Source organism: Trichosurus vulpecula, chromosome 3 (assembly GCF_011100635.1).
Source record: "Trichosurus vulpecula isolate mTriVul1 chromosome 3, mTriVul1.pri, whole genome shotgun sequence".
NCBI classification, from domain to species: domain Eukaryota; kingdom Metazoa; phylum Chordata; class Mammalia; order Diprotodontia; family Phalangeridae; genus Trichosurus; species Trichosurus vulpecula.
In genome coordinates, this window is record NC_050575.1 from 314810514 (window position 1) to 315098871 (window position 288358).

A 288358-nucleotide genomic window follows, 5' to 3' on the forward strand; every position below is an offset into this window, starting at 1 on the left:
AAGCCTGAGTGACATTGGAGTCTGCCAACATTTATTTTATTATTTTTTTAGTGGATAATATTTATACTATATTCCCAATTACATGTAAAAACAATGAACATTTCATTTTTAAAATTAAATTTTTAAAATTTATATTAAAAAAATTTAAATTTAAAATCTCTCCCTTTCCCCTGCTCTTCCCCCTCCCTGAGACAATAAGTAATTTGGTAAAGATTATTCATATGCAATCATGCAAAATGTGTTTCTATATCAGTCATATTCTCATTGACATTTATACAGATAATGAATGATGGAGCTGGAAATATAGACTTGGTTTGACCTAACCTTTACAAATGGTCACACACTGGTTTAATTTCATGGAATCATAGAATTTTAGACCTGGAAATACCTTAAAGGCCAAGTTTACCCACACCCTCATTCCACAGATCAATCAATTAATCAATAAACATTTATTAACCTCCTACTATGTGTCAGGCACTGTGCTAAATGGTAGGTATACAAAAAGAGGCAAAATACAGATACAAAGGCAAAATATAAACCAAGGCCCCGGATGGAGAAGTGACCTGCCCAAGGCAGTCTAGCTACCAAATGCATTGTGTAAGACCTAGCATCCAAAGCATAGGAGGGAATAATGAGCCTGTGGTTCTCTGCCATGTTAAGGCTACAACTTGAATACTGTTCTTAATTTTGAGTACCACACTGACAAGCTAAAATACGTCCAAAGGCAGGTGACTAGGATGGTGAGAAACCTCACAACAAGGATCCACGAAGATCAATTAAAACAACTGAACATGTTTATTTGGCCCAGAGAAGAGAGGATTTGGTGGGGACAGGATAGGTGTCTCCAAGTTTTTGAAGAATTGTCATGTAGATCAGGGATTAGATTGGTTTTAATTGACTCTGGGGGGCTTCTGGGATCAATGGGTAGAAGTTACATTGAGGGCAAATGTAACTTTCACATAAAAAGTCTTCCTAACAGTGTTATCCCAAAGTAGCATGGGTCACCTAGGCATTCATTTCACTTCACTGGACTCTTTGAGCATATTCCCTTGTTGGGGACATTTTAGAAGTGATTCTGCTTGGGTTGGATGGCCTTGGAGGTCCCTTCCAATCTGGAAGTTCTGTGACTCTGATTCTTAGTTGCAGATTTTGATGTGGAATCCATGTCCCCTCCTTCCCAGTGCTCATAGAAGTACAGATTTTCAGAGTTGGAAGAGACCTCTTCCTTAGTCATTTTTCAGTCTATATCTAGCTCTTTGTGACCCCATTTGGGGTTTTCTTGTCCCCCATGCTTGGAATGCTCTCTTTTCTCATCTCCACCTCTTAGTTTCCCCAGATTTCTTTACATCTCAAATAAAGACACTTTTTGCAAAAAGCCTTTCCCAGTCCTCCTTAATCTTAGTGCCTTCCCTCTGAGACTTTTCCCAATGGCAAATGGTTTACTATTTCCTTCTTGTTCAGTAAGGCAAGATTCATGACCTCGAGGATGACCATGAACATGCCTGAATGGTTCAGAATAGCAAAGTATGAAAAACTCTCTAGGTAGAAGGCAGAGGAAGTATAACATTTATTTAGACAGCAGAGTATTCAATCCCAGGACCAGTAATTCCAATTTGATATAGTAGCAATTATATTCCAAAACCAGTAAGCCCACCTCAATGTAGCAACAAGGAAATTATAACACAGTATTATAGCGAGGAACCAAGTCACCCTATAACCTTCCCCTTGCTAGGGCTTTCCTGTAAACAATCACTCATGACTCCTAACTGTCTGCTCAGCACTCTCTTCTGCAGCTCTGTCCACGCTGCCTCTCTCAATGTCTGCTCGTCAGCACCCTCTTGATGTCTGCTGCCTCAATGTCTTCATGATGTCTGCTTCTCAATTCTGCTTCCCTTCATTCTGTTTCCTTCTTTAGTTCTGATTCTCTCACTCTCTGGCTCCCTTTATATACAGTCCTAGCTGGGCATCTGATTGGCTAGAACTCAGGTCTCTGATTGGCTGAAGTCATGATTGACTAGAACTCAGTGCACATACCATTGGCTCTTGTCTTAGCAACTCCGGCCCCCCCCTCCCAGCCCAGGGCTTCATACCCCAAATTAACTTAGTACCTGGCAAGTAGAGGCTTTAGGCCTACTTACAGACAAAGATATAATCAAGCTTTCCCACCTAGCCCCACCTGAGCCCTATTGAACAGCTGGGGAAGATCTTTGATCTCATTAATACTACACTTCTCCAACTTATTTTACAGATGAGGAAACTGAGGCAAACAGGGTTAACTTGCTCAGAGTCACACAGCTAGTAAGTGTCTGAGGCTGGGTTTGAACTTAGGTCTTCCTGACTCCAGGCCGGGCGCTGTATGCACTGCACCATGTAGCTGCCCTGGAAGGGACCTCAGTAGCCATTTATTCCAATCTCTACACACAATGGATCCCCACTACAACACACCCAACAAGAAGTTGTTCAGGTCTCCCTAGAGGAGGGGGCATCCCACAGCCTCTCTAGACTGTCTATTACACTTTCAGACAGCTTGAATTGTTCATTGCTCTTTCTCCTACTCCATGAAAGGAAGAGAATAAAATAATGATGCTAAAACCATAGTAAAAATGCAATGAGAAAGAATGATTTTGTTCTTTGAGGGTTTAAATTAAAAAACACAAACATTTTCAAGAAAGAATACAATCAAGACCTCTACAAATGATCACATGCAGGTAAAATACAATTTAGACCTGGTAATTCCTTAAAGATCAGTAAACAGCAAAATCAAGAGGTTGTATGGCTCCCAAAAGTTTAGGAAAGTCTACTATGTGAAAAACAGAGCTTCTGATGTCTACTGCAGAACTTTCTGAGGATTCTGACGCTGATTTCATCAATAATCACTTATCTGTATTAGGGAATATCTCTTGAGAAATATTCCTTACCAACCAGCTCAGGACTTCTCTTCATCTCTCCTTCCAATACAGTCCTCTCCCAACGTCTCATCCCTCAGTCAATTAGTCAACTAGCATTTATTAATTGTCTGCTATGTGCCAGGCAATGTGCTAAGCACTGGGGATACGAAAAAAAGCCAAAAACAATCCCTTCCCTCTAGGAGCTGATATTCTGATGGGGGAGACAACATGCAAACAGCTAAGTACAACCAAGTTATATGTAAGATAAATTGGGGAAAGTCTCAGAGGGAAGGCACTAAGATCATGGAAGACTGAGAAAGGCTTTTTGCAAAAAAGTGTGTCTTTATTTGACATGTAAAGGAATCTGGGAAACTAGGAGGTGGAGATGATGAAAGAGAGCTTTCCATGGGCTGGTGGCCATCTGTATATCATTGGACAACCAGCCTGGCTAAGTGATGAGAGGAGGATTACTAAATAGGTCCCTTTCACATCTCAAATTTTGGGATTCTGGACTCTGTGAAAGCTTCATTCTTTATCAGGTTGACTTCCAGATCCTGCACTCAAAGGCAGAAATTTAAGATGGCAGCTGCTATAGCTAAGTTAAAAACAAACAAACATCTGGCAGCCACCTTTGAACTTGATATTAACAACAATAATAATAATAACTAGCATTTATTTACCATCTACTATGTGCCAGGTGCTGTACTAAGTGATATTTACAAATATTATCCCATTTGATCCTTACAGCAACACTGAGGGGTTGATGCTCTTACCATTCCCATTTTACAGATGAAGCATATGAGGCAAGGAAGGTTAAGTGACTTGCCCAGGGACACACAACTAATAATTGTTGAAACCTTCCACGTACTTGAAATACAGAATTACTTCAAATGTTTGGTACAGAAGCACAGCATAAGACTGTAGCATTGCTACCCAACGTGCATAACTTTAGACATCCTTGAAGATAACCAGACCATTTAGGTGTTATTCTGAAAGCTATTTATTCTCATGGGGAAATTCTCTATGGGTAAATCATCTATTTTTAGCCAAAGTATTCTGCTGCATTCTTCTGTCTGGATTTATATGCCGATAAATCCTTCTTCCCTCTTTCTCTAGCTCTGCTTTGGGAAAGGATTGTTAATATATATTATACTTTATTTGCATACACACATGCACTAGAATTATCCCTAGTAGGCTTTAAGTAGAGACCCTGTCTCTAATTTAACAAATAAACTGCAGCATTATCACAGACAATTGTTGCTTACAATAACCATAGATCTTTAAAAATTTAATAACATTTTAAATAAACTCCAAGCTATTTAGAAAAAAAAACTTTCAAAATATAGAGAATTAGTGCAAGAAATCAAAACCATGTTGATATAGGATAAGATACATAGCACTCCTGGGCAGTTCTTTTTCCCTTTTGCCTCAGTTTCTCATCTGTAAAATGGAGACACACTGGAGAAGGAAATGGCAAACCACACCAGTATTTTTGCCAAGAAAGCCACATAGACAAATCTACAGGGTCACGAAGAATCAGACACGACTGAACAACTGAACAAAACAACATCATTCGTGTTACTGTATCTGCTACTTGAGTTGTCCTAAAGATGCTTTTAGGGAGCCTACAGAGGCTGAGCATACATCCCAATGCTTTTTTCAGTTACAAAAATTGGTTATTTTATCCCCTTTGCCCTTCATAACCTGGCCCCTTCCTACCTTGTGCCTTACTCCCCTTCATGTACTGTACAATCCGGTGACACTGACCTCCATGCTCTTCCTTTCCTGAGACGCTCCATCTCTCTGCTCTGTGGCACTTTCATTGACTATCCCCCATGCCTGGAATGCTCTCTCTCCTTATCTCTGCCTTTCAGCTTCCTTCAAGCCCCAGGTAAAATCCCACCTTCTGCAAGAAGCCTTTCCAGTCTTCCTTCATTCCAGTGCCTTCTCTCTATTTATCCTGTACATTGCTTATTTGTCCAGAGTTTTTTGCATGTACTTTCTCCAGTTTTGACTGTGAGCTCCCTGAGAACAGGACCCTATTTGGCCTTTCTTTGTATCTCCAGTGTTTAGCACAGTGCTCAGCATATAGTAGGTGCTTAATAAAGGCTTATCGACTTCACTTGACTATGCAGTACTTTGTAGAATATTAAATATAAAAGAGTAACAGTAGGATAACTTCTTCCAGGAAGGTTCCTATTTGAACTCTAGAGGCAACTGGATGGCTCAGTGAATAGAGCATTAGATCCAGAGTCAAGAAGACCTGAGTTCAAATCTGGCCTCAAACACTTACTAGCTGTGTGACCCTGGGCAAGTAACCTCTGCCAGCCTCAGTTTCCTCATCTGTAAAATGAAGATAATAATAGTACCTACCTCCCAAGGCAGTTGCAAGACTCAAATGAGATCATATTTGTAAAGCACTTAGCATAGTGCCTGCTGCAGAGTACGAATGACATAAATGTTAGGTATTATTTTTAATTATTCTGGGAAAATAGTCTCTCAAAAAGAATGACTGCTTTTTATATGGTGTTCTAAGATTTTCAAAGTGTTTTATATATTATCTCATTCATTCTCCAAACCCTGTGAGATAGGTAAAAGTTTTATTTTTTATTAACATTTTATATTTTTAATTATTTATTTTAATAAAAGTTTTATTTTCCACATTTAACAGCTGGGAAAATGGAAGGTTTTAGAGTTTAATTGAGTTGTGTGATCTCCCAGTCATGTGAGTACTAAATGACAGAAATGGGATTCAAACCCACATCTCTCCTGACTCAAGGTGCAGCATGATTTCTACTAGACCACATGGGGTGTTGCCAACTTGCCATTTTCATTCATTGAAGGATGGGTACCCCCCCATTCATCTACAAGCCATTATTTGAATCACTGGTATTTCAAAAGTCTGTGTCCCACATGGTAGCCTTTAGAAATACAAGTGGCAAGATCAACCAAACCATCTTCTATAATAATTCATGGAAGACCCAGGGGTAGGGAACCTTTGGCCTCTAGGCCCCATGTGGCCCACTAGGTCCTCAAGTGTGGCCCGGCTGTACTTGAGGACCTAGAGGGCCACAGAGGGTCTTGAGGTTGTAAGTTCCCCACCCACAATAGTCTTTTATGACTTGAGGCTTGAGTCTTCTTAAGAATCTGAGAATGATCTGGAGGGTAGGAAGATGTATAATCTCAGTGAAGGATCAATTTCATATCCTGCACTTGAATTAAAATAGTCGACTGTGCAAGCATAGGACATAGGACTACAAACGACTAGATTACAGTTCCTGTGAAATGACCCGGAGATATTAATGGCATCCAACCTCAGTATAAGTCAACTGTGACATGACAGTAAAAAAAAAGCTAATAGAATATTAATGTGGATTAGGAGAGTCATGGAGTGAGGGAGGAGCCAGTCAGGGGCAGCTGCTAAATGTTTAACAGCTAGCTCTCCAAAAAGGCACAGCACACTTTTAAGTTTAATCTGCTACTAGGCGGCCTGGTGGATAGAGTGCCGGGCCTGGAGTCAAGCAGGTCCATCTTCATGAGTTCAAATCTGGCTGTATGACCCTGGGCAAGTCACTGAATAATCCTGTTCGCCTCAGTTTCTCATCTGTAAAATGAGCTGGGGAAGGAAATGGCAAACAGCGTCTTTGCCATGAAAATCCCTAATGGTGTCATGAAGAATGGGACACGACTGAACAGCAACTGAATTTAACATTTTCTCCATCATTCGATTAAGTCTAGACCATCAGAACAACAATCAAGTTCTGATTGATAGCCTTTACCCATTTCTGAGGTTTCATGCTCACATAGAAAACCTGACAATCAGCTCTCCTGAACCACTTTGAGCTGGTCCCAGCATACCTCTGAGTGATGGTTTCTGTTCTGGTCAGCCCATGTGTGGCTGTGTTCAGCTGTAAATGCCACATTTGAGAGAGGCAATTGATAACCTAGATATAATGACCAGAATAATAAAATGTTTCAAAACCACATGAGGAATAGCTTAAAAATAGCTGGAGAAAAAGCTTGGAAGAGGGGTGTGAGAATAAGGTGAAGAGAGATTACAATGATCTGAGATCACAAAAAGGATCCCTAAATTGGACTAATTTGGTTTTTCTCTGGTGTATAGCTCTGAGACATCCATTATCTCGGTATTACCTATAGGGAAGAAGTGAATTACCCTTTGAGGACATGATTTTTTTGTCAATAAAGAAACAACATGGCCTGGTGTATAGAGGGCTGGGTTGGGGACAATGGGAAAGTCACAACCTTTCAGTGTGTCCAGGCATCTCTCTAAGACCACCGAAATTGCTGATTTTGTATCAGTGGAGGGACTTTTCATTCAGGGAATTTCCTACTACCAGTGAAATGATAGATTCAGATGCTCCCTTTCTCTTTTCCCTTGCCCCAAGAAAAATGATGCCCAAGACAATGCTATCATAACAAGGGAGAAATCAATGCTGCCTGGAATAATCAAAGAAGAAAGACTAGAGATCTGCCTTGACAGATCGACAGGATTTGGATAGGAAAAGCAGAATGAAAACCTTTCAGCGCAGTCCTCAGAACAAAGACCAGATTTCAACACAGATTTGCCTTCAGTGGGACAAACAACTTGTCAGTGACCATTCTGACATCACCCTGTGGGGTGAGATGTTCAAGGTGGATTTCTTTGGGTGTGAGAGGGAACTTTGAGAAGAAACGAATATGAATACGGTAAAAGAGGGGGAATGGAAACTGGGCCTATAAAAAATGACTTATTTAACTAGGGCTGGGTGAGATAGTTACCAAATAAATATTCCCCCTTTGATTATGCCACTCTTTCAGCCATTTCCAGATCCTCTAATCAGGATGCGGAGCAGCTGCAGTTATACATCTTCTCTTCCCTCATGGACCCCCCAGCTATAGCACCATTTTCCTGGCACCTACAGTGAGAAGTGTTGCCAGCTGGGCAGATGACAGACTGACCTCATGAAAATTCAGCCTTCCCTCCAAGCAGGGCTGCTGGAAGGCCCCCAAGGCTGTGCCCTAGAGAAGTCCAACATGGTTTTGCTTAATAATATTTGGGATGAGTGCAAAGATCCCTGCTGGAAACTGGAAACTTGGAATGGTTATAGTTCTTTCTATTACCAATTTTAATATCCATGCCCACATAAGGAGGTAGAGTTATCAACTTTCTGAAGAAGAATCAGGACCTATTTGCCTTCCCATTATAGAGTCTGATGGATTGAGTCAATGACTCTTTCCACAAGCAGAGATTGGCATAAGCATCTGTAAGTCTTGGGAAGTCATGAATGTCCGAGAAGGGAGAGGGATTCTCCTTCATTTAAAGAGCTACACAATGAGGTAATGGAAAATGGTTCACAGGAAGACGTAAACTAGGCTGGAAGGAACATTCGCCTCATCAGGACTGCCTCCTTGGAGGATATAGAAGATATTATTTATATCTTTAAAATCAGACTGGGTCGAAGGCCGGGGAACACCTGGGGGGAGTAGCCCAAGCTTGGCTGGGGGATCTGGCAGATGACGTAAACCTTAGGTCCTTGGTGTATCTAATTTCATTAATTGCCTTGCTTTCCATTTTTCTTCTAGGCCTGGGGAATTGGGACAAACTAGTCAGCATTTGGCAGTCTCTGTCAGAAGGAAGCCATGAAGACATCCTTATATGCTGGCACTGGAGGAATCTGTCTTCTTCTTTGGACCCGTTTAATGAGCTTTGTGCAAAACCTGAGGGGTCAAGATGATGTTGTGGAAATGGCAATGGATTTGGAATGATAGCATCTCGTTCAAATACTGGCTCTGCTGCTTACTACCTTGGACAGATCACTTTGCCCCTCTAATCTCAGTTTCTTAATGTGCAAAATGAGAGGGTTGATCTACATGGTCTCTGAGTCTCCTTCGGGCTTTAAATCTACCATCCTACAAATGATTGGCTTCTAGTTTACTGTCCCTGGCTTCCATCTTGATCCCATCTCCGCAACAACTTTTGTATGTGTTCCCTTCTGCCCACCAACAGATGCACCACCCTATAATAACAGCAAGCATTTATAAAGTATTTTAAGGTTTGCAAAATTCTTTGCACATTTTATCTCATTTGAGCCTCACAACAGCGTTTGGAGGAAAGTGCTATTATTAGCCTCACGACAACGTTGGGAGATAGTTGGTATTTTATAAATGAGAAAACTGTGGCAGATGGTGGTTAAGTGACTTGCCTAGGATCACACCACCAGTAAGTGTATGAGGCCCTCTTCAATTATCTGTTGTCTGGAATATTGCAATGGCCTCCTAGTTGGCCACCTTGCCTCCCCACTCTAATTCATCCACACAGCTGCCAAAGTGATTTTCCTACAGCATCATTCTGATCGTGTTACTAGCCTACTCAATAAATTCTAGTGCCTCCTTTTTGCCTTTAGGAGAGATATATAATAAACTTCTGTATTTGGTATTCAAAACTCTTCAATACCTGGTCTCTGCCTTCTGACACATTCCCTTCCTGACCATGCTTTCTGACAAGACCCTTCTTGTCCACTTGCTGTCGCTCACACAAGATGTGTCATCTCTCATCTCTGTGCCTTCATATGAACTGTTCCCCATGATCGACATGCTCTTCCATCTCACCTCTACCTCTTAGAATTCCTGGCTTCCTTCAATACTCATCTCAAATATTTCCTTCTGTAGGCAATCTTTTCTGGTTCTTCCACTGGGTCTTACCTTCTGAGTAAACTTATATCTACTCTGTATGAATCTTGTCTATTCCAATTTATGTATATGCTATCTCTCTCATTAAAATGTACCTTCTTTTAGAGCAGGGACTATTTTCATTTTTTGGTGGGGTGGGGTAGTCCTAGCACTTCGCACAATGCCAGGCACGTAGTAAACACTTTATAAATACTTGCTGATCGCTTGATTCCTACACATTGTCCTGTCTTCATTGTTTTCTCTACTTCCTAGGCTTAAGGTCCAGCTGCAAGATGGTGGGCAAATTATTTCATCTTTTTGTGTCTCAGTTTCCTCATCTACAAAATGAATAGCTTGGACTAAAGTACCTCTAAGGTCACTTTGAGCTCTAAAATCCTACAACTGTTTTGTTTTACTTTGTTCTAGCTTATATATTGATATCTCATTCTGAATGTGCCTTCAGCTTTGGTGTCCTGACTCCCTTCTGCCCATTCCTAGTAGTCCTAGGGTTTTGCTGGCTGGCCCTTCCTGACCATAAGGGCATATTTAATGCATTCTGGATAGCATACCTCTATCCTTACATCCCTCATCCCTTGTCTTCTCTCCCTTGGTATCCAAATACAGTCTGATGCGTCCTCTGGTGTCCCAGAGAAATGCTGAAACTTCCAAGATATGTTCAGAGCAGAAAATCCAAAAGTCTCACTCTCCAACCACCGTCCTTCCAGCTTCCCAATTCACCACTTACCTGACTGTGTCATCAATCTAGTCCTCAGGGCACAAATACCTGCTAAACCTTGTTCTCTCTACTAGGAATCAAGCTTTCCCAGATTTTCCTCAAGTCTATTTTCAGACTACAAGTATCATGGCCCTGTAAGAATAATGCCAGGTGGGACAATGCTCATAATGAGTTAAGACTAATAAAGAATGCTAAGAACAATGAAAAAAACCTCTTTTTTAAAAGTGATATTGGGAATAATAAAATCAAAGACAGCCTAAGATTTCTGGTCAGAGCAAACAGGACAAAGACAATAGGTGATAGAAAGAAAGCAGAACTTCTTAGCTCAAATTTTGCTCCTTTTTTTCCTAAGGAAAATGATCTTCAGATTAGAAAAGATAAAATATAAATGGTTAGTAAGGAGTAGAGATCCAAGATAATTGAGGAGATAGTAAGAACACATCACACTCAATGAATTTATTTCAGTTTTTTTTTGGAGGGGGGAAGGCAGGGCAATTGGGGCTAAATGACTTCCCCAAGGTCACACAGCTAGTAAGTGTGTCAAATGTCTGAGGTCAGATTTGAACTCAGGTCCTCCTGACTCCAGGGCTGGTGCTCTACTCACTATGCCACATAGCTGCCCTGTACTCAATGAATTCAAATCACCAGACTTGGAAGATCTCCATTGCAGGGGGAAAATTGCCAGATATAATTGCTTAACCATTATTAATGATCTTCGAAAAATCATGCAGAATGGGAAAAGTGCCATGGGACTGGAGACAGGAAAATGCAGTGTTGATTTTTGAAAAAGGGTAATAGGGTGGAGTCCTCAGAATATAAGCCAACAGACTTGATTTTGATTTCTGGCAAATTTCTAGAAGGTATTATTAAAAGAATGGCTTGTGACTACTTTGAAAAGGAAGCAATGATTACTAATACACAGAACAAGTCCTGTTAGACCAACTATATTTCCTTTTTTCACTCCCCACAGGGTTACAATACTGGTAGACCAGGAAAATTCTTAAGACATGGTGTACTTTGCTTTCATCAAAGCATTGAAAAGACACTATCCTTGTGGAGAGATATTGATGATTTCACTATATTTTTGGGTAGAATTGAAATGTCATTAATAGGTCAATGTTAACTTAGAGGAAAACTTCTAGTAGGGTTCCCCTAGTGTCTGCCTTTGATTTATATAGTATTGTTTCAATTGTGGCTTACTCTCTGTGACCCCATTTTAGGGTTTTCCTGGCAAAGACACTGGAGTGTCTCCGGCTTGTTTTACAGATGAGGAACAGATGGGGGGCAAACAGGTTTAAATGACTTACAACCAGTGTCTGAGGCCAGATTTGAATTCATGAAGATGAGTCTTCTTGGTTCCAAGTTTAGCCCTCTATCTACTGTACCACCTAGCTACCTTCTATATAGTATAGTACTTTAAAAAAGTTTTTATTGATGTTTTCTGTTTCTTACATCACCAAATTATCCCACACATCCCTTCCCTTCCTCCTCCCTGAGACCCATCCCATATGACAAATTGTAGTATTTTTAGAGAGAGAAAAAAGTCATCACAACTGATTGATGTTTTGAAGAAGTCCAAAAATGTATAACATGTAACACCTGTAGACCTCCCACCTCCAAAAAGGGGTAGGATAGGGGTATCTCTCCATATCTCTTCATTTAAATCCTGCTTGATCTTTATAATTTCCTTATGTTTATTTTTGATTTTGGGGGTGTGTCTGCTTACTTCGCTATACATCAATTTATATAGCTCTTATTCTCCTCTGTATTCATCACACAGATCATTTTTTATAGTACAGTAATACTCCATTACATTCATGTACTACAACTTCTTCAGCTGTTCTCTAATTGATGGCTATCATGAAAAGTGCTTCCATAAATATGTTGGAGTATAGGGGGGACTTTTTTTTTTAAATCACTGGCTTTCCTGAGGTATAAGCCTAGTAATGGAGTCTCTGATTCAAAAGGTATAGATATTTTAGTCACTTTATTTTCATGATTCCAAATTGCTTTCAAAGATGATTGCCTTACTTCACATCTCCACCAACAATATATTAGCAGGCATATCCTCCCACAACCCCTCCAATGCTGACTGTTGCCATTTTTTTGGTAATTTTTTTTGCCAAATTACAGGGTGCGAAGTGAAACCTTAGGGTTGTTTTGATTTGCATTTCTTTTATTATTAATTATTTGGAGCATTTTTTTTCATATGGTTCTGATTACTTTGCAGTTCTTCTTTTAAGAAGTTTGTTCCTATTCTTTGACCATTTACCTATCGGGGAATGGCTATTAGTCATTCATATATATATATATGTATACGTATGAAATATATCTTGGATGTTGCTGTTGAACCATTCAGTTATGGTTGCCTCTTCATGATCCTATGGACCATACAATCCATGGGGTTTTCTTGGCAAAGTTACTAGAACAGTTTGCCATTTAATTTTCCAGTGGATTGAGGCAGAGGAAACCTAACCCTTATCAGAGAAATTCGATACAGATTTTTTTTTTACCATTTGACCACTTCCCTACTTAATTTAAATGCAATAATGTTTTCTTTGCAGAAGGTTTTTATTTTATTTGCCTCTATCTCTTGTTTGGTTAAGAGTATGTCTCTTAACCATAGCTGTTAAAGTATGTGATCTGTTTCTCTTACAATTTTTAATAGTATAATCTTTTATAATAAAGTTATGTATCCATTAGGCTATATTGTGGAGTGTTGTATAAGGTATTGGTCTAAGCCTAATTTCTGTCAGACTGCTTTCTAGTTTTCCCAGAATTGTTTTTAATCAAATGGGGTGTTTCCCCTCAAGTAATTTACATTTTCCACTTTTTCAAACACTGGGTTATTGAATTCTATCGTTTCTGAATCTCCCTTGTCTAGTTTATTCCACTGATCTATCTCTCTATTCCTTAACCAATACCAGATGGTTTTGATGACTGCTACCTTATAATATAGTTTGAGGCCTAGAAGTGTTATTTCTCCTTTGTGCTTACTTCTTTTGATCATTTCCCTTCCTTTTTATTCTAGATATTTTGTTTTTCCAAATGAATTTCATTATTATTTTATCAATCTCTATAAAGTATCCTTTTGGCATAGCATTAAAAGTATAAAATAACTTTGGTAGAATTGTCATTGAATATTTCTTTAGCTATTTAGGTCAATCTTTAATTCTTTGAGGAGTGCTTTGAAATTGAATCTATACAAGTCTTTTTTGTGCTTTTGGTTGCTCTCCAGATATCTTATTCATGTTGTAGTTATTTACAATGGGATTTCCCTCTCTATTGTTGCTTCTTCTATTTAGTTATTATTAGATAGAAATGCTATTGATTTTTGAGGGCCTATTTGGAATTTACAACTTTGTATTGTATTTGTATTTATAACTTTGTTGAAGTTATTATTTGTCTCAATGAGTGTCTTTTCTGATTCCTGGGGAAGTTCCAAGTAAACCATCACATCATTAGCACACAGGGATGGTTTTATTCCCTCTTTACCTATCTTTATTCCTTTAATTCCTTTCCTTGTCTTATTACTATTGTTAAGATTTCCAGAACTATATGAAATAATAGTGGGGAGAGTGATTTCTTGTTCCACTCATATTTATTAGAAAAGGTTCTAGTATACCCCCATTGCACATGATGCTTGCTTTTGGTTTTATGTGTATGCTTTCTATGTTATTAAAAGCCTTTGAAGGGATTTTAGCATAAAATAATGTTCTACTTTGTCAAAGGCTTTTTCTGCATCTATTGAGATCATCACATAATTTTGCATGTTTTGGTTTTTAATGTGATTAATTATATTGATAATTTTCCTAATATTGAACTATCCTTGCATCTCTAGTATAAACTCCATTTGATCATAATGAATGATTTTTTTGGATAAATCATTGTAGTCTCTTTGATAAACTTCTGTTTAAAATTTTTGAATCAAAGTACATTAATGATATTGGCCTATGGTTTTCTTTCTGTGTTTTATCTTTGCCTGATTTAGGTATTAGGACTTATTTGTCTCATAAAAGGATCCTGGTACAGTTTTTTCTCAATTTTTGGGAATAATTTGTAGAGTATGGGTACTGTTTGATAGAATTTTATTTGTTAATCTATCAGGTCCAGGATTTTTTTCTTTAGCAGTTCCTTTACAGTTGGATCTATTTCCTTTTATGACATCAAATTATTCAAGATCTCTATCTGGTCTTCTGATAGTTTGGGTATTTTGTATTTTTGAAGATATTGTATTTTTTTTTGTTTCCAGTTTTGTTAGTATAAAACCGTGCATAATATGTTCTGATTCTTTTTATTTCTCTTGGTTTTGCTGTGATTTCAGCTTTCTCATTTGCTCTTTTATTGATTTGATTTTCTGCTATCTTCTTTTTTATCAGATTAGCTAAGAGTTTATCAATTTTATTAGTATTTTCTAGGAATCAGCTTTTAGTTTTACTTATCATTTCTATGGTTTTTTTTTGCTTCCAACGCATCTATTTTTTCCTCTGATTTTTAAAATTTCTTCTATACTTTTTAAAAAAGGTGTTTTGGTTGATTTTCTTTTTTTTTTTTTTTGCCTTTTCATTTTTTATTTATTTATTTATTTTTTTAAATGCAATTTATTTATTTAACATATTTGGTTTTCAGCATTGATTTTCACAACAGTTTGGATTACAAATTTTCTCCCCATTTCTGCCCTCCCCCCCCACTCCAAGATGGCGTATATTCTGGTTGCCCTGTTCCCCAGTCAGCCCTCCCCTCTATCACCCCCCTCCCCTCTCATCCCCTTTTCCCTTCCTTTCTTGTAGGGCAAGATAAATTTCTACGCCCCATTGCCTGTGTATCTTATTTTTTAGTTGCATACAAAAAGTTTTTTTGTTTTTGAACATCTGATTTTAAAACTTTGAGTTCCAAATTCCCTTCCCTCTTCCCTTCCCACCCACCCTCCCTACGAAGTTGAGCAATTCAACCTAGGCCACACATGTATTATTATGTATAACCCTTCCACAATATTCATGTTGTGGAAGGCTAACTACATTTTGCTCCTTCCCAACCCATCCCGCTTTATTGAATTTTCTTCCTTGACCCTGTCCCCTTTCCAAAGTGTTTGTTTTGATTACCTCCACCCCCATCTGCCCTCCACTCCATCATCCCCCTGCCTTTTATTTTTTTTTTTTATCTTCCTCCCTCTTCTTTCCTGTGGGGTAAGATACCCAACTGAGTATGTATGGTATTCCCCCTCAGGCCAAATCTGATGAGAGCAAGGTTCACTCATTCCCCCCTCACCTGCCCACTCCCCTCCTCTCCTAGAACTGCTTCCTCTTGCCACCTTTATGGGAGATAATCCACCCCATTCTATCTCTCCCTATCTCCCTCTCTCAGTAAGTTACTCTCTCATCCCTTAATTTCATTTTATTTCTTTTAGCTATCTTCCCTTCATCCTCAACTCACCCTGTGTCTGCTCTCTCTCTTTTACATATATATATATATACACATACATACACATACATACATATACACATAGATACCTGCATACATACACATTCACTTATATATATACATAAACATATATATATGCATATATATATATGCATATTCCCTTCAACTACCCTAATACTGAGGTCTCATGAATCATACTCATCATCTTTCCATGTAGGAATGTAAACAAAACAGTTCAACTTTAGTAAGTCCCTTGCAATTTCCGTTTCTTGATTACCTTTTCATGCTTCTCTTGATTCTTGTGTTTGAAAGTCAAATTTTCTATTCAGTTCTGGTCTTTTCACTGAGAAAGCTTGAAAGTCCTCCATTTTATTGAAAGTCCATATTTTGCCTTGGAACATGATACTTAGTTTTGCTGGGTAGGTGATTCTAGGTTTTAATCCTAGCTCCATTGACCTCCGGAATATCGCATTCCAAGCCCTTCGATCTCTTAATGTAGAAGCTGCCAGATCTTGGGTTATTCTGATTGGGTTTCCACAATATTCAAATTGTTTCTTTCTGGCTGCTTGCAGTATTTTCTCCTTGATCTGGGAGCTCTGGAATTTGGCAACAATATTCCTAGGAGATTTCTTTTTGGGATCTATTTGCGGAGGCGATCGATGGATTCTTTCAATTTCTATTTTGCCCTGTGGCTCTAGAATATCAGGGCAGTTCTCCTTGATAATTTCCTGAAAGATGGTATCTAGGCTCTTTTTTTGATCATGGCTTTCAGGTAGTCCAATAATTTTTAAATTATCTCTCCTGGATCTATTTTCCAGGTCAGTGGTTTTTCCAAGGAGATATTTCACATTGTCTTCCATTTTTTCATTCCTCTGGTTCTGTTTTATAATATCCTGATTTCTCATAAAGTCACTAGCTTCCACTTGCTCCAATCTAATTTTTAAAGTAGTATTTTCTTCAGTGGTCTTTTGGACCTCCTTTTCCATTTGGCTAATTCTGCCTTTCAAGGCATTCTTCTCCTCATTGGCTTTTTGGAGCTCTTTTGCCATTTGAGTTAGTCTATTTTGTAAGGTGTTGTTTTCTTCAGTGTATTTTTCAGTATTTTTTTGGGTCTCCTTTAGCAAGTCATTGACTTGTTTTTCATGGTTTTCTCGCATCCTTCTTATTTCTCTTCCCAATTTTTCCTCTACTTCTCTAACTTGCTTTTCCAAATCCTTTTTGAGTTCTTCTATGGTCTGGGGCCAGTTCATGTTTTTCTTGGAGGCTTTGGTTGTAGGCTCTATGACTTTGCTGTCTTCTTTAGGCTGTATGTTTTGGTCTTCTTTGTCACCAAAGAAAGAATCCAAAGTCTGAGACTGAATCTGGGCGCGTTTTCGCGTCCTGGCCATATTCCCAACCAACTAACTTGACCCTTGAGTTTTTCAGTGGGGTATGACTGCTTGTAGATTACAGAGTTCTATGTTCTACGTTTGGGGGGGAGGTGCCAGCTCTGTCAGAGCCGCACTCCTCCTTCCCCAAGGACCCCCAGTCCAGACTGGGCTCAGATCTTCGGCAGGCTGTGCACCCCTGCTGTGATCCGCCACTTAATTCCCCCCACCAGGTGGGCCTGGAGCTGGAAGTAACAACAGCTGTAGCTGCCCCACCTCCCCTGCCCCCGGGGCTGGAAGCCGAACCGCGAACTCCTTTCACTCCCGCAGCTTTTCCCACTAACCTTCTCCGCAGTCTTTGGTGTTTGTGGGTCGAGGGGTCTGGTAACTGCTCACGTATTCAGGGCGCTAGGGCCCCCTCCGCCCGGCTTCTGGACTGGATCGTCCACGCCGCTCAGGCTGGGCTCTGCTCCACTCCGTTCCCAGCTCCCAGCTCCCAGCTCCGTGTGGAATAGAGCTCACCCAGAGACCATCCGGGCTGTCCTGGGCTGGAGCCCTGCTTCCCTCTGCTGTTCTGTGGGTTCTGCCGTTCTAGAATTGGTTCAGAGCCATTTTTATAGGTTTTTGGAGGGACTCGGGTACGGAGCTCACTCTAGTCCGTGCTTACCAGCCGCCATCTTGGCTCCGCCCCTTTGGTTGATTTTCTAATTTAAAAAAATGCATGTTCAGTCCGTTAATCTATTTAAAAAATTTCTCTAATATATGATTATAAGAATATGATTTCTCCCCCTGAGTACTGCTTTAGCTGCATTCCAGAAATTTTGGTATTTTTATATCATTATCTATGTGCCAATTTTTTGGCTATATAAGCATTCTGCTTTCAAAAAATTAAACTTAATCTTAAGGAATTTAATTTAGAGGTTGAAGAAGATTAGTAAAATATATTAAAAATTGTATGTTAACTTAGAGAAAATATTTTGAGGTATTAAAAGTTTTCCCATTTTAAGTAATTATGAAATAAATAAAGGCTTAAGACATTTCATTGAAATCACAGGGCCATTCTTTATTGGAAAATTATTGTATATTACCTAGGAGAGGAATATCAAACCAAAGGGAGAGTTGCATTGGAATATAATTTGTTTATTGACTGCCAAATACTTTCGCATCCAAATTCATAAAAGAAATATTATCTGATCTTTAAGAAGACATACAGTAACACAATAGTGACAGGAGGCTTCAATATCTCTCTATCAGTTCTGGAAAAATCTAAGAGAAAGATAAACAAAATGCAAAGTATGGAACTGAACAATTTTCTGGAGGAACTAGAGTTAAAAGACATATTGTTTTCTAAATGAGACAGCAAAAGAATATAGATATTTCTCTGCACCATGTGGAACTTTTACAAAACTTGATCATGTATTGCACAAAGATATTGCAAACAAATGTTGACAGGTATGAATAGTCAATATTTCCTTTATAGACCATAATGCAATAAGAATAGAAATTAGCTCAGGGACCACAAACAAAAGATGCATACCCAAATGGAAGCTTAATAATGAAATCTTAAATAATGAGTGGGTCAAAGAAAAAATCATAGAAACAATTGATAACTATGTAAAAGAAAATGATAATGATATAAAAATACCAAATTTTCTGGAATGCAGCTAAAGCAGTACTCAGGGGGAGAAATCATATTCTTATAATCATACATTAGCGAAATTTTTTAAATAGATTAATGGACTGAACATGCATTTTTTTAAATTAGAAAATCAACCAAAACACCTTTTTTAAAAAGTATAGAAGAAATTTTAAAAATCAGAGGAAAAAATAGATGAGTTGGAAACAAAAAAAAAACAAAAAGATAACAAAGATAAAAAAATTATTTTCTCTCATCCTTTGCAGAGAACAAATACATTTCTATATTCCTTAGATTTAAACAATGGCATTTTTTCCTGTGGCTCAAGTGGTGGGAGGCAGGATTTAGGACTAAAATATGGCCTATGCATCATAGGCACTCTGCACATATCCAGACCCCCTGCCCTCACTCCCATTGCATATAATTGATAAAAATACTAGAGACTTCAGGTCACATGAGCAACAAGATGGTGCATTAGACATTTTCTCTGATCTTCATGGCCTCTCAAACTTCTCCTAAACAAATTATGCATTAAGGTTTTATGTAAGTCAAGTTTACACGACTTACTACTTTTAGTAGAGAGAGAAAAAGAGAATACATCAAGCACAGTCAAAACCTCTGTCATTTCTTATCATCAAGAAGAACCCACCACTTTATATTCCATTGCAAGATTTTGTTTCAGTAAATTTATCCTTTTGGAACATTCTCTTTCATGCTAGTTATACTTTCTATTTCCAATTCTTCATGGCTTCCACTCCTACAACAGTGGTACCATTTTAGACTTGTACATTGGGTAGCAATAGCAAAAACTCTCCAGTTCTCAAGTAGATATGTGATCTTTAATTCTCTGATGCAGTGATGTTCCAGGTCTCCTTATCATAGAGTAACAGCAGCGAAATGTTTATATTGCAGAGTTGAGTGTTTACTGTTATGGAAATCTTGGGGTCAATAAAAGTGCTTTGCAATTTTCTAAAATAATCTGGCTCATTTTTTTCTATTTCAATTCTGGACACACTTCATTGTTCATCTGTATTGCTTGTCCTAGATATACATATTGTTGGACAAGTTCTATAGATTATCCATTCAGATGCATCTTGAAATCAGGGCATCAGATAACCTTTATCCACTTGGTCTTTCCTGTATAAATGGACTTGCCAAAGTTCTTTGAATGATTTAAAGATCTCTTCTAGGAGGCTCTGTAATCTTTTGTAGCTCCATTCAATCAATACAGTGTCATCCACAAAAAAAGAGAATCCGGAAGACTCCATCAGCTACTGGGAATCCCTCTTTGACCTGGAATCTATGCTGAAATATATCCTCTACCATGGTCTTGAATACTTTTGAGGACCATACATTTTCCTGTCATTGAACAGGGTTATTTCTACTGTTACATTTTCCAAGGAATCTTGCATGATCTTTATATATAGATGGGAGATGCCTTGTTGTAAAAGAGCCTGTAAGGCAATGGGTTTTTCTCCCCTTCCTATGGAGTTGAATACTTTTTCACAATCAACAAACAATAAGCATCATGGAACTGAATATTCTTTACATCTTTCCATCAACTATGAGATAGAAAACATATGGTCCATCTTAATAATAATAGTAACATAATAATTATATGTATATAACTAATGACACATTACATAATAACATGATATGATATTATATAATTAATAATTCTAAAAATAAAATAATTTAATAACAAAGTAATTGTGAAAAACCTGATTTTCTGTTACTGTAGTGCCTTCAATGAGGATGCTCTCAATTCATGCATACATGACTTGAAAATAAAAATTTTGTATAGATGAGGTAGTAGTCATATAGATCTGTAATTGTTGGTGTTTACCCAATCACCTTTTAAAAAATTAATAAGATCTAAGGATTTTTTTTCATGCTTTGATATCTTCTCCTCCTTTAGATATGTTGTAACTTGGTTCCACAATGGCCTCACAATTGTTGTGCCTCCAGTATGGACTTGTTTTACATATTTTTGATCCATTCTGTCTGTTTCTTCTCATATTTGTCCTCAGTGCCACTTCTATTTCCTCTGTGTGCACTTGAGAGACTATAAAGCTTCCAATATGGTAGTTCCACTGTCCTTGGTAGAGGGATAATTTGTTGCAATAATTTTTGCAAATCTTGTCTATTTTTCCTTTGTCTTTGATCCTCTATTTTTATCCTTGAATGCCCTTGGGATGACTTTGCTTAGTTGGATATTTTCTCAAACTTTCTTCGTGATTTTACCCTCCATTGCTTCTCCCTACTTCATTGGACGCTGCTGCTCATAATTGTCTATAATCTTTCCTCATAAGATGTTCCAGAAAAGTTTATATTCTAACATGGTATTGCCTTTGGCAGTTATCTATTTTTGACAAGTAAGTGAAATATTTGCTGACTGAAGAAATTTCTGGTCTCTTGGTCTCCTTGTTGTAGCAATTAACTTACTTTGGTTTAACCTTTGGATGAGATTGTTACAATCAGCAATGTCATTTCTGTTGTCCATTTTCCAACATTTAATTTCAATAGCTTATTTAAATAATCCAAGGCTTAATATTAATTTTATGCCATATTTTTTCTCATTTTGATGTTTCTTCTTGTTTATTTTAAATTCTAATCTTAGCTCTGATAAGTCAGTGGCCTGACTATGTGCATAGACAGCTGACACGAGGATAATTTCTATATTCATAATAAATCTTTCCTGTCTGTTAAATGTAGTCAATGCCATTTTTTTGGTGGCATTGTTTGGTCCTCACTGTATTCAGTGACTATGACTTTTTTTATTTTTGGTGAAGAAAATATTCCTAATATAGAGGCATGGGACTTTTACATAATCTCTCATTTCTTTTTTTCCTTCTTCCCTTCATACTTTCACATATACTTCTCCCCATCTTCATTTTTTTCCTCATGTTTGCATTGAAGGGCTATCAAGACCAATTGGACTTGAAGGAGCTTATTGAGTTCTTCATAGAATTTCTCTACCATTTTATCCTCAGCAACCAATGTCGGTGCATGAACTGAAATTATAAACCACAACATTTAATAAGTTCCTTTTACATGAAGATCACTGTGCTAGGCCTGGGTCTAGAGATTATATTTGGATAACGCACCATTCCTGCCCTCATGAAGCTTATAGCCCAGTAGGACTGTAAAACATATATGCAGATAATGCACAATACATGAAAAGCACAGTAGTGAGGTATAAAACAAAGCATAATTGATTCTCATTATTCACAGATTCCATATTTATGAGTTCACTCACTTGCTAAAATTTATTTGTAACTTCAAAATCAATACCTGAAGTACTTTGTTGGTCACTCAGAGACGTGGTGAAAAATTTGAATCCTTCAAGGCCCACGTTCCCAGCTGAGGTTCAATGAGGTGACCCTGACTTCTAGTTCAACTCTCATACTGTAAACAAGTGTACTCATTGCGGTCTATTTAGTGCCACATTTTCCACATTTTTGCTTTTTGTGGTTGATTTTGCTATATAAAATGGCCTCCAAGTGTGTTGCTGAAGTACTGTCTAGTTTTCCAAAGCACAAGAAGGCCAGGATGTGCCTTAGAGAGAAAATACATGTTAGATAAGCTACATTCAGCCTTGAGTTATAGCCCTGTTGGCTGTGAGTTCAATATTAATAAATCATCAATATGGTACATCCAGAAAGAGGAAGAGGAAGTTCACTGATCTGTACATAAGGCCACTCTGGAGAGTGCTAAAATAAATGTAGTGACTTGCAGAAACCTAATTCTCTCTTTCCCCTTGGAGCAATGGATCAATATTTGCTGACTTCATGTTCATGATGTCTTTATAGAACATAGCTACCATGAATGATGAGAATTGACTGTTCTATCTATCTAGGTTTGAGGAGGAAGGTTGCTATCTCTCCGGGGAATCAGGAAAGGTCTTATGGCAGCAGGGAGTAGCATTTGGATTGTGTTTTAAAGAACAGATAGAAATCAGAGAGAGGGCATTCCAAGGTTAGACAACAGCCCAAGAAAAAGAATGGAAGTGTGAGTACTGGGTGTGTACAAGGGGCAGAGAGTCATCCATCTTGATAGGAAAGTAAATTGGGTAAAGAGTAATAATATGACACAAGACTGAAAGAATATGGGTGGCATCAAATTATGGAAGGTAATGCATGTCGGGCAAAGAAATATTAACTTATACAAGGCAATTGGGACCCACTGAAGATTTTTGAGCATTATAGTGATGTCTGTAAGGATACCTACAGGCCATTACACAGGAAGTCAAGGTCATGTACAAAAGCCAGCATGGGATATAAAAGGAGTGGCTGCAAATAGAAAGCCAGGTGTAATTCTCTCCAAGGAATCATTTCTCTGATAACCCCATCATGACAGTTAGAAGACCATTGGGTCAATATCCAGGCAAGTAAACTCCATGACTTTCTGGCTTCACTTCCCCTACATCTCTGCCATTCCCCTTTACTATGTGTCTATCTCACTTTTCACCAATTACTGCTCTCGTTGGCACAGCTGGTGATTTTTGTTCCCAAATCCAAGTTGGCCGTCTTCTTTAAGATACAAAGGGGAACCTGTCTGGTATAGACTTCCTCTTAAGAGAGGAAGATGCACAGAAGCATTGCTGTTGGGTACTAACATGTCTTCTTCCGAGTGACCAGATGTTATAAATGTCTGACTAGCTCTTGATTTCCTGAGTGTTTAACTTCCAATTTGAATTCTCCTGTGTTGCGTTCCTTCTGTGTTGACAGCTCTGCTCACTTTACTCCAAACCAGCTTTTATCGAAGTATCTGTTCCCAGCTGCTCCTCTGGATTTGGTATCTTGCTTCTCTTCTTCCCTTTTCAAATAGTTTTCCCTTGCTACCCAAGTAGTCTGTACTGACTCAGTTCTGTTCCAGTCCCAGACCCCTGGCAGCTGGCTCTTAACCCATTGGATAGCATCATGAGCAAAGATGGGAAGAAGAAAAATGTTACCACCACTAGTACGGTTTGGGGGTCAGGTTAGGAGCTGTGAAGGATGTAAACTATTCCTTTATAACAATAATAGTTAACACTTATATAGCATCTATTATGTGTCAGGCACTGCTCTAAGTGCTTTACAAATGGGATCTCATTTTGTCCTCACAATACCCTTGGGAGGTAGGCACTATTACTATTCCCGTTTGAGTCAGACAGGGGTTAAGTGATTTACCCAGGGTCACATAAGCTAGTAAGTGTCTGAGGCCAGATTTGAACTCATGTCTTCCTGATTCCAGACCCAGTCTTTTATCCACTGCACTATCTGCCTTTATGTCCCCAATACATCATTAAAATAGCATACTAAATGTTACATTGCCCAATGCCTTCTACAGGGATAGAAAACTGGAGGGAGATGACATGAGTCAGCATTGCTTTTGGAGTCAGAGGTCCTCAGTTCACATCCAGGCTCTGCTACTTAGTACATGTGTGACTTTGGGCAAGTCACTTAACATCCTGGGCCCTGGCTTCCTCATCTATAATATGAAGGGTTTGGGCCAGAGGGCCGCTGAGGTAATTTTCGGATCTGTGATTCTATTGTAGCCTTTGTTGTCCTCTCTACCAAAGATATTTACAGCTGGGAATAAAAGTTCTTCTGTCTGGAATGGAATTCTTTGGCTTGTCATGACTCACAGGCTCTAAAGGGACTGAATCTTAAGGAGCCAGTATTGTTGGTGGGGAGGAACTCCAGAAGCAAGAAGTGGGCAAGTGAACAGAGTTAGGATGAGATTGTAGAAGAGGAGGTAGTGGGGTCATGTTCTGACTCCCGTTACCGCTACTACTGCCATGGTAGCCCCATATTGCTGACATAGATGTCTGAGAAGAAGGAATTTGAGTGCATTTGAATGGTTCCATTGGAGTTAAACGAGAGAGTTCAAGGAGGAAAGGATTGTTATTGCTAGTCCTTCATTTCTGAAGAGGACTAATGACATCATGGGAGATGTCTTGACTTGCCCAGATTGGATTTAAATAAATAAGTCAGAGTGGCGGAAAGTCATTAGCCTCACTCTCTCTTCCAGAGTCATCAAAGTCCAGTGACAGCGCAAGAGTCAAGAGGACTGGCAATGGCTCAGGATGCTGGAGAGGCAGAGGAAAGATGAGCAGCCCATCATGACTGGTGTTGATCACTACTAGATTCCACTGGGATTGTTGCATTCCCATAGACAAGACAGCTGATGTTGGAATGTTTCATCAGTTTAAATCTTCCCCCAACTAAAAATTCATGCAGATAAGGAAATATCCCTTATCCTTTCCTTTTGCTTTCTGTCTGAAAGAGTTGCTGTCTAACCCAAAGTTTTTCTGTTTTTTAAACTTGTTCATAATTCCTGATTTAATGATTGCTTTAACACTGGCTTATTTTAGATAAACTATGACCATAATTTCTTTTGATTTGTGTGTTACATTAATTCTGAATAAGGAGTTGCCAAAGAGTCCTGGTGAAAGTGAGTTATGGGTAAATCTGGATGCCTACTTGGGGCTCAGGAGCAATATAAGGAGAATTTTTTTGATTTGTTCATTTTAACAAATCATTTGATTTGTTCCAGAGTGTGTAAAGAAGGGCTCTTGCCCTTAATTGAAAGTGAGATAATTGTCATTGCTACCTAGGAAGAGGCTGGGCTGGTGGGTCACATTGCCATTCTCCATAGTTCCCTCCTTTTCCCTTGCAGATACTTCTCTTTAAAGGGTTGGAATGACCTGAAAGTAGATTATACACAGTGAGAGGAGGAAAGGAGTATCTGGACTAGGCATATTCCAAGGCAGGGAGTCAGAGGATGGAATAACTACATCTCCTTCTGATTTTTACCTGTCATCAAACCAGCCTCCAAGATCCTACAAAAAGCTGTGATCCTACAAATAAGTGTTGTTACTGTTCAGTTTTAGTCATGCCTGACTCTGGGTTTTCTTGGCAAAGACACTGTAGTGGTTTGCCATTTCCTCTTATAGCTCATTTTACAGACAAGGAACTGAAGCAAACAGGGCTATGTGATTTGCCCAGGGTCACACAACTGGTAAGTTTCTGAGGCTGGATTTAAACTCAGGTCCTCTTGACTCCAGGGCTGGCAGTTTATCCACTGTGCCACCTATAATGCAGACAAGAAGCAATAGACTAGATTTAATTTCATAGCTTCATCATGTCTTGCTTCCTAGTTAAGGTTATTATAATAGTGTAGGTGGCTGTAATGAGGACTTGTTCTAGAGCGGTTATAGTAGGAACAGAAAGGAAAGGATGGAGTAAAGAATATTGCAGAGGTAGAATCAGTTTTTTTCATTGTTGTTGTTCAGTCATGTCCGACTTTCCATGACCCAATTTGGGATTTTCTTGGCAGAGATACTAGAGTGGTTTGCCATTTCCTTCTCCAGCTTATTTTTACAGATGAGGAAACTGAGGCAAACAAGATGAAGTGACTTGCCCAGGGTCTCACAGCTAGTAAGGGTCCAAGACTGGATTTGAACTCATGAAGATGAGATTTCCAGATTCTAATCCTCAGTGCTCCATTCACTGAAGCACCCAGCTGCCCAGGTAGAACCAACTGGAGTGGGTAACTGATTGGAAATGAAAGGTGAGGGAGATAGAAGAGTTAAAGATGATCCCTAAGTTTTAAATATGAGAGACTAGAAGGTGTTAGAGCAGAAGAAATCATAAACCTGCCCTGACAGTCAATCAATAAATTAACAGGCATGATTAAGCACTTGCTAGGTGCTAGTTACTTGTCTAGGCATTGGGTATACAAAGAAAAAGAAATAAAATCTATCTTTAAGAAGCTTACATTCTATTGGGAAAAAACAACACAAACATATATCAGTAAATACAAAATATGTACAAATGTATTAGTGTGTGATTTGCTACTTTGTGAGTTTTAACAACTCAAACTCTAAAAAAACGGTTACTTGCTAATGAGCCAAGAGACCACAATGCTCTGCCACTGCAGTCATTTCTCTGTCCTCAAACAGGTCCTCTCAGTTCTCTAACTAGTTGTCTTAGTGATCTGTCTCTCTCACATTTTATCTGAAAACTGTTTTCTTATGCTTGAATTTATCAGTTTTTAATAAACAAAAGTTATTTTTAGCCCCTTTTCAGAGACAAGCTATTTACACACAAAAGGGAAAATATCTTACATCCTTCAGAAGTTGATTTAATTCTTTTTCTTTACACAACAGTTCATTTTCTGCCCCTTTAAACAATTCATCTGCTCACATGTAGAAGGGCAGTACTTTACATAAAGTAAATAAAAACAATTTCATGGAAGTGATATGGTCAATCTGCCCTTTAAGAACATCATTTTGGGTAGCTAAGTGGTGCAGTGAGTAGACCACCAGGCCTGGAGTCAGGAGGACCTGAGTTCAAATCTGACCTCAGATTCTTGATATACTTATTAGCTGTGTGACCTTGGGCAAGTCACTTAACCCCAATTGCCCTGCCTTCCCCTCTCAAAAAAATTTAAAAAAAGAATATCATTTTGGTAGTTATGTGAAGAATGGATTGGAGAGAGGAGAGATTTGAAATAGTGATATCAAATAGAATCTATTGCTATAGTCCAGGGAGGAGGTGATGAGGTTGAGAGCTATGGTGGTGGTCATGTGAATGGTACAAAGTGGGGCAGATATGAGCACTGTCTTGGAGAGAGATTTAACAAGACTTGGCAACTGATTGGATATAATGGGGTTAGAGAGAATGAGGATTTGAGGATGACCCAAAGGTTTTAAATCTGGGTGGCTAAAAGGCAGGTGGTTCCCCTTAAAGAAATAGAGATATTTCACAAGGCATGGGTATGGAAGGAAAAATGAATTTCTGTTTTGTATCCACAGGATATCCACTTGGAGGCGTCCATTAGGTAGCTGGTGTTGTGGAATTGGAACACACACACACACACAGAGCAATGAATAGAAGGTAAGGAGATCCAATGTCAAATACTATGTGTGCTAGTCCTGTGATATCTATAAATCTGTTGCTAGGAAGACTGTTTTACTTTCCCTATCCACCAGCATCTACACAGAGCTCAGTGACGAGGTCCAATTTTCCTAACTATGCTGACCTTTAGCTTCCACCTGGGAGCCTGTGAATATTTGTCACATGGCCATCTATCATAACCAATTATAGCACAGTACCCCTCAGTCCTTGTTTTGGTTAGTTGTGTCCAATTCTTTATGACCCAGTTGAGGTTTTCTTGGCAAAGATACTGCAGTAGTTTACCATTTCTTTTCAAACCTATTTTATAGATAAGGAAACTGATGCAAACAGGGTTAAGTGACTTACCCAGGGTCACATAGCTAGTGAGTGTCTGCGGCCAGATTTGAACTTAGGAGTCTTCCTGACTCCAGGCTTGGCACTTTATCCACTGCGCCACCTAGATTCCCCTCAGTCCTACAATAGGAGATCTCTTCTCTATAAGAATTTCAATGAGTAGCCAGGCTAATAAAAGCCTCCACCTCTTACCACTGGGCCCATGAGGTGCGCACTCCCTACCTAAAGCAAGAATTATGTATGCTACTGAATACAGCTTTCAAAGGTAGCCAGGACAGTGATGCCACCTACTCAACTTAAGTTTCCACTTTGGATCCCAAGCATAGCCTCTTGCATATACAAGGTCCTACAAAGAACTCTTCTACAGAGTACATAGAGAACACTGGGAGACGTTATTTTCTTCCCCTCATGGGGAATTGGATTTGCACTGCTTAGCTCCAAAATGCCTATTTGAATAGAATTCAGATGTTTCCGATCAACTCAATACCTCTCTGTGTCTCCCACACCTACAAGTCTCTGTGCTGGCCTATTTGATGGGTGAGAAAGTTAAGGCAGTTGGAGCCTTTCCTTTGAATTATGGAAAAAAAGTACCACATGATCCATGGGATTGGATGTTTGTTAGTCAAACAGAAATGTGTCCTTTTTTCCCCTTGCAGAAAAGTATTCGAGAGAACACACATGAGTGAATGCCAGCATTCCATGCATTGGGAAGCAGCTCTACCTTGCCAATGCCTTTTGATGATTTTTCCTCTTCCTTTCCAATAGGAAAACCAAGGGAGATGACTCTTTTGGGCTCTAGTTTAGCTAGACTGGAGTCAGAAAGAGCATTGGAGGAATTTGCAGAATCTCCAAGTCAGGGGTCATGTACTTGAGCAGTAATCCCCTCTGTACAGCAACCCCAGCAAGTGGCCATCCAGGGTTTAAATGAACTCATCTACTGATGGGAAATCCATTACCCCAAAGACCTTCCATTCTCCTTTTGGAGAGTTCATACCGTTAGGATGCTTTCCATTATATTATACAAGTCTGCCTTTATAATTTCAACCCATTGCTCCTAATTTTGCCCTGAAAAACCAAGCAAAACATGCTTAATTTGTCTTCAATTTAATTTTGTCTTCTTCAAGTTAAAAACTCCAAATCTTCAACTGGCTCTAAATAACAATGACTTTGTGTCTCCTCACTATCCTGCTTACGTGCCTCTGGCTGTATCCCAGCTAGTAATGTTTTCCCTAAGACTAGGTATCCAAACTTTACCACAATGCCCAGATAGACTATGTTTAGGGGATCACGAGGCTTGGGTTCTAGTCTCCTCCACTACACCCTCACCAATTAACTGGGTGACCTTGGATAAATTACTAAATTTCTCAATGCTTTTGGCAGTTCTCTAAGACAATAAATTGCTCCCCTGAATTGGTAGAGGGGTTTTCCTCCCTGAGAGTTTCCTATACCAAGGAAATCATAGGTCTAATCCAAATATCTCTGTTTCAGTTTTTTCCTCTAGCTCTATCATGTCTATCTAAATCTGTATTTGTACCTACATTATATATATATTTGTGTGTGTATCTATGTATATATATGTGTGTGTGTATGTATATATGTATATGTGTATACTTGCATATATGTATGGCAGCTAGGTGGCACCATAGTGCACAGAGTGCCAGGCCTGGAGTTAGGAAGACTCATCTTCCTAAGTTCAAATCCAGCCTCAGACACTTATTAGTTGTGTGACCCTGGTCAAGTCACTTCACCTTGTTTGCCTCAGTTTCCTCATCTGTAAATGAATTGGAGAAGAAGTGGCAAAACACTCCAGTATCTTTGCCAAGAAAACCTTATTTTACACATAAGAAAATGAAAGCCCAGAGAGGCTGTGATTACATAAGTAATAAGGTGGCTGAGCTAGGATTTGAACACAGGTCCTCTGACTACAAATCCAGAAACTCTGTCTACTGGTTCACTAGAGTTACCAGACATAGAGAACTGTGAGTTTGGAGACATTCTGTAACATGTTCCTGGAAACATAGTTTTTGTTGTTGTTCAGTTGTTTTAATCATGTCCAACTCTTTGTGACCCTATTTGGGGTTTCCTGGGCAAAGATACTGGAGGGGTTTGCCATTTCCTTCTCCAGCTCATTTTACAGATGAGGAAACTGAGGCAAACAAGGTGAAATGACTTTCCCAGGGGCACATAGCTAGTAAATGTCTGAGACTAGATTTGAACTCCAGGCCCAGCACTCAATTCATTGTGCCACCTAGCTACCCACAAAGTTAGGAGGCATCAAAGCTAGAATCCAAAGCTAGGCTTCCTAGTTCCAAGTGTGGGCTCATTTCACTGCACGGTCACTGTTAAATTTTCCAATTAACTTAGGGTTTACCGCCTTTAAATTTCAAGACTTTTTAATGTTAACCTAGATAGAAGGTTAGAATAGAATACAGATATTTTGAGAATAGAATGGAAATAGATATTTTGAGGATAGAAATAGGTAGACAGAAATCTTCCTAAAATGTAATCACAATTCCCTGCTTCTTACAGAGAATATTGAATGCGAAAAACTTGTTGGTCACTCTGGGCAATCACTGGGAACGTATCAGTGTAGCTGAAAAAAACACTGGATTTGGAGTTAGAAAATGTTGATTTCAACCATGCCTCTGCTACTTATTCTTTATATGACATGTGTAAAAAAGCACTTAAATGCTTGGGACCATAGTTTCCACATTTGAAAATGAGGGGATTGGATGAGCAACCATAAAGGACCAAAGTCTTAGCTCTAAAATTCTGTGGTCTTAATATACTTTAAAAGAGAGATACCCTGAGGGGTTGTTTAGGCTTGTAACCATATATGCCCATAAATTAAATGGTCCCAGCTTGTGGTTTATTTTTAATTCTTGTGACTGTTTCTTACACTTTTTCCCCCCATCTTGTCCTTTTCTGACATGTCACTTCTCACAGTTGTGAAAAGGTATTTTTTATTCTAGCAGTCTTTTTAATTTATTGCTTTCTATCTACCATAGACTCGAAAACTTGGTAACCTCATTTATTAAAATTATATGTAAATAAGAGTGAATAGGCTGTGAATGAGGTTCTGAGGGGATTTTCTATTTTAAGAATAAAGTTGATTAATTTCAGTGCATGGACTTCATGACATGTTTTGTCTGCTTAGAGATCATTTTTGCTATCTTTGTGGATCTTGGCCATTTCCTGGTTAGATGAGGTCACTGTGCAGTTGATTTCCAGAAGCATTATTATGTTTGCCTGTGTGTATATACACAGGCTCGTGCACACACACACACATACACACACACACACACAGATAAATGTCTGAACAAGGCTAAAGAAGAGGAAGTAGACTGAAATAAAAACAGGTGAGATTATGGCTGGATATAAGCAATTCAATCCAAGTCAATTCAGTAAACAATTATTAAATAACTATTCTGTACCAGGCATTTTTCTATGTACTGGAGGAAAAAGAAAATCACATTTTTTTCATTTAATAGTGTTTTTTTCCAATTACATGCAAAGATAGCTTTCAACATTCACCTTTACAAGATTTTAAGTTCCAATTTTTTTTCTCCTTCCTTTCCCTTCCCTTTCCCTGAGACAGCATGCAATCTTCTATAGGCTATAAGTGTACTATTATTATTAGTTTATTATTATAATATTAAACATATTTCCACAGTAGTTATGTTGTGAAAGAAGAATCAGAACAAAAGGGGAAAACCATAAGAAAGAAAAAACAAAACAAAAAGAGAAAATAGTATGCTTCGATTTCATTCAGTTTCCATAGTTCTTTTTCTGGATGTGGATAGCATTTTCTATCATGAGTTCCTTGGAATTGTCTTAGATCCTTGCATTGCTGAAAAGAGGTAAGTCTATCAAAGTTGGTCTTTGCACAATGTTGCTGTTACTACGTACAATGTTCTGGTTCTGCTCACTTCACTCAGCATCAGTTCATGTAAGTCTTTCCAGGTTTTTCTGAAATCCACCTGCTCATCATTTCTTATAGCACAACAGTATTCCATTATATTTATATACCACAACTTGTTCAGCCATTCCCCAATTATGGGCAGCCCCTCAATTTCCAATTCTTTGGCAAGTCACTTTTAAGAAGGCAACATCTCTCTATCCCCCTCCCAATAGAATCCTGTCTCTGCTAATTATGACTAGTGTGACCTGGGGCAATTCACCTTTTATCTCTGGATCACAATTTCTTCCTTTGTAAAATGAGTTGGAGTAGATCAGGAGTTCTAAATCTAGGATTCATGAGATGCCCCTCTCTACCACCTGCAGTCCAAGTGATAAACATCAGGGGGTCTGGGAGCTTGGATGGGAAAAATATGACATCTTTATTTTCACCTCTAACTGAAATTAGTATTTCCTTCAACTATGAACAGAGGCCACAGACATTTTTCTGATGAGTCTGTAGGCTTCACCAGACTGCCAAAGGGATCTTTGACATAAAAAAGGTTAAACATTCTTGGATTAGTTATTTCCCAAGGTCATCTTCCAGCTCCAACACCCAGTCCCTTTATTCCTTCTCTCTATGATTTTGTAGGTGTGGGTGGTCCCTCCATTGATATGGATCTCAGCTGCTCCATGCCTTAGCAAATGGTTTTAGGAGTTGCTATAGGCAAAAGCTAGTGGATATCCATCAGCTGGCGGATTGTTCTCTGATGAGGAGTCTCTTGCTAGACTGGTTCCCAGATGACTAGAGTCCATGTCTGAGCCTGCGATTGAATCCCTTCTGCCCTTTCAGGATCTGCTGCTGGTTGTGCTCTGCTGGCATAGACTGTAAAGACCCAGGGTCATTCCCATACATCAGAGAAGGACTTCGGTGGAGGATTATATTATTCGGAACTGACAGCTGTTTATATTAATCATCCATTTCTTCATTCATAGTGTAGTAGGAAAAAAGTGCTGGTTTTGACATTATAAAAGACCTAGGTTTGAATCTCAGTCCTGATTCCCACTAATGAGGTGACTCTAAGTAAATCATTTCATCTTTCCGAGTCTCAATTTTCTCATCTGTAAAATGGAAATAAGGGGAAGCTAGGACACACAGTGCATAGGACATGGGGCCTGAAGTCAGGAAGGCTCATCTTCCTGAGTTCAAATCTGACCTCAGACACTTACTAGCAGTGTGACTTGGGGCAAGTCACTTAACCCTATTAGCCTCAGTTTCCTCATCTGTCAAATGAGAAAGAAATGGCAAACCCTGCCAGTACTTTTGCCAAGAAAACCCCAAATGGGGGCATGAAGAGTCAGATACGACTGAAATGACTGAACAGCAACCAAAATGGAAATGATAGTTTTCATACTAATTGCTTCACAGATTGATTGTGAGGGAAGTACTTTGTAACCTAGAGATACATGCATTATTAATCATTGCTATAGCGTGTTACAATCAACAATAAACTACAACTACAATGTATTGTAATGAATCCAATTAATCTTATTTTGTCTGAGGAAGATTTGGATTTTTTGTTGTTATTTTGTTGGCAATCTTCACACAGAACCCCTCTCTTTATATTCGCCTCTAGGGTTGCTCCTGAAGCTTCGGATATGAAAGAGGTCCTTAGGACTAGTTGAATGAGGTCTCTGGTTTAGAATTTCATCTGGCCTGAAGGGAAAGGGCTAGAAGAAATGACTGCTCAAATTCCTTTCCTGCTTTAAGAGTCTACACATTCTCTGGGCACCAGTGGGTGCGGCTCATCTGACTGCACAAGGAGTCCCAGCCTGTTTCCATAGAGCAGGAGAATGTGAGAATAAGGTGTCGAAAGAACAAAGGAACAGACTCTGCAAAGGGGCACAGCAGAAAGAGTGCTGGCTATGGAGTCAAGGGAAATTTGGGTTCAAATCTCAGACCTGATGCTTATCCAATGTGTTAACCTATGCAAAAGTGCCTTGCAAGCCTTAAATTGCTGTGTAAATACTAGATATAATTATTATTGTTATCATCATCATTATTATTTGTGACCTTGACCATTTAACCTTTCTGTACATCTCCAAATTGGGGATAATAGTGTTTGCATGCTTAACTTTGCAATATGCTTAAGAAGAAAGCCCCTTATAGGCTTTGAAGCACTATAAAAATGGGAGCCATTATTGCTATGATCAAACTTTGGGACGTTCAGGGCTCTATTAACCAGGATTTGGACCTTGAGCTAGGTCTCTGAGTGGGTGGTGAGGTTCCCTGATATTCAGCCCTATTTGAGAGATAGACTTATGAACTTGTCCTCCAGGAGGGCGAATCAAGTGACTCAAAAACCTTTCTGAAACCTTGCCCAAATCACTGCTCAAAATTTTTGAGACATTACTCAGGAAAATAGTTTGATAATATTCATTTCTGTGTCTAGCTCAATTATCCCCCCACCATCTCCCTGCCATGATCTGCTTCCATGTCACCTGTGATCTCAGCTCACACTTAGGATCATAGAACTTCAGAGTTCACAGAGTCATAAATCTTGCCCTGGGAGGGACCTCAGGGACCATCTAGTTCAATGACCTCAGTTTATGGTTGAGGAAATGGAAGTTTAGGGAGGTTTGGTGATTTGCTCAAGGCTACACGGACAGTATCTGAGACAGGATTTGAACCCAAATCCTCTGAGTCTAGAACCAGTACTATTCTTTCCTTCCTTAAATATGGGACCTCAAGATGACAATCTTACGGCTCTGTTTATGGCCATTTTTGTGGTTCTGGAAAATCCTATTCCACCTTTCCTTATCTTCTTTCAATTTAAGATCTCAAGAAAATCCAAGATATATCTCACTGCCCTTCCAAATCCCAAGGATAATCAGTACGGTGAGAATGCTCAGGGATGACTAAGACAGCCATAGGGCCAGTTAGGAAACTTCAGCTCTACAAGTCTCCCTGGGAGATGGGAGTTGTATCAGGAATTCCTTTTATAGGGAATGGAACATAGGGACTCAGCTTCTCTACCACCCCAAAACATAGAATCTCAGTTCCTTACTATCTTGTTCCAACCAAGTTGGAAGAAATCTGCCATCAGTAGCCCAACTGAAGCAAAAATTCCATCTATGAAAACCCTGATGATATCCTAATTTCTGCTTAAAGAACTTTAGGGATATGGAACTCACTATTTCTTAAACCAACCCAGTCCATTTTTGGACAACTTGTACCAACAGGGAATTTATCCTCAGTTTGAGATAAAATCTTCCTTCCTATAACTTCTATCTATTGTTCTTTGTTCTGTCCTCTGGCATTCTGAAGAACGAATTTTACAGTGGTTTGCTAGTAAATGTTTAATGACCAGCTCTCAAAAAAAGATATGCTGGACAAAGTTTTAAGTTTAATTTGCATTATTAATATTTTTCAATCATTTTCTTAAATCTAGACAATCAACAAAATAACCAGACAAGCCCTGAGGTATAGATGTTCACATTGAAAATTTAACAATCAGCTCTTAGGAGCCAGTTGAAGCTGTCTCTGATATACTCCTGAGCCAGCTCAATCCTTTGCCTCAGGAAGAGTCCACAGATTCGAGATTTTGTGCATGGATTAGCCTATGAAGATGTTGCTTGCTGATGAGGCAAGGCACTGGCCTCCCTTCAGGTAGTATGATTCCCCAAGGGATACATAGAAGACATTGGGGGTAAACACATAAGTGTCTAGGTCTCTCCAAAGAAGCTCAACTACATACCAAGGGCAAGGTGGGGTCTTGAGTGCTTCATGTAAAGATTTACATCTAAAACTTAACTACGGGTGTGGCTGTGACACAGCTGTTGTTTGCCCTCATCTGCGGCAGGAGGAGGGCTCTGTAGGGGAAAATAACCATAGGGTGCCTTATCCATGAATGGCAGCTATAGAAGGACACTGTGTTCCCCCTGCCAGGAGCTGGCATGAGGCACCGAGGAGAACCCTGGTTACAAGGACTTCCCAGGCACGTCCCAGGCAGGGTGGGGTGGGAGGCCTGTGTACAGATGAGGTGGTTTGGCTGAGTGGCTATGGGAATGAAAGCCAGGGGTTAATCATGGCTCTTCTCAGCCTATTTTTTTCCCCTTTCTTTTCCAACTCCACCCTAGCTTGACATTGCTGGGCCTGCCGGGGACAACTACATCACAGATGACATTGCTTGTTTGGAGGAAGACTTATAAACCTTGCCCTGTGGTCACCTTCTGTGCTGGGGCTCCCTGTGGCACAAAGGGATTGGGCCATCTTTGGGGATATTTACTGATCGCCTTATAGGCCTGAAGCCCCCACCCACTGTGACAACCATAATAGCGATGATAATAATAATACTATAATATTAATATAATAATGAATGTACTGAAGGACAGGCTGGAGGCCTGCTTGTTGGGATGCACGCTCCCCTCTACCTAGACAAATTTATGAAGGGCTGGGGATGGTCGGTGGGTCATGGCAAAGGCTATGAGAAAACTGTTTTTCATGAGTTGCTGTGGCCAAAACCAATAATAATAATGGTGCTAATGATAGGGACAACAGCAGCAACAACAAGCACACTCCAATACTCAAGTGCACCTGTGATCACACTGATATGGGAGTTCCCTCCAGCTCTCCGATGTCTGTCCATTCTGTGCAACTGTTGTGCATGGCCTCCTCAGAGCTCCTTACGGAGGGTCTCTCCAATGTGTTGGAGCTCCTTCTCGTTTTCTCCTGACGTTTGGAGAGTACCAGCGGAGCACTCTGGCTCTTGCTCTGTCACCCCTCATTCTTGTCATGCCACCACTTTTTTTCTCTTCTTATCTCACTCTTTTTTTTTTGGAAGGGGGAAGGCAGGGCACCTGGGGTTAAGTGACACAGCTAGTAAGTGTGTCAAGTGTCTGAGGCTGGATTTGAACTCAGGCCCTCCTGACTCTAGGGCTGGTGCTCTGCTCATTGTGCCACCTAGTTATCTCATACTTCTTTGATGACAACTTAAGGGCGGCTCAGAGGTGTAGTGGATAGAGTGTTGGTTATTAAATCGACAAGATCTGACCCTAGGCAACTCACTTAAGTTCTCTCTGCCTCAGTTTACTATTTCCTGTAAAACAGGGACAGTAGTAGCATCTGCTTCCTAGGGTTGTAGCAAGGATAAAATGAGATAGTATTTGTAAAGAGCCTTAAGCACCATATAAATGCTAACTATTACTATTAACTTTTTCTTCACTGGGTTTTCTCATTGGTATTATAATGGAGGGCCACCTTCTTTAAAATGTACACAAATTTCTCTATCTGCTACAATCTAACGCCTGGAGACTAGGTGAGCCTGCTTCCAGATCTGTGTATTGGAGGGGACCTTCCCTTACTGGACTGAACCAGTTTGAACTAGATTCAACTGAACCAGTTCGTACTGGATTGAATAGAATTAAAATGGTTTGAACTGGATTTAACTGGTTTGAACAAGATTAAATTGGTGTGAATTGTATCTGACTGGTTTGAATCAGTTCGAACTAGATTAAACTGTTTTTTTTGGGTGGGGCAGAGGGGAAGGGATCTCCATAACCTTTTATTCAGTAGATACATTATCTGTTCTGGGTGAATAAAATTACCTTTCAATTGAGAAGAAGCAAGGTAATGTCTTTGCACAAATGTACATTTTTCAGTAAAGTATCTGGATGGCCATGTTGTCTGACGGGTCTATGGGGAGGTTGGGTGGATGAGACTTTGACACCTCGGTTTTGCTTAAGTATAGTCACTGAAGTGCCTTTGGTTTTGTGTTTCAGGAATCCTGCATCACAAATCCTGTGCAACTTCTGCTGCCCATCTTACCACCTCAGCTAGACACCAATCCCTCCTCTCCCCAAGGAAAGTGAACACAGTCTCCACCAGTTACTGCAAATCCTTACTTAGCCATGGGGCCTGGCCCAAGAAATGGAGCAGTCCAGCTGCAATGCCTTAGGCAAGGTCCCTCCCCTTTCCCCCGCCCTGAAATTATCCTGAAATTGTCCTGAAATTGTTCCTCTCCCCTGAACATCACTGAAATGAAAGGATGCTCCTCACAACCCTCATTACTGCTGCATCACTCTACACCTCTTCCCTTCCCTCCCCTCCCCCCATCCAAGCACCAGCCACAGCAGGATTTTACTTTCCCCTCACCCTGTCACTAATGAAAGAGTTCATGGGGGAACAAAAGGAAAATCTCAGATAGAAGCACCTGTGCAAGTTGTAAATAAATTAATCCTACCAAACCCTCAATGCACATTCATAAAGGAGGGTGGGCAGGTGGAGGAACTGGAAGCCACATACTCCTCCATGTCTCTGGAAACCAGTTCGAGCCCATTACAATTAGCACCCAATGACAGCAAGGTGGACAACCTTATCTTCTCAAGCCTCTTAACTCCCTTCTCTCTCCATTGTGCCTTACCTACATATTTTGAACTGGTTTGACCTGGATTAAACTGGTTCAAACCAGATTCAAATGAATTGAACCAGTTTGAATCAAATTAAAATGATTAGAACAAATTTAAGCTTGTTTGAGCTGAATTGAATGGGTTTGAAACTTTTCACTCAAAAGCCACCAAGGAAGAGCTTCTGTTTTTTAGATTTTTAAAAAATGTGTAATTAAGTACAACTCAGCAGCAAATTAAAAAAAGCTTATCATAAGGTTGATTTGTAATTCTTAGTTCCAATTCAATTCAACCCATCAAAATATTAAGTGTTTAGTATGTCTTCTATGACTCACTCTCATTCAGTCTTCACAACAGCTTCAAAAGGTAGTCTCTCTTGGGAGATGAAATTGTTGGAAATAGTAGTCATCCCTCATTCTACATGATGAAAGCATCCTGAAAAAGAGGAAGTCAGCTACAAAGTATAGCTTACTGGAGGTGTAAAGCAAAGGGTAGGGGTCAGGGGGAAATGCCTAGGACTAAAAGAGTCTGAAGGTCACAGTGCTGAGGACATACCATGGGGGGAAGGGAAAGGGACAAGTATTTATTAAGTGAATACATTTGCCAGGTACTGCGCTAAGCCCTTTACAAATATTAACTCATCTGATAATATTTAATTGAAGAGCATTAGATTGGATGTTGAAAGATAACTCCACTAACAGTGAGAACTCAGGTAAGTCACTTCCTGTTTCTGGATTTCAGTGTCCTCATCTATAAGAGGTAAATTTTAGATTGGCTGATCTCTAAGGCCCTTCCCATATCTAAATCTCATGATCCACAGTATTGTCATGTGGAATGCTGGATTTGGAGTCTGTAGACCTGTGTTTTAATCTTAGCTCTGATAACAGATTACTGGCTATGTGACTTTGGGCAAATAAATTCCCCTCTCTGGGCTTCAAGTGACCTCATTTGTAAAATAAGGTTAGACTAAATCATTTGTAAAGTCCTTTCCATCTCTAAGTTTTTGGATTTTGTTTTGTCAATTATCATTTCATGTGGTGCCTAGTACAGAGCTAGAAACATAGAAGGCACTTGTTAGGTACTTATTGATTGACTGATTGGGCCTTAGTCAAAGAAACCAGCTTATTAATGTGGCCCCAAAAAAGCCACATCTTAGAAGCCAGAAGCTTCCTAACCTTTGGCTAGTTTGTAAGCTCAAGTCAAAGCATCTATTTAAGCCTAGAGGGAGGAGTCAGTAGTTTACACATTATAGGACTGTGATGGGCTAACACATCCCATGCTAGTAATTCTTGTTGTGTGAGTGAGGTTTTCCCTTTCTGGGTATATGAAAAACCAACAGGCTCAGACAGTAGGCAGCCTGTGTGGGGTACAGAGGCTCACTGTGAGCCTTCCCCTCTGAATAACCAACCCACATGAGTGGCTTTCTGTCCTTTCTATAGGGAGGGGGATGGCAAAGGAGAAAGGAGGCCCTAGGGAGGTCTTTGCTCTCAAGAGAACCAGAGTAGCTAGACTAACAATGCCAATGGCCGGATATTCCAGGAGCCTCAGGCAGGTGGCTACAGTTAATGGCATTTAGGGCCAAAAGGGACCTTGGAGATGATTAACTCCAACACCTTCATTTTATAGGTGGGTAAACTGAGGCCCAGAGGGGAAGTGACTTGCCATGGTCTCAGAAAGAATAAGTAGCAAAGATTAAAAAAATTGTAGTTCCTTTGACTCCTAATCCAGTTTTTTTTTGCCATGACATTATGCTGTCTTGTTTATATTTTATGATGCAATTCAGGAAGGAGAGGGATGTCTCGCTTATCCAAGGGCACCTTATGGAGCTTAGAGTCTGATGGAGGCTGTGGCTGGAATGGGACCATTAGAGTTTCTTCCAGCTAAAGGCAGTCCTAACTTTGACCTATATCCTATAGTACTGAAAGAACTGGCATATGTGTTATGATCAGTTTTGCTATTTCAGAGATCTTGGAAGAAATGCAGAGAATTGGAACACTCTTGTGGGGTTAGAGAAGGACAAATATCCCTGTTTTTGTTTTTTTTTAAGTGTGTAAGGATCAAGGAACAAGTTCCAGAGCCATAGCCATGTGGCTCTGGGCCCAAGAAGAGAGCAGAGACTCAGCTCTAACCTTTGGCCTTGTCCATAAGCTTGCAGAGGAATAAGCCAGGGCAGGAGGTCAAAATCAAAGAGGAGCTAGCACTCTGAACCTGGAGAACCTCCCAGTGGGCTGACTATGACTGAATCTAGCAGCAGTCTGTGGATATTCAACCATACACAAGCCAACAGACCCAAACCAGGTCAGGAATTTTCAGACCAGAAAGACAGTGAACAGACCTCTCCCCAGATCTCATTACTTGGGAAGCATCAAAAAGCTACAGGCCCCCAAACTGATATGTGAAAGCAGCAGAAGGACAGAAAGCTCAGGCCAGACATCTCTTGCCGGGTGAGCAGAGTCTAACATTAATATGAAGTCCAAAGTGAAGAAGTAGGCTGGAAATATGGGCAAACAAAAAAAGAACCTGACCATATAAAGCTACTATGGTGACAAGGAAGCTCAAGTTACAAATACAGAAGACAATGAATTGAAAACATTTACAAGCAAAGTCTCAAGAAAAATACAAATTGGGCCAATAAGAATATCAAAGACTTAAAGAGACTTCTTAAAAAGAGCAAAAAAGGATTTTAAAAATCAAATGAATGGTAGAGAAAAAATTAGGAAAAGAAATGAGAGCTATGCAAGAAAATAATGAAAAGAGAATTAACAGCTTGGTAAAAGCGGTACTGAAATACTGAAGAAAACAGCTCCTTAAAAACCAGAATTGGACAAATGGTAAAAGAGGTACCAAATCTCACTGAAGAAAATAACTCCTTAAAAAGCAAAACTGGACAAGCGGAATCCATGAGACTTCATAACACAAGAAAACAAAGTCAAAAGACTAAAAAAAATAGAAAAAAAATCCACTCATTGACTCCTGAAAGAAATCCCTAAATGAAAAATCCCAGGAGTATTCCCCAGGTCAAGGGGAAAATACTATAAGCAACCAGAAAGAAATTATTTGAATACCATGAAGTCACAGTCAGGCTCATGTAAGATTTTTTCTCTAATTTTTAAACATTTTTATTTAAAGTTTTGAGTTCCAAGTTGTATTGCTCCTTCCTTCCCTCTTCTCCCCCTTCTTTGAGATGATAAGCAATCAGATAAAGGTTTAACATGTGCAATTATGTAAAACATTTCCATATTAGTTATTTTGTACAAGAAGACTCAAATAAAAGAAAAAAATGAAAGAAACTGAAAAATAGCATGCCTCAGTCTGTATTCAATCAATATCAGTTCTTTCTCTGCAGGTGGGTAGTATGCTTCATCATTAGTCCTTTGGGATTGTCTTAGATCATTGTATTGCTGAGAATATGTAAGTCATTCACAATCCTTCATTGAATAATATTGCTGTTAGTGTGTAGAATGTTCTCCTGGTTCTGTTCACATAACTAGGCATCAGTTCATGTAAGTCCAGGTTTTTCTGGATTCATCCTGCTTATCATGTCTTACAGCACAATAATATTCTATTACAATCATATACTACAGCTTGTTTAGCTATTCCCCAATGGATGGGCATCCCTTTGATTTCCGATTCTAAGCCACCACAAAAAGAGCTGCTATAAACATTTTTATACAAATAGGTCATTTTCCCTTTTTGCAGATGTCTTTGAGATATAGACCTAACAGTGGTATTGCTGGATCAAAGGGTGATCATACAAGATTTTGCAGCTACCACTATAAAGGAGCAGAGGAATTGGAATATGATATTCCAGAGGAGCTAGGATTACAACCAAGAATAATCTACCCAGCAAAACTGAGTATTTCCCCCATGGGGGAAAAAGAATATTTAATGAATTAGAGGATTTTCAAGCATTCCTGATGAAAAGAGCAGAATAGAACAGAAAATCTGACATTCAAACATGATACACAAAAAGCTAAACATGAAAGATAAATCACAAGGGAATAAACAATATTAAACTGTTTACATTCCTATAGGGGAAGGAAAGATATGTAACTCCCTCAGAATTTTATCAGAACTGCTGGGGGGCTGTTAGAGGGAGTTTAGTTAGAGGGCATGAGTGTAATTTTATTATGTTGGGATGAACCTGAAGAATGGAAAAGGGGAAAAAGAGATGCACCGGAAAATGGGAAGGGATAGGAAGAATGGGGAACATTATCTCAAATAAACAGGACACAGAAGGAAGAGTTTATAGATTGGAAGGGAGGAAATGGGCAACACTTGAACTTCACTTTGATTTGAATTGGTTCAAGGAGGGAAGACTATGTACACACACAGCTGGGTACAAAAATTCATCTTATCCAATAGGAAAGTAGGAGAGAAGGGGGTTAAGAGAAAGAGGGTAATAAGAGGGAGAGCAGATTAAGGAAGGCAGTGATCAGAAGCAAGACAGACCCTTGAGGAGGGGACAGGGTAAAAGAAAGAAGGATAAGAATAAGAGAATAGGATGGAGGGAAATACACAGATAGTAATCATAACTGTAAATGTAAATGAGATGAACTCATCCTTCAAATGGAAGAGGACAGTAGAATGGATTAGAAATCAGAATTCAATTCATTTTGTTCACAAGAAACACACTTGAGACAGAAAGATAAACACAGGAGTAGAGGGACCAGATAGAATCTATTATGTTTCAGTTGAAGTAAAAAATAGCAAGGGTAGCAATCATGATCTCAGAAAAAGCAAAAGCAAAAAAACACCTAATTAAAAGAGATTTATTGAGGAAACTAAATTTTGCTGAAAGGTATTATAGACAATGATTAATATCAATACTGAACATATGTACAATGAACGGCATACAACGCAAATTCTTGGAGGGAAAATTAAATGAGTTACATAAGAAAATAGATAGTAAAACCTAATAGTGGGGGGACCTTAAAAAAAGAATTAAATATGCAGCAAGACTGGCCTCATTTGCTTTGTCAACAGGATCATTTAACCTGGAGACAAGGAGAATGCTGCTGGTTTTAACTTACTAGTGTCTGACAAAGTCTTTTCTTGTGGACAAATGGAGATATATAAGCCAGACCAGTAGTTCTTAAAATATGGTTTGGGGATGCCTGGGACGCCTTTTAGAAGCAGCTAGGTGGCATAATGTATAGGATGCTGGGCACAGAATCAGGAACATGAGTTCAAATTCAGCTTCAGACACTAGCAGTGTGACCCTGGGCAAGTCACAACTTCTGTCTGCCTCAGTTTCTTAAAATATAAAATGGAGAATGATAATAATAGCACCTACTTCCAGGGTTGTTGTGAGGATCAAATGAGATAATATTTATAAAGCACTTAGTACTTGGCACGTGTGCTTGGCACATGGCACTTGGCAAGATACTTAATAAATATCTGTTGCCTTCCTTCCTTCACTCATTCCTTCCTTCGCAAGACCAAAAGTCTTAACAACTGCTGCAGCAGACAAGTAAGGTTAAGTGGATTCTGAACTGATTGAATGACCAGCCCCAAAGAGTAGACATTAATGGTTCAAATGTCAATTGAGAATGAGGTCTCCAGTGGACTTCTTTGCAACCTCTGCTATGTGGTTTAACATTTTTATAAATGGATAAAGGCATAAATAGCATGCTCATCAAATTTTCCAATGACATAAAGCTGAAAGGGATAGCTAACCTAATAGATACCTGAATCAAGAGTGAAGAAGTTCTTAAGACAGGCGAGAATCCAATAAAATGTAACTGAATAGGGATAAAAGCAAAGTATCACACTTACTATTATTACATTTTTATTATTATTCACTTGAAAGAGAGCTGGGAGTTTTAGTAGATCACAAGGTTAATATGAGTCAAATGAGTGATATAGAAACCAGGAAAGCTAATGGGATCTTTGTTGTTGTTCAATCATTTAGTCCTGTCCGACCCTTATGTTATCCTGGGTGGGATTTTCTTGGCAAAGATCCTGGAGTGGCTTGCCATTTCCTTCTCTGGTGGATTAAGGCAAACAGAAGTTAAGTGACTTGCCCAGAGCACAAAGCTAGTGAGTATCTGAGGTCAGATTTGAACTCAGGTCTTCCTGACCCTAGGACCAGCACTCTATCCACTGAGCCATGTAGCTGCCTCCAGTGGGATCTTAAGGTTCCTTAAGAGAAGCATATTGTTCAAGACTGAGGAGGTTTACTCTACCTTGCTCAGTTCTGGGCGCCATGTTTTAGGAAGGACATCAATAAGCTAGAGAAGGTTTAAAAGAGGGTGACAAAGATGATAAAGGGCTTAGAGCTAATGCCATATGAGACTTGGTGAAAGAAAATAAGGATATTTTACCTAGAGAAGTAAAATTTGGTGGTGGGGGTGAGAGCGTGGGTGAGGGTTTGCTGTGAACTATTTTCAGTTATTTGTAAGACTGTCCTGAGGCAAGGGCATTAGGCTTTCTTTGCTTGACCTTAGAGAGCAGAATTAGGAGCAATGGGTAGAAGTTTCAAAGAAGCTATTTTAGTTTTGATGGAAGGAATACCTTACTAAGATAGAACTCTCCAAAATTAGAATGAGCTGCCTCCAGGGTGATGAACTTCAGAGGTGTCAAACTCAAAGGTAAAGGCAAAATCCCAGAGTGCAGGCTCAACCAGAGCAAAATGTAATTGGGAAATAACTAAATAACTAAAATAACTAAATAACAAATAACTAAACTAAAACTATAATGCAATATAGATAATGTTAATTTGTGGTTTTCTAAGTTAATATGTACCCAAGGGATCCATTTCTATTTGACTTTGACACCACTTTAGACCCCAACTCTAGTAAAAGCAGAATGGACACCAGTTGGGAGTGTTGTGAAGGGGATTCTTGTTAAAGTGTACATTGGACTGGATGGTCTTTGAGATCTCTTCCAATCCTGAGATTCTATGATTCTCTGCTAGCTGCAAAGTTCTTCTTTGGAAGCATTTCAATAAACAATCACAAAAACAGTTATTAAATGCCAATTAAGTTACAGGCACCATTCTAAGCACTGAGGATACAAAGACAAAAATAATTCCAGATTTCCTCACTTTGTCATAAAAACTCTATCTCCAAGCTTCTTTATGACCCGGCTCCAGGGATATGCTGGTAAATGTTTAACAATCCTGAAATGCTGGAAAAAAGAAATAAGTACATATGGCACATTTAAATTTAATCTGTATCATTTTCATTTTCTTGATAACTTTCTTAAGTCTAATCAACAAATCAATACAAGTCATGATCTGTAGCATTTGCTAAGCTGGTTTGAGCTGCCTCCAGTGTAACACTGCCTCCTTCCTTTCCTCTCCCACCTCCTTCAAATGAAGTCTTTCTCCTTTTTCTCCAGGTCAAAAAACATTAGAGCTACAAAGGACCTCTGAGATCATCTGGTCAAAATCCTTCATTTTATAGATGAGAAAACTGAGGCAAAGAAAGGGGAAATGAATTTCTTTAGGTTACACAGTTAGTTCCTGGAGCTTTGCAGCATTATAGGAGACAAAAAAGAACTTTTTCTTTTAACCCTCTTTCAATGGTTTTCCAAACACTCTGGTTCTGAAACCTCATTAGACGCATGGGCCATCTTGAAAGCTCTTCTTCTGCCTTATGTGTGGACGTTTAGGTCTGCTTTGAGAAATTCTGGAGTCCCAGGAAACTATGTTAATGGATCCTTCATGCATATGTACACTTATAGTTGGTTTAGTGATCTCCCAGATCCTAAGTCCAAGATCTGATACCTATCCATCTAACAAAGGGAGTATTTCCTTCACTGACATAGACTATATTTTTTCTGTACTAACTCATTCTGTGTGATTCTGTGTGTTTAAGACTCACACAGATAATGAGAATGCTAACAAAATTTTTTTTTCTGAATTCTAGGGGAAAAAAGACCATGTGATTTTATTAATGTGTCAGACTCCTGGTATGGAAAATCTCTCCACCAGTGCAGATCAACAGCTCACTTGTAAATTATAGCCTTAGAGAATTACCTGGGGAGGTTGAGAGATTAAATATCTTGCTCATAAGTATGTATCAAAGTCAGCACTTGAACTCAGGTCTTCTTGACTCAAAGGCCATCTTTCTACCGTGCCATGATACTTCTCATAATACAGTGTTAAAGGTGAAGTACCAGGGTGGACAGACAGGTCATTAACAAATGGGGGAATCAGGGAAGACTTTATGAAAGAGGTTACATTTGAGTTGGACTTTTTAGGTGGTAAGAATTCAATAGGGATGGCATTAGCAAAGAAACAGAGGTTGGGTTTGCAGCAAGATGAATCACCAAGTTTGACCAGAGATCAGTGCATGGAAATGAGTGGTTTGAGTTTAGAGAGTTAAGGTGGCAGCAGAGTGTGAAGGGGTACTCTTTGATCACTGGCCAAAAATGCTCTCTCTTTCCCTCTTCGAAGGCCTCATGAACGGCCTAGTTTCCGTAGTACGATCCCTACTGGCTTGTTTACAGCTTTCTGCTCAACAACTTGCATTCTAAAGCTTCTCTTACATAAACTATTCCTTTTGCAAAAACAGATGACAGAGAGCCTGCTTTGGCCTCAGGCCTGAGTTTCATAACATTATTATTAATATTATTGTTATTAATTTTATTGAAGCAGAAAGAAGCAGCACATTATCTTCCTACTCTGTATTTTCTCATGGACCAAGACAGCAACAAACATTTTAGGCAGGTAGAAAGGCTGTCTTTGTTGTCTGAGGAATTGTAGCTGAAGCTATAAGGAGAATAGGGCTTTGGTCACAGACCAAAGATCCAGACACAGCCCAAGGTCAGGGCTGGAGCAGTCGGGCTGATGGGCTTGTGCATAGGCAGCAATAACTAATTTGCCCTTCTTTATTAGCTAATCTAAGTCTTCCAATATTTGGTACAGAAAACAGGGCCTGCTTTTTAGGTCCCAAGATTCCACTCCATTCAACTGAATCCAATCCAACAAGCATAGTTTAAGTCGAAAAGGCTTTGGCTACTATTCTCCAATGGACTCTATGGTTCTCATCCAAGGCCTAACCTAACTAGCCAAGTTCAGGGAGGATCATTACCAGAAGGCTGGCTACCAGGTGATGAATTTTTCAGTCACAGAAATTCACAAAGGCTCATCCATGAAGGCACGGATGGATTCTAATGTTCATTTCTGGAGTCCTCACATCAATGAGATCATAGATCTTTTTTCTTTTTTCCATAGGTTGCCATGGCTGGAGTTTTCATCACTAAGCGGCCAGCCTACTGCCGATGAAGCATCAGCGTGTGAATGTTGGACAGACGTTGCAAATGGACAATTATTTGGACCTAGTATGAGATAGGAAGAGAAAACAATGGACTGCTTTTGGGAAAACCTAATATAATTTCTGGACAGTTAGCAAAGTAGGTTATATTTTCAGAAGCTGAATTCAACTTTTGGTTCTGTTGTTCAATGATGAAACTATGAGAAACATTGGTGTGCTAATCTCCTGAGGGCTAAGTCAGCTGAACTGGAAATCCAAACTCCTTTAGTGTAGACACTGTTCCATTTTTATCATTGCGGACCCAGCGCCTAGCATAGTGCCTTACACATAGTCGGTGCTTAATAAATTCTCGTTAGTTAGAGAAGAGCAACCCCTCTTTCTGAGAAAGCTTGAGCATGGGGGAAAGACATCATGAGTCCTGTTTTCAAGTCCTGGAAAGGTAATTGTGAAGAACAATTACAGAGAAAAGAATAAGGACAACATACATAAGAAAGACATAATAATATAGCCCTTGAAAACTTGCAAAATGTTTTACAGACGTTGTTTCATTTGATTCTCACAACAATCTGGTGAAGTAGGGACAACAGAGATTTTTACCATTCCACTTTATAGACGGAGAAAGAGAGGCTCCAAGAAGTTAAGTAATTTGCCCATGGTTGCATAGCTAGTGAGTGTCAGAGCTGAACCCAGGACTCAAGCCCAGCATCCAAGCACACTAAGGCTTTTTGTACTTGATCCCAGAAGACAGAACTAGGAGCGATGGATGGAAGTAGCAGAGAAACAGATTTCAACTCTTTATCACATGAAAACTTGTTAATAACCAGAGTTATCCCAAAGTAGAACGGCCTGCTTAGAAGGGGCTTGAGGAGTCACCTAGTCCAGGGTTTCTTAAACTTTTTCCACTCGCAACCCCTTTTCACATTTTGGCAGCGTTCGTTGGCTTTGTGTGGTGCGACTGTATGTGCAGCGCAAAGTGCACATGCTGTGTGTTCAGAACCAAGGCAAAAGTGAAGTTGCATGACGCAAAATGGCATGCCCTGCCAGAAACAACTCAGATTCATTATGCATTTGATTTCTAATTAATTTTTGGTCACTGCATGTTCAGAAATCTTACTGTTGCCAAATTTTTTGTGACCCCATATCGAGTCACAACTTATAGTTGAAGAACTGATAAATTCTAGTGCAATGCAGACCCTCTAAATCACAGATTTTTATCCCGAAGTCCACAAACCCCTCAAGTGGGCCATAAACAGATTTAAGGCTTCTGTGAAGTGGAATGGACAAAAAAACCCAACTACATCTTTATTTCCATTACCCTTTAACTGAAATTTAGCATTTCCTTTCAATTACTTAAAAGCATGATTCTACCAGAGGGATCTGTGACACAGTTAAGAAGTCCATATTTCTTGAGATTTTCTGAAAGAAAGCATAAAAGACTTTCTAAAATATATTGCTAAAATGTACGTAAACTATACGTACATACAGCATTCACACCTGCCTATTTGGTGATTATGTTCACAAAGCAAGTGAAGCTGGTCTGGGATGACTTGTTCTTGCTAAAGCTATACTAGGTTTTGTGATCACTTTCTTTTCCAAGTATTTCATAACCATCTCCTTATTAATAAACACTAAAAATTCACCAAGAATCAAAGTTAATCCGATTCTATCGTTTACAGATTGAATTTTCACTCCCCTCCACTTTTACAAAATGTTTGTCCTTCTTCAGGCCTGTAATGTCTCTCTAATTCTCCATAGTCCTTTGGAGATCTCTGACAATGGCTCAGAAATTACATCTTCCCTTTATTTCAGGACCCAAGGATGTAGTACATCTGAGCTGGTTGTCAGAACTCAGCTGGGCTCTTTTACCATCTCTTTATTTACCTGGCATATGAATTCTCTATTAACTACTTTTGTTTTGTCCTTTCTAGTTCAAAGACCATTCTTAGTGGCAGAGAAATCAAGCAAAATAAGGATTCAGCAGATCTATTTTCACTCTGTGAAAATCAACCCTGAGCAGTGCTCCTACTGTCCCTTCTTTACTCCCCCTCTTTCCCTTAGTATAGCAAAAAGAAAAACAAAAAAGTACTCCCTTTGTTATTCTTATCTTTCCTAGCCAATCTCAGTTTAATATCACTATATTTATTCTCCATTGCCTATCCTGGCTTCTTTCTTCTGTTCATGCCTTTAAAAACCTAAGCTGGTTGGTACAACCAGGGGGCTACTATATCAACCTATTCATACAACTCTCTTTTTTTTTTTTTGACTCATGGGAATTGATTGCCTTTGTGTCTTAGGAATTTCATACTTGAGAGCTTCCCATTCTTCCCAGACTGATTTTCCCTATAGAACTTCATTCCATGGGAGAAGATCTATGTATTCTCTGAATCCTTGGAAATCTGTTCTTCTAGGGTCTAGGGCATACATTGATCTGCTCCTAGCTTTCCTCTCTGACGCAATAAAAAAAACTTAAGATGGAATGGTCATTTTCCTTTAAGGTTCTTGGTTCTTCTTATTTCTACTCCTAACTATTGATAAGAATCATATCCAGAATAGAGTTTCCCCCTGGTTGGTTCCTCCATCTTTTGGAGGGTGAAATTGTCATGGAGGCAAGAAATTATTAGCTGTTCTTCTTTTGGAGACAGACAGACACAGAGCGAAGAGACAGAGGGAAAAAAACAGAGGCAGAGAAATAGACAGAAGAGAGAGAGAAAGAGACAGAGAGACAGAGGAGAGAGACAGAGACAGAGAGAAACAGGAAACAGAGAGGGGAGAGAAAGAGGGGGAGAGAGAGAGAGAGAGAGAGAGAGAGAGAGAGAGAGAGAGAGAGAGAGAGAGAGGGAGGGAGGGAGGGAAGACACAGAGAGACAGAGACAGAGAGAAAGAGACAGAGACAGAGACAAACAGAGAGGGGAGAGGGGGAGAGAGGGGGAGAGAGAGAGAGAGTGCCACATGACTAATATGGAAATATGTTTTACATGATCACACATACATAACCTATATCAAATTGCTTACTGTTTTAAGGAGGGGGTGGTGAGGGAAGGAGGGGGATAATTTGGAACTCTAAATTTAAAAAAAATGAATGTCAAAAATTGTCTTTACATGTAATTGGACAAAAATAAAATACTATTAAAGAAGGAGTGTGTGTGTGTGTGTGTGTGTGAGAGAGAGAGAGAGAGAGAGAGAGAGAGAGAGAGAGAGAGAGAAAGTGAGAGAGAGAGAGAGAGAGAGAGAGAGAGAGAGAGAGAGAGAGAAAGTGAGAGAGAGAGAAAGAGAGATACACTCTAGAAGACAGATGGATCATTAAAGTCTCCATTGCCACAAGATCAATTTTCTGCCAGGCTTGTGAAATTTTCCCAAGCTCCTCATCTATTTCATTCTGTCCAGGAGGAATACACCAGGGACAAGATCACTGCTGTTTGTGCCTTCATTGGTCTTTACTCAAATATTCTAAATCATTCTTCTTCCTTCTGGCTTCTGAATCTCCTCACATGAATGTAGCTTCTTCATATATAATGTCACCACATCCCTTCCCCCTTTACTTATTTCTTTGGAATAAAGTAGGGCCTTTAAGGGGTCTACTCCAGTCATGGATCTCCTCCCATAAACTGCTCCTCAGTGGTGCCTATGAAGTCCATTTTATTCTCTTGTTTGAGGACCCTTAATTCTAGCTTATTACCTATACTTTTTACATTGCTGTATAGACACCCGAGGCCACCGGTTTTATTATCATCTCCTTCCTTGGACTTTGTGTTCTATAAACTTTTGAGTATCACAATTATTATGCTTTGAAAACTGAGATTCTAAGAGAAATATTATCATCTGGGGAAGGGGAAGTTAGGATAAGGGGTTTGGTTCTTTCAGAATCAGGGATATCATGAAGTTTATCCAGAATGTTCACTTAGGGTCTGGTGGAGTGGAGACAATCAAAGCTGAGAGGCTTGACTGAGTTGTTCCTTAATCCCTCAGGAGGCCTCAACTGTTAAGAACAGGAAGGATGTGTTTTTTTCGTTTTTTACTTCTTTTTTTGTGGGGGAGGGGTACTGGTATTTGGTAATTGGTTGGGGATTTGGGGAAATCTTGGGGCTAGATAAGGTTTGATGATGGATTGGGGGGTTGGGGAGTGCAGGGACTTGAGAGGGTTTCCCTTTTCAAGGTATCATTGCTGGGAAGGCCTTTATGCAATTGACATTAGCCAAGCCAACTTCTGCAAAGAAATTTTTTAAAAAAACAAACAAAACTAATTTTGTTTGTGTTGCATCACCTTTAACTGCTTCATTGCTGGGATGCTGATAATTAGAGGCAGCAGACTACAACGAAAAGAACAAAGGATTATGAAGACCTGGGTTTTAGCTCTGATACTTGCTAGGTGTAGCTGTGGAATCAGAAGACCTTACAATCTTAGGACCTGGGTTCAAATCTGGCCTCAGATATTTACTAGCAGTATGACCCTGGGGCAGTTGTTTAACTTTGCTTGCCTTAGTTTCCTCATCTGTAAAATGAGCTGGAGAAGGAAATTTCAAACCACTACAGTATCTTTGCCAAGAAAACCCCAAATGGGGTCATTCATGAAGAGTCAGACACGACTGCAACAACTGAACAACAATATGTGCCAATCATTGTGCTAAGAGCTCTGCTTGATCTTCACAACAACTCTGGGAAGTAGATGCTATGATAATCCTCATTTAAATAATAATGATTATTTAATAAAACATTAATTAATAATAATAACTAGCCACCATGATTGTGTCAGGCACTGTGCTGAGTACTTGACACATACTAGCTTAATTGATCCTCAGATGACCCTAGAAAGTAGGTGCTATTTAACAGTTGAGAAAACAGAGGCAAACAGAGGTCAAACTACTTGCCCAAAGTCACACATCTAGTAAATGTTTGAGGCAGGATTTGAATTTAGATATTCCTGACTCTAGGCCTAGCGTTCTATCCACTGTGCCTCCTAGCTACCAAAATGAGAGAATGAATGTAAAGTGCTATATATGTGTATATATAAACATGTATATACACATATACACACATATGTATGTATACATATGTATATATACATATATGTATATAAATGTAAAATGCTACATAAATATCAATATTAAAAAGGAAGTGCTTTAAAAACTGTAAAGTATTATGTAAATATGAGCTATTATCACTATGCCATTAATATTCTCTGTATAAATGTTTTTAAGTGGTAGGAGTTGGAGAGGAAAAGGGTATGAGAGACCCCCACAGAAAGGGGCAAGATTATATTTTAGCTTTAAGGCAACCTGGGTTTAACCTGGCCTCCTAAGTCTGGCTGGGATGTTATTACCCACTGTATATAGCTATACATCTTGCTATCTCAGATAAGAAGCCTCCACAATGGGATCCTCTGTTGAATTAGGAAAGCTGTAGCTGGGGAAAGAAAAAAAACTCAATACACAGAGGGGGCTGTCTTGGCCAAAGACACACAGAAGACAATGCCAAGACAGAGGCAGTTTCTTAATTCACAGATATGCATTAGTTCATTCATTCAGTTAAATACACATTCCGTACCACCTGTGTCAGAGACATTGGTAGTGGAGGGGAGAGGAAGAAATGAAAAAACAAGTAAGATGGGCCCACTGCTCTCAAGGAACCCACAATTTAGTAGAATTTAGCTGGAAATTAGTCTGAATAAGTCTGTTTGGAAAGAGAATTGATTCTAACTAAATAAGTCACTTCATCTCTTTATCTCTCCCAACAACCTAGGTTTCTTTATCTGTAAAATGATGAGGTTCAGCTTGATGAAGAATTGCAGGACTGCAGTGACCTTTGAGGTTTAAAAATCTCATGATCCTAATATGTATATATATATATATATATATACACACACATATATATATATGTCTTTGACACATATGTATATTGACTGACACCATCAATTAGCATTTAGTCAACTCTATGTGTCTGGCATGAAATATTTCTTTCTCTTTCTCTCTCCCCTTCTCCTACACTTTCCATCTTCCTTGTCTTTTCTTTTCTCCCTCCCCTTCTCCAAACCTTCCCCTTCACTCCCTCTCTCTTTTCTCTACCCCTCTCCCCTCTCTCAAATTCTCTTTTTCATATATATATACATGCATACATACATAAATACACATATACACATACATACACAAATAAATCTCTCAACTTCTCTTTTTCATATATATGTATATATACACACATACATACATACATACATACACACACACACACACACACACACACACACATATATATATATATATATATATATATATATATATATATATATATATATATATATATATATATATATATATATATAAATATACACATATATAACTGGGAACAGAGGTGGGCCAGTTATGTAACAAAAATCTGAGCTAACAGGTGAACAATTTTAATAGTATGTTTGCACTGCTGAGATATAAGAAGAACATTGGGTCAATATTTTAAGAGGATTTTTCTAAATCCTAAGGGAATATTGGACAGTGGAAAAGAATCCTGAACTTTTTGAGTCAGAGGACCTGGGTTCAAATCTTGACAGCACTACTTCCTATGTGTGTGACCACAAGCAAATCACTTAACGTCTATGGTCTTCATTTTTCTCATCTGTAAAATTAGGAGTTGGACCACATAGCCTACCTTGTAGCCCTAAATCCAAGGTTATGAAACTACCCAGTGATTTATAGGAGAAAAATGAACAAGAATTGCAAAGGGTGAGAAGGTTGCAGTTTGTGTGAGTGGATAGAATGCCCATAATGACGAAATCATAGCTCTGGTCAAGTTCTAAATTGTAATAATAAGCATCCATTTTAATCCTTTGGGGTTTTGTTGTTGTTGAGTTGTTTTCAGTCATGTCTGATTTTTCATCACCCCATTTGGGTTTTTTTTTTGGCAATGATACAGTAGTGGTTTGTCATCTCCTCCTCCAGCTCATTTTACAGATGAGGAAACTGAGGCAAACAGGATTAAGTGACTTGCTCAGTAAGTGTATGAGGCCAGATCCGAATTCAGAACATGAGTCTTCTTGACTCCAGGCCCAGTGCTCTATCCACTGCACCACCTAGCTTCCCCTACACCCATTGATTTACTGGGGCTTGAAATGAGCCTCTTTTTACCACTTCCCTTGCACCTCATCCCCACTGCAAAACATTAGTTAGGAAGGAAATTTTGTGAGTGATCTCAATTTCCAGCTTGCCTCAACTATCTCATTATACCTAAGATGGAAATTCCACTGGAAATTCCTTTAGAAAAGAAACATGAATGCAAATATTAGGCCCCAGATGGGAAGCTCTTGAGGTGTGTCTAGTGTTAGGATTCGTTTCTCTTTCCAAAGAGTCAGTTCTGGAAAGGTGCTCCTGCAGAGGACATTTATACCTGTGTCTGAAGGCAGGAAGAAAAGAGCTAGATATTAGCTAAAAAAAGTTGGCAGCTCCTTTGGAGACTCTTGGTTGGATTCCATACTTATACAATCCCTCTTCCTGATCCCCTTAATTCTAGTGCCTTGATTGTCTCCAATTTATCCTGTATGCTCCTTGTTTATAAATAGTTGTTTGTATGTTGTCTCCCTCATTAGACTGTGGAGCTCCCTGAGGGCAGGAACTGTTTTTGCCTTCTTTTCCCTTTTTTTTGTATCCCCAGAATTTAGCATAATACTGGCACACCACAAGTATTTCTAAAATATAGTAGCCCCTCCAGTAAGTATATGCAAAAATCAATGTTTGGCATAAATAGGAATGGGCTGGTATCCCACTCAAATCCAGCTTGTTGGCCCCTTATTGCTCTGGACTCCATGATGTCATTCAGCACCTCACGGCAGAAAGGCAGGTATATGGTGATTAATAAATACTTCTTGACTGAGTAACTTTGGGCAAGTCATTTAACCTAACAGAATGTAAGCTCCTTGAGGGCAGGGGCTGTTCTGTTTTTGTCTTTGAAGCCCTAGCTGCTAGTACAATGCTTGGCATACAGTAGGGGCTTAGTAAGTGCTTGTTGATTGACATTTCAGAAAAGATCATTTAAGTTAGATAAAAGAACTTATATCCTAAGAATTGGAGCTATGTAAAGTAGAATGGCTGCCTTGGTAGGTAGTGGGTTTCTGGTTACTAGAGGTCTTGTAACAAAGCCTGGATGGTCACTTATTGGAGATGTCATAGAAGAAGTTCTTGGTCAAATATGGGTTGGGCTAGTTGGCCTTTGAGGTGCCTTCCAACTGCCATTCTGATACTCTGAGGCCTGGAGAGGTGAAATAACTTGCTTCAGAACATACGTAATAAGTAGCAGAACTGGAACTTGTGCTCTGATCCTCTGGGTCTAATCTTGGGCTGTTTCTACTACCTCTACTACCATCATCATCCTCATCACCACCATCATCATCCTCACCATCCTCCTCACCATCAAAACCACCCCCCCATCACCACCACCATCATCATCACTATCACCATTGCCACCACCATCATCATCTTCCTCACCATCCTCATCACCATCAATATCACCATCATCACCATCATTATCACCACCACTACCACCACCATCATCATCATCACCATCATCCTCACCATCCTCATCCTCATCAACATCACCATCATTATCACCACCACCACCACCACCATCATCCTCATCACCATCATCACCATCATTATCACCACCACCACCACCATCATATCACCACCATCACCACCACTACCACTACCATCATCCTCATCACCATCATTATCATCATCACCACCAGCACCATCATCATCACTATCACCATCGCCACCATCATCATCATCATCTCCCTCACCATCCTCATCACCATCAACCTCACCATCATCACCATCATTATCACCACCACTACCACCACCATCATCACCATCACCATCATCCTCACCATCCTTATCCTCATCAACATCACCATCATTATCACCACCACCATCACCACCATCATCCTCATCACCACCATCACCATAATTATCACCATCACCATCATCATCACCATCATCACCATCACTAACATTTATATAGTACTTACTTTGCGCCAAGCACTGTGCTAAGTCCTTTACAATTATTACCTCATTTGATTTTCCCAACAACCCTGAGAAGTAGATGCTGTTAATTATTTCCATTTTATAGATGAGGAAACGGAGACAAACAGGAGTTAAGCGACTTGGCCAAGGTCTTAAAACTAGTAAGTGTCTGAGGCTAGATTTGAACTCAAGTCTTCCTGACTGTAGCTAGGTGGCACAGTGGATGAAGGGTGGGGCCTGGAGTCTGGAAGACCTGAGTTCAAATCCAGCCTCAGACATTTACTAGCTGTGTGATCCTGGGCAAGTGACCTAACCCTTTTTACCTCAGTTTCCTCATCTTCCAAATAAGAAGGAAAATGGCCAATCACTCCAGTATCTTTGCCAAGAAAACCACCCCAAATGGGGACACAAAAAGTGGGATACGACTGAACAACAACAACTTTCTACTACAGGGTCAGTTCTCTATCCACTGCGTCACCTTTTCATGTTGGGTTATAATCTGAATGAACATTAAAATGGATTGTGGGAGTGGGGTCAAGTGAAGGTGATAATGGGATATATCAATAGGGAGTACAGTGTTTAAAGAAACAAAGCCAGGATAAAAGGAGGCAAGGTCATGCATTGGACTGGTGCATTGAACCTGGAATCAGGAAGATCTGAATTTGAATTCCACCTTAGGCACTTCTCCTGGGCGACTTTGGGCATGTTGCTTACCTTCCCTGCATTTTTGGGAAAGGCCTAACAAAACAGGATGGCATTGCCTGAGACAAACTGAAACCTGGGAAAGATCTCAACTTAAAAAGGCCAAGGTCTCCCACTACATCCGGGGCCATCTCCAGTCGTCCTGATCTATGTCTGGCCACTGGACCCAGATGGCTCTGGAGGAGAAAGTGAGGCTGGTGGCTTTGCACAGCACCCCCTCATTTAAATCCAATTCACTTACAAGTCATGACATCACTTCCCTGATGTCATGGTCCTCTTTAAGAAGGAAGGATAAACAACAACAAAATGGAAGCGTACGTAATCCAATGTAGACAAGAATAGAACCTCCCTCAAAGAGTTGTAAGGATCAAATGATCCCTTGTGCAGTGCTAGCTATTATTGCTATCATTATTATTATCCTTATAATGATGATGATGATGATTTCCTCCCTCTATCTGACATCATTCCAATTCCGTTTAGCAGCATAAACAGTATAGAGGGTTGGCAAGAGAGAAGCAGGAAAAAGTACAAAGAAAAATGGCCAAAATGATGAAAAGAGTAGGAAATATGCACAATGAAGAAAGGCTGGAAGGCTTGAGAGGATTTCATGCAGAGAAGAGAAGCCTGAAGAGAGGACAGAAGGTCTTCAAGTCCTTGAAAGATTTACTGGGAGAACCAGCTTTTCTCCTTCTCCCTTGAACACCCCAGAGGAAACTAGTTTGGTGTGTAATAGGAAGAAGTCAGTTTAGACAGGAGGAAGAGCTCCTGATTATAGGGGTCAGGCATCAGAACAAGATGTTCTGCACTTCCTTTCCTGAGGCATTCACCTCATTGCTTGATGGGTTTAGACACAATCCCTCCCACCCCTCAGTCTGACATAAGACCAGCCTAATGGAATCCATACAAAGGGGGCTTCAGAAAAAAATCACCTACATCATTTTCAGAGGGTGACATTTTCTGGTGCAGTGGCTGGAGCACTGGACTTGGAGCCAGGAGTTCTGGATTTGAGTCCTAGCTTTGACTGCTATGGAACTCTGGGTAAAATTACTTTACTTCTTTTATATTCAGTTCTTCTTCTGAAAAATAGAGCCAGTACTGATACTATTTACCACAGAGGGTCATTGGGAGGTAGTGTGGGGTGGTGTAGTGTTTTCTAAACCTTAACTCAGTTGTATAATGCACAATGTCTGGAACAGATAACAGATGACAAAATATCTTTACCTCCTGATAAAAAATGGTGGACTCCTGTTGAAGAATGAGACATACATTTGTTGGACATAGCAGACCCAGGATTTTTTTTTACTTGACTTTGCTTATGTGTTACACAAAATTTTTCTTTTTTTTCCAAGGATAGCTGAGGGAGAGAAAATAGATTTTTGTTAATTGAAAAACAATTAAAAAAAGAAAGGGCAGTTGTGATTATTATAAGAATCTAAAAAAATGGATAAGATTAGTCCTTTGCAGAAGGCAACCTTGGTTAGCAGGTTACCAGTGAGACTGTATTGCTTCCTATGTCAAAAGGGAGCCTGGAAAGGTTTCCTAAAAGGAAGAGCATCCTTTTAAAACACAATGAATGGAAGACTCACTATAATCTTAGAAACTATTCTATATCTGTCATGAGGAAGTGTTGGAAGGGCAGGTGCTTTTGATGCCTGAAAAGAGATAAAAAGAAGAGTTCGAAAACTGTGAGCAGATTCCTCAGCACTATTCAGGAAGACATTTCTCCAATTTGTGACAACTGGCTCTGTGTTCTCAGAGAGAAATAGTGCTAGAGTGTAGAACAGCAATGCTTGGGGCATCCTTTGCCTCATAGAAATATCTTTAAAGAACAAGAATGCTGGATTAGGCATCTGAGGGTTTGGTTTGGATCCCAGCTTGCCACTTCCTGTGTGATGCTCTCTTGGCTTCAGTGTAGAATGAGACAGTTGGATTAGTTGACATCTAAGGTCTCCTCATGTCTAAATTTACGATCTTATGTTCCAAGTCCGTGGTGTCAAAATCAAATAGAAATGAGCTCCTGCAGGTTGCATAGTGACTTAGAAAACCACAGATTAACATCATCTTTGTTGTACTGTATTTCTACTTATTTTGTTAAGCATTTCCCAATTATATTTTAATCAGGTTCTTCCTAACTCTGGAGTTTTGCAGTAGGCTGGGAGTTTAACACCTCTGATCCCAGACACTCAGTCTACATTCATGCTTATCAAGTTGCTTTCTAATTTTGTAGCTGGCATTCCAATAAACTGACCCACTAACTGAGTATCTTGCACAGGGGTCTTATTTTGGTTTTCATGCCAGACATAGCTCTCATTATCACTTAATACATTGACTTTCTGGTTATCTCCAGCACTTAAGCACAGTACTTGGTGCATAGTAGGTTCTCAATTAAAAAAAAGAAAAAATTAGTGGATGTGATTTGACTTGCCGAGGGTCACATAGGTAGTAAATGTCAAAGCTAGAATTTGAATTCAGGTCACCAACTCCAAATTTATCCCTTGAACACTAGAGCTTTTTCAACCGTACCACACTGTCTCTCCAGTTAGAGGGAAAATTTTAAATTATTTATAATAGGTTTTTGCATTCCCTAAGACTATATATGTCAGCAGAGCACAAGCTCTTACAGGTTTTACCAAGCTGGGAAGGCTGTGAGCATGAGAACCAGCTATACATACAGCCTGGCTAAGTACAGAGAAGGTTTCTCCCTTTGGAGGCTGACACCAGTTCAATCATTCAATCAATCTACAAACCTTTTTTTAAATTTATTTTTTATTTTTAGTTTGCAACACTCATTTCCACAAGTTTTTGAGCTCCAAATTTTCTTCCCCTCTCTCCTCCTCCCTCCTCACCCAAGACAGCATGCAATCCGATATAGGTTTTACATATACCTTCACATTAAATTTATTTTCACGATAACCAAGTTGTAAAGAAGAATTATAAGCAATGGAATGAACCGTGAAAAAGAAGAAACACAGCCAAAAAAGAAAAAAAAGGACCAAAAGAGAGAGCAAATAGTTTCAAGCATTTTTAAAGCACCTATTATATCCCAAGTGCTGGGAATACAAGTACAACCAATGAAACAATTCCTACTCACAATGAGCTTACATTCTTTTTTTTTAAATTGAATTTTAGTTTTTTTCAGGGAACAAATATTGATTTTCTCTCCCTCCCACCTATCCTTTTTGAAAACAAAACAAAACCAGACTCTTGTGAAAATATGCATAGTCAAGCAAATCAAATTCCCCTGTGTCCATATCCCCCAAATATATATCTCAACTCGTGTCCTGCATCTACCACTACTCAGTTAGAAGCTGGGTAGCATGCTTCATCACTGGTCATTTGGAATCATGGTTGGTCTTTAGAGTGATGAGAGTTTCGAAGGTTTGCAAAGTTGTTTGTTTTCACACTGTGGTAGTTATTAGATAAATTGTTCTGGTTCTGTTCCCTCTGCTCTGCAGCTCATACAAATCAGGATTCACTAAAGCTGTCTCTCAACATTTTTATGGTTTAATAGCATTCCATTATAACACAACAACATTCATATACCATAATTTGTTCAGCTATTTCCTAATCATTGGGGACCCCCTAATTCTTTGCTACTATAAGAAAGAGTTGCTATGAATATTTTTTGTAAATTTGGGTCTTTTTCCCCTTTCTTGGATCTCTAAATAAGTTTACATGCTAATAAGGGAGACAATAAATACAATTAAATACATATGCATCATAAATGTAAAGTTACTAAACACATATATAAGTACATACTCATACAATAGTTAAATAGAAGGTAGTTTGAGAGGGAAAGTCCTAGAAATATTTGTATTGGGGGAGAGTGGAATCAGGAAAGGTTTTTATTTTGGCCTTAGCAATTCAAGAAGACCAACTGCTAAGGCAAAGAAGAATTGTGATCAAATCGCAGGCCCTTTTAAAAGTGATTAAATCACAGGTTCTTTGAATATTGACGAACGTAATACATTAGATCAATTTCACTTAATTGAAAGTTCTTGAAGTTGCTGCTCAATCCTTGGAAGGTCCCTATTCCCCTTCCATGAAAATTCCCCATCAAAAATTTGATGCTTTATTGATGTAATTGACAGAGCTCAGCAAGGAGACTTCTGAATGGAAGCTGATTCTGACAGATGGAATTAACAGGATCTAGCAGGCAAGAGTCCCCTCTGAAACAGGAAACAGGGCTTGGCCTCCTCCTGTTTTTTCTTTGGGTCTCTCCACAGTAGCTGACAAAGTACCTTGCACCGGATGTGTGCCCCATAAATGTTGCTGACCTGCAATAGACAATACTGTGTAAGAACATAATGATGATTCTGTAGGTAAGAGATATCTGGATGATAGCATCTAAGACTGCATTCCTAGCTAATACATAGTGTCTGAGCCACTTAGACCTACTCATGGTACTGTATGTGGGCACCGTTTCAGCGTCTTTCATCCAATCTGAAATGCCATTGCAACATTAGAACCCAGCATCCTGTCATGTGCTTAGAATGGTGATGTCCAAAGATTGTTGATTTGTTTTCACTCACCAGGGTTTCCAGGAGCCCTGTGGAAAAGGGTGGACTTGAGCCAGAAGTCAGTGCCCTTCCTGGTGGGGAAGAATTCTGACAGTGCAAATGACCTGAAGACCAGAGACAGAGGACATGATACAAGATGAATGTAACCAGATGTCCTAGTTTGGCTGGGATATGCTGGGCTTATTTTCTTCTAGGCTGATAGTTTATCCAGTTTCAGTCCTGGCTCTCGCTAGAAACTAATTAATTCTGTAACAGGATGTTTTCCCAAAAATCTGGAGGTTGGAAATGGGTAAAGGGGGGAATAAATTATAATTTTCAACCTCCAGGTTGGATTTTCATATCATTCTATAACAAGTTCTAGTAATGTTTATTCATAGGGGGAACAAAATCAAATGAAGGTTGGTATGGGTTTTGTTTAGTTGTTTTTCAGTCATGTCTGATTCATTGTGACCCCTTTTGGGGTTTTCTTGGCAAAGATACTGGAGTGGTTTGCCATTCCCTTCTCCAGCTCATCTTATAGATGAGGAAACTGAGGCAAACACGGTTAAGTGACCTGCCTGGAGTCACACAGCTAGTAAATGTCTGAGGCCAGATTGAGATCAGATCTTCCTGACTCCAGGCCTTGAATCTATTCACTGTACCCCCTAGCTCCTCTCATTTGAAGGCTACAGTGAAGTGAAAAGCAATTTATTTGGGAGTGGGCTTTAGGTGTTAAACACAAAATGTTTTCCTTACCCATTTTTTTAAATCAAGAACAAGAAACACAAACCTCTATGCAATAGATACGACAAATCATAAAAAATATACTGTGATTCTGTTATGTCCGGTAAAAGGAGAAAGGAATGGAGAACAGTCAGACAGAAGTTTCTGAGTTAGTATGTTAGTCATAGAGAGACTTCTTTTGTCATAATCTGTTAGGTCTGGCTCATGAATATCTGTATTAACAATAATGATAGTAGCTTATTTTTCTACAGCACTTTAGGTTTTTTAATCACTCTTTTCAAAACCCTTTGAAGCAGATAAGTAAAATTGTCATTACCCCAATTTTATTTACCAACGAGGAAAGCAAAGCTAAAAACTGTTAACTCAACCAAGGTCACAGAATTAAATTAAACTGTCAGAGTCAGACTTTGGAACCAAGCTCCCCAACTTGAAGTCCAGGATTCATTTCTATACCACACTAACTAGCTGAGTGTTATCTGAAAGTTATCTTTGAACCCAGCATTATATAACTGTGCTGAGCTTTTGTCCATTGAATAGCTCCCATTTAAGGGCAGAGATGTCTAATTCTAGCATGGTGGGAAAATATATAGTGGGAATTCTTTAGGAATAAATAAATGTCTAACCGCTGTTTGTTTTTCAGTTGCTTTTGTTAAGCTTAAAAAAAAGTTCTGTCCTGAATGGACCAGTCTCAGCATTCCAACAGGAGTGACATTGTTCTCTGAACTGTTGTAATGCTACCAGGCAGGGTGGCTTAGGAGGAGACCTGGGTTCTTGTCTTGGGTATGCCACTAACTAGTTATGTGGCCTTGAACAAGTGATTTATCCTCAGCTTCTTCATCTTTGAAATGAAGTGCTTAGACTTGATGATCTCTAAGATCCCTTCCAGGACAAAATGATTATGATTCTATGATAAAAATGGTAGCTGATCATCCTGAGTCCCATTTCTTGGATTGAACTAATTAAGTTTGAATCTGAGGTACAGAGGTTTTTTTCCTGTGTCTCTGGCATTTTATCAAGTAGGAAACTAGATGGGTTATCTATTGACTGATGTAAAGGTATTTGCAAAGAATATATTTTTCTGTCACTTTTGTAGAAATTAAAATAAAAACTAAAACTTCTAGTTCTGTCTTATAATAGAATAGAATTCAAGTCAACAACACATATTAAACACCCACAGTGCGCTAAGTGCTAGGGGAATGGAGCTTAGCTCCTCCCTTCATAGAGCATATAATCTAGTAAGTGGGATAGGGTACAGATATAAATAACTACATTCATTAATTCATTTAACAAGAATTTATTAAGCACCTATTACATCCCAGGCACTGGATATAGACATAAATGAAAGTTTCCTCCTATCCACAAGAAGCTTACATTCTATTGCATTCTGAACACAGATGAGTAAATACAAAATATAAACAAATATAAAGCAATTTCCCAGGTAGGAATGGCATTAACAATTGGGAAGAATTGGAATAGATCTCATGTACGAAGTGACCCTTGAGCTGGACCTTGAAGGAAGCTTCGGATTCTATGGAGGTAGAGGTGAGATATGGGGCAGCTAGGTGGTACAGTGGATAGAGTGCAGCCTTGGAGTCAGGAGGACCTAAATTTAAATATGGCCTCAGATACTTACTAGGTGTGTGACCCTGGGCAAGTCACTTACCCTTCTTTGCCTTGGTTTCCTCATCTGTAAAATGAGCCAGAGAAGGAAATGGCGAACCACTCTTGTATCTTTGCCAAGAAAACCCCAAATGGGGTCATGAAGAGCCAGAAACAACTGAACAGCAGAAAACATGCATTGCAGCCTGTGTTTGAAGGCAAGGGGATGAGAGATGAAATATTGGGTATGGGGACAGCAAGAAGGCCAGCTTGGCTGGACCAAAGAGTGGGTGAAGAGGGGCAATGTGTTCTTGATGATCCTGGAAAGGTAAGTTGGAAACAGATGGTGAAAGGCTTTAAAGGCCATATAGAAGAATTAGCATTTGATCCTAGGAGCAATAGGAAAGTTTTTGAGCAGGAGTGTGACAGGTGCATGATCAAGGAATATAATTTTGGCAGCTGTGGGAGGAGAGACCGAAGTCAGGACCAATTAGGAGGCTGTTGTAATAGTCCAGGAGAAGAGGTGATGAGGGCCTGAAGTAGGGGGGAGGCTGTGTGAGTGGAGAGAAGGAGACAGATGTGGGAGATGTGAAGGGGGTGGAGTCAACAAGACTTGACAACTGATTGGATGGTAGGGGTGAGGGAGAGGAAAGAATGAAGGATGACTGAAGTTACCAACCTGGCTGAGTAGAAAGCTGGAAGAGCTTTGACCAGAAAGAAGGGAGTTGGAGAGAGTGTTGGGAGGGGTAAATATAACGGATTTTGTTTAGATATGTTGAGTTTAAAAAATACCTATAAGGGAGGGAATCAATTGGGAAATGGCTGAACACATGATGGCATACAGATGTGGGGGATCACTATTGTGTTGTAAGATATAATGAAGAAAGTGGTTTCAGAGAAACCTGAGAAGACTCATATGAACTGGTGCAAAGTGAAGTGAGCCAAACCAGAAGAACAATTTATATAATAACCACAGTATCATAAAGACAAACAACTTTGAAAGATTTAGGAACTCTTATCAACACAGTGACCAACCACAGTCCCAAAGGACTCATGCTAAAACCTGCAACCAGATGGAGAGATGATGGACTCAGAGTATAGACTGACGCTTACTTGTTTTGGGTTTGTTCATTTAGACATGGTCTTTGCAGGAATTTATTTTGATTGACTATACATGTTGGTAATGGGCTTAGTTTTTCTTGCATTCTCAGTGGGAAGGGGAGGGGGAGAGCAGCTGATGTGAGGGCAAGAATTTGTACCTGAAAATAAAATAAAATGGAATTTTAAAAAAGATGCCTATTAGAGCATCTCCTTGGAAACATGCGGTAGACAGTGAGCGATGCAAGACCAGGGAACCATAGGGAGAATAGCTCTGATGCTATGAGAAGCTCATCACTGTGAATATCCACAGATATAATGAAGTGTAATGAGATGATAGCTGAATCTCAAAAAAGGCAACACAGTACATTGGAAAGTGTTAGATTGGAGTCGGAGGACCGAGGTTCAATCTTGCTTCTGATACTAGCTTGCCCAAGGTCACACAGCTAAAATGAAGTTGGAATAGATGGTCTCTAAGTTCCCTTAACTCTAAATGTATGACCTTATAATAAGCTGTAGAGTATTCGAGGGAGGATGACTATGATGGTTAGGAGTTTGAGACCATGTCTTAGGAGAATCCCTGGGGTTGTTTAGCCTGGTGAAGGGAAGACTTGGGAAAGAAAGGTAGTGAGAGTTATTTTAAAGGGTGGTCATATAAATAGTAATTTATATGTGTATGTATTATTTTTTTACCGATAGCATGTGGACTTCTTGAGGGCAGAGACAGTTTCATTTTTGCTTTTATTTTCCCAGTGCCTAGCACATCAATGTTTGCTGATTGATTAATTTGTAACGCTATGTCATCATTGCCACTGGGGATGAGAGACGCTTGTCCAGAATCCGCCAGCCACTGACATTGTGGGACTGGCACTTCTGGAAATTTTTGCAGAGATTTCTGGGAGAAAGATGGCAGAATGGAATAAGCCAACTCAAGGGGGATAGTTTGGATTCTATCCTCCATTTTGGCACTATAGGGACTTTGCAGAGCTAAGTCCTTAGCCTCTCCTCTCCTCTGTTCTAGCTTACTAAGACTATGAAGGAGGTTGTCACTACTACTAGCTGTCACACAGCTAGTAAGAGTAGTGTATCAGAAGCAGGATTGAACCTAGATCCTCTGACTCCAAATCTAAACTTTCCAAGGTACTGTGCTGCCTTTTTTGAGATTCAATTGTCATCTCAATACAGTTCATTACCATATCTATATATCTATGGATGTTCAGAGACATGAGCACAGAGCAGCTGATGTCTTCTGCCAAGAGAGACTGCCATGAGCTGACAGTGATGATTGGTGAGAACTCGCCCTCATTCCCCAGTGCTTCTGGCACAAGGACAGGAGCAGCACCATGAGCTGAGTCACCCCATTGCAGCTTTAACCCAATTCCTCCCTGTGAGAGGAAGGAGTCTAATGCAGCCAGTTCTCTAGGGTTATAAGAAGCTCATCCTTGTATCACCACCTCCCCTTTATTCCCTATTCCTTCTTAATACCTCATCTCCTTAGTGTAAGGATTTTTAGCTCCTCTAAAGGGAAGGGAACAAGCATTCATATTAACTCATTTGATCCAAAGGTACTATTATTGTCCTCATTTTACATTAAATTACATTTCCCTCATTGAGGGAAACTGAGGCAAACAAAAGTCTGAGACCAGATTTGAACTCAGGTCTATCTGACTCCAGACCCATTGCTCTATTCACCGCACCACCAACTGCCTCGTTCCTCCAATCCTTTTTCTTCCTCTAATCCTTGTTGCATAGTTAATGTCAGTGATGATAGAGACTGAGAAAAAGAGGCAGTCTGGGAAAAGCAGAAGACCCATCCAGCCTCTAGTGTGAGGCACCCAGGAGGTGGCAGAGTAGTGATTGTCCTTCAGAAATCCCAAACCTTTCAGTATCATTCTTTGATAGTATTCATTAGCCAGTTAAAAATGGATTCATAAGAGAATCTAAGAAGAGAGAATCACTGACCTAAAAGGAATCAAAAGCCCAGATATAGTAGAAGAAATTTGGTGAGCTAGCCTGAGACTGAGGAAAATGTATATTTCTGTGGGTGTATTTCCCATGGTTCCTGTGTTCAATCTTTTACCAGAATATTCCTATTTCTCCTATATGCTTACTTGGCCCCCACCAATTTACACACAGTGAAAGATTAACAGGGTGAGGGACTCCCATCAACCCACATCCCTTCCCTTCCCTTCCCTTCCCTTCCTTCCCTTCCCTTTCCTTCCCTTCCCTTCCCTTCCCTTCCCTTCCCTTCCCTTCCCTTCCCTTCCCTTCCCTTCCCTTCCCTTCCCTTCCCTTCCCTTCCCTTCCCTTCCCTTCCCTTCCCTTCCCTTCCCTTCCCTCCTTTCTCTTTCTTTCTACTTTTCTCCTACCTTTCTTCCTATCTTTTTTCTTTATTTCTAATTTACCTCTCTTTCTAGCCATCAATATATGTTAGATTGATTAGCAAAGCTAGTAATACACTTGGGATTCTATAGCAGTGACATAAGCAATTGTCTGAGTTCCCCTTTTCTGGACTTTTTCTGAACTTAGGGGATCAATATTGTAAGCATTCTCTTGAGGGCCTCTTAGCTGGGCCTCTCAGAAACAAAGTGTACTTCCCCAGGGTTCCAGCTACACCCATTAGTCAGCTTCCTCCTCAGTCAGAGAAATCCCACTATAAAAAATTAGTTTTCCCAGCCTATTTCTAGAGCGGAGGGTCATCTATCATTTTTCTTTCTCCAAACCCTGTGCCATTGGTCATGGTTTTTGTGTGCTATCCCCTCTTCCCTCTCACCTCTTACTGTCCCCCTTCCATCCTAGCTCTGCCCTTCCCCAAGATCTGAAATATGATCACTTTATCCACTGTTTTAGGGCATTGCCAGGTCAAATTCCAGCCCGGAGAAACATAGCAGGGTCTCCTGATTCAGCTATTGAAAGGGTTTAGGGGAGGGAAACAATGTTCTTAGTGGGAAAGGCTGCATTATATAATGAAAAAGAGCATTGGTTCTGGATTCAGAGTACCTGGATTTGGGTCCTGGTTCTGAAGTGACCTGAGCAAGCCACATTGCCTCAGCTAAGTCCTTCATAGGTCATTGTACAATATTGTAGTTACTATGTGCAGTGTTCTCCTGGTTCTGCTCACTTCACTTGGCGGCAGTTCATGTAAGTCTTCATAGGTTTTTTCTGAAAGCATCCTACCCATCATTTCTTATAGCATAATAGTATTGCATCACAATCATATACCACAACTTGTTCAACCATTCCCCAATTATGAGTATCACCTCAATTTCTAATTCTTTACCACCTAAAAAAAGCTGCTATAAATATTTTTGTACTTATAGGTCCTTTTCCTTTTTCTTTGATCTCTTTGGAGTACAGACCTCATAGCAACATTGCTGGGTGAAAGGGTATACATGGTTTTATGGCCCTTTGGGCATAGTTCCAAATAGTTGTCCAGAATGATTAGGCTAGTTTATAACTCTACCAACAGTGTATTATGTACCTATTTTCTCCTCATCCCCTCTAGCATTTGCTATTTCTGATAGATGGGAGGTGGTACCCCAGAGTTGTTATACTTGGCATTTCTCTACTCAATAGTGACTTACAGCATTTTTTTCACATGAATAAAGATAGCTTTGAATTCTTCTGAAAGCTGCTTGTTCATATCTATTGTCCATTTATCAATTGGGGAATGGCTCTTATTTTTATAAATTTGAGAAATAAGGCCTTTATCAGAGAAACTTATAAAAAGAATTTTATATTACTTCATTGTCTATGGTAGCCTTTAGCAAAATGTAGTTTCCCTGATTATCTCTTTTAATTAGGTCTATTTTTGCTTTTGCTGTCTAAGTTTATTACCCCTGTCTTTTTTGCTTTGGCTGAATTATAATAGATTCTGATTTAGCCCTTTATTTGAACTCTATATATGTCCTTCTGTTTCAAGACTGTCTCCTGTAAACATGTTGTTGGATTCTGGTTTTTAATCCACTCTGTTATCCATTTCTGCTTTGTGGGTGAGCTCATCCCATTCACATTCACAGTTTTGATGACTAACTGTATTTCCCTCTATCCTATTTTATGTTTTTATGTTTATCCTTCTCTCTCTCTGTCTTTTTATCCTGTCCTTCCTCAAAAGTCTGTTTTGCTTCCGACCATTTCCTCCCTTAATCCACCCTCTATTTTATCATTTCCTTCCTCATGTCTCTTATCCCCTTCCCCTCCTATTTCTCTATTGAGTCAGATTTCTACACCCAACAGAGCATGTATATGAACTAATTCTGACGAGAGTGAGGTTGAAGCATTGCCCTCTGTTTCTCCTCTACTATAAAAGCTCTCCCTTGCATGCTTCTTTTATGTAAGAAAAATGTCCCCATTCTATTTTCCGCTTTCCCCTTCTCGCAGTGCATCCTTCATTCTCATTCTTTTATTTACTTTTTGATCATCTCAATATAATTGACTCATACTCATGTCCTCTGCCTATGTAGATCCCTAATAATATAAAGTTCTTAGCAGTTACAAGTATCATCTTCTCATATAGGAATGTAAACAGGTTAAATATATTAGGTCTTTTATGATTTCTCTTTGATGTTTACTTTTTATGCTTCTCTGGAGTCTTGTGTTTGCATGTAAAATTTTCTATTCAGCTCTGGTCTTTTCATCAGCAATGTGTGAAAGTCGTCTATTTCATTAAATATCCATTATTTCCCCCGAAGGATTATACTCAGTTTTGTTGGATAGGTTATTCTTGGTTGTAACTATAGCTCCTTTGCCTTCCAGAATATCATATTCCAAATCTTCTGCTCCTATAACATATAAGCTGCTAAATCTTGTGTAATCCTGACTGTAATTACACAATATCTGAATTGTTTCTTTCTGGCTGCTTGCAATATTTTCTCCTTGACTTTTATGTTCATATTCCTGGGCATTTTCATTTTGGGATCTCTTTCAGGAGGCTATTGGTAGATTTTTTCAATTTCTATTTTACCCTCTGGATCGAAGGACAGTTTTACTTGATAATTTCTTGAAATATGATGTCTAAGTTCTTTCTTTGATCATGGCTTTCAGGTAGTCCAATAATTCTTAAGTTATCTCTTTTCAAACTATTTTCCAGGTCAGTTATGTTTCCAATGAGATTTTTATATTTTCTTCTATTTTTTCATTCTTTTGACTTTGCTTTTATTGTTTCTTGATGTCTCATGGAATCATTAGCTTTCAGTTGCCCAATTCTAATTTTTAAGGAAATGTTTTCTTCAGTGAGCTTTCAAGTATCTCATTTTCCATTTGATCACCTCTGCTTTTTGAGATGTTATTTTCTTTGGTAATTTTTTGTGTCCCCTTCACCAAGCTGTTAATTTTCCTTTCATAATTTTCTTGCATCACTCTCATTTCTTTCCCCAATTTTTCCTCTACTACTCTTATCCCTTTCTTTAACTCTTCCAGGAATTCTTGTTGAGATTGGGTGTAATTAGCATTTTTCTTTGAGGCTTTGGTTGTAGATGTTTGCACATTGTTGACTTCTTCTGAGTTTGTGTCTTGGTCTTTCCTGCCACTACAGCAGCTTTTTACAATCCAGCTCTTTTTTTGTTCTTTGATCATTTTCCCAGCCTATTTCGTGACTTTGAACTTTATGTTAAAGTTGGGCTCTGCTCACTTGGGGTTGGGGAGGCACTGTGTTAAGCTTTAGACTTTTTCATGCTACTATTTTCAGAGCTAGTTCCAGGAGGTATGCACATTTTCAGTGCTTTCTAAGATGGGTGGTGCATGTAGAGGCATGGTCACTGCTATCTTGGTCTACACTTTTTGTTTTATCCATGAAGAGCCCCTACTCTCCTGCAGCCACAAGCACTAGTGCTCCTCTTGACCTTGGAACTGTGACCAGAGTTCCTGCTCCTTTGTGACTGAACAAAAGCATACCTTCTCCACCCTGGAACTGTGACCCAGAACTGCATATGGGCCATAGAGCTGCCAGTCAGTACAAGCTGTACCCAGTGTCAGAAAAAGACCCCAGTAATATTTTTCTGACTGGTTGTCCAACCCCTTTATTGTTTCTGGGCTGAGAGCTCCTGAAGCTGCTGCTGCTGTTACTGCCTCCAAAGCCCATCATTGGTTCTACCACTATGTGCCTGCATTCCAGACAGGCCTCCTCTTTTGTGTCACAGACCTCTCTTGCCAACCTCCAAAGTCATCTTAGGCTGGAAAAATGTCTCACCTTGACATTTTGTTGGCTCTACCACTCCAAAATTTGATTTGAGGCATTATTTTAAAGTTGTTTGGAGGGGAATGTTGTGAGAGTTCAGCTGGGTTGCTGCCTGTATTCTGCCATTTTGGTTCCATCCCCTGTCCTAGACTTCTTCCTGCTAACCAGAGCTAATATCTCTCTGCACATTTTACTCACAAAGTCTCTACCTTGATCTGAATGGATCCTGGCGGGAAGTCTGTATGAAGAGAAATACTTTTCTCACAAAACTTTGGCAACCATGGAGGCTTTCTGGTTCCTTATAAAATGGGCATACAGAGTAAAGTGGTTCATTACCATTAATATATAACATGGTTTTGCTATTTCCTTCTAGAAATAGGAATTAAATTCAAACCAGTTCCAAAAGTTTTCTAATATTTATATTCTCCAAGTGAGCAGCAGGTGTCTGCAGTACTTTTCACACAACATACACACAAGTCTCACACTTCTTGGTGATATCCACAGCCATCTTGGGCCAGCAAAATCTATTTCTTGCTAGCTCTAGAGTCCTTTCTTGGCCCATATGTCCAAAATAGTTCTATAGACTTTTTATAGCCATACAGTGATATGCCCTGAGCAGTACCAACGGCTTCCTCATACCTGGGGTAGGACAGATAACTGTCCAGTCCAGTATTCTGCTACTTGGCTCCAGCTTTTGCCATTGTCTCTATAGTAAAGAGCATTCAGAAGACTGATGCTTGAGTTGTTTGCTATTACTACCACATTTCACAATTTGCATCAATTCACATAGCCCCTTGTCAGCCATCTGCCCTCTTTGCCAGTCATCCATAGACAACTGAGGCAAAGAAAGTTGACTTAATGAAGGGAGATTCATGTGTGCTGCTGGCACAGAGTCTGGCGAGAGTCCCAAACTTTCAGCTGTACTGCCACCTGCTTACAATCCAGTCCTTTGGTTGTTGAGTATAGCTTTTACCCCTTCTTTAGGTATCACCACAGCTTTGTTGTCCTGTGGTCTTCTAGAAAATTCATCTGTGTCCACATTGTTCTTTCCTGGCTGGTAGTGAATATTGAATTCATAGCTAGTGCTGCCACCCATCTTTGGCAAGGAGCGCCCAACTTGGCACTTGTCAGACTGTGTCAATGGACTGCTATCAGTTCACACTTGTGTCTTTGCTTCATACACAGTCTCTGAATTTCTCAGTGACAGCCCATTTTTGAGCCAGAAATTCCAGCTTGCGAATGAGATAGCATGTTGCACTGTCACTCAAACTTCTGCTGGCAATTATAACCAGTTTCATGTAACCATCACTCACTTGGTACTGAACTGCTCCCAACCCACCCCCCACCGCCCATGCTAGCATTTTTATGCAGAGCAAAAAGCTTGCTTGGGTCAGCATAGGCTAATACTGGTTCGCATGTAAGGCTGTTGACCAAGTCTTTAAATAGACGTTCATACATCTGTCTAATGGTCTCCAAAAGGATTTGTTGGTTTCAAAACAATTGTGTTCCTCTTCTCTTTCTGCCTTGTGCCTATTCAATCACACAATCCTCCAAGGCCAAAATCTGAGAGTCATTCTTCCAATCTCTTTCATAGAATGACAGGAACACAATGGCCACCTTTGTACCACTGTCCAGCACAGCAATGCAATCCACGTTCCCGATTTTTATAGACACTTCTGTTTGAGGTCCTGTGAGACTAGGTAGAAAAGAACCAATAGGAGTCACCAATGAGTCAGTGCTTGTTGGGGCCAAGGTGACCTCCTTCTCTGGCTCCATTTTATTTTCCCTAAGCTAAACCTGTAGCTCTCAGCCTCTGCAGTACCAAGGCTCCTTTCCCTTTTCCAGTGCATTTAGTGGCCATTCTCTTCACAGTTGTTAACAGAAAAGAGGGCTGTCTCCTCAGGCTTCTCTAGGTGATGGTGTGTGCATATCAATTTGTTATGGTCTCCATTCCCTTGGATCATTACTCTTCCAAGGAAGCTGTTGTCCTGGTGCTCATCTTGTGAAGTTTTTCCTTTCAGGTTTCTCTTGTGAGTTCTATATCCCTATGGTAATTCTCCTGCATTGTGTGTTTGGTCCAAGCTTTGGCAGGTCCTCCTGAATCATTTGTATGATGGGCTTCCAGTGAGACTCCTGGATATCTCTGGGCATATTTCCCATGTCACTTATGGTGTTTAGCAACTCTTTGAGACTAGATGGGTTGTGCTTAAAGTCTTGGCTACACAACTGTACTCTAACAAATTTGTGGTATTTGAGGCCTCCCTGCACTTGTTCTAAACTGATCTCATCCTCTGTCTCAGAATGCACTGTGCCCATTCATAACTTAACATCCACACAGCATAAAGTCATATGGTTTATCATTTCTGCACTGATAAGTAGATTAACAAATGTGGCATATATTTGACTTGGTGTTTTACTACCTCCTAAGCATTTGTCCAGTTTTTGTAAGCAAGTTTGCTACATCACATCTGGATTCCTGGCTACCAGACCTCTCAATAGCATAAAAGTTCTTTTGCTGAGACTCTCCATTAGCCATTACCTCTTCACTATATCAGATGCCTGCCAACCAAGAAGTGCCACTAGGAACCATGTAACCTGGGTTTCCCATGTTGCACCCCAAGGGGGCTTGGGTTTTCCTCTAAGAAAAGTCCCAACCTGGGCCAATGGCATTTCTCTGCCATAACATATTTAGTCTTATGTTTGTTATCAGGCAGAGTTTTTCTGCCCCATTCAGTGGGTCTTTCTCCTTTTCTATATTCAGAAGAGGTTTCACTGTACAGTTCAGGGAACTGGGCGTGCTCCAACAATGCCATTGATGAGGTTCCATCAATCAACCTGTCTTCCAGTGACCTAATAGACCTGTCATTAGGTTGTCCCCTTGATGCCACACTGACATCAGACACAAGGGAATTATCATGTCTTGAACCTCTGGACATAAGAGGCAAACTCCTTGCCCGAGGAACAACAGCCCCATCAGTTGTAGCTGGCCAGGGTTTTTCTTTAACCTCTTGAACAGGTGAGAACTCAAATGGATTTTCAAGCTGATTCCTCAATTCCTATACTTGATTGTTTTCTTCATTCTTTAGGGTGATAATTCTATCAAAGGCTTTCACTTCGCTTTGGGGGAGGTAGGTGGGTCAGTCACAAACTAACGTCCAGTAACTGTTTCCTATCAGAATTTTTTCTGGTAACTTGTTATGATTGCGTAACTCTTGATAATTCACATAGCACATCCGTAGTGGGTTGTCATAATTCACTTCTTAAGTGGATTATCCTAATGTCTCTTAACTTGCTTCCATTGTCCTTCAGAGCCTTCATTATATCCTGATCACAAAGTCTGCTCCAAGTATCAGTATACCCTTACATACATCAATGTTTGCAAGGAGATCATGTTTTGCCAATAACACTATCATAAGATCACAATGAAGTTCCATAATGCTGATGCTTAACTAGTCACCAAAGAACAATACACAACTGGCCAAGGAATTTAGTCAAATTAGACATCACTCAACAGCAGCAATAACAAGCGGCAAGCTGAGACATGAGCAAATAACAGTTCAGTCATAGCTCTAGTACTCAAAGCAGTCACCAAACAGGAGGTGTTCTCACTGGTGGCACCAAACCGCAAGCATTACCCTTTGTAAATGCTTTGAGTAGGGCACAAGTGTCCCACTAAATAGTATTTGAAAACAAATCGATTCTAAAACCAGCAGAAAAAGCAATTGCTCCATTATTATTAAAATGTTGTTAAATATATTGTTAAAAAACAATTATTCTGTCTCAGAAGAAAAAACCCAAATGGCCTAGGTTCCATGACAATTGATATATAAAATTCTTCTCAAAATTAGCCATTATTGAGTTTAATTCAATTCAGTTGATAAAATGAACAATAATGTTTGTAAAATTGTGCCAACCAATTGGTTAAAATCAAGATTAGAAGCAAATCCTGATAATATTGATATAAGGAATCCTTGGGTAACACTGGGGGGAAAAAAGGGGAAAAGGGAAGAAAACTGATCCTGGAGATGCTTATAACACATGCTTGGCTTGTATGTATGAGGTAAATTTTTGCAGTTGGGACTGGATTTGTAGCAATTCTGTGCTTTTGAAATGGATTATGCTTATCTCCCCAAAAGAACTCTTTCACATTGGGTGGGGGCTTGAGATTCCAGAGTGGTGCTAAGAAAGGCCCCTCTCTCTTAAGAGGCTTCCAATGCTCTCCCATGCCTTCTTGTTGCAAACAAAGGGCACCAGGCAACTTAAAGACATTATCAGTCACGGGCATTTGTAAAATTAATATAAAAATCTAGCAAATGTAGTTTTCTAACAAAAAGTTTTAAAAACACAGACACAATTAAGTGGAAGAAAAGCAGAGGTGGGGTAAGGCTGCCTTTTCTTCTATCTGGTTTTCCTGCTACTGGAATAACTGCCCAATAAAACCCTTCAGAGTCACACACCCCTTCACTTGTTCATGAAGAAATCATCTCTCAGGGCTCTGAAAAAGGAAATGGCCAATGTCCTGGTCACTGGCTTCCATGGTCACACTGCTGACATCCAATGACTACCACCTCTCTGTCCTTCACTCTTCTCTCCTCACATTCCCCACGATCCACCATTACTGTGCCTGAAAAACTCCACTCCTTCATCCCCCATTTAAGGGAGCACCTCAAATTAGTTTCTGTATTAGGAGGGCAGAGTTTATAATCTCAAAGAGGATCATAAACATGTCTGAAACGTTCGGAATCGCCGGATATAAGAAACTCTCGAAGTAGAAGGCAAAAGAATCAAAACATATATTTAGGCTCCACAGTAACCAACCCATGAACCAGCAACCCCATTTTGATATATTGATCAAAGTCTTCCAGGCCCAATAAGTACGCCTTAAAAGAGTAACCAGGAGGCTACAGAGAAGCATGATTGCGTAAAGCAAAATCATGCTTCCCCCTCTATGGTAATAAGATTACCCACTGGCCTGAAGTCTTTGTTCAGCTTCCTCCCGTAGGTCAGCTCTGCTACTGGCAGCTCCTGCTTCCACTGTGGCTGTGGCTGTGGCTGTAACTGTAACTGTCACTGTAGCTGTAACTGCCGCTGTAACTGTAGCTGTAACTGTAGCTGTAACTGCCTCTGGCTCCAACGGGAGCTGTAACTGTAGCTGTAACTGTAGCTGTAACTGCCTCTGGCTCCAACGGGAGCTGCTTTTAACCATCCAGCTTCTGCGGGGGTGTAAGGCACGCCGGGGAAAGCACAGGCTCCCCCAATCTGCCCAAGCAAGGCGAAGCAAGGTGAAGGGGCCGACAAGCCCACTCCAGTCCAAGACACAAACAGCATTCAGCTCAGGGGAAAAAGCCAAACCAGTCAAGGGCACTTGTTGACCAAGTGCTAAGGAGCCCATTTTTGGTTGCCAATACACTCCACCCCTTGTTATAGGATACATAATCTAATCAGCCATGTATCCTAGAACATACATTGTGATCCAATTACAAAGGAAACTAAAACATATCATTCATTATAAAGCAAAACATATCATTTGGTGACATTCCTAAATATTGGTTTACGATTCAAATGTGATCCACCCCTAGGTCCCAGCAAGATAATCTTTTCAATCAATCATCCCCAAAATAATTATTAATAATTCAAATGTCCACCCCTAAATCCTTGTATCCATTACATAGGATCAATAATATCATAACAATAAAACAACACAGCAAGGATAACACAAAATAAGTAAACAGAACACTATCATCATTTCCACCCCCCTTGAACGATTGGGGCTCAAAATCTTGGGGTGAGGGGTGAAGGTCTCATTTTCCATAGCTTCTTCATGCTGAAATTGGATGTAGAGATGGCCCTGCCCCCAAAAAGTCCCATTCCAGAGGTCATTTCTTTAACGAGCTGGCAGGAATTCCAAGAATGCTACATGCTTAGGCAGTCACCGGAAAGTGCAGGGTGCTTAAGCCTGAAGGAAACAAAACTAGCAACAAGGTTAGCCAAAACAAAGGACAAAAAGAATAGACAAGTATGGACTATAATTCTTCAAATAAAATCATCTCAAGTTTGGTTGAGATTTCAGTTATGCAAAGATCCAACATCAGAGCCAAACTCAGGTGGGAAATGTTTCTTTTCAAAAGGAACATAATGAGGAAGCCAAGAGGATCCCACCCTAGATAGAGACTAAGATTGTCCTCTCAGCCTTTCCCCAAATGTACAAGTTTTCATCCGTTAATCACACAAGGTCACCTTCAGTCTGAGTGGCTTGTGGGCTTACAGGAGCAGTTCTTATTTCCCTATCTCTTCTGTTATCAAGGCCTTTATCTCTGTACATTCTATATAATTCATTGGTTGGAATTCCATCTATCATTTCAAAACCTACCCCTGCTCTCAATAAAGCAGTAAACATTTCTTTCCTTGTTACTCTCCTTTGGCGCCAAGTTTGCTGGTTATTCACCCTTCTCTCTCGAGGAGATCTATCCCCTCCCCAGTCACCTAAGTCATGTAACTGTAAAATCTTATTTATCACTGTTGTAAGACGGCTCCCTACTTCTCCAAGTAATAAATTCAAAATTAGTTGTTTATAAGCAGGGGGAGCTGTCCTAATTATTAAATTCCTATGAGGCAGTCCCATTGGATCATTGTAATATTTGTCTGCAGTTCCTATCATAATGGCAGTCTTCATTACCTCCTCCTTTAGTCTCATGATACAATCTCTAAGTGAATACCAGGGTCTGTGCTCAGTGGGCCACATAGAATCAGTAGCATATCTCTTATTGCATCCCACAGCGGCTAATGCCAACAGAGTAGTCCTGCTATCACCATCTCCTTGCTGATGATGTTCCCTAAAAGCTTGTTGAACTAGAGGATCATGGCTGATACCTATGAATCTCATGCAGTCTGTCCCATCTACTGATATTCCACTGGCCCCTTGATCACTGAGTCTTACCATCCAAGATATCAATGGTTCTCCTATTCTTTGGCTGAATCTACTCAAAATATCTGTGACCTCTTGCGGTGAGAAATCTTCCTGAATTTCCCTTGTAACTGAATCTTCACCTCGGGTTTCTGTCTTCCTCCTTTGTATGGGTCGAGCCCTTGTCTGATCATTTAACCATCTCCTATTCTCTGTGTGAGGCACATCCTGAACCCCAGTAGTGTTTTGTGCCTCAGCCCCTAACATTGTCTCATTCTCCCCCCACTCACTTCCTCTGCCACCATGGCTAGGACGAAGCAGGCAGTCAGGCTCTTTCTGGGCTGGGTTGAAATGCACTCTGGGCTTTTTTGGTCTCCTGTTGCTCTTAGCCACATTAATAGAAAAGTTCTCATTTGAGTCAGTTTGGTCTCCTGCTATCTGAGATTCCCCTTCTTCCTGTGGGGTAGGAGTGCCCCCATGTCTTTCACTTAATCTCAATCTTTCGTATACTAGCCGGTAGGCTGATAACACTATCCAGCTTTGCCTAGATAGTGATGCCCCTGACTGAATCCCAACTTCTCGTAAACACTTTTCCAAATCCCTAGGATCTCCTCTCCGTAGCCTTGGTTCCCAGTTTTCACAGGGTCCAGCTTTTTTAGCCAATTCTTTTGCTAGGGAGGAATAAAATGGATCCTCCCATCCTGGGATATTCATCTCTTCCTCTGGAATTGTTCTGCTTCTAAATAGAGATCTTATACCTAGCGATCCCATCCTCGTCGCCAAATGTATTAGGAGGGCAGAGTTTATAATCTCAAAGAGGATCATAAACATGTCTGAAACGTTCGGAATCGCCGGATATAAGAAACTCTCGAAGTAGAAGGCAAAAGAATCAAAACATATATTTAGGCTCCACAGTAACCAACCCATGAACCAGCAACCCCATTTTGATATATTGATCAAAGTCTTCCAGGCCCAATAAGTACGCCTTAAAAGAGTAACCAGGAGGCTACAGAGAAGCATGATTGCGTAAAGCAAAATCATGCTTCCCCCTCTATGGTAATAAGATTACCCACTGGCCTGAAGTCTTTGTTCAGCTTCCTCCCGTAGGTCAGCTCTGCTACTGGCAGCTCCTGCTTCCACTGTGGCTGTGGCTGTGGCTGTAACTGTAACTGTCACTGTAGCTGTAACTGCCGCTGTAACTGTAGCTGTAACTGTAGCTGTAACTGCCTCTGGCTCCAACGGGAGCTGTAACTGTAGCTGTAACTGTAGCTGTAACTGCCTCTGGCTCCAACGGGAGCTGCTTTTAACCATCCAGCTTCTGCGGGGGTGTAAGGCACGCCGGGGAAAGCACAGGCTCCCCCAATCTGCCCAAGCAAGGCGAAGCAAGGTGAAGGGGCCGACAAGCCCACTCCAGTCCAAGACACAAACAGCATTCAGCTCAGGGGAAAAAGCCAAACCAGTCAAGGGCACTTGTTGACCAAGTGCTAAGGAGCCCATTTTTGGTTGCCAATACAGTTTCCTTTCTTCTAAAACTGGTAAGAACTACAAATCTCAGAGGGTTTTGTGGCCATCCCACCCCTTGACCTGGGTAGTTACATTTGAATATATTTGTATGTGTACATGTTTTCTCTGCTAATAGAATGTAAGCCCCTTGAGTGGAAGGAAGGAAGGAAGAAGGAAGGAAAGAAAGAAGAAAGGAAGGAAAGGAGAGAGGGAGGGTGGGAAGGAGGAAGGAAGGAATGAGAGAGAAGGAAGGAAGGCAAGATGGAAGGAAGAAAGGAAGGAAGGGAGGGAGGGAGGAAGGGTTTTCCCTCTGCTCTATGGAGTCCAAAGACCAACTGTACTTAAAGGAAGTTCTCTTAACCCCCATTTTGCAATTAGCCTTTTCTATTATCACCCATTTCTCTTCTCTTTCACCAGTCTAAGCCTGCCTCTGACCCGATCCTGGCAGGTGGTAATGACCTTCCCTCTTAGGCTTCACATAACACTGCTGCTCTAAATATACTTAGCATGAAATACTGTGCATTACGATTATCTGTTTGTACTATTTTCTGTTTGTTTCCCTTCTAGACAATAATCTCAGTGAAGAACTGAACCATATACAAGCTTTGTGTCTCTACAGAACACATTTTAAACATAACTACTGTAAGATCAACTCTAATCTTGGAAATAGTGGTGTGTTGGTCATGGGTTTTCCTCTAAGAAAAGTCCCAACCTGGGCCAAGGGCATTTCTCTGCCATAACATATTTAGTCTTATGTTTGTTATCAGGCAGAGTTTTTCTGCCCCATTCAGTGGGTCTTTCCCCTTTTCTATATTCAGAAGAGGTTTCACCGTACAGTTCAGGGAACTGGGCATACTCCAACAATGCCATCGATGAGGTTCCATCAACCTGTGTTCCAGTGACCTAATAGACCTGTCATTAGGTTGTCCCCTTGATGCCACACTGACATCAGACACAAGGGACATATCGTGTCTTGAACCTCTGGATGTAAGAATTACTGGTCACAAGGATGGAAGCTTTCAGTATCTGAAAATTTAAAATGAAAAGGGACAGTTAGAGAGAAGGAGAGCTGTCAAGCTTGTGCCCAGTATTGACTAAGGAAGAAAGTGATCAATTATCTGGGCAGAAATCTTTATAGAGTAGAAAAGGGCTACTCCAACAACCTTGCTTGATGGAAATACCCCTTAAATACATCCAACTAGGAATCAGAGACTGCTGGAGCTGGAAGGGACTTTGCTCATAGAGACTGTTGATGTGGTGTTCTTGACCTGGGGTTCAGGAACTTGTTTTTGAAAATATTTTAATAACTATATTTCAACATAATTGATTTTCTTTTTATATCCATGTATTTTATTCCCAAAGGGGTCCATGACACACAAAAAGGTTAATAACCTCTGATTTGGTCCAATTGAAATAAGAGGAAACTGAAGGCCAGAGAAGGGAAATGATTTGGTCAAGGTCATAAGTTAGTAAGTGGCAGAACTACTACAAAAGCATTTTGTTATTGTTGCTGTTCAGCCTTTTCAGTTGTGTCCAAATCTTCACGCCCCCACTTGGGATTTTCTTGGCAAAGATAATAGAGTAGTTTGCCATTTCCTTCTCCAGTTCAGTTTATAGATGTAGAAGCTGAGGCAAACAGGATGAAGTGACTTGCCCAGGGTCACACAGCTAGTAAGTGTCTGAGGCTGGATTTGAATTCAAGAAGGTGAGTCTTCCTGACTCCAGGCCCAGCGCTCTGTGTACTATGGCATCACCTAGCTGATTAATGTACCAGGGCATGGAGATAGGCAATAAGAGTCATGTATGAGAAATAGCAAGGAGGACCATTTGACTAAATTGTAAGGCATGTGAAGAGGAGTAAAGGATAATAAGTATTAAAAAACCTCTGTTGAACACAGGGAGCTGGGCTGAATGAAAGGGCTGGTTCAGACTAGGTTGATAATAACCACACTTCCTCTTCCCCTGCCAGTCCAACACTCTCTATCCCCAGATAAACCATCTCCACCTCTCCTCTCATTTAGTTCTATGCCTTGGGAAGAGCCTTTGCTTTCTTTCTCTTAACGTTTGCAGTCAGCAGGCCTGCCTCAGACAATTATTAGCTGTGTGACCCTGGGCACTAAATACTTAACCTCTCTGGGCCTTACTTAATTCCTTATCTGTTAAGTGAGAGGCTAGGACTCAATGGTTTCTAAGGTCCCTTCTAACTTTATGAATCTATGAACCCCCCTCTCCCCCACAAAATCTCTTCTGGGAGATACCTTTGGTGGGTATTGTAGAGGGAGTCACAGGGTTCCCTCTGGGGTCTATATGTTCCATATTGTCAAAGTGATAGAAAGCCAACCATCTGTTCCCCAAACACTTTCAGGAACGATGAGGAAATAGGTGATTCTGAGGTGATGGTAGTTCTTTACTCTAGCTTGTTAAGGGCTAATTCTCATGGATTACCGGAACCAACCCCTAGGGGCCGCCATTGATGGTTCCAACCACAACTACTGATGGTTAGGGCTTCAGACCAGGAAGGCTTATTTTCACTGGACCAAGAGGATGTCCATAAGGCTCTCAGATACTTCTGAGTCTGCAGTCAATCGATCAATCAGTCAGTCCACCAATCAACAAATATTTAAGAACCTACTACTATGTATGAGGTACTGTGCTAGTCACTGGGGATACAAAGACAAATATGAAATCGTTCCTGCTCTCAAGGAGATTATAGGGAAACAACATGTACACATATAAGTTTATGCAAATATATATAAAATAAGTACAAGTTAGTTTTTTGAGGGGGGAGGCACTAGCAGGTGGGGGATTAGAAGGTTTCATGTATGAGGTATTGCTTGAGCTTTATTTTGAAAGAAGCTTGGGATCTAAGAGGCAGTGATGAGGAGAGAGTACAGGAAGGATTGGAAGGGAAAAGGGCTGGAGGAAGGGTAACACAGAGCAGAGCAGTAGCTAGGATGTGGTGATCGGGGCTTTGTTCCACAGTGCCAACATTTAGTGGGTGTTCATAAGAACTTATATGTTTTCCTCATTATAGAAATAATTGAGTTTAGTACCTAGTCATTAGGAATAGTTAAAATAGGAAGCTACCAGATGGCATTTTTCCATCTTCCATCTCCCCTTCAAATCCTGAACCAGTCCTACCAACCTTACCCTCATGCTATCTTTGCTCAATTGAATTTGTCTTTGAAGGTTGATTGGAAGGATTTGGGTCACCTTCCCTGCTAGCATTGCTCCTTATGGCTCTTGTATAGAGAGGCAAGAGCCCCAGACTCGGGGCCCAGAACAATCTTTGTGAATTACTGGCACCATTTGCCAAGGGACTTGTGAATGGCCTAGGTTACCATTACTGAAGTTTGGGGCTAAATCAGGACTCACTCCCATTGGGGTAGGGCTGTGTTCCTAAAGTCCCCAGAAGCCCCTGGGTGTGCAAGCAGTCCTAGCTGAAGCCAGTGGGTCCCTGGTAGCGCCACCTGCTGGTCAGGGAGTTTGGAGTTGTCGTATGTGAAAGGGAATATACTGCCTAGTGCCCTCCAAGCAGAATCAGGACCAGAGGAAGGTTTGAATCCCTGCTCTGTTGTTACCTTGTTGTATGACTTTGAACTTGTCTGGGTCTTTGTTTCCTTCTCTGTTAAAGGCGGGGATCAAACTATGTGATCTCTAATGTTTCTCCCAAGAATCTAAAAGATGAGTTGTGAGACCATTGCAACTGTGTAGATCGGGGGCAGCTAGGCCTGAATTAGGGGAGGGGGAATGGGAATGGAGGTAGATGGGGGTGGGGCCAAGGAGAGGAAGGTGAGGACAAGGGAGAAGTCAAGGAGTCTCTTAGGTTTGAAGCTTGGAGAATTAGGAGGATCCATTTGGGACGGCTCCCTGCTCTCTTCCTCCCCATCTTTTTCTCACAGAAACAGAATCTTCCTTCAAAGCTCAGGTTAGTTGACATTTTTTGGAAGACTTTCCTGATTCCTCCAGTTGGTGGTACTTTCTCCCTCTTTAGATTATCTTGTGTTTATTTATTTGTGTGCAGTTGCACCCACCCCGCCCACCCCCGATAGGCAGGGGCTGTTTCTTTTTTGTCTTTGAATCCACAGGGCCTAGCACACTGCCTTACACATAGTAGGTGTTTAATAAATGCTTGTTGTGTTGAATTGAATTGATGAGAGGAAAGTGAATTCGGATGAGGAAGCGGGCACCATTAAATGTCACCCTTCTGTCTGCTAGGGGCCCTTATTTTTTGTCAATCTCAACTTCAGACCCTAGGGACAAGTTTGGCTTTCTAAGTGAGCTTTCTTTTTGCCTTCGTAGAAGTGACATCCTTGGTCATTTTCTGTATCAGCCCAACCAAGAGAAGACTTTGAGGTCATGATACGGCCACCTGTAAGTATTTGAAACATTGCCATTTGGAAAAGGGGTCAGATTTGTTCTGATTGGCCCCAGAAGGCAGAACCTACTACAATCATGGCAGTCCTCAGACGAGGGGGAGGTTTGGTTTTGATGTAAGGAAGAGATTCCTTACTGGGGTGAGCTACCTCAGGAGGATGTGGGTTTCCCCTCACCTAGGTCTTCTGGTAGAGGCTGGATAGTCACTGGCTGGCTATGTTGTAGAGAGGATTCCTATTCAGGTGTGAGTTTGACTAACTGGCCTCTAAGACCCGGCCCAGCTCTGAGATTCTGTACTTCTGTGATGTCTGCCCTTCTCAGTCAGGGCCAGAATCTTAGGAGAGGCTGGCCAGCTTGGCCCAACCCCCAGAGCACTCCACAGCTCTTCGGGCTTGCTTTTCCCCACAGCTGCCGAATGATTCTAAGAGGGTGCTAGGCCCGCAGCTGGCTCTTTATTCTGGGAGTTTCCCTGAGCTATATTTAGTTGAATTGGCATTCTCTCTTCTCTTAACTTTCTGGAAGAACTGCAATCCACTGAGATTTCTTTCTGGGGCTGGTTTGAATTCTTTTACCCTTTATCTATGAAATCCGTCCTGGCTTATACTTTATTACCTTGAACTATGGTGCACAATACTGGTTTCCAGGGACCTGATTGCTGAGTCATCTTTTGTGACCTCATTTGTTTTTCTTTCCAGTTGTTAGGTGGTAGCTGAGAGGGTTCTTACCATTCCTGCCTTCCTTCACCTTTTCCTCTTTCCCTCCTTTTCCTTTCTTCCTCCCTCCTTTCCTTCCTTTTTTCTTTCCTTCCTTCCTTCTTTCCTTCCTTTCCTTTCCTTCCTTCCTTCCTTTTTTCCTTCCTTTCTTTCTTCCCTCCTTTCTTTTTTCCTTCCTTCCTTCCTTTTTTCCTTCCTTCCTTCCTTCCCTCCTTCCTTCCTTCCTTCCTAGAATACCATCATCAAGGCTCATGCCTAGCCCATTGGACCAGAAGATATAGACTGGAAATTTGGATAATGCAGAACTGGAGTGAAAAATGCCTAAATCATCAGTTCTACAAATTGCTTTATGCTCTGATGAGATTTAAGTATTAGGATGAAATTTAACCATTAGACTCCTGAGCGATTATAATAGTAGTTATAAGCTAAGTTATTGAATCCTCTTTGAACTTATTCTGTCAACGTGTGCTGAGTTTGTGTGTGTGTGTGTGTGTGTCTATTAGTCAGTTAGTCAATTAACATTTATTAAGCCTCTAATATGTATGTCAGGCACTGTGCTAAGCCATGGGGATACAAAAAAGGACAAAAGACAATCTCTGCTTTCAAGGAGCTTGCACTCTAATCACATTGGCATTTAGCATTTTTTTTTGCATGTAGGATATAAATACTGGTCTCACAGCTGATTTATAGTATACATTGAATTCCCTAATCTCCCTTTAGAGAGACCTGATATGAGCCCAAACCTAAATTTTAAATTAAGGAGTATCAGAAGAGACAGCCTGACCCCTCTCTTCACCGGAACCAGCAGTGAATCTGATTGGATTGTGACAGTGCCTGAATCCAGAGCCGAGGAGTCCCTTAGAGAGAGGGAGTGGGCACAGAGCCCTGTTCTATCGTACCCAGCAGGACTTCTTATACTTCTTTACTCTCTTCTGTTCTATTTCTTTCATTCTACTTTAAAAGAAATATATATATATATATTTAGTGAGCAACTGTTATAGAAAGATATTAAAATGAAGGAGAAAAGTTCTCAGATTTCTCATACTATTTTTTAGAATTTAAAGGGAATTTAGAGATCATTTTGTCCACTAATGATAACTAGAGGAGAATTTGAATAAATATTCTAGATGGAAACATTTAAATGTCAAAGCATATTTTTAAAAATAGCATTGACTACATGCAGAGAAAACCCATTCAAAAGGACCACATTAAAAAACTATTCTGGTCTGCTCATTCAAATATGTTTCAAATATTCAGAGGCAGGTGGGGGGGCATGGAAAGCTTTGACTCTATTAAGAAATAGTTTGAGCTGAAGATTGCAAAACTTCTGGGCTGGCAAAGAAGTGATTCTTTGCTAATTGAGGAGGAAGAGGGAAGTTAATTGAATGACTAGATCTGGGTTCCAGTCCTGATTTTGCCACAAACTAGTTGTGTAACCTTAGAATTGTGAGAATGGAAAATGCCCTCAGAAGTCTTCTAATCTGACCTCCGACCCTGAGTAAGAATCTCACCTGCAACATTCCTAATAGCTTTTCTTGAACAACTCTAGTGGTAGGTGCCTTCCTAGCAACTGCCAGCTCATTTCAGTGCTAAGCAATTCTAATTATTGGCAAGCTCTTCCTTTGGTTAAACCCAAACTGTCTCCCCATAGCTTCCATCCATTAGTCCTGCCTCTGCCCTCTAAAGCTACAAAGACAACATCTGATCACCCTTCCATTTGACAGCCCTTCAGATATGTTCAAACTGTCAACATGTCTTTCCCCCACTCTTGCTCTCCAGGCTCCCCTTATCAGGCTAAGTGTCTCCAGTTCTTTCAGCAAGTTCTCATAGGGAGAAGTTTCCGTATTTCTCACTCCTCTGTTAGTCCCTCCTTGTTAGATCTTGCATTTGACACTCTTAAAATATGGCACCCATAAACGCATACAATAGTCCAGAAGCAGGTGGTTTAGGCAAAGTACAGCAAGATGATCATTTACTTTGACTTGGACTTTGGACTCTTACATTGGGTGACATATTTTTCTTCTAGATGCCTCAATTTACCCACCTGTGAAAAGAATGTATGTGTGTGTGTGTGTGTGTGTGTGTGTGTGTGTGTGTGTGTGTGGGAAGAGGTCTCCAGTAGTCTCAGGAATATGTGCTTGGCCCTGTTCTGTTTAACATAAGATCACAGATATAGAACTGGAAAGGATCTCAGAGACCATCCAGTCTAATCCCCTCACTTTACAAATGAGGAAACTGAGGCCCAGAGGAATTGGACATTTTTATCAATGATTTGGATAAAAGCGTAGAAGGCATGCTCATCCCATCTGTAGGCGGCACAAATCCTGGAGGGATAGGTAATATACAAGATGACAGAGTCAGGATAAAGAGCCTGACAGTGTGGAGAATCGGGCCAGATCCAGTAAGATGAAATACAATAGACATAAACGTAAAGTTTCATATTTAAGTTCACACAATGAACTTTACAAATACAGAATGAGGAATACAATTAGATCAGATTTGAGTGAAGTAGATCCAGGGGTTTTAGCGAATTGTAAACTCAGTATGAGTGAGGCCTCCTATGTGGCAATCAAAAACTAATGTGACATCAAGCTGCATTAAGGGAAATATAGCTTTCAGGAATGGGTAGATAGATGGTGTAGTGGATAGAGTACTGGGCCTAGAGTCAGGAAGACTAATCTTAGTGAGTTTAAATTTGGCCTCAGCTACTTCCTAGCCATGTGACCCTGGGCAAGTCACTTTACCTTGTTTGCCTCAGTTTCCTCATTTGTAAAATGAACTGGAGAAAGGAATGGCAAACCACTCTAGTGTCTTTGTCAAGGAAACCCCAAATGGGGTCATCAAGAGTTGGGGCACAATTCAAAAATGGCTAAGCCACAAAGCTTCCAGGAACAAGGAGGTCAGAATATGCCTAGAGTATTGTATTTCGTTTTGGATGCCACAGTTGAAGAAGGACACAGATTGGTTAGAAGGGGTTCAGAGGAGGGCAAACAAGAGGATGAAGGACCTTGAGTCTATATCGTGCGAAGATTGATTAAAGGAATTTGCACTGTTGCATCTGGAAAAGAGAAGACAGCTAGCTTCAAGTATTTGAAAGACTCATTTGAAAGAGGAATAGACTTGTTCTGTTTGGCGCCAGAGGGCAGAATCTGTAGCAATGGATAGAAGTTATAGAGGCAAATTTAGGCTTGATATGAGGAAGAACTACCTAATAATGAAAGCTATCTGAAAGTGAGATGGACAGCTTCAGGGACAGTGGATTCCCCTTCACTGAAAGGGCATCTTTAACTGGTTGCTGGTTGACTACTTGTTGGGTATTTGTTTGGGGAGATTCCTTCCCAGCATGGGATGAAACTCCACCCAGGTCCCTACCAACTCTAAAATTCTATGATTCTGTGACCAGATGACCTTTAATGTGCTTGCCAACTTGAAAGTTGTCTAATTTTACAGTAACTCAGAGAGTTGGAAATTTTTATGGCAGGGTTGTGACCACAGAGGGACATCTGATGTCAGTGCCTCATTTGGGGATGCCTAGGGCAGCTGGGTAACTCAGTAGATACAGCAAAGGGCCCAGGGTCAGAAAGACCTGAGTTCAAATATGGCCTCTGGATCTTGTTGGCTCTGTGACCCTGGTCAAGTCACTTAACCCTGTTTGCTTCAGTTTCTTCACCTGTCAAATGAGCTGGAAAAGGAGATGGGAAACCACTCCAGTATCTTTGCCAAGAAAACCCCAAATGGGGCCATGAAGAATTGTACATGACTGAACAGCAACAATAACAAATGTTCAGCTTGTAACAAGTTTTCATCTCCTGGTTACTTTGAGTTGGCCAGAATGGACTAAGTAAGCAGTGATGTGTAGCCACAGTTCTGTACCCTGTTGGTGCAAACTTTTCTAGAGCTGCAAGTGTTCCCATTCAGCCTTTATATTGGGGCAGTCTGGGCTCTTCTTTTGTTGAATTAGTGAATGTCAGAGGGAAGAAGAGGAGTGGCATATTTGTTTTCCAGATTTCCTGTGTTCCATTATTAGGTGGGTACGTTGTTAGCCTCAAAAGAGCTAGCACAAGGTAATATTTATTTAATTTAATTATCAGCTCTACTTTTCTACCAAATCAGGCTTGCACAAAACCTAAGTGTGGTCGATAGGCAACTAGGTAGGGCAGTGGGTATAATGCTGGGCCTAGAGTTCAAATCCAGCTTCAGACACTTACTAGCTCTGGGCAAGTCACTCAACTTGCTTTTCTCAGTTTTTTCAACTGTAACATGGGGATAATAATAGCACCTACCTCCTGGGATAGGTATCTCAAATGAGATAGTATTTGTAAAGTGCCTCACACAGTGCCTGGCACACAGTAGGCATTTAATAAATGTTTATTTCCTTCCTTCTACCCTTTCCTGTACTTTTTTCCCTTCCCCATCCTCCAGAATTCTTTCTTCATTTTGCCCGCTGTGGGACCTCATTCAGAATGCTATTTTTTGGATTAGACTGTGCTCTCTAAAACTGAATTCTTATCTGAATTCTAAGGCTCTGTCCCCCCTGAATTCAGCTGTCTGCTGCAGAGGGAAAAGGATCATAGACCTAGAAAGGAACTCAGAGGTCATTGTGTCTAATCCCCTCATTTTTTGGGTTGTTTTTCAGTTGTCTGACCCTTTTGGGGATTTTTTTTTTGGCAGAGAAACCAGAGAGGTTTGCCATTTCCTTCTCCAGCTCATTTTATAGATGAGGAAACTGAGGCAAACAGTGTGAAGTGACTTGCCCAGGATCACACAGCTAGTAGGTATCTGAACCAGGGTTTGAACTCACGAAGATGAGTCTTCCTGACTCCAGGTCCAGCACTTTACCCACTGTGCCACCCCGCTGCCCATTATTTTACAGATGAGGGAAAAGATACAAAAAGTTACAGATTTATTGTAGAGGTCATTGAGTCCAATACCCAGAACTCTATTTTACAAATAAGTAAATTGAGACCCAGAGATATCACAGGATCATAGATTTAGGGCTGGAAGTGACCACGGAGGTCATCTAGTTCAACCCCCTCACTTTATAGAAGAGAAAACAGAAGCCCAGAGAGAGGTTAAAGGATTTGTCCATAGTCACACAACTATCTGAGGCAGGATTTGAACCCAGGTCTTCCCTATCTATTATATCATGGTGCCAGGTTTAGAGGACCTGGATTCAAATCCCACCTCAATACTTATTACCTGTATGACCTTGGACACTACACCACCTTCTTGGATCCCAATATTTTCATGTATAAAATGGAGGTATTGGATTAGATGGACAGTTCCTATGATTTGGCACAGGAGAAAGCCACGTCATGTTCAGACATAAGCAAGGGAGGATGCCTTAATTAATAGGTTAATCCTTCTGAGGGTTTGGAAAGAAAATACTTGGAGCCAGTTCATATTGACTTCCCATGAGGGATCATCAGCATTCTCATAGGGCCTCTATCCTCAGAAGTAGAATTAATGACCAGAAATTAATAGTGCCCCCCAAAAGTTTAGAGGATTTAGCTGAAGGGGATACTGTCCAATGATGGTGAAAATTCCTACTTCTCCAGGGCTTAGAGGTTTACAAAATACTGTCTTCACAACGACCTTGTGAGTAGAGAGTGGAAGTGTTTGTAAATATTGTCAGGTATTAGATAAAATAATTGATGCCCAGAGAGATTATGTGAGGCGGAGTTAGGGTCCCAGATCTTTCCTATATCACACTGCCCCATGACACCTAGATAGTGAGAAAGCTGCTGGACTTTGAGTCAGGAAAGATCTGGGCTCGTAAATGGCCTCTCACACTTATTAGCTGGGTGACTCAGCAGAAATCATTTAGCCTTCTCATTTTTAAAATGATGTACCTATAGGACTTACCTCACAGGAGTGTTTTGGGGACCAAATGAAACAGAGTATATATAAAATTATATACACAGATACACATATATGTATATATACACACATGCACATATACACACATATATAGTGTATATAACATATATAGATTAGCTATTTTTAAAAACAAATTTTACTGATATTTTTTGATTTTACATCACCCACATTTCCCAACATATCCCCCCCCCTCCTCTCTGAGAACCATCCCTTATAATAAAGAATAAAAAAAATTAGGAAAAATGCTATGGGCTTCTCTCTCAGATCTCAGACCTCATTCCTCTCCAATAGGCCTTTTGAAAGGGATGGAACTGGGCTTGAGATCCTCTAGTCAGTTTCAGGCATCAGAGCCCAGAGCATCCGATAAGGATTCTCGAGTTTTCAGTATGAACTCATTCTTTGGCTTTATCTCCTGAGCGGACTGGATGAGGATGCTTACACATTGCCTGGCTGTGGAGACAGAAAGGTCCCTGAAAAAGGCAGCAACAACCTAGACAAATGCAATGTCATGGTTTAAAGGAAATTTTAAAAGGGCCTCCTCTACAACTGAGTTGACCAGCAGCTGTGAATGCCTGCTTCAGCCTGAAGGGCCCAGTGTGGGCAAAGGGGAGAAGATGAGCCATGGCCAGCTCTCATCTGAACTAAAAGTTAATTGTAAAGTTTGGGGGCCAAGATGCTGATACTAAGATGATATTTAGAATCAGGGTGAATCTTGTGTTGGCACATACAGGGACAAAGGGAGTTCTGAATTTAGAACTTCTGCTAATAGTGAGGTGACTATTTCAGAGGGATAGCAGAGGCTATTTAAGTGTGGAATAAAGAGGTACATGGTCAGGAAAAATATTTTTATAGATTATCTTTTCAAGATTCACAAGGTTGTAGAGATGAGGGACAAGGGTGGGGGAAGAAGATCTTGGAATCCTATATCTGGAGCTATAAGGGACCTCAGAGTTCATCTACTCTACCTCCCCTCATTTTATAGATGAGGAAACAGATCCAGAGAGTTTAAATGGCTTCCCCAAAGTTACAGAGGCAGTAAGCATCGGAGGGAAAATTTGAACCCAGATCCTTTAACTTCCAAGCCAATGATTTTTCCCAAAATTTTCTTTTCTTTCTTTTCTTTTCTTTCTTTCTTTCTTTTCTTTTCTTTCTTTTCTTTTCTTTCTTTCTTTTCTTTCCTTTCCTTTTCTTTTCCTTTCTTTCCTTCCTTCCTTTCTTTCTCTCTCTCCTTCTCTCCCTCCCTTCCTCCCCCCTCTCTCTTTCTCTCTCTCTTCCTTCCTTCCTTTCATGAACTTGACAAGTATCAACACATGTAAACATTTCCACCCTTGAAGAACAGAAGAGGATTGTACGTGAAACTGAATCTCTCTTACCTATAATTTATTTGTCTTTTACTGCCTATGTGGAGTTGGTTATGAGGCTCTAGGGAAGTCTCTAAGACTATGTTTTGCACTACCTCCAAAGAGCTATAAAACTGCAAACCTTTTGACCCAGCAATACCGTTGCTAGGTCTGTATACCAAAGAGATTAAAAAAGAAAAGGACCGACATGTACAAAAATATAGCTCTTTTTATGGTGGAAAAGTACTGGAAATTGAGGGGATATCTCTCAGTTGGGAAGTGGCTGAACAAGTTGTGGTATATGAGTGTGATGGAGTACTATTGTGGTATAAGAAATGTTGAGCAGGACGCTTTCAGAAAAAACCCAGGAAGACTTCTATGAACTGATGCTGGGTGAAGCGAGCAGAACCAGGAGAATGCTGTACACAGTAACAGCAATAATGTATGATGATCAACTGTGAATGACTTAGCTATTTTCTCAACAATATGGTGATCCAAGACAATTCTGAAGGACTCATGATGAAACATGCTATCCACCTCCAGAGAAAGAACTGATGGTGTCTGAATGCAGATTGGAGCATACTTTTTTTACTTTCTTTGTTTTTGTTTTCTTTTTTCAGTATGTTTTCTTTTACATCATCGCTAATATGGAAATGTGTTTTGTATGAGTGCACATGTATAATCTACATCAAATTGCTTGCTTTCTCAAGGAGAGGGGAGGGAATGGAGAGGGGAGAGAATTTAAAACTCAATTTTAAAAAAAAACAAATGTTAAAAATTTTTACATGTAATTGGAAAAAATAGATAAAATATAAAACATTTTGAAAGACTATATGTTGCAGAGAAATTGCTGACCTTCATCGGTAGAAGGAGTTTTCTCACCTGGAAGTTCCCTATATTAGCGAAATCACAGGTCTGGTTCCAATGCCTATCTGCACCCTCAACCTTTTAAAGTATACACAAAATTTAACATAATGCCATTCACATTGCTTTTCTTCTCTCTATTCCCTTCTGGACTTCCTTTTTCTGTGTATTTCTAAAATGTTTCATGGACACTCTTTTTTTTTTTTTTTTTTTTGCATCTCAGTCACCCATATGACCCCTTAGGACCATTACTCCTCTTCCTAATGAAAGAACTCCTAAACGGGATATAGTCATAGAAAGCAAAGAGTAGAGAACTGGGTAATGAGGTGTTAATGTGTTAACAAGGTGTTAATAACTGGTAACCCATTAATGATGTATGAATACATACCTTTCTCCAACAGAATTGAAGGGAGCAACCTCATTGGACATGACTGAAGAGTCTTCATTACCCAAGCCCTAGATGAGTTCAACACTTCTGTTGAGTGCAGGCCAGGGGCTGCCTATGGAGGGAAGGGGGCAAGGAGTAGCGGATTTCTCTCTCTTCTTCCGCCATCAGCCAAGTATTGAGCGGCAACGCTATTCACCTGGAAGGAGACACCACATCCAGTAGCTGGAGAGCTTGAGGTGGAGTTGAGGAAGCTGAGATACACACACCGGGTAAACGTAGACACAGAAAGGCAGAGTCTTGGGGAAGAACCCAGGTACTGATTAGACCTTAAAAGGTGAATGGAGCTGGAGGAAGGGAGGCCATGAGGAGAGTGGGGCTAAGAGAGTGAGAACACGGTCAGGACTCTGGAGGGCTCTGTGGACCCACAGGGCAGGAGTAACATTAGGATAAATGCTGTGCTGCTTAAACAGCCTCCAGAATGCAATGCTGAAGCCAATATGCCATGCTTGCTTTGCTCCCTTATGGAAGCTTGCAGCCTTCCTAGGCATGGGAAAATATGTTTAACTTTCTTTCTTTCACATGTTTACCTTGTCTTTACAAACTGTGTTAATCACAGGCTCTTGCTAAGTATGGATGTGTTTATTGGAAATAAATAGTTCAAGAGAGAGGGAGAGAAAGGAGAGATCTAAGACAGAGGTGTTTTGTAAAGGCTCTGTTTCTGGATAGTGACCCAGAGCTTAAAAAAAATAAAGATAGAATTATAGATCCTTTGATACAACTTCCCTGGGCAGTGGAGGGGGCATTTATACCATGAAACTCATTTAAGTAATAATGATGATGATGATGATGATGATGATGAAGGATAACATTTATTTAGCACTTACTATCTACCAGGCACTATGCTAAGCACATTACAATTATTTCATCTGATCTTCACAGCAATCTTGGAATAGAAGTGTAATTATTATCATCTTTTTATAGATGAAGAAACAGGTAAACAGGGGTTAAGTGACTGGCCTAGGGTCACACAGCTAGCAAATGTATAAGGCAAGATTTGAAGTTAGATCTTCCTGACCCCATGTTCTCTGTCCATAGCACCATCTAACTGCTTCAATGAGGCAGTAATACAGTAAAAGGGGCAAAATGGAGTGATTGAAAGACTCTACTTAACGCCCCACCCTACCTCATTCACATATTGGTTGTGTCTGAAAATGTATGTTTCATTCTGAATTTAATCACATGAGCATGTCTTCTTAATAATGCTATGCCAACCTTTTTTTTTAACCTATTCTTTTTCTTTTGAAAAAGGCATAGGCATATATACCTGTCCAGAACCGTAGTCCAGTCATGGGTTTCAAACCACAGAGACTCATTGATATCTGTGAGGTCAAATTTTCCCCCTTGCATTAGTCAACTCTGTTGAGTAAACTTTGGGCATGGGTTTTACTACTGGCTCTTTTCATGGATTTTGTATCCTGTGAATTTTGGGATATTTCAGCTACTATTCTTCCTTTAGTATAGCTATGCTCTATAGTATCCAACTTCAGAAGTTACATAGACAGTCTCTTCTTTGTGTCACACAGCTGTAGAAAAAATTGTGTCAGGAATACTCAAGCTGAGGCTGATGAAGGATGCTAAGAACTCCAAAATCTTTTTTTTGCAATATTGGGAAAAAAACCAGAATCAAAGAAAAGATGGAAGGTTTTCTTGGTGTAGAAAGAATGATGATGATAATAGCTAATATTTTAAATACTAAATAGTAACTCTTTTGGGTAGGAACCCTGAGGGTCTTCCCCTCCCAGTTTGATTTTTTTTGTGAGTTTTGATTAAAGGGGCCATCCCTTAATTAACTTCTTAAAGAGGCCTATTCACTGAATGGGAATTACCTCACTCAAAATGAGAACCTGAAAAGATCTTGGCCTAAAAGGGCCAGGGTTTCCCAATGCATCCTGGGACATCTCCAGTCATCCTGGTGAATATCAGGCCACTGGACCCAGAGGGCTCTGGAGGAGAAAGTGAGGCTGGTGACTGCACAGCCCTCTCTTACTCAAATCAAAGTCAACTGCAAGTCATGTCATCAATGGTCCTGTTTGAGAATGAAGGACGAACACAACTGTGTTTTGTTCTGTACCTGTATGTCACCTCTCTTCCAAAATATGATGAGCATGCCTCATCATCATCCATCTGTTGGAGTAATGATTTTCACTGCATTCATCAAGATTTCTCAAAGTTGTTTTCCCTCACAATATTGCAGTTATAAAAATAGATGTTTCACACATTTTACGCTTCATCAGTTCATCTAAGTCTTCCAGGTTTCTCTGAATGTGTTCCTTCCATAATTTCATACACTGTAATAATATTCCATTACCTGCACATACCATAATCTGTTCAGCCATTCCCCAACTGATAGATGCCCATTTTGTTTCCAGGTCTTTCAATGCAATAAAAAATGTTATTGTGGGGTGAAAAGGTATGCAAAATTAGCAACTTTGGAGGTATAGTTCCACATTACTTTCCAGAAAATATTGCCAAGGTCCATAGCTCTCTAATAGTGCATTAATATGTCTGTCCTTCCATAATCTTTCCAACAACATTTTCCTTATTTTGTCTTCTTGACAATCTGATTGTATGAGGTGGAACTTCAGAGTTGTTCCAGCATTTCTTTTATCATTAGTGATTTGGAGTGTGTGGGTTTTTAAAAATATGTACAGTTAAAGATACCTTGGATTTCTTTTGAAAACTGCCTATCCATATTCTTTGACCACTATTTCTGTTTTCTTTACCATGGAGAATGGTCTGCAGATTGAGGAGAGAACAAAAGTGTTTAACAGGGAGTAAAAGCAGAAAATAAATAAGGAGCAGGTAAGAGAACACCTAGCTGTCTTTATTGACAAACTGTGTCACAGGGAATAGAGAGATCTGGTGCGTGAGACTATTAAGATATTGTCAGTGATCTCTGAAAGATAATGGAGAAATGGAGAAAATGTTCTGGTTTCTTTTTCCCTGGAATTTGTGAATCATAAACTAGGGAGCTTGATTTCAGTTCCTGCAAATATCCTAGGAGTTTTGAAAATTTGTGAGCATTTAGAATGGGAAGCAGTGATCACTAAGAGATGTTAATAATCAATCAATAAATATTTATTAAGTACCTATTATGTACCAGGCACTGTGCAAAGTGCTAGGGATACAAAAAGAGGCAAAACACAGACCCTGACCTCAAAGAGATTACAATCTAATGGGGATGGGGAGACAACATGCAGACAAATATATATATGAGGCAAGCTACATATACAGGATAAATAGAAAATAATTTAAAAAGGAAAGCTTCCTGTAGAAGGTAGGATTAGAAAGGAAGGTGGGATTAAGAACAAGTCAAGAGATACTGATCTTATTACTTTTTTTGGACAAAGTTATTGGACTGGAGATAAGGGAAATGCTTCAGAAAAATATGTGTGGATGTTGGGAAAACATTCTGAGGTGCAGTACAGTCCCTTACCATATCAAAAAATGTGGGTTTGCTGGCTAATACTAGTTAAGTAAATTTGGTTATCAGTTGAGTGGTGGTATCCAAGAATGGTGATTAATAAATTGATGCCAAACCGGATGGAGTTCTCTAATAGAGAAAGACAGATTTGTCTTGGCCTTATTTTTATCAGTAATTTGAATGAGGGCAAAGGTGGGGTGCTTGGCACTTTATGGATGACATGGAGCTGAGGAGGATAGCCAACATGTGGGGTGACAGCATGGGACTCTTCCCCCTCTGAGTCCCAGGCTCATCACACATAAGAGGGGGTTGGAGTAGATGATATCCAAGGGCATATTTCCAGTTCCGTTTTCAAAAGTCTGTTCTGAGGGAAAATTTTTTCAGTTGCCCTTTTGATTATTTGAACTTGATTATTTCTATAAGTCTTCTTCCCCTTGTAAATAAATGTCTTTAAGAAAAACACAGTTAACATTTTGAGTACGTGGTAGGAGGCAAAGGAAGAAAGGAAGGATTGGTTACCAGAGCACCCAGATATTCTTTTTTTGGAGGGTGAGGGAGGTTCAGAGCCTAGATACTGAGCTTTGGTTGGCTCAACTTAGAGTCCAATGATTTCTGTCTTGAGCACAGAAATCACCAAGCCAAAGGCAAATGTTTTTCTAGGGGTTAGTTTAGAGAAGGATTTTATTTATAGGAAAGGGAGATCATTAGCAAGACCTTGGCTTGGGGTGAATTTATAGTTCTTTCTTATATCAAGCTGAAATATTCTGCTGAAACTTATCTTCCTTCTTCCTGTTCCTAATTTCAACCCCTGGAGTAGCAGAAAATATCTCCTCCCTCTTCAAATGATCTTTGTATGACATGGTTTCCAGTCCTCTCAACAATCTCAGAGGCAATGTGGAAAGAAAACTGAATCTGGATGAATTACTTAGCCTCCATGCAGCTTGATTTCCATATCTGTTAAAAGGAGGGCATTGGGTCTACGTATTCTAGAGTCTCTTCAAACTCTCTATTCAATGATCAACTTCTTCTGAATACACTCTAGTTCAGGAATTCTTAACTTTTTGTGTACCATGGACCCCTTTGGTGGTCTAGTCAAGCTTATAGACCCCCCCCTCAGAATAATGTTTTTAAATGCACAAAAGACTCAGCATTACAAAGGAAACCAATCATACTGAAATAAAGTTATTAAAATATATTTAAAAATCAAGTCATGGACCCCAGGTTATAAACCCCTGCTCTAGTCTGTCAAAGTCCTTAAAATGTGGTACTGAACCCAATTAATCAAGTGGAATTTCTTAAGCCCTTATATCATACCATGTACTGTATTGTACTGGGCATTAAGGACAAAAAGAAAAAAATGAAAGTCCTTAATCTCAAGTAGCTTATATCCCATTAATCCAATCCCCTAATGTAGTCTGATCAGGGCAGAGCACAGTGGGGCTATAACTTTTTGGTTCTAGACAGTGAACTTGGATTACTGCAGTCCAAGGTAGAAATGGTTAAAGTCTGAATGAAGCTAAACTTTCACTAGTGTGAAGGTTCTAGCTTTCTTTTACCAAGACAGAGCTGAGTCTATATGTAGAGGTGGTGGTAGATGGATGACTGAGAGCTAGTTTCTTCACTTGTACAGCCAGAAATTCAGGAGGAAAAATGGCAGCTACTTTGCTTGGTTCTGTTCAAGCAAGGGTTAAGGTTACAACTATTATTGGGCAGAACATTCTTTCCATGATGTCAGATTTTCAGCACTAGAAGGAGTTCCCTCTAAGGAATGTGGATGGCATTTTATCAGCCCAGAGTTCAGCCTCAGATAGGGGTCACTGCCCCCCCTCCCATTCACCCTGAACTTGATTACAATTTCTGCAGCTTGAGCTTTGGCCCAACCTTGTCTCACTTGGACTGTGTCACTCTGAGTGAGGCTACCTTGAGCCTGGATCTTTATAGGGCAGGAATGGGGCTCTGTTTGGAAATGTAGATGGGGTAACCCTCCACTCTTTCCTCTAAGCCATGGATTTTGTTCAGTTAAGGATATGCAGGTGCTTGGGAGAAATTTCAAAATGGCAGCTTGGTGCTGGGAAAGATAATATAGCACTTTTTCTTTCTTGGCATGAAAACCCATTTTGTTTCTGTTTTTAAGTGGGAAAATATGACCTCCCGTGTCAGCCACAGAGCTAGGTGCCAGGAATACAAAAGTGAAAAAGAACACAATCTAGACCTCAAGGTGCTTACCATTGAATAGAGTAGGGGGAAGATAAAAGAGAACACATGCATAAGCAATCCATTAAAAAGCATTTATTAGGTGCACTGTGCTAAGCACTAAGGATACAAAAAAAATGTAAAAACAGTCCCTGCCCTCAAGGAGCTCACATTCTAATGGGGAAGACATGTGAATTACTAGTTATAGACAAGATACATAGAGAGAGTATATGGGGGATAATCTGGAGGGAGGGGGTTGGATATAACGTATGGAAGGAACAGAGAGATCCAAACAAGGTACTCTGGGGAAATTTAAGGAGGAAGAGATCATTCTGAATTGAGTGGGGTGAGGGAATAGAAAAGGCTTCGTGGAGGAGGTGAATGCTTTAGAGAATGATTTTCACTGATGTATGGAGGTAGAGGTGTGTTCCAAGGTATGGGGGACAATGGGTACAAATGTGTGAAGGTATGGGGAGGGAAAGAAAAGATCTGGGTAATAGCTAGTAGCCAAATTTGTCTTGAAGAGTGAGTAATAATGGACCCAAATTACAGAAGACCTTAAGAGCCAGGTTAAGAAGTTTGTATTTTATCCCATCTAAACAACAGAAAGTTACTGAAAGCCTTTGAGAGGGCCAGGATGTAATCTCACCTGTATATTCAGAACCTTAAACCTTTGGAAAGCTCTTTCATTTCCATTATCTCATTTGAACCTTACAAAGCCTCTCTGAAGTAGGTAGACCAGGATTATCCCCATTTTACCAATGAGGAAACAGAGGTTCAGGAAGTTTGTTAAAGTGAATTACTCGATGTCATATAATTATTGAATCAGAACTGGAACCTGGGTTCATAAGATTTGTTACTGGAAAAGACCTTAGATTTCATCTTGGCCAACTCCTTTTAGAGAGGAGGAAGCTGATGCCTAGTGGAGGGCAGTGACTTATCCATGGTCACACAAGAGAGGAAGAAGTAACCTTTGAACTCAAGCCCTCTGACTCCAGTCATGCTCTGGACCCCGTGTTCTTGCCATCACACCATGTTACATCTAAGGAGTATCTTGACCATTGTCTCTTTGCCTTTGTAACAGTCCATGATTAACTTGGACTTTGGTCTGCATATTTAGCTATGTGTTACTGGCCTATTTCTTACTCATTCTTATTTCTGGTAGGGGGAGATGCTCCTGTGAGATATAGTGCAGAGCCCCCCTCTCTTCTGAGTTTCATTAATTCCTTAGGTTCTCTAGCACTTCATCAAATATAGGGGTGGTGAGGCAGAAGACCCTTCCCATTATTTCTCCCATAACAGAAGCATCAACGAAGACAAACCTCCATGTTGGCCTCTTTTTTAGGGGTAAAATCTTCCCAAGGGCCTTGTAGACATCAAATACCTGGGAGGGATTTGAAACTCCAGGAAACAGGACAAAGATTCTGAGCTAGCAGCATGGAACACATGTGGTACATATCTTAATTGCTCAGGCTTTCATCAGGTGATAGATTTAGTGCTAGAAAGATCCTCAGAGGCCATTTAGTCTGGGTCTCTTTTAGAGATGAAGAAAGGGGGACCCAGGGAGCTAAGTGACTTGCCTACAGGCATCTGAGCAGGATTTGAACACAAACCACCCAAATTCTTGTCTCTGACTCTTACTTCCTGGATTACCATAGGCAAGTTACTTAAAAAAAATTTTTTTTAAGGCAAGTCACTTAAAATTCCTGGGTCTCCATCTCCTAGTCTATAAAATAAAGGAGATGAACCAGATAGCCTCTGGGGCCTCATCCATGTCCAGATCTCAGAATTCAGGACGTTGATTCAGTTAAGTTTCAGATCTGCAGTGTTAGACATCCCAAGGGGTAACAGCCATAAGAGTTCGCCCCTTAGCTTCAGCCCCTCTTTGCTGCTGCTTGGATGGTAGCAGAAGACCCTTGAGTGCCTCCTTCCCCTCTATGGGGAGTGTTCTCTCTGTTGGCCTATGAAATGAGGGTGAGAGTGTAAAGTGACTTCATGAGACAGGAATGTACCAGTATCAGCATGGCTGAACTTCAGCTCCCGGTTACAGCTGGCCTGGATTACTCTGCATATGCCTGTGTGTGATATTCCCAGCAAAATACCAAGAGTCAGAGGGCAGTAAGGGAAAAACACACAGAAGGCTGATGTACACTGGGGAGGTTTGGGTCTCATGGTCTCAGGAGCTATCAGATTCTAGAACATATCAACATATCTGGAGGAAATCAGGCTATGTTCCCTTTCCCTCCTTCTAAAATGTCTGACTTTGCCACTAACTCATTATGTGAAAATTCTTTGTTATGAGGGATGGGTGATGGGAGAAATTGAAGTGATGTGAAAACAAAAGCTATCAATAAAAATCCATTTAAAAAACCCACTGTTTGGCCTTAGGCAAGTCATTTAACTTTTCTATGCCTCAGTTTTCTCATCTACAAAAACGGGATAATAAACATAACATTTTCTTTGTCTACCTCATAGCTAAGGCCAAAAACACAATAATAAATGGGAAAGCTCTATTCTAAAGGTGGAAAAAAATAAAATCATACAAAATTAAAGCATCATTGTGAGGCATTACCCTAACTCACCTACTCTTCCTTAAACAACGACTAAATGGGGAAAATCCATTGAAGTTTTGCCTGCTTTTACCTTGGGGCTTTGGGACACCTTGAGTCTTGCCCTAAAAGAAAGTAAGTTCTCAGATGAGCCAGAATTTTGCCTTATTTATCAAGGTCTTGATACCTATAATCTGTTCTACATGATTTTGCTCTGCCCCCAGGTTCTCTATTCATCTCCTGACTTCCACTTACTTTCCTGTCTGGAGTCAGTGAATGAAAATGAAAATATCTCTCTTACTAGATCCCAACGTCCTAACCAGTTGGTTCTCAATTGTTTTAGGGGAATTCAGAGATTTCAGCGCTTCTAGATTCCCTTCCTTATTGCTGCATTAGAGTCTGCAAGGAACAGGTCAAGAAGTTATGTCTGAGGACCCAACGGGTAAAGGCAACAATGGAAGAAAGAAAGAAGTTAAAGTAAGCAGTAGGTTGGAGAACAGGCAGACAACAAAGAACCGGGCAGGTATAACTGGGCAAGGTAAGACTGCTGGTCAACAGTTCAGGAAGAATGCCAGACACTAAAGAAGGCAGGAAAAAGAGGGCAGAGACACAGGTTAGATGTGCAGACCCCAGGACAACAGAGGCAAGTTTTCTGGCTTAGCTGGGAGCTCCCGCCACAATCCACAGGTCCAAGTGGAAAAACGTTATACTTAAAATCAAAAGACATGGGTTCAAGTCTTGGCTCTGCTGCTTCTGGCCCCGTGGACACTTTTTATTAGTAACTTGGATGATGAGAGCATAGATGACATGCTTGTTATATTTGTGGATGACATAAAGCAACATGTTAACCTAGCTAACATGTTGGTTGGGATGACCAAATGGGGATCTCTTTGCCTCTCTGTGTTTCAGCCTTCTCCTCTTTGGAACAGGGGTGAAGGATGAATTGGACTAGAACTGAATGGTCTTGAAGGTCCCATCCAGCTCTACCATCCTGTGGTTCTAAGAAAGCTTCATATCCCAAATGAGATTATATAAAAAAGACTAACTTTTCAAAGTATTTTGTAGATTTCAGTCATAGATTTGAAGCCACAAGGGATCCTTAGTCCAACCCCTCATTTTACATATGAGGAAACTGAGGCCTAGAGTGATAAAATGAATTGACTCAGGATTTGAACTCAGGTCCTCCAACTTCGAACTGAGAATTTTTCCTAATGGACCATGCTGACTTTCGAGAAAATACCAGTTTTTATTATTATGTTTATCTTAAAGGAGACTGTAGGGAATGCAGAAGAATATCTAAGCTTCAACAAGCCTAAGGAGAAAATATGTAATAGGCTCATAGAGGTACCACTAGAGAGGACCTTTGAAATAATCTAGTCTAAGCTCCTTCCTTTACAGGGGAGACCTATAGAGGTGATGTGACTTGAGCAGGGTCATTCAGCTAGAAAGCAGAAAAAGTCAAGATTCAAACCCAGGTCCCTAAGACTCCACATTCACTATACCACCCACATCCCCCAAATATTTCCAATCTAAAGACCATCCTTACTATGGTTAAATTGGAAAGTGAATAATGGAAAAATCTTGTTATCCCACCTTTCCCAAGAAGCTTTTCATGACTTCCACTGTTCATCTTCCTCTCTTTGATGCTCAAACTCCTTATCTGTGTCTTGTCATTACATACTATGCCTATTTGCTTAATTACAGGCTGTTCCTTCTGTTCTACACTTATATTTGTGTGCATATCTTCTTGTGTCCCCAACTTTTTTTAAGTTCCTATAGGGCAGGAAGGCTGTGTTTTATACTTCTCCCACAAGGAGTTAGTATGGTGCTGGGTCTGAAGTATGTGGTAGTTGGTAAAAGTCCATTTTGCCAGAATTATTTTATTGATTCTAGGGGGCAGGCAGCATTCCTTGTCAATTTTTAGGATTCTTGTAATTTTGTGATGATCACTTTGCTTATGTTTACATTAATATATTTGTACAGTAAAAACTCAACATCATTGCAGTGATATCCCAAAATGATTTTTTAAAAAAAAGTCCCAGTCATATTTTAGAAAAAAAAGAGTTCATTCCTTCATCCTTCAAAATAAGATACAGTACAATCAAACCACAGTGCACATTTCTGGAAAAACACAAACAACTGTATTTTATATTGCTTCCTCCTCTTTTAAACAACTAACTTGGATATTGAGGAAAAGAACTGCCAATCACATTAACATATTACAGAGATCAAAATTAATTTACCACACAAAATAAATTAAAACATTAAATATTAACTTTTTCAGTGCAACATATACAGAAGAGAGAGTAACCATGACTAAAAAGCATCAGGCTGGTTAAATAAACTTAACAAAGACAATGATAAAGTTGAACATTTTCATGATGGGTTAGTAAAAAGCTACAATGAGTAGTTCTTAGTTCTGAGTGTGGGCATCTGTTGGTCTTTCTGTCTGTCTGGATGCTATTAGGCTCTTTCAGAAAGACTGGCTTCATCAGTTACTGGGAAGAACTATGGTTTGCCTTTGAGAACATTTACACATTAACATAAGTGCTTACATCATTTCTGCAAATGGATACCTTGGGTCTCTCTGGCCTTTGAATATTCCCAACCCCCTTGGCTAGGCAGGGTGGGAGACATGAAGGCCTGGAAACTTGATGTCTGTCCCTGGCAACATTGTGTGGGTAAATAACAAACAGCCCATACACACACTGAAAACACTGTCCCCAGAAGACTAGCTTATTGATGCAATGCCCTTCCTACAACTGAATATGGAAAGTCTCCCCAAAAGAAGCAGTCGAGACAGACTTCTTAAGCCCAGTGTGGGAGCAGGAAATGTCAGCCATCAAAAGCCTTTTTGGGCCTATATATCTAGAATGTCTTTTAGAAAAAGGCTTAAATATTCCAATCCCTCCCTGAGGTCAAATTACAATCCTGTTCCTTGGTCCACATGCCAAAGGAGGCACCTCTATTCTGGGTCAGGATTCTCATTCGAGTTGAAACACCAAATCAGGCCAATGTATCACTCGGGTTATACCATGTTTAATGAATTTTGCCATCAGTCTGTGCTGGATAATTGGGCTCTGTTTTCCAGGGATCTTTGAATCTTTCTTGCTGGGTGAGTTTTCATTAGCAGCCTAATCAGACATTGGGGCTCTATGGATCCCAGTGTTGATTCCGTTCAAAGCATTAGCTAAGCGGCCTTGAGGATTCAACTCAAAAAACCCTAATGGATAATTGATCTTCTGAAGCCAGTAGTATAGAACCTGTAGAGATTGGCAGAAGGGCACAGAATGGACAAATTTTAACCCAACTGGTGAAGAAAAAACCAACATAACATTTTTATAGTCAAAGACAGAAGTATCATTGCCCAAAATGGTACATTAGCCAAATGCTCTCAGTCATCCCATTTCTAAGTAAGGAATCACCAACGAATGAATCCAAACTGGAGGAGAAAGCTAGTAGTTCAACTCCAGGTTCTTTAAAGAGTCATGAAGAGGAAAGACATCTGAATACCTCTCCCTGAAAAAAGCCTCAAGTCCTTACTCATCTAAATCATTTCTTTACTAGAGCCTTTTAAGATATCACCAAACAAGCATTTATGAGAGGGTGCTTATTGTGTGGCTAGCACCTCTAGGGGACAGATCAAAGCCATGTGGTGAATGGACATTCTATCATGATTCAGGATGAGGGCACTGGCATGACTTGAGAATCAAAGTGTTGACTGATCCTAAGCCAAAACCCCTTTACAGAGAGCCATGAAAGTTCTACCTGGTTTCACTGCCTGTGTGTACATGGCTGACTTTGAATGGCAGTTAACACTGGCCACCAGAGAACGTACAGATGATGAGGACAGAATTACACACAGGGAAATGCTACTTATAAGCAAAACCACCAAACCCCACAGACTAGATTTTAGTTAGTCCATCTAGGAAAACAAATACTTCATATTGGTACTTGAAAACACATTTTAAAAGGAAAACAGAATTCAAATAGGCTCTGCTAAACTATGAGGAAACAACTTTGCCTTAAAATGAAAATGTTGGCCCGAGTTAAAAACACTATTATAAATCTATTTTTCAAATTATAACTTAAAAATACCTGCACTTTTATGAGTCTCTCCTCTGCCAGACATCTTAAACTCCTAGGATGTTTCTAGGATGGGGAGGAAGAATGTAAAATAACAAAATGCCCTGTGGGTCTGGTTTTGAATAAAGATGCTGTGGTTGTTTCTCGACCCAATACACTCATGGCTCATGGGGAGGCTCAGGAAGCTTGCCTGCAAATCTGAAGCTGATTTTATTTTACAATTCCTGGGGAGGAGCAGGGAGAGGGTGGCCCAGAGTCAAGAGCTCCTTTTATAGCAAAAGTTCCAACTCCCCCTACCCCCACCCCCGAGTCCTGTCTTTAGGACACATATCTTATGGATCACATGGAGAAGTAAGAGGGTTAAGGTAGAGTACAGATTGGATCCTCATCTTCAATTTCAGAGATTCCTGCTACGCTAATGAAGGAGAAAATCGATGCTCCAAGGTTAAGACATGGGTGACGGTATTATTGTTTCAGTTCTTAAAAAAACAAACAGAAGTAAACTGAGATGAGGGTGGGATACTGGAGAGGGAAAGGGAATGAGGGCAGGGGAAGAGTCAGTGATAGGAGAATTTCAAACTATCTTTACTCATTTAATAGAGTTCTTTTAAGATCTGAGGAGCAGAATGTATTGAAGAGTATATGTCTCTCGTTTTCAAAGACTAATGAATAAATAGTATCCTTGTATATGGTACAGTAAATTAATATATATATATATCTACTCATTATAGTTCTATCTTGAAATTTTAACTAACAAAGTCTAGTGATATACAAGATATCTACCACTGTTCATTCAGCGACTGCATCCTAAGCCAAAAGTACCCTTCTGTCTGTCCTATGAGGGGAACGTCTGGCCCAGAAGGGGCGAGGAGGTTTGTTTGACATTTATTTATTTCTTTTTAAAAAAGTTATCCTTAATGGAAAACAGAAAAAATCAGTAGAATGTTTTGGTTAATGGCTTGAAAATAAATAGGAAAGGCAAAGGTTCCCAATTTTAAAATAAAGCAACAAACCGACTGAGTTACACATGGAAAGTAAGTGACTGGCTCTCCTTTTCCTGGATCTGACCTGAAATTTCAAGGATGCTCAGCTAACCATCAGTTTCCAAATACAACCTAGAAGATTTCTCCAGGGGGCTGTCAACATGTTATTTTTTAAAATAAATGAGTAATTTTCTATACACATAGCAGAGCTTACTTCTCCTACACATACAGGCATGAATCTATCTGCCTACTCGGTCTCTTTCCAGAGGGGATGAGTTTTCTGTTTGCTACTTGCAAGTTATCCCACCTAGGATAAGACTGAACCCAAAGAACAGCTTAGGGTCTCAAAACTCAGCTTTAAAATTTCAGTTGTGCATTTTTTTTCCCTGGGATATGGTCTGTGGTCTTCTTCCCCAGAGACTAATGATTAGGATGTTGGAAAAGCCTCCCCTGATCAAAAGATGCAAATATATTTTTTACGAGCTTTAACTTCACTCTGTAACTATACAACAGCAGAAGTAGAAAGTCTAAAGAGGTTTTGTGTGTGTGTGTGTGTGTGTGTTTTATACTGATTTAAGAGATGAAAAATGAAACTTTTGCTGATAAATTAGAAATTATCACCATTGGAAAAAACAGCAATAGAGAATTTACAGTATCTTTCTATTGGTGGACACAACCAGAGGGCTCAGGGGGTTAAAGTATTAAAGGTTCTGTAGCTAGAAAAGACAATTCCTCTTAGAACTAGTTGTCTTTCTGGTAATGTAGGCAGCAACCCGATATTATCTCCTCCCCCTCATAAAACAAATGAGATAGAACTGTAACATCTTGAAGGAAACTCATGGTTCCAGGTAGATTCCCAAACACCATAAGGAGGTCATGGGTATGGACTGACAATTTCATCCAAAGACAAAAATGAAGCCCAAATGGCCAAGAGGGGGATAAAAAGAGGAAGAACTTCAGATTGAAATTTGTCCCTGGCAGCACACACACTCACACCTGCACCAAACTCAAACACCTCCACACCTGTACCCAACTTTGCTACATAAACAAGAAGTCAACCCTCTTTGCAGTTCCTCCCGGACCGTCTGTCATCCAGCTCCAACAATAGTCTTAAGGGTTACATGGTCTGCCGATTTCCATCCTCAGTTCACACCAAGTAACCCCAAGCAGATGGAATTCTCGACGAGTTCTGAAAGCCCAGCAAATAATAAAGAGGATGCATAGGAGTTTTTGAGGCAATGCAGGAAAAAAAATGCTTGCTAGTATGTCCCCAGCAATACTTGCTTCCATGGAAAATGTACTTCTTTAGAAGAGTCCTTTCTCCTTTATCGGGCAGCAGCAGTCCAACCGGCTGTATCCCTGGTGTCCTTCCTTCAGACCACTGGAAAAAAAGAGAAAGTCTCCATTACTGTGAGCTCAGGGCCCTCCATTACAGTCAGCATCCTAAATGGGAATTCATCAGGAAGGAGCTGACTTTCAAGATAGAAGTTTGGAACAGACATTAAAAACTCTCAATTGGTCATCACTATTATACTCGCAGGCTATTAGGCTTAAGTCCAATTTTTGCTGTGTCCATCTTTAGGAGGTTGTTGAGAGGATAGAATTAAAGTATTTGCAAACCATGGATTGCTGTATAGAGGCAAGCTATCACGATTATGATTATTATGAAGGAGAGGGAGGAGGAAGAGGAGGAGGAGAAGGTACAGGAGAAGGAGGAGAAGAAGAAGAAGAAAAAGAAGGAGAAGGAGGAGGAGAAGAAGAAGAAAAAGAAGGAGCAGAAGGAGAAGGAGGAGAAGAAGAAGAAGGAGGAGGAGGAGGAGGAGGAGGAGGAGGAGTAGAAAAAGAAGGAGGAGGAAAAGGCAAAGGAGGAGGAGGAGAAGGAGGAGAAAAAGACAAAGACTGAAACTGGGAAAGCAGAAAAACCCTCTTAAATGTTGGAATGAAAAAAATAAATTGAACACATAAGAACAAAGGGGCCATCCATCATCCTGATCTTCCCTTCAAGTTGGTACTGCTCAGCAGCCAACCTGGTAGCCTCATGGGCTTGCCAGGCGCCCAACATTATAAGTTGAATGTCCGACTTATAAGAGCATAGGATTTATATCTGGAATCAACCTTAGAGATCATTTGGTTCAATTAATCTCAATTCAGAGATAGATAAACAGAGGTCCAGGGAATAGAAGCAATTTGCCAAGGTCATAGCTAATAACCAGAAGAATCAGGATTTGAACTCTAACTCCAGATCTAGTATTCCTGACACTATACTACTGGGCCCAAAGCTTCCTGAGGTCTGATCCCAGTTGTGGGTGTCTCTGGAAATGAGCTATATCTCCTTTCTTTATCTATCTTCCAGTGATCTGAGAACTCATAGAAATGAGGTAATATGTATTTGGTCTTTAGTTCATTCTGCCTACTCTTGTGTTGTCTGTTCCAGTGACTGTTTTCTGCTTGGTCACTATCAGAGAGAAGGAGGGAGCAGAGCATCATGGCTCCTGCCTTTGGCAGCACATGGCATCTACAACAGGTTGGAGGGTTGGGGATGGGAAATTTTTCTTGCCTAGAGTAGTTCACATTTGATCTTCCACAAAAAGCCACATAATTCAGTCATTAACAAAAGAATTCAGAGTTGGAAAGGAAGGTTAAAGCATAGAACACTGAGTTCCAGAGTTGTAAGAGACTTGAGAATACCCAGAAAAAACATGTTAGAGCTAATGGGACTTTTAGAGCTCTAAGTTAGAGCTTGGATGTTTTGCATCAACATCCTTATTTTAGAGATTTGGAAATGTGGTAGCATTGTATTGTGGAAAAGAGCACTGGGTTTGGAGTCAGAGGACCCAGGTGCAAATTCTACCTCTCACTATGTGTGTGACTTTAGACAAAGCACTGAACATCTGGTCTCTGTTTCCTCATCTTTCAAATGAGGGTGTTGGACTAGATGGCCTTGACCTTCCATCTCTAGATTTAGGACCCTAGGGGGTTCAGAGAGTGGGAGGTGTTTGTTTGCTCAAGGTCATACAGGTAGTAAGTAGCAGAGCCAGAATCTGAACCCAGATTTTTGGACTTTAACTCTAGTATTCTTCCCACTACAATGCTATGCTTTTTAATGAAGCCAGGGAAACAGCAGGAGACATCAAAAAGGAATGGGAGGCCATGTATTCCAAACAATTGCAATGAATACCAAGTCTTCCTCAGACTAATAGTTTTCTATCTAGGGTATTGGGTCTAAATGCTGGGGAAACATTTACCTTTACTAGTTCACTAACTTACTCAGTGGGTTAACCCAGTGAATTAGTGGAGGGTTTGTATGTCAGTCCTGGGTTTTCTTCCCAGTGCAGAAGCATGAGATGGTGGAAAGAGCACTGGCCCTGGAGACAGAAGGCTCAAGAGGGCTAGATTTGAGTTCTGGCTTTGATAGTTCCTAGCTGTGTGACCTTGGAGAAGTCACTTGCCTTCTTTGGGATCAATAAAATGAAGGGGTGGAAACTTTAAGGTCCCAGCCAGGTTTTAACAGGTTTTTCTGTGATGATGTTGTCCCACCACAATGGCATGACTTGAAGCTTGCCACTTTATGGCCTCAGTTTCCCCTTTTTAGACAAAGAGTGAGCATCATTTACCCACTTTCCTCTTAATAGTACTGCAGGGATGAAAAAGTCAGCCTTCCCCAAAAGAAATGTGAATATCTCTGTATGTACTATACCATACAAGGGAGCACGGTCATGATTAACAACTATTCCTCAGCTTTCTCCAACTACCTCCATATCCCTTATTTGAAAATCTTTGCGCTATACACAATAGACTTCACTGTAGCTAAAGCTTACCCTGACATTCATTCACTCAGCTTAGCATACTAGAAGCACATGTGGAGGGAATATATAAACCACACAGAGGAAAGGGGTGGCAGGCTTTGGGAAATCCCTAGGCAAATCTCTCTTCCATTGTTCTAGGTTATTTAGAGGTAAAATTTCAAAAGCAATTTTAAATTATGTGCTTGCGACTAAATTAGGTCTCTCATCAAAGCTTCATTTTCAAAACCTTAGCTGATGTTGGGGAAGACTTTGAGAGTTTATTTTTTCAGATCAATGGAATTTCAAATTCTAAAACAGTTGGGATCAGTACTTTAGTACTGGTGAGATGGACTCAACTGAAGGTTTGTTGTTGTTGTTCAGTCATTTTAGTCCTGTCTGCCTCTTCATGACCCCGTTTGGGGTTTTCCTTGGCAAAGATGCTGGAATGGTTTGCCATTTCCTTCTCCAGCTCATTTTACTGATGAGAAGAGCGAGGCAAACAGGGTTAAGTGACTTGCCCAGATCACACACAGTAAGTATCTGAAGCCAGTTTTGAACTCAGGAGGATGAGTCTTCCTGACATCAGGCCCGGCACTCCATCCACTGAGCTACCTAGCTGCCTAAAATGAAGGACCTAGATTGTAAATCCTTGGAGGATTGGCTTCCTTGTCTATTCCTCCAGTCCTTCAGTGACATTTTTAAATCATCCATAGCTCTCTATTGACTCATTAAGTGAAGGTCAAATTCCTCTCCCTGACATTCAGGGCTCCCCACAATCTAGAACTACCCAAATTTATCTCACATTATTCCCCTCCATGTTCTCTATACTCCAGCCAAAGCGGACTCAGGCTCGTGTAGCTAGGCTTTTGCTTATGTGGTTTTCAAGGCCTGGAATAACCTTCCTCTTCTTTTTAAACTATTGAAATCCTACCCATCTTTTAAAACTCAACTCAAAGGCCACTCTGATGTCACAAAATCTCTGATCCTCTGGTGGATAAAAATTTCTCCCTCCAAACTTCACAGAGAATTTTGTGTGAGCCTCTTTAATACTATATAACATTGTGACTTAGTTATTTGTGTTGGTGTCTTAGCTTCTTATTACACTCTTAAGTTCCTTGAGGATGGGGCACTGTCTCATCTAAGCTCTGTGTCTCCTACAGCCCAAGTTGAGTGTTTTGCACACAGTAGGTATTTAATGTTTGTTGACTAATAAAAGATGCCAAACACTTTCATCTCAGTAATCCAAACGCAAATCGGGATCAAGTTAGCTAAAAAAAATTAGAAATCTAGTTTCCTTCCACTGCCTCACCTCTATTTCCCTTCCAAGAAAGAAGCTGGCTGCTTTCTTGGCCAAGTGGAACCTCCAAACAGAATACATCCCCGGGACATCTGTACTCACCTGTCTCTGAGCGGCAACAGGTTGTTCCTCCCTTTAAGAGGTCACTGGGCTTCTCATGCTGACAGACAAAGCCCCGGCACCACTCACAAGGCCTCCTTATCCGACAGCAGCTGGAATACAAGAGGGACAAGAAGAGAATCTGAACACTGACTTAAGCCATTAACAGCAGCCAAAAGCCATGCCGGAGTTTGCCACAGAAGGGGAATGGCTGGACATTATCTCCCTCCAGACAGGGGCTCAGAGCACATGGGCATTATGAGAACCTTAATCTGTCTGTAGCATCTGGGGGCCAGTAATTAAGGGGAAAGGAGATAGAGGCAGATCACAAGTTCAATATAAGGAAAAGTCCATATTGAAATGGTCTGTCCAGGGAGGTGGAGAGTTCACCTCTTCAAGCAGAGCCAGGACGATCCCAGTCAGAGAGGGTGAAGAGGCCATTTTGAGTTGCAAATGTGTTAGACTAGAATGATCCCTGAAGTTTTTTTCCAGCCCTAAGATTTAAGTGACCCTTCCATTCCCTCCAGTTGCAAAAACACTTTTGCCAGTTTTCTGGGAGTATTAGAATCACTCTCTCATTTTCTATAACTGCATTTACAGAATCTTTGAACTCTTCCCCTGAACCCTGGCCTCCTCTATTTTCCCCAGAGGGCTGCATACCTAGCTGCCTCCCAGACAAGAGAACTGTGTTCATGGATGAATGTTCCTAAAGCCCTGTGGATAAAGTTGAAAGACCCTATTTAAACAGAGTGCCACTATTAAGAAACAGTTGTTAAGGCCGAGACTGAGCAGCCATCCCAATATCATCCATGCCATAGAAGGTGAAGTGAACGAATAGTTATCCACTTCTTTAAAGTCAAGAAAGGAAATTGGATAGCATGACATAATCCATGGGAAAAGCTTGGTGGGGGTGGGAGGTGGAAAGAGGGAATGAGTCACAGTTTTGTAAACTGGACTCCTAAAGGATCCTGATGACCCAAACTATCAGGTCACTGAAAGCTTAACATATTTGTGGGTGTGTGTCATCTCCATAGTATTGCAAGGTTAGAGTTACAAATGATAGATACAGGGTCAGCCTATTGCTCCTGTACATTTAAACTGGCTTATTCTTGGAATATAATATGAATGACTGTAATGGTTTCCCTGGGATCAGCTGGAAAAGGTACTTATTAGTATGTGAAGTCCTGACGTACAAAGCTCTGGGCTAGAAAAATCAGCCAATTGTAACAGAATCTAGAGGTAGAAGAAGGGATCTTAGAATTCACCCAGTCCACAGATTCTTCACCTTTTCCAAGTCATGGACCCCCCTTTAGTAGTCTGGTGAAGCTTATAAATCCCCTTTTCAGAATAATGATTTTAAACACACAAAATAAAATACAGAGGATTACAAGGGAAATCTAGTATATTGAAATATATTTTAAAATGTATTTTATATTATATAAATATATTTATTTATACATTTATTTTAAAGTATTTATTAAATATTTATATTTAATGTGTTATATACTAATATATAACAATATAAATATTAAATATTCATTAAAATTATTTAAAAATATAAATATATTTTAAAGTCATTTTTAAAAACTGAATTTATGGATCTCAGATTAAGAACCCCTGATCTAGTCAAGCCCTCTCATTTAACAGTTGGGGAAGCTGTGGCCTGGAGAAGGGAAATAAATAACCTGCCCTAAGTCACCATGACTCTTAGCAGGAGGGTCAGAATTCAAATCCAGCACCTTTGATTGTTTATAGCACAGCCCAATTAATTAGTGTTGGAAAGAGTGACATTCACTGAGTGTGACATTATCTAGTCCAACCCTCTCATTTTACAGATCAGAAAACTGAGTTCCAGAGAAGGAAAGAGAATCCTTCAAAGTCCCAGTGAGTTTAGGGGAGAGCCAAGACCTCAATCCCTCATCTCCTTTCCAGTCCTGTGCTCTTTCCATCACACCACATCTGTCTCTACTGATGATATGTGAGCAGGATTTACAGGAGCTGTTGAGGGGAAGAAAGAAGGCATGAGGTGCTCAGTGGGACTGAGCTAAAGCTAAGTCTGGCTAAAAGTAAGAACAACTATGATGAACTGGTACATGAGTCCACTTTATCTTAAAGGAAGACCAGACTATGTTGAAAGTTGTTGGCTGAGAAGGTTTCTGTAATCTATAGAGAACAAAGAGTCCATGGCAGAGAGTAATCACTCTCATTTCATGATGCCAATATAGGGTATATAGCATATTCTCTATCAATCCATCCTTCTATCTATATTTAACGTTTCAGCTCAAACTCTGTGTCCTTTATGAAGTTTTCCTTGGAGATTCAAGTTCCTGCTGTTCTCCACCTGGATATCTGCAGCATTGTAGTCTGGGATACATAGTTATGCTGTAGTTTTTAACCCTACAGGAGTCTTTCTCTTTCTAGGGTGTTTCCCCCCCCACCCCCAGGATAATTTGTTACTTGTGCCTTCCTTGGTTGCTGCATTTGTTTAGTTTTCCTATATTTCTTGTCTTGGGCATTTGAAAAGCAAATTACTGTATTTTACTGAATAATCGTCACCACCGCTTAATCACTGCACTGCTTTTTCAGTCCAAAAACTGGTTTATAACCTTTCATTGTGTAATTGTCACATGGTATAATTCCATTTGTCACAATACTTAAAAGGTAAGCAGAGCAGCAACGTATTCATCAGTGGCATATGGATATGCATTTATGTCTTGCACATCGCCAGCCGCAAGCCTAGAACTCTCAGTGCACCTGCATTGCCAGTGTTCAATTTTAACATGTGTTCACAAGTATTCTGTGCATCCTAGTCTTGCACCAAAGACAGCTTACTAATAAATGATTTTTAAGTAATACCAGCACATTTTTTAAAAGGTTCATATAATGGTCGCACATCACTTTTTTGCAAAAAATTTGGCATAAAATCTTCAATGATTATGTGGTAAAATACAGCATTTGCCTATGCTTGGCTTTCTTTGTAGGAATGCTTCAAATGTCTCCTTTTTATTGAACACCCATATTTTTGGGTGTTCACCTTGGATTGCATCTCACGTGCCTTTGCTCTTTGGAACACATTATTTCATTATCTCCTGTAGTTTCTGGTGGGTACAGAATAGTTTTGTATTATTCAAATTTTCTTTCCTTTACATTTGAAAATCTTTCTATAAGTCACTTGAGGAACTGAACTGTTAAATTTAATGATAATGGTCTTTTAGTTTGCATCACAGGATTCTTTTCTGGAGGCAACCTGTGGATTCTTTCAATAGGCACTTTATTTTCTATGTTCAGATATTCTGGGTAGTTTTCATGTATTATTTCTTGCATTTTGGTGTTCAGTTTTTGTGACCTGTCATGTTCTTCTTGGAGACCTATTATCTTTAACTTGTCTCTACATTCATGTTTTTCTTATATAGTGGTCATGTTTTCTTTTAATGTTACTGCTTTTTGTTTTCTCTTCTTCCATATTGTCCTTCATTTCTATGCATATGCATTCCCGATACGGTATTCTCTCTTTGGTGAGATACTATTATTTCTACTGTTAAGGCCATAAACTATGCTGTCATGATTCTTATTTCTCTCTTGAACCTTTCAGAAACATCTTGCTGTGTGGTTCCATACTCTTTTGGGAATCCATAGGGTCCTCTGAATAATCAGGTATTGATTCATTTTCCTTTGTCATACGAAATTTATTCAGAGATGTTTGGACTCATTTGGATGATCTGGAGGTGATCTTCCCTGTTCTTGTTTACTTGTACTCAAGGTTTTTGGCTGAGTTATTTTACTCCTGAGATCTTTGGTAATTTCTGTCTTCTCCTGCCCTTATATTCCCCTATCATTAACTTTCTGATTACTTCCCCTTGAATGGCCATTTCTCTGGGGCTGAGACCTCAGCTCTTCCCCTAATGGGTAATTCATGTTTTGCTAGGCTCAGTCTCTAACTCAAGTGACTTCTATGTGGGGTGTGTGTGTGTGTGTGTGTGCGCGCAGAACTGCATTAGCTGGATATTAATTCCCTTTCTGTCAGGTATGGGGGAGGCCCACACACACATGCTGGTACCTTGCTTCGGCTCCCTCTGTTCCATAGTTCTCTTACTGAGCATCGATGCACTGTGGCAAGGATGCTGCCACTCCAAGCAGAGTAAGCTTCTGTTTTCCTGTATCTCCACATCCTCTGAACATGGTGGGGGAGAGGGATGAGTTGAATTCTATTACTAGTTGCCTCAGAATGGTGGAGTGGGGATAGAGCCAGGGAGGGGGTAGAGTGTGCTGTCAAATACTGTAGCAGCAGCAGTAACAGCAGCAAGGATACTACCGAGTGAATCCCACACCACAAGCCTATGCGTTGGGTTGGGTTGTCCTACCAGTCCATGGAAGCCAGTGGAGGAGGGGGCACTGAATGATTTAAGAGTTAGCTTTTTCTGCCCTTAATTCATCAGCCTGTTACCTGAGTTAGACCATGGAGACCTATAACTCTTGTGTAGAATTGTTATTTTGGAAAGGTTTGGGAGATTGTGAGGATCAGAAAAAAATGTCTGGTCCTCCATCTTGTTATTCATATAACCCAGAAGTCCTGGGCTGTTCACTTAAAGAGAGGCAGCCTTGTACAGTGGAAAGTGTCTTGGCCTTGCAGTTAGAAGAACTACTTGGGTTTCATTTCTTATTCTCCTGTTACTTCAATGTTGTGACTTTAGGCATAGTACTGAACCTAATAAGTCTCAGTTTTTTTTCATTTTTAAACTGAAGGGATGGAATAGCATGACCCCTAGGATCCCTTGAAGCTCTAAAAACATACACACCAGTGACCTGAAAAAATGAATACAACATCTAAAGTATTTTAAGGAGTAACTTAATCTCAGGATGGATCTGATTGACTGAGAAGCAATCAAGAGGACTCCCAGCTCTGCTACTTATCAATTGTGTGACCTTGGGCAAATCAATCAATGTTTCTGAGCCTCAGTTTTAGCATTTGTAAAACAAATGGGCTGCACTATGATTTATTAAGTCCCTCCCAACTCCAAATCCTATGATTATACATTATATCATATTGAAATACAGCCATTAAAAAAAAGTTCACAGAACCTAGGGTAAGAACCCTTGGTCTAGAACAAAGTGTATACTTACTGTATTAGCACACAGATCCCAATGAGGACAACCAAGGCCACTATGGAAACCACCACCAGGGCAGTGATGGTCTGTTTCTTCTGATTGGCTGCCACCACTGCAAGGAGATCCGCATGCTCACATCGTGCCCCAACATACCCAGAATGGCATCTGTGGAGAAAGGAAAAGTCAGTGATGCTCTATGAGGATCCCTCACCTTTCGTGGGTGGTAAGGGGATGGAGGGAAGGAGAGCAGAACAGAAAGACCCCTGGGGGGAGGGGTCAGAGGACCGAATCCTGGCTCTTAACTCTGGACAGCTCACTTTCCCACAGAGACAGCCTCAGCTTTTTTATCTGTAAATTAAGGAGGGAGAAGGGAGGAGGTGGTGGTGAATTAGGCAATCTTTGAAGGCTCTTCCACGTCTAAATCCTGCAAGTTTATGAGTGAAGGCTCATGAGTGACCTTCTCACTTCTGCTACATGACCCAGGGCAGAGATTTCATTTCTAAATGCGTGCAAAGGGCTATCATAATTTGTACAAATCTACTTCACAGAATGACTGGAAGAATTCATTAGGAACAACTAATTTTATGATTCTAGGATAAAAGGGGATCCCCAAGGATTATGCTGCTGCTTGGCCAAGTTTTGCAAGTGAAGAAAAAAGGCTAAGATTCTGAGGATGAAAGCACATTTTAACATTTCATGAGGGCCAGGTATTTTTTTTTCTTTAATGAAGAATTTATGAAGAAGATGAGATAAAATAATTGTGCTAACTTAAATCAAATCTAGAGCGACGGATGGGAATTCATTTTATTTATTTTAAAACACACCTTCAACAACGAATCCAAACCACAGTGGGTTCAAGAAATTGTATACAATAAGGGCTGGACCTGGAGTTGCTCTGAAGACTTAGAGTTGAATCTCACCTAAAGTACTCACTAGCCATGTGACCCTGGGCAAGTCACACTTCTTTTCTCGGTGTCTCAGTTTTTGCTTCTCTAAAATGAGGGCTTCTGGACTCAATGACCTCTGAGCTCCCTTCCAGATCTAAAAATCTATGATCACCCCATACTGATTGTTATATGTAATAACATGCTGAATGACCTTGGGCATGTTCTTGGAAGTATGGTACAGTGAAGAGAGTAGTGCATCTGGAGCTGGAATACCTAGGCTCGATCCTGTGGGGTTCTGGACAAGTCCCTCTCACTCAGCCTCAGTCCCCTCACCTTCAAACTGAGGGGGTTGGATGAGATGGCCTTCAGGGATTATCTCAGTTTCTTATTTATGATCCTTGGATTTCTGACCTCCTTTGTAAAATAAGGGAGCTTGGTTAGTTTCTAAGGACAATTCCCAGTTTTCATATTCAATGATTCTAGATTTTAAAATTCCTTTGCAGTGGTAATTTAAGTAGCAGAAGCAGCAGTAGCCAGTTTCTTGGGTATGAACGTCTCCCCCACCTACTCTCACAGTATCAAAGTCAGCTCGGTTCTAGGTGCCAGAGATAACAAAGGGACTGCAAGGAAGCCCCCCAAACCCCACCTGGAGCAGGGCTATTTCCCTCTTTTGTAGAGGAAGTCTTCCTTGTCAGGAGGAAGATACTCCAGGATTATGCACTTTCTGATGGAGGTATTATATGCAAACAAAAATCAACCCCCCACCCCAGATATTTCCATCCAGACAATTTTTGTTTCTGTCCAGAAGTCTCTTAATGAACACATATGCACAAACACACATTCTCACATGTGTTTACATATACAGTTCTGTATATATCTATTGCACTAGGGGATTTTTCCTTGAAAATTCTGTAAAAGTATGACTTGGCTAAGAAAGTGAACACTGTCTGTCACATTTATGATGTGCCAACTATTCTGTCCACTTTATACATTCACACCCTTTCCCCAATGTTCTTTCTTTTTAAACTCAGGGTAAAAACATCATTCAACTTTTTATTTTCCTTATTTATGGCAATAAAATGACAGTTCCTTGGTAGCTACTACTTCTATACATAAAGATAGCTCCCTTACTTTCTCGTTTTAGATTTTAAAACTTTTAAGGAAACAGGCAAGAGGATGAGGTGTCATGAATGAAACCTTTAAGCAAGGAAGAATTTTGATTCAACCTCTAGCCTGGAAAAACAAGATTTCTGAGTATGCCACAAAGGCCCCTGGGTCATTTATATATTTGAGGAACCAATTTTCCTATGGAAAGAGATGATTGCAGGAAGTCCAGAGGGCTGTGGAACATGTAGACGCCTAAGGAAACTGGTAAGATTCAAACCTTTCACATCACGGCCATGTTAAAGTGGGCATTTGCTTCATGAATAGACAAAACAGCTTGTGTTTATTTGGGGCTAAATTTCAAATCTTAGAAAATGCTTCAGATCCCAAGATCTAAGTCTGGATAGCCTTTTTCTGAACAGTGAATCACTGAGACCCAGAGAGGGGAAGGGGTAGTGGGAGAGTATGACATACTCAGATCTGAGCTTTAGGAAGACACTTTGGCAGCTGAGTGCGGAATATACAAGAGTGGGGGTGGGGTTGGGGGGTGGGAAGAACAAGCATTCATTAAGCAGCTAGGTGGCACCATAGTGCATAGAACACTGGGCTCGGAATCAGAAAGACTGTCTTTCTGAGTTCAAATCCAGTCTCAGACACTTACTGGCTGTATGACCTTGGGCAAGTCACTTAACTCTGTTGGCCTCAGTTTCCTCATCTGTCAAATGAGCTGGAGAAGGAAATGGCAAACCATTCCAGTATCTAAGCCAAGAAAACCCCAGAGGGGGTCACGGAGAGTTGGACGCGACTGAACAACAATATATGCTTACGTTATTGTAACATTAAAAAGAAGCTAAATGAATTTCTGTGAATGGAAGATATGGGAAGTAAATTCTCCCAGGAGGCAAGACTTCCTCAAATCAAAGCCTGGGTTATTAACACAAGTCATAGGCTCATGAGATCGTAGGGTTTAGTACTGAAAGGAAGCTTAAAGACCTGCTAGTCCAATTCCTTATTTTCAAAAGAAAGTGGTGAGGAGTCTAACCGAAGCTCTCACCTGTAGTAAATCGAGAGTATGGAATAGAAGCTCCTTGAGGGCAGGGGATATTTATTTCATTGTTACCTTTTTTATCCCTAGCACCCAGCACAATTCTCAGCTCAGACTAACTGCTTAGTAAGTGCTGGTTGAATTAAAATGAACTTAATTAAATAGCAAAAACCAGGATACAAGCCCAGGTTCTTTTGACTCAACATTTAGTGTTCTTTCTATTTCATCATAGGCCTACAGCTATGTGGGACAAAGTCTCAGCTTCCCTTACAGTTTTGTTTACTCATTTGTAAAAATGGGACTCGTGATTTCCATCAGAGGAAGGTTAATGAGAATTAACTGATCCACATAAAGAGCCCAGTGTAACTGGATGAAAGGCAAAACATTCAAGCATTCTAGCCAGGTGTATGCTTTCCCCCAGGTCCTCCCCTCCCCCTATGTCCCCACCTTCTTCCTTCTCCCCAACCCCACCTTGCAGTTGATGATTAAACTCTAAGACCACAAGGATGCTTTGGTGTTTCCCCAGGAGCAAACATTGCGGCTGGGTGTATTTCCATTTTAAAAAAAGAAGAATTAAAATGCCCATGAAGTAAGCTGGGCCCCTCTAGGCTCCCAGGCAAAGTGCCAACGCAGGCTGCACAGTGGGGGAGTTTGGCCCCTGGTCAGAAAACCCGGTTGGAGCTTCTCAGCTTTCTAAATGTTTTACCTGATGAGCAGGGGGCAAGTTGGGGAGCCAAGGACCCCGTGGCCCAATCCCCAATCAACAAAATGATTGTTGTTGGGCCAGAGAGAAAGAGCTCAGTATTACAGGGACTTTAGAACTCAATCTATGGGTAGGTTTTCAATCAAGAATGATCTTGTCTCTAAAATTTCTGCTTTTCCCTAACTCTCTAGCATGCTGAGATTCAGAGACCGACTCACTGGACGCCAGGGCTGGAAGGGATCTTGAACACAAAGCTGATGCAATAGTTGGTCAATAGTCATTTATTAAGCACCTATTATATGCCAGATACAGTGCTAAGTGCTGGGGATAGAAAAAGAGGCAAAAGACAGTCTCTGACTTCAAGGATCTTAAAATTTAATGGGAGAGAAAACAAACGACTATGTACAAACAAGCATATACAGGATAAATAGGCAATAATTAACAGAGGGAAGGTACTAGTATGAAGAAGAAGGTGGGATTTTAGTTAGGACTTAAAGGAAGCCAGGGAGTTCAGTACATGTAAAAGAGGGAGAACATTCTAGGCATGGAAGGCAGCCAGAAAAAATGCCCAGAGTGCAAAGATGGAGGGTCTTATTCAGGGGACAGCCAGGAGGCCGGGTTAATGGATTGAAGAGTATGCGTTAGGAAGTAAGGTGTGAGAAGACTGGAAAGGTAGGAGGGAGATGGGTTACCAAAGGCTTTGAATGCTAAATGGAGGATTTCGTATTCAATCCTGGAGGCAATAGGGGACCACTGGAATATACTGGGTAGGTGATAAGGCCAGACCTACACTTCAGGAATATCACTTTGGTGGATGAATGGAGGGTGGATTGAAGGGTAGTCTATTGCAATAGTTCAGGTATAAGGTGATGAGGACCTTCACCAGTGTCAGAGGAAGGAAGGGGGCATATACAAGAGATATTGCAAAGGTGAGATCGACTGGCCTTGGCAATTGATTGGATATGGGTAGGGGGTGTGAGAGATGGTGAGGAGTCCAGGGTGACTCCTAAGTGTTAAACCTGAGGGACTAGAAAGATGGCATTTCCTTATACAGTGTAAAGGAAAGTTAAGAAGCTGGGAAGGTTTAGAAGAAAAGATGAATTTGGTTTAGGACATATTAAATTTAAGATATCTACTGGACATCCAGTTTGAGATGTCTCAAGGCAAAATTAGAGGTCAGCAGAGAGGTTGGGGCAGGATAGGTAGATTTGAAAATCATCAGCATAGAGATGATAATTGAATCCATGAGAATTGCTGAGATCATCCAATGAAGTAGTATAGAGGGAGAAGAGAAGAGGGCCCAGGATAGAGCCCAGGGGGTGGGGAAGACCACATATGGCTGAGGATGGGGGTCCAGAGCATCAAAGGGGTGAAGAGACCTGTCAATGACTACTCTGTAAGCTGCTGTAGCTGAATCACTATTCTTCACCATATAAGATAAGTAGCACTGGTCTTGGAATCAGAAGGCCTAGGTTCAAGTGCTGGCCCTGGGCAACCCATGTGACATCTCTGTGTTTTCATTGTAAAACAGGTATACATAATATTTCTACCACCTTAAGGAGTTACTATGTGTACTTTGTAATCTTAAAATGCTATATGGAACTGTGAGCTATCATCCTTATTCTAGCAGGCTTTTATAACATGACAGACTCCCATGCTTCTACAAATCTAGAATGCAGCTAAATCCCACCAGGGTTACCAGGTTCATAGAAAGGCAAATTGAGTGTATAGAGTTCAGGGTACCCTTTGCAACTTGGCCTCTTTCCAAGGTCTGATCCTTCTCTTAAACTCCCCCCCACTCCCAATTCACAAGGTAATCTCTTTGTTCCCTATTACCACATCGAGACCTTTGTTCTGCCAACATGACTGACAGTTTCTCCTTTGAAGTTCACGGCTTTAGAGTAAATTGCCTTCTCCGAGATCTTTGTCACTTCTCCATAATAATTTTAGCCTCTACTATAATGTTATTTTCAATCGCAACTAGCTGACGTTTATTAAGCACTGAATGTGGGCAAGGCACAATGTAAGGGGCTTAGATTTCAGTGAAAAATTTTTTTTTAAAAAACACTGTGCCCTCAGAGAAGTTTACATTCTCTAGCATGCACATAAACAAGTAAATATAAGTTAACAAAAGAAGAGAGAGCATAGTCATGACCAAAGGATCAAAGCAGACTTCCTGGAAAAGGTAGGTTAAAGTGAGCAAAGAGTGTAGTCTGGGATATGGGGGTCTGGACAAAGACAGGAGATGGAAAATGAATTCAGGGAACAGTGTGTGAAAAGGAACACGCTATTATGAAAAAGGTGCAGAAAGGCAGGACTGCTTCCATAGAGCTGAAAGGGACTTCTGAGGTTCCCTCCAACCCTTATGCAAAGTTTGAATTAATTTCCGACAATCCCAAGAGGCTGGAGTCTGATTCTAGAGGGCTTTAAATGCCGGTTTGAGAAGTTGGTGTTTTATTTATCATAGAGTCGGTTAAGAGTCCCTAAGGATTTTTCAGCATGGTCAGATCTGTGCTTTAAGATGATTCTAGCAGATGTGTGGACCATGGCTTGGGAAGGAGAGAAACTGGAAGCAAGGAGACCAATTAGGAGGCTACTGCCACAGTTTAGATTACAGGTGATAATGGCTTGGACTGGGTTGTTGGCTGTGTGAGTGGGGAGAAGGGAAAAGGTGTGAAAAACGCTGTGAGGGCAAATGAGATAAGATTAGGAAGGGTGAAGGATGTTTCTGAGGCTGTGACCCTAGGAGACAGGAAGGATGATGGTGCCTTTCCAGAGCCTTAATGAGGGCAGATTCAGTTCTCAAGGGATGGGGTAGGTGGCCGCAACAAGGGATGAATACAGAAATGACCACTCCTATGTTTGGCTGTGGAGATAGGAGGTCAGGATGTTTGAAATGGGCAGGGCAACAAAAATGGGAAAGAGTGAACTTTAGAGAAGAGGCTGCTGAGGTTTAGTGGTAGAAGGAGGATCTGAAAGGGGTACTAAATAAAAAGGAATTCTCCAATTCTGCCTGCTAGGCCTGTGTGTCAGGCAGTATGAGAGAAGAGCAGTTAGCTTCGGAGGGAATGCTACATGCTGTGTTCAGTAAAAACCTAGGCTTCAGTGAGTAGCAGAAGATGGAAGGAACGTGAGAAGAGGTCTAGGATGAAGAAGGGTTTGTTAATAATTTAGGAGGGTGCCAGGGCACGAAGTGGAAAGGTAACGTAGAGGAACTAGGAAAGCTAGCCCTGAATTTATTATTGGCTGTGAATGTTAGCAGTCTGAGGGCAGGTCCACAGGCAAGGAGGTGCACTGAGGGCAGACAGTCTCGGTGGGAGAGTGGATCCTGAGAGAGGAACATGATGGTCAAGACGCATAGGACCCTGGAGGGTGACAGCTCAGGGTCAACCGGTGTTCCACATAAGGAAAGAAAAAAGGGCATCCTACTGGATATTGGCTTCTAGGGAAAGGCCCTGGTCATCTTAGTGATTATTCTCCTTAATAAAAGGATTTGTTTTGTGAAGTTTGGATTCAGTCAAAGGGTCGCACTTGAGGACCTAGAAGGCTACATGTGGCCTCAAGGCCACAGGTTCCTCAACGCCACCCCCCCACCCCATCTTAGTCCCTCAACATAAACAGTAAAATTTAGAGAACAAGCAGGATTAGGAGATGCTGATTATATTCTAATTTAAATAGCTGTGATCAGTGTACTTGCCTTACTCGTTTCCCTCAACTAGATTGAAAGCTCATTGAGATCACAGACTGCCTGGTTTCATCTTTTTATCCTGAAAGTCTAGCATAGGCCATACATGTAGTAGTTACTTAATAAATGTTTGTTAAAAGTGAAATGAATATGTTTCTGTTTCTTTGTTCCCATTTTTAGGCTCCCTCAATTATTTATAGGACTTAAATCATCAGGAGCTACGTGCAAGAAGCCTCAGGAAGGTCCCTTTGCAACTTCTCCCAAAGTAATCCAGCCTGCACTTAAACATACTTAGGAAAGAGATTTCCTTGAAACTAAAAATTAGAAAAAACAAAACAAAATAACCTTCCCCACTTAGAAACACTTTTCTAGTTTCACAGAAATGAAATGAGGTAACAGAGTGGGAGTGTTTTTCTTGACTTTTTGGTAACTTGGTCTCATACTTTTTGGTGGGAGGCAGATTCTGGGATGCTCAGTCACCTAGAAATATTTTGAACAGGTATGAAATTTCAAACTATGTCACTGATAGCTGAGATTAACATGCCTAAAACTTTTGGTTACCTTTTTAAAAAAGTTTCCCTCCTCCCAAGGTTTCTGCAGGTTTCATACAGGTAGCGTTGGGATACAAATAATTTAGGAAGATTGGGTGTGTCCTTAGGATAGAGATATGCTATCCATGCTGATTCCCCACCTGGTGATGTCATTACCCTCAGGGCAAAAGTACCAAAAGTGTGACCATTTCTAGTTTTATGTTTCCCACGATTTTATTTATGCTGTTACTGTTCTAGAATAGATATTTTTCAAATCAAGTTTCCTAATATAGATAGAAACTAGCAGGGAGATACATAGAGGTGGGGGAAAACCAGAGGGCTAAACTTGGGTATAGATTGTCAGCAATAAGCAGTGTTATCATTGGACCCCTTTGTTAAGAATTATCTATATATTCCCAAGTCAATTTTAACTTTTTTCCCCCTCGTGTACTTTATGGTGTCAAAAGCTATTTTGGCTTTCTCCAGAAATCTAATCCCCAGTTAGAGCATTGTACCTGTGGGAAATTTGGCTTTGAATAATCTTGTTTTGATAAAGCTCACATTTCTAGGACCATAAGCCCAGAAGAGTCCAAAAGAGTGGCACATTTGTGTGTTTTACTCTCTATGGCTATGGCTGGCTGACCAGGGCTTGCTTCACTGTTCTGTCACTCAGACATACAAATATTTACATTTGCTCCTATCTTGTCTCCCCAATTACCACATTGGTCCAAATATAGGCTGTACTCTACTCCACCCCCTCAAGTCTGGTTCGTATAAAACCTGATTATGGTCTATAATCAGTGTTGTTTTTTAGTATATACCTATCTATTTCTTACTACTCAGAAAGAGGTCATTTTAGTGGGGCAGCTTGTTTTATCAGGAGCTCAGAGATTCCTGCCCCCAACTTAGGCCAAAACTGTCCTTTCTTGCCAACTAAGTTTCTGCTGTGGCCCAAAGAAAGGAAGAATGTCACTTGTCTATCTTGCAGGAATACAGTGAAGCTCTCCCATGTTTTAGAACAAAAGATAAAAAAATGTCCTTCCTGGTCAGGTTGTGGGTATCTGGATACACATTCATCAGAGAACCACTGGACACAATCCTTTTCAGCTGCCAGGGCATCAGTTAATAAGTGATCTGATTGGCATTTTAGTAATGTTAATGATGATGGTAATTAATGAGAATGGCTATTTAAAAAATTTTATGCAGAACCTTTCTTCTGAGGATGTCACAGCACTTTGCAAATGTCGACTTCCTAAGCCTTGCATCATTTCTAAGAGAGAGGGAGGTGGTTGGGCTGTGAGCGTCACCAAAAGCTCTGCAAAGGGGAAGGCCTCAATTCAAATAGCAACACAGAATACAAGAAGAAAACTTTAAATTTATCATTTAATTCTTAGGCTACAAGACTAGCTTTCAAATCACAGAAACATGGAAACTCATGCCTGGACAGGACCTTGCAGCTCCTCATTTTACAGGTAAGGAAACAGGAGAATGGAAAAGAGGAAATTACTCATCCAAGGAGACCCAAGACTGATGTCCCTGCCTTCAATTCCTTTCTAATTTGCTGTTCAATAAATACCCTCTAGACATCATTTTGGTCATGTCTCCCCACCCAGGCTCAAAAATATTCAGTGACTCCCCACTGATTTTAGAATAAAATCCAAACTCATCAGTTTAGTACTGTGCCCTTCCACAGACCTCCACAAACTGGCCCCAATTAACCTTTTCAAAATGACTGACATTTACCTTCTACTGTTCATCTCCTTTAAATAAACCCTGTCAGTCAAAGTGGGCTCTTCACAGTCCCTTGAGCAGACCTGTGTTCTCTTCTCTTTGAACCCTTCACATGGACTGCTCTCCCTACCTTCTCTATACCTTTTCAAATTCTATCCATTATTGAAAAACAGTTTCATGTAATCATACTTAGAGTTGGAAGGACTTTAAAGATCTCAGACCATACCCCCCATTTTACAGACAATGAAACTAAGGCCTACCTAGTGAATAGCAGAATCATAATTCAAACCCCAATCCTCTGACTCAAAATTCAGTGTTTTCTACACCTTACTGTACTGTTTGTATGATCTAATCTCGTCTGCACAGCCTTCTTTGGCCTCCAATGCTGCTTATTGAATGTACGACTAACCAAACACTGCCTGGTGGCACCAAAGTCCTTCTCTGATTCACCCTCACACAAACACCTTCAAGGCTATTTTTTGGAGGCTCCTTGGTCATCTTCTATTTAATTTTCTCTACAGTTTGTCTTGGTATCCCCAACACCAATTTAATAAATCTTGTTGAATTAAGGATGACCTTGATATTCATTGTGACCAGATTCTTTTTAAGTCCCATGCCTAGCAGCGTGAAGGTGACCATGAGCTCTCTAGGGCCATGCCAATGGAATGGAGGTTGTGTCCGGTTCTGGTGAGTTGGGACGACTTTGGATATGGACCTGATGATATCTGGGGGCAGCATGGCACAGTGAGTGCAAAGAGATCTGGCTGGCTCTGGAGTCAGAGCACCTAGGTTCACTTCCCCTTTTGTCCCTTGTTACCTGAGTGACCCTGGATAAATCTCTTAACCAGCCCAGGCTTCAATTTCCTAATTTGTAAAGTGAGGGCAGAGGGCTAGATCTCTTTTGGGTCCTGTTCTAACTTGAATTTTATGATCCTATGCAAATAGAATGCGAAATATCAGGTGAAGCATTTTTTTAAAAGCAACAACAACTAGCCATCTAATATGACATGGAGGGGTGATGACCTAACAGGGAGGTTGTGATCTGAACTGTTGAGATATATACCACATGCAGCCCACAGCACTCCCAAGTGCGGCCTGAACCAGATTAAAATGTACCTGGGAAATATTTATAAAAATTAACAAAAAACCCAACAAAACATAGATAAGTATTATAGCTTAAAATTAAAGTCAATATGTGGCCCACAGTGATTCTTATCCTTGGATTAGTGGCCCCCGTTTCTATATGAGTTTGACACCACTGAGGAAGGAGAGGGAAAGAGAAAGCAAAAAGAAGAAAAGGAGAAGGGGGGGGAACAGAAGGAAGAAGGAAAGGGAAAGAGAAAGGGGAAGAGACAGAAGGGAGAAAGGAAGAAGGGAGGGAGGGAGAAGGTGAGAAAAGAAGAAGAGAGAAAGGAAAAGAGAGGAGAGAGGGAAGAAGGGAGAGGGACACAAAGGAGAAAGGAAGAAGGAAGAGGGAGAAAGAAAAGGGAGAAAGAGAGGGAAAAAGAAAGGGAAAGAAAAGGAGATAAGGAAAAAGGGAGAGGGACAGAAGGGAGAAAGGAAGAAGAGAGAAGGAGAGAAGAGACAAATTGTTATCTTTACATATACATATATCTAATTAGACAAAAAGACCTTGAAGGAAGCAACCCATATTTCATTCTTTTTGATATTCCTTACTGTAGCCAGTCTAGTGCTTTGATAAATTTTTCTTAATTGATCTTTCTTCCCCACTACCAGCTGTTGGAGACCTTTGGGGCTATCTCCTTTTGTGGGAAATGACCTATCAGATCAACTATTTCATGCTGGTTGACAGGACCACACCTGCACATGGTGATTCAGAGGTCCAGAGACCAGGAGATACTTACTTACAGGCTGGCTTCTCCTCTTCCACCAAAAACCTACAGGTTCCATGAAAGCAGAACTGACTGTGGGAATCTGGACAGTCATTAAAATGTGAAACCACTGCGGCTGCCATAGGGGGACCTGCTGGGACAAGAAGAGGGATGGAGTTAGACATTAGGTGGAATGCACCGTGATCGTTCAGTCAGTAAACACTTAGATATGTTATCCCATTGCCCACAAAGGAATGATTGTGGGCAAATGTTACTCCATGGTAAATTTTGAGGAGAGAATGCCAAACCTGTCTGAAATCCCTAATGAAACATGGGTTATTTGGTCCATGTGTGAGGCATCATGATGTAAGGGAAAGGACATTGGACTTAGAAGACAACAGGATTTGAATGATTATTCTACCATTGACTTAAACTTGCTAAGCCTCAAAAGAGGGATGATACTTGCAATGCCTACCTTGGAGGGTTGTTGTGTGATTCAAATGAGATAATATTTATAAAGTACTCTGCTGACTTTAAAGCACTAAGTAAATATATATTATTATATACATTTAATAGTCAATTTAAACATTCTTGGCAGAGTTGGAGATGATGTCCACCGTATAAATTTCAGCTGCTTTAGGATGATATTTTCAACCTCTTTATTGGGGAGGTGGGGTGGCGGAAGGATTAAGGGTTATTGGAAGTTGCTAGGATGCTACAGCATTTTCCATTTGAAAACCAACATCAATTTTATTAGTTATTCCTCACGACTCATTTTATAAATAAGGGAACTGATGAGCAAGAAAGGAGTTTAAGACATGCGTTTAATGTCTAGTTGCAAGTCTCAGACACAGCTGGCATAAAAGTCATTGGCCCAAGTTCAGAAACAGCTGTCGCTCTAACCACCACCCACACTGTCTCTTAAGAGTTTGGAACCGAGTCATATGCCTGTGACAACATCGCCAGCATCACACCTGACTTATATACAGTCTGTCAGAGTTGAAAAGGCCCTTGAAAATCATCTAATACAACCTTCTCATTTTTACAAATGTCTTCATTTGTAAGCCTCATTCATGAGGCTTGGAGAAGATTCATGGTCACTAGAAACAGTGGAAAAAAGAAATGGATTTGAAATCAGAAGATGTAATTGTGAATTCTGGCTCTGCTACTTAGTAGCAAGTCACTCTAAGACTCAGTTTCTCTCATCTATAAAATGGAGGGGCTAGAGACTAAAGAATTGCAGACATCCCTCTCACGAACCATCCTCCCAAACTTGGCGGGTTTTTTTTGGGGAGGGGGTGGTACAATTTGAGATCTATATAAGTCTTATTTGTGACAGGCTATATCCATTCCAGCTCCATCCCTCCTGCTTCCTGACATCCCCTATCCTGTCTCTTTTCTCTAACATCCTGTATCTGCAATGGTTCATGCTAGAAACTACGTGTCTCATGCTGTACTCAACTGAACCTCACTAGTCAGTCCCTGGAATCTCCCTGCTGAGGTGAGAAATCAATCAGACATTCCTCAGTGGGCCCCACCCTCCCTGTGACACTCTTGTCTCTCACCTGCATTCATGGAACCTAGGCATCATCTATAAAACTCAGAGAAATGACAGGAATTGGTATCACTTTGTTATGTCAGGTCCCAAGAGGAGCTTCTCAGAGGAACATCCCTGCCCCACTTTGTTCTATTGCTACAGTCTTGAGATGATCACACTCGAGCACCTGCCTTAGGTAATTGAAATCTAGATGCCCTGAACTGTTTTTGCCTTGACCCCTATTCCTATCTTAAGTGATGCCTGATGCCTTCCCTGTGTAAGTTAAAAACGTCTGAAATAAGGGAGCTTTCAAGTTCATTGGCCAGTTGGTCTCTTTCATGAAAGCCTCTAAATTCCAAAGTACCTTTAAGAACTGGGTTTAAACCTTGGCTCTTCTATCTGGTATCTGTGGAACCTAAGGCAAGCTCTTTTTCCCCGAAGACCCTATTTCTTAATTTGTAAAATGAAAGTGTGTAGTCTAGATAATCTCTAAGGCTCCTTTCAGATCTAAAATTACCCATACAGAGCCAGGACATGGTTGAATGCAGATCTCCTCACACTCCCAGAGCAGGCACTTTTACTGTTACCTACCACTGAGGCAGCTTGTGGCACAGTGGGTAGAGCGCTGTGCCTGGAGTCAGGAAGATCTGAATTCAAATCCAGCCTCAGTCACTTACTAGCTGGGTGACCCTGGGCAAGTCATTTAACCTCTGTTTGTCTCAGGATTTTCAACTGTAAAAAAGAGATAACAGCACCTATTTTGCAAAACTATTGTGAGGATTAAATGAAATAATATTTCTAAAGTGCTTAACACAGTGTCTGGCACATTGTAGGCACCAAATAAATACTGTAAATACTTATTCCCCTCCCTTCTCCTACCCTAACTTCTACACTGACCACATTTCAGATTTAAAGAAAAAAAAACAGACAAGAATCTTTGTCTCTGGCTTTAAGCCTCCCAGTGTTCCTTGGACTATATACATCCATTCCCACACAACAGCTAGCTTGGCTGTTCCATTTCCATCCTCTCTCCCACAACTACCACTACTCCACCTTAACAAATCCAGACATCCATGATTCAATTCTGACCCAATTCTGAGGGCCTGCCCCTAACCTCATTAACATCAGAAAAGTAATTCTAAAGGAAAAATTATATTTGATAGACTAGGAGCTTCTTGAGGATAGCGTCTGTCTCATTCTTGCATTTGTGTCCTGAGCCCTGGATCATCATAGGTGCTTAACAAATGCTTCCTGATTGAATTAAATAACAACAACAACCAACCTACTGTCTTAAAGCCACTAAAATCATTCCAAGAGAGCTGGATCTGTTAGAGATCCAGGCAATAACCAACTTCCATTTCTAAAGAGCTTTTTAGGGACCAAAGCAGTTTCCCATCTATTAGCTCATAAGTAGATTGGGTATTACATTTTCTCTTTGACAGATGATAATAAGAATGATAATAGTTAACACTTGGATAGGGCTTTAAGCTTGGCAAAGCACTTTATACACACACACACACACACACACACACACACACACAATTTCATTGGATAAAGAAACCGAGACTCTGTGTGATAGTCAGAAAGCCTTTCTGGGCCCAGACTTTCTTTTCTTACTACAGGCTGTCTGTCTCTGATCTAGACACATGTCTTCTTCCTGCCTGTTTACCCTCTCCCCTTTTCTGGAATCTTCCATTTAGAAACTTTCATCTCCTATGTGCCTTCATTGATTGCCATGTCCCTACTCATGATAGCAGAAACAGGAAAACACATGGGTAAGATCCCATCACCTTCCCAACCTTCACCCACACTTCCCAAGCTGCCCTAATGTAAGGAATAACTATGAATCTAAGAGTTCTATCTGGGTTGATAACAGCTTGGTATAATGGTGCACCAAGACCAGGAGGTAGCCTTTTTCAAGATCATTACAGACTCCTTCTTCCTACTGTGGAACGAAAACAATCATGCTCAAAGGTCTAGTAAAATAGTCTCTTTCATATATGTTCCTGTCCTGTTTTGGACATATAAACAGCAGCCCTTCCCGCATTGCCCATTTCATCCTCTTTGCTGATAAGTGAGTGTTGAACAACCTTCTTCTTGATTTCAGGGTTGAGTGGTAAGTCTAATTCTTCTGTAATTACCTCTCTCTCTTCCCTCCCCCCTGCCCAAGGCTGCCCAGTCCCAAACACTCCAGAATAGGTCTAAAGAGGAGAAGCAACTTGCCCAGCATCAGAAAAGACAGTAGTAGGATCAGGATTAGAAGGCAGGTAGCTTTCCCCTTTCTTAGTCCCTGCATGCTTAGAATGCCTATAAGCTCCCGGTAGAGTCATACTCTTACTGCAATGTGTCAAGGTACGAATTGTAGGATTAATGGCAATAACTATAAATATGGTGTGGATAAGTACTTTTTAAAAAGTGCTTTCCCATTCATTAGCTTGTGTTGTGAGATGGTGAAGGCTGACGGTATGTTGGCGTACCAGATCACTCACTCCCCAATGGTATTCGTTCTGCTGATTACCTGTGGCTCCTCCTCTCAGGGATGCATAAGACCATAGCATCTAGAAGCTGGAAAGTATGTCAGAGAGCATTTATTCTAAACTCATTTTAGAGATGAGGAAAATTTAGGCCAGAAAGGGAAAATGATTTCCCCCTTGTCACGCAGGTGGTAAGCAGAAAAGGCAGGGTTCTTCGCAGTGACAAACTTCCCTAGTGTTTTGCCATCCCCTTCTATCTTATTTCACTTTATATATTTTATTAATAAAGTTTTTAAAGAAAAAAACAGTTTTAATTATTGCAAGTGCTATAAAGTATTATGGTGTAAGGGAAATAACACAGGGAGAAACAAAGAGCCTTGATTTCTACCACAGCCTCAGTTTTGTCTCTAATTAACTATATGACTGTGGTCAAGTGACTTGGTTTCCATCGAAGGGAGGGGGAGTCCTCATGTGTAACATAGGATAATAATAATACCCATTCTATCTCATTCTGTTATTGTTTGTTGTTTAGTTGTTTCGGTCATATCCAACTCTTTGTGACCCCATTTGGGGCTTTCTTGGCAAAAGTACTGGACTGGTTCACTTAAAAAATGCAGGGTAAACTGTTAATACTTTCTACTAACCTAAGCATTCCCACTTGTTTATTTCTCATATCTCTGAATGGCAGTGGAGATAGAGTATTAAGAGCTGTGGTCTGTCCAGGCATTGTCATTCATACCTGTTTAGAGTTTGTACTACTAAGAAGTCTGAAGCTGGTGGATCTCTGGAGCTTAGGAGTCCCGAGCAGCAGTAGGGCTAAAGCTAGCACTAAGTCTGGTACCAATAACCTCCTACAAATTCACTCTTGCATAAGAAACATCCAAAACACAATAGATAAGCATTTTAAGAAGTCCTTACAATTGTAACTTTCCTATGACCTCTTCCTATCTTGTGCTCTGCACCTTTCATGGTGTATTTGGGGTGGTGTGGGTCCTCCCCACTCAGTACTTGGCTAACAGTATGAGCTTGGATCCTTCATCATTTCTAAAGGGTCATTAAAGTCCAAATTGTAAGGGTGCTAGTCACCATGCCAAATACTGGATCTGTTCTCTCATCATGTTGGTTTTTTTAATAGCCTGAATTAAATTCAGTCCAATTCTAGTTTTGGTTCAGTTACTGACTGGTTTTTGATTGGTTGGGCAAGTTAGCTGTGGAAGTGAAATTCCACAATTCATGTAGAAAAAGAGGCGACTCAACAAACAACCCCTGTGCGTTGCTTCTTTGTATGTCTGCAAGGTGGCTCAGTGGATAGAGCACTGCTCCAGGAATCGGGAAGACTCATCTTCCCGAATTCAAATTCAACCTTAGACACTTACTAGCTGTGTGACCCTGGGCAAGTCACTTCACCTTCTTTGCCTCAGTTTCTTCATCTATAAATGAACTGGAGAAGAAAATGGCAAACTATTGCAATATCTTTGCCAAGAAAACCCCGGATGGGGGTCACAATGAGTCAGATACAACTGAAATGGCCGAACAACAACAATGTCTGTATTGCTTCTCTGTGTATCCACATTGCTTTTCAGTTACCTACTAGACTTCCTGAGGGGTAAATAATATGGACAGATGAAATCAGTAAATGTAATTTATTTGGATTTCCCCAAAAACCTTTGATAAGGCTTCACAAAAAGACTATTACAACAACTGAGACACCATGAGATTTTAGGGAATGTTTGTATCTCAGATAGGGGACTGCCTTAGAGATAAGAAACAAAGGGTAGATATAAAAGAATACTTCCCTGGGTGGAGAAATTTAAATAGTGGGGTCTCCAGAGAGGCTTTTGTTGGGACTGTCTTCTTTGATCTTTTTAGAAGTTATCTTCGAGAGCGACTATATACATAATCTGCAAGCTGTTCTAGGTAGTGGAATACCCCATCAGTGAGTTATAAAGTAAAGGAAGATGTATATATCAGGGCTGCATGAATCAATCAAAAGTACCAGACAAGGTTCATGTAGATGAATATGGGTAAGAGTAAGATATCAATGAGCCTCTTTCTATCTGATTATCCATCCTATTTGTGCAATTTGATCTTCTATCATAATATGGTACAACAATTTGAGCCTTCTTCCCAAGTGAAGGAACATCCTGAACTCTGGTGATTCTGGGATCATAAAATCTGAAGACCCACATGGTGCTCTTCCAAGGGAAATTGTTGTGGGTTCCTCATTTGGATACCTGACTATTTGTAGGAGTGAAGTTCTTCATTTGGAGACATTGTCCAGTCACACTTCAGCTAATAGATACATTACCAATAAATCATTTCACATAGATCACCAAGAAACTAGGAATTCAAAGGATCATTGATTTAGAGATGATGGGGCCTTATAGGATATCCAATCCAACTTGTTCATGCTAACACTTTTCCTGACCTCTGAAATGACAAGACTCAGGAGCTAAGCAGTGATGACTTGTCTCACAACCAAAGAACAAGAGAAATCAAACTGGCTTATTCCCCTTTTCTCAAATCTATGTTAAAACCACTTCACAGGCTGCCTTAAATATAGAAGAAATCAATCAAACACTAACATTAGTAATAATAATAAAGAAAATAAAGATACATGTATAACAGTGCATTTATAAATGAAAAAGTACACAGCAATATTGTACATGTAATTCATTAACAGGAATTATGTCTAGTCGCTTGAGTAACAACTTGTTCAGTGTTCCCTGGGACATCGTAAATTAGTCTGATTGCTGGCTGAATAGTCCTGGCTCTCCTCCAGTCCCTTGATCTGTCTGTTCTTATACCTGATCTAGTTAAATGGTATGGGCTGATCATAATTCTCATCAGAACTCTAGTCCTATCTACATAAACCTAAACATTTAGAGGGTTCAGACGGGCTAGCAGTATAACTATACTCTGAGGTGTGTCTGTAGTCTAGGAGTCTTTACAGCTAGGGTACTAGGCATCCCGAATTGGAGCACAAAGGAAACTATGATTGGGTGAGGTCTTAGCATAGCACATCTGTGGTGAGGCCCTGAGCCCTGACTTGGCCTTCCTGATTGATGTTTACTAGTGGTGTATCATGTGCTCCTGGATTCAATTGCTTTCTCTGCTGCAATCAGTGTGAGCTGCTAGAGTTTGTTTTGTGAAGCTTTCTTGGAGCTGAAAAGGAAAGAAAGTTAAAAAAACAACACCCAGCTGATCAGCTGATGCATTTTATTTCTAGGAAAAGACATCTTATTTTCAAGATGACTTTTAAATCCACCTAAGAAAGATATACCAAATCTTTCTCCTGCAGTAAGATGTCTTAGCCATCCAGTTTCCTCAATTCCCAGCTTCCTTACAAAATGTCAATGTGTATGTTTTATAGGTAAAGGGGGGTCACCGATCCCCACTCCATTCAATACATGATGAGAGTATAGCGGTAAAGTAACAAGTAGAAATCACACCCAAAGTTGGGATGTTGCTATGATAAATAAGGTGGTATTAAACTCAATAATGAAGGCAGAAATTTGCCAAGTTGCGAAAAGTCTAGTGCAATTTGCCTACGTCTTATTCCCAAAGGGCTACAGCTACCACGTACTAGAGCAGGTCGGCTCCTGCACTATGTCTTTCCAGATTCATTTTGAAGTCTCCTTGTACCTCAGTCACATGTTACCTGGAACTTGGGGTTCAGAGTAGGCTCTTGGCTTTTCTTTCTTTAATGAAAACAACATGTCAATCTTTTATTTCTGAATTTAGTTTCTCAACCATCTTGTTGAGGCAGTTGTTCAGGACCAGGGAGCACTTGGTCTTATGACTGGATATACTATTAACAAATGGGACAAGTCTACCTTCCACTTCATCTGTTTGTTGATGTAAGGCCAGCAGAAACTGGGTACAAAGTGGCAGCCTCAAAAATGATACACTGGAACTAGTTCTTAAGCACAGTAGTGTCAAACTCAAGTAGAAACAGGCTACTAAACCTGCGAAGGATCTCTGGGACTGTATATTGACTTAGAAAACCACAAATTATCATTATTTATGTTTTATTGTATTTTTATTTATTTTGTTAAATATTTTCCAATTACATTTTAATGTGGTTCCAGTGTGTATTTGACACCTCTGCTCTAGCACATAATTCATCAGTTTTGAGAGTCATTTCCTTCTCTTCTCTCCCCTTCTCTTTCTTTTTCTTGGTCTTTTCTAACTCTTATTCCTTGGCTCCAATGACTGCTTCAAAACTTTTCTTGCTCTGACTTAATTCTTCCATTACAGCATGATGCTCTTGCATAGCATGTTCTAGCTTCTTCAAGACTTCTTCTCCATACTGTTTCTTTAAATTCTCTAGCTGCTTCTCTTCTCTCGGAAATTGTTCTCAAGCTATTCTACTCTATGCTTCTGCTCAAAGCTATAAACAGCTGGTCCTGTAATTCCTGCTCTTTGTTGTTGTTGTTGGCCTCCATTTCCTTGTGGCACTATCATTTCAGTTAGAATAGCTTTGTCCATAGATCCCTCCTTCAAAATGTTTCCTGGGAGCTTCTGTTTTTGAATCTTTGTCTTTAGTGTGGCTCCTTTGTTTTGTTTTTGAGGCCCACAGAAGGAGATGTCCCAGAGTCAGTTAAGATTGAGTCTTTCTGAGGCAAGTGCCCCTTGGCAACTTGGGCCTTCTTATCCCTGCCCCACCAGTTATACCTCTTCTATCAACCAAATCTTCCTCTTCCTTAGGAGGAGGTGTGTAAATCAGATTCCAGGTACTATTCCTTACTATTAAGGTCTCTGAATATATCAGGCAACTCATGGAATACTGATTTGATAGACTTCCTATACCGGACCTTAATATGAATTAACTTGCAATCTCTCAGTTCTTGGACATTTCTTTTCAAGATTCTTATAATGTCCTTTATTTTTATCCTCTGGGTCTCCTTCTAAAATTAGGAGACTCCTATGATTTTTCAGTGTAAAAGCATTGCACTACTATTAAGCATGTCAATATTCATCTTTAAAACAGTGATACTATAAAAGTTATATCTAACAAATCAAAACTCATAGTGATAGTTATAATTATAACTCTAAAATGCTACTTCAAACTACCTTTTCTTCAACATTCCATTTGGTTCTTAAAGATACAGTATATAATCTGTAGTCCCTGTGTGAGAGTGTAGTGAAATGGAAGTTATCTAAATAGCTTCACAATGTCCTTTCAAAATATATATTTTCTAGGCTAGACATCTCTGCTTCCTTGAATAAATCCTCAAATGGCATAATGTTTAGTCCCTTCTCTGTCCTGGCCACTCTTCATAGACCTACTCTAGTTTTTCATGCCCAGTAAATGCCTCACTGTGGCATGGAGGTGACACTGGGTTCTTGAAAACTAGGCCAGTGGCATATACATCTACTAGGCTTTCAAATTAGAAAGATTTCCAAACTGTCCAGGACTCAGGGGTGGGAAACTTGTGGCCTTGAGGTCACATGTAGCCCTCTGGGTTTTTAAGTATGGCCCTTCAACTGAATTCAGACTTCACAGAACAAATTCACAAAGGGCCGTAGGGCCGTACTTGAGGACCTAGGGGGCCACATGTGGTTTTGAGGCCACAGGTTCCCCACCCCTGGTCCAGGTAATGGGCCATATATCTCTTGTCTGAGGACTAGCCTAATAAAGTAGAGAGTCTCAATCCCAGAATATTTTTCGCTATGGAAACTCATGGAATGTGGAAGACTTGTAACCTATCTCACTGGAGGAAGTACCCACATGAATTTAATAGATCTTTCAAAGCATCAGTGTAATATAAAACAACAGATTTGGTTCTATTATTTTTCATCTAGCAGCTATTCAAAATGAAATGCCTAATGCTGGAACACGAAATTTCTGGTTATTCAGTTACCATCTGCTGGACTCCTAGTAGAACAGGTAATAATGGATACGGGTAATCACTTGATGGTCATCAACATTAAGAACAATAATTAAGTGATTTTTAATAGGTGGAGCCTATGACACTGTGTTGAGGGCTGTAAAATGAGTTAACGAATATGGCCCTTGGGGAACTCACTTCAGATATGACTGAGTTTGTCCTATTATCTACCTACAGACTAATCCATTAGCTTTGGGATCTCTGTGGAGTTCTGATTCAGATAGGTCCACCTGAACCTTAGAAACCAGGTAGAAATAGTAGAATGAATCTGGAAGGATTGTAGGAGAGTTCCCACCTTCTTTCACAAACATATGCTATATTTTAGAAACCCAATAGTGAAATCTCATTTTCTGGGGTGACTTTGGTGTGTTAGTCAGTGTATTGTAACAGATCCCTGAGGTAAGAGTGAGATCACCTGGGTGAGCAATAACTGGATTGCTGGCCTCGTCACTTAATCTTCTCTGAGCTGGGTTTTATAGGACCATAAGAGTTAGAGCTGGAAGGTTCATCTAGTCCAGCTCCCTCATTTTACAGCTGAAGGAACTGACACCCCAAAAGGGGAAGTGACTTGCTAAACATGTTCCTAGTAAATAGTGGAGTTGGGACTTGATCAAAGGCTGGAGACGCCAAGTTCACTGTTCTTTCCATTAGGAAATAATGGTGAGATTTCTTTATCTGTAAAGTAGGACTAATAATGATCGTTCTGCTTACCTCACAGGATTGTTGAGAGGATTTACTGTTTCATTCCCCTGGTCATTAAAATATCATGATCTTAAGTTGTCACAGATGGAAGGGACCTTGGAGCTCATCTATTCCAATCCTCATATTTGCATTTTACAGATGAGAAAACTGAGGGTCCAAGAAGTTAATTTGCCAAAGGTTTAATCTGATGCTCAAATATTTCAGAATCAGACAATATTAATAGAAGTATACTGATGAGTGTTGGGTGTGTGTGCTGATGAGCATTATAGCTTGTTGTTATTAGGGACTTTAAAATTATTAGTGCTTAATAGACAATGGAATCAGGCAATAAAAATTGACTGAGAGAGAAAATGAGAGAGAGAGAGAGAGAGAGACAGAGAGACAGAGAGACAGAGAGAAAGAGAGATGTTTAGTTTGCTTCAGTCCCCCAGACATCAAGAATAGAGGGCCTGTGACCTGGCAGCCACTTATAAACTGCTGCACCTGTACAACATTTAAAGTTAGCCTTTATGGCTCCATAAATTTGATTAATGGCTTACAGCCCAAATCTTTCATCTGGGCAAAGTGGCACAATAATCATAAAGAAAGGGGCATTCCAAGGAATTCCCCTACCATCCTCAGTTTCCTAAACATTAATTCATTTTCTTTGAACACATATGCCAGCATCCAGGGAAAGAAGGAAGAGGGCCTCAGATACTTTTGTTTTTCTCATTTAAGGGAAGGAGTCGAAAAGGTAGAAGGTCTGACTTGGGGAACTCCATATAAGGCCTCATCTTTAGGTAGAGAGAACAGAAAATGCTATGGAGTAAATGAAGAGCTGTGGAAACATTACTTCCATTATAGAGAGGGCCCAGCTCTCTCAATTCCCTAGATCACAACTTCACTGCTTTCTATTATGTCTAGTACTGTTTTCCATTATCGCTCAAAGCTGATATGAAAAGCAAATATTCTGGTTTTCTGAACAGACCTCATACTGAGACCATCAGCAGTTGAAGCTTCAAAGCTTGTACAGTTCCTGTTTCCATGAAAATTATGGCAGGCTCTTCCAAAGTGTTGATTAAATCCACATCTTGCAAACACTCTAGTTCTCTGGGGAGGCTAAGTCTGTGAGAGGTATGCATGAAGGCCCACAGTCCCAGCACTTGGGGTCAACTCATGTGCACAGGAGAAGTTAGATGGGGTCTGGTGTAGTAATTTAGGGAAAGAAAGGGGCAAAAGTCTATCCCACCCTACAACAAAATCACAGATTCAATTCGCAGGTGGAGAAAGCAATATAGGTTATGTGTGTTGGATATTCCAGGTTCTAAGGGGCCACCCTTCAGTGTTTCCCTCTTACCTGTGTTAAAAATACAAATGCCTTAGCCTGTCATTTAATATCTTTCACAAATATCTTGCACTTACTTTCCTTGCATTACTCCACATTATTCTCCTTCACATATTATGTACTTTTGTCAAAGATTCAGGAAGGTATTCTAGCAGCTGATCCTGTTTTCTCCTACCTCGATGCAGTTATGTAGGTTTGCCCCTAGAAAGTATTTTTTCTTTGGCTCCTCTTCTTGAAATTCTTCTCTTCCTTCAAAGTTGAACTCAGGGATCATCTCCTCCATGAACCCTTCCTTCACTGCCTACTTTTTCCTGTCTCTATTAAAAACACCTTCTCCCTCCTCAAATATCTTTTGAGTACTTTCTTTTGCCTAGATCTCTGATTTGTGCCTAATATAATCTTATCTTGAGTTATTCTAATCTGTGAACAATGGTGTTCCATCCAACCACTAGAAAAATATAAGTTCCTAAGGGCAAGGGTTATCTTTTGTTTTTTAAATCTTTGTATTTTTCCCCAGAGTTCAGGAAATTCTCTTGCGCATGTAAAATATTCAAATAGTTCTGTGGTCTCATCAATTTGGGTGCTCCCTTCAATGATGCAGACCATGACTCATCCATGCCTGCCCATCCTCTATGACCTTTGTCCACGTCTACTCCTATGTTCATCACAGGAGGTCTGGTCATCCTAAGGATACTGGTGGAACATGCAGCCTACTATGTGCTCCTCTAATAAATGTTGAATCAAACAGAAAGTGGACCTCTAAAAACAATCATTCCCATTCATAAGCAGTCACAAATGAACATCCTGATGAAGGAGACAAGATGGCCAGTTAGTATTCAGAGAGAGCTCACCAACTCACTCCTTCCTGCTGTTGAAGTTAGGCAGTTGTGCCCAACTTGAATAATTTTATAATGGCAGGAGGACAGCATCACTGATACAGGGATAGAAAGGGCCTCAGAAGCCATCAAGTCCAATGTCCTTATTCTACAAATAAGGAACCTGAGGCTCAGGGCCAAGATGGCAGAGGTTGGTTGATTAGTTAGTTGTCATCCTTTGTTCTCAAGGAAGACCAAAAGGACTTCACTGTGTTGGGGTCAAGGTACAGTGTGTGTGACTGTGTCTGATCAGAGCAATACGAGCTTGGAAAGCTCTACCACGGGCCAGGCACAAATAGTCCACATGAACATTTGGAGTGGAGATGTCTCTAAAATTGTGTGTCTCATGTTTTGGCAGAGAGTAAATGAGAGGGGCAGAATTTGAACCCAGGTCCACTGACTCCAGAGTCAAGTGTTCTTTCCACTACACTACACTAATCTTTCACAACACTTGGCTGTTTTCCTTCCAGCATGTCACAAAGACACAACAGCCTATGCTACTTTTGCAGGGACCTTCAGCCAAAGCACTCCATCCCTCAGGCTTTCTTCATTCTGCATCTTTCATAAATGTAACTGAGATAGTCAAGATGGCAACTTGATGTCTTGAGAAGATGTAAAACAGATGTAAAACTTACAAAAAAAGGAGAATATAGAATCTTGCTGTAGAGCAGGGATTCTTAACCTGGCATCTGTGAACTTGGTTTTTTGTTATTCCATTTTTGTTTTTAATATTTTATATATATGAATATTTAATATTCATATATATGAAATTGATTTCACTTCAATATAACTGGTTTCCTTTGTAAGTTTGTATACTTTATTTTATGTATTTAAAAACAATTTTTTTTTCCTGAGAAGGTATCCATAGGCTTTCCCAGACAGTCATGGAGCCATGACACAAAAATGGTTAAGAATCTCTGCAGTATAGGTTTGGAGGGGCTGTCATTCATTCATTTCAGTCACATCTAACTCTTAGTGACCTTATTTGGGGTTTTCTCGGCAAAGATACTGGGATGGATTGCCATTTCTTTCTGCAGCTCATTTGACAGATGAGGAAACTGAGGCAAACAGGGCTAAGTGACTTGCCCAGGTTCATACAACTAGTAAGTGCCTGAGACTGAATTTGAACTTCTGTCTTCGTGACTACAAGCCCAACACTCTATCCACTGTGCCACTCAGCTGCCAGATTTGGAGGAGCAGGGAGTGTTAAAGTCAAGGTCTGTGTGCTGGTACTTAGGAATAGTCAACTGAGATGGAGGCACCTTAGGGATCATTTAGTCCAACCCCCTCATTTTACAAATGGAGAACCTCAGGCCAAGGTAAACCAACCTATGTATGTTATAAACAGTAGAGCCAGGCTTCTCCTAAGTCACCAAAGACTTGGGACTACATTCTACTACCCATCCCACCCAACTACATGCTTTAGTAGGTTCCATTACAGTTGGTTCCAATGGCTTGGTAGCCCCATCTTATTGATGAAGCCTCCCAGTTGCTTTCCTCAATCTAGACACTGACTGGAGCAAGCGGTAAAACTGAAGGCAACTGCAGTCTCGTGGAAAAGGTTTGGACTTGGATTTTGAAGACATAGGTTCAAAATTTTCTCTGCCACTCACTAATGTGATCCTGCCACTTACTGGCCCTGTGACTATGAGCAAAGCACTTAATCTCAAGAAAAAAAGGGGGATGGACAGAGACTCGCAAAAGTCACTGAGAAGTAAAACAAACAAACAAACAAAAAATGTTAGAGCACATGGAGTGGGAAGGGACTTTGGAAATGACCTTACCCACTCTGCAGATGTTCAGTTTATGGAAAAAGGAAATTCAGAGGTGAAAAGACTTGCTTAAAGTCACACAGGTACTATACAGCTGGCATTCAAACACAGGTCCTCTGACAACACATTCAATGCTCTTTTGGGGGCCATATACAAATGGAAAGCTGCTTATTCAGTTTTATGCAGAGGGTATACATATCCTGGAAGATCACAGGATTTAGAGTTGAAAGGAAAACTGGACATCATTTCATCCACCCCCAGGTTTTACAATGAGGAAGTGGAATCCCAGAGAGAGGAAGTGTTTAGCCTATGATCACCTAGCTCCAAAGTGGCAGTACCAGAATTCACACCCAGGTCTTTGGCCACTAAAGCCAGTACTTCTCCTACTCTGTATGCTGTTTTCTCATTCACGTAACTTTTGTAAGCAAGAATAGTGAACATAAAACTTTTTTTTCAATAAATGCAAAACCAAAAATGTCTATGTCAACTTCATAGCATGAAGGCAAGAGAAGAGAGAGGGATGAGGGGAGGGGAAGCTTGAGGAAGAAAATCCGAAATCTAGTGCTGGAAGGGATCTCCAAGGCTGTGTAGTCCAAACCCCTGTCATTCACCAAATTGAGAAAATGAGGAAACCACAGAGGTGAAGTGATATCAGAGGAGACATTTAAACCCAGATTCTCTGGAAAAGAGAGAAAAAGTAAGTGGAAATGAATAGGGGAGAGCAGGAAAGGAAGTATACAGAACAATTAAATAGATACATATAAAACACAATGGGGAGAGGAATCAAGAGACTAGAGGAGTGAAAGAAGTCAGGAAGACCATTCTTAGGGAATTTTAGACTAGAAGTCTAAAGAAATGACCTAGAGCTGGGCAACCAGACAGAGTTTTTCTTTGAAAGTGCTATGGACAAATAATTCTCATTTTTATTCCAGACAAAATTAGAAAGCGAAGAAAAGTCAGGGAATACAGGGCCCAGAGTTGAGTTCCACAGCTTGGTAAGATTACTGCCTGTGTAAACCTAGGCAAGTCACATGGTCTCTCCGTACCTCAGTTTCCTCATCTGTAAAAAGGAAAAGTTGGACTGAATGGTCTTGAAGGCCCCTTCCAAATCCTATGAATGTGAGCAATCAGGGAGTTATTTGGAATGTCCTTGGTCATGTGTGTTGCTATGCCTAAGCGTGGCTGGACATCTTCAGAAACAGCAATGGAAAAATACATTCAAAACATCCCATTATTGTGCAAAATCACAGCACTGTATAAGAAAAAGTATTGGATTTAGAGCCAGAGGACCAGACTTGGAAATCTATCCACATCATTTACTATCTGCATAGTCTTGACCTAATCACCTAATCTCTCTTGGCCTCTGTTTACTGAACTGTGAAATAGAGGTCTTAGATTAGATGATTTCCAAGGTCTCTTCTCAAAATCTATAATCCTATGATCCTGGTAGGTCTGTATTGAGGAGATGGAAAAAGGGGAATGATTCAGTTCTGGGACTGTATATGTCATATAAAATGTTGAACCCAAGTCTTCCTTTTCAGTCTATGAAAAGTCTTAAAGGAGAAGGTAGGGGTGGGAGTGGGGCAGGAAGTGGTTTGTCATGAAAACAGGCTAAAGATGAGGACTTTTTAAGTCTGGAATGTGATCAAAGTCTAAGGACCATGGAAAAAATGAAGAAGGCTCTAAGACTTGTTCACCAGATCTCAAGATATTAGAGCTTAGGGTGCACTGGTTGGAAACTGACAGAGAAGGGGTGGGGTGGGGACACAAATATAAGCAAGTGTTGCTTTATTCAGAGAACATATGGAACTCATTCCCCCAAGTGGAAGTACAGGCAGAAAAGGCTTAGTAAAAATTCATGGGTATCAGATCCCATAACGGATTGTCCAAGGAAACCAGGAATTTGGAGAGTAAATAGGAAGGTAGGCCTATAAGCTTGTGGATATGATAAAAGAGACAACCTCCATACTCTCCCATGTAACATGCCACCATCAGAAATTAAATCAGGGCAGGTAGGTGGCGCAGTGATTAGAGCACCCTCCCTGGAGTCAGGAGGACCTGAGTTCAAATCCGACCTCAGACACTTGACACATTTACTAGCTGTGTGACCTTGGGCAAGTCACTTAATCCCAATTGCCCCGCCTTCCCCCCTAAAAAAGAAAGAAATCAAATCTGAGGTGTGGATGGATGCAATATATGTTCTCATTCCAGGACTGGGAATTTTTGAGCTCATTCTCTAACAAATTAGGTAAAATAGAATCCATACTTCTCTTGAGTATTAAAATGCTGGTGGCCAATGCATCTATGTGATCCTGTTGGAATAACATGGAAGATTTGTAGTTGGAAGACCTCAGTTTGAATCCAGATGGCTCTGCCACTAACCAGCCGTGTGACTAGGAACAACTCAATTCAACGCCACAAATGTTTATTAAGTACCTACTATGTGCAAGGTAAGGCAGCAGAAGAGAGTACTGGGCTTGAAGAAGACTGGGGTTCAAATTCCATCTCTGATATGAATAGCCGTGTGACCCTGGGTAAGTCACTTAATCTCTACGTGTTTCAAGTAATTCCATAAGACATCTCCTAAGACAGGGATCAGCAAACTGAAGGCCAAATCCAGCTCACTGCCTATTTGTGTATGGGTTCTGAGGTAAGAATTTTTTAAAAAAATTTTTGTGACCTCCGTCGTAAGTCATAGATTGGTTGAAATCTGTGTGAGTGGAAGGAGTTTCCACACAGGGAGTTCCTTACATTGTTTACCTCTGAGATACTTCTTGTAAGATACTGGTCAAGGAACTAGGAATATAATGACATAACCAAAACGATAAGCCATCAAGAAGTTTACATTTTATTGGTGGGGGGAGTAGTTGTTTAACCACAATGAGCCTTATTTTCTTCATATGTAAAATAGAGATAATAAACCTTGTACTATTTACCACATCAAACCTGCCTTAGGGAAAGCAGTTTATAAACCTTGAAGCACTACGGAAAAATGGCAGCTATCACTCTTGTTCCAACATGACTGTCATAAACCAACACAGTCACTCGCCCTTATAAACGTGGAACGTAGATGCGTCCCACCATTGCTGCTGGGGCTCACCAACGGGTGCTGAGAACATTAATTCATGGAATTTGAGCCTTTGAGTTGGGAGGGACCTCAGAGGTTATCTAGTCTGCGGGTGGGGAACTTGTGGCCCTGCAGGTCTTCAACCGTGGCCCTTTGACTGAATTAAAGGGCTGCACTTGAGGACCTAGAGGACCATATGTGGCCTCGAGGCTGCAGGTTCCCCACCCCTGAATTCTAGGCCAGCTCTGACCCTCTACAACATACCTGACAAGTGGGTGTCTCATTTTCTGCTGTGAGACCTCCTGAGATAAAGCACTCTCTGCCCCATCCCACTTTTCAACAGCCCTAATTATTAGGATCTTTTCCCATAGGTCAATCCGTAAATCTACTACAAATATTCATACCTCCATTTGGTTTCTTACCCATCCTGTCTAATTTCTTTTAGCCTTAGTCTTCTACCCTGTACAACTGAATAATAGCAATAGTGATTAAAATAGTCATGAAATACTCAGGACCTCTCACAAAGGGGTCATGAGGAAGATGCTTTGTAAATTGTAAGGCAACCCAATCCAACAAGTGCAAAGTACATCATACACTGGATACACAAACAAAACAGTAATGGTCAGTGCTCTCCGGGAGCTTACGTTTTATTATATATTAATATAAGTAGTGATAATGAAGACAAAGATCCTCTGTAAAATGAAGGCTTTGGACCCTCTGATCTCTAAAGTTCCTTCCAGCTGTTACAATCTATAATATGACGATGATAACAATTTAACGCCTCTCTGTTGGGTGCCAAAAAATCTATGGGTTTATAAAATGAGATAAAAATTAATTAAAAGGAAGGCTGTACAGGCTACTGCATAATATATTTTTAAAAATGCTTCCTTCAAAGGTTCCTAATATGTACTGTTGCCCAGATACACAAGTCTAAGTTGCAAGATTGTGGGAGAGAAAACGGGATGTGGGAGGGGGCATGAGCACACAGATAGACATGAAGAGATAAGGAAAAACCTCATGGGCTATTCGGTAACATGAATGCCCATCCTGTTTGTATTTGTTTTGAGGGTGGACACACTTAGCTTGCTTTTCATGCTTCGCCCCATATCCTCTTTGTTCACATGAATCACATAAAGCCAGATAACAAGGATGTGGGAATATACTTTGCCAGGTTTAGATCCAGTCCAAAAATGCATGGACTTCAAACTAACTTGAACTTTCTGGGCCTGCCTTTGTTTCCCCTTTGCATACCACCACTTCTAGCTTTCGGTAAGAGAGGCTTGGGGTAGGGAGGATTAAGAAGGTATCCTGGACAGCCCAGACAGTTCTTTCATTCTGAAGACAAACAAACCTGGATTTAGGAAGCAATATTCCCTTGAAATTCTCAGGGGTGTTTTACAGATAAAACAGAGTAAGAGCCCCATGGCTAAACAGCCTTCATTTGCAATCTAACTATGGGACACAAAATCTCAGTGGGATTATTTGAGATGTCAGGGAAGATTGGGAGCATCTTTGGGTATCTTTTTAAAGCGAAGGTACAGCATTATGACAGAAAGTGATCAGGACATGGTGTCAGGATATCTGGGACCAACTTCTAGATGCCATGTGGTCTAATGGAAATAGAGTTGGTTTTGGAATGAGGGAACCAGAGGTCAAATTGTGGCCTTGTTTCTCAACTTCCAGTAAAATGCTGTGAAAGATATTCACTTCTCTAGATCTGTTTCTTTATAAAAATGAGAGGGTTGGAGTAAATGATTTCTGATTCCCCTCCAGCTTTAAAGCCTATGGCACATAATCACTTTTTGCTTATAAGTGATCAATTAATCTCTCTGAGCCTCAGTTTCCCCATCTGTCAAATGGGGATAATAATACTTTCACTGTTGACTATATTGGGGTATTTAAATTAGACAACAGGATTTATTTTTTTTAAATAAATTTTCTTGATGCTTTCTTTTTCTTCTATTATAGTCACTACCAATATAGCTTCCCTCCAGATGAGCCCTCCCTTGTAACAAAAGAAAAAAAAATAGTTAAGCAAAACTAACCTATGCAGAGACTAAATCTGACAGTGAATCCAAGATTCTGAATACATAGTCTTCCACCTCTCCAGAGAAGAATGTTTCATCCATTGTTCTTGAAGATCATGATTTGTCACTACAGTTTGACTCAGCATTCACTTTCCTTTTAGTTAAAATCATATGATTTAAAGCTGGAAGAAAATCTTAGAGTCCATGTAGTCTAAACCTCTTATTTGCCTAGAGGGATTTCCCAAAGTACTTAAGATTTGCTCATGTTCTGGTTCTCTCTCTCTTCCTTCTCCTTCTTTCTCTCTTTCCCTGTCCTCTCCCTCTCCCTCTCCCTCCCTTCCTCCCTCCCTCCCCAAACATTTTATATCTAAGTTATTACTTTAACCTGTCTCTCATCTCAGACATATGTTCTGATAAATAAAAGAGGAAAAGGATACAAAGGAAGAGAAAAAAATCACAAGAAAGGTGGTTATACCTTAGACTCGCTGAAACAACTATGATTCAGATTTCATCTGATTTTTGGTCCACTAAATAGCAAGAGAGAAAAGCCTCTACCAGAAAAAATCATCTTCCCAGGCGTCCATTTTCTAGAATCTTCTTATGAGGACAATCTCCCTCTGCTCCTCGCACCCCCCCTCTCAATTACCTCCACCCCCCTGCAACATAATTTGTTGCTCACTAGAGAACAGCTAGTAGCAGTGATTTGTCTTTGAGGATCGAAAGCTAAACCCCTCTCACCTTTTAATATTTTAAGGTGTGACTTCAAAGAGCTAAATCCTTTCCTTTTGTGTCTCCAAACCAGAGGGTCCCTTCCCCCTCTGATCATATCCTCTTGGAGATCACCCAGGACTTTGAAATTATTCTCTGTCAATTAGAGCTTTCAAAGAAATTAATTAGCACACCCTCAACTCGCCTTCTTTGAACTACACTGTGGATGAATTATTCTTTGAGAACTGGGAACATTGTCCCTTTGGAAGGGGAGATGGGCTGGCAGTGTCCCAGGAGACTGGCCCCGTTAAAGCCCAAGGCTATGGCTTAGCAGTACCTGTGTGTCTGGGTTCCTCTTTTTATTCATAATCAAAACTGTTACCCTGGGGGGTAAAGTGGTAAGAAAGAAATGCACAGTTTACCCACAGGGAGTGAGTGAGTGAGTGTGTGTGTGTGTGCGTGTGTGTGTGTGTGTGTGCAAAGGGGGTGGGGACAGCACATCTCTTTATTATTTCTTTGAACTATAAACCGTCACAAATGTCTCTTTCCCTCCTGTGATCTCTCTTGGCACTCTGTAGGGACCTATTCTTCTATTCATCTATTCTCTTCTAATTTATATCTGAATTGTAATCTGTGTTGGTGTGTTAGCCTTCATTTACCCTGTAAGTTCCTGGAGGGCAGACACATCTTTGGATCTTGCCTTGCACAGAACACACACCTAAATGTGTGTTGGCTTTGTAGCAGGAAGAGCATTTGGACCTGGAGTTAAAAGACATGGGTTCAAACCCCAGCTCTGCTACTAAATGACCACTGTGATGTTGCCCATTAAGATCACAGAGTCATAGATTTAGAACTAGAATCTCAGAGATTATCTAGTACAACCCCCTTATCTGACAGGGGAGGAAAAATAGACCCAGAGGTGATCTGCTCAGGATAAAATACATAGGAAAGAAGTAGCAAAGCACGGTTTAGAACCCAGGTCTAACTCCAAATCTAGCACATTTTTTACCCTACCACACTCCTTTAGAGCTTTCAATTCAATTAACATTTATTAAGTGCCTACTATATGCCAGGCACAAGGCTAAGTGATAAGGATACAAAAAAAGGCGAACGATAGTCTCTGCCCTCAAGGAGTTTCTGATCTAACCCAGGAAACAATATGCAAATATATACGTACAAAGCAAGCTACATATCGGATAAATAGGAAATAATTAACAGCGGGAAGGACTAGACTTCAGAGCTGTTGGGGAAAGCTTCCTGTAAGAGGAAGGGATTTAGAAGCCAGAGAGGTCAATGGCTGGAGTGGAGGAGGAAAAATATTCCAGGCATGGGGGAGAGCTGGAGAGAATGCCACTGTTTCCTCATCTAGAAAATGAAGGGGTTGCACCAGAGGACTTCTAAGGCCTCTTTTAGCTCTAAAGTCTTAAGATCATACAAATTTACATTTACAAGGAGACACCCATGCAGCTAGAAAGGCTCTGTGTTTGTGCAGGCAACAACTGAAAACAATGGCTCATATTTCTATAGTGCTTTGAGATTTACAGTTTTTATCACAACAAAATTGTGTGAAACAGAGCTTCCCTATATATAATTACATATACACACACATATACAATGTATAAATATATTTTGTATTATATTATTATACATTATTAATATATAAATATGTAATTCCCTACATGTATGTATATATATATATAAATTTTACATCTATGGCATGTTCAATAGCCACTCTTTTCATCTGTTCATTTTTCACAACTGCTAAAAAGTTTTAGAGTTGGGGAAACCAGGACGTAGAGAGGTTAATTTAAGGGGCCATGGCTACAGATCAGAAATAATTAACTCAGGAGAGCCACAAATCTCCAGATCCTGGTCTGATGTTTTGTCTATTGGCACAGGAATGACTATCTTTCCAGTGTCTACCTGGGGTCTCAGAATGATGATTTTCCACTGAACTCAAATTAATACCTTTTATCACAAAAATACTAATGGGTAAGAAGGTAGATGTGTATTGAATGGTAATTTAATAATCTCACTGCCTACACTTTAATCTTACTGTGTATGACAACCCACATTACCTTTTTATATCTATTTTTAAAAAAGAAAGGGGTGGTAATAATATTTACCAATCAAAACATTTCTTCAAGATCTAACACTCTGATGCTTCAGTGTGGCTTAAAGGTAACCCTGGGTTCTTAAACCTACAAAGTGCAAAGTCTAGTCCATTTTCCTGTGTTCAAAAGGATTTTAGCTTTAGGGCTAAAGGGGACCTTGGAAGTCATTTAGTCCATGTTTCCATCCATTTTTCAGATAAGGAAACTGATGCCCAGAGAGGTTAAGTGACTGCCCAAGGTCATATGAATAGCAAGGGGGAAGATACCTAGATTGAAACCCAAGGCCCCTTACTCTAAATCCAGAGCTCTTTCCACTGAGGATAGCTCTGGTAGCATTGTGTAGCCATATACGAGGGTCATCTGAGGATCAGTCCTTCTTAATTTGGAGTACCTTGTCACAAGAACATTGGGCACCAAGGTGATGAATGTGTTTAAACCACACCAACTCACAAGGTAGTCTAACAAAATAATCTATGTTGGTAGAGAGAATGTCCACAGCGACAAAAATCAAGAATCCTCTGGGAATTTAAGTAATGTCCCCTGACAGATAATACTGTATAAGAGTGATCCTCAAACTTCTTGGTAGCCAGTCTAATTAACCAGGTGAGAGACTCAGCAGACTACTCCAGAATTTTTCAATGTAAAAAAAAAAAGAGGAAAACAAAACCCTCTGTATTTGATATTTGATCCTCTCTAATCTCAACCATCTGACCCTTGTTGCTTCACACTCTAAAGTGAAAGGTAAAAGAGATGTCTCTTGGTGGTGATGATGATGGGTCATGGGTGGGGTGGGAAGAGCAAGATCAAACTCAGCAACCTTTGGCATTGGCAAATTTCCAACTGGAGTTAAAAATAGAGTAAACAACTGTCCCAGGTTCTCTTTTTCCTTGGTGTTGACAAAAAACTTAATCCACATACCACCAGTACATCAATCTATCTCTCCTGGATTTTAAGGGCCACACATACATCACCTCAAGGACCCAAAGGGTCCCACCTTGAAAGCATCTGCTCTCTAGTAAGATGTCTTATCAGCATCTCACCACTCTCTACAACACAGCAGACATGTTCTCACTGGTTAAATGTTACTGGAGTTTAAGTCTCTTTTATAGGAAAAATCCAGTTGCCCATGCTTACCTTGCATGAGATCTGTGTTTATCATATGACAAATTATAGATGTAGAAAAACTGTATACTCTTTACTATTTTCCTATATAATTTGACAATTTTAACAAACACCTACAGAGAACAAAAAGCAATACTGACCACCAACAAAACTAGGAGAAGACAGATTCAGACAATCATTGGGTAACTTTAAATTTGGAACGAACTTCAGAGGCTGTCTAGTCTAATCCCCTTATATGGATGAGGAAATTGAGATCCAGGACACTTAAGTTATTAGTCATGCTGGTAGTAAAGAATCAGATACTTCTCATTTGACTATAACACAGTCACCATTGGGAAGGCCCTTAGAGGTCTGATAAGTCAAACTCCTAGCCAGTGCAGGAATCCTCTCTATAATAGTATTGATTATGTTGTCATAAACTTTTAAATTATTTTTTTATGAAGCCAATGAAGAAGCAAGATTCCCAATAATGTCAACCTTTTGAAACCAAGGATAAGAAATCTTTTATTTTTCTAAAGTTGTGTCAATTTAATTTCTCATTAGTTGGAAACTCAGAATCAACACTCACGAAGTTCACCAGAGAAAATGTGTTAATATCCACACATTGGCTGTGCCTGAAAAGTATGGATCTCATTCTGCACCTTTAGTCCATCACCTCTCTGACAAGAGGTGATAAATAAGCATGATTCATTATCAGCCTTCTGGAGTCCTGATGGGAGATCTTAAGGCTCTCACAGTTGTTTTCCTTTAAAATGTTGTAGTTACTGTATAAATGGTTCTCCTATATCTGCTCATTTCACTGTTATAAGTTTGTACAAGTTTTCCCAGGTTTCTCTGAATCCTCCCCTTTCACCATTTCTTACTTTGCAAGAATATTCCATTATATTCATATGTTGTAATTTATTCAGCCATTCCCCAATTGATGGGCAACCACTCGCTGCTCTTTATTTTGTTTTTGCTACAACAGAATTTTTTGAACATATGGGTCCTTTCCCTCTTTCTTTGATTTCTTTAGAGTCTAGTAATGACATCACTGAGTCATAGGGTTTGCATAGATTAGTGACTTTTAGAGTATAGTTCCAAATGACAAAATATACTTCAAAGCACATAGAGTTGCATATGACTGAAATGACTGAACAACAATACTTCCCAGAATGGCTGGATATCACAGGTCCACCAACAGTGTATAAGTGTGCCTGTCCTTTCAAGGCCTCTCCAAAAACTGTCGTTTTCCTTTTTCATCTCGGCAAATCTGATAGATGTGAAGTGGACCCCACAAATTGTTTTCATTTGCATTTCTCTGTTCAATGTAGACTTGATCTAACTATGTACATATGTTCTCCAAGTAACCTGGGCTCACCACTTGTAAATCTCTCCAAGACTCCCTCTATTTAAAAAAAAAATTCCATGCTCAGCCAGTACAAAGCAGTAGAAGGGAGCATCAGATTAGTAATCAAGAGATCTGGGATTTCTTGGAAGAGCCCTGCTACTATCTAATAGAGAGACCTTGAGTAAATTGCTCTCTTTTTGGAGCTTTGGTTTTATCTTTTGTAAAAGGAAGGCATTGGGTGCTGGAATGCAAATGAAATTAGACTAAGAAAGTGACTAAAATGTCCAAACATTTGGACCCAGGGATTCCACTGCTAGGCAGGCTTAACCCAGGAAGTTAAAAATAGAAAGAGAAAAGTCTATATATATACCAAAATATTTATAGTAGCTCCTTTTTGTAGGAGCGAAGAATTAGACATAAAGTTGATGCCCATAAACTGAGGGATAGAAACAAATTGTGGCACATAATGGTAATGGAATGATTACTTATTAACAACAAATAACGAAAATAATACAGAAAAGCATGAGATGGCTTACATCAGTTGATACAAAGTGAAGCAAACAGAACTGGGAAGACAATACACACACATATACGTATACATATATAATATACAATATATGAAATGACAAAGTATAAATGAAAAGAACAAAAAAGGAAAATGAACACTGTATGATTATGATGGCTGTTAAGAGATGAGAAATGTACCTCCCCTCCATTCCTTGCAGAGATGGAGGGATCTAGTTATGAAACACTATATATACACTATTAGACTGCACTAATGTGTTAAATTCTATTGAACACCCTCTTTTTTTTCTTTACTACAAGGGATGGTTCTCTGGCAAAGAAGAGCAGAGAAGGATATGAAAATGAAGGTTATGGGGTTTTTTTAAAAGATTTTTTAAAAAGAAAAGCAATGAAAGTTTGGGTTAGATGCTTCTAAAATCTCTTCCAGTTCTATCAATCTGTCCCCTCTCCAAAGGTCTACTGTGTAACTTTAAACCAAGAATCTCCAGCTAGCAGATTAGAACTTAAGTACATTGCAAAGATAAAGAAAATTCTCTAATTTGGTTACCACTCTCTGTTCTTTGAGATTTGTTGGGATTTCAGGAAGGTGGGAGAGGCAGCCAGTAGTGCCAACACTTTTTTTCTCCACTAAGAATTACAGAATTTTAGAGCTGAAAGGAACCTCGACAGCCATCAAATCTAAACTATGCCCAAAGGGTTGTAAAACTGCATGCTCTTTGACCCAGCAATGCCACTACTAGTCTGTACCCCAAAGAGATTAAAAAAAGGAAAAGGACCTATTCATATAAAAATATTTATAGCAGTTCTTTTTGTGGTGGCAAGGAATTGGAAATTGAAGGGATGCTCATCAATTGAGGAATGGCTAAACAAGTTGTGATATATGATTGTGATGCACACTATGGTACTATAAGAAATGATGAGCAGGATGGTTTCAGAAAAACCTGGGAAGAGTTACATAAACTGGTGCAAAGTGAAGTGGGCAGAACCAGGAGAACATCACACACAGTAATAGCAATATTGTACAATGAACAACTTTGAATGACTTGGCTATTCTCAGCAATACAATGATCTAAGATTATTCCAAAGGACTTAGGATGAAAAATCTATCCACCTCCAATAAAAAATCGGACAGAGTCTCAATGCAGATTGAAGCTTTTTTTTACTTTATTATTCTTGTTTTTTTCTTAGCCTATATTTTATTTTGTAACATGGTAATAGGGAAATGTTTGGCATCATTGCACATGTATAATCTGTATCAAATTGCTTGCCTTTCCAAGGAGAGGGGAAGGAAGGGAGGGAGGGAGGAAGAAAATTTGGAATCAAAATGAAAAAAAGAATGTTAAAATTTTTTTGTTTAAATGTAATTGGGAAAAAAATAAAAATGTAGATTTCTATGCCTTATCATATAGCGCTACTTCCTGACTCACAGAATCTTAAGAGTTGAAAGAATCATAAATTTAGAACGTAAAGGACCTCAGAGGCCATCTAGTCTAATCCCTAATTTTACAGATTAAGAAACTGAGGGAAGTGATTGTGTGTGTGTGTGTGTGTGTGTGTGTGTGTGCATGCACACACACATGCGTGTTTTGGTGGAGGTGGTGGGCTCGAAATCTGGTCCTCTGTCTCCAGGGTGAGCTCTTTCTACTGTGATACTTCCTATGACCTTGGGGACCATCTACATTTAATATGTGCCTGCATAGGTATCCCTTCTACAGTATTCCTGATAATAGGTTATCCAGGATCCACTTGAGTGATCTCCAATGACAAGGAATTTGCCAGGCATTTACTATCTTCTGAATTTTGCTTTAGGGCAATTAACTGGTAGCAAGTTTTTTCCTTACACTGATCCTAAACTTATCTTTCTTTTTTTGTTTTGTTTTTGGAGGGTAGAAGGCAGGGCAATTGGGGTTAAGTGACTTGCCCAAGATCACACAGCTGGTGTGTCAAGTGTCTGAGGCTGGATTTGAACTCAGGTCCTCCTGACTCCAGGGCCAGTGCTCTACTCGCTGTATCACCTACCTGCCCTAAACTTATCTTTCTATGTCTACCAAATGTTCTTATTTCTCCCTTTGGGACAAAGTGTAACTAATTTAATACTCTTCACACGATAGCACGTCAGGTACTTGAAGATGGCTCTCATGTGTCTCCTAAGTCTTCTCTTCTCTAAGTCAAGGATCCCTAATTCTTTCAAATGATCCTCAATAGCAGTTTCCAGTTTCCTTAACATCCTGCTTACTTTCCATTTGGTCACACTTCATCTTGTCAATGTAAAAGAATGAGGTGCCAAGAAATGTACCCAACATTCTAGATGCTCAGATTGGAGCATTAGACAGTAGGTCTATCTCAACCCCCTTTCTGTATAGCATCCTCCTCAGCTGAGTCTATGATCACAATAGTATTTTTGGCTGTGATGTTATATGAACAAGATACACTTTCATTCATTTTCATTCCTATATTTTAGTCATTAGCCCTATCTCCTCAAATCTTGGTGATGCTCATGAGATCATATTTACCTCTTTTTCTTAGAATTTCAAGTCCACTTTTGATTTGTATTTGGTGCATGGCTCACAAGTATTGTTCCTTATCTTCTTTCCTGTTACTTCCTCCTTAGGATTACTTGGGTTTGTTCTTCATTATTTTTCTTTCTGTATTAATACTTTTCCCCCATAATACCAAGTTTACCAATTTTATCTGGGTGTTTTTCTCCCTCTCCCTCATATTTCAGTTTAAAGTACTTCAGACCAGGTCAGGAAGTTTCCTGCCAAACATAGTTTTTCTTGTCTGTATTCCTTGCCAGTAGCCCATTATTTTGATATTATAAGTCATGGTCTAGCAAACCAACTTCTGTTCTTGGACACCATCTTCTTTGCCAGCTGTTTACTTCCCACATCCTTCCCCCTTTCCTCTTCCAAAGTCACAACCTTCAACTACAGGAAGAGAAAAAACATCACCTGTGATACCTTCTTGGTTTCTTTTGGCTGTATCACGAATTTCCATGTGGATGAACAGAAGTGGGTTTCATGATTCTCAGCAAGTGCTCAGTCTCATTTTGGGGGTAGGCTAAGAGTAGGCAGCAAACTCCTCAAATAGCCTTTTCAGTCCTACTTTCGGCTTCTCAGTATCACTCAACTAGTGGTCACCAACCACCACTATGAGCCTTGGGAGTTTGACAGTGGAAGTCAGAATTCTGAAATCTATGTGTAGGGTAGTTTAATAGCATCCAAAAAAGGAAGCCATTGACAGATAGCAAGTACCATAAAATCTACAGGGTCATGCTTCTGCTTGTCTGTGTCCTAGCAAAAATGAGATGCCAAGAGTTGAACATAATATTCCAGATATGGTCTGACCAGAACAGGGGACAGGAACTAGCACCAGCTAACAAGTCAGGAAAATGATACCACAAGACACAGCTGATAGGCACTAATCTCTTTTGGTCCCTATTTGAGGACGTTGCTGGTCACGGGGATGGGACAGCAGTCACATATTTACCTGTTGATGGTATAAGACGTGGCAGGTAACAGATTTAGGATCAGAAGAGCTGGGTTGAAATCTTAATTCTTTTATTTACTACATGTAAGACCTCAAGCAAGTCAGCTTTCCTCTATTATCCTATTCCCTCATCTGTAAATGGTACTTGTAATACATGATCTCTAAAGTTCCTTCTAGCTCTAAATAGATGACTCTATAATCTTCTAATTGACTCAGGGACTATACTGCTTAACTTAGGTCTTTGCTAAAATCCAGGCAGGACTTCTATGTCCTTCTGTGTCCTACCTCTGGTACCAAATCCATAGGACATTTTGGGAGATGGCAGGGGTGGGTAGGAAATAAGCTAAAAAAAAGTGTCAAGACCTCAATCCAGTTATTAAGATGTGCAGTGGGGAGAAATTATCCTTTGAAAGGCACTTTTGTCCACTGTCCAATCACTCCACCTCAGCCCCAGAGGGCTAAGTTGAGTGAGGAGTGATGGCTCCAATAGGTCTTAGCTTCCCACACATCCTAAAGCCACCAGGCTGACACCAGGCTCCTAATAGCATGGAGGGAGGGCTCTGACATCATCTCTCCTCAGCCACTCTGTGTCCTGGGGTTTCTGCCTCCCTATTCTGCTCCCAAGGCAAAGGAAGCACTTTGGTTCAGTGGGCTTGGGGCACGGGCTCTTTGGGCAGGTGCCTGTAGTCCCCGACCACCTGTTAGAAAAAGGTGGGAGTTGGAATGTTGCTCTGAGGCACTCTGGCCTCACTCAACCCTTGCTTTTCACACACCCATTTCTTAACCTCATTCTCTACCCATTTCATTCCTCCTCCTACACAGTGTTTACCAAAATCTCTCCTCCCCACCAAATGACGCTAGCTAGTCCTACAAAGGAAGGTTCCCACAGCTGGGACAGATGCTGTGAGAGACCTGGCAGTGTTGCTATGCCGCAAACCCCATCACTCCCAGGGCCCTCTGTTGCTTCTTCATGGCCAGAGGAGACTTTCAGCTAAACTCAGAGCCGGGCCCTTTTACCCACAAAGGGTAATCAATTCCTATCTTCCACAACCGGTGCTGATAACTTTTAGAAGGTCAATTATGAGGCAAATCAGTATAGTAGAAGGTAAACTGGCCCTGGAAGCAGTAGATTAGCATTCAGTGTGGTACAATGGATGGTATAATGGAAAGAACACTGATGCTAGAGACAGAAGACCTGGGTTCAAATTCTACCTCTGGGATTTATTATCTGCATGACGTTGGACAAATCACTTAACCTTTTGGGCTTCAGTTTCCCTGTCTGTAAAGTGAGGGGGTTGGGCTAGATGGCATCTAATGTCCCTTCCGGATACAGTTCTTTGATCCCAGGGAGTTCTGGTCCTGGATCCAGCATTTGCTAGTTAAACAGAATCATGGACAAATCACATGCTGAGTTTGACTTAGTTTCTAAAGCAGTAAAAAAAAATGATTTGGAGTTAGAGGAACTGGATTTGATGACAACCAATGTGATCACAAGCAAATAATTTAACCTCTCTGGGTCCTGGGGGATTGGGGGAGAGAGGGTATGTCAATCTTGATTTCAAAAGTCCCTTCCAGCTCTCTATCCCATGAAAATCTATGAAAACACATCATATCAAACTCACAGGGTTATTGTGAGGAGAACATACAAACCTAATCTTAAAGCCCCTTAGAAATATGAAACATTATTATCTTTAGATGTTTAAGGAAAAGTAACCTTTTCCTTAGGTTTGAAAAAATATTTTGAGCAGTGTCTAAAAGGACTCTAGTGTCTCTGTTTATAAGCATGGGATAGCAATCATAGGACAAGTGAAAACTTGCATGATGTGTTAGGTTTACTGTAAGGATATCTTCACTAGGCATGTATTCCCATCCACTGGTTATTGTATCCTACATATAAATTAATAAGTATGATATCGTAGAAAAAGCACTGGATTAGAACTCATGGGACATGACTTTGAATCCTCCCTCTGATATTAAGCATGTGACCCTGGATACTTCTCTGATCTTCAGTTTTATCATCTCTAAAATGGGAATAAGAATGGTTGTGTTTTTTTAAACCTCAAAATGCAATAGAAATGAGAGATATTTCTACTACAATAATAATGATTATAGTAATCAATTATAGATCTTGATTTCTGGCCAGTAATATAAATATCACTTTGGGAGGCTTAACAAATAAACAAAATCAGCCTTTTCAGAATCAGCCCAATATGTATTGGGTTGAAAGGTCTCTGCTATGGGACTTTAAATAAAATCATCAAAAATACAGAAAAATAATGCTGCATTTTATCTCTCCCCAAGGAGAGGAGAATCACACATTCATGCCATTTTAATTTGGAAAAAAAGTATATGTCCATTTCCAAATCACGTCACAAAGGCAATGATTTTTGTGGCTATGTTGCATTCTCTTTCTTCCAGCACAATTTGCTTTTCAGTTTGCAGATTTCAGGGCTGACAGTGAGCTTTACAGTAAGGTTACATAAGCACAGTGGAAGCTCTCTCATTCACTTGCAGAATACAGAGTTTTCTTTTACTCAAATGCTGTTTTAATGGAGTTGGGCATCTGCCCCCTCCAGTCTAGAAAGGAGGTTTTATTTCATTGCCAGGGCTGTTATTTACGAAGAGAACTTCCAAAAGACACAAATGCCTTTCAGCGTCACCCTGAGTAAATAATTGAGGTGGTATGAATTGGTCTCTCACTAACCTCCCAACTCATTTTGCTTTGAACACAGGTAAGCCATGAGACAACATCCGCCTCAACGTCCCAGCCATCTCAGCAATGGATCATCCCAAGAACAAGTCTCTACATATGTGCTTTCTATGCCCTGCCCTGCTCATTTATCCAGCCTTGGAGCATGCCAGAAAAAGAAAGTGTTGACATGTTTGTATACCTTTTAACCCCATTCCCTTCAATTCTACCCATTCATAAAACTCAGTCAAGGATCTATGAAACAGGAAACTTAGAGTGGCTGTCTCAGATTTCATCAATCATCATATCTGGTTTTATCTAAAATGAGATATACTGAGTGGGAACCGAAAAGAAAAAATGGCCAGAGTTCACTTCCAAGCCCAGAAGCAACAGAGAGTTCACATCTTAGCCCATCCCACCCCTACGCCTTTGGTACTATTCTTAAATAGATCACTCAGGTGGCTTTCCAGAGCCATAGAGCAGATGCTTGAATAATTAGAAATAATTAGAAAATCTCATAGTAGGCAAGGTCCTCAGAGAACATCTAGTCCAATTCATACCTGAATATGAACCCCCTTTACAACATCCCCCAACTGGGGGTCTTTTGGGAACAGCCCATTCCTCTTTTGGACAGCTCTAGATGTCAGTAAGTTTCCTTCACAAATACCATGGAACACCCACATTGAGAGATGTCCCTGTGTGAGGCTTAGTCATTCAGTGTGTTGCTAGCTAGAGATAATGGTATAAGAAATGAGGTGTGAAGAATGGAAGAACCATGGAATGGGAGTAACATGGAAATGGGAGCAGAGATTTTCAGGAGAGCAAAGCTAGACTTCATGAACAAGAGTTCACATAGCAATGATTTGTAAAACCGGACTTGACAGTTTGGTCACCTTTAGATTCACCTCATGAAGTTCCAAAAGAAACCAGGAAACTCTCAGCACAAGAATCCCATCCCTGTCAGTTACATATATGAGTTAACTTCATATCTTTCCCGAAGGTCTTTCAAGGGCCTTCACTATGACCAATGAAAAGGCCCTATTTTTCATAGGATCATAGGATTCAGAGCTGACATGACCTTTAGAGATCTAGTCCAACCCTCTTTTACGGTTGAAGAAACTAAGGCCCAGAGAGGGGAAGTGACTTCCTTGAGGTCAAACAGTCAGAAGTAGGAAAGCCAAGGCTCTAGTCCAGGTCTGTGGATTCCAAAGCCAGTGCTTTTGCAACTAAGGCAGGCTGCTTCACACCTTCATCTCTTCCACTACATCATCTTCTTCTCTTCCTGGCCATGATGGAAAAGAACTCCAAAAGAACAAGACTACAGCTCTTTTAGCTGCCACCTGGTGTATGCTCTGGCAATGCTTTAGTCTAAGATCTTCTGAATCACCAATGATTGAAGCCAAATATCTCCAACATATTTCTACATGAGGAGACTGAGGCACTAAACATTAGCCACTTAAGAAAACCCAGGATCCTTATGGGAAAAGACCATTTCTTGTGTCATTTATTTAATTCCCACTCAAAGAGTCTTAAGAACACAGAAGATGCTCAAAAACATTCTTAGGATAATAGAGTCAGCACTGGAAGGGAGCTCAGAGATTATTCAACCTAATCTCATTTGACAGAAGAGAAAGTTGAGGGTCCAGGAGGTTCAAAGATTTGTCCCAAGTCACATAGGGACTGAGAACCAGAGTTGGGATTTGAACTCAGATCCTGTGGCTCCAAATCCAGGGTTCTTTCTCCTTCACTGAGTTTCTGAATTAGAAATTAAATTCCTAATTTGAGTTGAATTGAAGTAACTGAAAATAATGTCCTTTCACGCTAACAGTTCTCCAGGACATGGAATCTGATGATGCTGCGTACAGGGTGACAAATGCAAGGCACTTAAAGTAGGCTGGTTGTCCACGTCTAGCTGGAAAGGATGAGGCAATAGTAGTGCAGGGACAAGATGAGGAATAGCCACACTCACAGGAATTCCAGAGTAGAGAGGAATTGATAACCATAGGAGAACACAAACCTCTGTTAGACAGCTTGGTATAGGGGCTGCAGTGTTGAACTTGGAATTAGGAGGGCCTGAGTTCAAATCCTACCTCAGACATATGCTCAGAGTTCTGTGACCCTGGGCAAGTTATTTAATCCCTTTTGCCTCAATTTCCTGGGAATAATAATAGCACCGACCTCCCAGGATTGTTAGGATAAAATGTAAAGTGTAAATGTAAATATAAAGCACTTTGTAAACCTAGAGTGCTATGTAAATGCTATTATCTATCAATTAACTATGTCATCTGTAAAATGGGGATAATAGCAGCACCCCTTTCAGAGGGTTGTTGTGAGGATCAAAGGACAATATGTAAAAAAATTTTGCAAACATTAAAGTGCTATATAAGTGTTGGCTACTATTATTTGGGGAGGCTAGGTGCTACAGAGGTTAGAGTCTGGGCCTAGAATAAGAAGACATGAGTTCAAATCTGGCCTCAGATACTTCTGGCTGTGTGACCCTGGGAAAGTCATTTAACTTGTTTGCTTCAATTTCCTCATTTGTAACATGGGAATGATTGGCAGCCTCTAACTCTGAGGGCTATTGTGAATATCAAATGAGATAATTTTCATAAAGTACTTAGCATAATGTCTAACACATAGTAGGCACTATATGAACGTTAGCTATTATTCTTATTCTTAGCCATTCTCATTCTTAACCAGTACACATTCAAATCCTAAATTCTAGCTTTTGACCTTACCACAGATTAGGATAAATTATATCCAGGGCCAATATTTAGACCTCACATAATCTGTCCTGAAAAAACAAAACTGCCTTTCAAGTCATTCCTTGATAAAAAACACCTTCACTGAGGAATAGGAATGCTGACTTCAGTTATAGTTTGGCCCCAACATCTTCTAATTATGCATAACACTGGTTCATTTTATTTTTAATTCATTTTGTTTATATGATTCCCCAAAGCTTCTGGAAGTTTCAGAGTAAATATACAAAATGGAATATCATATGTATAACTGTACATGCATATGTGTAATATGTGTATGTATGTATAGACATACTCTGTTTATAGGATGTTGAATGGCGGTCCCTAGAGGATGTGCTGTTGAAGGGTGGTCCTTGCGGGGAACAGGCAGTTATGCCAGAATAGACTGTTGACATGTAGTCCCTAGGGACAAAGTTCATAATATCTTGTTCTGGAAGAGACTTCAAGAGGTCATCGGACCAAAGCCATCCTTTCACAAATGATGGAACTAAGACCTAGACAGGTGAGGTAAATCATACAAGGTCACAAAGGTAGTAAATCCTGGAATTTGAAGCCAAATATTCAAACTCAAATACAGAGCCTGTTCTAGACTCATTCTCCTAAGCTAGTTCCTTAGTTTTTTTGGGACAGAATTCTTGACACTCTAACACTTGGGCTCTAAGCAATTATGGGGATTGATTCTAGACCTTCTGCTAGGCTGCAAAGTAGAAATAGTTCTCCTAATTATGGGGAGTGTGTGTGTTAGATACAGAAAACTGAATTCATATGTATACCATCACACTAAGTAAGACACACCCCTGATTAGGTGGCAACCAGAGCAAAAGGTCACCATAAGCTTAGCAATCAATCTGAAAAGGAACCTTCTGCTCCTTGAAAAATGTCCCTGCTTCTCTGGCATTCAGTTACTGAATTTGAATATTATGTGAGTCAATGTGGCATAGCAGATGGCATGAGAAGTCAGGCAGGACGCTTCGATTTAACCCTGGCTCTGCCACTTAAGAGTTAACTGTGGGACCCTGGCCTAGTCACTTAACTCCTCTGAGGGTCCGTTTCTTCATCTATAAAAGAATAATACCTTCACATGGGGCTTTGGGGCTTTCGAGGTGCTTTGAGGCAGGTAGTGACAGTACTATTTTAACCATATGACAGACTTGGAAGCTGGGACTTAAATGGAGGTCTCTCACCTCTAAATACAGCGTTCTTTTTCTTATATTTCAGCTGGAAGGGGTTACGTGAGATAAAAACACATAGGACTGACATTTATATGGGGCTTTAAGATGTGCAAAGCACTTTACATACCTTATAAAGCAAGTATCAACACATCCTACTAATCCTATTTTTACAGATGTGGAAACTGAGGCTGAAAGAGTTGAAGGGACTGGCCCATGGCCACACAGCTAGTAAGGTACCTCTATCATCCCTTCCAATTCTAAAATCCTATTTAAAAAAGGTGTAATGCTAATAGCATTTATACAGCATTTTAAAGTTTACAAAGCACTTCACAAATATTGTCTCATTTTATCCTCACAACAACTTTAGGAGGTAGGTGCTATTACTATTCCCATTTCATAGATGAGGAAACTGAGGCAAAAGAGGTTAAATAAATTGTCCATCGTAAGTGTCTCAGGCAGGAGTCTAACTCAGGTCCTACTAATTCCAACTCTCCACTTATTTTTTTTCTGTCCTACTTAAAGGGAAAAGTCAGCACCTGGTGATTGTCTCCTCATCTCCCTGCATCTCAATCCATTCACTTAGTCTGCTTACATTGCAGGCTCTTAATACCACACCTTTCCTTTTTTTGGGGGGGGGCGCTGTTTGGTTTTTAAGCAACCTGTCATTCCAGTTTCCTTTTCACCCTACTGTGCTCTCCTTCAGTATCCTTCTTCTTTTGTTTTTGCATAGTGTTTATTTGGGGAGTTAGTAGGGAAAACTGGATCATGCTGTAGGTAAAGGTTGGAGGAGATGATCTCTAAGGCTCTAAGGATTCTGGGATTCTATGTAATTCTATGTAAGTAGGGAAGAAGGGCTATAATCCTGATTTTGCTATCGTAAATACAGGTGGTCTAAAAAGAATCTAAATTGTTCATACCCTTTGACCTAGTAATGCTACTATTATGTCTATGCCCCAAAGAAATCAAAGAGGAAAGGAACTTTTTAATGTATAAAAAATATTTCTAGCAGCTCTTTGTTCCAGTAATAGCAAAGAACTAGAAACTAATGGGGGTGCCCATGAATTGATGAATGGTTGGACAAATTATGTCATATGAATGTAATGACTGAAATGACCAAAGGGTTAGACAAATTTGAAAAGGAAGGCTTATATGACTTGATGCATAGTAAAATGAGCAGAACCAGGAGAATAGATTCATACAACATTTTGTAAAGACAAATAACTCTAAGACTTAAAATTCTGTTCAATGCAATGATGAACCATGATTCCACAAGACGATGAAGAAATATGCTACCACTTCCTGACAAAGTGGTGATGAACTAAGAACTGTAGGGTGTACACTTACATTTTTGGTCATGCCCAATGCTAGAATTTGTTTTGAATGATGATGCAGATTTGTCACAAGAGTTTTAATTTTTCTGTTAAATTGTGAGTAGTAGTGAGAGAAAATAAATGTTAATTTTTTTAAAAAATGTACAACTTTAGGGGGGGCTGTAGTAGAAATATGAGACTCTTCCCTTTCAGGAAGTTCACCCAGAGAGTCCCAGGACCTCTACACAAGCAATGATGCCAGGCTTTTTGTCTTTGAGCATTGCTGTCATCCACGGTAATCCTGGATGCTTGGGGCTTTGGTGTCTCAACCTGTGTCTTTTGTTCTAGGCAAAACTGAGATGCTGGAGCCCCAAGTTATCAACAGTAAGCCCAGTTACAAAACAAGTAAACAAAAATCTACTGACTTGACAAAATTTGCAACAGACGCACCCACATTTACCAATTATGTAATACCCTGGGAACCTGAGGGCTATGGTGAAAAAAAAAACAGCCTGGAGAATTACAAAGCGAGCTAAGATCGTCTTAGATATCATCTCATTCAGTCTCTTCATTTTACATCAAGATAACTGAGGCCCAGAGAGGGGATGAGACTTAGCTGAGGACACACAACTTGTGTGACCTCAGAGCCAGGACTGGACAACAGCTGATGTGATCTCGGAGCCAAGATTGATCAGCAGAGTCAGGATTGGACCACAAGTGTCCTGATTCCTGGGCTCTTTCTGAGACATTATAGCTTCATACCATTTCTAATCAGGGTAGACAGTGCTGGTAATGAATGACATTATTTACTCAGAGGCTTTAGACAATCCTTGATTCAAAAACCAAACTGAATCCTGGGTAATGATCAAGCTAGGCCCCCAAAAAGTGAGAAGAAAATGTATCTCCCTCTCATCCCTTCTTTGCAGAAATGGTAGACAATGGGTGTGGAACATTTTATATGCTTTCAGACATTAATGTAACAGAATTATCCTTTTCCCTCTTTCTTTTTGGTCTTTTATTACAAGGGGTAAGTTCTCTGAGGAGGGGAGGAATAGGGAAATCTTTAGGAATGAGGGTGATACAAAAACTAAGGAGGTCAATACTTTTAAAAAAAGAAAGACCCTTGATTTATTGTTGTAGATACTGTACTGATGCAAATCAAAACCCTTGGTATCTTCTCACCTTGAGCCAATTTCTGTCACCCACCCTAGTTTTGCCATTAACTAAGTATAGACCTTTATTTACCACCAGGCTTGAATACTGTAATAGTCTCCTAACAGTTCTTCTTGCCTATAATCCCTCCTTAGTCAGTAACAGCCATTTATTAAGTGCCCACACTGTGCTAAGAACTGAGAAAACAAAGAATGGCAAAAATGCCTCTAGCCCTCAAGGAGCTTACATTCTAATAGAGGAGATGACATGAAAAGACTATGTACACACAAAACACACTGGGCATATCTCAAAAGAAAGGCAGTAGCATCAAGGGGAGGGGGACTGGAAAAGGCAGGTCCTAGTTATGTAGGTTGAGGACTGCCAGTATTTGAAATGATGAGACATAAAGTGTTACTCTTCACCTTCATGGAAAGACATGTATGCATATAGGTTAGGTACCACCTTTCACTTAAATGTTTATAAATGCAGTAGATACATACTACATTTAAAAATATGGCATTGAATCAAACAATCATGTCCTCCAAAAAACAAAGTCATAGATTGTTAGTAGATGAGTACGAAAGTGAAACTCGTCAACAAAGTTCTACAATCCAAGCTAATATCTAAAAACTCAGCCTATTATGGTTTATTTTATTTTATGGGGGGTAGGGGAGGGAGGACAAGATGTATGATTTCATCAGTGAAAGGAACTCCTAATAGAGAACCTTCCTCTACCTCCCTCCCCCATATATATACATACATACATGTATATATACATATATACATACATATATGTGTATATAAGCATATATGTATGTATATACACATGTAAAACAATCCCTATTTTCAAGGTACTTACATTTATATTCTCTTTTTTCTATATATGATGAGTATTTATATGTATATAAATACATATCCTCATTTTCCCCCTTCTGGTGCTAAGAACTAATGCTTCTAGCAAGCCACTGGCTTTTAAGAAGCTTCCTGCTGCATCAGCCTCAGTGGTGAAATGAAGCAAAGGCTGTGTGAAGTTGCCCAATCCTGTAGGGAAGTCATGCTGCAACCTTCAGGTCAGGAAACCAAAAAGAGACATGAGATGAACTTCTATACCAAGTTAGAAGCCTGCTGTACATACATACCCCTGAACTCAGAGAGTCTGTGACAATACGCTTAGGTCGACACTTCACAGATCTATGAATTCAGTCCTAGCCTTTGTTCTGAGCCACTGTGACCCATCACCAACTGTCTTTTTGTCACTTAGAATGGGAAGTCCTGTTGGCATCTCAAACTCAACATGTCCAAAACAGAACTCATGATCTTTCTCCCCAAACCCTCCCCTCTTCCCAACTTCCATGTTACTGTTTAAGGGTACCCTGTCTTTCCCGGTCACCCAGGCTCCCAGCCTCATTGTCAGTCTCAAATTCTTATTCTTACTCACCCAATGCATTTAATTCACTGTGCCAAATCTGGTTGTTTCTACCTTTATAGAATGAATACACACACACACACACATATGTACATACATACATATGTATGCATTTATATATGTATATACATATGTATATGTGTGTACATATGCTGTATGTAGCATGTGTGCATATATGTATGTATATATGTGGCAGCCAGAGGGTGCAATGGATAGAATACCAGGCTTCAAGTCAAAGAGATTTGAGTTCAAATCCAGTCTGACATTTACATTGACCCTGGACAAGTCACTTAACCCTAGTAGCTTCAGTTTCCCCATCTGTATAATGAGGTGGAGAAGGACATTCCATTATCTTTGCCAAGAAAACCCCAAATAGGGTCACAAAGTCAGATGTGACAGAACAACAAATATGTGTATATATGTATGTATGTATACACACATATACTCACATGGTATATCTAATATACATGTGTGTGTATATATATATAGTACACATTATTTATGTACACCAATATAGATGCATCTATGCGTGTCCATACACATATGTGTAAACATATACACATATTTGTAAACATATACGCACACACACACACACACACACACACACACATATATATATATATATATATATATATATATATATATATATATATATATATATCTGTGCATAGATAGATAGATTCCACTCCTCTGCCCTTCTCTTCACTCATAGAGCCATAACTGTCATTCAGGTCCTCTTCACTTCTCACTTGGACCACTGCCATAGCCTTCTAACCAGTTTCCTTGCCTCAAATCTCCCCCCTACTTCAATCCATCCTCTCTCCACTCAACTACCTAGGTGATTTTTCTAAAGCACAGTTTGGCCCACATCAGCTTCCTGCTTAGCAAGCTCTCAATGTTCACTATTGCCTCTAGGATCAAATATGAACTCTTCTGTCTGATGCTTACAGCTCTCTTCATAACCTGGCCCTTTCTTATCTTTTCCCACTTTTCCTCCTACTTTTCCTACTTCACTCCCTTCCACTCAATCTATGATTTGGCAATACTGGCCGACCTGCAGTTCCTTGAACAGGACATGTCATGTGCCATGTCTCTGCCTTTCTCCAGGTGGTCCCCCACACTGGGAGTGCTCTGCTTCCCCACCCCCTCACCTCTGCCTCTTGGTTCCCTGGCTTGCTGAAAGACTAATTCCAATTCTATCCCTTCAAGGGTCCTTTCCCTCTCTAATTGCCTTCCATCAATGAATCTTGTTATTTACCTGCTGTCTTTCTCATTTAAAATGTAAACTCTTTACTATGCCCAAAGGGCTATAAAAATGTGCATGCCCTTTGACCCAGCAATACCACTTCTAGGGCTGTATCCCAAAGAGATCATAAAAATGTGGTGGCCAAGAACTGGAAATCAAGGGGATGTCCACCAATTGGGGAATGGCTGAACAAGTCGTGGTATATGAATGTAATGGAATATTATTGTGCTATAAGAAATGAGCAGGCAGACTTCAGAAAAACCTGGAAAGACTTATATGAACGATGATGAGTGAAGTGAGCAGAACCAGGAGAACATCGTACATAGTAACAGCCACAGTGTGCAATGAACAGTTTGGATAGACTTAGCTCTTTTCAGCAATGCAAGGACCTAAAACCTTTCCAAAGGACTCATGATATTCGGAAATGCCATCCATATCCAGAGAAAGAACTATGGAGTTGGAATGCAGAGTGAAGAAGACTCTTCTCTTTTGTTTTGTTTTCTTTCTCATGGCTTCTCCCATTCATTATAATTCTTCTATACAACATGTCTAATGTGAAAATGTGTTTAATAGGAATGTATGTGTAGAGCACATACCAGCATGCCGTCTTGGGGAGGAAGAGGGGAGAGGGGGAAAAATTTTAAAACTTATGGAAATGAATGCTGAAAACTAAAAATAAAAACATTAAATATTAAAGAAAGTTTTGAGTTCCAAATTCTATGCCTCCCTCCCTCCCCTCCCTTCCTCCATCCCTGAGAAGGTAAGTAATCTGATAAAGGTTATACATGCGTAATCATGTATGCCTTTTCTTTGCATCCCCAAAATTCAGCACAGTGTTTGGTACATAGTCGGCACTGGATAAATCTGTGTTGACTGATTATATCCCATGGAGGTTTTGTTTTTTTCTTTTAAAATGTTTTATGGATGTCATTTTATTTTATACCATTGTGCTTTCCAGTGATTCCCTCACTCCCCACAGAACCTTCACTTGTAACAGGTAAATATAGTCAAGTAAACAAATCAATACATTGGCTGTATCTGAAAATGTAGTTCATCATTTCTCCAATGAGACATAAGAGGCCTAGCCATTAGTCATTAGAAGTTATGACTGAATGCTGCATTGAACAGAATTCTGAGTTCTTTCATCATCATTTTCCTGTATAATACTGTGGTCATTATGTAAATTGTTCTCTAAAGGAAGTTACATACATCAAGAAAAGACACATATATACAAAAACTTTCATGGTAGAGTTGTTTATAGTAGCAAAAAGAAAGTATGTGCCCAAGAATTGGGAAATGGCCAAACAAATTATCAATGTAACTGATTGTTGCTACATTGTAACAAAGGACAGATTAAAAAAATCAGAAGTACAGGAAGACTGATATGAATTCATGAAGAGTAAAGAAAGCACAACTCTGAAAACAATATGTACAAGGGCTTCAACAAAGAAAAAGCAACAAAATTCTGGTCAGTTGCAAAGAGGCAACAAAATTCTGGTCAATTACAAGTCAAATGCCATATTGTCAAAGCTAAAGACCACATTCCTTCTTTCTGCAAATAATCGATAAACTGTTTTCTTGGGGGACATACTTTGTAAAGGATTTGTTTGTGTTTTGCGGGGAAGTACCTAAAATGTATCAATAAATGTATACATATGGTGAGACCCTATCCAGTGTGGGGGATTCCAAAAGATCCTATCAGGTGCTATGAAGAAGTCTCTTAAACAGAAGCTCCCTTACAAAAGCTCACAAACATATTTGAAAAACTCTGGTATCAAAGAAATAAAAAAGGAAGGTTGTAAAGAAATAAGATGCCTGGAATTTATGGTCTAGTTTGCCAAGGCACGGTTTTCTTTCCATGTACATTCTGGTAGATGGGAAGAGAAAGGAAAGCAATAAGCATTCATACAGTGTCTACTGTGTTCTAGGCACTGTGCTAAGTGTCTTTTTTTTTTTTTTACAAATATTATCTCACTTTATCCTCACAACTGTTATTATCCCCATTTTACAACCAAGGAAACTGAGGCAAACAGAGGTTAAGTAACTTGCCCAGAGTCACAACAGCTAGTCAGCATCTGAGGCTGAATTTGAATTCAGATCTTCCTGACTCCAGGCCCAGTGCCATCAGCTTCAAAAAGAAGATATAGGAGGCACTTAGCAATCTTCAAATATAAAGGACTGTAATGTGAAGACTCTTTAGACACATTTTGCTAGATGCCAGAGTGAAGAACTAGGAACGATGGGCGAAAGTTGCAAAGAGGCACATTTAGGCTTGACATGAGGGGGAAAAACCATCCTAGCAATTACAGAATCACAGATTTGAAACCAGAAGGGAAGCCACTAACTCTAACCTTCTACCATTTTTTTATAGCTCAGTAAACTGAGTCTTCTGTGTGACCCTCTGCTGAGGGTCACACAGGTAGCATCTGAGGAAGGTTTAAAGTCAAGCATTGCTGACTCTAAGTCTGGGTGACAGTGTGCCTCTTTTATGAAGTGCAATGGGTCGCTTCAAAAGCTGGTGGGCTTGCCCTCATTGGGGGTCTTCAAGCAGAGGCTGGATTATAATTTATTATTCTCTATTATTTATACTATTTATTATTCTTTATTGCTCTCTGCACATAAAACTCAATTTCTCAACTCAATACCTTTGCACTGGCCATCCCATATGCTTAGAATGTACTCTCATCTCTTCCTCCTGGACAGCCTCTTCTTTTCAGAGGCATCTTAGGCACCAAACTCTGCACAAAGCCTTTCCTGATCTCTCCAACTACTAATGCCCTACCTTAACTCGTATTTAACTACTTTCTCTACATATGTATGTACTTTCATTTTTGCTGTATATGTACTTGTTGTCTCTCCTATTAGAATAGAAGCTCTTCACCAGGTTGTGCTTGAACCCCCAGGTCCAGGCATGGCGTGGGCACTTAATATTTAGTTGTTTGATTGATATTACAGTGGGGACTCCTTTGGGGTATAGGTTAGACTAGCTGGCCACTGAAGTTCTTTCCAACTCTCAAATGGTGCGATTCTGCCCCAGGAAGAAACGTCTACATGACTATTTGCTACGCTTAGAGGGCATTCTTATTCAGGTAAAGATAGGACTCAATTTCTTCCCCTTCTGATTCTGAGACTATATATGCTTATTGCCTCCTGAAGCAGCCCACTTAGCTTTTGGACAAGTCTAACTATTATAAAGTTTTTTTTTTTCCTGAGATCCCATGAATCTTGGAAATTCAGGTAAAGCTCTCTTCATCTATTCCTCAACACTACCAGGCTCGAGTTTCAGAGAAATGTTCAGGGCACAGAGGAAGTGCTGTTATCTCAGATGAAGCAACCTTTGGTTTTGGTTCTCAGTGGAAGGTGCCAAACACAGCTTCATTAGAACTCAGCTTCCTTTTCACCCTTGCTGAGGAAGCCCTTAAGATATAATCTCAGTTGAAAGAAAAAGAAAAGCATAATAAAAAAAAAAATCCCTAACTTCCAGCCTTGGCTTAATAATGGTTATAACCACTCACAGGTTTGTCCTGCTGGGCTGGGGCTTGGAAAAGCCAAGAGTTAAGGACATCTTCTCCATGGAAACCCCAAGGGACCAAATGTTCAAATTACTGATTCTTTTCAGATCATTTATGCCTTTATTGTTAAGTATCAAGCAATAAAAACAAAGGTTAACTGGACCAACATTTAAGAGATGTGGGCTTAATGATAATAATGACAGCATCTAATGACTTACAATCTACAAAATACTTTGCACCTTACCTCAGCTCTGTGAAGTACATAATCAGGTGTCATCCTCCTTTTACAGGGGAGGAAATGGAGTCTCAGGGGTGTTAAATCACTTGCTCAAGGTCACACAGTGGTGGAACCGGGACTAAAGCGCTGCTCTCCTAACTATGAGGCCAGAATCCTTCCCTTCATTGGACTGCCTCCTCACTGCTGATGCATCTTTTACAAGCTAGAGATTTTTATGTTACCTAATAAAATAAAGTGACTGTGGTCTTTTTCGGGGTTCCCTTAGTGGAAAAAGTACTTGTTTTAAGAGGCAGATCAACTAGTTTCAATTCCTAACTCCTACCCAAGCTATGGGTGTGACTCTGAGCACATCAGTGAAGCCCACTGTGCTCAGTTTTCTCATTTATAAAACAAGAGCCATCCTAGATGACATCTAAGTTACCTTTAGCAAACCTCCCCCCCCCAATCTCCAGCCCCCTACTTGACTTGACCTTACCTTGTAGTAAATATCAACGTATCAGGATTTCTTTAAAGCCTGTGACAGACTGGCAGTTTTCAGAGTGTTCCAACAGCTTTAACTTTCCTGACTTCTAGTCAGAGTTGCTTCTTGCTCTGAGCAGGTCAAAGAGTCCGGGAAAGAGGAAAGTAGAGAGTAGGGGAAGTATTCTATTCAATCCGGACCTCAGGTCTTAGGGAACCAGAATATATCTAACAGAAGTGGATCATGATAATCCTATAAATAGGGAGGACATCATAATGACAATTGCTAGTGTTTATATAGTAAGAATTGCAAAGCACTTTAGATGTTATCTCATTTGGTTTTGGAAATATACAAAATTGAGAATTGGGAATGTTTAGCCTAGAGAAGATTTAAGGGGAATATACATGATGCCTATCTCCAAGTAATGTCAGGAATGTCAGGGAGAAGGGTTAGACTCCTTCTTCCTTGGCTAAAGGGGGAAGAAATAGGAGTAAAGAGTCAAAGTAAAGGGAGACCAATTTCAGGCAACCTTCCTAACAATTAGACCTGTCTGAAAAATTAAAGGCTGCCTCTGGTAGATAATGAGACTTCCTCTCACTTGAAACATTCAAGCAAAGGCTGGATAACCAACTGTTGGGGATTCTGCACAGGGATGAGTTAGAATAGATGGCTTTGGAGATAGCCAGGTGCAGCAGAAAGATTGCTAAATTTGGAGTCAGAAAACCTGGGTTCCAGCTCTGTCTCTTACTATCTATAGGACCCTATTAAGATGGGGGAGATGGACTAGGTAACCTCCAAGATCCCTACTAGTCCTCAATATTATGATCCCATGACTTGGAATGGATTCTCAGCAGAGTCCCTTCATGGATCCTGTGGTTAGGACTAGAAAGGAACTGGAAGATCATGGAGAAGAGAGAACTGAAACTCAGAAAGGGAAAGGGACTTGCTCCAGGCCATACAGTTAGAGGAGGTATTCGAACCTACTAAATGGAATATTCTTTCTACTACAGCAGCTGGCTGGACAGGCTTTCTCTTAGCACCTAAAAAGAAAGTATTTGTTATTGTTCAGTCATACCCAACTCTTCATGACCCTATTTGGGGTCTTCTTGGCAATGAGACTGGAGTGGTCTGCCATTTCCTTCTCTATAGATGAGGAGACCGAAGCAAACATGCTAAAGTGACTTGCCCAGGATCACACAGTTAATAAGTGTCTGAAACCAGATTTGAACTTAGGTGGATAATTCTTCCTGACTTCAGGCCCAGCACTCTATTCACTGTGCCACCTAGCTGCCCCCAATAGTATATCCAATATTGTTGGTAAAGTCATCAAGTACTGACAGCATAGTATAATGGAAAGATCTGGATTTGGAATCAGGAGACTCAGGCTTGAAGACCTGCTCTGACACTTTGAACATCCCGATGTGCAATGCTTAGTATGTCATTTAAACTTCTCTGAGCCTCAGTTTCCTCATTCACAAAATGGGAATAATATCATTATGGCAGAAATACTTTGCTAGTCCTAAGGAGTTATAAAAATATGATCTGCTCTTACAGTTACTTAGAGGATCGTGTGGTTTTAAGGTTGGGAAGGATGTTGGAGATTGTCTACACCAACCCCTTCATTCTCTAGGTGAAAATGAGGCACAGAGCAGCAAAGTGAGCTCCCCTTAAGTCAGTTATGATCTTTGATCTCCTTGCCATTTGCTTATCTTTCTCATAGCTCTAGAGATCTCCCTGAACTTTCTGCACATTGGAAAACACACACGTTATCAAGCAAATCCTCAACCTAATCAGCCATTTGCAGGCAGGGGCATGAAACCCTTTTTTAAAAGAGTAAAGGTGGGGGGTGGGGGTGGGGAAAGAGAGTCATGGAACCAGTCAAATCTGCCTCAGAAAAAAAAATTCCAACTTCTGACTTAAGCTCTGACCTCACGGGCCATATGTCAATACAAAACCTCATCACAAGGCAGTCCCTCACATTCTGGAAGAGAGCTATCAGTCTAAGGCTCCTCTTCTATTTTACTACCACCAAATAGCAGAAATGTAATGGAAACACAGATCCTTATCTCCAAATCCATAATACCGCAATGCCCCTCAGTATAGCTCTCCCTTAAAGAAAGCGGAATAAATCAAGATAGAAATGCTAATCCCTCTTGTTCTATCTGTCAACAAGATGGAGATGGTTAGATGACAATTTGGTGGATTCTTAGAGGCATGTAGGTGGCATGGTGGATAGGATACAGGTCTTGAGATCAGAGTCCTGAAGACCTCTGACACCGACTAGCTGTGTGATCCTGAGCATGTCATTTCATTGCTGCCCACCTTAGTTTCCTCGTCTGTAAAATGGGAGTTATGACAACCCCTACCTCCCAGGACTGTAGTGAGGATCCAATGAGAAAATGTAAACACTTTGCAAACCTTTATAGGTGTTTTATAAATGACAGCTATCATTATTTTATTATTATCATTATAGCATAACTAGAGGAAAAAAAGCTAACCAACCAGTGTTGAACAATGAACCTCCATAGCCTTTGATGGACATCTCTAAACCAATGCTCAGTGGTGTCAATCAGTGACTTGACAACATAATGGCACAATCAAATTTTTAAATAAAAATAAAAGTTAACATTTTAAAAAGCACCATAAGGGTTAAAAGCTTTTGTATTCATTATTTCATTTCATCATCACAACAGTCCTGTGATTGCTACGAGGTAGTACTACAGGTATCATTAGTCCCATTTTGTAAGAAAAGGAAACTGAGGCTCACCAGAGGTAAAGAGACTTGCCTTACACAAAGTCAGATAGTTAAATCTCAGAGGCAAGATTTGAATCTAGATCTTGCCAGACCCCACGTTCAGCCCTCTTTCCATTACAATGTTCTGCCTCCAGGCAATAGAGAGCACAAAGCTGGGAGAGGTAGTTAACATAATGCATACCAGAACTAGCAGTCAACAAGATCTTGACAGACTAAAACAATGGGCCCAAACCAAGATGATGAAGATGGATAAGAATAAAGGTAAATTCTTGCCAAGAAGGTCCAAAAATCATCCACAGCAATGCACAATGGGGTGTGGGAGCAGTGGAATGCAGACCAACCGCAATTCAAATGAAAAGATCCAGGGGTTTGGATGCCTATAAGCTCAGAACAGGCCACAAATCTGATTAGGCTGGGGCTAAAAAAAAGAGCTAGCATCATATTAGGCAGCATTATTAGAAATAGGGTGTCTAAATTCCAAAAGACTCATAATGGAAAATGCTATGCACATCCAGAGAAAGAACTATGGAGTCTGCATGCAGATCAAAGCAAACTATTTTCACTTTTTTGGTTGTCTTTTCTTTCTCGTGGTTTTCCCCTTTTGTTCTGATTCTTTTTTCACAACATGACTAATGTGGAAATATGTTTAATATGATTGTACACATATAGCCTATATCAGATTGCACACCATCTTGGGGGGAAAGGGAGGGAGGGAAGGAGAAAAAAATTTGGAACTCAAAATCTTATAAAAGTGAATGTTGAAAACTAAAATAAATAAATGTATTTTTAAAAAAATTAAATAAAAATTTTAAAAAAGAAATACGATATCTAAATTAAACGTGGTAATAATGTGTTATATTTTTGTGCAGGTCAGACCACATCTGGGTTACTGTTCCGAGATCTGCAGGCTATAGTTTAATAAGAATGGTGATAATGCTAGAGAGGATTCAGCAGAGGTAGACTAAGAGGGGTCAGGAAATCCCATCACACAAAGAACCAAAGAAACTGGTAATGGCTAATTTAGAGAAGAGAAGGCTTGGGGTAGATCTGTTTTTTGTCTCCCACTTTTTACAGAGACAGATGTCATCTGAAAGAGGGATCAGACTTAATTCAACCTGGACCCAGAAGGCCAAACTAGGATCAGTGACAGAAGTTATAGAGATTTTAAGTGAATAGAAGGAAGGATTTCTAATAGAGTGGTGCAAAAATGAAACACTCTGCCTTGTCAGCAGTAAACTCTCCATCACTGAAAGTATTGTAGCAAAAGCCAGATGACAATCTGTTAGAAATGTCAAAGAAGAGATTTAGGGGTAGGAAGTTAACTTAGCTGACCTCTAAGGCTCCTTTCACAGTCTTAGATTATATGATTATGTCAGAAGGTTTCTATAAGACATTTATTCAGCTCTGGTAATTTTTGTCTTGATGACTTTGAAAGACAAAATGACAAACTGACTACCTCCCCTTGACAAAGGAATGCTTATTATGCTTAGCTCAATCCTTACACAAGGAATAAAGATAATGAAGGTTCTAAATCAAGTTTCTTCATTATTTTTGTATCACAGACCTCTTTTAACAGTTTGGTAAAGCCTATGGACCTCTTCTCAGAATACTGTTAAAGACATAGGATTACAAAAGAAACCAATTATATTGTAATACAGTTAACAAAACAGTTTTGTCCTGAATTAATGTGACAACTCAGACAGTTAATAATGCTGACCCTTCCCAGATAAATAAACCCAGAGCAGTCGCACATGGGTTGTTCTCTTCATCCAGACTATAATATATAACCTTGAAAATAAAATTGCTGTTGTTAAATATTTAAAAACTACTTGTCCTATGAAATGTAAGCAAAATTAATCTAGTAACATGTACTAATATTATGTCTTTTTTCCTCAAACCTAGCCCCTCTCCTGCTACCAATATCACTATTACAAGGAAGCTCTATACATCTTAGTATAGTGGGGACATGAAGATATCTTAAATGCAGATTTTTTTTTTAGGAAAACCAAAACCAAACAAACAAAAAAGAGTAAATACCAAACAAAAGAGTAAATATTAAAGCGTGAACTTGCTGTCTAATTTCCATAAGATCCAAACTGATTTCTTTTAGGACCTACCTATAATGTGCAAAACTAGTAGAAAATTGTGCAAACAAAAAAAAAAACCCAGAAAATTCTCCCCTATTGGCCCAAGTTAATATGGACTGTAAGACAATGACTCCAGCAAGTCTCTTGAGTTCTCTGTGTCTTAAGCATCATCCATAAAGTAGAGCTAAAATAGCACTTATTTCACGGGGTTATTGTAAAGATCAAATAAAACTGTATATAAAATGTTTTGCAAAGTGCTATTAATAGAAAGGTAAGCTATAATTATGATTATTATTATGTAGCTTGTGACCCTTTTATAAGACCTTCCTCTTATCTGTGCCTATGAGATTCCCCAAATATAAAGTATGGGAGTCTTAAGACTGAAAGGATTCATGAGTTTGGAGAAAAAGAAACATATGGGACCCTTCTGGCCCTTGCTGCTTCTGTTTTGGGTTGACTACAATGAGTTTTTGAATCATAACTGAAATTTATTTTGAATTATAGAATATTAGAGATAGGGAGGGGGGAACCTTGTAGATCTACCCAGTTGCTAGTGGGTACCCACCAACTATATTTCATATTTATTTATTATGGGCATGTGCTGTTTCCCGCAATAGTATATCAACTCCTTGAAGAATCACTGCCTTATTTTTGACTTGGTAGTAGCACCTAGAACAGTGTCAGACACATAGTAGGTATGTAAAGTGAACATTTATTAATTGTTTATTGAGTGATCAGCTAATCTAACCCCTTTATTTTCTGGATAAGGAAATTAAATCCCAAGGAACCTAAATTCACATATAGCTGTCCTAAGTCCCAGGCCAGTGTGTGTTTGTTTTTGTTTTCCACTACAAAGCACCTTTTTTCTTGCAAAGAGCAGTTGATCTGTCACCAGCAACATAGAAAGAACATTGAATTTGGAATCAGAACTCCTGGGTTTGAATCTTGACTTACTCCTTACTCACTTGTTCCTAATTAAACCTTCTCCTCTTTGAGGTTTTGTTTTCCTCTCTGTAAAATCAGAGGGCTGGACTAAATGTCCCTAAAGTTCCTTCTCTTCCTGAAATTCTATGGTTATATCAAAAGGCACTTACCACACATGCAGCTAAAACTTATTCTTCCATTATGATAAAATGTAAGGAAAATATTCCTTTTATTAATTGAAATAGAGATTTCAGAAACTTCCCTTTTCTCTAGGCAGCCCTTTTCCACTGCCTACCTTGCTCAGCCCCCTAATGCTTTTTTTAAAAAGTAGTTTCATCCTCCAGATGCAGCCTGCCAAGTTTCTTGCATATTGTGCTTTATTCCCAGATTTGGAGCAGGTGAACCATGTACCTGGGTAGGGCACGTGAGTCTTCTAATTTTAGAATGACTTCAGCTCATTTCTTTGTCCCCAGACAATGGAATGGGGAAGAGCCTCATGGTTCTAAAAAGCTTTTGTTGAGCAAGATGCCCAATAAACAGAGGTCTTGCTGGCTGTCTGGCTGACCCATATTCTCCTAATTTCCAAACAAGAACAACCTCCAAAGAGGTTTTTCCTGATTCCTGTTCTCCTTTTAACAAACTCAATTGACTTCCTCAGGTCCCACCACAGATCTGGTTCCCATCTCCTCCACCACCACCAAGATAATTAAAAATCGAAATGTCAATGAAGAATCACACTCAGTAATTTCTTTGGCTCCTGTCAGCAGCTGCTTTTTTTTAAAAAGAAAAACTAAAAAGCTTGTGGTAAATTAATCGACCCTCCTAAGAGCTCCCCAGACGCAATTGCGTATCACTGGATTTTGCAGGGGTGTGAGAAGGGACACTTTGCTTGAAAGACCTCTGCCCAGAGCACGGAGCACACCACGGGGCAGAGTGGAGTGTCATCTCCTAGGCCCCTGACCACACCCCCTCTCAATCATTACACTTAGGCTTATTAAAATATGAGAACCAGCCCAGCAGCCTGCGAGCTATGTAATGTTCCTGAGGCTTAGGCAAGCATCAGCCCAACATCTTTGTAATCACAGTGCATTCTGTCCCTCCCAAGCTACATAAAAATGTGCCTTTTAAGAGATAGGGAACAATACATAGTAGGGAGGGATCACTTGATGTTCTTGGGTGTTGCATCCCCCACCCCATCCTCAAGGTGGTGTTTCCCTCCATATTGGTATGGTAGATTTAGTCAAAGAACCTAGACTCAAGCATTGATTATCATTTTCTACTCTAGGTACCTTAAATAAGTGACTGAATCTCTCTGGGCCTCAATTTCCTCAACTGTAAAATAAGAGGGTTGAATTCAATGATATCTAAGATTCCTTTTAGCTCTCAATTGATGATCCCATGATCCTTAAAAATTAGCAGCCCCTCTCCCACCCCCCAAAAAACCCTCACATACAAGCCCAGAAACGACTTTATGTACTAAACCCCATGACCTTGTTTCTTCTCCTGCATCATTTTATCATCTATATACATCAGCACCTGGAAGAAGCCATAGAAACCACCTGGCCCACATCCCTCATGGGATGGAGTGAGGAAACTGGGACCCAGAGTTGAGGCAAGGCAAATTAGTAAGCATTTACTGGGCACCTTCCAGGTGCCAGGCACTGTGCTGTAAACAGAATGTCAAAAGACAATCCTTGCCCTCAAGGAGTTTACAATCTAATAGGGGAGACAACCCCAAAACAAACAACTGTATACAAATAAGATATGGATAGGATAAAATGATGATAATCTTGGAGGGAAGGCCCAGAGAAGGGAAGCGACTTGCCTAGGGCCACACAGGCAGCTAAGGAGCAAAACCAGGATTCAAACTCAGGTCCTTGTACTCCAAATCTAGGTGTCAGTTCCCTTATGCCCCATTACCTTCAAGTGTATTTTACACTGTTATTGTTTATCTTTTTGGAAACATGGCCTGTCTCCCCAGGTAGGCTGCAGAACACTTGAGGGAAGGAGTTATGGCTGAAATCTATTTGTACCTCTGGAGTCTAGCACTTAGTATCGCCAAATTTTAGAGTTGGATGGGCCCTTGGAAATCATCTAGTCTAACTCCTAATGGACAAAGAAATTTCCAGAGAAGTTAAATTGCTCAACTGAAGCTATACAATGAATTAGAGCTAGAGCTGGGGCTAAACCTCAAGCTTCCTGACTCCCGAGTCAGAGCCCTCTTTTTTTCACCTTTTCAGTACCTAGCAAGTACTAGCTGTGTGACCCTGGGCAAGTCACTTAACCCTGTTTGCCTCAGTTTCCTCATCTGTAAAATGAGTTGGAGAAGGAAATGGTGAACTACTCCAGTATCTTTGCCAAGAAAACCCCAAATAGGGTCACAAAGAGTCATACATAACTGAAAACTACTAAATAACAATTTAGCAAGTACTCAGTAAGTGTTTGTTGATGAAGATGACTCCAGCTGCACCCATGCCTTCTTTGTGAGGCCTAAGCTGAATGACAGGCAGAAAGAACAGCTGTCACCTTAACAGGAAAACTGGAGGGAAGGGAAGGAATCCTAGAAGCATGGAGGTTTTGAAAGTGTATTATAAGACATGCCACCCCGGATGACAAAATTGAAAAAGATGTTACTTAGTCTTTAATCACTACCCAAAATGGAATCTGCTCTACAACATTTCTGACAAGTAGTCATCTGACCTCCCCTAGTAAATCTCCAGCGATGTGGAACTCCCTCCCTCTTTTGGCAGCCCTTTCTATTTGGGGGAAGTTCTTATTGTTAAGGAAGTTTTGACCTCTCTATTGGATAATAGCAGATTATATGATATACTTTCCATGACGTCATCCTCAGTTCAGGGTTGTACCCTGAACTCTAAATATTCATCACTAATTACCAAAGGCAAGTCAAGGATTTATCATTGAGTAATTTACCTAAATTTACCTTGACCCAATTTCCATTTTCCACTCATGTCTCTTTTACTACCCTGTGGGTAAGGTAGTGCTGCCCTTCCTTTTATTTGTCCTGAGACTACCTTCCTTCAAATGTTAAATAAGGGTCCTAGGATTTTAATACTCTAGGAGTCCTTGAACAAGATGATGGCCAGAAAGATCATTATATAGCTTAGAAGGAATTTTTAGGAGCTGAGGAACACAAGATGATGTATACTTTTGAGCATTGCTTAGTTCATGTCCAACTCTTCATGACCCCATTTGGGATTTTCTTGGCAAAGATACTGGAAGGGTCTGCCATTTTCTTCTCCAGTTCATTTGGCAGATGAAGAAACTGAGGTAAACAGGGTTAGTTAAGTGACTTGCCCGAGGTCACACAGCTAGATGCGTCTTCCTGACTCCAGGTCCAGAACTCTATCCACTGAGCTGCCCTGCCTTATGCATAGTATGCCCTTAATAAGTGCTAGTTGGATTGAATTAAATTATTCTTAAAGCAGAGTTTTTCTGGCATGGACCTGTCTTCCTCCCCTCATCCCCAATATCAACTCTCTAACTACATAAGAAATGATAAAAGAGGGAGATGGGTAGAGAGTACTCTCTCTGGTAATGGAACTTCAAGAAGATAACTAAAATTTTTTTAATTCCCAAGAATCTAGGACAATCCCTCCACTAAAGTCCTCCTCTGGTATGTCACCAAGAGTTAGGGCATACAGCTAGGTCTTATATTAGTATTGTCTTATTTATATTGGTATGAATAAGGAATCCCTTGAAAAAGTCCTATTATTTGAATTTACATGGCATATTTCCATTGTGCTGGAACCAATGATCATATTTTACATATAACTTCAAATTATTCTAATCTCGATACCGCAATCACCTCACAAGATTCCTTACTCATACTAATTGGGACCTAATTGTATATGCTCAGTAAAAAAAAAATGTGAATCTGTCTTTGAAGGACCAGCCTTGCTGAATACAGAGAGGTATATCACCAGAAGGTTGGCTGTAAGAAAAAGGAAATTTTTTTATTCACCAAATGACACTCATAAAGACCACCTACAAAGAAATTGAGGTTGTAATCTACATTGACGGTGGGAGAGACTAATGAAATAAAGCATTTTTGAGATACTAACATAGTTAAATCAGAGCATAGGACAGCTTAGAGAACAACCATTGAACTTGAGAAGGGAAGGGGGAAATTTATCCTAGGAAGAAGCTGTGCGGTATTCAGAGTTCAGATCTGAGTTAGTTTGTAGGGAAAGTTTTCCTTTTCATTACCTCCATGAAATAAATGAACTTAATACAGAAGATTTAACAACTCACCGCTCAAGGCAGATGTTGTATTCTCCAAAGCCTGGCACACAGCTAATAAAATACCTACAGAGATAAGAAAGAAAAGGTAAGCCAGCAACTCAAAACAAGGTCAAGTAAGCAAACTAAACAAAATATAACAATCTTAAAGGACAAAGTTTTCAGAAACAAGCTTTTCAAATGGCAAATATTGGATAGTTTTAGGAAGTTGTGGGGGGGATAACTAAAAAAAGCGAGCATTTATATAGTGCTTTTAAGGTTTGCAAAGTACTTTACAAATACTAGCCCATTCGATTGTTGGAACAATCCTGGGAGGTAGGTACTATTTTTATCTCCTTGTTATGGATAAGGAAACTGAAACAAACTGAGGTTAAGTGACTTGCCCAGGGTTATGCAGCTAATCTACAGTCATATTTGAACTCAGGTCTTCTGGACTCCAGGCCCAGCGCTCTATACACTGCACCACCTAGCTGCCTAGAAACAAATGAGTAAAAACTTGATATCCAAAGTGCTTTGGTCTTTTAAGGTCTTTTAAAAGATTTCAACTGTTATCATTATTCCCATACTGTTGTGAGCTGTAATTATCATCATCATTATGGCTCAATGGAATGAACCCTGGAGTAAAGACTGAGAAGATTTGGACTTGTCTTCACTCTATTGTTATCCTGAGAAGTTTTTTTTTAAATCTGTAAAATGGAGATATGCCCTTTTCTCCCTGACAGGGTTGTCATGGGAAAAGCACTTTGTAAAACTTAAAGTGCTAGATAATTATTATTCCTATAAATTACTGTTAGTTATCATTGATATGTCAAGGATCTGTGATTTTGTTGGTGTGGGTGCTCCTTACGCTGAGGTAGATTGAAACTCCTCTGATGAAATGTCTGTATAGATTAATATGGCTGTACAACTAATGAACTTGTAGTCAACCAGGTGATGAGTCAGTCCTGAGACAACAAATATTTGGTCTATTGTTCAGTAATTTTTCAGTTGTGTCCAACTCTGTGTGACCCCATTTGGGGTTTTCTTGGCAAAAATACTTGCCAAAATACTTGGCAAAGTAGTTTGCCATTTCCTTCTCCAGCTCATTTTACAGATGAGGAAACTGAGGCAAACAGGATTAAGTAACTTGCCTAGGATCACACAGCTAGTAAGTTTCTGAGGTCACATTTGAACTCAGGTCCTCCTGACTCTAAGCCTACCACTGTAGCCACTGCACCACCTTGCTGCCCCTGTTCCTGGAACATAGTAAAGGCTTAACATAAATACCTGTTGATTTGATTTGTCAAACAAGGGCATTGGAATAGATGACCTTTAAGGTTTTCTCTAGCTCCAAGTCTATGAGCCCCTCATCCTTCCACTCAGGCAGATCAGAAACTCTCTATAGTTTGGTCTTTTAGAGTTGCTAGGGCAGGAAGCTTACCACCTTGTGTTCCACCTGGTGGTGAGCCTTTCTGAATTTAGCCAGGCTAATCTCTGCAAGTCAGTCATATAGTCTGGCCTTCACTATAGGTCTGTACTTGAAGCTTTCCTGAATTGGTAGGCACTACCAAAGCATATGCTCCATGGCCATTACCTTGGAAGACCCCAGATCATCTCTATACCACAATCAGGCATCAGAGGAAGAGTTTGGTAGATGATTAATATTAATAACGATATTGCAAAAAGTCTGAGTTGTATATTAGTTAAAACAATAAGTTCAACTGATGAATTTGAAGTGTTCTTCTAATTTTAATTAAAATAAAAACTTTTCATATTTCATTTCATATTCAAGAGACCCTCCTTCTCTAACCTGGATACAGGAGAAAAAAACTTAACTTGTAGGGATAGCCTCAATTAGGCAGTCATGCTCACAATGTGCCCTTCCTTTTATGAAATGACAAACACAGCAAAGAGCAAACTGCAGATATTTCTAACAGGAGGCATTAGAGTGACATCTGAACCAGCTCTGTGGGTAGTTAAACTCAGTCACCTGCAGAGCCTCCAAACTCCCAAACCAGATGCTTGCAAAATAAGCAAAATGAGCTAATTGTGTACATGTTGAGCATTGCAAGGATTCATTCTGATCATGCAGTTCCCTCTTGCTGTCTAAACATACTCTGCTTGTGCCAGTCAGACACCTAATTTTGGCCACGACTCTCAGAACCTAACCAGATAGGGCAGCTCTGAAAGAGCTATTTTTGTAATCTGAGCACAAATGGTTAAAAGCAGGACATTCTTCCCCAGATCTGGGAAATCTCTTAATGGTTTAGGGCTGTCAATTGGAGGAAGTGTTCATGTTTTGACATTTGCTGGCACCTCCACAAATCACCCTGGAGGAAAGCCAGACTATGACCCATAATTATGTCAAAAGAAGATACAGCCTAACAGTGGAATGCTTGGCATACCTCCCTTGAGTGATTCTAATTGGCCTATTCATAGTTTCTCTCAGCACAAAAGAATAACCAACTCCCACCTCAACTCTTTCTCCCCATATTCTGTATCAATGTGAATAAAACAAAGAGGAGTTCCTTGGTTCAGTGAAGGCAATTTTTTTTAAGTCAAGAAAGAGAGAAGTCAAGAGCGAGAGAATGTAAGAGATGCCAATATAAGAAATAAATCAATATGAGAAATTATACTCGCAGGCTGGAGTGATGTAATATAGAAATGTTGCGGGGTCAAGAAGCTAGGAACAAGTTGGGCACTCTGGTAGATTTCATCATGGTTTAGGTCCCTGGCCTGAAGGCAAGTTACTTTACCCCTTCTGTTTCTTCATCTCTAAAGATGGGGATAATAATAGCTGCCTAACTCATAAAGGTGCCCCAGGAATTAATTAATGTTTGTAAAACCATTCAGTCCTACAGATGAAAGGCACTGGGTTATTATTCATAATGCGAACAATATAAGAAGGCTATTTCCTAGCATTCCCATAGAAAAGCAGCCACTTAATGACTCTGAAAGCCTCATTCGTGAGCCATGTCTGCTGAACTCCCTTCGGGAGTCTGGCCTCAGCTAAGAACACAGACTCAGGGGGAGACGCAAGGCTGGGGAAGAAGACCACCCCTGCCTATTGTGCCTTCCAGAGTGAGACGTAGGAACAAGAAGAGAGTAGGGGCCTAAGCATGTGGCATCAATTTCCTTAATGAAAACCACTTTGCCTTAGACTTCCTCGGCTTTGCTTATGAGCTTGCCTCCCTCCCCTCCTAGGTGATTTACCACCACCAGACAAAGTGAGTTCTCTGGTAAGGAGATCTCACTTCAAGACCAAGTGAGAAAATGGTGGCAGGTGTGTACCCACGTGAGCAACAGATCCCAAAACACAGGCCCAATATAGCAAATTAACAAACCACAATAAAATGTAGAATCCTCTCATCCAGGATGAGATCATACTAATGTTATTTGTGTTTGTGTCTTAGCCCTCTTCCGGACCATAGGTTTGGGAGCTTGTCTTGCCTAAGCTTTGTATTTGCTCCCACCAAGAAGCAGCACAGTGCTCTGCATGCAGTAAGGCCTTTAATAAATGTTTTGCGAATGAACGAATAGATGAACTCCCCAGAATATCCAGGATATGAGGAGATTTTATACTATGATAGGATTTAAAACTGGAAAGGAGATTTTAAAAATTATCTAGTCCAATGTGGAAATATGTTTAATATAATTATACATGTATAGCCTATATCAGATTGCATGCCATCTTGGGGAGGGGAGAAATTTAAAACTCAAAATTTTGTAAAAATGAATGTTGAAAACTAAAAATAAATAAATTAACAAATTTTTTAAAAGAAGTAGAAAAATATATTAAAATAAATAAAATGTGGAAAAAAAATAAAGGACAATCCCCCCCAAAATTATCTAGTCCAATCCTTTTACAGACAAGGAAACTGAGGACTAGGTGAAATGATTTACCCAGAATAACACAGATTGTAAGAGATAGAGCCAAGATTCAAACACAGGCCCTCTCATTTTAAATCCAGTGGGGACCTTGATGTAACTGAACACTTTCCTACCATTACCTCCAACTTAATAACAACCACACACAATTCTGTAGTATTTTAACATTTAAAATTTTAACATTTAAAAAATGCTCACTCTGTGAGATGGATAGAACAAGTATTGTTCTCCCCATTTTACAGATGAAGAAATTTAAGGCTCATAGAGAAGACATGACTTTTATCATCATGAGATTTAGAGCCAGAAGAAATCATAGAGATCACTTAGTTCAACCCTTTCCTTTTCAAGGTGAGGAAACTGAGGCCCAGAGAGGCACAGTGACTTGCCCATAATCACAAAGAATAGTGAAAAAAGGAGAGCTGGAATGTCAACTCCAAGCCTTGATTCTAAAGCTAGCTACTTGTTTGTTATATCACACAGCATTTGCTTCTGGCCACAGGTCTAGAATGTATTAGAACTGGGACGTTTCTCCTAATTCTTCTAATTTCCTCTCTGCTAGGCAGCCCTCTAGATGAGAGGAAGGGATAGTGAGGAGCAAAGTTCCAGATTTCTAGATTAGTATGTTATCCAATGTGTTCAAATTAAGTTGGACTTTAGGACAAATGTGGCTACCCAAGGGTTGGACTTGGTGAAATACAGACTCTGGTGTCTGAAAAAGCTCCTCCTTGAAACATGGCTCAGCCAAAGACAAATATTATTCTGAAGATACATTTATCAAGAAAGAAAATCTTGAGAATATATGAAATTATAATTTTGAATAAAAATGGAGTAAAGAATAGAAGAATATCTAGGTCTTCATTTCCTCGTCTGTAACCTGAGGGATTTAGACTAGATATTTACCCTTCCTGTTCTACATCTATGACCCCTGTGAACCACAGAACCTCACAATTTAAGAACAGTCAAAATCATAGATGGCCAAAAGATCAAGGAAACATGCGTGGGGGGGTGGGGGGTGGAGTCATGCTCAGTATATTACCAACAATGACTTGAATACAAGAAATAGCATCAAAGAGATCATCTGGGACACGATAGAGATGAGCCAGTTATGTAGCAATATGGATAGACTGAGAACTGCACCACTGTTGATGAAACACTCAAAGAACCAGAGGAAGGAGTCTGGGACTTTTTGGGCAAAAAACAACACAAACCTCTTTGGAATGTCTATGGAAAGGAAGGAAGGTACTATGCTGATGAAATCATGGTTTCACTGAAGTAATAAATACAGGTAATTTCTTATCTTATATATGGTTCATGTTCCAAAAGTTCATTTCCACATTGATTGTGTGGAAAAGAGAAGATTGGGCGATCTCTAAGAACTTTCCCAGTTCTGACACTCTATTATTCTATGACTTGCTAGTGGCTCACATTCAGTTCCTGAATGAAGACTGGAAGCCAGGTTGTCTGATTCTCAAGATGCACATCACAACACTGCCTCTCATGTATGAAAACAAACCTACATAAGTCAGGAACTGCCTACACAACACAGAGGCATTTATTTTGTCATTCTGGCATTGGCTAGAAATTTGTCTCAGTTACTGGGTAAATTAAATTCAACTAAACAAACATGTAGTAAGTACCTTCTTTATTCTGAGCGCTGCTAGCTAGGCGTAGGAAATGATAGAGTTTAGCCAAGACACCGTTCCTACTTTAGGAGTTTACCATGTGGTAAGGAGATAGTATAAATCCTGAAAACTAGAGAAATAAGAATGATGAAATTTAATTAATTAAATTATGCTGATGATTAATTAATCATCAGCAAATATATACAATCGGTTCTGTTATAATGCTTGCTTTGTAAGTGAGTTTGTTCTAATGCAACTGATAGATTAAGGAACAATCTGAGCAGAATTCAAATTTGGAATTTGTTTATTCACACTTTCTTCCTTGAGAAACAGCAAGAATATAGCAAACCACCATTTCACAATAACTCATACACTACAATCCTTCTGATGCTCACTTCCACATGAAAACTTCAGGTTTTCTTCAAGGCAAGTGCCAAGTCTATTTACTATCTTTTAGTGCAGCGGGACTGTGGGAGGAGGAGGGTTGGTTAGTCCACATTCCCTCTGAGGCCAGGAATTGGAGCTGCTGAGGCTTCAGATGCTGCCACTATTTCTTGTAGTATTCATGTATTTCTTAACCTTTGAACACGGATTAAACTGTGCTGCCATTTTTCTTGGGTTAATCTTTATTTTTTATGTGTCACTGAGGAAGTTTTTGAGTACTGTCTCCATTAACCCCATTTTTTCCTATAAACCCTGTGATTTTTATTGCATGATTTCACACAGTGGGGTGCTATTTGAAACTGTATGCTGTGTTACAGCAGAACTGACTGAATTATACAAAGTTCAGGGTGAAGTTCTGAAGAGATCAGAAAAAAATAAAAAATCAGTAAAGTGTTTGTTTAGCGCCTACTATGTGCCAGGCACTGTGGAGGAGGCAATACTTAATTTAGGTTTGAAAGGGTAAGTGGGCCAGAGCTCAGTGGATAGAACACTGGTCCTGGGGTCAGAAGGACTTGAATTCTAGTGTGGTTTCAGATACTTGACACTTACTAGCGGTGTGACCCTTAGCAAGTCACTTAACCCCAAGTGCCTCCAAAAAAGCAAGCAAACAAAGAATAAGTAAAGGAATCAGATGGGCAAAAAGGGGTAATGGGATAGAATTCCAAGTCAAATCAACAAACATTAAATGCCCACTATGTGCCAGGTACTATGCTAAGCACTGGTAATTAAAAAAAAACCAGCAAGAGACAATTCCTGCTCTCAAGAAAAAGATAACATGTCAACAACTCTGCATCCGCAGATGTCAGAGGAAAGGCTTAGACTTTAGCTGAGACTCCAGGACAGCCAGAGAAGCCAGGTGGCAGCAATGAGGAAGGGAGTTCAAGGCACAAAGGATATTCCAGGCACAGTAGGCAGTGCAAAGAAGTGGGAAATTTTAGAGAACGTATGGGAGTTGGTCAATCATCTAGTTTGTGCAAAGCACAGAATACAAGGGTTGAGGACAACTACAAAAATAAAGAAGTACCAGATTGTGGAGAACTTGAATGCCAGGCTTATGACTTTCAATTTCCCTCAATAGACAGGAGGGTTGAGAGTAGAAAGGTAGCATGATCAGGTCTATGAATAAGGAGGATTACTGTGAAGGATGGATTGGAGGGGGTGTGAAAGTAGAGCTGGGAAGAGCTATTAGGAAACTATAATAATAGTACAGGAAGGGGGTGATATAGACCTGAATTAGTGTGGTAACACTGGGAATAGAGAGGATGGGATTACAATGGATGGCCTTTCTTTTTTTTTTTTTTTGGCAAGGCAATTGGGGTTAAGTGACTTGCCCAAGGTCACACAGCTAGTACATGGGTCAAGTGTCTGAGGCTGGATTTGAACTCAGGTCCTCCTGACTCCAGGGCCAGTGCTCTACTCACTGCACGACCTAGCTGCCCCTGGATGGCCTTTCTTGAAGAGTTTGTGGATAAGCTGTCTTTTTTTTTTTTTGAGGTGCTGCTAACAGTAGTGGTTACCTGTTTTTTTTTCCCCTTGATTTTCTCTTGGTCAGGGGAGGGGTCATGGGAGGGGGCAGGGAAAGGAAGTTAGAAAGCCAGTGGTTATATATAGGAATGTGGGCAAAATACCCCCAAACCCACCATATAATCAAAAGACTTCCTGACTGGCTAGGAGTGAGCCTGGGATTTTAGATGGAGGCAGCGAATCAGCTTGAACTAGTGTACCTAGATAGGTAAATTCCAAATAGTTATGTGTAAGGATAGGGGGCAAGGAAGGGGGATTTGTAATCTTTTTCTGCAGCCAAGGGGGAAGTGGATGGTTTTCCAGCTTAGAAAAGATACCAAAGGCTAGGCCTAGGGAACTTCGGTTAAAGATTTGGTTAGAAATCTTGGGCACCATTCCATCTGAAGCCAGGTAGTTTTCCTTTATATACTTCTAATGACTATCCTACTACATGATTTGTGATTTTGTATAGTCTTCCTTCCTCTGCAAATAAACCTTGGAAAATGCAATCTTACAGTTCTCAGTGTATGGCAGGGGTGAGCAGGCCAAGGAGCAGAGGCCAGATTTAAATAATTATGGTGGCAGAAGAGGGGACAAGATAATTACGGATGGGCTGCTGGGTTGTGGCAGATAGTGAACTCAGGGAACTAAACAGACCCAGGGACCAATGACTGCCTCAAGCAAAGGGTTCAATGATCAGTGAGTGTTTAACAAGTAGTAAAGGTGAAAGCCATGGGGCCATCACAAAATTTCCAGGACCAGTTTTAAGGGGGTAACAGGTGCCCCAGGGAAAGCTGATTAAGATCAGCAAGGACTAAGACTCAATTATGGATGGTAGCCATGAGATCTCAAATAGTAGAACAGTACTCTCAGAAAATGTGCAATAAGATGAGGCAAATCCAGATAGCATCAAGGTTTCAAATTGGAGAGACTGGATAAATTGTAGTGCTGTCAACAGATATAGGAAAATCACAAGAAGGAGCAGGTCTCAGGGACAAGACAATGAGCTTGATTTGGGATACGCTGAGCTTGAAGTGTTGTGGGAACTTCCACAAAATCATGTCTTATAGGCATCATTAGCCCATCAACGAACATTAAGCACCTACTATGTGCCAAGCACTGTGTTAAGTACTGGAGGGTACAAAAATAGGCAAAAAAAAAAATAATCCCTCTTAACAATGAGCTCGTAGTCTAATGGCTGGAGATGCAGATTTGATGAAAATTAATTATCTCATTAGGCCAGAGTAGGGTCGCAATCTGTATCAATGGAGGGAATTCTCCCTCTACTGATGAAACCATCAATCTATGAAGCACTGAAGTGAAAACAGCTATGTATAATTTACCATGCCAGGTAACAGGGGTGGTGGTGGTAATATGATGTGAATGAGACCTGATCCTTGCCGTGAAAGTGTGTATAAAAATACTAGATTTAAAAACTATCAAGTGCCTATTACTGGGTGCAACACAATTTCCTACTCTCTGTTGAGATAATGAAAAATATTATTTCAAATAGTCTCCACTTAGAGTCCTAAGATCACATATTACAATCATGGCTGGTATTTCTACATCATTTTAAAGTTTGAAGTTTGCAAGGTGCTTTATACATGTTATCTCATTTGATCCTAAAAGCAACCCTGTGATGTGGCTGCTATTATGATTCCTACTTTACAGATGAGGAAACTAAGGCTAAGTGATTTGCAAAGGGTCACATAGCGGGGGAAAGAGTCAAACTCAAGTCTTACTGACTACCAGTCCAACACTCTATCCACTGTGCCATCTAGCTGCCTTAATGTATCTAGAGCTGAAAGAAACCCCCCCCAGAAAAGTTAAATGACTTGCCTGAGGTCAAACACATAGTTAAGTGTCGGAGGTAGGATTTCAACACAGGTCTAACCATGTCACCACTCTTACCCAATAAACTCCAGTAGCTCCCTATTACCTCCAGGATCAAATATAAAAATTGTCTATTTCCGGTCTTCTTCCTCTTTATATACTCTATGATACAGGGATCATTGATTTTTCTAGCTGGTCCTCAAACCCAGCACAACATCTGCAGCTTCCTTGTTTCACCAATGGTTGCCTCTTGTGTGCAGAATGCTCTTTCCCCCTCACCTTTACCTCCTGGATTTCCTGATCTCCTTCAAGACTCAGCTCAAATACAACCTCCTATGGGAGCTCTTTTTGGATTCTCACCACTGCTAATGCCTTCCTTCTAAGATTTATACTGTGGGTACATAGTTGTTTTTTGTTTTTGAGTCAATTGGGGTTAAGTGACTTGCTCAGGGTCACAAAGCTAGTAAGTATCTGCATCTGGATTTGAACTCAGGTCCTCCTGAGTCTAAGGCCAGTGTTCTATCCACTGCACCAGCTAGCTGCCCCCTACATAGTTATTTACGAGCTAAATGCTACAGTGGACAAAGTGCTGCATGTAGAGTTCCAAGTCCTGAGTTTGAATCTTGCCTCAGACACTTAGTGTCTATGTAAACCTGGGCAAGTCACTTAGCCTCCTTCAGCCTTAGTTTCCTCATCGTAAAATGGGGATAATAATACCATCTACTTTATGGGATTGTTTGTTGTGAAGATCAAATAGATAACTTATGTAAAGTTATGTAAATGATAGCTATTATGTGGTTGTTGTCTCTTCCATTGGAACGTGAGGTCCTTGAGGGATCATGTTTTTGTATCTTTTGCTTTTCTTGGTATCCCCAGACTCAGCAAAGTGCCTGGCGCACAGTGAGCACATGCTTGCCGATTGACTAAACCTGGGTCTTCCCCTGTGGTCACTGCTCTTTCCATCTGGCCAGGGTGTTTTTCTTGTATCATTCTCTACTCCAAAGTAAGTGCTCTTCCACTCCCTCAGTGCTATCTGATCAAGCCCTGCTCTTACCTTCCCCTTGCATCTTTTTGCTCATTGGCTAGAGTCCACTGATGTCAGCACAAAGGGAAGCAGGCAGCACTCAGAGGTAGAATTTTGCCTTACAGTGATTCTCTTTAAGACCCTATCTCTAGGAATGGACTGTGTCTGAACGTGAAAGCAGCCTGAGCATTTACTGGCAAGTCCAGTCTGGTCCACTGGGTCTCAGTACAAATGGGGGATATCGAGGGCAGTATACATCGACTATCCAGTCTCCAAATGCTGATCAGCTTCATATAATTTGTCCTTAGCACTGTACTAGGACTAAGGGGGATACTAGAACTACAAGATGTCCTATCATCTCTGCCTTCAAGGGGCCGATAGTCTACTAGGGAGACAAAACTAATTCTCATTTACTCACTCAATCAACGAATACTGAGCATCTACTGTATGCTGAGCATAAATGATAGCAAATGAGTCAAGACATAATTAAATATCAAAACATAGTAAAGACTTTAAGCCCTGTAGAGGAGAGAGGAATTATCAGTGAGAACTAGGTTGGTAAACAAATTATTCCAATAAGGAAAAGTGGAGAAGGGTCTTAAAAACAACAGCAATGTGGCTATACAGGTAGTATCTACCAACTCAAGTTTTAAAAGACAGAGGGGAGGGTAACAAATGCTCTCTTGAATGATAACTAAAGATGAATACAAAAGAACAGCTCTTTCTTTTAAAAGTAGCAGGAACACCAAAACCCAAAAAGTGCTGAGATTCAGATTAATGGATAACAATACTGTACTGGGGCAAAAAGAAGATTAAAGAAGGGATAAAAGCACTTGGGGTACATGGGATGATGATAAGGGAGGACAAAAAGAAGGCAGATATATTCAGCTCCTATCTCACTTGGTTTTGTTACAATGGAGAATGATGTTTGGACTAAGAAGGATAGAAGAAAAATGATGAACAAGGAATTTAAAATATGAAATAAATGAGAGCCTCTAGTTGCCCCCAAATGTATTCATTTTACCTGGCCCATGTGAATTTACTGAAAGAAATTATGAGCATGATTGTTAAGAGTCATTGTTGGTGATTTCCAAAAAATCACATGAAATAAGAAAGATACAACAGAAATAGTGGAGAGAAAATAGTACAATTTTTTTTATCAGAGAAAACCTATATTCTTCCTATAGTAAACTAGTGAGCTTGATTTCAATTCCCAGAAAAATTTTAGAACATATTTTTCAAAGGATGGTTTGTGAGCATATAGAAAGAGACGCAATATTCAATGTGAACATGGGTTCCTCAAGAACAAGTAATGCCAGCCTAACCTCATTTCCTTTGTTGACAGGGTTACTAGACTGGTAGATCAGGGGAATGATATAGGCCATAGTAAACTTGGAGTTCAGCAAATCATTTTAAGAAGTCATGTACGGTATGCTTGCAGACGGGATGATAAAATGTGGGCTTGGTGGTGGGATGGATTCAGAAACTGGCTGAGTGACCAAAACCGGAGAATTGTGATTGGTGTCAATTCAGAAGATGTCTCTAGCAGAGTCTAATAGAAATCTGACCTTGTTCTTGTTTAAACATTTTTACAAATGACTTGGATGAAGGCATATCCATCATCCAAGTGTGCTTATCAAATCTGAAGGTGACACAAAGCTGGGAAGGGGGAGCAGTTCTGCCCAGTTCCTCCTCTATGATAAAAGAGAGACAAGATATCTATAGGTAGTTGCTTGGCTTACAATGAATGTTTGTTGGACATCTCTCCCAGGGTTCTGTAACCTGCTACCAGCTACTTCCTAACTATGGCTCTAGTGTTAAGGTTTTGTCCTTTAGATAAAAGTTAAAAGGATGGTATCGTTCAGTTGTTCAGTCATGTCTGACTCTTTGTGACTCCATTTGGGATTTCTTTGGTCGAATAGTTTACAATTTCCTTCTCCAACTCATTTTACAGATGAGGAAACTGAGGCAAACAAGGTTAAGTGACTAGCCCAGAGTCACACAGCTAGTGTTTGAGGTCTTATCTTAACTCAAGTCTTCCTGAATCCGGGCTTGGCTCTCTATCTACTGTGTCACCTAGCTGGTATTATCACGGAAACAGCATTGCATTTGGAGCCACAAGATATGGCTTCAAATCCTAACTTTACCACTGTGTGATACTGGGAAAGTCACTACTCCTTCCTACAGTTGTTTCCCAATCTAAAAAAAGTCATTGACATTAATGATGGTCGAAAAAGTCCCTTCGAGCCCTAATTTTCTGTGATGCTCATGAGTTCGCAGTTGGGAAGAATTTAACAATCCTTATTACAACCCTACCATTTATGCTTTCCAGTAAAATCCTATCGGAAGAGCTCACTTACTTCCCTAAGAGTCACAAGGTCTTACATTCAAAATCTCATAATTCAGCAAATTACAGCATGCCTATCTACTCAAAATGCATCAACTGACTTAACAAATGTCTTTTGACCATCTACTATGTGAGGCCCAGCCTGTAATGCAAAAGAAACAGAGGACCAGGATGGCAGGATTTAGGGTTAGAGGACAGCATAGAGATTATTCCAGCACCCTCACTGAAGGGAGGACATGGAGGCATAGGTGTTTGGAGACTTGTTCAAAGTCACACATCTTGGTGGTGGTGGTGGTGGTGGTGGTGGTGGTCGTGGTCGTGGTAGTAGTATAGTAGCAGCAGTAGTTGTAGTAGAGCAGAGTCTTTCAACTCAGGTCCTCTGATAACAAATCTAGTATACTTTCCAATATAAGAATCACCTTTACATTGATTATTATTACTAATAATAACCTTCCTCAAAGTCCAACCCACTGACCGTCCCATGAAGGGGAAGAGGGTAATGGCTGACTATCCCTTAATTCAATTCAATAAACATTTATTAAGTACCTACTGTGTGCCAGGCACTGTGCTAAATGCTGGGGATACAAAAAGAGGCAAAAGACAGCCTGTGCCCTCAAGGAGTTTACAAATTAATACATGACTCCACTGTACTCTGCAATCCAGTGACACTGAGCTTCTGGCTATTCTTGAACAAGACATGTCATCTCCTGACTGGGCATTTTCACTAGCCATTTACCATGCACACAGTACTTTCCCTCCTCATCTCTGCCTCCTGGCTTCCTTCAAGCCCCAGCTAAAATTCTGTTTTTTTCTTGATCCCTGTTAATTCCAATGCCTCTTCTCTGTTAATGAGCTCCAGTTTATCCTGTATATATCTTGTTTATACAAGATTGTTTTTCATATTCTCTCCCCATTAGACTGTGAGCTTCTTGAGGGCAGGAACTGCCTTTTGCCTTTCTTTGTCTCCCTCTCACTTAGCACAGGACCTGGCATATGTCATAAAGGATTTTTAATTGGCTGATTCTAAGGAGATGTCAAATTTCCCTTTGAAACCTTGGGCTCTACTCTTCAGATTCCTGATCGGATAGATGAGCTTATACTTCCCAGAACCTGTCCTCCACACACCTTCCAGGCCATGTCTCTGCTTGCATACACTCTCCTTCGTCCTCTTTTCCAGCTTCCCTTTATGTATAGTCTTCCCTCACTAAAGAGTTAGGGATTGTCTCGTTTGCTTGTATTTCAGCCTTAGCACAGTGTCTGGCACAGAGTAGGTACTTAATGTTTTATCTGTTATACAATCCCAGAATAATGATCAATGTTTTAAGTATTAGTGATAATAATGTTAGCAATTGACATTTGGGAGGAAATCTGGTGTGACATGGCCACCGGGGTTCAAGAATAGCTGATGACAACCTGGCTGCAGCCACACAAGACCTCACAGTCTTCCTAGGAAAATCTCCAAGACCATAAATTGCAAAACAGTTGTATATCTGCAATAGTAGGGGGTATTTACTAGACTAATGAAGTCACAGATTTTTTTAAAGGAGGAAAAAATGACATTTATACAATGCCTATTGATTTCCAAGGTGCATTACTTAAAATAATCATACCATTTGGGAGGCTTCTTCAATCAGTCTTGACTCAGAGCTGTCCAAAACTGTAAAATCAGAGGCCTTTCATGTCTCTTTTAACTGTGAAGTCTATGATTCTACTTTCCCTGTACAGAACTGTTATTTTTCAAAATTCCAGATCATGAGTAGCATCTTTAAGGACATAGGACACAGATCTGACTGATTCCACGCTACCACATGAATACATTTTGGGACAACCTGCACACATGCAGCTCAGGGTAGGTAATGATTCATAGAAACACAGAATGTTACAGCTGCAAGGGACATTTGAGGTTATTAGAGGTTATAAAGCATCTCAGTCTCTCAGGCAGCATGGCTTAGTGGATAGAGAATCAACCTTGAAAACAGGAAGACCTGGGTTCGAGTCCCACTTCTGACATATGCTGGCTGTGTGACCCCAGGTTAAGACACTTGACCTCTTGGTCCCCTAGGCAGCTCAGTAAATCTACCATTTGCAGAGAGTGTGTATTGGTAGAGGGAGTTTCCTTACCCTGGAGTCTCCTATAATGATGAAAGTGCAGATCCAGTGCCTATCCTAAAGAATTTTAACAAGGACTATTCAATAACTTTGGTTCAGTCACATTTACATTATGGAATCATAAAACTGAAGGTTCCTTGGAGAACATGCTGTTCAATTGTCTCCTTTTATAGGTAAGGAAATAAAGTCAGAGAGAGGAAAGTGTTTTACCTAGTCACATAGCTAGCTCAGGAGTGGCAGAGCCAGACAGAATTTGAAACCAAGTCTTTGAATCCAGATTGGCTTCCTTCTTCTTCTTCAATCTGATTCAACAAACATTTACTAAGTATGAAAGGAAGCGAGGAAATTAAAAAAACAACAACAACAACGCTGCTTCTGCCCTCAAATACTTCACAGTTTGGTGCCAAATCTGACTTAGTTTGTTTCAAGGCTTCAGATCCAAGAATATTGTCCTTCGGTTAAATTTATTTCAATCCGTTCAATGATTGGCCTGTATCTCTGTTGCTGTTGTTGTTTGTCTTTCATTCTCCAAGGGTATCATGACATCAGGGAGGTGATGCCATGACATGCAAGTGAATCGAATTTAAGTGAGGCAGGGCTGTGCAAAGTCACCAGCCCCACTTTCTCCTCCAGAGCCATCTGGGTCCAGTGGCCAGATGTGGACTGAGGGACAATTGGAGATGGCCCAGGATGCAATGGGCGACCTTGGCCTTTTGAAGCTAAGGTCTTTAACAGGACTCAGTTTGACTGAGACAGCATGCCCATTTGTGACTAAGGCTTAATAAAAATAAGGTAAAGAATGGCCTTTAAAAAAAATTGATCTGGGAGGGGAAGACCCTCAGGGTTTCTGGCCAAAACAGAAACAATTGTTATTTATATTCATTCTGAATCAATCAGGGCCCAAACAGTGACCAAGTAGGGCTTGGTCTGCAACCAGAGTGATTTGGGTTAAGGCTGGTCTTTAAGAGAAAAAAACAAAACAAAACAAAAAGTTTCAGAGATTAAAATTCTCTGTTTTTTCTCTTCAAGATCCTCAAGTTTTTTGTTTGTGCTTTTTTTTTTTAAATCATAATTCTCATCAGACTTTATCTGTTATATAACTAGGGTTTCTCAGGGCTGAAAAAGGCACCATGTGGTTTGTGCTATCAGTTACATACTTTCTGGATGGGTGATATTTGTGGCAAGAGATCATTATATTTTAAATTCATTTTTTCAATATTGTAAAACACAGATTTAACAATGTCACCTCCAAGAGTTTATTTGTCATTCAGCCCATGGGAAAACATGATACTTTCTCACGTCCCCTAACATATACTCTTCTAGTCTAGCATTTCAGATAAAAGTTTTCTACATCATGCAGCCTAGCATAAAAAGTCATCTCAGACAATAACTACTACTACTACCACCACCACCACCATCACCACTACTACTACTACTGCCTACTGCTACAACAACTACTACCACCACCACCACTCACTAACAACTCATGTTTCTAAAACACTTTAAGATTTACAAAATATTTTCCTAACAATGTCCCTAAAGACTCAGACTGGCTGGGTTACTTGTCCAGGGTCATACAACTAGAAAAGTAAGTGGGATTTGAATGAGGATGTCATGATTCCTCCAGCCCAGCTGCCTTACATTGCATTGTAAGTCTGCAAGGTTTCCTAATTACACTGAATTCCTTAAGGGCAGAGACAATGCTTTCTACTACAGTAACTGGCCACAGGGCTTGCTTTTCACTGATCAGATCCTCCATGAGACTGCTGTTGTTGAGACTGTTGTTGACAAAGCACAACGGATTCCATCTTTCTGATAAAATCTGATTTCTGAATAAAAGGCAAAACCTTTCTTTGCGAAGTTGAATAGGATGATATTTTTAAAAATGAAGTTTCAGCTGGTTAAATTTAGCCCAAAATATGTTTGTTCTCTGGGCCGAGAACATTTTCAATTTGATAAATTTCCTGTTTTTCTAATTTCCTGTTGCTCTCACTCTATAACCCTCTGGCTGTTTGGTGTCATGTTCTTGACAGTTATGGAAATATTGATCAGCGGGCATAGCTTCTGGCCAAGGTTCCCCTCTCTTACTAGGGTAAAATTGTCTTTTAATTTTCCTCCCAGCTAAAGATGACCTCATACTCAGTGACACATTTTCAGGGATTGCATAAGAAATGCTATTTCCCTCCATTGTTTGCCATCTTCAAAGCCAAGCCTTCCCTCAGACACTCCCTTGAAGTCTGGCTTTAATTGTAATAAAAGTGGGGGAGGTAGAAGGTAGGAGAAAGGGGAGGCATACGAAAAAAAATGCTACTTCTTTGCTAACAATTTCTGATTTTTAGAATGTTTACCAACCCACTTGCTGAAATACCCAACCAAATCACAATAGATAATGAATAATGTAGGGAAATGAATTCTGGATTGGAAATCAGAAGACTTGAGTTCAAATTTTAGCTGTGACATCTATCACCTGTATTTCCTTGGACAATCAAACAACAAGCATTCATTAAACACCTACTGTGTACCAGGCATTATCAAATCCCTCAAACTCTCCGGATTATTTCCTCATCTGTAAAATGAAGGGATTGTACTAGCTGGCCTCTAAACTACCTTCCAACTCTAAACCTATGGTGCTATGACCTAATAAATATAGCCAGCATGTAGGCTTCTCACAGTAGACTATAAGACCCCAGGAGGGCAGGAACAGTTTTTCAGTTTACCTTTATACAGAATGTCCTAAAGGTCTTCCTGCAGTTGTAAGCTTCTTGTTGTTTAGCCATTTTCAGTGTCCAATTCTTCATGACGCTTTTTGGGGTTTTCTTGGCAAAGATGCCAGAGTGATTTGCCATTTCCCTCTCTAGCTCATTTTACAAATGAGGAAATTGAAGTGAACAGGGTAAAGTGACTTGTCCGGGGTCACACAGCTAGTGTCTGAGGTCACATTTGAACTCAGGTTTTCCTGACTCAAGGACCAGCAGCCCTCTGTCACTACACCACCTAGCTGCCCTTTCAGTAGCTTAAGATGGTCTTAAGCTCGTCCCTTCTGTGACGGGGCTGACCAGAGTTAGGGGGCAGCAGCTGGGGACAATCAGGATGAGATGGATAGGAAATTAGAATCTGCTTTCATACTTGATCAAACTTGTAATTTCCTGATATTTTACTAGCTTCTTTTGTCTGTCAACCATTGCACATTAAGTCCATTCTCTTGTTCTAATCTCAATGGAGACAGACAAAAGTTGGGAACTATCTTCTAAGTAACAGGCATATACTTAATCATGGAACAATGGAAAGGACACTGACTCTGAAGTCAGAGGATCCAGGCTCAAATCCCAACTCTGATGTTTATCACCTCTATGTGACCTTGGGCAAATCACTGGATCACTAAGGGCTTCAGTCTTCTCAGCTGTAAAATGAGAGGGTTAGATTAGAAGTCTCTTGGGGTCCCTTCCAACTTTAGATTTATAACCTTATGAATGCCTCAATTAAGCACCTGTCCTACTTTATACTATGATATGTTATGGCAGGTCCCCAAACGAAGCCTCAATGTACATAGCATTGTTCCAATATAACATGTAAGAGCTAAGATGGGTATTGTGCATGTCATCTAACAATGATGCTCTAAGAGGATTCTCCATTATTGCTGACCTCAGCCTTTACTTCTCCAGGATCAGCAATCCCAACTCCTTTAACAATTCCTTGGAGCATTAATTTTTTACAACCCTTTAATCTATTTAGTTGTTCCCGGCTCTGAGTCATCTACAAGAGAATAGAGGACTTTTCCTATAACCAGTAAACTCTATGTCTTGAACAGATTCCCATAAGACTATAAAGAAGACACTCCAAGATTTCAATGTTCTATGATTTCACTCATGTGGCCACTCCCTCCATTAATGTAGTTTTCGTGAGTCGTGCCTGGTAAACTTAAAAGCATCATGGATGCATTAAATCATTGTTGTTATTGTTATATATTTCTTTCTCCTCTCCAGAGTATTAGCTTCATAGCTCAGCTAGCTTCCAGCTAGCTACTCTGCCAATATGAAGAAAAGACTTTCTCTTGCAAATCATAGTAAACAGCTTTCAGGGCCAAACTAGCCAATCAATATTTATTAAGGTCTTTACACAGATCCACATCTATACCCTCCAGTCTAGGATGAAATTGCCCTCCTTGCAGAAATAAGGTTTAAGCAAATGATCTCAGTAGGGGGAGGGGGAGGTTACGTGCAGAATTACAAATATCCACTCCCTTAGTTAGAAACCGCTCCAGGAACTGGTTGGGAATGGAGGTGGGGGGGGGTGAGGGGAATCCCAATTCTATTTCCTAGAAGGACTAGTATCTCTATGTATGCAACAGGGGGATTGGTGCTTCCCCAAAACTGAATCACTCACTGACAAGTTCTCTGAGGACTGAGTCATAACGCTCCTAGTGTGAAGAGGCTTTGCTGCCAAGCCTTGGCACTCAAAAAACCTGGTCAATGGGCTCTGTGATCTGACATAATTTAAATTTTCTAGCAAGACTCTCAACAGCAAAATTTACAAAACAGATCCTGCCTTTTAAGCCACAAATCCTACTCCTCGGGAAATATCCTATGGATATTACACTAATAATTAATGGATCTGTCATTTCATCGCTACCACCTCCCCTCCATCCCACAGTAGATATTCTTTGATAGGTGCTATGATTGAAAAACTCATCTCCCTATGGCAATCTGTGATTAGTCTCTCTACAGTTAGCTGTGTTCTTCCACGCACACAGTCTGTTACTGTGGCTCATATCCAAAGCTGTGCCAGCTTGACAGGAACTAAGAGGGGTTATGCTCTTAGGGTATAGAGATTGAGAAAGCAAGCTCATCTCTATGCCATGGTGAACAATAAAGTAGGTAAAAATATTGGACTACTGTTTGAAGTGTATACACAAAAAAATTCATAGCGGTTTTATCTGTATTAGCTCCAAATGGAAAATCATAAAATCTTAGAGCTGGAATGGACATTAGCTTTTTGTTGAATCTAACTCACTTGTTTACAAGTGAGGAAAGTGGCAGGCCTTGAACCTAAACTTTGGTCTCCTGACTTCAGGTCCTCTACAACAGTGTTCCATCCATTATATCCCAGTATCTTTCAAAAATCTATATGAACAAAAATCAGGTGGATGAATAGTATATACAGGTATAACTAAACATTGCAACGTCAGAGAAGAGCAAATATAAAGAATATAAGTTAATATGAAAAGAAATACAAAGCGAAATGGAGCAAAGAAAGCAGAATCAGAGCCTTGCATACAGAGACTATAATTCTATATAAAAAAAAATCCCCAGCAACAAAGTTGGCTGAGTAAAGCTGCCCCCACAGTTGAAAGGACTGCCTCATGAGGTACTAAGTTTCCCATCATCGGAAGTGTTGAAAGAGAACTACATCAACAGTGGTTCAGGACTTGGAAGAAGAGAGTCCTGTTCAGGTACAGGTTGATCTAGAAGTCCTAGGAGGTTTTAGCAATGAGATTCTGTGATTCTGGTAAGTACAGAAATAGAAACTAGATCAGAAAGGAGCTTAGAATAAATAAGATATTAATGCCAAGATTTTGTTTCTTTCTACATTTTTCCTGTTATCAAAATGAAAAATTGTTTGGAATGTTTAGTTTTACAAATTACTTTATTCCTCCTTTTGTTATTTGATTGTTAAGTTTATAAGAAAATGAGAAGGAAGGAAAAGAAAAAAGAAGGAAAGATTTTCACATGCTTTCTTTGGAGTCCCAGAAAACAAAGAAAAAAAAAGAAAAAAGTCAGAGTAGCCAGAGAGACTCAAGGTCCTCTTTTCTTTTAAAAAATAAATAAAGGGGATTCAAAGACACAAAGTGACCTGACCCTCACTTTTTTTGGTGAGCCACTGCCTGGGGCATCTAACTACCATGGAATGAAAAGGTGTTGGCCTTGTTTCAGGAATCAAATTCCAAGTCCTAGAAGAATACAACCTTGGGCTGTTAAACATCCCTATAGACCTTCACAGATGCTTTGGCTCTGCCTCCATGGTTCATTTTCCACCTGCTCAAAGGGGAAGGGAATAAGCATTTATATAATGCCTACTATGTTCTAACCACTATGTTGGACATTCTCTCTGTCTGTCTCTCTCTTTCCATCTCTCTCTCCTCTCCTCTCCTCCCTCCCTGCCTCCCTCTCCCTCTCACATACACAAATATCATCTCATTTGATCCTCACAACAACCCTGGGAAGTAGGCATTATCATTATTCCCAATTTACAGCTGAGGAAACTGAGGTAAATAGAGGCTAAGTGACTTACGCAGGTCACACAGCTAATAAGTCTGTTTTTGAACTCAGATGTTCCTGATTCCAGGTCCAGTGCTTGCTTCTAAGGAGTGCTCAGAAGCACCCTAGAAGCATGGTTTAGTAGAAAGAATACTGGATGTGGAAAAAGAAGGTCTGGGTTGAAATTCTGGTTTTTCTACTATAACCCTATGCAGGTAGCTTCATGCTTCCTCCCTCTTCACCTCTGCCTTGCTTTCTTCATCTACAAATAGGAGATGATAATAGTTACAGTCTTTAACTTACAGGGTCCTGGTAAGGAATTCAGCCGTTATTTAGTCATGTTTGACTCTTCATGACTCCAATCGGGGTTTTCTTGGCAGAGATAGTGGAATGCTTTGTCATTTCCTTCTCCAGTTCATTTTACAGATGAGGAACTGAGGCAAACAGGGTTAAGTAACTTGCCCAGGGTCACGTAGTAAGTGTCTGAGGTCACATTTGAACTCATGAAAATGAAGTGACTTCAAGCCCAGTGCCCTATCCATAGCCCATCTGGTAAGGAAAGTTCTTTGTAAACGTTTAGGTGCCATAGAAATATGAATTCTTAAGATTATTATACCTAGAGTCACTATTTTTTGTGCTCACTCAGGCTGTGAGACTCAAAACATGAACTGCAATCATCATCAACCAAGCAGATATGAAGGAAGTTTTCACGAAGGAAGTGTCATCTGATTTGAGCTTTAGGATCTCAACCGGTGAAAACAGGGAGAAAGGTCTTTTAAAGCACAAGAAACTACAGAGACCAAAGTCCCAAAGATGAGACAACTTTATAGCAGAGCTTTATAGCTGGGTGCAAGGGCCAGACAACTCAGTCTGGGATGAGGCAAACCATATAAAGCTGAGAGTTCAAAAATCCCAAAAGACTTGGGCCTTGGGTTTTGCATGTCCTGCCCAGCACAGAACGTTATACCCTCTAGGAACCCAATGAATATTTGTTGTATTGAATTACTGCCTGATTTGGATTTTGACTGTTGCCACATTTCTGTTGGATCTTAGATGTGAGGGTCAGTTAAAATTTGACTAATAGGACAGCACTTGACGATTTGATTGTGAGAATCTCGAGGGCAGGGATTTTGGGGGGAAGGGGCCTTTTTTGGTATCTCTAGCACCCACTAGAGTGTACAGTACATAACAGGTCCTTTATAAATGTTCCTTTTTGTTGATGATCGGTTTGGTCAGTATCTTGTTAACAAATGCTGATTGCTTCTAATTTAATGTTTGAGAGGGTTTGGGTTATTTTTTTTTTGCTGGAATTTTGATAACAGTGCCATTTTTATGATTGTGCAAAGCATATGTAATCCATTAGTTTGCTGAAAGTCTTAACCACATTTAGTTGTATGAACCAAAGAGAATCTTACATAAGATGCCTCAATTTGATAGAAATTACTAATGATGGAGACAGGTCAAAGAACAAGGTATCAGTCAGATTCAATTCAGACTAGCTTGGTCCAAAGGGCAATGAATTTTGTTTGTTCTTCTGAAAGGGAAATTATATGAAGAAAAACCAACGGGAAGGGGAAAGCTCAGGCTTGAGACTTTGAGGGGAAAAATACAGCAGCACACCAGTGGGTTGTTTCCTTCTGGACCAGCCTGAGACTCGGTTGTCTCCTCCATTCCATCATTTACCATTCTGGGCTTGGATGGGGAATAAGAAAAGAATGAAGGTATGATCTTAAGCAAATGGTAAAGGAAAGAAAACATGGGAGAAGACAAGTGGAAAGTGATTGGATCCTAGGATTTAGAGCTGGAAAGGACTTTGGTGATAATCTAGACCAATCTCTCATTTTCTAGAGGAGGAATTGAGGTTGAGAAAGGGAAAATGACTTGTTGAGGGGCAGCTAGATGGTGTGGTGGATGGAGGACCAACCCTGGAGTCAGGAGGATCTGAGTTCCAATGTGGCCTCAGACACTTACTAGCTGTGAGATCCTAGACAAGAACCTTAACAGCAATTGCTAAAAAAACAAACAAAAAAACAGGAAAGAAGATAAATGAAATGACTTCTTGAACACGAGAAGATCCTCCAGAACAGTAGCATCTGACTAGACTAACAGACTACAACCCACATGTCCTGGCTTCCAGGCCAGCACTCTCTTCTACTATATCACAAGAGAATGGAATTCAGCCTCCTAAATTGTAGTGACTCCTGGAAAGGACTATAATAAACAAAGAACTTTTTTTTGACTTGTTGGAGTTATATGTATTTAGGAGGCAAGGCCCAGATCCTATCAGATTCTGACCAATGCAAACTATTTTAAAGTCAAAAATAGCTGACAGGCAACACCCAGAATGAAATTGCCTAAACACTAAGCTAACACTGTTATTGTTGAGAAGTTTCAGTCATATTGGACTCCCCACGATCCCAGCTGGGGCTTTCTTGGCAAAGATACTGGACTGGGTTGCCATTTCCTTCTCCAGTTCATTTTACAGATGAGGAAAATGAGTTAAGTGACTTGTGCAGGGTCCCACAGCTAGGAGGTCTCTGAGGGAGGATATGAATTTATGAAGATGAGTCTTTCTGATTCTAAGCCCAGTGCTCTAACCACTCCACCACCTAGCTTCCCCAACCAAATATACACTATGTGGCCATAAAACCTGGCCCCTGATGTACATATCAGCACGGAACTAAACTGCTCTAAGACAGAGTTAGAGTTTTAAAGCCAAATGATTTCCTGGCAAGTTCAACGAAAGTTTCCTTCTGGAAACTTTGGAGTCTGCAGACCTGGGTCCAAATGCTACTTCTGTAAACTTGGATGAAGCCCTTTCCATCTTTGGGTCCCCCAGTTTGCTCATCTGTAGAATGAGGAGGTTGGGCTAGATGGCCTCTTACTACCAGCCCTAAATCTATAATCTGAGGTTACTTGTGGCTTAAAGTTCATTTTTTTTTCCTGCAAAGGTCAAAGGATTTCCACTAGCCCATTACATAGAAAGGGATCTAACCTTAGTGACAAAGACACTGGACGGTCAAGGCAGGCCATGCAAGAGATTTCTCAACATACCTTTGCCTTTACTATTAATTTGATTAGACTGAAAATGACATAGTCTCCTTATTACATACGCAACATGTCTAATATCAGTATCAGGATCCACTTTGCAGAACCCCAGTAAATGTTTACTGAATAATCAAACTCCAAAGGAGGAGAAATGAAGATTCTTGGGCAGTTCCTGATGTTATTCAACCAGTTCATGACACATGAACTAAGGCAAGAAGATTTTTCAGATAGGGTGGTAGTAAAACATAGCAAAATCTCAACTAATGCCAATAAGGAATCCTGTCAAGTGGTTTCATTCTTTGAATCTGTACTGCCTAATTCCACTAGGCTGGCATCAGTGATCATATTTTACATATAATTATAACTTCAAACAGTACGATTTGGGGGGGGTGGATGAGGCAATTGGGGTTAAGTGACTTGCCCAGGGTCACATGGCTAGTATAAGTACCAAGTGTCTGAGGCCACATTTGAAACAGGTCCTCCTGAATCTAAGGCTGGTGTTCTACCCATTGCGCCACCTAGCTGCCCCAACAGTATGAATCTGGATAATGTAACCACTGTGGGAGTCATTATTTGCACCAATCAGGACCTGGCAGTAGGACCATGTTCTCCTGATGGATGTACCAATCCTGAGCCAGTATGTGGAGGCAGGGTGGTCTGGTGAATAAGGACTTAGATAACGATAAGGCAAATAATGACTTAGAAGAGCTAGGTTTCAGTTTTGGTTCAGCCTGCAAACTATTTCAACGACCTTGGTCAGTTCACAGGATCATAGGTATATGAGCTGGAGGGAATCCGAGGCAGTAGGACACAGGTAAATTGCCTCAACTTGGAGTCAGTGAGATCAGAGTTCAAATCTTGCCTCTGAAACTAACTAGCAACAGGATCATTATCAAGCCACTTCTCACTAAGCCTGTTTTTTCATCTGAAAACAGGGTTAAGTGCTCACCTCATAGGATTGTTTTGAAGAACAAATTAAATAGTCTATACAAAGTACTTTGCAAACTTTAAAATGATATATAAATATTGCCTATTATTATCATCTAGTCCACCTCCACTCAACTTCAATGATGAAGAAATTGGGCCCCTGAGAGTTTAAGTCACACAAGGTAGATAAAGTTGCAGGGCCAAGGTTTGAACCTAATTTCTCAGATTACAAATATGGTACTCATTCCTCTTCACTGTACTTAATTAACCACAGTAATACAGGACATTGCTTGACCTGACTCTGTTTCCCAATTTAAAAAATGGAAATAATAAAACTTTCCTGTGTATTTCACAGAGCTGAGAGGAAGATACCTTGTATGTCTTAACACATTTACAGATATGCCAGGTATTATGATAAAGGGGCATTAGAGAAGGAAGGTAGAAATAGGAGAGACTGGCTGCTCTACAGATAAAAGATTTTGGCCACGGTTTCCCAGGGCAGTCAAAAGAACCACTTAAAACAGTGATCCTTAAACTTTATGTCATGGCTCTCCTTTAGCAGATTGGTAAAACCTATGGATCCCCTTCTCTAAATTATGTTTTTAAATGCATAAAATACAATACAAAGGATTCCAAAAGAAATCAACTATAAAAAACAAGGTCATGGAAGCCAGGTTAAGAGCCCCTGATTTAAAGATTAGCAAATTGGGCCTTAAATTTCAGCATTCTGGTCACATGCCAACTGGCTTCCCTCCTATAGTTTCAGAATTACTCTACTGGAAAGACAGCTGCAACATCTTAGAAGTGTCTGTCTCTCTGCAATGGATAAAGGGATTTAGAGATAGCCATAGGTTACCCTCTGACCTGGTGTACAGCTTAGTAACTTGGTGTAAAAGTAAGTATCATTCATCTTGAATTTCCACCTCCAGTTCACACAGATAAACCTCAAATACAACCCCTTCAAAAGCAAAATGAAGCCAAAGTTAAAGAGAATTCTTTTCTCTCCACATAGCTCGGCATTCTTCCTCACCTACTCTTGGTGGAAAGGCAACAAGTAGAAGGATTATACCTTCTTATTTCTCCTCTAATGTCCTTTCAATAAATGTGTCCATACAGACACATTAAAAGATGGTGCTGCTGATTTCCAGTTCATTCATCCTTTCTTTCTTTGATTAAAGAAACATATAAAATTCCTACTGTGAATAGAGATTAGCACCATCCTAGCCATGTTCATCAGCTCTCCAGTATCACAACTTTTTCCTGATTCCTTGCAGCTACTATTATCTCCCTCCTGAAATTACATTTATTTTACATGTGTGAGTAAATGCATTCTCCCTTAAAAGTATAATAAAATCAAAAGATAATTGAATTTAGAGCTTGAAGGGACCCTAGAGGTCATTTAGTCCTCAACTCCCTTTTACAGATGAACATATTGAAGCCCAGAGAAATTAAGTGACTCACCCTAGGTCACATAATGTAGTAAGTGGTAGATCCAGGATTTGAACTTGCATCTCCTAATTCCAAAAGCAGTTACTCTTTCCACTAAGCCACGCTGCTAGCAGAATAAAAGTTTTTTGAAGACAGGAGCTCTTTCATTTTTGTCTTTGTATCTCCAACTGTTAGCACAGTGCCTGGCACATCATGGCAGCTTAATAAATGCTTGACTGATTTAACAAAATAGGAGAGCAACAGCAGCTGTTCTTTTCACTACGCCCTAAAATGCTTTACTTTGGTTTTCCCGTTTCAAGTCCAATCAACAACTCACTTTTTTCCTTCTGGAGAGATCCAGCCTTTTAACTAGATATGAGTTGTCATTCACTACCTCTTTAGAGGCTGGGACTATTAGGGAGTACACCTAATATATGAGAATTTGTCGTAAATCATAACAGCTCGGAATCTAAAGGACCTCAAGGAGATTAAAAGATCTCTGTGCTGTTTCTAAAAGTTTTAATTCAAACTTGGATCCCAGGATCCCAGGATCCCTTGAAATAGACTCAAACGCCCCGGAATGAACAAATTAGACCATTTGCCCAAAAGTTTGCTATTCAACTACTGATGAACCATAGAATCACAGGATGTTAAAGGGAGAGGGCATCTTAACAACCTTCTTGTCCAACCTTCTGTTTTTAGAGTGATGGAAACTGAGGCCCAGCAAGGTTAAATGGATGGCCCCAAATCACACAAACTTCTTGACTTCCTAAGTGTTCAGGAGGACAGGCCAAATCCTCCCAGGATGCTCCATGATGGATACCTCACAGCAATGCCCCCAAAGCTTGATGGAAAACTAACCAGCCTCTAAAGTAGAAGATCCATAAGGATCCTTGTTTGGAGAGTCCTGAAATTAGAATTCTCTGATCAGAACATGTTGAAGCTCTAAAAAGGACTAAAATAAAGTGAAAACAAGTGCCAAGTTACATCTATCTGTGTTGTTCTCCAATTAAACTAACTGTTTAATCTACAGATCTTACCTCTTAAACAAGACTGGAAGCTACTTGGAGGCAGGGTTGAGTCTTACACTTGGCTACATTAATAGATACATGGTATATCCAGAAGGAGGGAAGGGTTGTTTGTCTGTGCTGTCCTGGTCAAAGTATATCTGGCGTACCATGGTCATACTGGGTGCCACAGTTTAGGGAGGATATTGGCCAGAAGGCAAGAAGGATGGGGTTGAGAGGACTGGATATTGCTGTAGAAAGATAAATTGAATAAACTAGGGACATTTTGCCTAGAGAAGAGCACACTTAGCCAGATCATTTGTCTCCAGATAAGTGAAAAGTTGTCATGTGAAAAGGGGATTAGACTTGATCTGCTTGGCCCTAGAAGGCAGAATTAAAAACATTGAGAAGTTGCAAAATGGCATATTTCATGTTCATATCAGGGAAATCTTCACACCAATTAGAGGTGTCCAAAAGAGGAATGAAGAGATTTGGGAGGCAGTGAGTTCCCCCTCACTACAGGTCAAAGAGGACTATGTAAAGGGTATGGGCAGTACTAGAGAGATGACCTCTAAGGGCCCTTCTAGATCTGAAATTTTAGTGATTCTGGGATTCTGTTTCTTTGGTACCTTCTACAACATTTAGCACATAGTTGGCACTTAATAAAAGACTGGATTTTGTAGAATCCCTTGAATAATGATGGTGTTTAACAGATACAGCCCACTCCCTACCCTAGAATAACATCCCCACAGCAATTTTGGCTACAGGGATACAGGCTATACCAAGGCATGTCTCTCAGACTGCAAGCATATCATAGAAGGCATCATTCCCTCCTAGAGTGACAGAAATCACTGTAACCAAAGTCAGTGGTTATCTATCACCCAAGAGAGCATTGGAACACATGTACCTGAGCACCCCAAATGCAGGGCCCAAGGCACAGATGGGAGCAGCTGGAGAGCCTCATCACCCAGTCATTAAGCAGCAGGAAACCATAACTAATGTTCCACGGTGGCACATTTCCCAGTGTACCCTGCACAATGACAGAACACATTGACACACCCTCACTAGCTCCTCTCTTTGCTAGGGAGTTGATCCTGCCTAACAGGCCTCTGTTGCAACTCCATGCCAGATTTGTTGGTTCACATGTCTGTGGTATTTGTTTCATGGACCATCTTTAAAAAAAGATTTTTAAAAAACCATGAATTGAAGCCTTCACTTGCCTACCAAGAACTCATCATTTCTCTACCTCATGGGTACTACCCCCATTCCTGAAAAAGTCTTGGGTGATATGTTATTGTCACCATCATTACTGTTGTTGTTATTTCAAAAAGGGTGGGAAGATGAAAAAGATGCATTTAATTAATCAATCAACAAGCATTTATTAAGCACTTACTGCTTACTATGTGCCAGACATTGTGCTAAAAGGATTAAAAAAAAAAAGCAAAACCAGTTCCCATCCTCGAGGAGATTTAATTATAATGAGGGAGACAGCATCCAAGTAACAATGTACACATAAGAGAAATGCTGTGTTAAAGGAAGGTAAACTCAGGCCAAAGAATATTTGTTTCTCTCCTAGGCCATCTCCCCAAAACTAGTCACTCTCTTCTCTTTGCCCCACCTTGACCACTTGGTGAACCAATTCAACTCTACTTCTCCCTTGAACCCCAACCCCATCCCCATCATCTCACCAATTATACCCCGACAAGCCGCAGCCTTGGATCACTCCTACCATTTGCTGCCAAACAAAGGGGGAGAAAATTATACAGTCGTTCTGATTGAGTCCACTACAATTTGTGATACAATCTCAGTTGGGCTCTCACTGTTGCTAGGCAATCTTTCTATACCTATCAACTCCCTAATCCAATCTCCACTTCCCCTCTTCCAAACTTTTTCATTCCTGCTCAAACCTCCTACAGTTTCCTGTCCCTACCCTCTCAGATGGGAACTTTGCCCCATATTTTACAGAAAAAATTGAGGCCATTTGCCATGAGCTCCTTCTCTCTACTTTATCCCCTATCACTTAGCTTCTACTATAATCTTCCTCATTCACTTCTGTCTCACGTGAGGTGGCTTTACTCCTTACCAAGGCTTACCCTCCGGCTGTTCAAGTGATCCCATTACAACCCATTTCCCCCAACAGATTGTCCCCCTCTGTCATCCCCATTCTCTCATTTACTTTCTATTTCTCCCTGTCTACTGACTTATTCCCTACTGCCTACAAACAAGTATTCTGAAAAAACCCTCACCTGATTTTTCCATCCTTGCTATATCTTTTCTGCCCTTTGCAGCTAACCTCCTCCAAAAGGCCATCTACAATATGTGCCTCACTTTCTCTTCTCTTACTCTTTCCTTAACCCCTTACAACCCAGCTTCCAACCTCATCATTCTGCTGAAACTTCTCTCTCCAAAGTTACCAACGATCTCTCAGTCACCAAATCCAATGGCCTTTACTCAGTCCTCATTCTCCTTGACCTCCCTGCAGCTTTTGACACTACTAATCACCCTCTCTTCCTTGATAATCTCTTCTCTCTAGGTTTTCAAGATACCGCTCTCTCTTTCTCTCTCAGCTCTCCTTCTACCTATCTGACCACTCCTTCTCAGTCCCTTTTTCTGGATCCTCATCCAGATCATGTCCTCCAGTCATAGATGTCCCTCAGGATCCTGTCCTGGGCCTTTTTCTCTTTCTCTCAATTACCTCATTTAGAGATCTCATCAGCTGCCATGGATTTAATTAGTATCTCTATGTTGACAATTCACAAATCTACCTATCCTGCCCCAAACTCTCTTCAGACCTCCAATTTCATATCTTTAACTGCCTTTCAGACATCCTGAACTGGATGTCCAAAAGACATCTTAAATTCAATATGTCCAAAACAGAATTCATTATCTTCCTCCCTAACCTCTTTTCTTCTCCTAGCTTCCGTATTACTGTAGAGGGCAACACAATCCTTCTTGCCCCCCAAGTGCTCAACCTAGGAGTCATCCTGGATTCTTCACTATCTCTCACTCCCCATATATAATCTGTTGCCAAAACCTGTTGATTCCACCTTTGCAAAATCTTTTAAATATGTCCCCTTTTCTCCTGTGATGCTACCATCACTCTAGTGCAGGCCTTCATCACCTCAAACCTGAACTATTACAGTAGCCTGCTGATGGGTCTGCCCGCCTCAAGTCTCCCCTCTCCAATCCAACCGCCATTCAGACACCAGACTGATTTTCCTAAAGCACAGGTCTATGTTACCTCCCAATTCAATAAACTCCAGCGGTTCCCCATTGCCTCCAGGATCAGATACAAAATGCCCTGCGTGGTATCCAAAACCCACTATGACATAGCCTCCTCCTACTTTTCCAGTCTTCTTACACCTTACTCCCTCAGTAGGTTCTCTTCATTCCAGTGACACTGGCTTCCTCCTAGCTCCATGAACAAGACATTCCATCTCTCAGCTCAGTGAATTTTCTCTGGCTAGCCTCAATACTTGGAATCTTCTTCCTCTTCAACTCTGGCTCATAACTTCCCTGACTTCTTGAAGCCTCGACTAAAATCCTATCTTTTACAGGAAGCCCTCTGCCAACCCCTCTTAATTCTAGTGCCTTCCCTCCATTAATTATTTCCTATTTATCCTGTATATAGTTTGTTTGTACATATTTGTTTGCTTGGTGTCTCTCCCATTAGATTTTGAGCTGTCAGAGGACAGGAACTATCTTTTGTCTCTTTTTGTATCCCCAGTGCTCAGCACAGTGCCTGGCACACAGCAGATGCCTAATAAATGTTTACTGATTGAATATATCCCCATCCTCCACCCAGCAAGTCACCCTTTATAACACAGATCTAAGGAGAAAGAAGAAAAGAAAGTAACTGAAGTTACAAGTTCATGGTTTGATTTGAATCAAATCTAAGAGTGAATTCTAACTCAGCAGCAAATGTTTACTGACCATCCACTGTGTGCATGGATCTAAACTAGGTGTTATGGAGATTGGAAGTGGGGAGAGGAGGGAAAGAAAACGGGGTCAAGAAAGGAAAAGAAAGGTTAAAGATCCAAAACTAAAGTTCAAGAATAAAGAAAGATACTTTATTCTCTTTACTAGACAATAAGCTCTGTGAGGGCAGGTAACAGCAATGACTAATTCTATGTTTTTCACTTAGTGGGTTCTCAAATGCATGTTGATTTATTGAAGACAAGATGGTCTATAGAACAGGGCTTTTATAACTCCAGACTTTTTCTCCATTACGGGAGAAAAGTATGGAAGCATTCACAGAGCCCTTAGCATTAATGAGGCAAAAAGCTAAAGATTGAAAAGCCCCAGGGTTTCCCCGAAGCTATCAACAGCAATCTGTGCAGAAAACAAGAACTCCTGAAAATACCAGTGCGAAGGAGGAAGCCATAGACTAGGCGAAGGAAATAACTGAGCTGTACCCAAAGCTCATAACAATTCACAGGATTGAGAGCGATATGTGGATCATGTATAGTGTGGGGGATGGAGCGAAGGACTTGGAGTCGGGAAGACCCGAATTCAAATTCCACCTCAAACACCAGCTGAGTGACCCTGGGTAAATCACTTAACCTCTCTGGGCATCAGTTGCCTCATCTGTAAAAGGAGGGGGTAGGAATCACTGGCCTCTAAGATCCCAGCCAGCTCTATCCAAGTCTATGAGCCTAAGACCCTATCTAGGTCAATCCTCTCATTAAAGAGAAAGAAACGGATGTTCAGTGAAGCCAATAGCTTGAGGACACACAGCTAGTTACCCGATTTGGACCCCTGGTTCACCGACCACTCTTTTGGATTTCTTCAGTATTTGTTGCTGTTTAGTTGTTTCAGTCATGTCTGACTCTTTGTCATCCCACTTGGGGTTTTCTTGGCAAAGCTCCTGGAGTGGTTTGTCATTTTCTTCTCCAGCTCATTTTACAGATGAGGAAACTGAGGCAAACAGGGTTAAGTGACCTGCCCAGGGTCACACAGCCAGAAAGTGTCTGAGGTGGGATTTGAACTCAGACACATGGGTCTTCCTGACTCCAGGTCCAGTGCTCTATCTGCTGTGCCACCTAGCTGCCCCTCTTTCAGTATACTTCACCTCTAAACTAAGAATATAATGCTGGTGAAAATGCAAGTAGTTTTAAACAATCCCTATTCATTTAATTCTCTTTGGTTTTCTTATTCGGAATCCAATTTTTCACAAATCAAAATCCATTCCAATAAGTCTTTATTAAGCACTCACCATGTCAGGCCGCCATGGGAAGTACTGGGAATATAAGGCAAAACTTAAAAACTAAACAAACAAAAAATAGTCTTTCCTCAAAAGGACCTTACATTCTGCTAATGTATCAGGTACTCAAGGCAAACAGTTGTATCATTCTTCAGATTTGCCCATGTCTTCTTCACTATATAAGGTAGAATCAAATAAATGTTACCACATGCCCAAAGGCAACCAACAGTCTTCTGCAGAAAACACAATTCCAGGGCACTAGAACCAGAAATGAGCTTAAAAGTGACCTCGTCCAACTGGCTCAGTTTACAGATGGGCAATTGGAGGCCCTAGGAAATTAAATGACTTGCCCACAGTCACAAAACTAATAACTGTCATACCTAAGACCTAAACCCAGAACCATTGACTCTCAGGACAATCCCTTTTCCATGGGGAGGTTTTTCTGAGCTCTGCTGAGGTTATGTCACTATAATAAAAGGAATACAGGCCCAACATTCCTTCTCCCATCCACTAGAACACCGAGAATATTTTCTTTTTTAAAGTTTTACACTCAAGGAAACAGCTCTGGTCTGCATACATTCAAATCTATTTCTTTGTATCATGTCAGCCTAGTTCTAACAAGGATGACAGCATCAGGTCACATTGTCTATGAATGTTCATTCTGGTAATCTTTACCACTTCAAACATAGGCCTTTGCACACAGTTCAGTGTTGCTGAATCATTTTCAGTTGTGCCCAGCTCTTCGTGATACCATTTGGGGCTTTCTTGGCAAAGATACAGTCATGGTTTGCCATTTCCTTCTCCAGCTCATTTCACAGATGAGGAAACTGAGGCAAACAGGGTTAAGTGACTTGTCCAGGGTCCCACAACTAGTAAGTGTGTGAGGTCAGGTTTGAATTCAGGAAGATGAGTCTTCCTGACTCTAGGCCCGGCACTTTATGTGCTACACCACCCAGCTGCCCTTGCCCAGAGTGCAAATGTGATAAGTGTTTAGCATATCATATTGAAATTAGAACAAATCTTTAGAGACCATTTACCTCAATGAGGTTTTTTGTCTCCAAGATTTGCTCCATTTATCAATGTTTTTGCATTTATCAAATCTACCTCCAGTGGATCTGTGCTCTCAATACTGGTTCCAGCCATGCAGATCACATCCACCCATGCTTACTGATCCTACATGACTGATCTCTTGCCCATGACCTCCCATAAATTCTTGACAAAGAGATCACTCACTTTTACTGCGTTGCCTTCTTCAAATAATTTTGACAGGGTAAGGAAAACAATGGAATATGAAGGTTAATCCACTACTGACCTCCCTGACTTTCTTTAAGTCCCAACTAAAATCCAGCCTTCTACAAGAAACCTTCCCCAACCCCTCTTAATTCCAGTGCCTTCCTTTCCTCTGTTAATTATTTCCTATTTATCCTGTACATGACATTTTTTGTATATATTTGTTTGCATGTTGTCTCCCCCATTAGATTGCAAACTCCTTGGGGGCAGGAACTATCTTTTGCCTCTCTTTGTGTCCCCAGCAATTAGCACAGTGCCTGGCTCATAGTAGGCATTTAATCTATGGTTATTGATTAATTGAATCATATCTCACTCTTTCAAGGTGATCAGCCCATCTTTTCTTTTTTGCTAATCATATATTGACAGTGCTAGAAGCAGCTACGTGGCTCACTGGAGAGAGCGCTAGGCCTGGAGTCAGGAATATTTGAGTTCAGATCCATCCTCAGACAAACGACACTAGCTGTGTGATCTTGAGCAAGCTACTTTGCCTCTGCTTGCCTCAGTTTCCTCAACAGTAAAACTGGGATAAAGATAACATCTCCTTCCCAGGGTTGTTGCAAGGAGGATTAAATGAGATAATATCTGTGAAAACACTTAGCACAAGGCCTGGCACATAGTAGGTTCTTTATAAATGCTAACTATTATTGTTGTTGTTATTAAACGTCATTGACTGGCTGGGTTACAGAGGTGTAACAGGGATCAAAATGTACATCGAGTCAAATGTGCAATTATCAGAAACAGAATATTGAAACATGGAAAATGCCAGAATGATCTTTGCTCAGATGCCAAGATTTTCATAAAGAAGATCAGGATTAAATAACCAAAGGGATAGTTCAAATTTCTGATTCCCTCCAATATTCACTGTATTGGCTCCCTCATCATAATCCAAATGAAATGAATTGAATTTACTCATCAAATGGAAGATGCTACTTGAGTATAGTCCTGTTCAAAAAGATAAGATGTAAAACCATAATACTTCACAAAACCGGTCAATTAAAGAATGATTGTTGGTTTTTAAAAAAGAGTTCATGCTAAAAATTTCTTTTAATAATACATTTGTCTAATAAATTTTAAATTTCACTGTATTTAAATTCCACAAAGGACATAACTGACAAAATCCCATGACTTTGCATGAGCATACGCATCAAGCTTGGTAAGAACATGGGATTTCAGATCAAAGGATTTGATTTCAAATCCAAACTCTGTGACATCGGTCAAGTCCCTTCCCTCTCTCTGGACCTTGGGTTCTTCCTCTCTAAAATGTGGAGACTGGATGACATGATGTATAAAGTCTTGGGTTGCTCTAAATACTATGATCCTAGAACAGGGGTGGGGAACCTGCTGCCTTGAGGCTATATGTGGCCTTTTAGGTTCTTGGCTAAGACCTTTTGACGGAGTCCAAGTTTCACAGAACAAATCTTTTTATTAAGGGGATTTGCTCTGTGAAGTTTGGATTCAGTCAAAGGGCCACACTTGAGGACCTAGAGGGCCATATGTGGCCTTGAGGCCGCAGGTTCCCCACCCCCATCCTACAAAGTCCAAAAATGATATGTGTTAAACATACAAAGATATTTTTCCTATTCTTTTGTAGCTTGCCAAACAAAGACTTCCATTCAACAACATTTGTTCTTTCATGTTTCCTGGTAGAACAATAATTGTTGGCAAGTGAAAGATACTTTCCCCATTAGTTGAAAACAAAAAACCTTAGATGTTTCAATGAAACTAGCATCTCATCAGTGTGGGTACAGAGCACAATGTGCAGCATGGATTTTCATGCCTCAAGACTCTGGGTCACATCCTAAACAAGCATTAGATTCGAAGTTAGGAGACCTGGGTTCAAATCTTGCTTTTGTCCCTTACTACCTGTGTAATCTTGGGCAACTTGAACTTCCCTGTGCCTCAGTTGCTTCATCTGTAAGAGGAGATAAGACTAGACTACATCTAAGGTTCTTTCTAGCTCGAAACCTGCACTCTTCTGGTTGTCTGACAAATCTTCCACTGGCTTCCACACACTGCAGTGGGAATGTTCCTCTATTTCTATTAACATTACAGAGCGTAAGAGTTCAATGGAACCCCCAGGATGGCATCTGTTATCCCTCACTCAACATATGATTGGCCCAACTCATCTTCCAGTCATATGTCTCTTTGAGGATATTTTTAATGATGCATTTTGTATGCGGTTCTTCATTGGCAATATGCTTTAAGCTATTTATGTCCACTATGCAGCTAGGTGGCACCATAGCGCACTGAGCACTGGGCCTGGAGTCAGGAAGAACTGAGTTCAAATCTGGCCTCAGACACTTAATAGCTGTGTGACCCTGGGCAAATCACTTAACCCTGTTTGCCTCAGTTTCCCCATGTGTAAAATGACTCAGAAAAGGAAATGACGAACAACTCTAGTATCTCTGCCAAGAAAATCCCATATGGGGTCACAAAAAGTTGGGCACGACTGAAACGACTGAACGACAACATGAATCTCTTCAATGACCTTTCCCCACCAACTTCATCTTTGATGATCCAGAAGTACAAACACCTTTCATAAAAATGGTGTAAAGGAATAGAAGACAGCTCCTGTGTACCAGGGAAATAGACAATGCCATGTTTATTTTTAATTAATGACTACTCTATCCATTCAATGGAAATAAAACATGCCATAACTGATCATCTAGGACCACTGTTTGTAAATAAATTACTGGTGAAAGTTGAAATTTTGGGTTAGATGTAACGTAATTTTATGTTACATTTCTTTATGTTGCTACTATTTCCCAACAGCTTATAGTTTTTATTTTTAACTAGGATTTTATATGGCAAATATTTATGAAAGGCTGTCTGAAAGTTAGACTACTTTTAGCACAGATGTCTGATTTTAGCATGTGGATTTGCCTCATGCTTCAGAGTTTTTATTTTTAAAAGAAGGCTCCAATAACATGATTGCATTCCAGCTGATATCTCATTCACTTCTTTGGTCCCATTACCAAAGGTCTACTCAATTCACTTAGCATTCCATCATTGTTTATTTGAATAAGTTAGGAACCAAATGCAATTTCTGGTCATGAAGTTGCACTTCTTTCATAAAAAGAAATCATCATAAATTATTTGATGACTTCTGGAGGGACTACGACCATCCAGTCTAATCCCCTCATTTTACAGATGAGGAACCCAAGACTCAGAGCTCAAAGTGACAAAAGTAGAAGATGTTACAGCTAGGATTTGGAATGGGTCTTCACATTTAAAACCCCACTTTAAGAAGGGGTCAAACAATGGACTTTCAGCCAAGGACCAACCAAGCTAAGTGTGCAGAGATGAACACTTAGTTGTTGGACACAAAGGTTGTCCGCCGGAAGGTCCACTTATTTGGCAGCCACAGCATCTCATGAAACCCTCTACTAAGGTACACAAAGGTTCTCCTTGCATGGGTAGCAGCAGGAGGACAAAATCACAGTTGCTTTGCCACATATGGTATGAAGTCTATGGTGCTCCAAAAACATTTATTTTTGTGATTAAAGCAAGAGAAAAGTCGCTATTATCCAAAATCCAAACAGAAACCTCAAACAACTGGGCCATCTTCCATTCCTCTTTTAGCAAAAATGCAAGACTATATCATATATTTAAAGAAAAAGAAAAACAAACCTTCCAAAGTATATTCAATCCTATTGCTTATACTGGCTACACGCAGGGTACTCTGCAATGAAACACTCTTTCCAGGACAATGGCCCTGGCAATGTTCAATCATTACAGAGTCCATTATCCCAACAATACTGAGTAAGGCATGACAGTGAACCAATGCATTTTATCAATATTTTTCAATAAAAGTCGAAACAAAAGTATTAGTTAATCCTTAGGCAAGAAAACAAGTGAACAAAAATACCACATTCCCCAAACATTCAAGTGAATGAAGGTTTTGCTATATATCTGTAGTTCTGTGTAATGATAATTGATGGCTATAATGACTTCTTGGAACTGCCATAAGTTCCTGAAATATTGTCTAAATCAGTGGTTCTCAAACTTTTTGGTCTCAGGACCCCCTTACATTCTTAAAAATTATGGAAGACCCTTCCAAGAGCTTTTGCTTATGTGGGTTATATCTATCACTAATTACCATATTAGAAATTTAAGACATTTAACATTATTATGAAAATAGTTTTGAACTCAAAGACCCCCTAAAAGAGACTCAGGTCTGGACAACACTTTGAGAACCATGGCTCTAAATCATAAAAAAAATGAATAGTACAACTTCAGTGCAGTGTATATTGTTTCCATTAATCAAAAGCTATCACTTGATAATATTTTGGGCCTACAAGGGAGCTTGAAACCTTATTTATGATGGATTTAAAGGAACTGAATCAAAACAATCGAATGACACAAAAAGTAAAATATTTTCAAAGCACGAAGACAGCATAGATTAGAGAATGGAAAATTTTACATTATTTGCTTTGTATCTTTCTGCTCTATATGAATATTCTCCTGATGATTTTATATCCCCATGAATAATGGAACATCATGATCTCATAAAAAATCAAAATTGCAGGTGTCCCAAAGGGCAATCAAAAGATGCACTTGTGGATAAAAGAAGCCCACAGCATGTTGCCAACATGACCTGCATACAAGAGATAACATAAGTATAGGCCTCAGTGCCCAGCACATTACCTGGCACATGTTGTTATTTCAGTTGTGTCTGATTCTTCCTGACCCCATTTAGGGTCTTCTTAGCAAAGATACTGGAGTGGTTTGCCATTTCCTTCTTCAGCTCATTTTATACATGAGGAAACTGAGGCAAACAGGGTTAAGTGACTTGCCCAGGGTCACACAGCTATTGTCTGAGGTCACATTTGAACTCAGGTCTTTCTGATTCCAGGCCAGGCACTCTATCCACTGCGCCACCTAGTTTCCTTTACCTAGCACATAATTGGCACTTGATACTTTTGTACTGACCAAATATGTGCATGTCCTTGAAGAAATCGTTCATCAATCCACCGACCCACATTTATTAAGCATCTCCTATGGGTCAGGCACTATCCCGCTGTGTGAGAATACAAAGACAAAAGTGAAACAGTTCTTACCCTCAAGCAGCTTATATTCTAACGGTATCTAATATTACATGCCTCTACTAGATTGTAAACTCCCTCAGGGTCGACTGGGACTGTGTAATTTTTCACTTGTGTCCCCAGGGTTTAGTATTATTTGTTGTACATTTTTTTCATCCAGACTTGTGATTTCCTCATTATGGGAAACTCCCAATGTGGAGTCACCCTTCATCTATGCAGATCAGCATCTAGGTGCCCACTGACATGCCCATATTCAAACTGCAAGTGTATCAAAGGCAGGATTTGAAACATGGTCTTCCTCACTCCAAGGTCATTCTTCTATGTACCATGTCATACTTCTCCCTTCTAACACATGTACTAGACAATTCACAAATATATTCCTGTGATATATTGAAAGAATAACAGACAAACAATCCAAGCACAACACAAGGTGCCTTTTAAATATTAAAAGAACTGAAGACAAGCCTTCAGGCTCTATGGAGGTTTTATTGAAAGACAGACAAGAATTGGCCAGGTCAAGATGGTGTGGAGGGCTGCTGTGTACACCCATCGGAGCTGTCCCTGTACCAATCAAATCACAGGTTCACTGAAATATCTTCACTTGAGACCCTAAAGTTTACAGCTAGAACAACACAGGGTCAGACTAGAACCACAATTTTTCCCCTTCCCTCCTATAAACGGCCTTCCAAACCACACTGTTTACCATACTGTTGGCTGTTCCATGAACTTGCCTCACAACCAGAAAAAAAAAATGCCCAGGCTCGAGATTTGCTTTGCTTGTAAGCTTCTCCCTAGTCCAGGTCCTATGAATCATACCCTGAAAGCCCTAATTATAACACCCAAAGGCCTGCTATGCCTATGAAAAACATTTGTCATGGTTCACATTCACTTGCAGTGTCTGTGGAGCGCTTGTATACGTGCATGAAAATATTCTCCTCTTGTGCTAAAATTGTCACACAGAACACTACACGGAGGTGATAAAGTTATGTCCCAGGCAGACCAAAGTAAAGATATTCAGTAGCACGATTAAAGAAATGAGTTTTACTCTCTATGTTCCTAAGTCTGATTCCAAGGGGCCCCCAGAGGCAAAAAGGGATAATCTTCCTTAAGCCTTATCTTTTTTTGTACATTCCCACTACAACAATTTAGTGGAACACTAGGTTTTCCTGGATGAATAACTCAGGTGCAAGGAATTTAGACCCAGAAGGGACCTTTGAGATAGATCATCTAGTCCCATACCTTCATTTTACATGGGAAGAAACTGAGACCCACGGAAGTTAAGTGACTTGCCCAAGGTCACACAAACTGTAAATGGCAGAACCCGGATTTGATTCCAGATCAAGCATTCTTTCCACTGTACCACAGCAAGGGCTGACCAAGTGAGAGGAAACCAGAGTATCACCCCAACTGACCTCTCCATAGTTATCAGCATCTGCTGCACCTGTGTTATACATTAAGCCTGTTAATCTCCTGTACCTTTTTGGGAGTAGGGTCATCAAAAAGAAGTGGGAGATGATGCAACAAGTCCCAAGTGGTACCGAAGTAATCATCACAAAAGGGTTACAACCTGATTGTTTACTGCCCTCAATTAAACTGAGATTCAGTAACTGAAACTCAAATATTCATTCCATCTCTGCAGAAGAATCCAGCTCTCTGATCCAGGGTTATCTAGGTTTCAGATACTATTGTGGTATCTTAGTGAAACAAAACACAGCACTTGGGACATTTTTAAAGCTCAATAAACCGTCACTTAGCTGCTTTGGAGTCCCCGCCATTAATAACAATGTCATCTGTCCTACTCTTCAGAAACAGCGTCACAATCTTGGCACATGAATTTATAATGGCAAAATAAAGTTATGACACAGAAAAGACATTAAGCATGAAATCTCCCATGGTATTCAGTTTATTGATTTCACGAAGTCTTTTTTTAAGATCACTGCCAAGAAATGTAATAAAAGATACAGCAAATAGCTTTTACTTTGGGAACTCTTTTTGTTTCAAATTTAGTAAAGCCATATCAACAGGATCTGGAGTGGAAATTTTTACTAATATCTCTAAGTCAAGGTTACCTTTAACAAGAAACTTTAAAACTACCTCTAAAGTAAAAACTCCTAATTGAATAGTGAGAAATTAGCCACAGTGTAAAAGTAGCGAAGTTAGTACTTATGTTTTTTTTGGAGAATATATATACATATATGTACATATATATATACACACATACATAAATATATACACACACATATATGTAAATAGTCTGAACACTTGGATGTAACAGCATTTTAAGGAGTTCAAATACTACTTTCTAATCTCTCTATAGTCTTTAAAAAAAATTAATCTGCTATGTTGGAAGCCCATAGTATACTCCATGATGATTCTATACGTTTTCACCGACTGTCCCCTATGCTTGGAATGCTCTCCTTCAGGTCCCATCTATCATCCCATCTTCTATAGAATACTTTACTGGTTCCTTTAATTCTAGTGTATTTCCTCTATAATTTTTCCAGCTTATTCTTTCCCTTTACCCCTTCTCTCTCTCTCTCTTTCTCTCTCTCTCTCTCTCTCTCTCTCTATCCCTGACTCGCTCTCTCTCTCTCTCTCTCTCTCTCTCTCTCTCTCTCTCTCCCCCTCCTCCCTCCCTCCCCCTCTCCCTCCCTCTCTCTCTCTCCTTCCTTCCTTCCTTCCCTCCCTCTCTCTCTCCCCTCCTCTCTGTATATATAGATATATGGACAGGTATAAACATACATATACGTATAGATACACTTATGTGTGTATGTCTATCTCTTGTTTGAACATAGCTGTTTGCATGTTGTATCTCCCATTAGACTGTGAGCTCTTTGACATAGTGATTGTTTTTGCTTTCCTTTGTTATCACCAGGGCTTAGCAAAGTGCCAGGCACATAGTAGGTACCTAAAAATGCTTCATGATTTGACCACAGAATCAAATCAAATCCCCATTTATAGTCTGTACTACACCTATCACCTTGTCCCATTTCAAAGTTTATTACATTTGACAACAACCACATAACTAGAGGCTTGCCAAATGAGGTTTGTATTTGAAAAGTGTGCTTTGGTAACCTCTATATCAGAGGATTTGGGTACTGAGAAATTCCTAAATTAAAAAAAAAAGCAGTGACTAAAAGACAGAAAAGGCTAGAGTCATCCAGTCAATAAACTTTAATTAAGAGCTTCTTATGTGCCCAGAACTGTGCTAAGTTGGTCTGAGATATGAGAAAAGAAAAAAAAAAAAGGTCTGCCTCCAAAAGGTAATATCCTAATGGGGGTGACAAAGGACTAGAGGATGAGATTACTTCACTTCTTCATCAGTGGGGGTGGGGCTCCTTCCATTGATATAGGTTACAGTTCCTTCATACTTTTTGTTCACAGTCTTCTTGAATTGCTATGACTAAAACAATTCATCATGTGGTGGTCAATCTCACGAAGAACCACGCCTCTTTGCTAGCCTAGTCCATAAAAAACATTCCATCCCTGGGCCTATATTCAGAGTCTGGCAGAATTTACACTTTACTGTTCAAGACATCAGGATGTCCTCTTTACCACAATGAGATTCAGGAGGAGAACTTGAATGGAGGACAGGGTGAGATTAAAGAACACACACACGACTTAGCATGAAACACTACAACCACTTATCAATATTTGAAAAGTATAAACACAAAGGCATTAAAAACAATGCTTCAAAGTGAAGTGGGGAGAGGGGTAAGGAGAAAGTTTGCAAAAGTAAAATTTATACTAAATATTTAAAATTTGTGATTTATTGGAATTTATTTATATATAGGATAAACTTCATATGAAGAAGAACTTGACTTAGAACACCAAAACTAATAATGCAGGTGAACAATTAGGTCAACAAATAGGTCAATCCTCATTACTATAAGCCCTAAATTCCAGATCTGAAAATTAAGGAGATGGACTGAAATGACTTCTAATGAGGTCCCTTCCAGGTCTAAAATCCTACGATCCTATGAAGTATCAAAGACTTAGGATTTCAAGCTAGAAGAGATTTTTAGAGTTAAAGTAGTCTATCACTCTCACTTTACAGCTAAATGGCACAGTGGATAGAGCACTGGGCTTGGAATCAGGAGTCATCTTTGTGAGTTCAAATCTGGCCTCAAACACTTACTAGCTGTGTGGTCCTAAGTAAGTCACTTAAATCTGTTTACCTCAGTTTCCTCATTTGTAAAATGAGTTGGAGAAGGAAATGGCAAAGCACTCCAGTATCTTTGCTAAGAAAACCCCAAAATGGGGTCACCAAGAGTCAAACACGACTAAAAGGAGCGAACAACAACAAAGTGTCTGAAAGGGTGGGGCATCAAAATCCTAACTTCTAAAATATAAATCTCTCTCCTCTCTTACCTTTCTCTCCGCTCTTTCTCTTTTCCCTTCCCCCTACACCCAAAAATCCCCTTTGGGAGATTGGAAGATTCTCAGTTTCACACAGACAGAATAAATATCTTGATAGAGAACTTGACTGTTTGGGGCCAGATTACTGAGAAATCATTCCCTGTTAAAGGTATCTTAATAGCAGATGCTCATGTAATTAGAATCATAGAATGCCAGAGCTGGGAGGTACCTTAGAACATAGAATATCAGAACTGGGAGGAACTTAGAACACAGAATATAGAATATCCTAGTTGGGAGTTATCTTTATGGATTCTGAACTAACCAATGCCAGCATTTATCAAATACACTACACACTTTCAATAAAATATAATTGGTGGAGCTTGAAACTTTCTCTCAAAGCAAATAAGCCTTGTTATAGTGGATATGACAGCAGTTTGGACCATGAAACCATCCCTGGGACAGTATGTTCAATGGGAAAAACTTTTATAATTTCATTCACAGAAATTTATTTTGGTAATTCACAATCTTCATTTCCAATCTCCTTGGATGAAGAACCAGGAAAATGGAACATTGGGTAAAGTGTTTTTTGAAAAAAAGTTTCCACTAAACCTTTGTAGTGTTCTCTTTGTCTTTAGTTACTCTAGCAACAAACTTAAGCCTGCTAGGAATTTCACCTTTGCAGTGGGCATCCAGTAAATACATGAAGCTCACTGTCCTAAGAAACCATTTTGGAGGAAGCTAAGCATGGGAACCCTAACCTCAGCTTGTTCCCTACCCACTAGAGTGGACTGTAAATATCACCTACTTTGAAATAAAATACACAAATGTAATTATTGAAGATTTATAAAATAATCCAAACCCTTCCCACAAAAGAAGCTCCACCAAAAAATGAGTTGTGTGTAAATTACATCTGAGCGTAACTTTAGGGAGGGATTCCACAAGCCTTGGACGTTTCCTTATGTCTGTTCATTTGATTCTTTTAGATATAAAAGTCTGATTTCAATGAAATAATTTTTTTTGAGTACGTTATAGATGGAGAGCTGGTCTCAAGTCAGGAAGATATGAGTTCAAGTCCTGCTTTTGACATAAACTGTGTGAACCTTTGCAAGTCACTTAACTTCTCAATGTCCCCAGCCAGCTCTGAATCTATACATTATTAATAATAATAATAATCATGGTTTACTTTTATACAGCACTTGAAGGATATGTATATATACAGAGATTACATATGTGTGTACATAAATTCACATATGTAAAATACATATGCATACAAATTCATTTGATTCTCATAACTGTATGAGATAGGTGCTATTATCATTCCCACTTTACAGATGAGGAAACCAAGGCTGAGCTGTAAAGTAACTTGCCCAAAGTCACAAAGGCAGTAAATGACTGAGGCAAGACTGAATCAGATCCTCTGGATTCCAAGTCCAGCACTCTACAGGCAGGTCAGAGTAGTGCAAAAAATGAATTCCCTGAAATGGTCTCATGACTCAAATTCTCACTGCATATTTCCATTGCCCTGGAACTAATTACTATATTTTACATAATGTATCCTCTATGTCACCTAGCTGTTGTTGAATAGTGTCTTACTCTCTGTGACCCCATGTGGGGTTTTCTTGGCAAAGACACTGGAATGGTTTGTCATTTCCTTCTCCAACTCATTTGACAGATGAGAAACTGAGGCAAACAGGGTTAATGACTTGCCCAGGATCACACAGCTAGTAAGGTTAGATTTGAACTCACAATGATTCTGACTCTAGGCCTGGCACTCTAACCACTTTGCCACCTAGCTGCCTAATTGAAAAAACAGATGCCAATACACTACAGAAGGCAGCTTCCTCACTGAGAACTCCCTATAACAATGAAATCGTAGGGCAAAGCCAAGAGATGTAGAGTCGATTGTGGATAAAGTTGATGTCGATTTACACAAGTAAATATCTGGGAGCTTACAGAGGAGTTCCCTCTCACCCACACATAGTCTTCAAGTTCTAAAATTAGATATTTTCTAATCATAAGAGAAGTGTAGTAAAGTGGAAAAGGTACAAGACAATGGTGAGTCAAGGGAACCAAGTCCTAGCTTCGCCTTTGCAAAGTCACCTATGTGACCTTAGATTAGTCATTCTTCTATGGCTCTCATCTATAAATGAGGGGATGGTACTAAATAATCTCTCTAAGGTACCTCCCAGTTCAGAAACTTTATGATTCTAAGTTGTGTTCAACATTACCAAGCTAAATATTTATAACTAAGAAAATGGTGGGAAAATATTTAAACCAGGCAGATGTCTACAGAGCTTGGGAAGGCATGTCTAAAATGGCATCCTTTCCAAAAGTGGAGAAAGAAAACCTTTAATTCCACCTTGAAATCCCCAAGTTCATCTTCCCCCCAAAACTTAGAGGGAATTGATCTGTCCAGCTCCTATTTAAGATTCAAGCCTGCCAATCAAGTCCTCCATCTTCCCTGAGGTGTATAACAGATCACTACAGGGGCAGTCACAGTCCATGCTATGAGATGTATTACTTGGTCATTTACTTACTTTTTGATGTTCGTTAATTTTTCCATGTGTGTTAGCCTTGTCTTTTCAACTAGATTATTAATTCTCTGTAGCTTTATATCTATTACTCCCTATTTCCCCCCTGGCCTTAATAAATTCTTGTTTATTCAGTGATAGAAGTGACAGCTATTAAACCCTGTGTGATATAAGGGATGGACTCAAAAGTCTTTGGATATGAAAGTCTATGAGACTACTCTGCTGGAAATTAACTCTCTATACAATGCTGGGCTGCCCCTTAGAGACTGTCGGCACAGTCTACTAGTCAGGACCACACTATCAGCCTTTACATTTCCATAAGACTTGTTTATTTCAGGCACAGTCTCAAGAATGTGGGGTTGTCTCCACACCATGAAAATGGCATCAGAGGAAGAATTATGTGGAGACATGGAACAATACTCACTGGACTTCACTGGGGAAACATCATACATTGAATATGAGGCTGCCATGTTTTTCCATTTGGAGGGTAAAGGCATTCCACCTCTGTCTAGGCAAGGTTGGAGCACACCTTCTTTTCTTTTATTCTTTCATCTATTTCTCCACTTTGGTTTTTATATCAGTCAACTTTTAGATGCAAACTGTATTTTTACTCTTAAACAATAACAACTCATAGACATACAGTGCTTTAAACTTTAAAAAGGGCTTTCTGAGAGGTTAAGGCTGTATCAGGGTACTTGCCCAGACATTGAAGTCACGTGGAGTTCAATTACACACTAACATAATGTGCTCCTTTGACAGAGAAAAAGGTGCAGGTCTCTAAGGGCTAAATACATTTTGTGTTGGCCTGTCAGGGATAGTTAGGCTGAAATGGCATAGATACATCACGACAGTCAACTATACAATGTTTCCCAGCATGATCATTTAGGACACTCAGGTTTAACACAATTCCAACAGCTTCTTCACTGATGCTCATCCCGCAAAGATGGACCAGAGGTCTTAGAGCTGGATCTTAAGATTCACCTAGTCCCAATACATCATTTTACAGATGGGAAAAAGTACCTGAAATGGGGCATAAACCCCAGATTCGAAAATGATGACTCTCACTCCATGCCTTAGGGAATGGGAGATCCCAATTTTGCTTAGAAACTTGCCAGGAATGGAACTTTACCCCATTCTCTCAGGCATCCCCCAGGACTAATTTAAGCACAGCCATGGGCAAAAAAGACATAGAAGGGTTTGGAAATTTGCAGATGAAAGAAACCCTTCCAGTTAACCACAGGCTAGAAGAAAGAAACATTTGGTTTTTTGTTCATGGCATCAGAGAAAACTAATCACATTTCTAAAAATCCCAGTCCTAGAATGCTTTCTCCTTAGAGGTAGGGATGGAGTCTCCCTTCTCCAGCCAAATAATTAGGTCAGGGGTTGGCTGGTGCAGCTAATTGCTCCAAATGTTTTTAAAAAGATAAATGAAAGATTTGTCACCAGTGCAAATCACTCCTTCCTTTTCTCAATACTCTCTCCGTCTGCCTTTTAATTTGGCCCTTTTAGAAATAAGCTTCTCTCTCTCTCTCTCTCTCTCTCTCTCTCTCTCTCTCTCTTTCTCTCTCTGTCTTTGAATGTGCGTGTGTGTGTGTGTGTGTGTGTGTGTGTGTGTTTTCTGACAGAGCACTATTTCCTTCATACATAAATAGAAGAGAGGAAAAACCCCCAAAAGATGAAGCTAAAGAAAGAATCAAAGATTCTGTAACAGGCCAAAAGAGAAAGAAATCTACATAAGCGTGAACATATGCAGCATAGTGTGTCCATGGTAGGGATAGAAGGGTGACCCTGCCAAAATTACTTCCGCTTCTCAGTCCCAGTTTGTTCATCTGTAAAAGTGAGAGGACTGAACAAGAGGTACTGTATGGTCCTTTTTCACTGGAAGGTAGATGATACTAAAGTAAATTAATTACCCAACTTCTTCATTCCTCATCTACATTTTTACTGAAGATTCTAAGATCACCTTGAGTCTTTTAGAATCCAATATAAAAACCTGCAGTAAGGTGAATCCCCAAGGAGCATTCCCTTCAATAGAGCCTTGAAGATAGACAAGACACAAACAGAATTCTCAACTCCCAGAATCCAAGTGACTTTTTACACCTACAATTGGGAACCAAAGATTCTTTTCCTGTGAAACTTTATAAACTGTAAACCCCAGGACAGAGGCTGTGGGATATGTTTTTTTTTTTAACTTTTGTATCCTCACTGCCCAGAGTAGTGCCTTGTCAGCACTTACATTAATGTTCAGTGGAGTATTTTCAATTAAGATCATCAGTGCCCTTGAAAGGTTGTTTTCAAACCCAGAAGATACCTTTCCTCTACAATTTATTCCTGTGTATATAAGATTATTGTTTATTAACAAATGTGTTTATTGACAAATTTGGCATTTCTGGTTATGACCTCGCTCTATTGACCCTGTTACCACCCTAAAAAAGACCCTCATCTCTCCTGGCCTACTGAAAAAGTCACCCCTCTCCCTGCTGCCAAAATGATCCTTCTGACCTTCAGACTTGATAATGTTATTTCCCTACCCCAAAATCTTCAGTAATTTCCTACTATCTACCAAGCAAAATTCACACCCCAATATGCCTAGCTTTCAATGCCTTCAACAATCTGGCAATGCCCTTCTCTAGCTTCATCTTATATAACTTATTACCCTTCATAAACTCTATGCTTAAGACAAACTTGACAACTCTCTTTGCATACCCCCCCCAACCCACGTTGTGTTCTACATCCATGGCCCTCCCTATGTTTGGAATGCCCTTCCCTCCCTTTAGAGTCAGAGGCCCTAGGTTCCGATTCTAACTCTAACGTTTACTACTTGTGGGACCTTAGGTGTGTCATAACTTCTCTGCAGATCAGTTTCCTCAGCCGTAAAATGAGGAGTTTGCACTAGATAATCTCTAAAGTCACCCCAGCTCTAAATCCAAAACGGTGTGACCCACTGCACCTCTTGAATTCCTAGCCATACTCTAAAGCTCAAGTCAGATGCCACCTTCTCCAAGATGCCCTTTTTTGCATGTCTGTTCCTTTGATAGCTCTCTAATACAAATGTCGTGCAATATTGTGTATTACAGCTCTTTATTGGCGTTTTATCTGTTTACTAGACTGTGAGCTCCACGAGAGCAGGGGCCAGGTCTTAAGAGAATTTTGAAATTCTCCTATACCCCTAATGGAGTGATCTGAGCCTTAGTTTCTTCATTTGTAAAATGAAAGTGAAAGGGACTAGATGGTCCCAACAGCTTAATAAATGAATTAGTGAAAAAATTAATTAATTGAATAGATGTGTATTTTTAAAGGATAGGAGCAAATGAGCAGTACTTTTTGATTGGTCCCTGCAGTCCAGATATCTGATCGCCAGAGACTGACTTGTGAACCAGATCGATGAAAGATCCAAAGAAACAAAACCAAAAAACCTCATCAGCCTTAACTCCTAAAATTGAAGGGTTTAAACTTCTCCTCCCCTCAGGGCGCCCCCCCCCCCCCCCCGCTTATTTCCAAGAACAAACTCAAAGGAAATTAGCCAGGCTCCTTCTAGAGTTTCATTCCTGCTCCATTGTTCCGCCACCAAAACCAATCTTTTCCCCAAGCAAACTCATCTGCAGAAAAACATCTACAAACACCACAAATTCCGAGGTCTCAAAAATGAAAGATCGAATGGAAGGCAGAAGAGGAAAAGATCGAAAACAGAGACAATTAGGACCTCGACTGCTTGGGGGAGGGAAAAGTTTACCTGAGAACGAAGCGGGTGGGGGTGGGGCAAAAATGTCACCTGCTCAGGATCTAGAACTGGAAGAGGGCCTTACAGACCATTTCTTCTAATCTTCCCCTCTTACAGATAGGGAAACTGAGTCCCCCAAAGGGGAAGGGATTTATCCAAGGTCACACAAGTAGGGAGTCTGAGCTGGGCTCCGAATCTAGCCTCCCAACCAAGCGCTAGTCTCCACTGCCTTAGCAGCAGGATCCAGTTCAGGGCACCCTATCTTGGTTCATTAAAAGAGTCAACATACAGTTGGCTATCTACACTTGCGGGAGCGGCGGGGCGAAAGGGGAGGGAAGGCGCAACCTTCAAGGAAGGGGGAGAGGGAAGGAGCGAGGTGAGTAGGTCGGTGTGTGCGAGCAAATTCAAAGATGCCTGCACGCAGATTAAAGTTGAGCCCCTTAGAAACGACCTCCTCCTCCGTGGCAGCTTTCAGCTGGGTAGTCAGAATCCCTTTCAGGGGGTCATCCTTGGAGAAGCGGGTAGAGAGGGGGTCTGCGATGCAGCCTTTCTTTGGAAACGGGTGCAGAAACGTCAATTCCCGGGAGCGGGCTGCCTCCTCACCCTCGGTCTCCCTCGCCCACCACCTCCCTAAGCTGCCGACTCGGTATTCTCAGCTTCTCTTCCACCACACCCCCGCAATGGGAGAAAGAGGAAGGGGTCGGGGGAAGGAGGTGAGTGAGGAGGTAAGAAGGGGACGGGGGCGAGGAGAGGAGGTAGGGCACTTACCTAGCCCGATCAGTGCAAGCTCCCCCGCCGGAGTAACCATTTTCCAGGCAGGCGGCAGGCGCTGGAGCCTCCTGCCCCAACCTGCTGCGCCCGAGTGACTGAGACGCGGCTCGTTGCGGGGGGGGAGGGGGAAGTAAGTGGGGCGGGAGGACGGGCCCTGCTCCAAGGCTCCCGTGAGTGGGAGAAGAACCGAGCGAGGCAGAAACTCCTCTCTCTCTGCGCTCTCTCTCTCTCCGTGTCTCTCCTAGCTCTCGCTCCCTCTGACACACACGCGCACACACATACACCCCACCACCCGGCTGAGCGGAAATAGGAAGGCGGTTACCGTCACCTCTCCGCCACTTGGCGACCTGGGCACGGCTGACCACCCTCCCACCCCCTGGGGGTGCCCCCCTGAGGGCACAGGGGGTGGGGACTGCGGATTGAGCGAGTAGGAGAAAGGGAAGGAGAAGGTGGAGGGGGGGGGGGACGCACAGAAGGCGTGGGAGTTGGGGTGGGAGGGAACCTCGGGGCGGCTGCGGCCAGAGGTGCGGCACGCAGCAGCAGCGGCTGGGCGCACCCGGGTGCGGACTGGAAGCCCAGCAAGGGATGGGTCAGCGGGAGGCAGGGGAGGGGACTGAGCGTTCCTCCAGTTCGGGAGCTTAGGGACTGACTACCTGCGGGATGGAGCCCCAGGTGAGAGGGAGAGGCAGCAACAAAGAGCAGAAGAGACACTGAGAAGGACACAGGGAAACAGCAAGACCAGAGACACTTAGAAGGGCCACCAGCGCACAGGTCTGGATGCCTGGACCGGAGGAGTAGGGGCTGCTGCAGGCTGATATAACCTGCTGCAGCAACAGCTATTTCCCAGAGGATAAGCCCCGGACGCCAGCAGCTACGGCGGGTTTCTCCAAAGCGCAGTGGCCAGGATAAGCAGCCGGGACTGCTCCGCCTGCCCCAATACCCGAGCAAAGCTTCCCCTGGCGGCCTCTGGTCTCTAGGCGGCAGTAGTGAGGTGGACAGCTGCCTTTCGGCTCTTTCACCTGCGCAGCTGGCCACAAAGCAAGCCAGAGGAAAGTTAGAGCGGGAAGGGCCTTAAGGGCTATCGAATTCCCTAGTCGCCCAACCCCTTAGCTTTACAGATGAGGAAACTGAGGCTCAGAGAGGGGCAGTCACACAACTTGTTATTCTGATTTTATATCTACTGTTTACCAGCTTCTGGTTCTTGCGTTGTCTCTCCGCACTCCCCTAAGATCTCGTTTAAAACATGTGTAGCATAGTAGGGGCAAAAGCCCTGCAGCCAGGAGACCTGGGCTCCCTTTCTTGTGCTGTCCCTTTTCTGTGCCTCAGTCCCCCTATCTGTAAAATGGGAGGTGGACCAGATGATCTCTAAAAGGTCCCTTTTTGCTGCGTGAAATGAAACAAAAGACACAGTTTTTGTAAAATACGTAGGGGATCTGGCCTTGGCCAGGGTCCCCCGGTAATGGGTCTGAGTTAGGACTCCTCTGTACTCTAGTTGGTGCTATACTTGGGTATTTAACTTACTATGTGACCGTAGAAAATTCACACCTCCACTCTAGGCCCGGATTTCTTCTGTAAAGGGGCTGGTCTAGAATAAATCCAAGATCTTTAAGGTCTCTCCCTGCCGGTGGTAACAGTTTCTAACAGCTTTATGGTTACTTTGTGCCTAGCAATGTGTTAAAACTGTGTGTGTGTGTGTGTGTGTGTGTGTGTGTGTGTTAGAGAGACTGAGAGGGAGTGGGGGAGGAAGGGGAGAGAGAGAGAAAGAGAAGCTTAAGATAAGGTCCTGATCTCAAGAAGCCTACAATCCAGATGGGGACATTCCCATGACACAGCGTCTGATAAAGTGCTAATGTCACTCTATATAATAATTGCAACGTGCATCGTGGGCCTCAGTCACCAAGGAAGCTTTCACAGAGGAAGTGGGACTTGAGATCAGTCTTCAAGGATAGGTTGAATTTTGTTTGCTGGAGGAATGGAGAGAGGGTATTCCGAGCTTCTTGCATTAATGAGACATTTTACAATTCTTTTCAAATGGCGATTTAGTCCCAATTATTAAGTCGTTAGGGCAGGTTTCCTGCTTTGTTGACTTTTCAAAATAGTACTTTCAATAATCTGACTTGTGGATTACATCTGGGCTAGGGTGGGGGCCCTTCCCCACCAATCATCCTCCCCACCTACACACTTCCTAGGTAGGTTCTCCCCCGCTTCCTTGAATTTGTACAAATCGCCTGTTGGCAGATTTTCTCTCCCGGTTCAAGGAGCATAAGGATGAAGGAAAGCCTTGAGAATTTGTTCAGCTTTCCCTCTGACCCCTTAAGCTCCCATCATTATCTGACTGTGGCTGGAATGGTATTCGTTCTTTGGAGCTCTCTCACAGAGCCCGAAAGAAGAACGTTGGCTGATTTCAGGGCAAGAATTGGCTGCAGCTGAGTGAGGCACTTTCCGCTTAAGAGAGAAAAAGGGCAAGGGGAGGAAATTGCAACAATGTGAAAACAGTGAGCTAGTGCCCTTCTTTCATTCATGGTAAAAGTAGGTTGGGGTTATTTCTACTGCTGCTAGTCAAGAAGTCGTTTTGTCTTGAGGTAAAGAAGAAACTAAAAACAGGTCAGTCATCAAAAGGAAAGAAAACATGATTACTTCAAAAGTCTGTTTCAGTCAGTATTTAATCTCAAGTTTTCCAGTTATTTCAAGTTTTGTATTGTCTTGGCAAATGTTCTTCCTTAGTCTGGGTAATCAGCAGTTGGATCTAATAGCAATAATTATTTATTATATTATATATGAGCAAAAGAATAATAATTCATATTTACATAGCACTTTCCTAGAAACAAGCCTATGAGTTACGTAGTCAAGGGTTATTCCCATTTGATAAATGAGGAAGTTGAGGCAGATACATGACACAGATCCAAAGTGTTGTAGCCAGGGTTTTAACCAAGTCTCCTGACTCCAGATTCTACAGCTTCCACTAAACCATGGTGCCTATCACTCTTATATCCTGTTTATAACAATCTGAAATACTTTTAGCTTGTCATTTATCTATAGCTGAAAAAATACCAAGAAATCTTTCCTTTTTAAAAATATTTATCTGCTGGGTCTTCAAACTGTCACCGATCAGTCAGGGGACCTATTTTTCCTTCCTTTCTGTCCCTTATGGTTCACTTAGCATGGCTGTTTGCTAACACAAAACATAGCCAGCTCGCAGGAAGCAATTGATAAACAAGTCAAATGTCATTATCTCTCTTTTGGGAGAAAGGGAGATAGATGAAATCACAAAAGATGATTTAAGGTGAAGAGGACATTTCTTGTTAAGCCTCTATAGTGTTCTGGAATAATTGTTTGGAATGTCTTGTCCTACTTAATTTTCCCACTTTGTAAAGTTCTGGCCAAAGCCCCTGGAAACTGGGTGATGACTCAGTAAGTTCGAACACCTAGAAGCGCATATGTGCTGTCTTGCTTTGGTTCATAAAGTCCTGTTATAATCCATGCCTTGGGCTGCCCACATAATGTGGCTTTCTCCCTGGTTACTTCCAGTACCTCCATCATGTAAATGTTTGTTTACTAGGCTTTGCAACTGATAGCATCACTTTGGGAAAACCCAAACACAACTTCTTTCCATCCCAGTCTTTCCTAATCCTCTTCCTTTGGGGTTGGGAGTGATGAATATGTTTTGTTCATCCCAGAGTCCAGTAAAATCCTTTCTGTCATTTTTCTGTGTTTCCTTTCTTCGACATGCTTATTACCAAGCATGTGCTTAAATAGACTCTTTCTTCACTGTAATCAGCCTCCCCCTCCTTCCTGATTCATTTGTGGAAGTGATTATCAGGCCACAAGCCCTGGATTCATCCTGGAATGATTCAAGCCAGCTGAGCTAGCTGTTTAGGATGGGAGATCACTCAGATATTAGTGAGTAAACAGCCTAGATATTGTGAGGGAGTGAACAATAGTTATCAGTAGCTCCGTGGAAAGAATTACACTTTGAAAAGGCAAGCCCAGGCTTCGTGTGGCTCCTGAAATGGATTGTAGGATCACAAGATTTTGGAGGCCTGCAGAAATTATCCTGCCCTCAGTTTAAAGAGAAGGAAAGAAACTAAGGCCTCAGGAGGACAAGTGAATGGTCCAGGGTCACTAAGTAACAGAGCGGGGCTGTGAACCTAAGTCCTCTGGCCCGGAATCCTGGGCTTTTCCCTCTCTACTGGGCTAGATGTAGGAATTCTGCCTGGAGCTAATTATAAGAGGATCTGCCAAGAGAGCACAGTTCACTGACAGGCATAAATGTGAGGACAGGAAGGGGCAGAAGGCACAGTATAGATGCTGATCCATAAAACAAATGATTGGACTCTCTGCCTAGCCCGACATGCATGCCATCTGCTTTCTCCGCCTCTTAATCATTACTCATACTCTTTCCTATGCTCCGCTAGTATGGCTTAGGAGCTAGAGGTGGAGCAGACCTTAGAAAACCTCAAGTTCAATCCTCACATCTTACAGAGGAGGAAACTGGGACCAAAATGGCCAGTCATTTTCTCCAGGTCACACTTGTGGTGAATTGCAGGGAGTCACATTTGAACCCAGGTCCTTTGAGTGAAGTTTCACTGTTCTTTTGACTTCACCATGATGGAAATAACTCTTCCACCTCCCTCGCTTTACCTTTTCCCTCTCTGTCTTCACCTGATTAATAAATTTATCAACAAGAAACTAGGAAGAATCAAGTATCGTGTTAAGTTCTAGGAATATAATAACAAAAAAGTCCCTGTCCTCAAGGAGCTTATTAGGCTAGATAACATGTACCTCTATGAATATAAATGAAACAGAGACCAGACAACTTCTGTTGAATTGTTGCGTGTCTGACTTCGTGACCCCATTTTGGGGTTTTCTTGGCAAAGATAGCGGAGTGGTTTGTCATTTCCTTCTCCAGTGGAGTAAGGCAGAGATTAAGTGACTTGCCAGGGGTAAAACAGCTAGTCATTGTCTGAGGCCAAAATTGAACTCAGGTCTTCCTGACTCCAGGCCCAGAGCTCTACCCATTGAGCCATCTAGCTGCCCTGGAGTTATAACATCTGGGTTCAAATCCCAAATCTGATGTTTGCTACCTTTGTGACCTTGTGCAAATTATTAAAATTCCCTCAGTTTACTCATCTGTAAAATGTAGGGCTTAGGCTGGATGGTCTCTGAGTCCACTTAGAACAGTTGGGTATGCTGTAATGGAGAAATAGCTCTGTGTGAGTGAGTGAGTGAGTGAGTGAGTGTGTGTGTGTGTGTGTTGCTAGGGAAACTAAGGATTGATCACACAGTAAGATGCCTCTCAATGAATTAGAATGGATCCTTTATCTTTAGCCTTGCCACAAAAATAGAGAACAGGTATGCTGAAACCACATCTAGACAGCTATAATTATGAGCCTAATTAAGCAGGGGGCACAGGGGACAGCAAGGGAGGGGTCTATTTTGGCCTCCATTATCAGCATTGTGTGTATGTTTGTCCACAAAGTGACCCAACCCTTTCCTTAGTATTGCCCTGGCTTAAGCTCAGCTGTACGTAGCACCCAGAAATGTCTTAAAACACTATGGTTTCCTTTAGGATCTCAAGCACTACTAGAGTTACAGCCTGGGTGCAAAGAATGAATGAATACTTGAATACGTGAATGCATGAATGAAGTGGATTGGTTTGACCAATGCCAAACTATCCCATCTTATGTTCTGGGTAAAATGGAGGCTACAAGTTCTAATTCCATGAGCTACCAACATTGGGCAAGTGATTTAACCTCTTGGGACTTGAGTTTTCTCCTCTGCCAAATGATCCAGTTGTACGACATGTCCTCCGAGGTCTATTCCATCTCTGAGTCTTTGATCCCACAGACTTCCTGTCTAATAGTAGCCACACACTATGTTCCAGAATACTAGAGCTGACTTGAACTTTAGCAATATGCTAGTCCAGGGGTCCTTAATAGAAGGAGTCCATAAACTTGGGGAAAAAATGACTCTCAATTTTCATTAACTTCTAACTGAATTTTAGCGTTTCCTTCAGTTATGAATGTGGACAGCAGACAATTATCCTGAAGAGCCTGTAGGCTTCACCAGACCACCAGGGGGAACGTGGTACAGAAAAAGGTAAAGAGTTCCCTGCTCTGGCCCAATTCCCCCCACCTTTTTTTTAACAGATGAGGAAACTAAGGCACAGAGAGGCATAAATAACTCCCACAAAGTCACAGAGCTAAAACTTAAAACTTAGGTGTGCCAAGTCCTAGTCCTTTAATCTTTCTACTCCACCATGCAAATCTTCATTCATTCATTCATTCATTCAGTAAGCATTTATTGAGAATCTATTATGTACCAGACACTGTGCTTGGGCGGGGGGGTGGGGAGGTGGGTGTTACAAAGAAAAACTGAAATTGTTAAAAATATAAAACCTTTACCTTCTATTAAGGGAAAACAACACATACACAATCAGTCAATAAATATTTATTAAGAACCTACAATGTGCCAAGCACTGTGTTACCACTGGGAATACCAAGGAGGGTAAAAGACAAATCCCTTCTCTTGAGGAGCTCACAGTCTAGTGAGGGAGAGAACATGCTTACAGCTATGTACAAACATACCATATACAGAATAAATTGGAGATAATCAAGAGAGGGAAGGCATTAGGACTAAGAAAAGATTTTTGGCAGAAGGTGAGATTTCACTGGTTCTTAAAAGAAGCCAGAGAGGAATAAGGAGGGAAAGCATTCCCTGCATAGGGAAGAGCTAGCAAAATGCCTGGCGTGGGGAGATGGCATGTCTTGTGTAAGGAATATCCAGGAGGCCTGTATCCCTGGATTGCAGAGTAGTAGAGATGAGGGTATAAGGTGTAAGAAGACTTGGAGAGGTGGGGGCAGGGCAGGTTATAAAAGGGTCTGAATGCCAAACAGGGAATTTTACATTTGATTCTAGAGGTAATAGGACACCAGTGGAATTTATTGAGTTCAGGGCAGGTTGCATGGTCAGACCTAAGCTTTAGCAAGATGATTCTGGTAGCTGAGTGGCAGATGGCTTATAGTGAGGAGAGACTTATGGCAGGCATATCCACCAGAAGGCTACTGCAGTAGTCTAGCCAAGAGGTGATGCTGTTGGTGTCAGAGGAGAAAAGGAGATGCATAGGAGAGATGTTACAAAGGTAAAAAAGACAGACCTTGGCAACAGATTGACCACTGAGGGGGTGAGAGTGAGGATTTGAGGATAACTCTTTGGTTGTGAGCCTAAGAGACTGGGAAGGTGGTGGCACCCATACACACATATGCATATACATGTATATGTTATGAGGGCTCTTCCCCCACATGTAGCAGGGAGTGTCATTGTGTGGCTTGGAGGGAGACAGACTAGAGAGCTGTAGCCTCTTCTTCCCCAACACTTCTCCGAGGGAGATTTAATTTCCTGCCAGGAGAAGCAAGAGGCTGGGGCTTAAAGTCTGACCACTGCTCTCTTAAGAGAGAGGGGCTACTGGGCTGGAATTATATCTATTTGCTCCCTTAAATTATTACTATTATTATTAATCTAAGGGATGTGGTTTTCAGGTTCAATTTAACTTCCGATAGCAGTTTAGTTAATTGAGGGGAAGCAAGACCTCAAGTTTTATATCCAAGGCTTGACTTCCTTCCCACCAAATCATATTTCCACAAAGTAGCAAAGAAACCCATTTATCCAAGTTAAATAGTAATGACAACAAAAAAGTCAGGAAAAGTATACATAGGAGGATATTAGGAGGATTTAGGAATAATAGGAGAATCTACAATGCAATACAAAGGGAAGGAACTCTTTCATTGGGAGTGAGGTAAATCAAGAGACCCAGATTTCACCCAAGGGAAAGTTCACTGGAGTCTAGTGTAGCAAACAAGGGAGAAGGACCAGGATGGAGACTGCCAGCTCCTCTCACATATTTTCCTTTGGCAACCTGAAGTGATATTGGCCTCTTCCATCTTCACTCTCAGAGCTGAAAACTAGAAGCTCCTGGACTGCAGAGCTCAAAGGAAAATGAAGAGACTTGAAATAATTTGAAGAGATGAAATAGGCTGGAGAGAGTGGATCACTCTTGCTCTCATCAACTCTTCCCTGCCCCTCACACAGTCAAAAGCCATTGATCTCCACCAATGAAGAGGAAGTCCCACAGGGATTCAGATTACATACATACATACATACATACATACATGTATACATTTATGCATACACACACCCAGAGCAATTGGCCTAGTCCCAGCTTCATTAGAAAGAACATTGTATTTGGAATCAGTCAAATAAATAGTGGAACTAGGAGTTGAATGCATGTTTTTTGCTCCTCATACAGGCCTTTTCCCCCTATGCTCTGCTTTTGCTTATGACACCAGGAAATAGTACTAGCTGACCTTACAGAAGAATTAGAGAAAGGAACTGATTTAAATGTCAAAAGAACCTTGGGGGGGGATGAAGTAAAGACAGGGACTTGCTTGAACTCTCTCAAATTACCCTCCAAACTGCATTAAAATGAGACCTCAAAATGAACTCTGCGGCAACAGAACCCACAAAACGACAGTGTGAAACAGTTTTCTAACCCAAGACAACTTGGAAGGTTGGTATGAAAGGTCTGTCTCACTAGGGTGAGAGTGAAGCACAGTCTAGCACAAACCATGCATGGTCAAGCCAGCAGTAGGCCTTGTGGGTGATTAATTGGGGGCAGAAGCTATCAGAGCTTTCAGCCCACAGACAGTAAGGGGATCAGACAATTGGTCAAAAAGATTTCAGGGGCCCCTTTGGTGGCACTGGGTGTAAGACTCTGTTACATTGTCCATGAAAAGTTTTAAATCACAATCCCAGGGCCAGGAAGAGGACTAGCAGGAGCCAGGACCCTGGACACAGTTCTAGGGCAGAACAATGTGCTCGTGGTCACTCACAGACCAGAGCACAGGCCAGGACAGTAGTGATCACATTTCTCCTTACATCATACCACCTTGGAAGAACTTAAAACTTATAGACCCCAAGAACTAGCTCTGAAAACAGCATCATGAAAAACCTGAAGCTTGGGAAAATGCTCCCTCCACCCCAGGAGCAGAACCCAACTTTAATGTAAAGTTAAAAGTCAACAAATAGGTTAGAAAAAAATGAGCAAACAAGAACAAAAAAAGAGAACCTGACCATAGAAGTTACTATGGTGACAAGGAAGATAAAAACACAAACTCAGAAGAAGACAGCAATATCAAAACAGCTACATGCAAAGCCTCAAAGAAAACTGTGAATTGGTCTCAGCCCCTCCCCCACCCCCTGCAAAGAATTCCTGGAAGAGCTCAAAAAGGATTTTTAAAATAAAATAAGGGAGGTAGAAGAAAAATTAGGAAAAGAAATGAGAGTGAGGCAAGAAAATCACACTTTAAAAACAGAATAGGCCAAATGGTAGAAGAGGCACAAAAATCCAGCAAAGGGAAGAACTCCTTAAAAAGAAGCATTGGCCAAATGGAAAAGGAGGTACAAAACCTCACCAAAGAAAATAATTCCTTTAAAATTAAAATTTGGCAAGCGGAAACCAATGATTCCATGGGACATCAAAAAACAATCAAACAAAATTTAAAAAATGAAAAAAAATAGAAGAAAACAGGAAATATTTCATCAGGAAAACAAAAGACCTGGAAAATAGATCAAGGAGAGATAATTTAAGAACTATTGGACTATCTGAAAGCCATGATCAAAAGAAGAATCTAGACATCATGTTTTAAGAAATTATCAAGCCCTGATATCCTAGAACCAGAGGGTAAAATAGAAATTGAAAGAATCTGCCAATCACATCTCAAAAGAGATTCCAAAATGAAAACTCCCAGGAACATCATAGCCAAATTCTAGATCTCCTAAGTCAAGGAGAAAACATTGTAAGCTGCCTGAAAGAAACAATTCACATATCATGGAATCACAGTCAGAATAACACAAGATTTAGTAGCTTCTGCATTAGAGGATCAATGGGCTTGGAATATGATATTCTGGAGAACAAAGGAGCTGGAATTATAACCAAGAATCACCTACCCAGCAAAACCGAGTATAATCCTTCAGGGAGAAAAATGGTTATTTAATGAAATAGAGGACTTTCAAGCATTTCTGATGAAAAGACCAGAGCTAAATAGAAAATTTTACTTTCAATTATGACATAGAGAAGCAGAAAAATGTCAACAGGAAAGAGAAATCATAAAAAATTCAATAAGGTTAAACTGTTTACATTCCTACATGGGAAGATACCTGTAATTCCTAAGAACTTTATCATTATTAAGGCAGTTAGAAGGAGCATATACAGACACAGGGAATAACTGTGAGTTGACTGCTATGGGAGTAAAATTAAGAGATGAGAAAAATAAATGCATTGGGAGAAGGGGAAATAGAGAGGTAGAATGGGCTAAGTTAAATCACATAAAAGAGGCATGAGAGAGCTTTTAAAATGGAAGGGAAAAGGAGAGGGATGGGCAATACTTGAATCTTACTCTCATCGGAATTTACTCAAAGAAGGAATAATATTCACATTCAGTTGAGTATATAAATCGATCTTGCTCTATAGGAATAAAGGAATAAAAGAAGGGAGAGGGTGCTGATTAAGGGGAGGGGAGATTGGGGGAGGTGGTTGTCAGAAGGAAAACACTATTGATAAGGGACAGGGTGAAAGGAGAGAGAGAGAGAGACAGAGAGAGAGAGAGGGAGAGAGAAAGAGAGAGAGAGAGAGAGAGAGAGAGAGAGAGAGACTGAGAGAGAGAAGGATAAATGGATAAATGGTGTGTGTGGGAGGGAGAAAGTAGGATGAGAATGGGATGAACTCACTCATAAAACAGAAGTGGATAGCAGAGTAGATTACATGATTTAGACATAAAGGATGATGCCATAAACAAATTAGGGGAACATGGAATAATTTCCTGCCAGATCTACGGATAAGGGAAGAATGTATAACAAAGCAAGAGATAGAGAACATTATGAGATATAAAATGGACAATTTTAATTACATAAAAATAATTTTTTTGCACAAACAAAACCAATGCAGCCAAGATTAGAAGGCAAGCAGGAAACTGGGGGGAAATTTTACATCAAGTTTCTCTGATAAAAGCCTCATTTCTCAACTATATAGAGAACTGAGTCAAATTTATAAGAATATGAGCCATTCCCCAATTCACAAACAGTCAAAGGATATGAACAGGAAGTTTTCAGCAGAAGAAATCAAAGCTATATGTAGTCATGTGAAAAAAAATGCTTTAAATCATTATTGCCAATTAAAACACCTCTGAGGTACCACTTTACACCTATAAGATTGACTAATATGACAGAAAAGGAAAATGACAAATGTTGGAGGGGATGTGGGAAAATTGGGACACTAATGCACTATTGCTAGAGTTGTGAACTAATCCCACCATTCTAAAGAGCAATTTGGAACTATACCCAAAGAGCTATAAATCTGTGCATTCCCTTTGACTCAGCAATACAACTACTAGGTCTGTATCCCACAGAGATTTTAAAAAAAGGAAAAAACCTGTATGTACAAAAATATGTATAGCATCTCTGTGGTGGTGAAGAATTGGAAAGTGAGTAGATACTAATCAATTGTGGAATGGCTGAACAAGTTGTATATAATTGTGATGGAATACTTTTGTGCTATTAGAAATGATGAAAAGGATGATTTCAGAAAAACCTGGAAAGTCTTACATGAACTGATGCAAAGTGAAATGAACAGAATCAAGAAAACATTGTACACAGTAACTGCAGTATTTTATGATGAGCAACTGTGAAGGACTTAGCTATTCTCAGCAATACAATGATCCAAGACAATTCTGAAGAACTAATAATGAAAAATGCTCCCCACTTCCAGAGAAAGAACTGATGGAGTCTGAATGCAGATTGAAACATGCTTGTCTTTTTTAACTTTATTTTTCTTGGGATATTGGGTTTTTTTCCTTTGTGTTTTCTTTTGCAATATGGTTAATATAGAAATGTGTTTTGTATGACTGCACATGTATAATCTATATCAAATTGCTTGTCTTTTAAATGAGAGAAAAGGAGGGAGAGAGAATTTAGAACTCAAAATTTAAAAATTGAATATAAAAATTGTTTTTGTGTAAATGGGAAAAAACAAAATATTAAAATTTAGACAAAATAAGAACCTTTGGCAAATGACATGGAATGGAACACTTGATGCTGATGGTGTATTTTGGAGTGCATTTTGGTGTTTGCAGAGAGCTATATGTACATTATTTCATTTGATCAAATTGTCATGATGTTAATAGTCTTGGTAGTTAATAAGTGACAGAGATAAAAACAAGGGAAATGGAGGATGAAAATTGAGGGGAAGGAATAATGTGTAGTATCGTATGGTATGATGAAAGAGCATGGGATTGGAAGATGGAAGACGTGAATTCACATCCCAGCTATCCTCTTTGATCTCTGTGACTTTGGGCAAATCCTTTAACCTTTCCGTGCTTCAGTTTCCTTTTCTATAAAAGAAAGGAGTTGTGTTGGTGATCTTTATGAGTCCTTTTCAACCCCAAGTTCTATGATCTCTTTGTGCCTCAGTCTCCTATTATTTGGGGGGTAATGTCCTGCCTACCTCACAATATTATTGTATTTATAACTCTTTAAAGTACTCTAGAAAAATCACCCGTTATTATAAGGTGTGAGCAGTTGTTGCCTTCCAAGTTGGAATTTGTCTATGAGATAGGAAGGATGTGTTCTAGAGGCAGGAGAGCTTGAGTCTATAGAAGATTAGCGGTTGAAAGAACATGGGATATTCAGCTCATTCAGTAGTCTCACATTCCAGGGCAGGGGGACTGAGACCCAAGAAAGTATACAGTATATTCCCACTGTGTCACAGCTAAATAACTGCAGGGTCTGGATTTAAACCTAGGTCTTCTGATTCCCAAGTTCCGACATTTACTTGCTATGTTGACCCTGGGCAAGCCACCAAACCTCTTTTGTCCTCCAGTTTCCTTATCTGTCAAATGACAGGGTTGGAATCAATGACTTCTAAGGTCCCTTCTAGCTCTATATCTATAAACCCATGATCCTATGATCCTACAAAATGAGGATGCATAGACAATTGTATGGTCCATGAAGTTGTGACAGAGTGTGTCTGCAAAGGATGGATTTGAAAGCAGCCAGGATTAAATGTTCGTCCTCGAGATAACCTCGACTGAGAACAAGAGAGAGAAGGTGTTTAAGGGGTAAGTCAAGGGGAAGGGGGCTCTGTCAGAAGTGAGGGGAGCATTGTGTGAGGAAAAGGAAAATGGTGAATGTCAACCATTTCCACTGAGCCACCATAGAGTGAAAGTAATTGGGGTCAATCTGTCAATCTGTCTATCTCCTTCCCCCCACCCTTGGACACAGGATCATTTAGTCTGAACTGGCAATCTCCTCCTGTGCCCGTTAAAAAGTTCAGAATTTAACAAGGGTTCTATGTGTGTCTGTGCCCAACATAAAAGACGTAGATGCCCTGTTTACTTTGGATGATGAATGTTCAAGTGAGAAAAAGCAAAAACATTTGAGTTTTCCCCCTTTCAGTTTCTCAAACAAAAACAAATTGTAGCTAATGGGATTTTTGGCATCTCCTCTGAATGAAAATCAATCAGCTTAGATCAGCCAATGGAGCCTTCAGTTGTCTATGTTTATTTTTATTTTTTTAAATTTATGATCTGAAAGTTAAAAAGCAGCACTGACTTGACTGAAGTATTCATTTATCAGGAGAGTGGAATTTCTATTAGTAGAGTCAGTCAGGTAAAATGACCTTTCCCCTTTAGGGAAAAAAGAGGTTGATTGCAGTCTGGGAACATGAGTTAACAGGGCAGAGATTTGCTCTCCCTATATCCACTCCCACCTCCCATCCACTTCCCAGCTCCTCATTCCCACCCCACCCCCAGTTCTAATTCTAAGACTCCCTTGGAAATTTGGCCACTTAAATTTTTTTAAGGTTTTTAATTTTGTTTTTTCCAATTAACAAGCATTAATTTTCTCTCCCTCCCCTTACCAATTGAAGAGAAAAAAGAAAACAAAATCACCCTTGTAACAAAAATTCATAGTTGAGCAAAACAAATCCTTCCATTGACTACATCTAAAATATATATGTCATCATTCCTGCAGGGTCTTTTAATCAGTCTGTCAACAGACATTTATTAAAAGCTTACTATGCACTAGTTTGAGAGTTTTCAGATTTTGGCTAGTCAAGGTGTTTGACCAGAGACAGACATGATACCATGAGATGTTTGTTTCCTGAGGAACTGTCCACAGCTGTAGGAGCCTTCATGGAGTCTATGTATGTGGACAACAACCAAAGCCCAAGCTGGAGAATCCTGACCTTCTTTCAAGGTTTGTTTCAGGTACCACCTCCCACAGGAAGCATTTCCTGGTCCCCCTAGTTGTTAGTACTCTCTCCTCCCTCAAATTAAGTTTTATTTATCTTTGTAAATATATCTCTCCCCTCCCCCCATCCATGTAAACTCCATAAGGGCAGGGACTATTTTAAAATATTATCTTGGTAATTTCCATGCCTAACACAGCTCCTTGCACATAATAGGACTTGATAAATATTTGATGGAAGGAAGGAAGGAAGAAAGGAAGAAAGGAGGGAGGGAAGAAGGAAGGAAGGAAGGAAATGAACACTTATTATTAAGCACTTACTATGTGTCAGGCATTGGGCTAAGAATTTGACAAATATTGTCTCTTTTGGGATTGGGTAATCAACAAATGAATCTCCAGAGTTAAGTGACCTGCCCAGGGTCACTAACACTGAGTATATATGTGACAGAGCAAACACCAAGGCCAGTGCTTTGTCCATTCTACCATGTTGCTTGTACCCTTTTACTAAAGGGATGTACGTTTCTAGAATATGTGGGGAAGCACAACTTCCAGGAAAACAACTTTGATGTTCCCTCTTGTGCTGGTTTATATTATCTGTAACAGGGGTGTGGAACCTCTGGCTAGTCATATCTAGTCTGTTGCTTCATTTTATCCAGAGGCAAATACCTAAGGTGATTTTTGTTGGACACAGTCCACAGCTCAGAGAACAGTTTTCTTCTGAATGGGCTGCTGTAGCTATCCCATTTCAAGTGGAGCTTCTGAACATTTGGTAAGTACCCTCAATGAGCTGTAAACAATAGCTAATATATTTGGCCCTGGGTTTTTTTTCCTTCCACTAGTTTTTGTTGGAATACACACATATCACATATATATGTATACACACATATATACACATACATGAATATATATGTATTTGTGTGCACGTAGATGTATATATGTGTGTATCCTGTATGTGTGCATATATGTATGCATATATTACCATCACTAAAAACAGAAACCAGATTTGATTGTTTTTATGGGTAAAGGCTCCAAATAATGAAAGAAGTAATAGTTCCGAATGAAACCTTTTAGGCATTGTTTAATAGTGGAGTCTCAGTCTCTCAAAGAGTGAAGCTGACATAATCAATTTTGGATGTCTAAGAGATTATAGTACAATAAAGAAATTGACTGACAGCTCTGAGATTCCAAATTAAAATTTCAAAACCTACATTACTGCAAAACTTTCAGAATTCCAAGGGGAAAGAAACTTTTGATTTTTCAATGTTTGGTCTTTTTTTTTAACCTGACAGGTTATTTCCCAGAGCTCAAATGACTGTTCTAAGCTATTAGAGAACTCATCAGACTATCAAAAGGTAGTAATAACTTTTTCCGATGCCCATAGCCCAAATAGAAGTGATGAGCAGTTTATTTTTGCTTAATACACTTAGCTCAGAACCAGCTGAGCTTTCTGTCTCTTCTTTTCTCTTCTAGATCCCCTTTCCTCCTCTGTTTCTTTTCCTTTTGACTCCTTACCTCTCTTTTCTCTCTCTTTTTTATCTGTTACACTATATTTTCCCCTTTTATTCTCTCCCCCTAAGGGTCTCTCTCCATCTCTATTCTTTATCTAACAAAAGTATGAAACTAACAATGTATTTTTATAATTTTTATTGAATGTTGTCATACCTCTCTTCAGTTAGTCAACAAGCATTTACTAAGAATTTACTAGATGTCAGGCACTATGCTAAACACCAGGGATACAAAAAAGGTAAAAACATGTTACCTGCTCTCAGAGACCTCACATTCTAATGGAGAAGACAATGTGCAAAAATAGCTAGGTATATATGGAAAATATATTGTGAAAGTGGAAAGTAATCTTAGCTGTTGTCCTTAATTTTCAGAGAGTAAGTTGAAAATATGTTCCTCTCAAAACAAAATGAAATTGATTACCTTTGCCTTTTATTGATTTTTCTCCTTTGACCCAACAACCCCAACTTAGGAATATGACAAGGGAGAGGAAGCTTTTCCTATCTGAGAGCTACTTTTCGTTGCCACCACTTTTTTCTCCCCTGCTTCCGGACAATTGGGCTTTAAAGCTTTAATTTTGACTTGTGAGCAGACTGGTAGAATCCATTTGCAAACCCATTCAGAGCCAGCCTGGGCATAATCCTCTTTTTATTCAGGAATCAGGGTACAGCTATGCCTGGAAACCATGGCTTAGCTCTGATAGGTATGCACGTTGGCAAGCTTATCCTTTCAACGAGCCCTTTCTCTTGGTCACACTCCAACTTCAATGCTGCCATGGATCTGGGCTAATAATCAATAAACAGTTTGATTATTGTTGAACCTGGTCACCCAACCTGCAGCTTCCACGAACTGTTCCTAATACATATAAGCCTTCAGTTATGGGGCAGACAAGTAACCTGGCCAGCCAGTCAGGATCCTAGAAATCTAGGTCAGTCACTCACCATTTAAACTTTGGTGGCTCCCTATTGCCTCTGGGATGCAATTCAAACTCTTCTCTTAAACACGACTGAACAAGAACTCTCTAAGTTCACTTCCAGTCCTAAATAGTGTCACCTCTTTAAAAAAGGCTTTTCATGATTTTTCCCATAGTAGAGTTCCTACCCTCACCCCCACTGAAATTCCTGAAATTAATATGTACTTATTTTGTATATATCTTGTATTTACTTTTCTGTTGACCTATTGTGTACCTTCAGTAGGATGTAGACTCTGAGGGAAGGGACTGTCTTGCTTTTGTATTTATAGGCCCAGCATCTACAACAATGACTGGCATGTTTGTTGTTCAGAAGTGTCTGGCTCTACGTGACCCTATGGACTTCATCCATGGGATTTTCTTTGCAAAGACACCGGAATAGGTGGCTTTTCCTTCTGCAGCCCATTTTAAAGTTGAGGAAAGTGAGAAAAACAAAGTTAAGTGACTTGTCCAGCGTCACACAGCTAGTAAGTGTCTAAGGCCAAGTTTGAACTCAGATCTTCCTGCTCCAGGCACAGCGCTCTATCTACTACCCAGCTTCCCCTGTCTGGCACATATCAGGGGCTTAATGAATGCTTATGGATTGATTTCCTGACAGGTTGAGTTATGTTATGTTAGGACTGTGTGAACCAACCCGGTCAATGTCCAGTTTCTTTTTGTAAAGTCATCTTCCAAGAAAAGGATGTGGCTTTCATGAATAATATGATAGTCCCATTGTGCTATGCCCTCCCTCATTAAACCACATTTTGAGTATAGCACACAGCTAGTTCTGTGTGCCACATTTATGGAAGGATGCTGATAGAGAACATCCAGAGATGGGCAGCTATGGTGGTGAAGAGCCCTAAGTTCATGCCATAAGGGAAGCAGCTGAAGAAAATAGACATTTTCATCCTGGTGAAGACTGAAGAGGGTAGGATAGTTGTTTTCAAGTATTTGAAGAATGGTCACATGGAAGAGGGATTAGGCTTGTTCTCTTTGGTCCCAGAAGGCAGAACTGAAAATAATACATGGGCATTGCAAAGAGGTGTATTTAGGCTTGGCGTAAGGAGAAACTTGCTAACGGCCTATAAGTGCAACGGGCTGTCTCAGGAAGCATTGGGCTCCCTCTCATTGGAGGCCTTTAAGCAAAAGGTAGTTGAACATTTGTCTGGAATGCTATAGAATGGATTCTTTTTCACACTACGGTTTGTACTTTAGGGCCTTTCAGGTATCTTCTGACTCTGAAATTCTTAGATTCTGTTACATCATTACCAGCAAGACGACTTAATGAGGGGAATTAGCTAAATGATATATCCCTGGGAAAAGAAATTTATGAAAATGAGCCTCCAGGGACCATCATGAATCAAGGCTTAAATCTCTCTTCTCTCTGGTTTATCCCTGCCCTCCCACCTGCTGAGGCATCCTATGATAATTACCACCTGCGTGCAAAAGAAAGGGACTTTTTAAAAAAAATGAAAGAGCAAATAGTTGCATATATTAGAACCAAGGGAGACTATACAAGAACTGAATGGAAAACTTTTGTGACTAAGGGAATTAGGAATGATAAGCATGTATTCCCCTTGGGAGGAGTTATATATCTTCATAAGCAGAAATGTGTCCTAGCATGTGTGGTGGTGAGTGCTTTTCTTTCCTTTCTTCATTAAAAAAGTCAGTGATGACAGAACTGAGAAAAGTAGAAAAGATTTAGGTTCTTCTGTGGATTATTCAGAATAATCCTAGGAATTTGGGAGACATTATCCATATGACCATGGGCAAGCCAACAACTTCTCTGAGCCCAAGTTTGCCCATCTGGAAAATAGGGATGATACACTACCCAGATTTATTGTGAGGATCAAATGAGATGATGGATGTAAATTACACTTTGCAATTTGGAACTGTGCTGCCAAATCTACTAAATTATGTGTATTCTTTGATTCAGTTATAGCTCTGTATCCCAAAGAGAACAAAGGAGAGAGAGAAAGGTCATATGTGTTGGGAAAAAATGACAGCAGCTCTTTTTGTAGTAGCAAATAACTGGAATCTAAGGGGGGCCCCCATCAACAGCAGAATGGCTAAACAAACTATGGCATATGAATGTAATGAAATACCATTACACCATAACAAATGATGAAATGGATGGTTTCAGAGAAACCTGGTAAGACCTGTATGAGTTAATGCAGAGTGAAGTGAGGAGAACCAGAACAATTCATTTTAAAACATATGTGTGTATGTATGTATACACACACACACACACACACAGATAAACTGACTTTAGAATTCTGATTAATGCAACAATCAATCACAATTCCACAGAGCCACTGATCAAGCATGCTACACTTCTCTTGATAGAGAAGCGATGGACATTGGGTAAAGAATAAAACATATCGAATATAGCGAGTGTGGGAATTTATTTTGCCTGACTATGCATATTTGTTACAAGGGAAAAATGTTTAAAAGATAAAGTGTACTTTGTAAACCTTAAGTGATAAGATTAGACAAATGTTGGCTATAATTTTTATTACTAACTTCATGCGGTCATTGGGAAGAAAGCCTCTCTCAGGCTTTATCAGGCATAAATCTCTGATATTGCACAAAGAGCATTAGGCTTAGAGTCAGGACATTGAGGTTTTAATCTTGGCTCTGACACTTACTAGCTGGGTCATCCACTTAATTTTTTTAAGTCTTGGTTACCCCATGGTAAGACAAGGGTAATAATGCCTGCATTACCTACCTCATAGGGTTGTCTTATGAAAAACACTTTGTGTCCCTTGAAGTGCTAGAGACGTGAATTATTATTATTACCTGAGCCCCTTGACTCTTGCAAAGTGCAGCTGGAAAGTGCCAGAGAACCAACATCTGCTCTCCTTTGGGATATGAAATCCTAAGAAACTAACATGTTTTTTCCAAATTTTAGAACCTCTGTTCATGGCTAGAGACCTAATGTGAAACCAGCCGCTGGGACTGAAAGATTTACTGGTGACCTCTCAGGGCAAATTCACTCATGGTTCTCTGCCACAATTTAAATACTCAGGAAATAAGGATGACAAGGCCTCCCTCTCTGAGGCACTGTGAGAATTCAGATCTCCTGACCCGGGCATAAGTTGAAATTCCAGGCCCCACAAGCAAATCTTTACAAGGCTCCCCTGCTTTTGACCCATCCAGCTAACTGTCTCCTTTCTCTCCCTAAATACTTTCTCCATGGGCCCTGGGTCTTCCTTCCTTTCTATAGACTTCCAAACTCTGCAAGGGCAGCTAGATAAATGTGCTTGTTCCTTAGTCATAGGAGCAATACAATCAATACAATATAAAAGTTTGGCTTCACGCTTGAGAACCTGTCAGAGACAGCATCATTTGAAGTGTAGGAAAAGGCAAGGATTCTCAAAATCATGTTTCAAAGGGCCTGAAGATTCTGAAGGTGGGTGTCATCATGAAGAAAGATGGTGTGATTGTTTGTGCCCATTCCTCTTGCTGGTTAGAAGAAATCCCAGGTAGCCACAAGAGCAACCAGACAGTATAACAAATTAGTCAATTAACAGGCATTTATTAAACGCCTACTATGTACCAGGTGCTAAAAGTACAAAGGCAAAAATTTAACAGTCTCCTACCCTCAAGGAGCTTACATTCTATGAAGAAAGGTGACAGAAGAAATATAGAACCAAGAGAAGGCTGAAGAAAGAAACCAAAAATCCAAGAAAAAATATTTAAAGGTGAAAAATTTAAAAAATAAAGCCAAAACAGGTCTACATGGCAAGCTCGGGTCCAGGGAGAAAAGGAAAACAGCATAGGCTTCAATGACCTAGCCAAGTCAGAGAAGTAGAGAATGTTGGGTTTTCTCTGGCCTTGAGAATCATAGCCATAAAGGTTATCTGGTCCAGTGTCTTCATTTTACAGTTCAGAAAACAGGTGCAGAGAGGTTGAGTGAGTTTCCTCAGATCACAGAGGAAATAATTGTAACAGAACTTGAATCAAACCCAGTTTCTCTGACTCCTAATCCAGCACTCTAATCTAAAGCCCATAACAATACAGGTCATGCTATAATTGACTTAGAGAGTAATTTTCTTGATGCACATATGACACAGAATGCATTTGTCCCACCAGAGTTTAGAGAGCCTCTAACATGGTATTGGCTTTTTAGCATGGCATAAGCAAAGTCAGCGTAACAAAGGATTTGGAGCTGGGTTGAAATCTTCAAAATCATAGAATGATAGAATCTGGAGCTGAAAGAGTCATTTAATACAACTCCCTTATTTTACAGATAGAGGAACTGAGGCCCCGGGAAAGAAAGGGATTTGCCCTGTTTTCTAAGCTCTTAGAGATTTGCCAGTGCAAAGGGTCAGAGAAATGCACAAAGCCTTCTTGTATACATTAGTATAATAACAGGACCTCTGAAACCGGATGGACACCATAATTGTCAGACCATAATGATAATAATTAATGGAAGAATAATAACTTCATTTTCCATTTCCTATTGCCAGCCTTAGTCCAGGCATCTTCCCAACCCTGCCCAAAGCATGGCAGTCTCTGGCCCAATTGCAGCCTCTTTTAGGGTGTAACCTCATAGGCCTTAAGGGGCATCACATTGTCAATCAGAGGAGGAAGAGTTCTTCATCTTTTGAATATGGGCTAAGAAATTTAGTGTAAACCATATAGATTTAGGTGCTGGCTTTACACAGTGCATTGAATTTGGCATCAGAATATATGGATTTGAATGTCCTGTCACTCATTAGCTGTGTGTTGATCAGTCATTATTCTGTTCTGTCTGACTCTTTGTGTGCCCATTTGGGGTTTTCTTGGCAGAGATACTGGAGTGGTTTGCCATTTCCTTCTCCAGCTCATTTTAGAAATGAGGAAACTGAGGCAAATGGGTTTAAGTGACTTGCCCAGGGTCACAGAGCTAGTTAGTGTCTGAAACCAAATTTGAACTCAGGAGGAGTCTTCTTGATTTCAGGCATGGAACTTTATCCACTGAACCTAGCTGTCCTTATTAGCTGTGTGTCTGTGGGCAAATTATTTCCCCTATCCTCAGTTTCCTCACCTGTAAGATCAAGAGATTGGGGAAGAGAGAAGAAGAGAAGGAGATGGGGGGAGGAAGGGAGGAAGGGAGGGGGAGAGAGAGAAAGAGAGAGAGAGTGAGAGAGAGAGAGAGAGGGAGAGAGGGAGAGAGAGAGAGAGAGAAGGGAGAGAGAGAGAAGGGAGGGAGAGGGAGAGAGACAGAGATCGAGAGAGAGACAGAGAGAGACAAAGACAGAGACAGAGACAGAGAGAGACAGAGAAAGGAGGGAGAGAGAGAAGGGAGGGAGAGAGAGAGAAGGGAGGGAGAGGGAGAGAGAGACAGAGACAGAGAGAAAGGGGGGAGGGAGGGAGAGAGAGATATGGAGGGAGCGAAAGAAGGGAGGGAGAGGGAGAGACAGAGACAGAGAGGGATTTGGAGTCAGAAGACTTGGGGTAGAATCACAATTCTGCCACTAACTGCCTGTATGACCTTGGACAGCTCACTTAAACTCTAGTGGGTCTCAGTTTGCTTCCTTTTCTATAAAATGAGAAACTTGTATTAGATAATCTCCAATGTCTCTTCTAGTTCTGAATCCATAATCCAATAACCTCTCAATGCAAACGTCTCCCTATTAGCTGGCTTGGATAGCTTGCTGAGCATCATTATTTTGGAGGAAAGGAAAAGAAAGGCATTTGCCTCCTTTGGACGCTGAATCGGATGAGGTCAGGTAATAACAAGTGCTCCCTGCCACCAGCCTTCTTGCATCTCATTATCCATCCAATCAGTTTCCCAGACAAAGATGCTGATTGTCCCCAGATGGAGGCCCCAGCCTCTGGAATTGTAGAAGCTCATGCTAACTCAGCACTTTCCTCAGTGACCTTGAGGGTTCACAGGCCAGACAACCAGAGCAGGCTGGCACGACGTCCGTGCCTGTTGTCTCGCTCCCGTTAAGATGTTCATTTAAAACTCCTGAAAGGGGGAGGGGGAGCAGAACTCAGCCACAAGACACTCATTAAGGCTTTTCGGAGCCCCCACAATGAGATCTGACGTCAGGCTGCTGGGGTGGGGGTGAAAAGCTGGGAGGGCCTAAAGAAGGAAGGCTGTGTTAATGGAAATGACAGTTTCTGTGGGGAGAAGATGTATGACCCCACTTCTGCCTGGGATTTCCAGAAGCTGACAGAACAGAACAAGAAAAGTCTTGGAAGAGCTATGTAAATTATTTGCTGGGCTGCCAAGAAAGATTGGAGTTACAACTGTCCAGGGAGAAGGAAAAAAACATCCCCCTGTATATTCATGCAATAAAAAATGTCCTGCATTTCAGGGGATATCCTTGTTGGCTCCTGTACATAATAAAGCCAGGGATGAAGTGAACCCTACTTCAGGAGCAGAGCTGGGAGTTAATTTGATCCTCTGTCTAAAAGTAACCTATGTTTGAGTGAGCAAGGGATTCCTTTCCTTGGGCCACCTTTGAACGCTTCTGTCTATGTCCTCGGAATGCATCTTTTCCCTTATCTCTCATCCCTTCTTTGGAATCAAATGAACAACAGTGAAGAGCTCTCACATCTATCCGCTCCCCTCAAGGCCCACCTAAATCACTATTGTTGAGACCCCTTCATCTTTTCTACCATAGACTATTTTAAGAGTTTTCTAACTGGTCTTTCTGCCTTCAGTTTCTTCTCTCTGCTGTCTGTTAAGAGTCTTTTCTTCTCTCATTCCTGTGTCTTTGCTTAGAGCCTGTACTATGCCTATGCCTGGAACATAATCACACACACACACACACACACACACACACACACACACACGAATCCGCTCCCTAATGTATTGCTCTGTGTTCATTCAGTCATAAGTCTACAGCTAGAAGAAACCTCAAAGACCATCTAGTCCAACCCCCTCCTCTTACAGATGAAGAAACCAAGGTCCAGTGAGTTTAAGTAACTTACTCAGGGACACACAGATAGTATCAGAGACAAGATTTGAACCCAGGTCCTCTGATGGTGGAGCCAGTACACACAGTGTATAATGTCGCCTCCTTATGAGATAATGTACATAAGGGCTTCAGGAACTCCAAAGTATTAGATGAATATGAGCTATTCATGACACACCTTAAAATCTTTCAGGGGCTCCCCATTGCCAACCTCATGAAGCATTACAGAATCATAGCATCTCATAGTCCTTGGAAGCCAACCTGGGTCCAACCTGTACCTAAGGAAGAATTCCATCTATTATATTCCTGATGTGATTATCAAGTCTTTGTCTGAAGACATCCAGTGATTGGGGAATCACTTCATCCCAAGACAACCCATTCTACTTTGGGACAACTGTAAGCATTACAAAAATTTTCCTTGTTTCAAGCCCAAATTCAGCCCTCTGCATCTTCTACCCATTCCTCTTAGTACTGCCCCATGAAAACAAATAATCAACTCTTCACTCTGATATTTGAGGCACTGGGCTCTCTGGCTTTAACTTATCCTATTCCACATCCTTTCATGTACTCTATGTCCTAAGCCAAACTGTTCTTGTCCTCCTTTCTCCCATCTTTGTGACTTTGCTTGTGTCACATCCCATCCCCTTACCTAGAACATAAACCAAAGGGCTGTGGTGTCCAGAGCATAGTCTGGGAGTCAGAAGATGTGGCTAGTCTTGAACTCCAGTGCAAGCACTTTTTGTATGACCTTTGGTAAGTCATTTGATTTATCTGAGCCTCAGTTTTTTTTGTTCAGTTGTTTAGTCATGTCTGACTCTTCATGAGCCCACTTGGGGTTTTCTTGGCAAAGATACTGGAGTGGTTTGCCATTTTCTTCTCCAGCTCATTTTACAGATGAGGAAACTGAGGCAAACAGGGTTAAGTGACTTGCCCAGGGTCTCACAGCTTGGTAAGTGTCTGAGGCCAGAGTTGAACTCAGGAAGATGTGTTCCTGACTCCAGACGTGGTACTCTATCCACTGCACCATCTAGCTGCTCAAAGCCTCAATTTACTTGTAGTAAGAGAAGTAGTAATATACTATCTACCTTACGCTCCACTCAATATGATGCCACATTGTGGTGGTGAGGTGACCCTGGGTTCTCAAAAGTTCTGCCAGTACAGCACAATATTGGGCAAGACTCTTCTAGGCTGATATGCCTGATGTCCTATGAAAAGCCTCACTGAGTTCAGAGAGCCAACTCTCCAGGTTGGCTAGAGGATAATGAATCTTTGGCCACAGACTCTGGAAATTCATCTGGCAAGTTTTAGATGAGCATTTTTCTGCACCAATAGTGGAAGTACCCAGGCCAATGGAATTGAGCACTCAAGTATCTATATCACAGGGAAATCCTAAGAATGATTCTGTATAAAGAAAAGCCCAGCTGGGCACAGGAGATGTGAAATGGAAGTCTAATTTCACTCTTTGAAGACATGCTTGTGCTTAGGGTTACTGTGAGGAATAATCTCAATTCAGAGAAGTCATGTTTTATTCAGGCTCAAAAATCTCAGAGTCATCCTTAATTCTTTGCTGTCCCTTACCAGCTACAACCAATCACAACCAGACCTGACAATTCTAGCTCAACAATGTCTTTCGTATCTGTGCCCTTCTCTCCATTTACACTGCTATCACACTAGACCAGAAACCTAGACTATCATAACATTTCCTAACAAGTCCCCTTGTCCCTAATCTCTCCTCTATCTAATCTTTCTTTCATCCAGCTGCCAAAGTAATCTTCTTTGTGTACAGCTCTGCCCACCCCACTCCTCTGCTCAAAAATATTCAATGATTCCCTATTACCTGTAGGAAAAAGTCAAATTCCTCAGCCTGGCATTTAAGCCTCCTACAATATTATTACAACCTAACATTCATGTTTAATTTTGCATTACTTCCTTTCATTTTTCTAATTTTCAGCCAGAATGGATAGGTCGCTGTTCCCAAATTTGATCAACCTCCATGCATCGTGCAAATTATCTCCATCTCTCAAATGCTCTACCTCTTACTTCAAGAATCAGATCAAATACTGGTGCCTCTCCTGATCAAGTCTCCCCTGATTTCCCTCAGCTGAAAGTATTTTCTCCCTCCTCCCAGTCTTCCTTCATCATTTGAGTCTGACTCTCGACTTTGTCCCCCTCACCCTTTATGTGTTATATCTCAGCCAGCTAAAAGGGTAATGGCCAATGAAACGCCATTGTGTTTTGCCTGATGCACTAACCTGTAGAGCCTGCACAGGGAATTCCCTGTTTACCATGTATAAGAATAGGGACTATGTCTTTAAAAATATTCTATTCGGAGGGTCTAACACAGTGCTTTGTACATATCAGGTCCTTGTATGTGCTCGTTGCATTGAATTTAGTTTAATTAGATGGATTCCCACACCCCCATCTCCATCTCCTAAAAGCCCACTCTCCTTCAAGGCCCCAACTCAGGTGCTACCTCTTCCATGAAATATTTCCTGACTCTGCCCACCTCAACTCTCCTCAGTAGAAAGCAGTCTCTCTTTCCTCAAATTTCTCATAGCACTTCCCCTGGAAATCTTATTGGATCTTGTCTCAATCTTCCTTCTATCACTGTGTCAGTCAACAACCATTTATTGAGTGATTCCTATGTGTCATTGTACTCAAATATAAGCAAAAAACCAAAACAAAACACTCTGCCCTTAATAAGCATACATTCTAATGGGGAGGGGGGAGACAACACATAGAAGGATGCTGAAAAGTAAGGGGGGGAAGGGTCATAACCTGGTGAGAAATGAAGACATAGTTGGCCTGGGTACCCTTCTTAAATCAAGTCTCTAGGAGAAACTATCCAGTCAGAGGGAGTGGTTGAAGAGCTAAGGGAACCTCTGAGATGTGAATTCCAGGGATGAAGAGGTTTGTGGGATATGGTGGACAAGTCAGGAGTGCAGCCTGGTAAAAAATGAATTGCATTTGTGCACACAGTTTTCCAAATTAGATAGTAACTTCCTTGAGAGCAAAGGGTACATACTTTAATATCTCCAACACTTTGTATGGTGCCCAGCATACTTAAATGATTGTTGAAGCGATGAATTATCATATGTATCTTGAGTAGAATAAAGTCTGCTTCACTACAATCAATGTGCAAATGATAGACAATTACAGGTACAGGTTAAGCAACAGTTCCAGTTTTTCTCAGTTTAAAAGAGAAATTGAATTTAGAGATTCCCACAGTTCTAGAGGCGTCTGTCCAGTTATACTATAATATGATGCTTGATATTTCTATAAAGATTTGTGGATTTCAAAGCCCATTACACACATGATCACACTGGCACTCACAATAACTATGTACAAAAGATGTCCCAGGTAGGATTATTCTTATTTTACAAATGAGTCTCAGAAAAGTTCAATGACTTGAGTGAATAAGAAAGCATTTATTAAGTGCTTACTTTCTCTCAGGCACTGTCCTAATACAAATACAAGCAAGACAGTCCCTGCCTCAAGAATCTTAACATTCAAATGTGGCAAGACCACATAGAAAGGAGAGGTAGATGTGGCGGTGGAGGTGGGGGAGGGGAAGCAGTATACTCTTGGCGGCATAGTTTAGAAATGGCCAGGAAGTGACTAGCCCATGGCCTTACATTGTGTCAGAAGCAGGATTTGAAGCCGGGTAACTCCTGCCTTCAAATCTAGTGCTTTCTACACCAGACCATAATGGTATTTTTTTGGTAGTTGTACAATTTGGCCTATTTCAGGACTAAGTCCGTTTATACTTGACTTTTTGAAAAGTTCACAAGTGACAGCAGCAGGTAGAGTCTGGATGGAATAAAGATATGACCAGCCTTCCCTTTGGATAGAATCGGCAGTGATGGAATTTCAGAGACATTGGGAAAGTGTCCCCTATTCACCACCACCCCAACTGCTTGTCCTATAGACTTGTCTAATAAATCTTAGAAATTATTTTAACAAGGGATAAAGCCTTTCAATCCATAGCTAGAGATAAGATTTATACTCTAAACACTCTAGAATTCACACCAAGGTATAAATAGTTAGTGCCAGATCTGAGAGGCAATGTGACTGGGTGAGTAGACTGCCAGACTGAGCCAAAAGACCCAGGTTCAAATCCTGCCTCTGACAATTACTAATACTATAACCATGTCAAAGTCACTTGACGCCTCTGAGCCTCAGGCAACTCTCTAAGATTTTAACTCATAGGTTGGTTGTGATATCCACAGGTGGATAGCATTCTCACACCCACAAAATCACAATATCTCCTTGACATTGAATAAATTTTGCTGTAAAATAAGCTTTGAGAGGGGCAGAGAGGGAAAGAATTAGAAGGCATTTAAAAGAAGGGGAGAGGCAGAGGGTGCTGTGCAACAGATGAGAGGGTACAGGAAGGAGAGGCTGGGGCACCGAAGACAAACTTTTGCTTTTGTTGTCGTTCAGTCATTTTTCAGTCATGTTCAACTCTTCTTGACCCCATTTGGGGTTTTCTTGGCAAAAATACTGGAATGAATTGCCTTTTCCAGCTCTAGCTCATTTTACAGATGAGGAAACTGAGGCAAACAGGGTTAAGTGACTTGCCCAGGGTCACGCACTTAGTAAGTGTCTTCCCAACTCCAGGCCTGACACTATCCGCTGTGCCACCCAGGTGCCCCAAACTTTGGCTACCTCACAATTTAACCAAGGGCTGGTACTTAGCTGTGTGTCCACCATCCCTAATATCCTACTGCCTCGTGTAATGGGGTTCATAGGATCATAAATTTAGAAGTGGAGGGGACTTCAGAGGTAATTGCATTCAACCCCATTATGTTACAGATGAGGAAGCCGAGTCCCAGAGAAGCCAAGTGACTTTCCACACGTCACACAGGTAGTAAGTCTCAGATCTGGGTTTCCAATCTAGGCTCTCCTGAGTCCACATCTAACATTCTTTCCACTGAGCCACACTTCCTCCTTAATTGGACCAGATGACCTGTAAGGGCCTTTCCGGCTCTATGATTCTACTTCAGCATGCCCTCTAATAGAGCAGGTCTATCAAAATAGCCTCCCTCCATCTGGTTTCCATTAGCCTCTTGGCTGATTGTTTTGTGAGAGGTGTGACCTTCATCAGGATCACTCCTGTCACTACTTAATTTATCTTTTCCAGAGCTGCTAGGTGGGGTTTCCTCCTCCTTCCCTCTTATTAGAAACAAGTGTTGATCCTGGGACAAGTGGCCAACATCCCTTTCTTCCTGTACCTAAAGGATCCATACCATAATCAGGATAACTTTGTATTTGTTGATAACTGTACTTTGTTCTTATCCTGACCAAATACCACGCTGCACTCCACTGAAGTCCTCCTCTGATGCCTCAGCAGAGCAGGGAAGGGACCCCGGCTTCTTGGAGATTATGCCAACAGAGTCCAAGGTCTAGCAGGTTCTATGCACTGGAAAGCTTTTGCGTACCAGTTTGATGGGGCATCTTGGTGATGTGGATAGAGCGCTGGGCTGGGAATCAGGAAGACTCATCTTCATGTGTTCAAATTTGGCCTCAGACACTTATTAGCTGTGTGACCCTGGGCAACTCACTTAACCCTGTTTGCCTCAGTTTCCTCATCTGTAAAATGAACTGGAGAAGGAAATGGCAAACTATCCCAAGTATCTTTGCCAAGAAAACCCTAAATGGGGTCATGAAGAGTCAGACATGACCAAAATGACTCAACAACAACCAGTCTGATAATCACAGGAGCATAGACTTACGGACAGAGGGGAGCTTAGAAACTGTCCCATCCAACTCCCTAATTTTGCAAATGAGGTCCACAGAGATGAAGGGATTTGCCCAAGAGCACACATTTCCCAAGTAGCAGAGGTGGGGTTTGGACCTTGATTCCTTGATATAAATCAAGCTCCCTTTCCATTACAAATGATGTCTGTCTGCTGCCAAGCTAAGTTTGCAAAGGCTTCTCAGCCAGAAGCTTGGCCACCTGGCAATGAGTTGGTTTTTTGTTTTGTTTTGTGCTCAGAGCCACTCATAAAAACCATCTAGCAAAGCTCAGGGATGCTGCAATCTGCATTTGTGGAGAGAACATCTACATGGTTGAACTCATAGATCTCTGAAGCATCGAAGAACAGCCACACTGTGGTTCAGGATTGGATGCTCATAGAAGGTAATTGGGGTTAACCACACTGTTATAGAATGAGAGAAAGAGGGAGTGGAGGGAATTCTTTGGATTTCTGTAGCACTTAGTGTCCGTACCAGATAGTGAATCATTTGTTGTCTTATATGACTATCTATGTCTTATCTCCAGTGTGAAATTCTTCCCTAAGAGCCTTTTCTAAAAAATCCTCTGGCAGTGTTATCACAGTGTTGGACACAGGTTAGGTGCTTGATAAACATTTATTGAATTGAATCAACTTATGGGAAGGCTCCCAGCCTGCTTTATAGATGACTGACCCAGCCTTACTACAGGTATGTATGTAAGAAAGATACGTATCTTAAGTCATATTCAAGAGGCAACATGGCATAGCAGATAGAGGGCCAGACTGAGATTCTGGGAAACCTAGGTTCAAGTCCTGCCTTTGACAAGTATTGTGCTAGGCAAGTCACCCGACCACTCAGTGCTCCAGGCAACTCTGTAACTATAAATTACAGATTAGTGTCTGATATGCTTGGGTGGAGGACGTTTCTACACTGATAAAATCACAGGTGCAGACCCTACCTTCCACCAACCTCTATGCATACCCAGTTCGACATTGCCCCAGCTAACATTACCTTTCCATAAGGTTGTTAATACCTTACTATAAAAGTCCACATTAATGTTTGAAATTCTGCCGGAAGAGAGTAGTATAAAGTAAAGCTCACTAGATTTTTAGAGCTATGGCAGGACCTAGGCTCAAATACTCCTCCATTATTTGCTAATTTTGCAATTTGTATTATTTTGAGCAGGTCATTTAATCTCCCAAGGTTTCACCTTTCTCATCCTTAAAATAAGAAGATTGAGCCAGATGCTCTCAAAGGTCCCTTCTGGTTCTAAAACCTATGAATATTATTTGGTTAGTCACTCAATATGCAGACCAGATAAATACATTGCTAAATGTCAGCTTCTGAATGGTGGAAAGGGTTTTCTCAATACCAAATCTGAAGGCAGACCTTGATGGCGCCAAGAGTCCATTCATTGAAAATATCTGAGGCCAGGGAAGTAACCTGCTCCAAGCCAAACAGAAAGAGGCAAAGCTGGAATTCGAACCCAGGACTTTTAAGGGGTTCTGCTTCATGCCACATCAATGGGCTCCCCACCTCAGTCCATTTAGTTGAGCCCTGGTGCTCTGTGGTCACTGTGGAGTACATCTCCCATTTATATCACAGAACATTGTGGAGACAATTAACAATATTAGGAGGGCTCTGATTCTATTTGACTTTTCAGAGGATCATAGATTGAGAGCAGGAATGGACCCTGGAGGTCGTCTAGTCCCCTTACAAATGAGGAAACTCAAGCTCAGAGTGGGAAACCAGTGTGTCCAAGGTCCCTCAGTAGTGACAGAGTTGGGGTATGATCTTCAAACCCACCTCTCTGGCTACCATGCCACTCTGCTTCCTTTGGATACTCTGCAGAATTCCTTGTTTTTGTTGTTATGAATATTCCCTCCATTGGCATGGTTTGCAATCTGTCCTCCTCTTGTTTGATTCTTGTCCCTCCATAGGATATCTATTCAACACGCTAGAAGATGCTGGACTGTAGCATATGCTACAGTTTCTGGAGCCACAGGTAAGAGAGATCTATATATTTATAACCCCCAGATGAGAATCCCTGGATCAAATGATATGTATATATATATATATATATATATGAAATATATTATATACATACATATATATATATCATTTTACACAGATGGTAATATGTTGCATAGTATTATGTTGGGCTATATTATAACATCGTTTTATATGTATATATGTAGGCATATATGTATACATGTGTGTTTATAAACATAGATAAACAAATACATACATACATGAGGCAGTTAGATGGCCCAGTGGATAGAACATAGGGCCTGGAGTCAGGAAGACCTGAGTTCAAATCCAGCCTCAGATACTCACTAGTGGTGTGACCTTGGGCTATCACAGTGTTGGACACAGGTTAGGTGCTTGATAAACATTTATTGAATTGAATCAACTTATGGGAAGGCTCCCAGCCTGCTTTATAGATGACTGACCCAGCCTTACTACAGGTATGTATGTAAGAAAGATACGTATCTTAAGTCATATTCAAGAGGCAACATGGCATAGCAGATAGCCTTAATCCACATGGAGAAGGAAATGGCAAACCACTATCTTTTCCAGGAAAACTCCATGGGCAGTTTTGGCGTGCCATGGTCCACTAAGTGTCAGACATGACTGAACAACAATAAACATATATTTACAGACCTCAGGTAAGAACCCCTGCACTAAATGATCTCATGGTTGCTTTGAGCTCTACCACTCCATGACTCTGTGACTTAATAGCCTGAGCTACTAAAACCCGTACAAGTTCAGAAACTCTGTGCCAGGTCAGTCTCCTCCCTCTCTTCCGTATAAATTGTTATACTCAGTTCTGGTACAACCGCAATTCTCTCCTCCTTCCTTATGGCCTGCCCTCCCTGCTCCCCTCTGACCCTCTCCTCTCCTTTCTTTCCAACTCGCCTCAAGCCCAGCCTCTTCCACGAAGCCTTCCTAGGTTACTCCAGTCCAAGGTGATGGTACTTACATAAGGAATGCATACATGCATTCTAGTTCTTCATCCTTGGGAAGCAGCATGATGTGCTAGAAAAGAGAGCGGTACTGGGGGGTCAAAGAACCAGGGCTCAGAGGCTTTCTCTGCCACTTGCTACCTGTGGGAAGCCTTTCCTAACCTTCTCTCCCAATGGTTATTGCTCCTTCTCTCCTTATAGGTGTTATATCCTTTAGAAGAGTGTAACCTTCTTACATTTGGATCTTTGTCTTGTATCCCCAGTGTCTAGTGCAGCCTTGCACATAGTAAGTATTAAATAAATATTTATTAATTTGAGTTGTGTGGGTTTTGGTGAATCATCTCGCTTCTCTGGGCTTCTGTTTCCTCATCTATAAATGAGTCCAACTGACCTGATGGCCCCTACGCTCCCTTCTGTGCTCTTGGATTAAATTCCTTGTCTTGTTCTCTACTTTTTTTTTTTTGTAAATATGTATCATTTGCACAATTTTACGTAAAGTTCCTCAGTGATGATAATCAGAACAACACTTGTATTTACACAGTATTTCCCTCTCAACAACATTGTAAGGTAAGTAATGGGGGTATTATTATCCTTCTACTGTGGATGAAGAAGTTGCGGTTAATGGGGTGAAGTTACCCAGGGTCACAGAGTAAGTGGTAGAGGCAGGAACCCCTAAGGGCAGGGTTGCCATGCTCTGCGTCTTTGTTTTCCCCCACATCCCCTAGCCCTGTGCTAGGCACGAAGCAGACACTTAAACAAATACATATTGACTTGATTATAGGGTTGCAGGAGAAAATCACTTATTGGTTAGTATAATTATCCATCCATCCCACACTCTCCCTACTTCCCTTCCAATTTGAGCCTTGATCTCAAACATGTGTTTCAACCAGAGGCTGATGGGCTGGGTTTATGTTTCACAGAACTCTCAAGCTGAAAAAAAATTTGCCCCTTAATTAAAAGTTCTCATTTCAAAGGAGATTTAATTTTAAAAAAATGTTTTCCTAACTAAAAGGACATCCAAGCTTAATGACCCTTGTTTGAGAGGATTTCTCAGCCTGCGCTTTGGCCTTTCCAGGGTATGGAATGGGCCCAGTCGGCATTTCGGAACTGCCAGGGAATTAAACCTTTTTATTTCTTTTTACTTTTTCTTCCTCTCTTTTTCTTTCTCTTTATTTGTTTATTTCTATTCCTATTTCTCTTCTTCTCTCCTTCTCTCCCTCCCTCCTTCCTTCCTTCCTTCCTCTCTCCCTCCTTTATTTCCTTCTTTCCTTTCTTCCTTCCTTCCTCTCCTTCCTTCCTTCCTCTCCTTCCTTCCTTCCTTCCTTCCTTCCTTCCTTCCTTCCTTCCTTCCTTCCTTCCTCCCTCCCTTCCTTCCTTCCTTCCTCCCTCCTTTCTTTCCTTGCTTCCTTTCTCCCTTCCTTCCTTCCTCCTTCCCTCCCTCCTTTCCTTCCTTCCTTCCTTCCTTCCTTCCTTCCTCCCTCTCTCCCTCCCTCCTTTCCTTCCTTTCTTCCTTCCTCCCTCCCTTCCTTCCTTTCTCCCTTCCTTCCTCCCTCCCTCTTTCCTTTCCCTCCTTTCCTTCTTTCCTTCCTTCCTCTCCTTCCTTCCCTCCCTCCCTCTCTCCCTCCTTTCCTTCCTTCCTTCCTCCCTCCCTCCTTTCCTTCCTTCCTTCCTTCCTTCCTTCCTTCCTTCCTTCCTTCCTCCCTCTCTCCCTCCTTTCCTTCCTTCCTTCCTCCCTCCCTCCTTCCTTCCTTCCTCCCTTCCTTCCTTCTTTCCTTCCTTCCTTCCTTCCTTCCTTCCTTCCTTCCTTCCTTCCTTCCTTCCTTCCTTTCTCCCTTCCTTCCTCCCTCCCTCCTTTCCTTCCTTCCTCCCTTCCTTCCTCCCTCCCTCCTTTCTTCCCTTCCTCCCTCCCTCCCTTCCTTCCTCCCTCCCTTCCTTCCTTCCTCCCTTCCTTCTCTCCCTGATTCCTTCCTTCTCTCTCTCCCCTCCTTCCTTCCTTCCCTCCTTCCTTCCTTCCTTCCTCCCTCCCTCCCTCCTTTCTTTCCTTCTTTCCTCTCCTTTCTTCCTTCCTTCCTCTTCTTTCTTCCTTCCTTCCTTCCTTCCCAGTCATCTCTGTTCTTGCTATTAGCTCAGTAAAATTTGTAGCTCCTAAACTATGGTATAATTTTGATGAAATGGTGAAAACATATTCCTAGAGTGAAAAGGTGGGGAGAACATACTAATAGCAATTCCTAGTCTAAATCATGAGGTTTGTATTCAGCTGCCCCTCTTTCCCATTTTGGAGACCCTGTTTCTCTTACCCTTCCACCCTGAGCCCACACCTTTTCTTAGTTCTTGCACCCCCAGGTTCACACTGTCTTTTGGTAGCCTTGAACTCTGAAATTACCTCTAACTCTGACTACATCTCTTATCCTTCCGTGTTTCCCATTCGTCCAGGACCTGCCCTCTCCCCTTATCTTTGCCTCCTTCTTCTCAGTTCCTCCTATTTACCCATTTCTTCTCCTTCATCATCATCATCCTGGTTTTCAATGATCTCCTTTCCATTCCCATACCTACGTACTCCATTCATGGTCAATCATTTCAGTGATTCACTCCCTCATCACCACTACTAAATCACTCAACCTTTTGTCTTTTTGGATGTGCCTTCTTTGACAGTTTCCACTCCTAAGTAAAGTCCCTTATTCATTTCATTCATCCATCTGCTCATTCATTCATCAATCATTCATTAAGTTTATTCTGTATTCTAAACATTAGGCTAGGTGCTGGGAGTGATACAATGTTTGGGTGAGAAACAGTCTTTGCCTTCATGAAGCTTAGGGCATAACAGGGATCTAGGACACAAACCCAGATTATGCTAATACATACACTATTATGTGATAAATGTTTTAAAGGGGCATAGAACAAAATGTTCTATGTGATCTAAAAGGGAATGTTGTGGCTAACTCGTTAGAGGTAAGAGGCGTTTTAGCTATGATATGGATAGGATGAAGAGAATAATACTCGAGGCACATAGAAAGGGAGGAGGGATACAGTTCAGGCCCAGGAAATAGTATGAGCAAAGACTTCGAAGCAGCAACAGGGTATTATGGGGCAGAGAGCAATTCAGTTTTGCTGGAGATTATGGACCGTCTTGGATGTCGAGCAAGAAGTCTGACTGTTTCTTGGTAGGCAATAGGGAGCGGCTAAAGATTTTTGAGCTGAGTAAAATGGTTGAACTAGATAAATATTGATAAAGCATTTATTAAGCACCTATTGTATTTTAGGCATTGTGCCAAGTGCAAGGGATGCAAAAAAAGGAAACAAGACAATTCCCATTCTCAAAGAGCTTACTTTCTAATGGGGGAAGGCAACACATAAAGGGGAGGCAGAAAGCAGGTGGAGGGGACATGGAGTCATTCTTAGAGGGGCAGGGAAGCCAGGGCGTAGGTGGCCTAACTGGAGTATGAATTAGGAAGGAAGTGAACAGAATGACTGGGACTCTTAATGATATGATGGTTCTGGTCAAGGGTTCAGCAATATGGAAAGAAGATTAGTCTGGTAGCAGTATGAAGGATGGAGAAAAGGGAGAAGAGAGTGGAGGTGGTGGAGACTTGTTACCAGACTATTGTAATAGTCTAGGTAGATGGTCATGAGGGTGGTGACTGGGAATTCTGAGGAGAGGACAGGTACAAGAATTATTTTCCAAGATGGTATAAACAGGGCACCATGCACTCTCTCTCCTTCCAGGCTCCTGAGAGTTGCTGAAGGTTAAGGTCTATGCTGCCTGGTTTCATGGCAAACCTATTTTGGATGTGTTCACCTAACTGTACCAAAAGCACCATGTCCACAAGTAAATTCATGCCTCCCCTCCAAAATCCCTACTTTTCCTGATTTCTCTTTTTTTTTTTTGTTAATGGCACCCACTCCCCCAGTTACCCAGGCTTAAAACTTATGAATCATTTGCAATTCTTCCTATTCCCTCTCTCGCCACATGCAATCAGTCCTGGAATTCTTCCCGTATTATCCAATGTCTTCTAGATTGATCTCCTTTCCATTACCACCACCATCATTCTTCTTCAAATTCTCAGAATCTTTTGCCCAGTCTATTGTAGCAGCCTCCAAACTCCTTGCCTTCAATTATTTCTAGGCAATTAGGTGGTGACATACTGAAGTTGTCAAACCCATGGTCCATAGGTCTGGATTGGAGGCCTATGAGTACTGAATCAGCTTAAAATGTAATTGGGAAATATTGAATAAAAAAATAAAAATACAATAGAACATAGCTAATGTAGTTTACTAACTCAGTAGGCTGCCAGCAGAGATCCTTATGTAGGTTTAGTGGCCCACATTTCTATTTGAGTTTCAAACCATTGGTTTAATGGACTGAGTACTGGAGTTGGAGCCAGGAACATCTGAGTTCAGATTGTGTATCTGACAATTACTGGTTATGTGACCCTAGGAAGGTCACTCCACAGTTCTCAGTCTTGGCTTCCTCATAAAATGGAGACAAAAGCACCTTTCTCACTGGGTTGTTGTGAGGACTAACTGAGGTAATATATGCAAAGTGCTTTGCAAGCCTTAAAGAGTTTTATAAATGCTATCATCATCATTATTTATTACTTTCTCTTCTCCAATCCATCCACACATTGTCATGTTAATTTTCTTAAAGTACAGGTCTGATCATGTCACTTCTACTCAAAACCCTTCAAATATGTCCTAATGGCCTCTGGGATAAAATTTAGATTCCTTAGCCTCACATTCAAAACCTTGTATGAGATAATTCACTTCAATTAGGCAAGCACTTATTAAGCACCTGATGTGTTCTTGGACTTACGCTAGGTGATGAGCATATGCAGAACAAAAATAGTCTCTGTCCTCAAGGGGCTTATATTCTACTTTATCTTTGCAATGTATACACAGAAAAACAAATATGAAATTGGTTCCAGTAAAGACAAATCAGTTTTAGTAAGAGAGGAGAGAACTAACCATTGGGGGAAATAAGAAAGACTTGGAGTAGGAGGTAGCATCTGACCTAACCCTTGAAGAGACTGAGAGATTTCAAGAAGAAGTGAAAAAAGAGAAGATTCCATGCATAAGTAATAACAAGAAGGTCAGTTTAGCGTAAGTATACAGCATGAAATCCATTTAGAAAGATATACACAAGGAAGAACTGAAGTAAACTCTTGGATCATAGAGTTGTTTGTGGAGGATTTTACATGTCAGAGGAGTTTGTCTTTTTTCCTAGAGGCAATAGGGAGCTTCTTGAGCCTCAGAGTGAATTCTGTTTTAGGGATATCAATTTGGCAGCTTTGTGAAAGATAGATAAGAGAGGAGAGATATTAGAAGCTGGAAGCCCAATCGTGAAACTTTTGCCGAGGTCCAGATGAGAAGTGATGAAAGCTTGGAGCTAGGGTGGTGATGATGTGAATGGACCGAAGGGGACAAATTAAAAAGATAATGGTGTCGGTAGAGTTATTAAGACTTAGAATCTAATTGGATATGGTGGTGTGAGTGGACAAAGAAAAGAGGTCAGTGTTTATAATAAATAAAAGGAATATTTGGCACTGGGGCACCTGAAAATGAAAGATGCCGATCTTGAAGAGAGAGGGGCTTGCCAGGTTCCTCAGCTCACCCCACATAGGTGACCATTCACTCAGTCTACTGCAGATGAGGCTAGTGGCCATTGAACAATTAAATTCTATCCAATAATCATTAACTGTCAGCCCAACATTAGACTATGCTAGATTCTGGATGCTTTATAGAGTTTAGGTAAGAGCATGCTCCTATTAAAGGAATAGTTCTTGCCCTGAAAGATCTGGCTTTTTTTTTTAACGTAATTGTAATCAATCAGTAAACAAGAACTTATTAAACATTTGCTATGTAACAGGAACTGTACTAAATATTTATAAATATTTGGCCAAGATTTCTGTGTATTATTGGTAAGATAAAGAGCATTAATATTCTGATACCTACCCCTTCATGTATTCAATGATCCAATGTCATTGGCTACTGTGCTCACTGTTCCACCTTTGAGACTCTCCATCTCTGGTCTCAGAACATTTTCAGTGACTGACCTCTATGCCTGGAATGTTTTCCTTCTTTATCTCCACTTCCTGACTTCCTTTAAATCTCAGCTAAAATTCCACCTTCTGCCATAAACCTTTCCTGATCCCTCTTAATGCTAGTGCCTTACCTCTGAGATTATTTCCAATTTGTCATGTATAGCTCTTGTTTGTACAGAGTTGTTCAATGTTGTCTCTCCCTTTAAACTGTGAGCTCCTTGAGGGCAAGCATTGTTGTTGTGGTTGTTTTTTTGTCTTTCTTTGTTTCCTCAGCACTTGGCACAGGGCCTGGCATATAGTAGGTGCTTCATAACTGCTAGTTGACTGACTGGATCCATGATTACATCAGTTTGGACATTCTTTCCACCACTGCAGATCATGCCTTTCCATGTCTTCTCATCTCATGGGTTCCTATCCAAGTTTTCATAAATCTTCAATAGAAGATTCATCTGCAGTGCTTGGTCTTTGTATTCCTAACACCTAATACATTGTTTTGTTGTTCAGTCATCTTTCAGTTGTGTCTGACTCTTTGTGACCCCATTTTGGGGTTTTCTTGACAAAGATACTGAAGTGTTTGCCATTTCTCTCTCCAGCTTATTTTACAGATGGGAAAGCTAAGACAAATGGAGTTAAATGACTTACCCTGGGCCATACAGCTAGTAAGTGTTGGAGACCATATTTGAATTCAGGAAGAATGAATCTTCTTGACTTCAGGCCCAGCACTCTATCTACTGCGCCAGCTATCTGCCTTGTTAATACATTGCTTATTTCTTATTTAATATTTCTTCACTTTCTTAATATCTTATTTCTTTTTAATATTCCAATTGTACTCAAGAAGTACTCGGGCTAACCATCTGTTGCCTCTCATTATTGCTCCAAACCCTCCCTCTTTTACTGCTAGCACGAGTCCTTGGTCATATTTTTTATACTCCCCACAAGCAAGTCACAGTTGGTACTATGCTGAAACCTACTTAAACCCACAGTACATATTTCCACAGTCTTTTGGGGTACTTCTAATTTTGATTCCTCTGAGATCTTTCATGAGTCATAGCATATGTGGGGTAACTTAAATTCTGCATGGTTTCCCAGATTTGATCCATCCCCATTTCTTCTAGGTAGCAAGGTGGCACAGTAGACAGACTCCAAGCAGTACGTGAGGTCAGATTTGAATTCTGCCTCAGATATTTACTAATTATGTGACCCTGGGCAAGTCACTTCCCTGTGCTTCAATGTCTTCCTCTGTAAAGTGAGTATAATAATAAACACCCATCTCATTAGGGTTGTTGTAAGGATCAAATGAGTTAACAATATCTAAACTGCTCTGCAAGCCTTAAAGGGCAATATAACTGTCAGCTATAATTATTTTTATCCTTTTACTACCTAATTCTAGGGCCATATTCATAACCTATCTAAGATGTTTTTGTATATTTTGATGGACTTCCTCAGAAGGCTACCCTTCCAGCTTTATGTTATGATCTGGGCAACATGCATTATCATCCATTTTGTTTTTCCAATGTAGATGATTAAATCAGTTTTAACAGGAAAAAAAACCATTAGTAGGAAATTTTAAAAAATGAATCACTGACCTAATAGAATTCTTCTTTCTCTAGAATCTGGAAGCCTTACCTTTCTTTAACTTTTGACAGCACTGTTATGAAAAACTATCATAGATTTTCAGCTTTATTTCCTGACCCACCCTGAAGAAAAAGCCCCATGGTTTTAATTTTCCTAGTTGCTAAATTCCAATTAGTCATTTGTTAGAGCAGTAATCTCTTACTGAGGCAACTGCCAATTATAGATAATAGCTGATTTTCCCCCAGATAACAAGAATTAGTTAACTGATTTTCCCCCCATTTTTAAAACCTATACTGATTAAAACTTAAATCTGAGCCTCTTCTCTTTCCATTGCCCTAAAGGGTTTTCTGACCCTGATAACAAGATAACCAACTGTTCTTAACTAGTTATATTTTTAATTCAGCACAGTCTGTAACATTTACATGGCAAAATTCCTACTGCATTCCTAATAGCATCCATAATCTTCTTCGATGTGGAACTCAGTTGACCGCAGGAAAGACCCTGAGGACACACTTTGCAATATTTCTTTAACAGTTATGGAGATCAAGCCTTAACTAGAAACACTATTAAAAAAAATTAAAAGGTTCACAACCAGCATCTCACTTTGTTGCCCATCAATTTGAAAGCATCACCTCTAAAATTTGAATTTTAATGTGATGGATTAAGTTGGAATAGGGTTATAATGGAGAAAGGGAAAAGACAATCCACTTAGACTGGCAGGACGAGAAAATTATATGGGAGGTCAGTATTTTCTGTAAATCTTGTCAAAAGAATATCAATACTTCATTGTCACAGGTCTGTTTCCCAAAATGTGGCAGAGCAGAAAAAACTGGATTTGGAGTCAGTAAATTGGAGTTCAAAGATCATGTCTTCCAATTACTTCTGTGACTTAGATAAATTGTTTCATAGGAGGTAGTATAGTACAGGACATTGCTTCTGGAGTCAGAGGACCTGGGTTCAAATCATACCTCTAACATTTTGTGACCTTGGGTAAGTTACTTAAAATCCTTGGGCTTCAGTTTCCTCATCAGGAGAGAGAGAGAGAGAGAGAGAGAGAGAGAGAGAGAGAGAGAGAGAGAGAGAGAGAGAGAGAGAGGGAGGGAAAGAGAAAGGAGAGAGAAGGAGGCCTGTGAGATCCCTTTGAGCTGTAAATCTAGGATCCTATGGCTTCTTTGGGACTCATTTTCCTCATCTTAAAATTACAGGATCATTCTAAATGACTGGTAATATCCCTCCTAATTCTAGATCCTATGATTCCCATGATAAACCCCCTGAGGGTCTTCCATGATCCATGAAAGGTTTCTTGAGATCTGATATGTGGTAAGGAAAGGAAAGCTTGGTGAGGGATTGTCAGAACGAATATTAAGAGAATATTAATTGGGAAACCTGTAGGACAATGGAGAAGGAAATGGGATTTATAGACTGAATGATGCTTTCTCATCACTATGAGGGAAGAATACGCCTCAGTGGAGACTTCTCAGATATATGCCACCTGGCCAAACTAGGGGCTGCTCTGACATCATGGGCAGATCCGAATAATAATAACTGACTTTTAGTCTTTCACCTGATCTGTACTCCCCATGTCCAAAGAACAGGACTGCTGGTACCTCCCTTCCTGTCTTTCTTTGAGATACTTAACCTATGGTCCAGCCCCATGGAAAGAGCCCAGAGGAGCTTTGCAACTCACACAAAAAAAGATGAAAAGAGAATAGGACCCAACTCAACATAGATCTAAGCTGCAAATCTGAGTTTTCAACCAGATCCCCAGTTACCACACCTAAAGTACTAGAATAGTGCTCTCACTTATACTGTCTCATCACTAGTGAATTACTAGCTCTATCTTTTCTATATGCCTGTAATTATCCTCTAGAGGTGTAATTATAAGCAGGTGACCCCAGACTGGTGGTACATGTTTCCCCATTCCTTACTTACTTCCTTACACTGATAGTCCCAACACTAACACAAGGTGGGTGGGGTGGGGTGTTGCCAAACTCTAGCTCTATTTACTACTGGAAGTCAGGGAAGTCCTATTGTACTCTGCCCTGGTCAGAGCATGAATGATGGAGTATGTTATTTCTAGATGCTACATTTTAGGAAGGGCATCCTGGAGAGGGCAATCAAGATAACAAGGGGATTGGAATTCATGCCAAACCCAGTTCAACTAAGAGAACTGGGTATGTTCAACCTGGAGAAGATCTAGATGGGACATGATTTCTGTTTCATGTATTCGAGAAGCTGTTGGATGGAAGAGGGATTGGACTTGTTCTTGGTGTGAGATGATAGAATAAAGAGTAATAAGCAGAAGTAGCAGAGAAGCAGATTTCAGCTCATTATAGGGAAATATTTCCAAGTACTGCCTAATAATTGGAGCTGTCCAAGTTGAACAAGTATCCATTAGTCAAATGGGCTGCTTCAGGAGATGGTCATTTCTCTGGGAGATCTTCCAGTAGAGACTAGGGGACCACTTCTGAGGGGTGGCATACTGGGGACTCCTATAGAGAGAGGGCCATCACCAACAAGAAATTCATTTCTTTAGTCACTAAAGTAATCCAGTTGTAGAACTCAAGGAATAGAAATATGCCTGCAGAGATTCTGAAGGCTCATTCTAGGGTTTGTTGATAAATGAACACACCACCGATGGTAAAAAGTACACGATGAAACATGGATGTCTAATCTATAGCTACTATCGCCCGTCACTTTGGTTCCTGAGAGACAAGACAAACAGCACACACGGTAGATGGCTGAGATCATGCTGGCAATTCTAAAGACAGCCGGGTGCCACTGGAAGTTTTACATTCGGGGAAGTAAAGACAGCTAGAAACTTTTTCAAATGTACCAACAGACCCCAGGAACCTTTTGAATACACTGACCATAAGCAAGCTAGATCAGGACAAACACAGAGGTTGGTAAAATTACTTCGATGTTAGTGGGGGGGAGGTGGAGGAGGAAGGGGCTTGGGAAGGAAGAGGGAGGGCTGTTTCCATGAATCTATCACTCATTCTAGCTGTTTCTGTCTACCTGACACCATTCTCTCCATAGAGGGAGGCTGCAAGATTTGGTCAGACTGCATTAGTCCCTTGTGAAAATGTTCTACTAAGAAGGGGAGGGGAATTAATCTGAATCATTGGAAGGATGGCCCATGGAAAAGACATCACGGCTCCTTGAAGTAATAATAATGGTTGAGATTTATATAGTGCTTTAAGTTTTTATAAGCGCTTCACATAAATGATCACCATGAAGTCTCACAAAAACCCTTTGCAGTGACCATTATAAATATAATTGTCCCCCCTATACAGATGAAGAAATGGATGATCATGGAGGTTAAGCATCCAATGACAAGACTTCCTTGCCATTCCTCTCACAAGACATTCCATCTTTCTATTGAGTATTTTCACTGGCCGATGCCCATGGCTGGAATTGTCTCTCTGTCTCTATCTCTCTGTCTCTGTCTGTCTCTGTCTCTCTGTCTGTCTCTGTCTCTCTGTCTCTCTCTCTGTCTCTCTCTCTCTCTCTCTCTCTCTCTCTCTCTCTCTCTCTCTCTTTCTGTGTCTCCTCATCTCTATTCCCTGGCTTCCCTCAGGCTTTATTTTCTGTAAGAAGCCTTTCTCAGTTCTCCTTAACTTTTTGCCTTCCCTCTGAGACTACCCCCAATTTATCTTGTATACAGCTTGTTTGTACATACTTGTTGGCATGTTAGACTTTGAGGTCCTTGAAAGCAGGGACTGTCTTTTGCCTTTCTTTGTAATCCCAGCACTTATGACAGTGCCTGGCACATAGCAGGTACTGAATAAATGCTACTTGGTTGATTGTCCGTAATGAATAAATGAATAAAGCATTTATTAAGCGCTTACTATGTAGAAAGCACTGTGCTAAGCATCAGAGAAAGAAATAAAAAAGAAAGTCCCTGCCCTCAAAGATCTTATATTCTTAATGGAGGAGACAATACAGGTATAATCATGTAGTGTGCAGATTAGAGATGGGATCCGAACCTTTGTATTCCTGACTCCAGATCCCAGTCCCTTTCCACTACACCATGTAAGCAATAGATCTAGAACTGGGGGGCTGTCACCAGTTGTTCTGACCTATGTCTTCTTACTGAACTCCGATGACTCTGGAGGAGAGACTGCGGCTGATGACTTTGCCCAGTTCTGCCTCATTCAAATCCAATTCATGTGCAAGTCATCACCCTCCTGATGTCATTGGTCCTTTTTGAAAATAAAGGACAAACAACAAGGTCTGGAATTGCCTTAGGATTGGGGCTAGAGATGGGTAGAAGGCATTCTTTTAAGTATCAGCTAAATATTTTGAATACAAGATTGAGCCATTTTCATTAGAGCTACAAAAGACTTTAGAGATAATAAAAATAAGAGTTAGCATTTATATGGTGCTTTAAGGTTTGAAAGCACTTTACAGATATTACCTCATTTGATCCGCGTAACAACCCTAGGAGCTAGGTCCCATTATCCCCTTTTTACAAAAGAGGAAACTGAGGCAGACAGTTACCAAACAACTTTTCCAAGGTCATACAGCTACTAAGTATCTCTGAGGCAGGATGAATTCAGGTCTCCCTAATTCCAGACCCAGTAATCTATCTAGAGCTCCTAGTATCCTCCATTATCTAAATTATCTGCCCCACCTCCCTCATTTTCCTTGAGGAAACATAGGTCAGAAGAAGTTAAATATTTGCCCAATGAAGTCAGGATTTTAAAACACAGGTGTTGGGACCCCCAGTCCAGAACTCTCTCCATTTCACCATGGCTATTGGACCACTGCATGTTCTTAGTGGAGAAGGAGGGTCACTGTAGTGGTCAGAATATTGATCCTAAAGGAAAGATCTGGTGTCAGATCCTGTCTCTGCCACAAGCTGTGCCCCTCTGAGGCATATCATCTAACCTCTCAGAGCCTCAGTATCATCCATGAAATGGGAACATTAACTTGAAAAATCTACTTCCCAAGGTTGTCAGGAGGCTCAAATGAGATAAATGTAATGAAATTCGTAGACTGTGTAGATCACATAAATGTCAAGGATTGTTACAATATCCATAGTCTTTGGGCAACTCCTACTCATTGTTGCCTGTTCTGTTCTATAAGGGCCACCCAGAAAAAACCCTTCTCTCCCATGCAGCGGTAGCACCAGCTCGGGTGGTGGGAGCTTGGATGTCAGCTGTGCTTTCACCATAGCTAACATAGCAAGCCTGAGAACCATCCCTCGTACCAGGACCTCCCTAGGGTCAGATGTGGACCCAGCATATGGCCAAATCTTATCAGTCTGGTGGCAGGAGGGTAGGGCCTTGCAGAGCTGACCAGGGTGCTCAAGGCTGACAAAGCTCATCATTGGATTTTAGGGGACTTCATATGAATCCCCAGATAAGTAAGAAGGAGGACATTTTTGTCCTTTTGGCTGCTCTGTCATTAAGACTCCAATTCTAGCTGTTCCTTTTGTAGGCAGATAGGAGCCTCTGGGTGGTCCTGGGGCTCCTGCTCTGATACAAACTTTGTTAGGGATGAGGAAGGTTTAGAACCCGAGGTCATACAGCTCTAGGTAATTGCATATTCCTGTAGGCCAAAGAAGTATGCAATATGGATCCAGAGTTTCTGGTTAATCCCTCAGCCAAGGAGATGTGGGCTCACCCACCACCTGGAGATAGCCAGGCACTAATTTACAAAACCCATCAAATACAAGGAATTGGCCTATTTTACTAAGGTCTGAATGAGCTTGGACAGACTTTGGGATATAGCAGAGGACAGAAGGGTCTGACTATGGCCCATAAGGTCACCAAGAGTCAGACCAAGGCCTGATTACAGGGTTTATAACCTTTGTTTTCAGAGGACAGGGATTCTTTCATTTTTGAATTTGTATCTCTAGCACTTCACACAGCTCTTGGCTTGTAATAGATACATAATAAATGTTTATTGAATGAGTAAGTGATGAATTTGCTAGTTTTTTTTTCTCTGTATGATCTACGAATGTAGGGAAAAAGACAAATTAGCAAGAATTTTCAGGATGTTTAGAAACCGAGAAGGGGAAATCTTAGGTGGAACCATTATTCTCATCATACACAGCAATGAGGGGAAAATGTGGAAGGTCTCAGATTGTGGGGTCTTCATACCATCCCAATATTGGGAAGAGGTCCTACAGATTCACTCCAATACTCTATAATATACCTCTCAGAGGTAAGAAGGAAGAGTTCATCTTCAGTCATAAATCTCTTCCTTTCATTTCATTTCTACTCATTTCTATCCGAGTCATCTAGCAATGAATTCCCTTCTTTGTGCAAGGCTCTATGCTAGGCTGGACACAGAGACTGCATGAAAACTGTCCCTGACTTCAAGAAGCTTGCATTCCAAGGGGATTACATAGATAGTTAGATTTAATATAATTTAAGAAGGAAGAGAGAGAGAGAGTGTTAAAAACTCAGGGGCTCAGGTCCATTTTCCTATAAAAAAAGAGGATCAGGATTCGGTGGTCTCAAGGGTTTTTAACTTTTTTTGAGTGTCATGACACCTTTGGCAGGCTGATGAAACCTATGGCTCTCTTCTTATAAACATGTTTTTAAATATATAAAATAAAATACATAGAATTACAGGCAGCTAGGTAGCACAGTGGATAGTGTCAGGCCTGAAGTCAAGAAAATTCATCTCCCTGAATTCAAATCTGGCCTCAGATACTTACTGATAGTAACCCTGTTTGCCTTAATTTCCTCATCTATAAAATGAGCTGAGAAGGAAATGGCAAACTACTTCAATATCGTGGCCAAGAAAACTCCAAATGGGGGTCATGAAGAGTGGGACATGGCTGAAACAAATGAGCAACAAAAGGATTACAAAGGAAACCAATTACACTGAAACACAATTATCAAAATGTTTTAAAAATAAGTTCATGGGCCTCAGGTTAAAACTGCTCATCTAGTCTGTGCTTGGTGCTAGCACACTCAAAGACCATGATGGCTCCCATGCTGGTGGCAATATCTTCACAACTACGGTACTAGGTGGGACTTAATTTAATAATTTATTTACTACCATCTCAAGGGAGCATCAGCACTGCTGTGGAACAGCTGATTGAAAACTGACCTCAAGAGGCAGATGGAGGCTAGAGAGATGGGCCTGAAGCAAGATGTTAGGAAGATTGTTTGGTTGGCTGATTTTGGTTTAAAAGCATCACAATGGAGCTTTTATAGCAGTTGACCATTTTCCCAAGCTGTTTCCCTGCATCTTCTGATAAAGGGCCTACCTACCCCATGCCCCACCATGACATGGAAAAGGCCTTGAGTTCTTGCTATCTATGCCAACAGAATGCAAGCTCAGACAGGTCCTACTGAGTCTCTGGCTGGAAAGCCTTGGAACAAGGGCTCAGTGATGTTTCTGAATGGATTTTTTTGGCCATTGTAATTCTCAAAGTTCATCTACTAATTTACAAGCAGGTTGTGACCTGTGTTGGCTGAGGGAGAGCCAACATAAGGAAATTACAGATCCTTAAGAAATGAGGTGACACTATTTAAGAAAGAATAAATGAAACATTTTACCCTGACCAACCCACTGGTTAAGTGATGAGTTGCTCTTTGGGGTGGTCAGTTCGATTCAATTTGATTCAGCCTATAAGAGGAGGTGCCCTAATGAAACTTCAGCAAAACCTGAAGATCTGTCATGGCCAAAAGATGGAGACATTCAGATGAAAAGACAAAGGCCCTCGGATGCAAAAATAGATGCCCGCCCCCAACCCATAAGAGGTCTGAGGTTTGAATAGCTTAACTGCATGGGAAGAAGCCTGTGAGACATTGAACTTGCCCCCAGGGTAGAGACTGGCTTCACAACTATGTCCCTGCCACCTCCTCTACCTAAAATCTGAAAAGGGGTAGGGGAGGATAAAGTGACAAAATTAAAACTAATCTCCATAAGGCAGGGATTCTTTTGGAGGTGGGGTCCTTTTCTATAGTGCTTCATGGTTTGTGAAGCACTTTACATATGTCATCTAGTATATCTCCACAGGGGCAGCTAGGTGGTGCTAGGCCTGGAATCAGAAAGACCCGAGTTCAAATTCAGTCACAGACACTAGCTGTGTGACTCTGGACAAATCACTTAACCCTGTTTGCCTCAGTTTCCTCATCTGTAAAATGAGCTGGAGAAGGAAATGGCAAACCACTCTAGTATCTTTGTCAAGAAAACCCCCCAAAATGGGGTCACAAAGAGACATGACTGAACAACAGCCCCTCCTTGATATAGGTCATACTATTACCCCAATTTTACAGATGTGGAAACTGAGGCTCTTAAAACTGAGACAAGATTTGAGCTCAGATCTTTCTGACTCCAAGTCCCACATTCTACCCATTGACCCCTAGCTGCCTCAGGATTTTGAGCAGAGGAGTGACCTGATCATCAGATCTACGTGCGAGGAAGATTAGTTTGGCAACAAGGTAAGGTATTGGAGGAGGAAGAGAATGGGAGTGTGGGATCACAGCTCTAGAGCTGGAAGAGACCCAGAAGCAATCTGGTAAGACCCGCCCCCCCTCGTTTTACGGATGAGGAAACTGAAGTTCAAGGAAGTGACTCCCCTAAGGTCACCCAAGTAGCGTCAGAGATGGCATTTGAACTCAGATCCTTTGACTCCAGAGTAACAGTTCAGAGGCCATTGCAAAGTTCTAGAATGATGCTATAAAGAGGACTGGTATTAAGGTGACGGTCAACAGAATAGCGGAGAGTGGAGAGAGACTGAAAGAGGAGAAACAACGGAATTTGGTAATTGATTGGATGTTGGGAAGGTAGCGTGAGGAGAAAAGAGTTCAGCATTATTACCAAGGTTCTGAACAGGAATGAAGGGGACAGCTAGGTGATGCAGTGGACAGTGCGTACAAGGACTAGAATGAGGAAGACTCATCTCCCTGAGTCCAAATCCAGCCTTAAACACTTATTAGCTGTGTGACCCTGGGCAAATCACTTTACCCTGTTTGCCTCAGTTTCCTCATTTGGAGAAGGAAATGACAAACCACTTCAGTATCTTCACCAAGAAAACCCCAAATGGAGTCCCGGAGAGTCAGACACGACCGAAAAGTGACTGAACCAAATAACAACCAAATGAATGGTGCTGCTACTGACAAAACAAGAAATCAGAACGGGAAGCAGGTTTGAGAGGAATGAAAATAAATCTAGTTTCAACATTATTGCTAACCCCTGCATTATGCCCAAGGATAATGTATCACCCCTGGGAAGGGACATGGTTTGTATCAGTAACAAGGGGCAGAAGTAAAACAAGATGTTCTAATTTTAACTAGGGGGGGAGAAGAAGAGTCATCAATGAGTTTATTAGAAGACTTATGGTATGGGAAAGGAACAAGGTCCCAGGGCTCAGAGCACACAGAGTTATAATAATCCAGGACCTATCTCCCAACATGTTTTGTAAACATCAAACAACCCAATAGATGCTGCTGCTCCCAACATCCACAGGAGAAGGAACCTTTGCCCGAGAGTGATAATACATAACGTAATATGTAATGTAACATTCCGTGCTGTTCTTCATAGATAGAGAATCCCAGAATCCCAGAGTTGAAAGGGACCTTCGAGGTCATTAAGTCTGATCCATGCCTGAACAAGAATCTCCCCTGCAGTGTCCCCAACGAGTAGATCTCTAGCCTTTACTGGGAGACCTCTAGAGAAAGAGCACCTACTACTTCCCAAGGCAGCCCATTCTTATGGTCAAAAAAAGATTTGTCCTCACATTAAGCTTAATTTTTCCTTTGTAACTTCTTCCTGTTGCTCTGCCCCCTGGGATAGAGCAGAATAAATTGAAAACCTCTTTCACATAACAACTGACTTCAAACAAGTATGACATTATTCTCGTCTCTGTCTCTGTCTCTGTCTCTCTGTCTGCCTCTCTCTCTCTCTCTCTCTCTCTCTCTCTCTCTCTCTCACACACACACACACACACACACACACACGGGTCTGATCAGAACAGAATACAAGCAAGACTTCCCTCTCTAGTCCTTGGTACTGTGCCTTTCAGAGGAGCCCTTTAGGCAGCTAGGTAAATAATGTTAGGCTTCGAGTCAGGCAGACTTGCATTCAAATCTGCTCTCAGAGATTTATTAGCTATATGACTCTGACCACATGACTTAACTTCTCTGTGCCTCAGTTTCCTCATCTGTAAAGGTGGAATGACAGTAATAGTACATACTTTCCAGGGTTGCCGGGAGGACGAAGTGAAATAATATTTGTAAAGCGTTTTGTAAGCCTTAAAGGACCATATAAATACTAAATCCTTGAGGGCTGACATTAAACTGTTGAATTATTTTGTGTTTGCAGTCCAATAAACTCTCAGATTTTTTTTTCAGAAAACTGCAGTCTAGCCATGTCTACCCAATCTTTAGCACATAAATTTGTTTTTGAACCTGCATGCAATAATTTGTAAATATCTTTATTAATTTATATCTTATTACGTTCAGCCAAACATTCTAGCTTATGATTTTTTAGACCTTCATTCTATAATTTAGCATGTCAACCATTCTTCCCAGCTTTGTGAATTCTGAAAACATAAGCGTGATATTTATGCCTTTATTTGAATCTTCGACAAAAAGACTAAAAAGAAGAGGTCCAAGTTTAGAGAGCTGTTTGCACACCAGCATCCCATTATGAATGGCTCTTTGGATATGGCTTTTTTGACCAGTCTCTAAGCCGCCAAACTGAATTACCAGCTGTCTCAAACCTCTCCATAGATTCCACAAGAATGCCATGAGAGAACTGGTCAAATAATTTATTAAATTCTAAGCAAATTATTTCTAAAGCCTCATCCTCATCTACTAGGGCAGAAACCATGTCCAAAAAGGAAATGAGGTCAGTTTTGCATGACCCATGTTTCATATAGCCACACTGAATCTTCACAATCATTGTTTCCTTTTCTAAATGCACACTAGCTATCCTTTTAATCACGTGTTCTAAAATTTTACCAAGAATTCTGATTCACTGGCCCACAAAATGCAGACTATTCCGTCCCCCCACCCCCTGCTTTTATTTCTTTTTAATCAGGATCTTTGTTGGTTTTTTTCTCCTATTTTATAGTACTTTGCCCATTGTTCATGACCTCTCAAAAATCACAGACAGTAGTTCATCCTTCACATATGCCTGTTCTTTAGTAGCTTAAGGGTATTTCATCTAGGTCAAGTGACTCGAACTCATCAAGGGAAACCTGGTGATTTCTGTTTCTTTACTTATCTTGTGTCTAACTGCTAGCTAATTTTCCTCTGTTCTGTTCTTGCCAGTCCAAAGATCATTCTCCTCAGCAGAGAAAACACGAGGGTAACAAACTCTGACCAGCTCTGCTTCCTCTCTGACCCCAGGAACCATAGCCCCATTCTCTTTAAGCAGCCATGCCATTTCTTCTTTCCTCCTCTTTTCTCCAATGTATCTAAAAACCACTCTCTTAGTAGTCCTTAGTTTTTCTTTGCTACCTCAGTTCATTCCAAGCTTTACCACTTCTGGTATTATTCTTACCAGACTGTGTCATACTTTTTGTATTCATCATTTCTTACCAGTTCTTTGCTTCCTCATTTTGTTTTTAAGATCTAGATTGATTAATGTGTTCCCTTGGTACCCATACAGGTCTTTTTAGCCAGGTCCTCCTTTTCCTCTTCCTTGGAGATGTTTATCTCTGTCTTTAGAAATTCATTCTTCAGAGCTCCCCATCTTTCCTACATTGACTTCTCCTGAAGAATTTAAGTTCACAGGACCCCTGCCCCCATCCCTTTGAAATCTGCTCTCTCCAAATCTAGGAGTAGATAATTTTCCACTTTTCTCATCTACTCTGTCACAAAGATGGTGAGGTTCAGTTCCTCTAAAGGTTTCCATCATTTCCACTCCAACAAAAAGTTCCTTCTGTTGGTGAGGATTAGATTCAGAGTAAATTTCAACTTTGTTGACGTCTCTACGTTTTGAAGAATAATGTTGTCGTTAAACTAAGTCAAAAAATTATTTGATCTCTTTTTGGTATAAAGAGAGCTCCATCAAATATCTGATTAATTCAAGTCCCTCTACCTCTGTTATATTATATTTCTGTACTAGGTTTGTGATCTGTTTCTGAAACTCATCTAGTTCTTTTTGTGGTAGAGTCAGATGACCATCTTGCTTCTGTGTGTACCTCTGGTAAAATGCACTCTGGGGCAGCAGATAGAGCATGGGCCCTGACGTCGGAAACACCTGAGTTCAAATTTGATCTCAGACACTCACTAGCTGTGTGACCCTGGGCAAGTCACTTATCTCCAATTCCCAACCCCCACCCCTGCCCCCACCAATGCATCTCACCATTATGTCTCCTGGATTTCTTCACATGAACATATATTCTCAATATATGACATTATTCTACCCCATGCCCCTTTTTCTTTCCAGCTCCTTTATGAATAAGGCTTATGCTTCCAGAGTCATATTCTAGTTACAAGTCTCATCATATCAATTATCAGCAGTATTTAAGAGGTTTCATGTGTATCCTTGCATTAGGATTTCAAGCTCTCCTTGCTTAGTACACATACTTTTTGCATTTGTATACAGATAGCTAAGGCCATGGGTTTTTATTGCTCTGTACTGGCTGCGCCACCCCCCCCCCTCCGCCCCGTGCCTGGAATGCTCTCTTGTAACTTCGCTGGCTTCCTTCAAAACTCAACTTAGATCTTACCTTCTATAAGAGGCCTTTGCTAGGCCTTTCTTAGATTTTGGCTCCTATGAATTTCTGGGTGTCTCTACTTCTATTTCCTTTTGTTTAATTTTAAAAATTCAACTTTATTTTATTTTCAGGTGTACCTTCTCTTACTCTCACAACCACTGAAAAAGCAAGAAAAACAAAACTCCTGCCATAAACATGTGTAGTCTAGCAGAACAAATTCCCATCTTGGGGGTGTCCCAAAATGGCTCCATCTGCACTGTGAGTCCATCACATTAGGTGTTGGATAGCAGGTTTTATCATGAGTCCTCTGGAATTGAGGATGGTCGTTGTGTTGATCAGACCTCCTAAGTCTTTCAAAGTTATCTGTTCTCATAGCGCTCTTGCTATTACAAAAATTGTTCTCCGGATTCTACTCACATCACCTGGCATCATTTCATATAACTTCTTAGAGTCCTCTGAAACCCTCCCCTTCATCATTTCTTACAACACAATATCTACATCCATTCTTTAATCCGTTAATCAATAAATATTTAATAAAAGCTGGCTATGTGCCAGACACCGCTCCAGTGTCTGGGAATACAGAGACAAAAGAGAATGAGCGCTTACCCTTAAGGAGCTTATATTATATAAAAATAACATGTAGAACATGTTCTCAAATGAGTACATGCATAAGAAAATTTTTAAAAATCATGGTAATTTGTGGGTAGGGGAGGAAATACTAATAACTGTGAGGATCAGGAAAGGCCTCCAGTCAGTGGTGGTTTTTGAGCTCAGTTTTAAAGGAAATAAGGGATTCTAAAAGTCACAGACGAGGAGGGAGTCAATTCCGCCTATGGAATAAGAAGGCCAATTTGAACAGACCCTTTGTGAAGGGAAGTCTTGTGTAAAATGACTGGAAAGGTGGGTTGGAGCCAGGCTGTGAAGGACTTTAAATACCAAACAAAGGAGTATGTACTAGATGTGTGACCCTGGGCAAGTCACGTAAGCTCTGCCAGCCTCAATATTCTTATCTGTAAAATGAGGATAATAATGGCACCTACATCCCAGGATTGTCGTGAGGATAAAATAAGACATTTGTAAAGTGTTTTGAAAATGCTACAGCACCATATAAATGCTACTGTTGTACTTATCAATTATTATTAATATTTGATTCCAGAGATAGTAGGGAATTTCTAGAATGCATTGTCTAAGGAAGGAAGAAAATAAGCAATTGTTAAGCTCCTACTATGTGCCAAGTACTTTACAAATACCATTTCATTTGATTCTCACAACGACCTTATTGAGATGCTGTTGCTATCTTCATGTGTGAGATGAGGAAACTGAGTCAGACCACAGATAAGTGGCTGGCTAAAGTGTCTGAAGCTGGATCTTCCTGACTCTGAGACCAGTGTTCTGTTCTCCGCACCACCGAGCTGCCTCTCCGGGAGTAAGATACTTTAGGAACAACACTTCGGTAGCTAAGATGAATCGGAGAAGAAAGAGACTGGAGGTAGGGAGAATAATGGAGAGAAGATATACATGTGCATATATATGCACACATACATTTTTATATATGTACATTTTTATGTTATATTTATTATAGATAATTATATATTATATTAATAAGTATATAATATTATGGAATATATTATTACATATTGTTTATACAATAATACATAATTATATATATGTGTGTATGTGGACATATATAAATATGTATATATAAATATGTATGTGCATACCATAAATTGAGGTGCTTTCTCAAGCATTCAAACTCCACTGCAGAGAGCACGTCTCTGATGGGCTGGCCACGTTGTTTGATTGACAGACAGGCTATTTTATGGAGAACTCATACAGGGCAAGAGCTCACATGGTGGTCAGAAGAAGGGTTACAAAGACACTCTCAAGGTCTTTCTGAAGAACTTTGGAATTGATGGTGTGACATGGGAGACACTGGCACAGAACCGCCCAGATGGTGTGCCCACTTCAAAGAAGGTGCTATGCTCTATGAGCAAAGCAGAATTGCAATAGCTCAAAAAAAAGATATGAGATGCTCAAATTTAGAGACATCTCCACTCCAAATGTTCATATGGTCTATTTGTGCCCAA

The 288358-nt window shown here is 40.5% G+C and overlaps 1 protein-coding gene across 1 annotated transcript; it reads right to left on the minus strand.

The window, feature by feature from the left end:
* Positions 1-103538: 103538 nt before the first annotated feature.
* Positions 103539-234041, minus strand: TGFA (transforming growth factor alpha). Its single transcript, XM_036750869.1, has 6 exons — positions 233647-234041; positions 183329-183382; positions 128400-128517; positions 116865-117014; positions 111747-111856; positions 103539-107943 (listed from the first exon to the last, which is right to left on the minus strand). The coding sequence occupies exons 1-6, from the start codon at positions 233684-233686 to the stop codon at positions 107936-107938; spliced, it is 480 nt and encodes a 159-aa protein (XP_036606764.1). The 5' UTR covers positions 233687-234041; the 3' UTR covers positions 103539-107935.
* Between the last annotated feature and the right edge of the window lie 54317 nt (positions 234042-288358).

Coding starts and splice junctions, on each gene's coding strand:
- TGFA (XM_036750869.1), bottom strand. CDS start 233,686: ATGGTTACTCCGGCGGGGGAGCTTGCACTGATCGGGCTAG. Junction 183,383..233,646: donor GCTTGCACTGATCGGGCTAG/GTAAGTGCCCTA, acceptor TTATCTCTGTAG/GTATTTTATTAGCTGTGTGC. Junction 117,015..128,399: donor GAGGAGAAGCCAGCCTGTAA/GTAAGTATCTCC, acceptor CTTTCTCCACAG/ATGCCATTCTGGGTATGTTG.